At 40.3% G+C, this 288,358-nt stretch overlaps 1 protein-coding gene across 1 annotated transcript; it reads left to right on the forward strand.

Annotated features, from left to right (window-relative positions):
• The first annotated feature begins 46,771 nt into the window (after window positions 1–46,771).
• LOC128745501 (uncharacterized) lies at window positions 46,772–237,709 on the forward strand. Its single transcript, XM_053842575.1, has 16 exons — window positions 46,772–46,793; window positions 49,102–49,224; window positions 117,708–117,878; window positions 145,614–145,758; window positions 147,667–147,794; window positions 203,194–203,607; window positions 225,124–225,179; window positions 225,288–225,472; window positions 225,535–225,914; window positions 225,975–226,126; window positions 226,194–226,539; window positions 226,614–226,678; window positions 226,747–226,975; window positions 227,052–227,179; window positions 227,281–227,391; window positions 237,461–237,709. Exons 1-16 carry the CDS (start codon window positions 46,772–46,774, stop codon window positions 237,707–237,709), a joined length of 2,904 nt encoding a protein of 967 aa, XP_053698550.1.
• The last annotated feature ends 50,649 nt before the right edge of the window (window positions 237,710–288,358 follow it).

A 288,358-nucleotide genomic window follows, 5' to 3' on the forward strand; every position in this document is an offset into this window, starting at 1 on the left:
ATCCAATCCAAATTCAATCCAAATTCAATCCAAATCCAATCCAAATCCAATCCAAATCCAATCCAAATCCAATCCAAATCCAATCCAAATCCAATCCAAATCCAATCCAAATCCAATCCAAATCCAATCCAAATCCAATCCAAATCCAATCCAAATCCAATCCAAATCCAATCCAAATCCAATCCAAATCCAATCCAAATCCAATCCAAATCCAATCAAAATCCAATCCAAATCCAATCCAAATTCAATCCAAATTCAATCCAAATCCAATCCAAATCCAATCCAAATCCAATCCAAATCCAATCCAAATCCAATCCAAATCCAATCCAAATCCAATCCAAATCCAATCCAAATCCAATCCAAATCCAATCAAAATCCAATCCAAATCCAATCCAAATCCAATCCAAATTCAATCCAAATTCAATCCAAATCCAATCCAAATCCAATCCAAATCCAATCCAAATCCAATCCAAATCCAATCCAAATCCAATCCAAATCCAATCCAAATCCAATCCAAATCCAATCCAAATTCAATCCAAATTCAATCCAAATCCAATCCAAATCCAATCCAAATCCAATCCAAATCCAATCCAAATCCAATCCAAATCCAATCCAAATCCAATCCAAATCCAATCCAAATCCAATCCAAATCCAATCCAAATCCAATCCAAATCCAATCCAAATCCAATCCAAATCCAATCCAAATTCAATCCAAATTCAATCCAAATCCAATCCAAATCCAATCCAAATCCAATCCAAATCCAATCCAAATCCAATCCAAATCCAATCCAAATCCAATCCAAATCCAATCCAAATCCAATCCAAATCCAATCCAAATCCAATCCAAATCCAATCCAAATCCAATCCAAATCCAATCCAAATTCAATCCAAATCCAATCCAAATCCAATCCAAATCCAATCCAAATCCAATCCAAATCCAATCCAAATCCGATCCAAATCCAATCCAAATCCAATCCAACTCCAATCCAAATCCAATCCAAATCCAATCCAAATTCAATCCAAATCCAATCCCAATTCGATCCAAATCCAATCCAAATTCAATCTAAATCATATCCGAAGCCAATTTAAATTATATCCAAAACTAATCCAAATCCAATCCAGAAACAAATCCACATTCAATCCAAATCCAATCCAAATCCGATCCAAATCCAATCCAAATCCAATCCAAATCCAATCCAAATCCAATCCAAATTCAATCCAAATTCAATCCAAATCCAATCCAAATCCAATCCAAATCCAATCCAAATCCAATCCAAATCCAATCCAAATCCAATCCAAATCCAATCCAAATCCAATCCAAATCCAATCCAAATCCAATCCAAATCCAATCCAAATCCAATCCAAATCCAATCCAAATCCAATCCAAATCCAATCCAAATCCAATCAAAATCCAATCCAAATCCAATCCAAATCCAATCCAAATTCAATCCAAATTCAATCCAAATCCAATCCAAATCCAATCCAAATCCAATCCAAATCCAATCCAAATCCAATCCAAATCCAATCCAAATCCAATCCAAATCCAATCCAAATCCAATCCAAATCCAATCCAAATCCAATCCAAATCCAATCCAAATCCAATCCAAATCCAATCCAAATCCAATCCAAATCCAATCCAAATCCAATCCAAATCCAATCCAAATCCAATCCAAATCCAATCCAAATCCAATCCAAATCCAATCCAAATCCAATCCAAATCCGATCCAAATCCAATCCAAATTCAATCCAAATTCAATCCAAATCCAATCCAAATCCAATCCAAATCCAATCCAAATCCAATCCAAATCCAATCCAAATCCAATCCAAATCCAATCCAAATCCAATCCAAATCCAATCCAAATCCAATCCAAATCCAATCCAAATCCAATCCAAATCCAATCAAAATCCAATCCAAATCCAATCCAAATCCAATCCAAATTCAATCCAAATTCAATCCAAATCCAATCCAAATCCAATCCAAATCCAATCCAAATCCAATCCAAATCCAATCCAAATCCAATCCAAATCCAATCCAAATCCAATCCAAATCCAATCCAAATTCAATCCAAATTCAATCCAAATCCAATCCAAATCCAATCCAAATCCAATCCAAATCCAATCCAAATCCAATCCAAATCCAATCCAAATCCAATCCAAATCCAATCCAAATCCAATCCAAATCCAATCCAAATCCAATCCAAATCCAATCCAAATCCAATCCAAATCCAATCCAAATCCAATCCAAATCCAATCCAAATTCAATCCAAATTCAATCCAAATCCAATCCAAATCCAATCCAAATCCAATCCAAATCCAATCCAAATCCAATCCAAATCCAATCCAAATCCAATCCAAATCCAATCCAAATCCAATCCAAATCCAATCCAAATCCAATCCAAATCCAATCCAAATCCGATCCAAATCCAATCCAAATCCAATCCAACTCCAATCCAAATCCAATCCAAATCCAATCCAAATTCAATCCAAATCCAATCCCAATTCGATCCAAATCCAATCCAAATTCAATCTAAATCATATCCGAAGCCAATTTAAATTATATCCAAAACTAATCCAAATCCAATCCAGAAACAAATCCACATTCAATCCAAATCCAATCCAAATCCGATCCAAATCCAATCCAAATCCAATCCAAATCCAATCCAAATCCAATCCAAATTCAATCCAAATTCAATCCAAATCCAATCCAAATCCAATCCAAATCCAATCCAAATCCAATCCAAATCCAATCCAAATCCAATCCAAATCCAATCCAAATCCAATCCAAATCCAATCCAAATCCAATCCAAATCCAATCCAAATCCAATCCAAATCCAATCCAAATCCAATCCAAATCCAATCCAAATCCAATCAAAATCCAATCCAAATCCAATCCAAATCCAATCCAAATTCAATCCAAATTCAATCCAAATCCAATCCAAATCCAATCCAAATCCAATCCAAATCCAATCCAAATCCAATCCAAATCCAATCCAAATCCAATCCAAATCCAATCCAAATCCAATCCAAATCCAATCCAAATCCAATCCAAATCCAATCCAAATCCAATCCAAATCCAATCCAAATCCAATCCAAATCCAATCCAAATCCAATCCAAATTCAATCCAAATCCAATCCAAATCCAATCCAAATCCGATCCAAATCCAATCCAAATCCAATCCAAATCCAATCCAAATCCAATTCAAATCCAATCCAAATCCAATCCAAATCCAATCCAAATCCAATCCAAATCCAATCCAAATCCAATCCAAATCCAATCCCAATTCGATCCAAATCCAATCCAAATTCAATCTAAATCATATCCGAAGCCAATTTAAATTATATCCAAAACTAATCCAAATCCAATCCAGAAACAAATCCACATTCAATCCAAATCCAATCCAAATCCGATCCAAATCCAATCCAAATCCAATCCAAATCCGATCCAAATCCAATCCAAATCCAATCCAACTCCAATCCAAATCCAATCCAAATCCAATCCAAATTCAATCCAAATCCAATCCAAATCCAATCCAAATCCAATCCAAATCCAATCCAAATCCAATCCAAATCCAATCCAAATCCGATCCAAATCCAATCCAAATCCAATCCAACTCCAATCCAAATCCAATCCAAACCCAATCCAAATTCAATCCAAATCCAATCCCAATTCGATCCAAATCCAATCCAAATTCAATCTAAATCATATCCGAAGCCAATTTAAATTATATCCAAAACTAATCCAAATCCAATCCAGAAACAAATCCACATTCAATCCAAATCCAATCCAAATCCGATCCAAATCCAATCCAAATCCAATCCAAATCCAATCCAAATCCAATCCAAATCCAATCCAAATCCAATCCAAATCCAATCCAAATCCAATCCAAATCCAATCCAAATCCAATCCAAATCCAATCCAAATCCAATCCAAATCCAATCCAAATCCAACCCAAATTCAATCCAAATTCAATCCAAATCCAATCCAAATCCAATCCAAATCCAATCCAAATCCAATCCAAATCCAATCCAAATCCAATCCAAATCCAATCCAAATCCAATCCAAATCCAATCCAAATCCAATCAAAATCCAATCCAAATCCAATCCAAATCCAATCCAAATTCAATCCAAATCCAATCCAAATCCAATCCAAATCCAATCCAAATCCAATCCAAATCCAATCAAAATCCAATCCAAATCCAATCCAAATTCAATCCAAATCCAATCCAAATCCAATCCAAATCCAATCCAAATCCAATCCAAATCCAATCAAAATCCAATCCAAATCCAATCCAAATCCAATCCAAATTCAATCCAAATTCAATCCAAATCCAATCCAAATCCAATCCAAATCCAATCCAAATCCAATCCAAATCCGATCCAAATCCAATCCAAATCCAATCCAAATCCAATCCAAATCCAATCCAAATCCAATCCAAATCCAATCCAAATTCAATCCAAATTCAAGCCAAATCCAATCCAAATCCAATCCAAATCCTATCAAAGTCCAATCCAAATCCAATCCAACTCCAATCCAAATCCAATCCAAATCCAATCCAAATCCGATCCAAATCCAATCCAATCCAAATCCAATCCAAATCCAATTCAAATCCAATCCAAATCCAATCCAAATCCAATCCAAATCCAATCCAAATCCAATCCAAATCCAATCCAAATTCAATCCAAATCCAATCCCAATTCGATCCAAATCCAATCCAAATTCAATCTAAATCATATCCGAAGCCAATTTAAATTATATCCAAAACTAATCCAAATCCAATCCAGAAACAAATCCACATTCTATCCAAATCCAATCCAAATCCGATCCAATTAAAATCGCAATCCTATCTAATTGGAATCATATCAGAATCCATTCGAAATCCAATCCAAATCGAATCTAAATCCAATCCAGTGAAGTGCGTTAGTGGAAAGTTTCTTTTGTCATGTCTCTTGCTGCTTTTATAAGCTAATCTAATCCTATCTCATACTAACGCAACCAATTGTTAAAAGCATCGTGAAAAATTACGATTACTTGAATCAATTATTTTTCTTGGCAACGATCAGGCCAATTGCGCAGCATGTACCGCAGAGAGAATTCCAAGGAGCCAAGTGGAACCAGAAATAATAGCTAATTCTATTAAACTCCTTGAAACCAAGGGGAAGGAAGAAAGCGTGGACCTCCCGTACCAAACGTTTCCCAATACAGATAAGAATTTATTTAGAGTCGTTGGGAGTATCTTTGCTAATAAAAAGGTTAAGTGATAATCCGGACCCTTAGGGATGAACTAATGGCATTTAGATCAGAATCAAGGCTTACGATTAGCAAGTGGAGCGTTTCGTTTTTCACCGGTTATCAGTATTTTAGTTGACACTGATTTTCTACCCTTGAATGCAAGAAGGGAAAAGCACGTTTTATTTCAAATGTGCAGAATCCTACGTAATCAGTCCCATCCTATGTTAGAATCATTTCAACAGTCATCGATAAACTCTCCCATAAAAAGCCAAACTTTCCTCTCGAAATGTACCCGAATATTGGATAGTCTTAACCTACAACTACCTAAAATAAAAATAGAATATCTTGGAGAAACCCCTTCGTGGCTCCTTCCTGAACTTAATATTAATATTGAACAAAGTGCATACCCGAAAAATAGTACAAATCCTAACGTGTACAAATCTTTGTACCGTCGAATGCTTCACAAAAACAAGGATTATCAATTTATTTTTACTGATGGATCCAAATCTAACTCTATTACTTCCTGTGCAACTTATAACGAAAATACAAAAGAAATATTCAAATTTAGACTTCCAGACAACTCCTCAGTTTATAATGCTGAGCTCACTGCGATTTTAAATGCTACTGACCAAATAATATCCAGTAATTTTGACAAATATGCTATAATAACAGATTCTCTAAGTTCCCTGTTAGCTCTCTCTGACCCTTTTTTCAATCACCCCTTAATACAAAACATTTTCGACAATGTTTTCAAATGCCACCAAAAGTCCAAACTAATAAAATTCTATTTTGTACCGAGTCATATCGGCATTCATGGAAATGAAACTGCAGACAATGCGGCAAAAGAAGCATTGCTCCAACCCATTCCAGAGGGCGATATATTGGCAAAAGATTTTAAGAACTACTCGAAATTTATAGTGTCTCAAGTATGGGAAGATAAATGGATTAACACTACAGACAACAAATATCGACAAATTCGGGATTCAACGTCCCCTTGGCCTTGTGTAAATTCACTTGGAAAAAGAGACGCGGTAGTTTTGACTAGATTACGATTAGGCCACACTAACTATACGCATTCCCATCTAATGTCTAAAGATACAAGAGAAGACCCTCCAATTTGTGATTCCTGTAAACAAATAATATCTGTCAAGCATATATTCAACCACTGTTCCAAATATTCAGCCATTAGAAAAAAACTATCTATTCAAGGTGTTGATACTCTTAAAGATAATCTAGCAAATATTAAAAATGTGATTCGATTTATGAAAGAGACTGATTTGTATGATTTTATATAAACATAACCAACTAATTAATTTACTTTAATTCAAAAACAACTATCAAAAAATGTAAATATGTGAAAAATCTTATTATATTATTATTAGGTTAGGTACTTGAAAATTATGTTAGTAGTATTTAGGTATTTATAATATTGTATCTAGTTTTAATCAACAGACGGCCCATATAGCCCTAGCTGTGCTGGCGGCCGGCCAAATGGAAATAAATAAATAAAATAATTTAGATCAGAAGTCAGGCTAATTGGCCAAGGATATAGCGCCTATTTCGCTATCTGAAAATAGATTAAAGACAGCAACTACCAAAAAAATTAGTTTAAGCCTCTAACGGGTAAGGCTGTTTATAGACGGCCTTCATTATTCGACCTCCAGAGCCACATATGTAATAAGCTTTTCAATTGACAATATAAAAAATTTGTTCAGAACAGATTAAGATCACAACATTTTGACCATGCATTCAAAAGTTATCATCTACTAAAACTATAATTCAGCAAAATTCCGAAAAAAAATATTGTTTGAAAAGGGAATATCTCTACTTTTGAAACAAAGGACATCTAGAACAAAATGATTAACCTCAAAATTTTTGTATGTATAATTTGCATGCTTTATTTCAATTTTGTAATATATCTGAATTCCAAAAATATCTGGATAGAGCGCTAGACATGGGGAAATAAAAAGAGAAATTGGTCTTTTTTGACCTGGCGCTCCTCCAGACAATTATTTTTGCACGAAAATCAACACTTGAGCTTGTTTTGAATGTACTTCCATGGAAAAATAGTCATTAGCTTGATTGCATCGTTTTTACGATGTTGCCCGTTAGAGGGTTAAATAATATAACATTTGAAAATAAAGTCGCGTGGTTCACGGGTTGCCTAAAACTACAGTTGTAACGTTAGGAACTGAATACCACACGACCTCGCACCTCCTAGCTTGGCTATTCAGTTATACAAATTGAAGTATTTCCAGGTATGGCCACGTGGAGGCGCTAGGTAGAGGCTTGGGATGGCTAGAGCTATGTTGGGCACTTTTCCCTAGTTGCCTTCCCCATTTCATACCGAGGAAAACGAGAAAGAAAGTGAGGACAAACTGGACAGAAAAGAAGAAAGGAAAAAACGAAAAAAAGAAAAGCAGAAAATACGAAAGCATGTAAATTGACAAACGAGAACAGAAAAACAGGAAAAAGATGAGAAAACATGAAAACGAGTTAAAACGAAAAATATAACGACACAGGAAGGGAGAAACATCAGGCCATAAAAGGAAGGACGGAACAGAGGCAAACAGAAAAAATTGAATATGAGTGAATGGGACCAAAAACCAAAAAAAAACGAGATTGGAACAGACGAAAAACGGACCTAAAAATGGAAGAAAAACAAAATAGAAAAGAAAAAAAACACCCGAGGAAAACCAGATCGGAAAAGGGCGAACAACGGAACAACAGCGCTAAAAAAGAAAAAGCGAGAGCGAAAATAAGCATATGGAGCAGAAAAAAAACGAATAACAAGAAAAAACAAACTGAATAAAAAACAAGAGAAACCTAAAGGGATAAAATGAATAGCAAGAAATAAACTAGAAAACCGACGCATTAATTGAGAAAAACAGAGAAAAGAGGTCAAACGGGACATAAAAGCAGAAAGATGGGTCAAAAAGGGTAATGGGAAATGGAAATCGGGTGGGACAGAAAAAAAAAGAAAAGAAAAACAGATAATATTATCCAGAGAAAAGGGAAAAACTGTAACAAAAAACGGGAGATAAAAAAAGAAAACCAGGGGACAATGAAAAAAAGGGAACCAAATACAGAAAAAAACATTACAAAACATAATACGAAAAGGAGCTTCTGAAAGAGGAAAAACAGTACAGCCGAAAACAAAAAAAAATAGTAAAGAAACTGATGGAGTAGAAAACACAAAACCATACTGGAAAAGAGGAAAAACGGGTCCGAAAATGGTAGAAACAAGACGAAAAACGGAATAGAAAACCAAAAAGAAAACCTGGCCTGAAAAGGGGTGAACAACGGGACAGAAAAAGAAGAGAAACGGGCAGAAAAGTAGGGAAAACGGGACAAATAGAGGGAAGACGGGACAGAAAGATTAAAAACTCAAGACAAGGAAGGGAAAATGGCATAGAAAACTAAAGGAACCAAAAGGGTAAAATTGCGTTGTTCATGCAAAGTAGAATAGAAAATCGATGGAAAAATCGAGGAACACGGTAAAAAGAGGTCAAACGGGATATAAAGAGAAAAAGATGGGACAAACTGGGAACGGGACGGGAATTTGGGACAGAAAAAAGAGAGTAGAAAAACAGGAAGAACAGACCATAGAAAAAGGTAAAACTATAGAGAAAAAGACGTTAAACGGGAAATAAAATAGGCAAAAAAGGCACAACCAAAAACAGAAAAAACATTATAGAAAAGAAGAAGAAACGGTGCATCTGAAAGAGGCAAAACGATACAAATGAAGACGATTAAAAGAGAAGGAGGCTGAAAACTGGAAAGAAACAAAAAGGAAAAATGCTAGAGAAAATGCAACAGAAAATAACAAAAAATGAGTGAAAAACACGTGGGGAAACAGAACTGAAAAAAGGATAAATAGAGCAGGAAACGAAGAAAAACGAAACAATGAAACAAAAAATATGGCACGGACAAAAAAAGAAAAATGAACGCAAATGAGGAAAAACGGAACAGAAAGTGGAAAAACAATTGGAAAAGAGAAAAATGCAATAGAAAAGAGGTATTTAAATATAAAAGTAATATAAAAGCGAACATGAGTGTGCACGTTTCGTCATAACTCCAGAACACCTTGACCGTTCTGCCTTAAACTGTTTGAAATAAGGCAAACCAGTATTAGGAGGTTGGCAAAAGGAGGGGTGGTCACTAACAAGCGGGGAGGGGGGGTCCAAATAAATAAAAGGGTTTGCCTTTCTCTCGCATTTAGACCGATTGCATTTGCACAAGTGGTTGAAAGACAAGAACGCGGGAGGCTGTTATGGGACGGCAAGGTTAACAACGAGGGATATTTGAGAAAAAAGCTCTGTTTATCTTCCATTTCCATTCCATAGGGATTCTCAGAGAGCAAACAGAGGCATAATTGGCTGCGTTACAAAAAGGGGAGGCGGTCTCTAATGAGGGGGGTGAAAGGTTTGAGTGGGTACAGGGCTGCGTTTTTCTTGCACTTGGACCGACAGCTGTTGTACAATTGGATGAAATGAGGTTTCTGAATGGGGATTAGAGTGCCATTGACTAGGGTGAGGTTGAAAAAAGCAAAACAGGCTTTGTCTCGCTTTATAGAGATTATCGAAAAGAAGATAGAAGTACATGTGACTAGGGGACAACAGTGGGGATCTGACAAAGGGTGTAGAGACATTCAAATGACGAAAAAGAGTTTTGTTTCTTGCATTATGAGAATTTTCGTTATATCGCTAGATTTACAAGTAGCTGAGAGACAGACGAGAGCCCAAGTAAGATCGGGCAATCAGCTAGTTTCAAATAAAGCTCCGTGTCTAATTTCGTGCCCATGTTCAAATTCAAGTCTAATCGCTGACCAAAGCACTGAAGAAGGCTGCAAGTAACAGTTTAATAGTAGATGTTTTAAATAGCTATATTATGGTTAGAGTGTAATTCTATTATAGTGACATTTTGAAATTCTTCGCTAAGGTTTAAGCTCAAGTGCCCCACTTTCTGTTTATGTCTGGGCACGCTAGTGCACATTAAAATCTTCCCAGCTAGCACCAACTCGTATATCAATGTACGAAAACTATCGTAAATATCTCCTAACAAACTCGAAATCGTAATTAAAGCTGGATAAAGTGGGATCAAGTTGATTTTTTGTCGTATATAATGATAATGACTGACATACATACGATTTTCAGCACAAAATCGTAGAGTAGTACGGAGCGACTCGCGCTTAATCGGATATTATCGTATATAAATACTTATATAGTCGTAACGCTCAAAATTATTCGTAATCACGTATATCGCCTCCAAAATAGTACGGATATGCCAATTTTGCGCATGAAATACGATTTATTTAGCATGTATATCTGTACGTAATGCTGATTTTTACCTTTTTTATACATATGAAAATGCTAGCTGGGTCAATCCAGAGGGTTCACGACGACTTACGGGCAATAATCGATAAAAAAGGTGTGGACATTCTACCACTACTTAATTTTTCAAAAACTTTCAATCCATTCCTAATCGGAAATTATTGGCGAACCTGGAAACACACATCAATTTGCCCACATTTCCACAGATACGTTTATACTTACAAGGTAGATAACAAGCAGTTTTTTGTGGTGGTTGCTTCTCGAGTATAGTACAAATAACATCTGGTGTGCCTCAAGGCACTATTCTTGGCACTTTGCTGTTCTGTTGCCATGTAAATGACCTTACAAACGCTCTTCAGTATTGCCCTTATCAGATGTTTTCTGACGATGCTCAATGCTATATTGGATGACTCAGCCCATGCTGACAAAGCCATGGGTATAAACGTGATTAGGAAAATTAACCCTTCTTTATCGACAGACTTCACAACAGGTTTCTTAGATTACAGGACAATTACGAGGATAGCGCAACGATCCTACTTATTCTATAGCAGCACCGCCCAGTCGAGATTCGAACATACGACGACTGGCTTATTAGGCCAACATCGTACCTTGGAGCTGACTGAGCGGGCAAGCCCGTGATGCCCAAGGATTTCATTGCCAAGCGTCTTATTTTTACCTATTAACTGTGAAAAAGAAGTGAAAGTTCCTTTTGAAAGGTTCGAAAACAAGACACTGGTGAAGCCTGCAAATCTTAGACGAAATACGTATCTGTCAGTATAGAATAAGTGATAGAAGTTAAAACTAAAAAAAACATCTGTTTTTTAAGCACAGACTTAATACATATTAACCTAAGCTTCTACACCAAAAGGGCAGTGTAGTTAAAAATAGTAAATAAAAATTTGCGATTTGGGATTTTCGGTCTTGCTGGTACTTTATTTTTTTAAATTTATTTTAAATTTTTTTAAATTTTATTACACAGAACATTCAACGAACTGTAAGCAGCCAGAACTAAATACAACATAAAATTTAGTTTCCCACCGTAAATAGGCCAAACAAACATTTCCCGATTTATGGTCTGATTTGTGATGGCGATAAGGATGACCTATAAAAACTACCGAACCGGCAGTCCAGAGTGTATTGAGAGAAAATTTCGCATTCTTGAATCACCCGTATAGAACGTACGGTGCAATCCATTTCCAGCGGAAGCATGAAGTGAATAATCAAATGTTTTATGTACTAGCTACGAAGGCTACGACGACGGTGGCAATGCCTCCGACCGTCGCTCCTGAAAGGTCATCAAGTCATACCGTGGTATCGCAGCAAAACGTGGCTACCGGCCGGGCAGGTTCGCAATCGTGGCTCGATCAATACATTACTCATTCTAAAGTACTGCCAATCCATTAATGGTGGTAGCGCATTGCATCGCCAAGGACACTGGAACACCTATGCGGCTCGCAGCAGCGCTGAAGAGGCTCAAATAATAAGTGGTTCCGATAAAATCATCGTATGGTTCCATGTTCGGCGTATCAGTGGATTTAGGCAGGACGTGAAATCGTCTAAAATTTAGCCACACATTTTCGTGATTCTCTCGCATGTACTACGTTGCTGGTGAACCAGACCAGGATTGGTCAATCACGGTTTGTTCGTAAAGCGTAGAGAGGGAGAGACAGAGATAATGCGAAAAGCAGGAGCAGCGGCAGACTGCAGCCCTGATAACGGAACCCATCCAACATCCAGCACTTTTGTCGACAGGCCAAGCACATCCCAGCTGCGGTAGTAGCGTAGAACAGGAACAACCCGGCACTGGAACGTGACGACAATGCGGTGCGGAAATCTACAGCTGTGGGAATACTTACGCATCATCGACACAAAAGCCGGCCTGCTCGAGGTTACGGCACAGGCACGTTTCGGGATCCATGCAGGCTCGATGGGTAATGATGGCGAAAAACATTTATCCAAACCGTACCGGAATATGTACGTCCACACAATGCAGAAATTTGCGGTTTAAAACTTTCGGCTAGTTTGTTACAGTCAGTGTGTTGGAATAGTTGCAGCATTTTCAGGCGGTTACTTTAATCCATTTTTGAGCGTTTTTTTTTTTCGAAGGATGTGGTAAGGACATTTCAGCAACGATTTTGTACCACTGTCCCCATTACCGATACAATTGATGCCACTGAAATGTATCAGTATGACCTTTAGCTGTTCGGTGGTTGTCCTCCACTTGAGGAACCTTGCGGTACGCAAAGACGTACGAGATTCGTTCCTGTGTCCTTCATAGTGCTCTGGCAGTGTATTACTGTAGGTAGGTAGGGACTATAACTGCCATCAAATCGGAAGGGATGAGGGTCCATTGGGATGGACAAAATGAATCCATTTCCTGCTCGTTGGTCGTTTCGTCATCATAATCATCATCAAACCAAACCCGATAGGCTGCGATGAGGGTCTTCCACGCTCTCGTTTCGCGCAGGTTGACTATTTAGAGATGAACATCGAAGCTGGATAACTTTGATGGCACGGAGAGAAATCATTGAGCAGATAACAACCTGAATGCAGAAAGCTTTTGAAGAAATAATACGTAGAGGCATCGCACATTTTCAAAGGTATCGAAATCGTCATTAAAAATTAACGTTGCAATTAAACTTAAGGTATTTAGTGAAAAAATGAGAAAGCGTGTGGCGCGTATACAGGAAGTGATAATTGGGAGAATAAAACAAAACTAGTGTAAGACGGTATAATTTCGGATCGCACTGATTAAAAGCAAACGCACGGATTGGCTATACAAATTCAACTGACTCCTTAATCTATTTGTTCCCTCACCTTTTATCCAATAATAAGCACAATAGCAATCAATACAAAGGTTTGTTAAAGTTTATTAATATAATAGTAAATGCAAATTAGGGTTGTTCATTAATCAATTTGAAATTCGTATCACTTCTACATCGGACACCACAGCTTTTATTCCGACCCGGCAATAAGCTAATCTTCACTCGAACCATTAGATTGGGTTTCGTCATCGTCACTGTCTTCGACCAACCTGTTGATTAACCATGGCTTCATCCTTTCTGCAGCGAACACTGTCGACGTTCGACGCTGTGTCAACTGTACCCCAGGAACATCGGCTATCAAATAGCGATCATTGCCTAGCGCTTTCTGAACGACGTACGGCCCCTTGTATCGTGGTTCCAATTTCCGACTCTGCCCGGTGGCCTGCAGATCTTTTTCAACGAGCACGAGATCGCCTTCGTAGTATTTCCTGGCCGGCTTCCTCCGCTCATCGAAGTATTTCTTTTGCTTCTGCTGCTCCATTTTTATTCTCGCTTGCACTAACTGTTTTAGTTCATCCGATCGACCTTCAGGGCACTCACTGGCGAACATCATCGTTAGCTGGTTTTCGACAATGTCTCGAGGATTGTAGCTGAAGAGAAGTGTGTTTGGTGACAGCTTGGTTGTGCTGTTGACCATCGAGTTCAACCCCCACTGAATCATTCGCAAATGTTTGTCCCAATTTTTGGTATCCTCCTTCACCATGCACCTTATAGAATCCAAAACACTTCGATTGGCACGCTCTACTTGACCGTTTGCACGCGGGGTCCCAACCGCCACCTTCACGTGTATAATTCCCAATTGTACACAAAAACTCTCGAACTCCTTGGATGTATACGCAGTACCACGATCTGTGATGATGCGTTTCGGTTTCCCAAAGGTTGCAAACACCTCGTTTAGCATTACGATCACTGGGCCAGTTTTTGTATTACGGACTGCCTTCAATATCACATACTTCGTAAAACCATCCACTAATACCACAAGATATTCATTTTGAAGCGATGAGCGAATAAACGGACCTAAATGGTCCAGATGAATAGTATCAAACGGAACTGGATTCTTTTCGATTGGTTGCAGCAGGCCTTCCTTTGCACCTACTTTGCCCTTCACATACGCACAATGAATACACGATCCGATGTACTGTTTCAGGTAGCTTCGCATTCGGCGAAACCAGAAATTTTTCTTTACCGCTTCAATCACTTTATCCACTCCCTTATGACCAAGGTCATCATGGTAACATCGTGCCACTCGCCAACGTGCACGATTTGGTACCACCCACTTCAGTCCGTCACTGCATCTTCGCATCACGCCCTCCTCCTTCAGAGCGTATTCTTTGTAAATTTGTCTGCCCCTGTTATCCACTGGTGGAGCTGATAAAATTTTCATAATCTCGTGCAGCTTTTCGTCCTCACGCTGCAATAGCTTCAGCCACTGATCTTCACGAATGCTCACTTCCATGACATGTGCCACTACTGGTTCCGGTTCTTCGCATTCCGGCTCTTCAACGGCATTACGGCTTAAGCAGTCTACATGTTTCATCTTTTCACCCTTCCGGTGCACTAGTTCATAGTCATATTCCTGTAGTTTTAATAACCATCTTGCCACTACCGGTAACATTTGCTTCTTCTCCACAGTCTTTTTAACGGCTTCACAGTCTGTTACGATCAGAAACTGTCTTCCAAGCAAATATTTTCTATACCTTTCCACTGATTCCACAATCGCTAAAGCCTCAAGCTCATAGCTATATTTTCGATTCTCGGTTTCAGACGTTTTGCGACTGAAATAGCTGATGGCATGAAGACCGTCATCCATCTTTTGCAGCAGAACGCCCGACAGTCCATGCGAGCACGCATCTGTGTGTAGTTCGATGTCTTTCTCGGGATCGTACATAACTACAACCGGTCGACTAATAAGCACTTCCTTAAGGTTCTGAAAAGCTTGCTGCTGTTGTTCGTTCCAGACGAATTCTGCCTCCTTCTTGGTCAGTCTAGTTAATGGCTCCGCTGTAATACTGAACTCCTTCACAAACCGTCTGAAGTAGTTAGCGAGACCGAGAAACTCTCTAACATTTCTCACGTTCGTTGGACTAGGAAATTCCCGGATTGCAACGACTTTCTCAATTCCCGGTCGAATCTCACCTTCACTTATCTCATGACCCAAAAAGTTGATCGATGTTTTGAGAAAATGCGTCTTCTCCAAATTTGCCGTTAACCCGTGTTCGCTCAGCTTCCCCAGAAATATTTCAAGCTTCTTCATAACGTCTTCGATATCGCCGCCTCCGAATGTCACATCGTCTAAATACGCAACAAATCCCAACGACCGCAATGGCGCAATAACTGAATCTATCATCCGTTGAAACACTGCACTTCCGTTCGATAAACCAAACGGCATCTTTAAATATTCAAAATGCCCATGCGGAGTTGAAAATGCGGTAAATTTACGACTGCCTTCCGCGATAGGGATTTGATGATACCCGCGGAATAAATCCATGGCAATAAACAAATGTCCTCCAACCAGTCTGTTTAGACAATCTTCGATTATTGGCATCGGCCACTTGTCTTTCACCGTTCTCGCATTTACGGCCCTGTAGTCGACGACCATTCTCCAATCACCATTCTTTTTTCGTACAAGTACTGTCGGACTATTATATGGTGACTTCGACGGCTGAATTATGTTCGCTTCCATTAACTCCTTCACTGTTGATTCAACTACTTTCTCCCGAGAATATTCCAGGGGATATTGTTTGGTATAAACGGGCTTTTCCGAACCAGACATTTCGATCACCATCTCGCAGTCCTTTGCCGTACCCATTTCATGGTAATTTTTCGCAAAACAATGTCGGTATCGTTGCACTACTTCCAAAATTCTTCCCCGTTCTTCTTCGCCATCTACGTTGATTTCCGTCGCCTCAATGGGTTCAAATGCTCGAACATTAAACACATCTCGCCGGCCACCACTAACAGCTGCATCTTCATCTTTATAGTCACTGGAAACAATTTGTTCTATTCTGGCACTACCCTTTTCTTTGATGAAACGTATGTCTTCACGGTCAAGAATATCTCGACCGATAATTACTGCATTAGCTTGTACGTGATTCGGGACTACGTACACAGCCGATTCCAGATTTAATCCATCGACGATTAGCACTTCAGTGCTTTTTTCCGTAACGTTCACTTTATTCCCGCCGAACCCGATTAACACTAGATCACATCGTTCAATATTATTCAATGCACGGCGGCAATTTTGCTTTATGGTAGTAACTGCCGATCCACAATCGTACAGCGCGTCTAGGTTACAGTCACCAATTTGCACATTTTTAACAAAATTGCTCTGTTGGCTGATCTCTTGCATGATTCTGGCTTTTTCCTTAGAACCAAACTTGCCACAGTTTTTCGCTATGTGGCCCTTTTGGTTACAGCGAAAACATTCAACACTTTGTATTTTTGCACTGGTTTTCTCACTACAGGTTGCAGCAACGTGTCCTACAGTGCCACAACGATAGCATTTCATGTTCATTGTTCCCGTCGGCTTAACAAATCGCGATGGCGTAGCACGAGAATTGTTTTCGGCTGGCTTTAGATCTTTTAGCTCAACCAACCACTTCAGCTGCTTCAACAAATCCGGTAGACTTCCGACCTGCGCGATGGTCCCGTAGCGACCTTCTAGACCCGATACGATATATTTTATAATAGCTTCGTCCGGTAGTTTTCCTTTCTTTCCCATCGCAACATGGCTATAAAAGTACGTTTCTATACTTTCACTAGCCAACTTTTTTCGGCTCATCATCGTCTGATGTATGCTAACCACATCTACCGAACTGGGAAAATCGCGTATCAATTTCGTTTTGAACTCTTGCCATGTCGTTACTTCGACACCACTAAACCACAATTTTGATGCACCTTGCAAGTTGACGATGCCACACTGCAGCTTCCACTCATCGTTTGCCTTATACAGAGCAGCAGCTTTATCAATTGTTTCAACCCATTGTTCCGCCGTTGGGGTGGTGGGGACATCAGGGTCAAAAGCTACAACGATATCTTTAACGTCGCGCACGTCGAATCGTCGTTCAGTATTTCGCACACCCAGAACTTGCAACGCGTCGATTAATTGTTTTAGAGTTTGTTCCGCCATTGAGTCGTCAGCCTTTGTCTTTTGCAATTTAACTTTATATCGTGGGTCCTTTTTTGACAATTGTTCAAAAAAACTGTCTCGCCGTGCTTCTGTGGGTGAACCAAATGTTTCTCCTTCCGAATCGGATGCACTCTCGGGGGCAATCTGGATCTCTTCCGTTAACCCACTAGATACACCACCCGCGCAATCGCTATCTTTGCCGATAACCTTTTCAGCAACTATCCTGGAAATCTCTTCCAATTCACTTTCATGAACACTCATCACAAGTGACCGACATCCGATTATATTTGCCCACAAACAAGCCGCGAAGAAATTTATCGCCCACGATATCAAAATTTTAGAACGTATTCCGTGACACAGTGCCGATCCTGTCTACAGTATTGTAAGACGGTATAATTTCGGATCGCACTGATTAAAAGCAAACGCACGGATTGGCTATACAAATTCAACTGACTCCTTAATCTATTTGTTCCCTCACCTTTTATCCAATAATAAGCACAATAGCAATCAATACAAAGGTTTGTTAAAGTTTATTAATATAATAGTAAATGCAAATTAGGGTTGTTCATTAATCAATTTGAAATTCGTATCACTTCTACACTAGGTATTAGACAACCCTATATAGCGGGCGCCGGTAGTTTAGTTAGTACAACAGTCGGGTACCAACCGAAAGATCGTGGGTGCGAACCCCACCTGCCGTCACCCCAATATATTTTTAGTCTACGTCTAAATTTTTCAGTCCATCCAGTTAATCATTCTTCGCATCAAACACTTCCTCACTTTCGAAAATAGTTCACGTCATGACCGCGTATAGCCATATACAAATAAATAAGAAAGAAAACACACACATGGCGCTAATATTTTTCGAAAAGGATCAAACACACTAAATTTGAATAAAATTAGAGCGCTTTTAAAATTTGCCTTTTTTCTATCAATACTTAAAAAACTCTGGTAAAAGTATCGGTAAAAGTATTCGCATTTTGACTGTGGTACAAAATTGCTGAGTAAAATGGGGCAAATCAAACTCCCAGATGATATTATATTGAAATAAAGTTTATCATATTCCTTTTTCCTAACATTCTTTTACTTTCCTTACATAGAACATCAAATTCATAGAAAGTTTGTACATAATTTTTTCAAAACAATTAGGGAATAGAGGTTATTGGTGCAAAATGAGCTACTTCTCAGCATTTACGCCAGTTGAGACCATAATCATGCGATTTCTTTGAATTTCGTGACTTTGAAATAAGAAGTCACCTTTTACCTCTTAAAAAAAGTGATCAGTCCCGGCGTAGTGGTTAGCATTCACTCCTCTCACGCCGATGACCCGGGTTCAAATCCCAACCCCGCAGAAGTCAAGAATGACCAAAAACTGGTTAAAGTGACTATAATCTAAAAAAACAAACAAACCTCTTAAAAATAGCGGCAACTAAAAGATCCGTTATTTTGCTGGTTATTTATCTGACCGTGCGTCGCTTCACAGACATTTTACTCACCTTGTTGTACCAGCGTATTTTGTTTTCACCACATTGCAACCTTTTGTGCTGCTCTTTACTCTTGTAACAAACAACACCAAGAAAAAAACATGAAGCTTATCATTAGGATCATTTAATTCATTCTACGCTTTTCACTCAGCCGGCTGATGCAAATGTCAAATCCTATTGTGCACATCCATGCTGTCAGAAAACGTTAAAATATTGTTAGACACTGCCACCGAAACGCATTTTCTTAAATTCGACATTCGTGATATGGTGAAAAGAAATTCGACATTCTTGCAATTTTGCGTTGTTTTTAAAATTGTAGTAAATTCTAGAGTTAATGAAAAAAAAAGTTTGCCTCATAGCAAAATTCGTCTGATTCTTTTCATCGAATACTAGAAGAGGAAAAATATGACCAAGCCATCTCATTCATCTGTGAGCTTAGCGAATCATTTCTTTTTATTCGCTATGGTCGCACCGAACCATATACTTCATTCAGCAATGGTCGTACCAAATAATTTTTACAACTTAGTTCATCTATGGTCGTACCGAACCATATACTATATTCAACAATCCCAATACCGTACCCAATCATTTTATAATACAACTCTAGTACTGAAGCTATACTATTACTGATTAACACAACATATGGTGGGTAGTTAACTCACATTTCTTCTTAGGACATTGCAACAATGTAATATGTTACTATCAAATTAAGATGTTTAAAGTTAATGTTCGGTGTAATTTGTTTCATACTAATATTGTAGTTGTTTGTAGGCATGAATAATGTATTCTTAGCAAATTGTAAGCTGTAAATTGTAAAATTGTTATTTGTAAACAGTGTCGAAAGATGATGGGGTTTTTACGCGCACTTGAGGGTCAACCTCGAGTGGGCTTTTCCCCACCCACAAATTTTAAATTTTATTGAGACCTATAAAGATGAAAAATTTAAACAAATAAATAAACAAATGACGTTCGCGCTCGGATGATTGTACTAATGACTGGCCATCACATGGTGGACCAAGAGGACTTTACACTTATTTGCTATTCTGCCAACTTAGGCCTAACCCAGCTAGCACCAACTCGTATATCAATATCCGAAAACTATCGTAAATATCTCCTAACAAACTCAAAATCGTAACTAAAACTGGATAAAGTGGGATCAAGTTGATTTTCTGTCGTATATAATGATAATGACTGCCATACATACGATTTTCAGCACAAAATCGTAGAGTAGTACGGAACGACTCGCGCTTAATCGGATATTATCGTATATAAATACTTATATAGTCGTAACGCTCAAAATTATTCTTAACCACGTATATCGCCTCCAAAATATTACGGATATGCCAATTTTGCGCATGAAATACGATTTATTTAGCATGTATATCTGTACGTAATACTGATTTTTGCCTTTTTATACATATGAAAATGCTAGCTGGGAAGCTTCTAACTGACGGCCAATGTGCCGGAAGGCTAAGGAGTCACTAGATGGGACTGTCATCAAAAGTGACAGCCCTCGAGTCGAAAGACCTTGGGGGTCTCAGTGAATATCCTAGCAAGCCTAAAGTTGGTATAAGAATGCTTGATTTATTTCAAAAAGTCAGCCTATTTAAACTCGACTTCTGTAATTTATTCAACAACAATCGTACCGAATCATTCTACTTATAGTTCATACCGAACTATTCAATGCATCTATGGTCGTACCAAACCATACACTTCATTCAACAATGGTCGTACTAGGTCTGCCTAACCGATTGTACCAGTAGTAACGAAACCAATAATAGCGACCAATTGTTGGATACCGAAATACTACCTTTGGAAAGGCAAAAAAAACGGTATTTGCGGTAGTTTTTTACATTCCTTTAAAATTTTGCTTCGAAAATATGTCTCCGATGTCGAAAAAGAACTAAGTTTAACCGAAGATTGTAAAACTCGTAGGAAATTAAATTGGTGGTAATGCTGAAGAAGATTCTTCGACTACCGGCAATGAAGAGGGTGAAACTGTGTGTCAAATGATTGAAGCTGTTGAACCCGTTTGAGGCACAGTAGGGTAGAGCATCTTTGCTGTAAAAATGTCTAATTGTATGAGCCAGACGTCACGTTTCAATTTATTTTTGAACAACTTGATAATCAAAATCACCAGATTTGTTCGAAATCGTTAAACAACGAATTTAGGAAACAAAATCAGAGTACGGGGATATTTGCGCTTTTTGAGCATTCTTGCCATTAATGGATCTGTCAGGAAAGATTTTGGATTTTTTTTTGCAAGTCTTTCGAGCAGATGAAATCTCCAAGTCGCTATCTGAGAATATCTTCTTTTCCAAGCAACAATGTGAGTTTTATTGTACTCTTACGGCGGTTTTCATGACCAATTTTGATTTTAAATGCCATCATAAGAGTGTAATAAAACTCAAATTGTTACTTGGGCTGTTATCAATCATTAGTTGATGAAAGATCATGATCGCAAGTATCTGCGAACGAAAATAAAGAGGGTGATGCTATACTACACCCTTGCGTTCCGTTTTGGGAATGGAGAAAAAATTCGTAAGGGGGCATCCATAAAGTATGTCACGCTTATAGGGTAGAGGGGGGGCTAACCTAATCGTGACGGCAGGGGGGGTAGCAGTTATGTGACGTCACATGAAAAAGAAATCAAGTGGAAAATTTATTCGGGGAATTATAATTTAGCCTTCAGTTTAAGATACAACTATTGAAGGCTTCTATAAAATAACGTACTAATGGGTTTTAAAACAAATAGTTAAATTTTTTGAATGAAAACTTTTTTTTTAACATATATGTGTGAACAGGACTCATTTATTCTTCTATGTAGTATGAACTCTCCATTAAGGTTTTACAGAATATGCTGTATACCACTGAAGACCTCCTTGAGTACCGTCCTGCCTAAAAGATTTTTGCAACCGCAAATAGCAGTCGTACAAACTCCTGAGGGGCTACCAGAAACCAATGGCAATGTTTTCCCTTGATATTCTCTTGACTCATACCGAAGTTCCATGGCTGTTTTTAAGGGTTTTCGGTATAATTTATACTGCCCTTCACTCAAAAGCTCCCTGAAGGATAGAGTTTATGCCACTTGCGGATTAAATTTCGCATCTAAGGTAGTGTTGAATGATTGCACGATTGAATGAATATACAAAATGACAAAATCCGCAAGAAAAGTTCTTCCAAGGCGTGTTGCTTGCAAGAGACGTCAGCAGGAAATCCTGATTTTTTCAACTAGATCAGACGAATTTGAGTGGATGGATGTAAAGGACGTGGATATACGCGAAACATTAATCGACGACAGATTAGCGAGTTCTGAGGCGTATCCGATCGCAGCAATTGGAGATCACCTTTAAAATCCGTGAATCGTTCACTTATAAGCTCAAAAATTTTCCTTTTTTTATTTGGTGAAATTCATTTGATAGCTTTAAAAGAAAAGGTTGTATATTGGATTAATATGAATTAATGAATTAATAAATGAATTAATATTTTTGTTGTGAAGGGGGGAGGGTCGCCGTGACGTGACGTACTTTCTCAGGGGGGGGGGATCACGAATGTGTGACCAAATGTGACAAAGGGGGGAGGAGGGGTTGATTTTGGCCAAAATTTGCGTGACATACTAAATGGATGTCGCCTAAAGAAACTGTAGGAGATCGGGCATTCGGGTTCGGGTTTTTTCAATGGTTAGAAGCGTTGGCAACAAAATGCATTCTAGCAAGGGAGATAAATCGCTTATTATATCTGCTTCAATTCTACTTTGCTAAGCAATAATACTGAAGCTAAAGTATGAAAAATAAGGACATTTACTGAAACACATCAACATTTCTATTAGACTAATCTCAAGTTTTTAGTCTTGACCTTGAAATGCGGTCCTACATATATATTAATATTTTTTGAAACGATGGTTCTACAATTGATGAAGGGACGGTAGGGGAAAGAAATGAAAATTTTTTGGTGAAGGAGGGGAAGAGCGGAAAGGAAGGGGGGGGGGGGGGTATTGGTAGCTATGCTTGACAAGTAGTCATTTTGACTCCTACCTTTTGTCCAATGCTGGAAGGTGCATGAGTCGAACCAAGCTGTAATCTGAGATTATAACCGGATTCGAACCCACAATGACTACTTGTCAAGCATAGCTACCAATACCCCCCCCCCCCTTCCTTTCCGCTCTTCCCCTCTCTCACCAAAAAATTTTCATTTCTTTCTCCTACCGTCCCTTCATCAATTGTAGAACCATCGTTTCAAAAAATATTAACATTTCTATTGTTTTCTAGACCAATACCGAAATGCTAGTTTTCACCAAAAACGCCCAAAGTTGACCGCCCTAGGTCGTACCGAATCATTTTATTTATAAATCATCTTACTTAACCATTCAATTCATCTATGGTCATACCGAACCATTCAATTTATATTCGAAGTATCGAGGCCTTCCTCCATCAATTATGGTGGTCATGTGGACCAATTGTTTCATCGGAAAGAAAAGGAATGAAAGGAAGCAAGGTAGCAAACAAGCATCGTAAAAAAACATACTCTACAAGTTCAGTTGTTTAAGTTAAAGTTCCTATCCATTCTGTGATAATTAAATATGGATAAAACAACCTTCCTATAATGAATCTATGCATTCAAAACAAATAACGCTTGAAGCAACTAGCAATAATATTCCATATGTGACCACCCTAGCAGCATGATTTTGGAACTTATGGTTGTTGCAACTTATTTATGACTGAAACTAGTTACATATCGATCGCCTCAACTGGTTTGCAACAACTGTGCTAGTAGGGCAATACACTCTAGTCGCTTTTTACGCGAAGGATGCGTCCCGCGTAAGAAAACCGCGTAAATTTCGAAAATTTCGTAAAAAACCGCGTAAATTCCGAAATTCTCGTAAAAAAACCGCGTAAAAAGAACCGCGTAAATTCCGAAATTTGCGTAAAAAAAACCGCGTAAATTCCGAAATTTGCGTAAAAAAACCTCGTAAGTTCCAAAATTCGCGTAAAAAAACCAAAATTTCGTGTAAAAAAAAACTTTGTAGATTTCAACACTGTGCGAAAAAATAGACGTTTTGAGCACATCCGCGTAAATTCCGAAAATGCTGAAAAAGTTCGAATTTCGATGGAAAGATGAGACGTTGAAATGCTGAGAGATGAAGTATTATTCTTTGAGTGCCCTTAAAGTAGCATATTGATACGGTAACAAGGCTGTCTCCACGCTTGTTCACCATTTTCAGCTGCATTAAAAATTCCATAGTGGAAGACGAGGGACCATTTTACATGATTTGATTATTAATGACCGGTCAAAATGTTACTAATGTTAACTGTTGTTTCAAATGTCGTCAATTTAAGCAACGATCAAAAAATAAACTTCTGAAATAACTCTTCTTTTGATCAACGAAAAAAATAATTATAAAACCAAAGTTTCAATCTGGTCAAGACACAGAGTAATCCTATTACATCTCCAGCTGATATTATCCCATTAGCCTTTCCTGCTCCCGCCGCGTAGGTCAGCCGGATCCGTTTTGAACCGGCCCGCTGGAGCTTCCTGTCTGCAACCACACAACAAAATTGATGTCAAATTCAATCAACTCTAGCACCCGACCGACGAGGACCGGTCGAAGTTTGGATTTGATTGAAATGGAACCTGCCGCCGCCGTGGTCGTCATCGTCGTCGTCCTCATCGTTGTCATCGTCATCGTCATCGTCATCGTCATCGGTCAGCAAAAGATAGTAGGGTATCCAAACCGCAGATGTGCTGTATACCCTCTGAGCGATAAGAGCCCGCTGTGCTGTGCTGTCGATCAGCCTTTCATAAATATTGTTTCATACACTCTCGCTGCTACAGCCAGCCTCCGCCAAATCAGGACCCCTCTGCGAGAGGAGGTGATGGAAGAGCGAAAAAAGGGGCCTCCACGCTGAAATCGACCACCTCCAGCCAGTCAGTGGAATCCATTGAGTCCCATTGAGACATCGATTTCGAACCAATGTGACCAGAATATCAAAACACGCCACGAATACCAGTGCCGTGCTACCGCAGGGATTGCGTGTGCTCGTGTGGATGCGCTTCAGCTCGTCGATAATAACCGGAATGTGTTACCCGTGATACCGTGTCGAATCGGTTTGTATACCTTGGTAGCCTATAGGTAGAGAGGATACGCGGAACGGAACGGTGGAGCAGCACCATGTTTGGTTGGTTGTTAGTTTTACCATATTGGCCAACTCATTTGTTTTTTCAACTCAACATAATTCCACTAAACTGTGCGATGGGCTTTGTAGTGCCCAAAAAAATGTGTTGTGGTTTGGAATTGTTTGTTAGATTGCGTGAAATATTGTTGTTCCATCGATATATGAAAAGTAATGCTGTGATGTAATCTGGAAATTTTATTGTATCTACTTGCAATTTTTTTCTATCTCCTGTTGAATAGTATAAATTTTTGCTAACTTGTGCTCATGATAGTTGAGCCCACAGAAAATTACTATTTTTCAGCTAAACAGTTTCTGGCCTTAAAACTACAAAAAAATTTATTGGTTTGTCGTAATCCCTTCCGTCAATTGCTTCCGAAACGATATAGAAATTTGCCGTCCCAGCTATTTTTTAAACGAACTTTCATCGTAGAACAGCATTTTCTGTTCATAAATTATAAAATTAGTATGACCGGGCGGTAAATTGATAATAAAACATAACTCGGCACATCTTCAGTCGAGCTGCATCCGCTCGGCTACTGCAACGAATGTGCAAAACAAGCCTTAAGACGATGTTTACGATAAAATCTTGTTAGGTGCAGTACGGTTTCCTGTAAATCGTAATGTTTTATAACTTTCTCTGATGTTTAGCACAGCTCTGCTGTCGTCAGCGGAAGAGTAATAATTTTAAAAAATGCACTCCGCGGGGGTTGGTTCGCCTTTTACGATCCGCTGCACTATTATCTGCATCGGGGATTTGACAGCGGATTTCGTGCAGTGTTTACTGTTCCGTGCTCTTGTTCAATGTGATTGGCCTATCAAGCAACGTAAACTGGGTTGAAGTGTAGTTAGAACGAAGGTATTTGGTCATTTAACTGAAAAGCTGTGTTCTTTCGTCACGTTATTGTTCAGTTTTACTAAATATTTACCGTTTTGATGATGCACAATTTGTACGAAGTTTCCATAAAACGGAGAGATTGAAGTCTGTTCCAGTTAGTATTTGACTTCTTTCTAGTTTGCGTACCAAAATATTAATGACAGTGCCAGCGTCTCAAATATCCAAAATCTACCGTAAATATCGTGCTCAAACGTTACCGGGAACCATTGACGTTGGAGCGCAAAACAAACCAATCGGTGGAATGCAGTCCGCAATAATCCTGCATCTCCGGACGTGATTTGGCGAAAAGGTTTACTACGGTTTAGAGTACGGTTTGGTAAACCTGTATGTAAGAAGGCTTTCGGTCGTACAATGCCAGCAAAAAGAATCGACGGTTTTCATCACTGGAGCTACCATGGATGGAAAACTTTATGAAGAGAATTGTCTTCAAAAGGTACATGAAGGGTCCGAGAAATTTTGGACCAACTTAGTCAGTCAGCTGTCATTACAACCGAGCTGTCGTAATGTCGTCTCCATTCAACTCGATCTTGGGCCACTTGTCGCTAATTTCCCAGTCGTCCCAGTCACTTTCGACCTGGTCCAGTTTTTTTTTTTTTCCCGTGTTGGGGACTTACCACTGCGACCATTATTTTGATCTATTGTGGTGAACCTGGTCCAGTTAGTCTGCACGTTACGCACCCCCCCCCCCCCCCCCCCACCGTGCCAGTGATGCCGGCTGCATGATTAAAGAGAAGTGTTTTCGTCGCACTATCGTCCGGCATTCTTACGACATGCCCAACCCACCTTTCGCCAGAAGTAGGATAGAAATCTCTCCAAAGCAGGCTTGATTTCCCGCTTGAATGCGCTACTGGATTTCCTCATTAGTATTGTTATCCGCGGTCACCAGCGATCCTAAATGTACGAACTCATCTACCACTTCTAGTTCGTCGCCGTCAACCCAATTCGTTTAGCCGTTTTAGCCCAATCCTCGTAGACACGGCTATCAACCTAGCGTAGATTGCCTCCGCCTTCACACAGTTTCTGGCTATGAAATCAAAGTCATCTGCAATACCTAGGAGTTTGCTACCCTTGATGAAAATCGTGCCTCTCGTGTCGATCTCCTCTCGTCGAATCACCCCCTGAAGAGCAATGGTTTAAGGGAGGACCCTACTCTGGAAAGTCGGAAAAATCAAATTTTATTTTTTTGCATTTTCGAGACGCTTATCCCTTCAGAAATGTCATGCCAACAGGATTTTTTAATATCTGATCTCGTTGAAAACTTACGGCAAATATTGTGGAGTCACCTTAAGCGCGAAGTCCATTGCTCTACGAAACTTTGAACGCGTTTTCCCCGAAACCATGCTTCTTTAGCTGGCGGTACGTGTATCTCAGAATCTAGTGAACCGATTTGGCTGAAATTTTTTTTCAGCATGTAAAAATAATTTATCTAAATTGTTACGTAGCCGTTTTTGATATCTCAATTTTTCAATTTTTTATGAGCTTTTAATTGGCGATTTTTGATGATAAACACCGTTCTTTTTGAAAAATTGCCATCATTTTGGTAATTTTTCGAATCTTCAAAAACCGCTACGTAACAATTTAGGTATTAACCTAAAGCTTCAAAATCATTCTTGAAATCCGTTCTACGATACGCAGTTGGTTCCCGGCACGTACCGCCAGCAAGGAACTATTTTCTAAAGGGCATTCACGCGCCCACCTGCCACCAGCATAATTATCACTATTCTGATAACCAAAAAATACAAAATATATCTTCAAATATACCTTAACCAATAACCAAAATACCCCAACACTTAACGATAATTCTAGCATCTGAAAAAAAATTTACGAAAATCTATTATTTTTCGGTCGCCCAGGGTAGGGTCCCCCCTTAACAGCATGCAGGATAAGCCGCCACCTTTTTTCAATCCGCGCCGCCTTTCGAAGGGACTCGAGAGTTTCCTCGAGATGCGCACGAAACACATCAATCGATCCAATGTAGCTCTGATCACTGGAAAACCGTGTTCATACATTATCTGCCATAGCTGGTCTCGATCGACTGTATCATATGCTGCTTTGAAAACAATAAAGGTGTGACGCGTGGGCAGTGGCCCACTGGGCACGTTGTACTCCTGACATTTCTGCAAGATCTGTCGTATGCTAAATATTTGGTCCGTAGCTGCGCGAGCCCCCGTGGAGCCCGCCTTGTAATTTTAGGTTTCATTTCCGGTTTTTCGCGTAAGATTACGTCTTTCAGGAAGGTAGCTGTTATAGGGGGTCATTCCAAAAAATCCAACCCACTGCTATATTTGACAGCTCCCATAGTGCGGGGCGTAACTCGATTTCCTTTTTATTTTTACTCTTCCCGGCATGTCCATAAGTTGGGTGACCTATAAGTTCTATAGAGGGGGGCTCCGTAGCCGCAAGGTTACCGAGTCTGCCATGACAAGCGAGTGGTCGTGGGTTCGAATCTTAGTAGAATCAAGCCATTCGATGTCAAGTGACTTTAGCATGGGTTTATTCTCAGGCCCCTCCATTTAGCCTTCCTTCGTGCTGAATTCTATATTTACCCTCTGAAGCCTCTTGACAGTGCAAATGTCCCTCCTTAAGTTAAATGTACTGGTCAGAGGTACGAATGAGTGAGTCCTCGCCAGAGACGGCTATAATATGAGATAGTGCTGGCAGCGAGGAATAAGTGGGTAAAGTAGATCAAGCTTTGAAGGAAGGGTAAAACCCCAATACACGCAAGCACGCATAAGAAAAATTCAATAAGCATATCGCTCATTCAATAGCGATTATAGCAAAAAGAAATGCAGTGCAGGTCATACAGCAAAGATCAACTATACTGGTCGCAGTAATGAGTCCACACATGGAAAAAAAAGTTCTATAGAGAAATTTCGATTTGTGAAAACGCGGGAATTGTAATATAGTTCATCAGCAAAAGATTGAAATGCAGTTTTTTTTGCTAATTTACTACTGTATTTTCTATATGTAGAATGATAGTGCTTGATTGACGTCATCTCTGTTGTTTGCACACATACAAACACACAAACTACACAAACAAATAGTACGTTCTTCCACACCTCTACTACTTCACATCGATTCGGCATGCCAGCGTTGTTGATATTGTTCAGGTTTTTGTGTGAGAAAAAACGACATCGAAGTACTTTTGCTTTTTACCTTTGTTTCGTCACGCACAAGTAGATGGTTCGACATGAGATTTTCCGTAAGAGCTCACGAAATCTCTTTTACCTGCCGTCAACGCCTATTCGCGACTACGAAACTAAAAGAGATGTGTGTGTGTGTGTTTACCTTTATCTGGTGTTCGCACTTCTTGAAATCTCGTGCCGATTTGAGTTTGGGCATTTTTACCTAAAGTTTAAACGTGAAAACCAAATCTATTCGTGCTTTTAATAAATACGTTGTTATTTTTCATGCAAAAATCTACGAACAAAAAGACAAAAACGACAGAAAATTTTTTTGGCTGAGTTTTGGAAATTCCACTGTTTGAACTTCCATTTATATTTCGTGCTAGAAGCGTTAACTTAACTCGTACACTAATTTTTGAGTTTTTCAGGCTGTAGAGCCCACAGACGATTGATTTTATAAAAAAAATTTAACTCATATCCTGCAAATAATTTTTTTGCCCCCCAATTTTTCAAGCCAATTTCCAAGGGGGGGGGGTATGTATGTATGTATGTATGGGGGTAGCCACCATCACCTCAAGGGTTTCCCATTGTATGCAAGTAGAATTACTGCAGAATAGAATTTATCTACCTAGCAACTTTCATGTCAATGCTGTTCGTGAAGGACCAAAGGGGTTGGGTGGATCTATAAGCAATGTCGCTTATAGGATTCCACGGGATATAAGACACTCCTTCCAGCATAGACTTCCGGTTTATAGATACATAACTTCGCCGTGCAAACTTATCTTGCGTGATGATTTGTGTGCTAGAAGGGCGCGTCAAAATCCTCTCCGACCTTATATGACTTGGGCTGGTTACCGCATCCCTCATCCAGTCTTCGATTCATTCGATACCCTGATGCTCCTTCCCCTTTACGATGGTGGTGGTATACGGCAATGTAATAAAATATGTGTTATATGAATATACATTATATGAAGATATATAGACAAAAACAGAACAATCTCACCAGCAGTCCTTCGAATGGAATAGAGTTGCATCATTTGAGTTTACATGAGTGCTTCCATTATTAATTTAATTTTTCTTCTGGTATCCATGAGCATTATTTAAACTTTCTTCGGCCCGAGTTTTCACCCATCATCGCACCTCCTAACTTGGCTACTCAATAGAGCATTACCGGGTAAGGCCACGTGGAGGCGCTAGGTAGGGGCTTGGGATGGCTGGAGCTATGTTGGACGCTTCCTCATTTGCCTTCCCCATTTACTACCCGCCAATTTCCAAGGGGGGGGGGGGCTGGGTGTATTGACAAAGACTTTGAAAATGATTTGCAATGGCCTAAGTTCATTTTATATACATCTTTATGCACAAATTACGATAATCAGTATTTGTGTATATCTTATTATCATATGATGTTACGCCGTCTTCGATTGTTGGTCTTGCAACCAGCAACCAACGAAAAATCTAACAGCTCTAGACAATAGATGACACCCGGGTGAAAAAATCTTTCTCGTTTTGAACGTTAATAGCTCCTAATTTCCCAATCGTTTTTCAATATTTTAACACTAATTCATCGGAAAATCTTCTACGCGTCACCCAAATAAAGAACGCTATTAATTCTTGAGGAAAATTGAAAATAATAAAGCACTGTCGAACTAGAAATCCTCGCATCGTGATTGGTTGGAAAAGACGTCATGAAAGTTTTATAGTGTTTTTAGGAAAAAAGTGACAGAACCCTTCGTCCCAACAAGATTTTCACCCATCACGGTCACGGGTAACCTAGACCAATTTGATGTCTCTGTATTAGAGAAGTGTGCCAGAAAAGTGGAAAGACCTCCTCGACTCAACAAGATTTGTTGGTACCGTGATCAACATAGACCAATTTGAGTGGCATTCGACATTTGGTGGATGGACAATGGACATTCTAATATTTTTTGAAAAGATAGACCTTTGCAACCTATATTGATATTTCTAGGTTTATTTGTAAGTTACTAATATAGTAAGTGCAATCGGTTGGGTGTTTAGTGTTACCAGTTCAAAATAATTCATAGAAAGGTTCACCAATGGTTGGTTTACCATATACCCGAATATTAATACTAATATACTTTTTGAATACGGATTGTGATAATTTGTTTGGGAGGTCGTTCGGCTACCAATTTCGACTGTACATCTGAAAACAATGTGTTTGGGTATTTAAAATATGTATAACTTCATTTCCGTAAGTCCTACAGTCGAGGTGTCTCGTGTAACTTTACGTAACTTTACAAAATAAACAACTTTTCCGAAGACACAAAACTTGTAAAGTGGTTATTTAAAAAGTTAGACTTCAACGCCATCTATAGGAATAAAAATAAAACTACTTAAAATTTACGAAAAAATCCGAATTTTTTTTAGCAAACAATATTGTTGAAGACAACAAAGCTCTATGAAGCATATCAGAGAAGTTATGAGGTTTTGTCCGTGCGCCGCCAGAGGAATGGCCATCTATAGGGCCTACTTTCCACGGCTGAGTATTCGGAAATACGCCTGGAGGCATCCGACTGGAGAGTCCACTCTGCCAATACCGGTAATATTTCGAGAACTGGTTTTTCGGTATTGATAAATGCAATACCGGTAAAAGCGGTAAAAAAACCCGGAAAAGTTAATACTTAAAAACGTCATTTACAAATTATATGATTTGAAGAAAATCTCTCTATAATCAATGGTACTCAATTTCTTTTGACATAACTAATTGATTAGTTCTTTAAAAATATATTTAAGAACGCGAAGAGAATTTATTGTCATCTTAAATTTCAAAGAAAAAACTTCCGGAGATAGAGAAGTCGGTGTCCACAGAAAAATGAAGTGCAATTCCCAGCGGTAAATTTGATATATGATGCAGAAAAAGCCTTGCTCAAGAACATTCAATAAGCGGCTTTGATACTGACCGTTATTAATTATTACTGAAAGTTCAGTCATCGCTTAAGTAAAACGTATGCTTGTTTCTTAAATCGGACAGAGACTTTCGAAGCGATGATTAGAGCCTGTATAATTGACGTAGCCCTGCCAACGGGCTATTCTAACTAAGCAAATTTTTATTCCAGTTTGCAATAGCAACCGAATAAATTCTTCTTCTGTGGTGTGTTCTGGCATTTCTCTAGAGTAATCCGTTATTTTCACTGAAGATTTTCTTAACAGCTTCACTGTATATCACACATTGCTTGTATTGCGCAATATTCTTAATTAATTGGCGCATTCAAGCATGAAATCGGACCTACGAAATCGGCTACGATCAAGAAGCATACGCCGCCGTTAGAAGCTGACAATGTACAAAACCCTTATTTAACCGATAGTTATATTTACGGAGTTAAAGCTGTGATGTCGCTCAGCGTGGAAATATGCGCCCTACGAGCTGCATACACTTCTTGGGGAGTTTTCTATCGTAAGCTGGCTAAAGTGAGTAGGCTACGGTGGGTCGGACATATCGTAAGGATGCCGAATAACAGTGCGACAAAAGCGGTTCTCAACAAGCCCTCCGGCACCCGGTGGGATCGAAGTGCAAGATGGCTCGACCAGATCAAAAGCGACTTGTGAATTCTTAGACGTCAGGGAAATTGGCGACAAGTGGCCCATGGAGTGGACCGAGTTGAATGGAGACGATTGCTTAAAAAGCGCAAGGCTCTATGCTGACAGAGTTGGGGTATTTCGGGGCTTTCCCTTTGGAAGAATCGCATAATTGAGTTATTATTCGTAGAACCTTCAATCACGAAATTTAGTTCGCTCTATAATTTAAAAGTTTTACCAGCGATTCAAGATTCATGAGTTGTTATTTGATCACACGAAAATACCTAAAATACCGGTTTTCGATCGTGGAAATACTAGTAATTTGGTACTGGAAAATAGCCGGTAATACCGGTAAAACCGGTAAAGCATCCCTACTGGAGAGTCAGATCGAGCATGTCTTGATAGATGGTCGACACTTTGCGGTCTTTTATAGGACCAAATTTCACTCCAAGTGTTCAACTTGGTGTTGCTGCTGCTCGAATTTAGTCATATTTTTGGTCAGTCAATCTAAGGTTCAAAGCATAGGGCAGGATCCCTAATAGACCAACATCGTGCTTTAGTTTTGACCTTGAAGTGCGGTCATATTAATATTTTTTGAAACGGTGATTCTACTATTGATGTAGGGACGGAAGGGGAAAGTATTGAAATTTTTTTCGGAATTGTGGGGAAAGAGCGGAAAGGTGAGGGGGGAAGGGGGTTATTGGTAGTTACGCTTGACGAGTAGTCGTTGTGACTCCTACTTTTTGTTCAATTCTGGAAGGTACATGGGTCGAACCAAGCTATATTCTGAGACTATAACCGGATTCGAACCCACAACACCCGCCAGGGCATGAGGCTCGCTGGTACTCGTGTACCTTTGAACCACAGAGGCGCTGGACAAAAGGAGACTGCACAACCCTCTTATTAAGGTAGCGACGTATCTGGTTGGGTTATCCTCCGTCTACTGTAGAAACCACGAAAAACACGAGACTCACTTTATACTGAATTCTGTATTTTACCACCAGCATTGCAGCTTCTTGCCTGGGCTAGAATGGTACTGGCTCGAGGTGCGCAATGAAGCCTCTGATTTACGGCAAATTATAACTAGTTTTCGATCACGGAGTTTACGCAATTGATACGTCGCAACATATGGAGAATCCTACTGCTGAGATAATGATGGCTGGTTGACCGTTGAGTAAATGACTTTTTAGTCACGTCCTTAACGGGAAACTAGCAGTCATTAACTTTTCATCGGAAAGCCCAATTTCGGAAGCAGTTTTTCGGCCCAAAAGCGGGATTCTGTTTATAAAAATGTAAATACTGCTTTCTTCTTGCCAATCTGAACACAGCGAATATATTTTCATAATCAGAAGTTTTGTTTCAAACAAAAAAATTGCTTTTGAAATTGGCAGAATCGATGACGACTAATTTCATCTTAACAGGTGTCCTAGCTCTATATAGACGTCGTATCACATATTGTTACTGTTTTGCCCCATTCATTGACTGAGCAGTCTACCCACACCAGCTTGTCTAATCTGTAAGAGCGTTAAACTGGTTGTCGTCTACTCAATCGATCGAGGTTTTTGCTCTACTACACTCCTCAATCTTTCCCCATCCGTGATACACACACCGTGATACGCTTTGCTCTGAGAACACTGCTAACCTTGACTGTGGGCTAGTTTCGATGAAGACGTACTTGATAGCCATCCATTCCTCGCTTACATAGCCACCTTCCGAAATACCATCTGTACGGATTTTAAGAACTCCAGCAAACGGCGTCCTTACATCTAGGTATCCTAGCCGCGCAGTTAGCTTCGAGGTACGATGCTGGTCTAACAAACCAGTCATCGTATGTTCAAATCTCGGCTGGGTGGTGCTGCTAGATAGAGTTAGAAGGATTTTCGCACTAGTCCCGTAACTGTCCTGTACTCTAACAGCTGGCTGGGAAGTCTGTCGATAAAGAAGGGTCAAGTCTTTAAGGACGTTTATACCCATGGCTTTGCTTTGTATCCTAATCGGCCTCAAATGCCCTATTTACAAAAAGAGCCATCGACTTGAATGCAGCAATTATTGGGTTACTACTCTCCTTAATTCTTCATACAAAGTTCTCTTCCACATTTTGTTTCATAGACTGGTTCCGAATTCCGAGAATTCAACTTGCAGATTCGCCATTGGTATATTGACTTCAAGGCAGCGTACGATTTAGTTAAACGAAATAAACCGTGGCAGATTATGCTTAAACGTGATTTTCCAACAAAACTGATTAGGCCGAGAAGTTTTAATTTAACTTGTTTTTACTGGCAGGACGACGACACTATGAAGGCCCTTGCGACTCATAAGGTACTGCGCGTGACGCTGTTTGTCTGTCAGCGTGTTAGTCGCGATTCTCAGCGCGGGTTTTCGAGGAAAGGCTCCGTTCCCATGAAATAGACCAACCTCGTGTTTTTAGTCTTGACCTTGAAATGTGGTCAGCCATATATAATGATATTTTTAAAACGATGGTTCTACGGTGAGTTCGAATACGGTTATAATCTCAGATTATAGCTTGGTTCGACCCATGCACCTTCCAGCATCGGACAAAAGGTAGGAGCCACAACGACTACTTGTTAAGCCTTGGTAATGCAATGGAGGCAATGGCAATGGAGGTGTACTTCTTTTAGATGAAAATAAACGGATGCTTTTGGCAAGAAAAAACTAGAAATATTGCTTTCTTTACCAGAAATATCCATCTCAAAGAAGCGAAGCATATGCAATCCCTTTGCATTGTATGATGAAAGTTGGCATTACGCGCTTCAAATAGAATCGCCCCAACTAAGCGCATTTTTTTTCGGGTAAACATAGTAGATTTTCCAGCTTGCGCGTAACCGTATTGTCAACAAACACGTACACGTACTGCTACGTGCACGAAACGTGCCCGCATTTTGCACCGAATCTCGACGTTCTTTCTATGACCCCAGCCGGGGATGTGTGGAACACATGCTCACACTCCACGATGCCAATTGCCGGTGCGTGACACAAAGCCCGCCAGCCAGAGAGTAGAGAATACACATTGCCACGGGGCACTTTCAACCCGTTCTCGGAATCTTGTCACATTACCACCCAGTTTCACCTTTACACATATACAAAACCACTACAAGCCGCTCGTTTGAATGCCACCGTTCGCACCTCCGTTGCTGCTCATAAAAGATACATTTCCATTTATGTTAAAATTTACAAGCACCCTGTGCAGGGCGGAGCCTGAGAGTGTAGGTACGGTTTTTTTGTAGGTGACAGATGTAAACCTTCCAGCAGAGTACACCCAAAATTGTTATTTCACTAAGGGTTTCGCCAGTAGTTAGTGCCCTCGTTCCGCTGAAGAGTTATATCTGCTCAAAGTCATCTTATCTGGATTCGCTAGGTCCGTGTTTAACTTTCTGTAAAGAATTGTGTTACAATGTTTCGTATATGGAGCTTTTTGCACCAACAGCTTTTATATTTCTTTCATTATAGAGTTTAGTTGAGTTTTAATTACTAGAAACAGAAATTTGCATCATTTTCGTTTACCAATTGTTCTATTTCGTAATACAGCAACATAGTTGTTGCCGCAATTTTAATTCGTTTTTAATGCAAAAACAACCCACAGCACATCCATTCACTGCAAAAGCATCCGATATAAATTGTGTGCGGTTTTTCAATCGACACCCGTTCGATTTAATTTCAGGACCCAGCTTCGTTTCGTCTTTAATTAATGTCACCCGCAAAACTTACCCCCACCATCTAGTTCGGACGTTTGCTGAACGCTCGTTTGAGGGCACTCAGCCAGAAAATGTTTCATCTTCCGTAAAACACAAATCGAGCAAAGCTCTAAGGACGAGCGCGTACGAAGAGCGGAAAGCCTTTCTGCCTTGCGTTGCCGGGAAGTGCTCCGTTTCTTGCTTGACAAGAAGCAGCACAAATCTCAGGCCTTGCGTTTCGGACGCCCGACACCTGACATGCAAATGCTTTCCGTCTAATTTCACCCGAGAGGCCAAGGAGTTTGCCGAAATGGATTCTTCTCGTTAAGAAAAAGCCGGCTCGTTCACATACAACTGCCGGCTGCCATTTACCTGGTAGCATCAAAGGCATTAGTAATTAGTAGACAAAAAGTCAGGCTGACGGAACGGGTAAGACATACTTCGAACATTAGGCCATTAGAATACTATGTCGAGCACGAAGCGTATCCAATGGGAGTTCTAACGATTTAACCGCAAAACTTTTCCCCTTTATCGTTGGGTGGTAATTACGAACGTCCTCCGGCGTTGCTTCGTGTTAAAACGACCTTCGGTATCGATTTTTACCTTCCTCGAAGGACAGTTATTACCAGACCCCGAGTGCTGTGCTGAATTGATATCAATTTTCGCCGATTGGCAGAATCATCTGCGTCGGTTGCAAAACTATCCGGCAAACAACGTCCCTTACGTCGAAATGGAGAAAATCGACGACAGCAAAGTTTGTCTAGGTCTATTTGGAAATCGTACTGTAAGTGAATGACAAGCAAGCAAGCAAGCAGGCATATTCTGGGAAATTACCGCCGAAGGTTACACCGAATACGAGCTCCCGGCGGTGGTGGAAGATTAAATGTGTAATTTTATTTCCCAAAAGTGCCAGTTCGAGTAACTTTTTGAATTCGACATCTGCCTGAGTGTGTATGTTTGCCAGAACAAATCAAACGTGCCTCGGCTTGGTGGTGAAAGGTCACAACAAACACGATAATTTGTTTAGAACTCTACTTTGTTATTTGGCAAACGAATGAACTTAGATTGGAGTTTCTGCGCCACGGAAACGGCTAGTATCGAAGAAGATAATTTCATTTTATTATAGTGTGTAGAATTAGCCGTACGAAAATAAAGGAACAAATACAAGAAAAAATCTATGGTAAAAATCTGTTCCTATTTTTCACCAGCAAATTTTTTTTTTGGTATAGCCTTAATCCATTGAGCGTCCCTTAAAAGTCATCAAACCTAATTATAAATTCCAATTATAGCCCTCCTCATCGGTCACTGTCAACGGTCAGCGCTGGACGGGATTTAACGGAAAATCACCCGTGCAGTGACCTTATCGGACGTCCCACATCTGTGTGGGACATTAATGCCTTGCTTAACGTGGCTCGAGTACATTATCGCACAACGTGTTCCACTGGCGGCGAAATGGAAATCGCGTTAACCGCTCGCCTACAGCACCCCGCCACCCCCCCTCCCCCCCCCCCCCCAGTCCCTGTTGGTAGCGGTTAAAACTTCAACTCATGCAAAACGATCTTTGTTGGTTCACCTTTGTACCCACTTGTCGCCACCCCGGAGGTGGATTTCGGACTCTGGCAATTACAAAGCGCAAAAGAAATAAAAAAGCCCTTGTCGCGGTTCATAATCTTGTAATAATTTTCACAGGCAATCACGCAATGAGCCACTTGCTCAACTAATGGAAATGGGAGTTTTTTTTACGAACCTGTCGGTGGGGTGATTTTGCCTTGATGGGATTTCTTTCTTTTGTGAGTGAGCTATATACTCTAAAGGAATTTTTTTTAAGCTCTTGGAAAAGAACTATCAGCCTACAGGATTTTAGCTATAACTTTTCTCTGCTCAAGTCTGTCACTAAAAAATTAAAAAAAAAATATAATAAAAAAATAAATATGCTTATCTGTGCAAACTAATGCGAAGGTGGCGATCACTATAGCGTTAAAAAACTATGGCTCTATGTTACTGCCTTGCGGAACTCCTAAGGTATTGTTAAACTGCAAAAACTACTAGACATACAGCTCTAAGGGTTGTACTCGTTACATACAATACGAATAATACTGGTTACATCGATAATATGTTTTTCTCGATGAAGTATTACTTTATGTCAGATCATTAGATCAAAGACTAATGCAAACTGCATTTCTGTCATGGATATATTTATCAATTGCCTCCCGCCTGGCTCACTACAACAGTGGCCAAGTGCACTACAGATACCGCGCCCCGCGCGTGAAGTTCAAACCTTCGTTTGATTCTTGTTGATAAGTGAACTAGCCAAAATGCCGTCCCAGAAGGCACATAATTATCATGGCAGATAAGCACCAAGTAATGTTTTAGGCCAAATCTGAATATCATCCTTCAATAGGCCCTTTTAAAGGCCATCATGTAATTACTGCAGATATTTTCTTGAATTGAATGATTTCGTATTTTGACATTTTTTGCATGACTTGTAGCACTAGTCAACTGTAAGTAACTGGCTTGAAACTGCTATACAGTTAACGAAGTTAGCTTACTTAAGGAGCTTGCTTGCAACTACGATTAATCTGAAAGCATAAATAACCATTCTGGGTTATCATTTACAACACTGATTCACATTTGTCAATTTCCATGAAGTTGTTGATAGCACCATTCAGAAGTATTCATTACATTCAGATTGATTTGAAGTATAATTGTCTTACAACTAACATGTGGACAGCCAGTTAAAATATCAATTAACTAACGTCCTCTGCATCTTACTAGTTCCTTTCGACACTCTACTTTACAGCTATTTGCATACTTGTAAATTGAATACAATTCAAACTATGTAAAGAATTGCAGGCAACTAACTGACCCAAAGCAGTAAATGAAACGCTCAAAAACTATTCTCGGATAAGACAGTCGCTGATTTTCCTCGCTTTGAGAATTGCTGCGTCACGTCACATGCACAAATATCCCTTCACCTTTATTTCCTTGCATATCAACAATTGCGAACTAATTCTTGCAGTACCTATATGGACTCAATCTGGCAAAAGAAAAGGATGGCCGCTCACTTGTTTCATGATGTTCTACTTTCAGGACATCAAATTGGACTAGATACAATGTTTAAAAATAAAACCAGTTGAAGAAAAGGGGTGGTTTTAAACTTTAACAAAATCGATTACTTTCAGAACATCAAATTGGACTATGTTAAACGTTCAAACAATAAAATCGGTTGAAGAAAAAGAGTGATTTTGCACTCTGGCGCAAGGTGAGTTAAAATAGGTGATCTAGTTTTCACAGTTTGTAGAACAGAAGTGCGCGGAACGATTGGTTAGCAACCATCGACGTTGTTTATACATTCAACAGTTTCCGCTTTGAAAATTTCGGTGATCGTCAAGGGTTACCCAGCGGGGGTGAAAAACAAATTTGAACATCAGAAAACCTCTCTTGACTAACCTTGCTCTGGCGTACTTCCCAAGCACAGATAACAAATTAATATAGGTTTAAACGTTGTAAAGAATCTTCGACCTGTTTTATTACTTTTTTGTAAAAGGAAACCATACTAAACAAATGGTGTGTTCAATTGTCGTCCCTGCTAGTGAAGCAAGGTAATCATGTAGAAAACGTATAGGGAAATTTGACCATGAAACTTTACATACATTTCCGCTATTAGCGTAAAAAAGATTGTTATAATTAGGCCATTAGAAATATTTTATACAGTTTTTGTCCTTCCGGTGTTAGGCAACTGAAGGAGGGGGCGAAAACTACAAGGTACACAGCCTTAGCAGTTGTATGAAAGGGTGACGTAGGACTATATCAGATCATTAGATCAAAGATTAATGTAAGCTGCTCTTCTGGCAAACGTATGTTTCAAGAATCTGTGAGCGTCATTGTTAAAGTGAATGCTTAAAAGAGAAGAGCGAAATATTCAGATTCAATTCTTCATCGAATGCAATGGTGGTTTTGAAAATACATGGACGGGGGCTCATAAGTACAACGCGTGCAACCATTGAGACATAGTGATTTCTTTTGAAAATGACTTGTGTGCAACATAAAGGTTGAAATAGTAATGAATGTCCGGCCTACAGATTATTCTACTAAATATGATTATGTGTAGCTTGACATGTTTCAATATTCTTACTTTAACTCGCTTGTAAAAGAGACATTGGTTACAAACAATATTGAAGCCAAAACACGTTCATTGCAAATATGACGTGCCATTCGAATGACTCTTTTTGACATGAATGGCAATAGGCACGTAAGTTTGCGGCGTCGATTCATTGTCTCCTGCTCCGAGAAGGTTTCTGGTTTTATTTTCTTTGTAAGAGAGTCCTTATCCTCCTACCATAGGGGGAGGGGTCTCAAACCATTATAAAATAAATTCTTGCTATCAAAAACACCCACATGCCAAATTTGGTTTGCTTAATTATTTCTTAAGCTATGCGGAAACCCTCTTAAAGAGGGGAGGGGTCTCAATTCACTATAGAAAATAATCTTTCCTTCTGAAACCCCCACATGCTAATTTTGGTTCCATTTGCTTGTTTATTGCTCGAGTTATGAGGAAATTTGTATTTCATTTGCATGGGAACCCCCCCCCCCCCTCTTAGAAGGAGAAGGGGTCACATCACGCCATAGAAAAAAATCCTGCCTTCTAAAGCCCCTGCCTGCCAAATTTGGTTCCATTTGCTTAATTAGTTCTCGAGTTGTGAGGAAATTTGATTTCATACATACAAATTAAATACAAGTTTCTTCATAACTGAAGAAATAATCAAGCAAACGGAACAAATTTGGCACGTGAGGCTGTTTGGAGGTAAGGTTTTTTTTCTGTGGTTAATTAAGAACCTTCCCTTTTTTAAGAGGGTGGGCTCATGTATAAATGAAACACAAATGTCATCATAACTCGAGAATTAATCACGTAAATGGAACCATATCCGGCATGTGGGGGTTTCTGAGATCAGATTTTTTTTCTATGGTGGTTTGTGACCCCTATTCCCTCTGAGAGGGGGTGCTCCCATACAAATGGAAAACAAATTCGTGGAAATTGACTCAATCAAGCAAATGGAACCAAATTTGAAATGTGGTGGTTTTTGGGGGCAGGATTTTTTTCTATGGTGAATTGAGACTTCTCTCTCCTCTGAAAGGGGGGGGGGACTCCCATACAAATAAAACAGAAATTTTTGCATAACTCAAAACTGATCGCACTCAAGAAATTTTAGACTCTTCCATAAAACATTAGTCAATAAGGCTATTATAAATATTAAAAAAAGTTTTTGTCCCTCCGGTGAAGGGGGGCGAAAAAAAACAAAGAGAATTTTTTAATCGAGCAAAAAAAATATGGGTTTTAGGCATTTTTACTTAAAGTTTAAACGTGAAAACCAAATCTATCCTTGCTCTTAATAAATACGTCGTTATTTTTCATGCAAAAATTCACGAACTAAAAGACAAAAACGAAAAAACTTTTTTTGCCGAGTTTCGGAAATTCCACTGTTTGAACTTCCATTTCTATTTCGTGTTAGAAGCGTTAACTCAACTCGTGCACTCATTTTTCGAGGTTTTCAGGCTGTAGAGCCCACAGACAATTGATTTTATGAGAAAAAAATAGCTGATATCCTACAAATTATTTTTTTGCCCCCCGATTTTTCGAGTCAATTGCCAAGGGGGGGGGAGAAAAACCTTGAAAATGATTTGCAATGACCTAACAAGACCACAAAAAACACTAAGAACACTAGTTTCCGCGTCATGGTATTCGACGAAATGTTATATAATCCCGGCGATTATTTAAATACTATCAGCTTTATTATATCTGGAGAAGTAATGGTGAGTGTTGAAAATTTCTCTATCAAACTAGCCATAGTTCATAGTTACCTAACTGCTAAAATGAATCGTCTATGGTTGAACTCCTCAGAAACTTGCAAAACTCGAGATCGTGACAAAGGTCATCCGAGATTTACAATTTATATACAGCACAGTTTAAATTGTGACAATATAAAGCTTGCCGGGTCGGCTGATATTACTGTAAAATTGTTGGATATTTTATCTATCCAACGACATATTAATAGTTATGTTTCGTTCAGTTGTGTAGTAGCTAATAGTATTCAAAATCTTTCATTCAAATGTTACACTTCTATTTTCGTTTTCGCAAAGTGCTACCTGGTATAGTATACAAAGACGTAGTCCTACGTCAACATACGGGTCATTCCACGTCAAGTGTCCGAGTGCCATGTAATCGACCTTCTCGGATTTGAACCAAATTTTGTCAGATTGTTCGTTTCAGGTCAGATAGAAAAAATCCTAAGTTTGGTGCCGATTGGACGTCCCCTCGGTAAATGGGAGTACCTCCATTTTTAAAGAGAAGACACGTTTTCGTCAAATCTTCTTATTTTCTTTTGCTTGTAACTCTGGAAATAGGGGGGCCCTGTAGCCGCAAGGTTACCGAGTCTGTCTTGACAAGCGAGTGGTCGTGTGTTCGAATCTTAGTAGAATCAGGCCATTCGATGTTAAGTGACTTTTGCATGGGTTTATTCTCAGGCCCCTCCGCATCCTTCCTACTGCATTCTGCATTTACTAACAATGAAAGCCTCTTGCCAGAGCAAGTTATAAGAGTGGTACTTGCTTGAGGTGCGAATGAAGCCTCTTGTTCAAGGGCAAATTGTAACTAGTCTCCGTACTTTCTGGCTCTAGAGCTAGATTGGTTGAAAAATCAGAGGGGTTGTGTACAAGACACGACCGCATATATAGGTGACGCAGGACTACGTAAGTCTCTTTGTAGTGATAGTAGCATGTATTCATGCTTGTAATCATTCGATTCTTCATGTATACATGCTATATGCAACATATATAAATGCTATATGCAACATATATACATGCTACATGCGTTGTATGTAACATTTATCAAAGTAGTAACATTGCATACGTTCAATTCTCAAAAGATTGTGCATTTGAAAACAATTTAACAAAATCAAGAACACAAACTATTGCTTTCCTGCTACCTTACTGAAATTAAAGATTGTTTTTATTACCCATGGTTCCCCACGTTGAAGGGATTTTACCAATTCAATCCTATTTTATCAACAGCACATCTTTTCAATACACTTCTAATGAAACGGTAAGCATGCGTATCCACGGGAAACTAGCAGTCATTGACTTTTCGTCGGAAAGCCCAATTTCGGAAGCAGCTTTTCGGCCCAAAAGCGGGATTGTGTTTATAAAAATGTATATACTGCATTCTTTTTGCCAATCTGAACACAGCGAATATATTTTCATAAACCGAATTTTTGTTTCAAACAAAAAAACTGCTTTTGAAATTGGCAGCATCGAGTATGACTAATTTCACCTTCATACAGAGTCGTATTATAACCGAACACTACAGCTGTAGCACATTTTTCCAACACAGATATCAAATTCGCCGAGGTTTATTCGTCTCGCAGTAAACAATTTGCGATCTGTTGGGACAACGAATTTGTGTCATTTTTTCTGGCACACTTCCCTAACACAGACATCAAATTGGACTAGGCTTAATCGCGTTCGTAAGAAATCTGTTGGTACGAGGGGGCTTTGTCACTCTTTCTGGCATACTTCCCAAGCAAGGACATCAAAATGGTCTAGGTTTAACTGCGGTGTTAAGAAATCTTGTTGAAATGAGGAAGCTTGGTCACTTGTTTTGGCTTACTTCCCAAGCACAGATATCAAATTGGTATAGGTTTAGATCATCGCAAAGAATCTTTCAACCAATCACGAAGCGAGAATTCTGGTAAAAGATAGGTTCATTATTTTCAATTTTTCAATAGTTCAACATCAAGAACCCATACTTTTCTTCATTTGGGTCAATTCTTAGAAGATTTTCCGATCGATTGGTGTAAGAATATTGAAAATCGATCGGAAAACCGCGGAGCTATTAGCGCTCAAAACCTTTCATTTTTCGTGACGCTCGCATTTTTCGATTTTTTGGAATGACACCCTATCTCAAAACTTGCCGTAAGACGTAGTCCTACGTCAAAAGTAGTAAGAAGCGTAGAGGGAAAAAGGGGTGAAAACACACCGACACTTTAAGCACGGATAATAAGCAGTTCGCTCACTCTAAAGCGATACTGCATTAACAACGAAGTGCGGAACAACACCTGGATAAGCTCACAATAGATCAAAATAGTGGTCGTAGTGATAATATCCACACACACACACACACACACACGCACACACAAACACACACACACACACACACAAACACACACACACACACACACACACACACACACACACACACACACACACACACACACACACACACACACATACACACACACACACACACACACACACATACACACATACACACATACACACACACACGCACACACACACACAAAACTCTGGAAATAATAGGTTTAGAAAGAAAATTATGACATGATTCCTAAAGAAATTGCCCAAGGAATCCGAAAAAAATATTAATTTTCAGGGGCAGTGCTGCCAAGTATTTTTAAATTCGATTTAAAAATTATTTCGCATTTTCCTCTCAATGAGTACAATTTGATTTAAAAAATTTGACCTCCATCGTATTCCTCAGATTTTTTTACATAAAAATCACTCAAAACCACGAGGTGTTCTTTGCCGAATCAGAGATATAGCGATTTGAAGAAAGAAACCAGTGATTTTTCATAAATAAACAATAGTAAAATTACATTCCAGTTAAGCAGTAAATGCATTGTAAAACATTTTATATTATCGTAAAAGCTTGTATATCGCATATAATAAAGCTTTTTTAACAGTGTTGCCAACTTTTTAGTTTTTAGAGGATTTGGCGAAAACGTGTCTTTTCTTTAAAAATGGAGGTACACCCATTTACCGAGGGGACGTCCAATCGGCACCAAACTTAGGATTTTTTCTTGCTGACCTGAAACGACACAATTTAGTTCAAATCGGGGAAGGTCAATTACAAGTTTGTACTTTTTCTCGGTCACTTGGACGTGGAATGACCCATACGTTATTTATATATAGAGTAAGGAGGGGTAAAAGTGCGATGCGGGTAAAAGTATGATTCAATGATTTATCGGTGCATATTACGAGTAAATTTTCTACATTGGCATGGATGAGGACTACTTTGACAGCTTGAATCTAACGTAAACTTTGGTTGCTTACGAAGCATAGTTGCTGAGTTATGTGCAAATGTGTTTTTAGGGTGGTTTTGATGTAATTTTTCGTTACACGGCAAATATGATATCAACAGGAAGATATTATTTGTTGAAAATTTGTAGCAGCGTTTTACATCACTCACATATCTGTTTTGAAAATACGGTGAAAAGAATTTACAAAATATGTTCCGTTTTTCCGTAATTTAATCTAACGCTGTCAAGCGCCTAGCGGGGCAAAAGTGCGATTCATGCACGAGGCAAAAATGTATAGCAAATTATACACAGCTTTAGGCACTATATTACAGATACTAGAACTGGAAGATCTGAAGAAAACTGTGTGCTCCACAGATGTTGGTCGAAGAAAAACAATGTTTTTCCGCTGATGAAACAAAAAACAAACGTTTGGAAAAGTTTCGATCTAACGAAGGCTGCAATACACCAGCACAAAATAGAAAAGGTGCAAGTTGAGAATATTCCTTACCGAAACATAACGCAGATTGGAGATAATATGGTTTTGCTAGATACTGTTGTGCTAATTTCATGGATTCGAGCTTCGAACTTTTGCCCCGCTAGTGGGGTAAAAGTGCGAATCTGCACTTGATCAGAAGAAAGAAGAATTTATTTTGCAAAACACTTTTACCGCAGATGATTTATAGTTGAATGTGAAGACATTGAGTTACTGCATCACTATAAAATATATTATGTTGTTGTCCTTCTTTATATCTCACGAAAATTGATGATAACTTCAAACATCGCACTTATGCCCCGCCCTACTCTATATAAAAGTGAGCGTGAGTATATTTGTATTTATGTTTCACCATAACTCCAGAACGCCTTGACCTTTCTCCGTCAAACTTGGCACACATGTTCCTTGAGATAAGAGAATCAGTACTGAGGGATTGACAAAAAGGTAGCGAGAGTTACTAACAGGGGGGGGAGGCCCTAACTCCGAAACGCCTGGACAGTTCTTCATCAAACTTGGTACTATTCCTTGACATAAGGCAATCAGAGCTGAAGGGGTTGACAAAATAGGCAGGGGGGGTTATAACAAGGGGGAGGCCCTAACTCCGAAACGCTTGGACGGTTCTTCATCAAACTTGGCACGCATATTCCTTGACATAAGGGATTCAGAATTGAAGAGGTTGACAACAGGGGGGAGGGGTTATAACAAGGGGGAGGTCCTAACTCCGAAACGCTTGGATGGTTCTTCATCAAACTTGGCACACTTGACATGAGTGAAGCAGCACTGGGAGGTTGGCAAAAGGGGGGAGCCCCTAACAAGGGGCTAAGTAAAAGGGGATGCGTTCCTCTTGCATTTGAACCGATTGCAGTTGTGCAAATGACTTTGATAAATGATGGGGTTCCATTATAGCGGTTTTTATAGAGCAAACCAATGTGGGAGCTGACTGGAAAAGAATCGACAAGTAGGGGAACGAGGAACGTAAGTATGTTTCGCTATAGCTCCGGAACTTCTGGACTGTGTTTCATTAAACGTCGTTTGTCAAACACATGTATTTTGGCATAAAAGAATCAGCGCAAGTGGGTTGACAAAAGAGGGTTAAGTGGGTAAAGAGGTGCGTTCATCTTGCAATTGGAACGATAGCAGTTGTATAAGTTGCTGGATTTCTGAAAGGTGGGATAGCGAGGGAAGGTTTAACATATTGAATCATATTACAACCGAACACTTTAGCTGTAGCGCACTTTTCCAATACAGATATCAAGTTCGCCTAGGTTTATTCGTCGTAAGTAAACATCTTCGATCTGTTGGGGCCAGGGGGCTCTGTCAGTTTATTTGGCGTACTTTTCAAGCAGAGACATCAAATTGCTCTAAGTTTAATTATCGTAAAGAATCTTCGACCTGTTGGGACGAAGGGATTCTGTTACTTTTTTCTTCTAAAAGCACGTTAAAATCTTGATGCCGTCTTTCCCAACAAGTATGAGTCACGAAGTGAGAATTTTCAGGACCCCCTGTATCAGTACCTTCCTGAAACACCTATCCCTACGCCAAAAAAATTATCAAAGAAGCGTTAATGGGAAGACAAACAAGGAGAGCGCACAACATGATCACACACCACAGCTGATTGCAATTTATCAATCTGAAATGGAAACAAATTTTCTAAATTTACTATCAAACATACGTTCGCACATCACCAGTTGGATTATGTTTAATCCAACGATAAAACCTACTTGAAGTATAACTATTTCCTTCGCCGTAGGCGAAAAATTACCTAACGTTGGGAGTTTCAACCGAGTAGCACAATTTACCTCAACCGTTAGCCTCAACATCACGTTTACATTGTTACTCGTGCTTCAAAGCTCTCGCGCACCGCTTTTGTTACTATATAAACATGATTGCTTGGAAAAGGGAATTAACTATTCCTAACGGTGGGGAGACACGTGCTGTTCGGGCAAATGTTAAGCCTGCTGCTCTCACGAGATATGTTAATGCGATAAAAGAGAAGCGTACAATTTCGCTGGACGGGTATCACGGGGAGGTCAATCGAACCAGGGCCAGGGCCCCCGGGGTCCGTAGTACCGCAGGAAATCGCGTGTCGAAAGCAAAGCGCATTTGATTTTAAATCCGATATACATGGGAAACACGGTGGGTAGGTACCCTAGCCTAGCGTGGGACCTTTATTCATGGGGATTGGGGAAAATTCGTTTATCGCGCCGTCGAATTACTCAGACTCACTAATTGGCGTTTTTGCGCAAATAATATGAGGGATTCGGGCGCGGTTTGGCGCTCTGTTTTAGTTCTTTAATTTGAACTATTTACTATTACATGTTAGAGGAAATCCCCATCCGTGAATAATTACGCGTTACGTGCTTTGCAGAAACAGGAATATATTCAAACCTTGAACTACTTAACATTGAAATGTTCCATGACGATTGAACAAAGTAGGTACCAAGGCTCAAACGGATCAAGTGTACATGTTCAATTTATCAATATGGACAGAAAAAGTGTGAACTGACTACTATGACGCAAAACCGAGGCCACAAGCTTACTTGATTGTTGCAAAATGATGCAGTTGGAAGTCGAAACTTTCTCCTGCGGCGATCGGGGCAACAGTATACGGACGACGGACTGAGAGGGTTGATAAAATGTAATTAAAATTTCATAAAGTCGTTCTGGTTGTCAATGGGGTTTTCCGCTCTCAACCGACCGACGTACGAGTGAAATGTTTTAACTGTCGAAAAATAACAGAACGGCAAACCATACATCCTTTTTGCGCGACGGTCGTTCGCCAGCCAAAGCGGGAACTTTCCCTTCTCGGGTCATGTTTTGATTTATTTGCAACAGTTGTCGACTCTCATGGAACAGTGGCGGCCGCGCGCGTTTCACGTTTTCACGTTTCGAACGATTCCGGCGCAAATGAGTTTCCATTCCGGTAGCCCGGCAGCGAAATCCCCTTCCGCTTTGAATTTCTTAAAAGCAAATAAACAGAAAACTTTTCGGATGGCAGTTTCATTAGCCCCGAAATGAGCGCTCGCAGTTTTTGCAAACGAAACTAACGGTTATCTTTTCTTTCTTTCTTTCTCTCTCCCTCTGTATCGTTACAGGATCGAATATTAAGACTGCAATAGCTATTTTAAATTGTATATTAGCTCGACAACTTTGTTTCGAGGATCCATCATGCTCAGCCATCCTAGAGATCATTCCCCGCGTGTGCGGCCCCGTACCGGGTAAGTATTATTAGTGCCAGGAAAGTAGATTTCAGTTTTATTGCTTCTTCGAGTGTTATTACAAAGTGTTGTTGCTTCCACGTTGAACCTTGTTTGTCGCTGAGCGGCAGGAAAGTTTACCGTCAATTATATGTTAATCGAGCCGTGCCAAAGAAATTAAATATGATTTACAGATGTAATAGCAAGAAAAGGTATTGAGTCACACTCACGAAAAAAAAGCGTAATAAAAATGTTTATTTTGCTCTACACATTACTATTATGTAACCACCAGACGTTGAAAAATTCACAAAATAAATGTATACACCGAGCATCGGTAAACGATTTTATCATGAGAAAACAGGGAAGAGAATGGCTCAATTCGCCTATAACTAATGAGCCACATACATACGCTTCATAGCATCGCTGAATATACGAATATCGTGTGCAACGCAAAAGTACGAAATAACTCCTTCTGTTGCTTCTAAATCAGCCAACGCTACTTTAAACTAGTCTCTTTTCATGGATTGAATATTTTTCAGCATCCCCGGGCCTTTTATACCCACTAAATCAGTCACACTCAATATACAATGTTCACTTTTTGAACGAATTCCGGTATTCACATTGAGGTTATGTTCGCAATAAAGCTCAAAGCCGATGGATGCATTATCGGCGAGGCAGACGAACATTGTATGTTCATGAGACTGATTGTTTGACTTCCCATGTGGTATCGTCGGTTTGGTAACGGGGACTGAACTACGAAAAAGTATGTGCTCTAAACTAAATGGGATGAACCAAAATCGATTCTATGGACTTCTACACACAAAATTTATTAAGTTTTGAAGTTTTGTTTTTTCGAAGCCTTGCTTGGTACAGTCCAATAAGTGCAAAAAAATGTTAAAAATAGGGAAAAATGAGAAAAATTGGGCACTTCCCGATGACAAACCGAAAAGGCGTTGGCACCATGCGATTCTCCGGAAAATTTCACGTCAGATTACCCATATCACGAAGCGAGACTTCTGGTAAAACATAGGTTCATTATTTCCAAGTTTTCAATAGTTCAACATCAAGAATCCATACTTTTCTTTATTTGGGTCGATTCTTAGAAGATTTTCCAATCGATTGGTTTAAGAATATTGAAAATCGATCGGAAAACCGCTAAGCTATTAGAGCTCAAAACCTAGCATTTTTCGTGACGCACGCATTTTTCGATTTTTTGGAATGACACCCTATCTCAAAACTTGCCGTAAGACGTAGTCCTACGTCAAAATCTGTGAAACACGATAAAGTTGGAATTTTTGAGATCAAATTGTTCTCATTGAGAGAAAAATGTAAATTTAGTTTTCAAATCGAGTGAAAATATATTTGGCAGCACTGGTGCTTAAAGATAATATCTTTTTCGAATTGCTTGGGTTATTTCTTTTGAAAATGTGACAACAGCGTCTTTCTAAACCTAATATTTCCGGAGATACAAGCAAAAGAAAATAAGAGGGTTTGACAAAAACGGGTATTTTCCGTCAAAATAGAGGTGCTCCCAGTAATGTACAACCGGCAACCAAATTTTGGATTTTTACTTTCTGACCGAAAACGAACAATCTGGCAAAGTTCATTTCAAATCCGTGAGGGTCGTTTACATAGGACTCGAACACTTGATGTGGAATGACCCATCTGGTTCGGTACGAACATAGATGAGCTAAATCGCTCGGTACGACCATTGATAAGTAAAAAGCTTCGGTACGATCATTGTTAAATGAACTGTATTGTTCGGTACGACCATACATGAATTAAACGATTCGGTGCGATCATTTTTGTATGAAGTATATGGCTCGATACGACCAAAGATTAAATGAAGTACACTGAAGTGCTTTTAACGCGGTTTGTTTTTTGTTATTGTTATTGTTATTGTTTATTGATTACTGCAACATAAGATTAATATCTTTTAACGTTACATTTGAATTTAATGTTGTATATATGAAGTGCGACTGCATTTAATATCCAAAAATATGTAAAATTTCAAAGTTTCAATCCAAACCTTATAATTATATGCTAACTCAAAATAGTTCTAAACATCTTCTCCGAAACTTAACCGTACTATTCTCATGAATGACGTCTTGTGGAAGTTCGTTCCAGGTTTGTTTTTTACGCAAATTTGAAAATTTACGCGAATTTCGGAATTTGCGTGATTTTGGAATATGCAGAGATGTGCTCAAAACGTTTATTTTTACACGTAGATTTGGAATTTACAAGGTTTTTTTACGTGAATTTTAGGATTTACGCGCTTATTTAGGCAATTTTCAGAATTTACCTGGTTTTCAGCGAATTTCGGAATTTATGCGATATTTTACGCGAATTTCGGAACTTACGCGTTTCTTTATACGAATTTCGGAATTTACGGCTATTTTTACACGTAGGTTTGGAATTTACAAGGTATTTTATACGTGAATTTTGGAATTTACGCGGTTTTTTTTATGCGCATTTCGGAATTTATACGGTTTTTTATGCAAATTTAGGAATTTACGCGGTTTTTTACGAGAATTTCGCGACTTGAGTGGATCGATATTGATAAATGAACTACAGGCCGGACTCAATTATCCGGGGTTTTAGACTCGATTACCCGGGTGAAAAAAAAATTTGGTTTTTCGATGATTTATTTTAAACCTTAATGTTATAGTTTTCATGATACATGATGATTCTTACTTGACAAGTATTGGTTCACCTCCCTAAAGCTACAAAATTCCTTTCTTGTATCCCTTTTATCGGCGAACAAAACAAAAATAAATCCTGCGACAATGAAATCAATTTTTTTACCTAAAAATCATCATCACCATCATGATCATCATCATCATCATCGTAATCATTAATTAAAAAATTACAAAAAAGGTATCTTATGACTTAAGGGGAGATTGATCAATAATAAAAAATCATTTATAATACCTAAATATTTAAAATCATAACACCCAAAAAATAATTTTGTACCAAAAAAAGTCATCAGTGGAAAAAATCGCAAGAAAGGAATTTTCTGACTTTTGGAAAGATAGATCAATAATAAATAAAACATTTATGATACCTAAAAGTCAAAAAACTTGACATACCAAAAAAATTTTGTTCCAAAAATAATGATTCGATTATCCGGGTGATTCGATTATCCGGGCTGAAAATAAAAATGAATACCCGGATAATCGAGTCCGGGCTGTATATGGTTCAGTACGACCATAGATGAACTAAATGGTTCGGTACGATCAGGTACGATGAAGTATACCGTTCGGTACGACCATAGATAATTAAAATCGTTTCGTACGACCCTTTGTAGGCGCATTTCTTCGGTGCGATCCTTATTGAATGAAGAGTATTATTTCATGCGACCATAGCTAAATGAAAATTTATGGATCGGTAAGACCATAGACGAATGAAATACGTTATTTAAAAAAATGTACGATTATCGTCGAAAAGATGGCTTTATTTAGTGTGAATCAAGCACCAGATTATGTACATAAGTAGTTATACAGCTTTATCCTATTGATTTATTTGGCTTTTTGACAGATGGCTGCTCCATTTTTTAATCACAGATTTTTAAACCTACATTGAATTCTGAAAAACTGCAAGGTATACAAGTGCCATTTATAATGAATGGCATGGAACTATCTTTATTTTTTTTGGTATCATCACATTCAGTATGCCAGGATGCAAGACAGAAAATTGGCAAAACAGACTATTTGCAAGACAAAAAATTGGTTATACAGAAAAATGGCAAAACAGAAAACTGACAAAACAGAAAATTGGCAAAATAGAAAGTGGGCAAGACGGAAAATTGGAAAACAGAACGTCAGCGAAAAAAAAAATTTGCAAGACAGAAAATTGTCTAGACAGAAAATTAGTGAAACAGAAAATTTGCAAGACGGAAAATTGACTTCACAAAAATTGGCAAGACAGAAATTTTGCAAGACAGAAAATTGGCGAAACAGAAAATTGGCAAAACAGAAAGTTTGCAAAACAGAAAATTTGCAAGACAGAAAGTTTGCAAGACAAAAAGTTTACAAGACAGAAAACTGGAAAAACGGAAAATTTTGCAAGAAAGAAAATTAGGCAAATAGAAAGTTTGCAAGACGGAAAATTGGCAAAACAGAATATTGGTAAGACAGAAAATTTGCTAAACTACAAATTTGCAAAACAGCAAACTGGCAATACAGAAAGATAACAAGACAGAAAATTTGCAAGACGAAAAGATGGCAAAACAGAAAATTGGCAAAGCACAAAATTTGCTAGACAGAAAATTAGTGAAACAAAAAATTTGTAAGAAAGAAAATTGGAAAAATAGAAAGTTAATGTTGGACTAATATTCCTTTCCCATCTCCAGCAGCTGCAAGGACGTGGCCAGGACAGTGACCTTGCTTTGGAGGTATTTGGCTTGTGTTTAAGAGCATGAAATTAAACTCCAAATTTCATGTTGCTGGTAACAAACACAACTTACTTGTTCTTTTGAACAAAGCATTGTTGCTGGCACCAACTACGAGTTTGTGGTTTAAGCTATGCTATGCTAAGAAAATTGGGAAAATAGGAAGTTTGCAAGACAAAAAATAGGCAAGACAGAAAATTGGCTAAACAGAAAGTTGGCAAAACAAACAAATTTGCAAGACAAAAAATTTGCGGAATTCCGCAATTTTTTACGTCAATTTCGGGAATTACGTGGTTTGTGGAATTTAAGCGGATATGCTCAAAGCATCTATTTTTACGGATAAGTTTTGAATTTACAAGGGTTTTTATACGCGAATTTTGGAATTTACGTGATTTTGAGGGCACAAGTAACATTTTGGGTTTTATTACACTCTGTTAATGGTATTTATGACCTATTTTAGTCATAAAACCCATCATAAGAGTGAAATAAAACCTTCATTATTACTTGGGGGGTTCGGTATAACTACTTATAAGTAAAATGATTCGCTACAATCATTGTTAAATGAACTCTATGGTTCGGCATGACCATAGATGAACTAAATGATTCGGTACGACCATCGTTAAATGAAGTATACTGTTCGAAACGACCATAGATAATTAAATCGGTTTCGTACGACCTTTTGTAGGGGCATTTATTCGGTGCGATCCTTATTGAATGAAGAGTACTATTCCATACGAGCATAGCTAAATGAAAAGTTATGGATCGGTAAGACCATAGACGAATGAAACAACTTGATTCAACCATTGATAAATAAAATAATGTGCGGTTATCGTCGAAATGATGGCTCAATTCAGTGCGAATCAAGCACCAGATTTATTTATTTACTATTTGATGGGGCTTTCAACCGTTGGTTGGTTCGCCCCAAGCAGCACCAGATTGTGTACATAAGCATTCATACAGGTTTAAGCTATTGATTTATTCGGATTTTTGACAGATAAAATCGTTGCTCCATTTTGAACTGATTTTTAAAGCTACATTAAATTCTGAAGAACTGCAATAAGTGACATTTAAAATGAATAGCATGGAACCATTTTTTCCTCTTCTGGTACCACCCCATTCAGTATGTCAGGATGCAAGACAGAAAGTTGGCAAGACAGAAAATTGACAAAACAGATAATTGGCAAGACAAAAATTTTGCACGACAGAAAGGTTGCTAAACAGAAAGATGGTAAGACAGAAAATTGGCAAATCAAAAAATTTGCTAGAGAGAAAATTGGCCAAACAGAAAGTTGGCAAGACAGAGAATTGGCCCAACAGAAAATTTGCTGGACAGAAAGATGGTAGGACAGAAAATTTGCAAGTCAGAAATATTGCAAGACAGAAAATTTCCAAGACAGAAAATTGGCAATACAGGAAATTGGCAAGAAGATAGAAAATTTGCACTACAGAAAGGAAGCGAAACAAAAAGATGGCAAGACAGAAAGTTGGTAAGACAAAAAATTTGCAAAAAAGAAAATTGAATAGAAAGGAATATTGGCAAAACAGAAAATTTGCAAGATAAAAAATTTGCAGGTCAAAAAGTTGGTAAAACAGAAAGTTTGCAAAACAGATAATTTGCAAGACAGAAAATTTGCAAGATAAAAAATATGCAAGACAGATAATTGACAAAACAGATATTTGCATAACACAATTTACAAGATAGAAAATTGGGTAAACAGAAAGTTTGCAAACCAGAAAATTTTCAAGACAGCAATAAGTTTTGCAATACAGAAAGAGGGTAAATCAAAAAATTGGTACGACAGAAAAATGGCAAAATAGATAATTTGTAAGACAGAAAATTTGCGCGACGAAAGGTGGCAAGAGAGAAAATTTGCAAAACAGAAAATTGCCAAGACAAAAAGATGGCAAATCAGAAAATTTGCACGACAGAAAATTGACAAAAGTGAAAATTTGCAAGACAGAAAATTGGCAAAACAGACAGAGGGCAAAACAGAAAATCTGTAAGACAAAAAAATAGCAAGACAGAAAATTTGCAATACAGTAAGTTTGCAAGACAGAGAACTGGCAAGATAGAAAATTGGTAAAACAGATAATTTGTAAGACAGAAAATTTGCAAGACAGAAAGGTGGTAGGACAAAAAATTTGCAAAGGAGAAAATTGGCTGAACAGAAAGTTGGCAAAACAGAAAGTTTGCAAAATTTGTAAGACAGTAAATTTGCAAGACAGAAAATTGACTAGACAGAAAATTTTGCAACACAGAAAATTGGCTTTACAGAAAATTTGCAAGACAAAAAACTTGCTGGAAAAAAGTTGGCAAAACAGAAAGTTTTTAAAACTGATAATTTGCAAGACAGAAAATTTGCAAGATAAGAATTTTGCAAGACAGAAAATTGGCAAAACAGAAAGTTTGCGAGACAGAAAATTGGCGATACAGTAAATATGCAAGACAAAAAAAAGTTGGCGCAACAGAAAATGCAAAACAGATAATTTGCAAGACAGAAAATTTGCAAGGTAAAAATTTTTCAAGACAGATAATTGGCCAAACAGAAAGTTTGCGTGACAGATAATTTACAAGATAAAAAAATTGCAAGATAGAAAATTGGCAAAACAGAAAATTTGCAACACAGAAAGATGGTAAATCAGAAAATTGGCAAGACAGAAAAATTGGCAAGACAAAAAAATTGCTAATCAGAAAATTTGCAAAACAGAAAATTTGCAAGACAGAAAATTGACAAGACAATCTTTCTGATGGCAAGACATGTCGGAAATGAAATTAATAGTGGAATTCAATCAGGAGAAAGTTTTGTTTTATTTCAATTCATAAGAATTGATACCCTCGTTTTCTAATAATTGAGATTGAATTAAATTAAAGTTTCAAATCGACACCGCATGCAAATCACTGTATTAGTAATACTAATTTAGTATGCTCTACTCTATCAAGAACTTGTCTTCGGTTTGAAAAAAAAAATCAAATTGAAAGACCATTACTTTCGGAACACAATCGTAAGTCCTCGTCTTCTGCAGAGCAGAGGATTACCCCTGCAAGAACGGCACTGTTCCAATTACCGTTTCGAGCATACACCCCGCCAGCCCTGATTGATTCCACAGCAGGATCCCCCCCGGCTCAGCACTTGACACTCGACTTGAGCGCCCGATGACATTAGCGTATCGCTTTCAATCGAGAAACTGGAACTGGAACTGGAAGAAGTCATAAAAAGCTGGCCCAAATCTTTATGGCGATTTAACGTTATCGCTTGGTTCGGAAGGGAAAACCCTCCTCCCCCCCCCTCCCGGCAAGCCAGTAGCGAACGAGAGAAGAAAGTCCTTCAGCCGTTAACGACTTGCGGTGATTGCGGCTGGTCGTCTTATCGAATCATCATCTTAGCCGGGACGAAGGAAGGGCAAACGTTTTAGATGATGGTAAGTTATAGATCCAAAAATAAGGAATCTTCTTGGTTAGTTTTTGTCCAGTTCGTCGGATATGCGGAAGATTTTGATCAACTAGAGTGGGTGACCTTCTCTTGGAGCCATTCAATTGATATTATATGGGGAATATATTTCCTTTGAATGCGCAGCCCTACGGGATCGATGTACCTCTACCTACTTCACTGTGGTTGTGCCAGCCAGATAGGACGAGAAAGTCGTTTCGACGTGAAACGGATGCTGCTTCGGCGCTGACTGCGGAAGACCGATGCCAACATAATCGACGTTTCGGCAGCACGGAAGTCACGTTACTAATGAGCGAAGGCATTCCGATAAAATGTGTGAGCTCCTGCAGGCGGGGGAAAAGCGTGCTAGGAGGCGATGAAAAGACGGATGATTTGTCGTAATCGTACTTCAAACATACCGAGAAGGTTGAGACTAGGAGGAAGGAAATTTGAAAAGCGATTTGACTTTAACGACGAGAACGACGACGACGAAGACGTCTTCTAGATGCACAAGGAAGGCATGATTATGTTCGGTTTATCTTATAAACACTGTTTACGATATTTTTTTCAACTCAGAGTGAATTAGCGGAGCGATTGGAGATATTCCCCTGGCAAGACTCTATCGGTTGCGAAGGAGAAGATTAGCCCCGTTCGTTAGAATTTTAAATGGGTTGTGCTAAAAATATATTTCGTCGCTCTGCAGTTCGCAAAATGTGTCCCAGCAAAATGCGCCCTCCGGGACGTGACAGCAGAAATGCACCCAACGCCATCAGTTCTCATTAGACCGCACACCGAAGTTATTTATCAGCACCTGCATTTCCTTCCATCGCATCGGTCGGAGCAGCTCCGGCAGGCATTCCACAGAAACCACCGATATGCTGTGGATGCCGACAACCTGCCATCATGCCCGTACAGTATACCGGCAGCGAGCAGCACACGTGCAAAAATGCTTGCATTCCAGCGGAAGGTTACTTACTGGGAAACGAGCACACATACGAAGAAGAAAAAAAAACCTTTCATCGAAAATCACCTCATCAGTGTCGGTAATAAAAGGCTTTCCGACCCGGTTTCCCACGGTAGAACCACCGTCGAAAGCTGATAGTGAAGCTTGCTTTAACTCGGAGTCCGACGTGCACCGTGCTTCTGCATTGACATGTTGCCCCAGTGTCAACCGAATTAATGCCAAACTGTCACTATCGTTGCGAGCGACTCTTACGATTACTTCGCATAAACGCTTTCAGTAAACATTTCGCTTTCTACCCGACAGCCGTGACAGCACAGTAGCACTTGAGACTCTCTTGCATCTAATGAGGCCAAAAGTGCACAGGACGTCATGTGCTTCGAGTTAACTTTCCAGGCACTTGCACTGCACGGCGCTAACGATCTTTACGTTTTGGTTCATGCGGAGAAGAACTGTGCCGCACTCAGGAACGAAAATTTGCGGAACACCTCCAGTGAAACAGTTAAGAATATCCTTGTTACGCTACCGATTGGCGTTAAGCTAACCAACCTCAAGACCGTATTTGCCTTCCTCGTTCGAATCTAGTTTCGCGCATTTTTTCCGCTTTCTCACCGAAACCGTGATCTCATGCACGCTTCTCCGCAACCATATCCGTGTAGTTTTAATGTACGACCAACAGTTTAATTAAACTAGACGCCATAAAGTCTACTTTCTTATGTACCACGGACTGCACACTCGACCAGCAGCGGTTGTGTTCAAGTATCCGTGTACACTCCGAGGGAGCTCCGCCCGCTGAGCCCACTTCTGTACTGTTTTCCGCTCTCAACTCAACTTTAAAACAGTTGCCACGGCATTCAGTTTATCCTTGGAAGCCCAACAAACAACCCACCAGCCGGTGGAGCACGGTGAAAGCTTTCATTATTGATGCTCCCGTCGTCGTCTGCTGCTGCTGCTGCCACCACGTTTAAAACCCAAATTGATACAGTGGGCGCCCGTCAGCGATCCTTGTTGCGGCACGTCACTGAATAATGCTGCATCAGTGAACAACTGCACCTCATTGCATTGGGCTAAATGAATCCGTTTCTCGCCGGAATGCTGCACACCTTAGTAGAAAGCATTCCCCCCTCCATGATTGTTGGCTTTCTGGAGAAAAACGCATGATTGTGTTTGTTGGGAAATGACACAACGTTTTAGGTTTTTGTTTAATAGGCTGTCTTTTAGCTTCAGGGTTTTGTTGCTAACTCCGATTTAGATTTATTAATTCACCAGCTGACCCGACAAACTTCGCACTGGTGCAAATTAAAATGTGTTTTACAAAAATCATGAATCTTGGATGACCTTTGTCACAATCTCGAGTTTTCCAAGCGAGGAGCTCAACCATAGATGATTCATTTTGGCAGTTACGGAACTATGAAAGCATGGTTAGTTTAATGTTCAAATTTGGAATTTTTCCTCACAGTAAAGTAGAAAACAACCCCCCGTTGCTTAGCCAGACAAAATAAAGTGGTTAGCGCTTAAGTTCTTGCCTCCAAAATCCCCCACCTGCCAAATTTTATTCCATTTGCTTGAGTAGTTCTCGAGTTATATATAAAAAAAGGAAATAAGGAAATTTGTATTTAGTTTATATGGGAGCCCCCTCTCTTAAAGGGGAAGGGGTCCTAATTTACCATAGAAAAAATTCCTGCCTCCTAAAACCTCCACATGCCAAATTAGTTCCATTTGCTTGATTTGTTCTCGAGTTATGAGGAAATTTGTATTCCATTTATATGGGAACACCCCTTCTTAAAAAAGGCAGGGGTCCTAATTTACCATAGAAAAAATTCCAGCCTCCTAAAATCCCCACTTGCCAAATTTGCTTCCATTTGCGTGATTAGGTCTTGAGATATGAGGAAATTTATATTTTAATTATAAGGGAGCCCCCCTCTTAAAAGGGTGAGGGGTCATATTTCGCCGTAGAAAAAATTTCTGCTTCCTAAAATTTCCACGTGCCAAATTTACTTGTTTACTTGTTTACTTGTTTATTGTCCAGTAGCGTAAGATTAATATCTTTTTTAAAATTGCTACTTCCGGTTCTAATAAAAGGTACATCATTATAATAATTTAATTAACTAATTAACACTAATTCACGATAATTACATTGTCTTATCATATTTTAGTTCATACGGTTCCAAAAATTTATGCAGCCTCTCTTGAACATTGCCTCCGACGATGAACGTTTTACTTCGGGTGGTAGCGAGTTCCAGCTTACCACACCTCGAACGAACAGTGAAGCAGCGTAACATGCAGTGTTGTTGGCAGGTACCACAAGGTTTTGCAATCGGCGTCCACGAGTTTGGATCAGTTTCTGATGGAGAATACTAGGGGCCTGAGTTTTTAGCAGATTCCACAGAAAGACGCATGATCTATGAGCGTAGAAGTTTTTTATCGGACATCCAATGAGGTTCTGTTGCAGGTGGCTCACGTGATCGTAGCGGCTCAGTCCATACACGTATCTCACACAGCAGTTTAGTGCCACACGTAATCGATCGAAGGAGCTTGCGCTGGGCCGGATGAGGAGGACATCGCCAAATAGAAAATGCGGCAGGATCAAAGATTTAAAAAGCGTCAGCTTAACGGCAGTCGATGCAGAGGAAGTACAACAGTAAAGCGTTCGGTGGCTAGCATAGATTTTACCACATTGTTGTGTTATCAAGCCATCCCACTGCAGATCGCATTGAAAAATAAATCCCAGGTTACTGGCGCTTTCTGACCACGGGATACTCTGACCATCGAGAAGAAGTCCAGGCACTGGTGAAACGATACTTCCAGCTCTGCGACGTCTGCTTGTGATGAATAGTGCTTTGCTCTTAGCAGGATTGACAAAGAGTTTATTCCGTCGTGACCAATCCGCAACACGTTCGAGATCATCATTCATCATTCTGACTAACTCATGTGCACAGGGACCACGTCCGCCGACGTAGAGTTGTACATCATCGGCGTAAATCTGAATAGAGCAGTGCTTCAACACAGTCGGTAGATCATTGATATGACAGCAGAATAGTAGAGGGCCGAGTACTGAGCCTTGAGGTACTCCAGATGGTACTTCCACACTACGGGAGCAGCAACCACCACAAAACACAGTCTGTCTTCTTTCACACAGGTACGATTCTATCAGACTCACGGCAACAGAAGAGAAGTTGAATTGCGTATATAGCTTGGCTAGTAGTTTGCTGTGCGGAATGGTGTCGAAGGCCTTCGAAAAATCGAGCATCAACAGTATACTAGCACCTTTCTTGTCAACAATGGCTCCTAGATCATCGTACACTCTTAGAACTGCGGTTTTGATGCTCTGTCCTTTGCGGAAACCAGCCTGGTAGTCCGTCAGTAAGCCACTGTCTTCCATGTAAGATGTCATTTGCTGCTTGAGAAGCTTCTCAAACACTTTTGACAACGCGCAGAGGATGCTTATTGGTCTTAGATTAGTGATATCGTTCAGGTGCGCTTTTTTCTTCAGCGGTATAACTTTCGCGTGTTTCCAGGAGTCAGGAAAGGTGGACCGTTCGATAAACATATTAAATAAATATGTAATGTGTTGTACAACTAACGGTAAGATGATCTTCACAAAATTAATTGGTAAATCGTCCATCCCAACGGCGTTAGACTTAATGTCCCAGATAGCGTTCACGACTTCCCAGTAATGTACTTGCTGAAAGGAGAAACTGTGCAACGATGCTGGTGCTGAACTCTCTGGTGCTGGTCTGCGATGAGTACTGTTCGTGAAGTTAGCTAAGAAGGTTACTACTTACTTACTTACTTAATCAGCTCCAGGCCGTGGTTTCCTCTGCTGTACGAAGAAGTCGTCTCCATTCTACTCGGTCCATGGCCGCAATTCGCCAGCCACGTAGTCTACGTAGGGTCCGCAGGTCGCCTTCCACTTGATCGATCCATCTTGCTCGCTGCGCGCCCCGCCGTCTCGTTCCAGTCGGATCGTTATTGAGAACTTTTTTAACCGGGCAGTCGTCCGACATCCTCACGACATGCCCAGCCCATCGCAGGCGACCGATTTTTGCGGTGGCAGCGATGGGTGGCTCCCTAAGCAGCTGATGCAATTCATGGTTCATTCGCCTCCTCCACGTTCCGTCTTCCATCTGCACTCCGCCGTAGATGGTGCGCAACACCTTCCGTTCGAAAACACTAAGGGCGCGTTGGTCCTCCATGAGCATAGTCCATGTCTCATGGCCGTAAAGGACTACCGGTCTAATCAGCGTCTTGTAGATTGTTAACTTCGTGCGGTGGCGAATTTTGTTCGATCGCAGCGTCCTACGGAGTCCAAAGTAGGCACGATTTCCTGCCATAATGCGTCTTTGTATTTCTCTGCTGGTGTCGTTGTCTGCGGTAACCAGTGAGCCCAGATACACGAACTCTTCTACCACCTCGATTTCATCACCGTCTAAATGAATCCGGGGAGGGAGGTCAGCATTCACTTCTTTAGAACCTCTTCCTTTCATGTATTTTGTTTTCGATACATTAATGACAAGTCCTATCCGTTTGGCTTCAGCTTTCAGTCCGATGTACGTTTCCGCCATCCTCTCAAAGGTACGTGTAATGATGTCAACGTCGTCAGCGAAACCAAGAAGCTGGACGGACTTCGTGAATATCGTGCCACTCGTGTCTATACCCGCTCTTCTTATCACACCCTCCAAAGCGATGTTAAACAGCAAACATGAAAGCCCATCACCTTGCCGTAACCCTCTTCGAGATCCAAAGGGACTCGAGACTGCCCCTGATACTCGAACAACACACATTACTCGATCCATCGTCGCCTTGACCAATCGCGTTAGTTTATCCGGAAATCCGTAGTAGTGCATAATCTGCCATAGCTGATCTCGATCGATCGTGTCGTACGCCGATTTGAAGTCGATGAATAAATGATGCGTGGGCACGTTGTATTCGCGACATTTCTGCAACACTTGCCGAAGCGCGAAAATCTGGTCCGTGGTGGCACGGGCACCCATGAATCCCGCTTGATATTGCCCCACGAACTCCTTTGCAAATGGTGATAGTCGACGACATAAAAGTTGGGAGAGTACCTTGTAGGCGGCGTTCAACAGTGTGATTGCGCGGTAATTGCAACAATCCAACTTGTCGCCCTTTTTGTAGATCGGACACACGATGCCTTCCGTCCACTCCTCCGGTAGTAGCTCATCCTCCCAAATCTTGACAATGACCCAGTGCAGCGCTCTAGCCAGTGCGTCACCACCGTATTTCAGCAGCTCGCCGGGTAGCTGATCAGCCCCAGCCGCTTTATTGTTCTTCAGCCGACCGATCTCTTCTGCTACCTCCTGGAGGTCAGGGGCTGGTATTCTGTCGTCTTCTGCACGTGCTCCAAGATCTATTGCCATATCGTCACCTCCATGTTCAGCTACATCGCTGTTAAGGTGCTCGTCATAATACTGCTTCCACCTCTCGATCACCTCACGTTCGTTCGTGAGAAGATTACCGTCTGAGTCTCGACACATATCGGCCTGCGGCACATGGCCTTTGCGCGAGCGGTTTAACTTCTCGTAGAACCTCCGTTTATCGTTAGCACGGTACAGTTCTTCCATCGCCTCGCGATCCCGATCTTCCTGTTGGCGCTTTTTCCTCCGGAAGACCGAGTTTTGCCTGTTCCGTGCTTGTTTATATCGATCCACATTCGCCCTCGTACGGTATTGCAGCATCCTCGCACGTGCTGCATTCTTCTCCTGCACTAATTGCTCGCATTCGCCGTCGAACCAATCGTTTCTTCGGTTCGGATTCATTGTACCTAGTGCCGCTAGTGCAGTGCTACCGATGGCGGTCTTAATGCCTTTCCAACCATCTTCAAGAGTTGCTGCGCCAAGTTGCTCTTCCGTTGGTAGCGCTGCTTCCAGCTGCCGCGCGTATTCCTGGGCAACTCCGGTGACTCGTAGCTGCTCGATGTTGGGTCGCGGCGTACGACTTCGACGCGTGTTATGCACCGTCGAGAGTTTTGAGCGCATGCAAACTGCAACTAGGAAATGATCCGAATCTATATTCGCACTGCGGTAGGTGCGAACGTTTATAACATCAGAGAAGAATTTACCGTCGATTAGAATATGGTCAATTTGGTTTTCTATTCGTTGGTCTGGTGATCTCCAGGTGGCCTTGTGGATATCTTTGCGGGGGAAGAAGGTACTTCGGACTACCATTCCGCGGGAAGCTGCAAAATTTACGCATCGTTGGCCGTTGTCGTTCGTTGCGGCATGCAGGCTGTTTGGCCCGATTACCGGTCTATATATAGCTTCCCGTCCTACCTGCGCGTTCATGTCACCGATGACGATTTTCACGTCCCGTCGCGGACAGCCATCATACACCTGCTCCAGCTGCGCGTAGAACGCCTCCTTCTCGTCATCGGGTCTCCCTTCGTGTGGGCAATGCACATTGATGATACTGTAATTGAAGAAACGGCCCTTAATCCTCAACTTGCACATCCTTGCGTTGATCGGTTGCCAACCAATCACACGCTGGCGCATCTTTCCCAGTACTATAAAGCCGGTTCCCAGCTCGTTGGTGGTGCCACAGCTCTGGTAGAAAGTAGCCGCTCGATGCCCGCTTTTCCATACCTTCTGTCCTGTCCAGCAAAGTTCCTGCAGTGCTACGACTTCGAAGTTTCGGGGATGTAATTCATCATATATTATCCTATCGCAACCCGGGAAGCCGAGCGATTTGCAATTCCATGTCCCGAGTTTCCAATCGTAGTCCTTATTTCGTCGCGTGGGTCGACGCCGATTGTTCCGATCCCTATTTTCTTCTTCGTTGTTGGTAACTTTTAGTTTTCCAGGGCGGCTTGTTGGGCCTGCCCCTAACCCCCTGTCTCGCCGGAGGACCATCGTGCACAGCACTGTTTAGAGTCCCTGCTGGCATAAGGACGAGTATAATAATCAGCCGCCCCTAACATGGAGAACAGACGCTGTTTGAGCCGCACCTCCTTGGTGAACAGCCGCTCGTGTTTGACGAAGCATTTCCTCTACCGCCATGCTATGGTTACCGCGCCAGTATTCGCGTCGCACCTCCTCACTTCGCTATTGTCAGATTGACAACATTGCCCAGGCTACGCCGCATTTGGTATCATATGACTCGTGGAGGCGTGAGGCGGGAGCTTGTGAGGACCAGAGCTGTGTTTGACGCTCCTTCCAGGTTGTCAACTCACCATTTGAAGCCCAATTTGAAGCTAAGAAGGTACGATTCACTTCATCTGGATCGAACTCGCAGGGACTATGCTGTTTATCCTTGCCAACTCCAAGACTCTTCACTCGCTGCCATAGGGTTTTCGATGAAGCTCTGCTGTCTAGAAAACGATGCAGATACTGCTGTTTGGCTTGCGCGATTTTCGTGTTAGCACGATTCCTCAGCGCTTTGTATTGCTGCCGCTTCACGTCCTTCAAATGTGTTGGAGCTTGCAACCAGTCCTTGTACGCCAAGTCACGCTCGAGCAAGCTCTGACGAACGCTATCAGAAAACCAAGGGTTGTTCCTACGGCGACTGGTACTGGCACGAAGAGAGATGCATGTTTCATGTACTCTTTTGATTGATATGCGCGTTGAAAAAATCCAGGCAATCGCTCGGGTTTTCCATCGCATAGAACCGGTTCCAGGGGATAGCCAAAATTTCGTTTTCCAGGACATAAGAATCGAAGTGGACGTAGTCTCGGTAAAAACACAGGCTGGAGGGTGGTGAGATGTCAAAGTCCAATGACGCAAAAATTAAATCGTGCTGCGACAGTGCAGGAAAGCTGACTTGTCCGAATCGCAAGACCTTCTCGTTTCTAGTGGTTAGGAAAAGATCGAGCTGCGAGCATCCTCCATCATAGAAAAATGTTGGTTCTTCACTAACGGATGTCAAAGAAAAGGTACTGAGCACCGATTTGAAAAGCGCACGTTTGCTACTAGGCTGAAGCATGTTAGTGTTGAAATCCCCCACCAGAAAGATATTGTCGTAGCGTACAGCAAGATTAGACAACTTTTCCTCCAGGAAAGACGAGCAGTCGTTTTCCGGAGGATTGTAGATGACTATCAGTAGAATTTTCCGACCCGCCACTCGAAACTGCAATGCCAGACATTCAGTTTTATCCGTTGCATCTTCTGCAAGCGTTGTGCCAAAAACTTTAGAACAGGTTAAATACTCCCTGTAGTAAACAGCGATACCTCCACCACGCTTATATGTTCTGTCATTCCTCACAACGCGATAGCCTGTAACACCGATGCTGCGATCGCTTATCTTCGAATTAAGCCAAGATTCAGTGAAACACGCAATTTCAACCTTAGAGTCCCATAAGATGTCTCGAACCTCATCAAGCTTACTACAGTTACGTGCACAAAGGCTTTGCGAATTTCCGTGACAGATGTTCAGCTTCCCAGGTGATAGAACAGCGTTCAGCACTGCTCTAGGAATGTTCGTTGAGGTGTGGTTAAAAGAGGGAGGCATCAAGTATAGTATGGGAAGCAATTTCTAGAGGGCTGCATAATTATGGAGGAACGGGAATTAAAAATGTTAAACATACAATCTTCTAGTCAACTCACAAGAATACAAAAAAATACTACTTAAACATTACTACAAAAATGAACAAATGTACATAGTTACGAATATTTATCCAGCTCATTCTCGGACTGAATGGCTATGGGTGGTCCACCAGCTGCAATCTTGACGAAGACGACACCTTGTTTAGTGTAAACTGATACCAGCTTTCCCGCCTTCTTTCGATGAAGTGCAGCCGATTTGAGTTTACGCGTTTCGATGGAGAGGTTCTCGTTGATGTACACACGACGATCTGAGTCCAGTCCAATGTGTCGTAGCTTAAGGTCTCGTTTCCGCAAGTATGCACTGTAGAACTCGTCCCTTGAGGTCTTCAGCGGAAATTCCACAACGATTAGCCCATCGCTGTCCGATTTGTTGCCGGATTTCATACGCCTGATTTGCGCCAACGTGGTGGCCGTGTCGTTCACTGCTAGATGTCGTCCTATTGCCTGTAACGTCGAATGTAAATTTTCACCGTTTTTAAAAGGAATTCCGCTTACAATGAGCTCGTTTCGATTTTGTAAAGCTCCAAACTGTTGCGTCATATTATCCACCCTTGCGTTAAGCTGATCAAGTGCATTGTCATGTTGCTGAAATTTCACTGCACATTCGTTTTTTACCAATTTAATTTCATCCAATAAAATTTGCTTCTATTTGCTTGATTAGTTCTCGAGTTATGAGGAAATTTGTATTTCATTTATATGGGAACCCCTCTTCCTAAAGTGGGGAGGGTTCATAATTCACCATAGAAAAAATTCCTGCATCCTAAAACCCCCTAATACCAAATTTGGTTCCAGTTGCTTGATTACTTCTCGAGTTATGCAGGAATTTGTGTTTCATTTGTATGGTAGCCCCCCTCTTAGTGGGGGCGGGGTCTCTAACCATCATAAGAACCTTCCCCGGCCCCAAAAACCCCTACATGCAAATTTTCACGCCGATCGGTTCAGTAGTTTTCGATTTTATAAGGAACTAGCTGACCCGACAAACTTCGTATTGCCACAAATTAAACTGTGTTGTACATAAATCATGAATCTAGGATGACCTTTGTCACAATCTCGAGTTTTGCAAGTTTCTGAGGAGTTCATGGGTGTTTTAATATACAAATTTTCCTCACAGTAAAGTAGAAAACAACTCCCCCCATCGCTCAGCCTGATAAAATAAAGCGGATAGCATTTAAATATTCGCCATCATTACAAACCATTTCGCCGAATACCATTTTGTGGAACACCAATTCTCGGTTGACCATATCGCGGAATAGAGAATTTCGCGTAATACCATTACGCGGGATGTACCATGTCACAGAAAATCTTTTCGTAGACAGTACCATTTCGCAGGGGTGACCCAACTGAAAGAAAGTAATAGAGGTCAGTAGATCTAGGAAAATAAATAAACCTAGATAGACGTGATCTCTACGGAGGGCTGCCCCGCCCCGCAGTGGCCGGCGCTTCCGATGGAAGGTCACCGGCTACACTCGCGTCCTGTGGCCGTTTCGCGCTGCATTATCTAATGTTACTGTTCATAGTTTTTGGTGGTCTTGTTATTGACTAATGTTTTATGAAAGAGTCTAAAATTTATCGAGTTTGAAATTTCTGTTTTATTTGTATGAGAGTCCTTATCCCCTACCACAGGGGTAAGGGATCTCAAACCACCATAAAAAAATTCCTGCCTCCAAAACCCCCACATGCCAAATATGGTTCCATTTGCTTGATTAGTTCTCTAGTTATGAGGATATTTGTATTTCATTTGTATAGGAGCCCCCCACTATTGAAGGGGGAAGGAATATAATTCCCCTCCTAAAGTGGGGAGGGGTCCTAATTCACCATAGAAAATATTCTTGCCTACAAAAACACCCACATGCTAAATTTGGTTCCATTTGCTTGATTAGTTCTAGAGTTATGAGGAAATTTGTATTTCCTTTGCATGGGAGCCCCCCCTTCTAAAAAGGTAAGGGGTCCTAATTCATCATAGGAAAAATGGTAGTAGTAAGGTAAGGGGGGAAATCCACCATCATTTCAAGGACTTGCCAGTGTATGTGGGTAGACTTACAGTAGATCCAAATTTGATTATCAAATGAATATCACACTAATGTTGTTATAGAAGGACCAAAAGGGGTTTGGCGGACCCACAAGCAGAGACACTTGTGCGCATTCCGGGGTTTTAAGATTTTCCTTCCAACATTAGGATCCTTTCATGTAATAATCAATTTCGCTGCACCAGCTTTAACCCACGTGATGGCTTGTTTGTGAGAAGAAGAACTTACATAACTGTTCCAGACCTTAAGGACTCCGGTTGGCAATCCACTCCAGCATCCAGCCTTCCACAATTATGCTGTTCATAGCAATGATAATTATAATATGATATATAGTAACGTTATAATAATAATATTCTGGTAAAAGTTCCAGATCATACCTTCATGTTTGAGTTTTACCTACATCCCGTTAAGTAATTTCCCGTTTAGTAGTCCTCTAGGACCAATTCCTCTCATCCTTCCTGTCCTAGCCATAGTTTTCTCCTCTTCACTTCAGCTAGCACTAATCTACAAGAAAAAAAGCCCTTGGGGGTAGGTTTAATTATTTTTGTTTATTCTTTTGTACCTACTTTTCTGTCTTTTTATAATTGTAATTTTCAATTTTTTTTTAATTTTGTAATTTTTAATTTTGAAATATAAAAACGTATACTTGTGATGGAAGGTGAAATAATCTGCTTATACCGACATTTGGTATTTAGTATGTATTTGGTAATTTTGGTAATTTGGTAATTTTCAATAATATAAAAAAATATACATGTGATGGAAGGTGGATTAAATATGGATATTTTGCTCACCAGTACCGCTGATCCAATATGATTATTAAATATTATTATTAGAATAAATACCTGTATGAAACGTGTCAACGATACTGGCAACACTCACCCGCCTTGCTATGCCAGTTACCAATACTTAAATATACTCCCTCACCACTCTGCTATTTAGGGCCGTCTTAGCTGTTAGTGCAGCGTTCTTTCGTTTCGACGCCTACTGTGCGAACGTAATCAACGAAATCGGGGTCCGATACATACGTGCTTTATTTGCAGTTTTGCTGTGCATATGTAAACCAGCCTCTGCACCGGTTATGCAAACCGCACTTCGATGTGTGCGCACAGCCAGTATTCTCTTCACTCTCCCTCTCTCACTATCGCTCAACCAGCGACAAAATTTTCATCCGCGCCGCACTAACACTAGCACCTATATTGACGCAATTACGCCGATGCAATAGCTTGTATCGCTTATATATTGCGCACTGATATATACCCCCACGCTCTTTCACTTCGGCTTTAACGGCTATTTTTCGTAACCGCCAGAAGCCTCCGTATTTAAAGCACCAATTTTTTATACATTCACTTCACTTTTGCACTCTCTTCTTTAATATAGATTTGTACCCCCCGCTCGCTGCTCCTCCTTATATACTTGCTTCCTTCAAGATAGGAGGCAAATATTTCGGTTTCGCGTCCGAAAACGCTCAGAAATGCACTCCTGTGACTTTTCCGCACAACTTTTTCAATTACTTCGGTCTTCCGGGTACCTCCGTCGCCTTTTAGCACTGTATCACTGTAACACTCGCCACTTTCAAGCCTTTGGCTTGACACTTTCGCGCACTTCCTCGGCTAATTTGGATTAACTACCCCTTAGCACACAGCGTCTACTTCTGCGACTGAACCGTTCGGCTGCTCGATTGCGTATGTAATTCATCATAGGAAAAATGGTTGCTCCAAAAACATCCACATGCCAAATTTGGTTCTATTTGCTTGATTAGTTCTCGAGTTATGAGGAAATTTGTAGTTCATTTGTGTAGGAGCTCCCCCCCCCCTAAAGTGGGGAGGGGTCCCAATTCATCATAGAAAAAATTCTTGCCTCCAAAAACACCCACGTGCCAAATTTGGTTCCATTTGCTTGATTAGTTCTCGAGTTATGGAGAAATTTGAATTTTGTTTGTATAGGAGCCCCCCTCTTAAAGTGTGGAGTGGTCCTAATTCACCATAGAAAATATTCTTGCCTTTGAAAACTTTAACATGCCAAATTTTGTTTCATTTGCTTGATTAGTTTTCGAGTTATGAGGAAATTTGTATTTCATTTGTATGGAAGCCCCCCCCCTCTTAAAGGGGAGAGGAGTCACAATTCCCCTTCTAAAGTCGGGAGGGGTCTCAATTTACCATAGAATAAATTCTTGTCACCAAAAACACCCACATGCTAAATTTTGTTCTATTTGCTTGATTAGTTCTCGAGTTATGCAGAAATTTGTGTTTCATTTGTATGGGAGCCCCCCTTCTTAGTGGTGGGAGGGGTCTCTAACCATCACTAAAACCTTTCCTGGCCCCAAAAACCTATACATGCAAATTTTCACGCTGATTGGTTCAGTAGTTTTTGATTCTATAAGGGACATACGGACAGACAGACAGAAATCCTTCTTTATAGGTATAGATTAAGAGCAAAATAATATTTTCTTGAATCTGTGATTCTCTACGCAATGTAAAAATACCTTGACATATCAGGAAAGAAATTATACAGTATATAACAAAATTTTTCTTAACAGTGTTGCTAGCTTTACAGCTTTTCGTTTGATGTATAGCGCTAGATGAGGCAATAATACTTCAAAAAGGCGTAAAATATATGTTAGTTGTTTGTTCATAGCCTTGTAAAATGTTTTTCAGCTCACTAATAGACATGAGTTATTGCCTTCCTTGTTTATTGTTGCTAGGAGACTAATATTCCCTTAATTAATGTAGCTGATTCTGCGGAAAACTGAAATGTTGGCAACACAGTTAAGAAAAACTTTGTTATACATATACTGTATAAATGCTTTTCCGATATGTCAAGGTATTTTTACATTGCGTAGACAATCACTGGTTCAAGAAAAAGTTATTTTGCTCTTAATTTTACATTAAAAATGGGGGATTGCTTGCTTTAAAACACTGTATCTCGGGATCGGTAAAGGGGCGATGAGTAATTCTTATGTAAAAAAATCTGCGAAACACGATGAAATAGGAATTTTTCAGATGAAATTGTTTTCATTGAAAGAAAAATGTATATTTAGTTTTCAAGTTGAATTTAAAAATATTTGGCAGCACTGGTGTTCAAAAATAATATCTTTTTTAAATTCTATGGAAAATTTTCTTTGAAAATGTGAAAATAGTGTCTTTCTATACCTAACTTTTCCGGAGATATAAGCAAAAGAAAATAAGAGGTTTTGACAAAAACGGTTATTTTCCTTAAAACTTGAGGTGCTCCCATTAATCGAGGGAATGTCCGATCGGCACCAAATTTTGGATTTTTACTCTCTGAACGAAAACGAACAATCTGGCAAAATTTGGTTCAAATCCGTGAAGGTCGATTACACGTTTGAACTTTTTCACGGTCACTTGACGTGGAATGACGCATATAGATTAAGTATTGTAAATAACTTACCAATCTGTCTTATATATATATATATATATATATATATATATATATATATATATATATATATATATATATAAGATAGATTGGTAAGTTATTTACAATACTTAATCGATTCTCAAAAGTTAGAAATTTTCAGCTCAAAATTTGTTTTCCTCATTTCATTGAACTCCAAATGGGACGCTAATTTAGTCGCTATCCTAATTAACATAAAAAATTCATAGCTCTTCCCCAGCAGTCACTGTTCCTCCCTCCTTGTCTCCCACTCTTTCACTGGCATATCAGCATCATTATGATCGCTTTCATCTCAGTCACCGCCACCGCCGGCGGGGTCTTCATCTCGCGTCCAAGCTTGTTATCACTTTCCCGAAATGTTTATCATTTTCCCATCGTCGACCGCCACCGGGGACGGACGAGCAGCTGTAAATAACAATTTGTCATCTTGCCGACTGGCGGTGCGTGGCTTTTCAGCACCACCACCAATCTACCGCCAGTCTTACGTCGCCAGAATTCGTCGCCAAGTCACCGTGATTGTTCCCGATATGGTCGATGTTTGCGGTCAAATTGTTATGGACTGACTGCTCGCTTCGTTGGATATGAACAATGAATGGTAATACCATCGTTGCAAATGAATATTTACTTTTTTCAAAAGAAAAAAATATCAACAGCAAACCGGGCGTAACCATTAAAGCCCATTCAAAGGAGGAGCCGCCTGGTTGTTTATCAATATTTCCAGCCGGAAGTCTTCCGAAGCGCAGTGATTCAGCGATGTTTTTCTCCCGTAATTGCACTGTCATGCCCTTTCGATCTGCTGTTAAGCTCTGCTGTAGCGGGAAAGCTACATTCTTCGCCGAAAATATCAAACAGGAAGAGAGGAAAATTTTCTCCGTGCTGCTCGTCATGTTACATACACACCATCAACCTTGGGGAAGAAGAAGCATCCTGCAGGTTTCGTTTTTCATTCCCAATGCTCGTGCCGAGCCAGCCATCCATCGCCATTCCGGAACACTCCTTCCCACAAGAATTATCTTTGACTTTCCCAGCACTCGCCGTGGAAGGTACAAGTAAGAACCGTGTTTTAAAATGATGAAAGGTGTAATAACAACACTGGCAAACGGAGATGATGCGTTCTTCTCGGTGGAAAATTGGAACGGAACACGAAGGAGAGATTTTCGCATGCACGTTCCCAAAGGGAACGCAGCCGACGAAGCCGAAGGACGGGAAACTCACATGCAAGCGAGTCAGAAATATTCTCCTTTTGTAAAACACTGAATTGAGGCATGTTCCTGCGGTTGGTTTGTGCCGCACCGCGGAGCTGGAGGAGCTACTTTCCACGTAACAAGGTAAGTAGCTTTTGTGTGCGAGTAACGAGGCAAATAAAAGTTTTTCGCCTCCCCACCCCAGTCTCTCAACGTACAATCCGGCGCGGGCAGCGGGGAACTGAATGTTAGGACTGCGGAAGAGATTGAATTTGAGGGTAACGCTTCGCTTCGGCACCTCTCCGGTTCGTTATTTTTGCAGATGTAGGCAGGCACCCAAGGCGAATCCCCGTATTTGTCTACTTGATGGAAGACGGGAAGTTTTTCCCGCATTGAATTTGTAAAGCAACTTGTTCGTTTTTTACCTGTTTGCCGGCGAAGCTTCGGCGAGGCTAAAAAGTTCTTGCACAGTTCAAGTTAAATTCTACGGGCTGAATAATGTTTACTGAAACGCACAGTCAAAACCTAATGATTGAATACTGGGAAAATAGGTTTCTCCATTTAAAACGTTTAAAAATTAAAACAAAAAGTTTTTTTTTCTATTCAACCCACAGCACCTAAAAATATTTTTTTAGGTTACACCTTCACGACTAAGCCCGAAAAGTGAAAAAACCTTTTTTTGCAGTGTCTGACTGTCGACGAAGACAAAAGTCAACCTCAGGAGTTTATTTTGTTTCACGACATTAAGACGTGCGCGACCGCCGACGCCGGTGACGTTGATTCTGAGAATTCGTCAAATCAAAATGTTGATTTTCGTGGGTAGAAGTTTTCTACTGCCGAACTGGCGGCGCGGCAGCGGCGGTTGGATGCTCCGACGAAATTGTAACAATATTATCCAAAGCCAATCGTGTTGTTGTCAACCGTAAGTCGATCTCGAGTCTCGTTAGCCGGAGTTAGATCGTCGAAACATGATTTCACAAAAGGGCAACAAACTTTATATGATTCTTCTATGGAGCGTTTGGTTCAGCCTCTTTAGTCTTTTTTAACTTTTTTCAAAATATGTTAAAAACAATTTGAAGTTGCTAAACAACTTATGCCTGTAACCTCTATCATTTTACACAAAATTTTTCTGACTATGTATTACAACTTTTAATAAAAGCAAGATATATCTAAAGTTATTACTAAATAAAAGTTAAGCATGTAAAAAACAATCTTTTACTTAGATTATGTTCCGAAATTCAAAATCGGAATCTCAAAAGCCTAAATTCCAAACCCTAAATGCAACATTCAAAACCCAAATTCATAATCCATAATTCGTTACTACGAAACCATAATCCATACACCCTAAAGCTACTACCAGAGTCCATCGTCACTTCCTTTTTCACGAAACGGAATGGGATTCCTGCTATTATTTATATCCGCTGCGCAAGCGTTTCGGTAGAGCCTCCATGTTGCATATTCAACCGATCATTTGAGCAAAGAAAATTTCCAGCAATCTGGAAACAGTTCTACAGTAGGGTAATTGATCTTGAATGGACCTATTTAGCGCTTTTTAACACCACCACTCGCACTCCTGCTCAATTTACTCGTCATTTATAAATAATATGTGGTGATGTTACTATTTGTTGGAAAGTGCCACCTTTTTTCTACATTATCAGTACTTTAAAAATGTATAATTGATGAAACCTTTATTAAATATATCGTTTTTTGCCAAAGCCTTTTTTGATCTTGAATGGACCCAACATGATCTTGAATTGGACCTATTTTTGATTTTGAAATGGACCTAAATTAGGATTGTCATAGTTTCTTCCATGTAAATGAACAAAATAATAACAAAGAATTTTTTTCTTAATAGTACAACTATACTATTGTTATTTATTAATAGGACACAAGATTGAACAGCTTTTACCTTTCTTATACTCTGTTAGAAAGGTATGAAAGTCGGTTGAAAAATTTGAAGTCAGTCACAGTCACCGAGGGTCTTGTTTTTATGTCAGCCCAACAATTGAACAATGTTTCAGTGACTTGATATGCGTTGTGTATGTATCTGTGTGTGACATTTGCATATTGGGAATTTATTATTACCTGTTGTTCAGATATGGTTGAAACGATTTCCACGTCATAAAAAAATTATGTCGCCTATTAGTTTCAAAAATTTAAACCATTCATTAAAAATATGTAATATAACTTGTATTAAACGTAGTTTATCAAGTACAGTAGGGTTCGAGTTTTTATTTAGTGACTACATATTTCGAAAGGTCAGACTTTTACTGACGTAGGACTACGTCTTACTGCAAAGCATCTAAAGGTTTGCGACAGCCCCTGTCGAACATTTTGAATATAAAATCGTTGCAATCGTGAAAAATTAGTTAATTAGTGGTAATTATTCAATTTTTGACACATTTATATGCAATTTTTTCAGTTGAAAAATGGTCTAGATTTTGCCACGGTTTCAATTTTGGCAACATAGGCGACACGCATTTGTTGTCAAATTCGAAATCATACTGTAAATGGTGCTTGAAAAAATCAAACTTGGTAATTCTACTAGGTTTAAAGGTATACTAGGTTTTAATTTTAAATGATAGTCGATGAAGAACTGTACCAGATAGAAAATAGGAAGTTTCAAAAATGAATATTTTAGATCTCAGGGTCACTAAATTTCGGTGGACAAGGAGGTATTAATTTTGTCACAAGTCAGAGGGGAGAGGTGCTTAAAGAAAACTTTACATCCCCCAAGAAAAAAATCAGAGGGGTTGTGTATAAGATACGACCACGGATGACGTAGTACAACGTTAGTCGGGTTGCATGATTTTGAATATTTTACCAAACTGATTTTTAATCTATCTGTCAATCGACTGAAAGGTGATGTGAAGTCACCCTGCTTACTTATCGGTGGAATATAAGGCCTTTGCAAAATATTTTTTAAGTTTTTGTCACCCCCCCCCCCCTTTGGAAATTGACTTGAAAAATCGAGGGGCTAAAAAAATTTGGAGGATATGAGTATAAAATCAATTGTCCGTGTGCTCTACAGCCTGAAAAACTCGAAAAATGAGTGTACTTAACACTTCTAGCACGAAACAGAAATGGAAATTCGAATTCGGAGTTTCCGAAAATCGTCCAAAAAAAATTCTCTCGTTTTTGTTTTCTTTTCGTACATTTTTGCATGGAAAATAATAACGTATATATTAGAAGCAAGAACAGATTTGGTTTTCACGCTTAAACTTTAAATAAAAATGTTTCAAACCCATGTTTTTTGCTCGATTAAAAATTCACTTTGTCCCCCCCCCTTTTAGAGGCGCAATACAGGAAGGACAAAAACTTTATAAAATATTTGTAATGGCCTAATTTTACTTTATTCTGAGCCTCATAATTATTTTAACTAAACTAGAAAATTATCAAATACAATATTATTTTTTTTAGGCATATCCAGTTCGAAAATGGTCCAGATATTGATCCAAATTTTATATTTTTTGCACCATATCATTATCCAGGCCTTTACCTAATTTCTAAATCCTCCATTGACGCACAGATGATTTTATTGCAAAACCGGGTAATTTTGTAGGGCGGTTGGGCATCACAAAGTTTCACGAGGGTGAGGAAGTTGGCGTTCTTAACCATCAGAAGTGGCTGCTTCTTTTTACTCAGACGAGTCTGATTTTGTGACTACAGGATCCGGTTGAATTTTATTGGCCTTAGGGTTTTCGTCAGCGCGCTAAAGGTGTTTTGAAGCTTTGGTATATGCTTGATTAACGTGTTTAAACTATTTCTCATCTGAGTTTTGTCAAAACTTAAACTTACAGCAAAACTTTTTGCTGGATAACCACTTTAAATAGAGTTTGGAATATTAGCTTCGTAACTCAATTCGAAGTTCCAATATTAGAGTTTCCTATACAATAAAGCTATATATAAATCTTCAGAATTGTATTCTCAAATAACTTTTTTCATTCTTCTGTGCATTACTTTTAATGATACAAGAATTGTCCCGTTTAGCATAATTTGGGAATTTTTTTACATAGGGCGAACAAATTGGGAAAACTTTGCTCTACTTATATAGATTACTTATATAGATTACACTTTTGCTTCGTGCTAAAACAAATACGTAAAATCCAATTGAGAAATTTGAGTGTAACTGGTTTTGTACTAAATGCAAATGAAGCAAAAATAGCTCTTTTTTAAGGGGTATAGTACCTTTTACACCATATTTTTTACCTAATTTCAAATAATTTTTTCTCGATAACGCGAAAGGCAAATTGAATCGGGTTTTTTGCATTCGAAACATTGCATTTTATACTAATATTTGCAATTTTGTTTTCATAAGGGAACCTCTTCCCCTTGCCCCTACGGCTCCTTGAAGATAGTCGTTCAAAAAAACCATGAATTGCGGTACTATGGATTGGCGCTGGGGGGCTTATCCGAATTGAAAAATTCCAAAACGACATGAAAGAACATTAAATTATCTCGTGTTTGATCCATCCTTTTTTAGAATTCGAACACATAACAAAATGGCGGACATTGAAACATAAAAGTATGGTTTTTAAGCGAAAAAATTGACTTTAAACATTTCTAAAAAATTCAAAAACTACAATATCAAGAAAAGGATGGGTCAAACACTAGATAATTTTGTTGGCTTTCAAACAAAAAAAGAATCATAAGAATTGCTTGAGCCGTTCTTGAGATATTTATGGTACCGACTTTCAAAACCTGGTTTCGAGAAAAACGACGTTGAAGTTTTTACTCGTTGTTTAATCGCTCCAGACATGCGCGGTACAAATAGCTGTAACTTTGTCAATATTTGGAATTCATGCAAACGACTTCAAACACATATGGTCAAAATGTTAATCTTTCGTAATAATCAATAAAAAAATTTAGGTTTTAAAAAATTGAAAAGGTACTATGCCCCCTTAACAGAAAAGGCAGTTAGTATCCCTCTTATCTTTCGATCCATCTTATCTTTTAATCAATGATGGTTAAAATTTTTGTACAATACTGAGAATAAATTAAGTTTATATTGTTTTAAGCATAAAATGACATATGTTAGCTAATTAGGAAGACTTTTTAGTTTCAAAACTAGAGGCTACAATGTACAAACACTATGAAGCAACTACGAAAAAGGATGAGTGATAGTTAGTTTTATCAATATAATTAAGTTTTCATTTAGGCTATAAATCAAGCCTACTTTCAATATCCCGTGCTTATAGATTAATTATAAACGGAGATACCATAGTGACAACAAGCAGTTTTATGGAATATACAACGGCGTGTTCGTTAGTGGTACGCAATGATAGCTACCGCCAGTGATGTCTCGGAGCGCAAAACTAGGTCCATTCTAAAATCAATACTAGGTCCATTCAAGATCAAAAAAGGGGGTTAACATTTTTAAGGAATTTGAAGATTTTACTGGTTTTACTGAACTTTTAAATACCTAAATTGAAATTATACATATTTTAGCATCATTTTAAGAGTATTGTTTTATTTTAAACCAGAAGGGTTCCGGGTAGTAACAGTTTGAAAATACTCTATGGTGACTGCCAAAACGCTGAAAAACAGCTACTTTTAAATAAGCGGCAATAAAGTGGTTTTGGCTATAATTTTAATTTAATTTTAGTATATTTACGTTCAGAAATGATTAAAGATAAACATAAAAGCTAAATACAGTACAAAGACTTGATAATTATATCCTAAAATTCTTATTTAAAAATAGGTCCATTCAAGATCAGAATTCGACTAGGTCCATTTCAAAATCATTTACCCTATATGTTTCCGGTTGTGAAAAGCGGTAATCGACAAAATATGAGGAATTATAACGGCATAACTAGCCTTTCAGCGTCGTGCAAACTGTTCGAAATAATAGTACACTCTGTTATTATTTCGCATACAAAAGTTTGTTATCTGTTGCATATCTGTTGATCAATACGGATTTATGCCAAGACGATCCGTTTACCTAATCTTCTGGATTACGGACCTCGACTTGCGTCTTGCATATTGAGCAGAAGACTCAAAAACGAAAACTTTCGAAAAATGTCCAGGCCTGACTCTTTAAAACATTTTATTGAGTGGTTGGGCTCCTATTTATCGGATGTACCACAAGGCAGCAATGTGGGTTCTTTGCTCTTCTTGTTGTATTTCAATGACGTGGATGAAGGTGTAAAAATTACTTGTGGGTGAAGGTGTAAAAATTGCGACATTATATACTAGTATCAAGCTTGAATGATTTTTAAATCTAGAATAAGTATATAGTAGGAACTGTCTGTGCGATACTATCGAAGACTAGTAATAAGAAATAAATAAATAAAATATAATAAAAAATCAGAGGGGTTGCGTACAACACACGACCGTATATAGGTGACGCAGGACTACGTAAGTCTCTTTCTAGTGATAGTAGCAATGAAAGATAGGTGCTAAAAGTATTCAAACAGAACGGGACAAGGCTTGAAGCGGAAAAATCGGAAAATTAGTTTAAGGCCGGGGGGGGGATCATGAAAGCAACACTGACGAGGTTGTGTACCTTTACTGTTTATCAATGCTGGGCGATCTTCAGATCGAAACAAGGTTTAATCGGAGTCAATTATAACCGGGATTGAACCCACTTCTCCTCTCAGGCCCTATATATAGATAAAGGAAAAGGCAAAATTTATGCCAAATTAACCCACCAGTGTTGGTGGAGTTTCAAGTACCTCGCACGCTTATTATGAGGGTTATAGAGTCTCCTTGTTCTCCAGTTTGCTGTGTTTCAAAGGTTCAATGATGGATCTCGGTAAAAGCTTGTTCGATGAACCTGAAAATACTGAGAACCGGAGCAGAGGGTCCAAAGTCCCCAAAAAGGAGCATGATTTTAATAGCTGTTATCCATGGCTAAAAGTAAAAACGTGAGTGGATAAACCTCTAATCCAAGGTGCCGTGCGATCCGTGCCGTGGGATGAATAGTGGGGGGGGGGAGGTTCTATAACCTCAAACGGAGCCTGTGGAGTACCAGAGCGCCCTCCACAGTAATTAGCCCTTACCGCAACCTGAGGGGCTCTGATGCGGCGGACTCTTTCCCCTCAACTCGTGGGATTCTATATGAATATACAAAATAATTCAAAAACAAATTTAACTTCAGTGAGCGTGAAAGGATTAGATAATCTGTTCGCAAGAGGCGGTATCCAGAGATCTTCGCCGATGAATATGAGCAGAAGCGCATGCGTAAGCGGAAAGGGAAGCGACACAGTTATCGCTCTAACTACATCTAAGCCGGACGCAGCGATGAACGGCCCGTCGCTAATAAAAGCAGTAGAAGGAAAGAGAGACATGCTACCAAGAGTGGTAGCGGTGTCTCATCAGCTCGATGCCATTATCGAGTTCGTTGCAGGACGCAGCACCCTGGCGAAGGACCTGAAAGAAAGTCTGCTCATGCTTCGGGGCACCATGCGTGCTGCGACGAAAGAGCACAGCGAACTCGAAGCGCGAGTAAGAGTGACAGAGAAACAGACCGAGAAGGCGTTTGAATCGAGGTCGGCACAAACAGATGCCTGCCCGTCAATGACTGACCACGCCGTGGCCCTCGCGACTACGCTACAGAGCAGTCTAACGACAACAAGGTATCCGCCAAACGTGCAAGGCAGTCCCCAGGGGAAGAGACCCTCTCGGACCCGAAAAAGCGCTTGATCGCAAGGAGTCGCAAGACAACCGAAGAATTCACTGAGTGAGGGTAACGAGACGCAGTTGGCGTCCGACAATCAGTGGGACTTAGTGAAAAAGAAGAAGGTCAGGAAGAAAGAGGAGGATCGAGCTCCACCGAAAGTGGTTAGAAAAAAGAGGAGCAAAGGCGATGCCCTTATCCCCAAAACTGAGGGGCCGAAATATTCGGAAGTTTTGAAGGCCATGAGAGGGGACAATCAGTTGAAGGGTCGAAGCGCGGATGTGCGGAGTATCCGTCGCTCTCGCACGGGCAACATGATCCTTGAGCTCACAAAGAATGCCACTGAGAAGGGCCAGAGATACTGGAGCGGATCATCGAGGGCCTCTTTCCGCTCCACGAGCCAAGGCCGTGGCCTCAGGCCGCTGAGTCGGCCCACGACGGACGTTCCAGTATTTCCGACCATAGCGTACTGTACATCCAAAGTAACGTGGGTGACGGAGGCTTGGAGGTTGGGGAGGAAGTGACGGTTACGAACGAGGAACTCATTGAGATCGCTAAATTCATAAAAATGAGCAAATCACCAGGGCCAGACGGAATCCCGAATATGATCATTAAAGCGGCAATTCTATAGGCTCCCGAATTATTCGGGGCAGCAATGAGTAGATGCCAGGAAGCTGGCCACTTCCCGCCTGGCCATTGCCGAAGCCGGGAAAACCTCCGGGTGCTTCCTCGACATACAGGCCGATCTGTCAGCTCGATACTGCCGGCAAGGTGCTGGAGAGGGTTATTCTTAACAGACTCGTACAGTACACTGAGGGTTCAAACGGTCTGTCAAGGAACCAATTCGGCTTCCGAAAAGGCAAATCTACGATCGATGCCATCTTGTCTGTCACTGTGACAGCCAAAGTGGCGATCCAGCACAAGAGGACAGGCATCCACTATTGCGCAGTTGTCACGCTCGACGTGAGAAATGCGTTTAATAGCGCTGTCTGGGGCTCCATAGCCAACTCAATTTGGAACGTTCAAGTGCCGGTGTCGCTGTACAGGATCCTGGAAAACTATTTCCAGAATCTTGTGCTATGCTACAACACGGATAAGGGTCAGAAGTGCATTCCAATCATCGCAGGGGTTCCGCAAGGTTCGATACTGGGCCCGGTGTTGTGGAACGCCATGTATGCTAAAGTTTCCGGTACGGGTGGTGATTGTCGGCTTTACGAACGACATCATCTTAGAAGTCTACGGCGAATCTATCAGAGAGGTTGAGTTAACGGCTGCTCACTCTATAGGCATTGTTGAAGATTGGATGCGCTCCAGGAAACTGGACCTAGCGCATCATAAAACGGAGGTTATCGTGGTGAACAACCGCAAGTCGGTGCAGCAAGCAAATATCAGCGTCGGGGACTGCACTATTTCGTCAACGCGGTCCTTAAAACTCCTGGCAGTCATGGCCGACGACAAGCTCAAGTTCGGGAGCCACGTCGACTATGCCTGCAAGAAGGCTTCCACAGCTATTTCGGCATTGTCTTGTATGATGTCTAATAGCTTTGCGGTATATGGCATACATCCATATTCAGGTATGGCGGGTCGGTATGGTCATCGGCGTTAGGTACCAAAAGCTATCTAGCCAAGCTGGAATGAGAGTGGCGAGTGCGTATCGCACAGTTTCACATGACGCCATCTGCGCCTTAGCGGGTATGATGCCTATTGGTATCATCATCAGCGAGGACGTAAAGTGCTTCAACCAACGTGGAACTAGACGCATACGGAGTACCACAAGATCGGCCACGATGACCGCATGGCAGCGGGCATGGTCTGATTTCACAAAAGGCCGGTGGACACATCGACTTATCCCGGAATTATCCGGGTGGGTCAACAGGCGCCAGGGCGAAGTCAACTTTCACCTGACACAGATTTTGTCAGGGCAAGGTTGCTTTAGACAGTATCTGCACAAGCTTGGGCATGCCCAGTCCCCCGCGTGTCCCAAATGCGTGGATGTTGAGGAAACTGCAGAACATGCTTTCTTCATATGCCCTCGTTTCGCGGGCGCGAGAAGCAACATGATGGCAGTGAGCGGACAGGACACTACTCCGGATAACTAAGTCCAAAAGATGTGTTCTAGCTCGGACGTCTGGGGAGCGGTCAATGCGGCTGCTACCCAGATTGTACATGAGCTACAAAACCGCTGGAGAGCCTAACTACCATAGTCCAATAGTTATCTAAGAGGGTGCGTTAAGCACAATAGCCCCTCCCTGAAGTAATACCGATAAGATGGTGCCAGGAGGAATTGAGACTGGAGACTCGAGTAGGGTTTTAGTGGGTCTGGATCCTCACGCCCCATTAGGGGGGTTGGCATACCTATACCCCACTCCCTGAGTTGTCTTCTCAGTTGTCTGATAGTACCGTATCTTCTAAGGTGCTCAGCAGATTTCCCTACTCGAAAAAAAAAACAGTGCCTGGGAGGAGATGTGAGCTCGAATCCGGTTATAATTGGCTCCAATTATAGCTGTTTCCATGTTTCTATCCACGGATCCCCCAACATGGGTAGAGAGGGACGGTACACAATCGTTGCTTCATTGACCCTCCTTTTCCTAATTTCCTTTTCTTTCCCTTTCCCCTCCGTCGATTGTGAAAAATTACCGTTATAAAAAATTAATCATATGATGGTCAAGCAGAAATAAAAAATCAAAATTCAAAATTCTCAAGAAGTAAATCAAAAATATGTGCAAAATACAAAATTTAAAAATGATACAACAAAAATGAAATTCGCCCAAAAACAGCAAGAGCTTCCAACGTCCACGCTTCGTTGCCGTCGACTACCACCGGGAGATTTGACATCTAATAGAATGCGAGATTCGTACGGGTTTACAAGCTACGGGCAACTGGCTACGTAATCCGTTAAATGCCCTGTTGGCAGCTTCTATCCGCCATGGTACTTCACGGCTCACATCGTTGTTACACGTCACAAACGTACCAAGTTAAACAGATTCGTCGACCACTGCAAAAGTATCACCGTCTATCATCACCGCGGGTCCAACACCCGAAGGCCTATCACACTCTCCATATACTTCGTTTTGGCAGAGTTTATCCTCGCAGACCTATTCTCGCAGTTTTCTCCTAATAAATCCGTGTACGCCTCTTTCACAGCTCTACTGTTAACACCACTGGTAACGATGTCATCCACGAACCCTAAGAGTATGCGAGATTTCGCGAGGACCGTGGTACCACATCTCTGCTCGCCTATCCTTCAAATGACTTCTTCCAATGCAATGTTATAGCACATTCGATAGCCTGTCCTGGATCCTGCTTCAAACCATCTAACGTTACAAACGAGTCTGAAGTCTTGCCCGTTATTCTGATTCTACCATCAAGGGTATTTAGCATCAGCCTAGTTAATTTTGCTGGTAAGCTATATTAAAGTGTAGTCCGCCACCGTTCGTTCAACTGAATCATACGCCGCCTTGAAGTCTATAAACAAATACAACCTTTATAAGAGTGGAATGAAACTCAAAATGTTACTTGGGATGTCATAAACGGTTTAACATAGGCCACATTACCAAAAAATCAAACTCCTCATCAAAAATCGTTACCTTCTACGCTTAATCCAACCGTTGCGTGGCTGATTTCCTTTAAACTCGCAGTTGACGAAAACATACAGCGATTTTATGAACTTACCCCTTCTTCCATCAGCACCGTGACTTGTGCGCAACCACATCAATTAGCCATGCATTTTAGCTGGAAACTGCCGGCAATGACGACGACAGTAACAATAACAAGGACGACTACAATCTCGTCTAGATGGGCTCGCAAGAGGACGGCCCGGCACTGTCAATGCTGTTCAACATTCATTGCTTGCCAAGCTTACGGAGAGAAACACACGATGACATAGTTTATCTTGTACGGTTCTAAAATTGTGGAAATTTGCATGCTTCGATCCAGCTGCACAGATAGTTAGTGCTTTTAGTATCACTTCCGGCAGTAGCTTCCGTATGTGTTGTGTTCGAAGCTGGGAGCTAAAAATCCGGTTATCTGGTTAGATAGCATACCGCCTTACAGATAGATGTCACTGCAGGATCCGTTGCGCGTGTTACAAAACGTGCACAATGTTTGCAGAAATAGTCTGACTGAAGGTGACAGATTGAGAAATAAAAAAAAAATTGATTCAAGTGATTCAGTATTTCATACAGCCAACGGACTCTGGCCTTGAACGATATGAGGTTTATTCGACGGAGGTAAATAAGAAGAGTGGCGTAATGAAATTTAGTTTTTCGGGATATTTTCGGGAGAGGAATCCGTTTCGGATGAGAAATCCACATGACGCCTTCGAACTTTGTCTCATTCCAGCTAGTAAATTTATTCAAATTTATGCAGCCAGTGTCCTTCTGCCTGCCAGACGAATGGCTCTTTGTAGGCAACCAGCCGAGGTGTGCCGTTTTCTGTGGAATGTTATCATCTGCACCAGCGGTGAGACCAACCAGACGCAAATGATGATGTAGCGGGAGGTGCTACAGGCGGTGGTAGTTGGCATAATGAATCATGAATGAATATTATTGTTCTATTACATAGTGCATGTGTATACGTACATATATATAGAGAGAGAGCAGAATGGCGGCATAATGTTGCCCCTTGCGGTATCAGCGCCGAGCACCCAAAGATGGTTAACGGATGGGACAAAAAAGAATAGAGTCGAATATAGTGAACATTTATCTTCCGAAGAATGAATTAAATTCTCGCTCCTCTGGTGTGGGGAGGGGGGGCATGGTGACGGTAAAAGGTGGCGGAAGGCATCCGAGAGACACGATAGGATGGAGATATTTCATGTTGTTCATGAAATTTTAATGAGGTTTTCCTCCTTTCCGAGTACCCACCACGCTAGTCGTTTTACATTTCCGAAGCACTCAATCTCGCATCTGTAAAAACGACCCTTCGCCGTTGCATCCGTCGCGTTTTTCCCCGTGAATGCAAATTAGTGCCGCACTGTAGTTAGGGGAACTGTGTAGATGGGAAGTATTTCGCAATCTGCATCCGCCTGCCGACTGAATGATACAAGGTGATTTCGTATCGTCACTGACTTGCAGATTCCGTTGGATTATATTTTCATTCCATTATCATATTCAGCACTCGACTAGCCTTGGCCAAATGCTTGCACCCCCCCGCTGAAGAGATCAAAGCGTCAAAGCTACTACATATTGTGCAGATTTGTAACTGAAGCGTAGATTCTTTAGCGTGAAATTTAGATTTTAAAACAATTGCATTAGTATCGATTCGATTTTAAAACAACAGCTGTTGTTGAACACAGAGCACAGAGTAAGGAGTGCTATTTTTCTTCAAAAATTGAATTATTCGGCACTCATATGCTTCCCATCATCGGCATCTAATTCATAAACTATCACAAATCTAGCTAAACATAAATCCAGAAAATTATGTTATTTTAAATCCATCGGGACACGCTCGGCTCGGAGTATCGATTGCAGCAATATAAACGACATGTTTAATAGGTTAATCGAAAACCTGCGAACCGATTGACCTACAAACGGCGGATCCGCAGCAGGAAGTGCAAACTGTCCCGAATATGGCTCCCTATCATCATAATGGGATCGATTTTGTATGCGGCTTCGTTCGGCGTGGATCGCTTGTGGTTGTCGCTTGCCGCCAGTGCCCTTCCGAAACTATTTATCGTGTTTCGCCACGAATGAATAAATTGAGGAAATGCGGCATCGCAAAGCACCCGGCTGCCGGGTCGGTCGAACCGAATGTGGTCGTGCGTGGGTGGGGGCTTCGGTAGGCCCACACCGCGGTTTGATGGCAGACAACTTCTTGCGCCTGGTTTGGAACATCGCTGAGCCTCTGCTGAGGGTGTGGGAGAAAAGTTGCAATTTCTTTAACACTTACGTAAGCAGTCCCGTCATCCATTTTCTCTCCATCTTCCTTGCTGTAGACTGACACACGCCGTTTCATGGCCCCGACCGACCGTAAGTCTTTCGCCACACGTTCTAGACACGGGAGGACTTACGAGAAAGTGGCTCCATAAAACAACCTACCTCGGGAATGTTACGTACGCCAAGTACAAACCCTCCCCGACCATGTCTCCCTGCCTCGCTAAACGGAGGTTGTTTGCTTTCGGCGCTATCTGCTGCTCTGCTTATTCTTACCCACAACAGTAACAAACCATTTGATGCAATGCTTGCAAGTTTGCTCTTTTCTTTATCTACAATCACCGTTATCCCCATGTCTCCGGGAGCCATCCTTGAATATACTAGCATTCCATGCATTCAACTACGTGCAGGCCACTAGTGATAGGATCGTTTTGCTCAATCGGCCAATTCTGCCGGCTGGCTAGCTCACCGACTGCATATACCGGACCCGGACGGACCCGGGCATGTGTTGAGCAAGTTTTGCTAGCGGAATTTGCATATCTGAAAAATTCGTATCCACTCGGGGGCGCCATTCCAAGGCTCGGGGTCATCGCAAGTAAGTTGACTTTTGTTTTGCACTTTTCCATGCTGAGATTTACCGATGATCCGATAGGAAGCCTCGGCCCGTGGAACGGCTCGGCCCTAGCTGACCTCTTGCATTTTCAGTTTTCCACTGTTAAGTCTTCTTGAATTTACGGTATTTCAAGAATTTTTCAAGTTTTCAATTTTTTTCTAATTCAACTTTTTGACTTATCTAATTTTTGCAAATTTTTAACTATGTTACTTTTGACTTATTTAACGTTTTGACCCTAAAACTTATCAACTATTTTAATCTTTAAAATTTAATCTCTTCGACTTTTCAACTTTTAAACTTTTCGACATTTTAATATTTCAACTTTCCAAGTTTTCAACGTGCCAACATTTCGATTTTTCGGTTTTTCAGCTATTTAAATTGTCATCTTTTCAATGTTTCAATGCATCGACTTGTCGACCTTTCGATTTTTCTACTTGTCATCTTTTCAACATGACTACTTTCCAACTTGTTGATTTTTCGACTATTTAAAATGTAGATTTCTCGATTTTTCAACTTGTCGATTTTTTGACTTTTCAACTCGTCGATTTTTCAACTTGATGACTTTTCGACTTGATGACTTTTCGACTTGGTGATTTTTTAACTCTGTGACGTTTTGACTTGGCGATTTTTCGACCCTGCGACTTTTCGACTTGACGACTATTCGACTTGGCAACTTTTCGACTTGGCGACTTTTCGACTTGGCAACTTTTTAACTTGTCGATTTTTCAACTTGTCGATTTTCAACTTGTCGATTTTTCTACTAGTCAACTTTTCAACATGGCTACTTTCCAAATTGTTGATTTTTGAACTTGTTGACTTTTTGACTTGGCAACTTTTCGACTTGGCGACTTTCCAACTTGGCGACTATTCTGCATGGCGACTTTTCGACTTGCGACTTTTCGACTTGGCGACTATTCGACTTGGCACTTTTCAACTTGGCGACTTTTCGAATCGGCGAATGTTCGACTTGGCGACTTTTCGACTTGGCGACTTTTCAACTCTGCGATTTTTTGACTTGGCGATTTTTCGACTCTGTGACTTTTCGACTCTGTGACTTTTCGACTCTGTGACTTTTCGACTCTATGACTTTTCGACTTGGCAACTTTTCTTCTAGTCAACTTTTCAACATGGCTCAAATCCAAATTATTGATTTTTCGACTCTATGACTTTTTGACTTGGCAACTTTTCAGCTTGGCGACTTTTCGACTTTTTGACTTGGCGACTTTTCGACTTGGCGACTATTCGACTTGGCGACTTTTCGACTTGGCGACTTTTCGACTTGCTACTTTTCGACTTGGCGACTATTCGACTTGGGGACTTTTCGACTTTGCAACTTTTCGACTTGGCGACTTTTCAACTCTGTGACTTTTTGACTTGGCGACTTTTCGACTTAGCAACTTTTCGACTTGTCGATTTTTCTACTAGTCAACTTTTCAACATGGCTACTTTCCAACTTGTTGATTTTTCGACTTGTTGACTTTTTGACTTGGCAACTTTTCGGCTTGGCGACTTTTCGACTTTTTCACTTGGCGGCTTGGCGACTATTCGACTTGACGACTTTTAAATTTGTCGGCTTGTCAACTTATCAACTTTCCAGCTTCACGATTTTTCGACTTGTCGATTTTTCGGCTTGGCGACTTTTCGACTTGGCGACTTTTCGGCTTGGTGACTCTTCGACTTGGCGACTTTTCGACTTTTTGACTTGGCGACTTTTCGACTGGGCGACTTTTCGGCTTGGTGACTTTTCGACTTTTTGACTTGGCGACTTTTCGATCTGGCGACTTTTTGACTTGGCGACTTTTGGATTTGGCGACTTCTCGACTTGGGGAATTCTCGACTTGACAACTTCTTGATTTGGCTACTTCTCGACTTGGCGATTTTTGGACGTGTCTTTCCATCAATATTTCGATTTTTCATTCAATTCTTCGATTTATTAATTATACTTAATTTCTACTTACTTTTTATTTTCCGTCACCGTAACAATTTTAATAATATGTTTCATTGATATTTTTCGGTGAAATAAAAAATTTTAATAAATTTTAAAATAAATTTTATTTCACCGAAAAATATCAATGAAACATATTATTAATTTCTACTTCTCGATTTGGATACTTTTCGACTTGACGACTTTTTGACTTCGCGACTTGACAGCTTTTCGACTTGGCGACTTTTCAACTTGGCGACTTTTCGACTTAGCTACTATTCGACTTGGCGACTTTTCGATTTGGCACTTCTTGACTTGGCAATTTTGGGACATGTTGTCTTTTCATCAATATTTACATTTTTCATCTTTCAATTTTCCAATTCTTCGATTTTTTAATTATACTCAACTTCTACTTCTCGATTTGGCGACTTCTCGACTTGACAACTTTTCGACTTGGCGACTTTTCAACTTGGCGACTATTCTGCTTGGCGACTTTTCGACTTGGCGACTATTCTGCTTGGCGAATTTTCGACTTGGCGAGTTTTCGATTTGGCGAGTTTTCGACTTGGCGACTTTTCGACTTGCGACTTTTCGACCTGGCGACTTTTCGACTTGGCGAATTTTCGACCTGGCGACTTTTTGACTTTTCGACTTGCCAACTTCTCGACTTGGGTAATTCTCGATTTGGCTACTTCTCGACTCGGCGATTCTTGGACATGTTGTCTTTCCATCAATATTTCGATTTTTCATCTTTAAATTTTCCAATTCTTCGATTTTTTAATTACTCAACTTTTCGACTTTTCAACGTATTAATGTTTCATCTTTTCGACTAGTCAAGTTTTCGAGTTGACGACTTTTGGTCTTTTTGAAATTTCAACTTTCCATCCCTTTAACATTTCTGTTTGTTGACTTTTTGACTTGATTCTGGCGATTCATCTTTTCAAATTTCCAACTCTTCGGCTTTTCAACTCTCGAACCACAGACAACCAGACATAATTCTTGGAAGAAAAATCAACAAAAATGATCGTTCCACACATTTTGCCTGAGTACTAGCGCCATCTATGATCGATATTCCCAAATATCAAATTTCAACAGGAGTATTCCTCGAACGAGCAAGAATTTTATATGGAGCATTCACCTTCACTCAACAATAAATTTGAAATGAATATTACAACGTGCAAATAATGGGCCAGTGAGTGTTATGTCCGTTTGTCTTTTCAACATATCGATTTGTCAACTTTTCGACGTTTCAACTTTGAAACTTTTTGACAGTCGACTTCGATTTTTCGACCTGGTAACTTTTCAACGTGGTGACTTTTTGACTTAACGACTTTTCGACTTGGCGATTTGTCAACTTGTTGACTTTTCATCAATATTTTGATTTGTAAACTTTTTATCTTTTCAATTTTGCAACTCTTCGATTTTTCAATTACTCAACTTTTCGACTTTTCTACATTTCAATGTTTCAACTTTTGGAAAATCCGAGTTTTCTACCTGTCGACTTTTTGACTTGTCGACATATCAACTTCCCAACTTTTCAATTCTCCATCTTTTCTACGTTTCAACATTTTTATATGTCGACTTTTCGATCCCTTCGATCCCTTTCCATCAATATTTCGATTTTTCATCTTTCAATTTTCCAATTCTTCGATTTTTTAATTATACTTAACTTCTACTTCTCGATTTGGCTACTTCTCGACTTGGCGACTTGACTACTTTTCGACTTAGCGACTTTTCAACTTAGCGACTTTTCGACTTGGCTACTATTCGACTTGGCGACTCTTCGACTTGCCAACTTCTTGACTCGGCGACTTCACGACTTGGCACCTTCTCGACTTTTCAACTTGGCGACTTTTCAACTTGCCGACTTGGCGACTTTTCGAATTGCGACTTTTCGACCTGGCGTCTTTTCGACCCGACGACTTTTCGACCTGGCGACTTTTCGACTTGGCGATATCTCGACTTGGCGACTTCTCGACTTGGCGACTTCTCGGCTTGGTTACTTTTCGACTTGGCGACTTGTCGATTTTGCGTTTTGTTTCGACTTTTCGTCTTTTAATTTTTTCAATTTCCCAACTCGTCGATTTTTCAATTACTCAACTTTCTTTTTTTGTTTCAACTTTTCGTATATCCGAGTTTATGACTTTTTGACTTGCCAACGTATCAAGTTTTCAACTTTTTGACTTGCCAACTTTTCAATTTTCCATCTTTCAACGTTTCGCGTTTTGGCCATCACTGGACTAGTCGACTTGGCGACTTGTTGTCTTTCCATCTTTCCGACGTTTCAGCCTATCAACGTTTCAAAATTTCAACTTTTCGAATATCCGAGCTTTTAACATGTCGACTTTTCAACTTGTCAACTTGTCGACATTTCGACCTGGCGTCTTTTTGACTTGCGGCTTGTTGACAATTTGACTTATCGACTTTTTTGGCAACTTTTTGACATGGCGAATTTTCTGATTTTTAACTTTTCAATTTTCCATCTCTTCAGCGTTTCAAAGTTCCTACTTTTCGAATACCCGAGTTTTCGATTTTTTGAATTGTCGACCTGTCGAACTGTCAACTTTTCCACTTTTCAACTTGCCGAAATTTAAATTTTGCAACCTTTCGACTTTTGGACTAATCAATTCAAAGAGATTCAATCTTGAGATCGTTTCGCTAACTATTTGTTTGAATTTTCGTAGTGGTTTTATTTGGGTAGGTGATCTTACCTGGGGTTACATTAGCGAGTCTCGTGATGGGAATGATATCTTGGCTATAGCGTTCAAAATAACACGCTTTCTAATTCAGACATTCACTCCAGATCAGACGCTGTAGTGAGCCGCTCCTAACATGGAATGCAGACGCTGACTAGAGTTGTTATTTATTGAAATTTAGTTTTTAGCATTTTTATATTAAAAATCTTATAGGTTTAACATTTCAAAAACAATAAGAAAGTAATAAGATTAACACATTAGCTAGACAATTGCAGTTTTCACTGTATAAGTTTCTAAACTTAATAGAGTCAACCGAAAGCTCAACGAACCGGGCACAGCACACTGATCCAGAACCTTTTGCACACCAACATTAGCTTTGAGCGGAAAAACTTGGTTTTAGGTTTATGGAATTTTTGGAAGAGTTTCTTAAAATTAAAAGTTCTATCGTCGAGCTGAATTTGAATTTTGATTGATCCCCCTAAAAATGCAATAAAAAATTTATTTTTCTTCAGTTTCAATATAACGGATTGATGCGTTCTGCAAAGTTTTACAGCATGTTATTACAAGAAATTTTGCTGAAGACAGTAACCTTCTATCTCTTCTGCGAAAATATAAAAATCCTATTAAACATCGTTAAAATCAGTTTATCTATTTCATCTGTTTTTCCTGTTATACAAAGTTGTATAAATAGTAAAAATACACAACATTGCTGTATATAGTTTACCTCTATCTTTGCTTGTTTAGGAACTATAGAACTTTTACTCAATGTTGCAAATTATCGCATCAATGAGCGCTCACGATCCAGTTACCTGCGATAATATCAATGCATTAATTTTCCCGCCAGTCTCTCTGAACAACAAAAAACACAAAGCCACCTAGATATTTTGGTTCGATTCAGTTCATGAGTGGAGTGATCCTGAGAATATTCTTCTTTGACTCGGCATACACTCACTCGGCGAACGAGTTGAGTTGTCGTTTCTAAGCACGGTTATCACTCGGCAACCGATTCAAACTGTGTTGATCGTTATTTTTTTTCATTTTCGGCTTTCTGCGTGTGTGCTACCGTAGCACAGAATACTATGATGTTTCTTCAAATGCGGACCCAAATGCATTGAACGAAGCACGTGGTTAAATTTAAATTTTCCTATGTATACCAAATGCATGTAGAGCTAAAAAGCGCGCGGTTGTTCAGATTACTTAACTATTACGGTTTAATTAATTATAGTTTATCGAATGTGTTTACCATGAATATGGAGAATCTATAGTCGTTTCTGATCGAATAATCTGAGCCTCAGCAAAGCGAACCTTTAGACTTAAACCGTCTAAAGACTTGAACTTTTATTATCGACAGACTTCGTAGCGAACAGTTGGAGTACAAAACACTTACGGCGCTAGTGCAACGATTCGACTGACTTTATCTACCAGCACCGTACCAGACCGAGATACGAACATACGACGACTGCCTTGTTAGACCATCACTGTACCTCAATGCCAACTGGGAGGCTGCTCATACAAAGTGCACATTATACAAAACGCTAATTTGATCGGTTATCATCTAAGGGCAAGAAATTGTACGTTATTCGAAGAGGACTTGCAATCCAAGTTCAGCGAATGCTGAGAACTATCTTTGGCGGTGTGCATGGGAACGTGGAAAGGTGAAAATCAGGTAGAGTAATATTTGGTAACTGGTGTTCTTATAGTCTCTGCACAATAAAAAACGCAAAGCAATCCAGATATTATGACCCGACTTAATTCAGTTTCTAGGCGAGGTTGTTACTCGGCAACCGATCCAAACTGTCTTGAATTGATTTTTTCATTATTAACTCACTGTCAGTGTGATACGTTAGTGCAAGATGTCGAAAAAGCAAACGTCGCTGAAAGATATCGTGTTAACCGTAATACAGAATTCTGTAACAGAGAACGGTACCTTTTACCGCTGCAATGCCGATGTAGACTCATCGAAATGCGGATACGTGCAGAAAAAGTTTGTTGCTGGCAACTTTAAGCGACATCTTTTGGTTCGTCATCCGCTGGTGGCTAAAGGCTTAGGACTGGAAGAGTTTAAGCACGCCAACGAAGAGCCTGCAGAGAAAAAAGCGCGAATTGGGAAGATGATGGTCGAGATGGATAAAAAGACTCTGATTTATGGGACTTTGCAGCTTGTCACAAGCCACAGTCTGCCTCAGCGATTTCCTGAATGGGATGGAATGAAGACAATTCTGCATCCCCTCTATAAGGCTGCTGGAATGCATTTCACACGATCCCACGTTTCAAGCCTTGTAAATGAAGCAGCTATCATTATGCGTAAGGTTATAAGCGATCGTTTAAAAGACAAGATAGTATGCCTGAAAATAGACTCGGCGTCACGCAGAGGGCGTTCCGTTTTTGCGATAAATCTACAGTATATGAATAACGAAGAAGAGATTGAAATTATTCATCTCGGTGAGTAAGCTTATTCTAACCTCTATCTGTAAACTTCAGGGTGGCCAGTTCCGTACAATGGATCTGAGCCCTATCCAGCAGGTGGGAGTTCGCTTCCTTCTACATCTGTCTAAATTTTATTCTATAGCTGAAAAACGATAATAAAATTTCGGCACAAAGTCGCATCCTATCGGGAAAAGTCGGGATTTTTTCCAGGCAATTGTGTGGCCACCCTGAAACTTCTATTTAATAAGACTTCTAATTAAATTTGCATGGCTTTATTAATAGCTACGCATGAAATGAATGAGAGGCAAACAGCGATAAATCTGAAAAACGTAATTGAGGAAGAATTGGCGGGATTCAATATCGATTTGAAGCAGGTATTATCCGTAACTAGTGATAACGGAAACAATATGTTAGCAGCCGCTCGTTATCTCAAAAACATGTTGATGGCAACGAAAGACGAAACAGCAGTATCGCTAGGTTCGCTTATACCAGAGGAACTTGCTGCAATATCCTTAGTTGGAACCCAAGAAACTCACGATGGCGAAAATGACGATGAGGAATTTGGCGAAGCTTCTAATGATGTTGAGTTTGAGGAAGAAAATGACATTGAACCTGAAACTGAAACTGAAATAGAACCTGACTTTTCGTATGATGCCTCCGATTTTGAAAATCCTAACGATGACGATGAGACTGAGCAGATTTTAGAGAGCGTAAGGTGTGGAGCCCACACTGCACAGTTGGCAGTGTGGGATGTTATTAAAAAATACAAAACAACCCTTTCCGATTTAAATAAAAAATGCATTAAAATGCGACATATTGCAACACGTAAGTTATTCATACTGAATAAAACTCCATTGCCACCAAAAGTGAATGAGACGAGGTGGAACATGTGGTTCATTTTGTTAAGGTACCTGCAGGCAATAAAAGATACACAACTTATGGTAATGCTTAAAAATCAGGATAAAGATTTAGGTAAATGCTCTTAATTTTAAATTATAAAAACCAATATTTAATTATATTTTGTTATTTCAGATTTTTCGCAACATTCGGTTTTTATAGAAAATTTTTGCAAAGCGTTTGAACCCGCTTTTAATCTGACATTAAAATTACAAAAGACACACGTTGCTTTATCCCAGTTTTATACGGATTGGCTGGTTTGCCAAGCGCATTTAAATGCCATTGCTGCAGCAGGAAACGACCTGGCTAAGCAGCTATTGAAATCAATGGAAAATAGGTTAAATAAATTATCCAAAAGCTCCGTCTTTAAAGCTTGCTTGTACATTGACCCCCGTTTCAATTTTTTGGGCTCTGTACGGTTAAGTGCGGAAGATAAAAGTGAAGCACAGGTAAATATTTTAAAATAAAGTATGTTGACATCCAAATTGACTGTAACATTTTGTTTATAGTTGTTTCTATTATCACTCGATAAAAAGTTAAAGAAAGCTGATAATTTAGAAGAACCGCAAGAAGCAGAAGGAGTTGACGTTAATGCAAACGATGAGTCGAACGTAGTTGAAAATTATCTCTCCGTATTTTTTAAGGAAGATAAGGTTTCAACGACAGACGATTCCGCGCATTCTGCAACACGGGACATGCTCATGATAGAGTTGGCAAAGCTTGAAACGCGCCCAAAAGAGCGTATTTGCCCAATGTCGAGTGCGGAACCTTTTGACATTCTTACGTACTGGAAGCAAAGGCGTTTCTCGAACCCTTCGGTGTATAAATTGGCAAGAGAGCTACTAGCCATTCCATCCACACAAGTGACTGTTGAGCGGCTGTTTAGCCGTTTTAAATACATTCTGCAAGACAATAGAATGAGGCTAAATCAACAATCATTAAACAATTTAATGATTTTAAAAATTAATCAGTTTCTGTTACAAACAGTAGCTGCTATAATAGACAAACAGAATGAAAACTAAATATATAAGAGTAAATAAATAGCAAACTTAACTTTGTCCCAACTTTTTAACTAATACCCTTTGTTTGATGCAGTGATTCCAATCAAATTTTTGACAATGATCGTTTAGCGAATCTTGTTCGAATTCGAATTCTTGTAGAATACCGGTATTGGTAGATTATTCGGAATCAATAGAAATGTGTTTTTCACTGAATGTCTTTATTTTCAAGCTTTAGCTTCAGTATTGTTGCTTAGCAAAATAAAATTTAAGCATATATGATTATGATACGCTTAGCGATTTATTTTGCTTGCTAGAACGAATTTTTGTTGCCAAAGTTTCCAACAATTGTTTTCATTTTGAGAAGAAGCCATATTGTCAAAAGATATTATTTTGCCAACTCTTTCGGTCAATTAGGGTATTTTGCCTATCATTGAACGATCCTAATGATTGGACAGCGCGCAATAAGACACTAATTCTAGAATACATATGCGCTCAAATCCTATCAAAGTGCACGAATTACTCACTTTGATCAGTTGTGGATAATTTCTTGAAACAATTGCGTTACATAAGGCAAGATATAATAACAAAAATTCAAGTTAAAGATTGTCATATACAATATTGGCTATAACCCTTAATTTTGTTAGCATTTCAGATAAGAAACATGTCTCATTAATTAACGTTTAGGATAATTATATCACTATATCATGCTGTACATAGTTATTGATATTCATCTATGCACTATTTGTCAACATTTTCAAGCAAAATAAAAAATTATTTATAGTTTTTAAAGTACAAGAACTGACATAGCATGAAAAACCGCATTACTTCTCATTATGCATGTGTATTTGATGCCATAAACATGGCACTATTTACAAATGGTTTTCATTTGTACGCAAAAATTGTCCGATCAAAATTTATGTAATGGTATAACTTTTTTGTTTTATGTACATGCTTTTAATTTTTTTTTGTTTTGATACAATTCCACAAAAAATAGTCCTATTGCAAATTAAAACTACTTCAGCAGGGCATCTTTCTGATACAGCACCATGCTGCTTTGTACCGCCCGTTTAGTTTCAGGATTATATTTTAGTTATCCCACTAAGATTATTTTGCTGCGTGAACCTTGTGTTCACTAACTAATGAACATGTTTGCTATTTACACCGGACCTGAATCGAACCGAAGCGCCCCAGTTTTATTAAATGGTGCGAGCAATTGTCATAAATACTATGATGTTTCTTTAAACACTAATCAATGTGCTTTGTATTTATGATTTTGACCAAGCGCATGATTTACGTAGAAAATCCCTGCGAATCTCGTTTCTAGAACAAAACGCGCGCGCGATTTCAATATATAAATTCAATGTATGCTACGATGCTTGTGCTGTAATAAGCCCGCGTTGTTTGAGAAAACTGGCGGTGTTGCAACCAAACCAGGCTCGTTATCTGATCAAAACTAATGCATACTCGCGAGCCACTCACTCACGAGCCGAGAATCATAGTCACCCGAACCACATAGTTTTTTTCGTTGAGTGAATTCGCAGCGCACGAGTAGCAAATTATCCTTTTCAAATCGATGGTAGAGTTGATCGCTCTATAGCATACAACAAATTTTTCTTATGTCTCTTACTCGCTTGCTGATTATTATCGGTGCTGTATCGCGCTATTTTCGAATACTCAGCAACATTGCTTTTACTATAAAAATACCCTAATTTTGACCCCGAATTACTCCCAAGAAGGTATCTTTTCATTCAAAAACTCTTCCTAGAGAATCAGAATACCCAGCAAACATTTTCGTACGTATATCCAAGTAACAAATATGATATATATACCGATATGTATCTAGAAAAATCGCATTCGATGCACGAAAGCAGCATATGCGTATTGTTTTGGAGGCGATACACGTACTTCAAATTATATGAAAACATTTCACATTCCTAAGTATTTGTATACGATGAAATCCGACTCAACATGGTTAATTCCATAATGCTATACAATTCTGTGACGACAATCGTATGTGAATCAGTTACTATCATTTTGTACGAATAAATCTAAACTAGGGTGCACTTTATTAAGCTTTATGTACGATTTAGAGTTTGTTTAGCGATGTTTAAGATGATTTTCACACATTATTATACGATCTGTGGTTTGCTGGGTAGTCTCAAGCAGGCTGAAAAGTTTTATAGCGTAGGGGAGGGTATTTTCAGCAGGTTTCTAAATTCAGCCTATTTGTATTTTGATTAAAGGAGAGGAGCGTTTGGTGCGAAAAATGTAAGACTGAATACTGGGAAAATTTCGATCTGCGGCTAAAAATATTGGGTTAATTTGTGGCAGTGGGACTCCAACCCACAATTTCTCGATTAGTACTCGAGTGCTTTACGCATTTAAACTATACCACACCCATGTATTAATTAGTCTCAGGTCTAGTTTTGTCCCTGCCAGTCCAAGCATTCCTTCTTTCGCACACATACGCTCCCCCGGTGACGGTTATTATTTGTAATATGACTTTCCTTTGCTTCTACCACCGAGTGTGCGAATTACCCTTCTATCACAGTTGTTGCAAAGTAATTTTTGTGTAAAATAGAAATTTAAAATTATGTAATCAGTCTCTTACTTTAAAATACAAGAGCGATTTCAATTTAGATCGGATTTAATTTTGAAATCAGTTCAGAAGCAATACAAAGCAACCAAAGCCTACAATCGATTCTTATAACGATCGTTGGTAATAAACCTTCAACGCAGATGTACTCCACCGGGCTCTGATATGTCAACTACACCACTGACTATCGGGGACAACGCTACCCGATTTCCAGCCCATAAAATATCCATAACTAGTTTAAACAAGTCATTGATTCACTTTATAGCTTTTCAACATCGAGTGGTTGTGCTAATTTTGTCCGGCGCCACTCGGAAAGCGCTCGCTGCTGGAAGGTTCAGCGCTGTTCAACCCGCTTGTTTTCCAATAAAACATTTATGACTTAACTACTCGCCGCACGAAAGAGAGAAAAATCGTTCGTTACACAATCGTGTATGTAAATTTCGCGGAATTCGTTGCCCGCTGGTACTGTTTCTGCCGAGTCATACCTGGTTGGACCTCCTGCCCATTTCCCCCTGTGTCATAAATAGAGTTTTATTTTCCCACGACAGCAAGGAAAGCTCGTCCGTACAGCTTTACTACTAGTGCAAAACACTGAGAGCCGTACTTACCTACTCGCTTCCCTTGCGTTGGTTCGGTCGGTTTAGCGGAGCTTATAAATTATTCAAGGTATTTTATTGATCCATAAAATTTCTTGCACACGGAGAATGATTTTTTTTTTGCCTTATGCCCCCCGCCCCTCCCACCATTCGGTCGCTACATCATCGTCAGCATCGCCCCCATTGGAACGGAAATGAGTGGCAAAATCCGCCACCGCTGCTGCTGCCACCATCATCGCTGTCAGCTCCCGGATGCTGACGAAACTGCCAAACAGATAGCTATCCCATTGCTCCGGGTGAATTACGAACGAAAGAGGAGCACGCTGCTGGGGTAAACGTGCCGGTTAAAGACCGATAGATGACAAAATTTCCAGTATTGTTCATACATTTTTTTTATATTTTGCTTTTCTACATGCATTATATTTCATCAATTTAATTTAAACACATCCACATGAGTGTCTAGATTAGCTCAAAATACATCCAAATGTACTTTCAAGAACTTATCTAGTCATATTCTTTGAGAAAATTGATAATGACCAGTTGTGGGTCCCGGTGGTACGTTAGCGGATGCTTTAGAGTGTCCAACCCCATGCTGCGTTCTACAGGATAGAGTAAGGATCATTCTTATTGAGCGAAAATAATCCAGATAACTTTCACGCAGCCGGTTGAGCAGCTTACCGCTTCTGTTTTGGTGAAGTCACCAGTCAATGGAGAATAATGGCGGCAAACACCAATTCAGCACCACATGACGGAGACCTACAGGAAACCATCCTGCACAGATGACCCAATTTCTTCAGCGATTGGCTGCAACCGATAGCAGACGATCAAAGACGATTCTCATCTCATCTCATGAGTCATTCTCTACTAACACCAGCGAATTTAGATTTGATCCCTAAAACAAAATTACGTTCGAAAAGCGGTTTACTCGTTATTTTGGACCCTTTCAACAATTGTTCTCGAAGTCCCGACGACGCGGGTTCTCCTGCGGAAACTGGATAACTCTACGCGGAGTTATTGCGTGCACTACATCCTTCCCAAGCTTTCGAAGAACATCCCACAAAAAACGAATCAGTGGACATCATCAGCTACAAAGACTAAGTAACTTTACGGATGCTTGTGAGAAGTACGAATTCCAGAAGGTAAAAATCGACCAATTCAAACGCATGCTTTTTGTCTGCGGACTCAAGATCGAACACTACGCAGATATCCGAGCCAGTCTGCTAGATCTGAAGTGCTGCTGGAAGTTGAAAAAGGCTGAACAAGTCCAGAAGACAGATGTTAAGTGATTCTGAATATACATCGAAGTTGATGATTCCAAACTTTATGTTTTCGGCAGGACAGTCAAACGGAAAAGCAAAACGACATTTATTTATTCTATGCCCGACGTTTCGATGTATTTAACATCTTTCTCAAGGAGTTAGAACCACGTATCGTATTTTAGCTGGTGGCTTCTGTAGAAGGTTTCAACTAGTCACATTGATTAGTAATACTAGCATTAATCGAGTGTATTCGAACGAAATTCTTGCGGATTGTTTTAACATACACCCTGGTTGAATCGGAACACTATTTGGCTATGACGCAAGTGTCAGACACCATTTGTCATACCGTTGCACATTACGATCGGCTAACGACCTTCTAAAAGTATATGTATTCGAATCTTGGCTTGCACCGTTGAAAACATCCTCGTCAACAGCGCACATCCAGCGAATTCCTCGAGCTCTCTGCTCGATAGAAGCCTTTGCTGATTGTTCATCCGGCACCCTTGTCACGTGATCAGCCCACTACAATCTGCTGTATTTTAATAACTTCACAAAATCCGCATTTTTACACAACTCATATAAATTGTGATTCATGCGCCAGCGCTGCACTCCTTCTAATTTGCCACCAAAAACTAACCGCTGGATCTTGCGCTCTAAAACAATTAGAACTCGTTGGTTGCTCTACTTCAACATCCATGCTTCTTGGAGTACCACCGAGAGAAATACCATCTTGTGGAGTGTCTTAAACAGCAATTGCTCTAGTCCGTTACCTTTAACTTTCAAACTTTCTAACAACGTAAAGGAGTCCGACATCTCACTCGCTATTCTGACACTTGACTTTGACTTCAAGTGGCACTAATCACCCTTATAACCCTGCTAATCCACCACAACTTACTTGTCTTAATTGAATCGTATGCCGCCTTGAAGCAAGTTGAGTTCTCAAAATTTGTCGACGATATGACGATTGTGGTATGTTCTGAAATGAGATGCGGGAAAGAATTATGAATGCAGAGAAGAGTCATGACACGATAACTACTGCATTCTAGTTGATAATCCTTTTTGTTTTTAGGTCATATAAGACGTTCCAACCAGGTCCTAAATAGTTCCTTCTCAATTCATATCTTTGGTATAACCTGATGGAATGCACAACATAGTCCTTCGCTCCCGACTTTCAAATGTTCAGTGCGATGCTCTCCTTTCTTTGCCTTTTTCAGTTCTTTAGCTACTACTTTCAACTCGCAGAAAAGCTGTCGGATCCACCAGTTGTCCATTACAGGTATACCTCGATAGGACGTACACCCGCGCATCGTTTAGCGTACGTACTATCGAAACGTACGTAATATCGAATCACAATTTTTAATGTAAAGTATTATTTTTATTATGCTAAATATTGTCTAAAATTTCCAAATTTTAAGATATATTGCCATCCGGGGAGAGATTGTGCCACGGGAGTGAGATTGTGCCAATAACCAAAAATGTTTATTTGTGAAAATTTTTTATATCTATAGAAACTGGTGACCTAAATTCAAAATGATGATAAACATAACATATTTATTCATAACTTAGAATGGAACACAGATAATATTAGCAAACTATTTAGCCTAAACAGGGTTTTAAAGTTCGCGATTAAAAATACTCGGAAATAACGGTTGTAAAAAATGTCCCGCATAAACCAACCCAAACAAGAAATCGTATAAACTTGCTATTTTGAAGGTATATAAACTAATCATTTACAATGTATTGAAAGGCTATTATGTGTTGGATAAGTTTTGATTACGAAAATAATATTTTTCGAAACTTTGGACTTTTCGAGCTTCACGGGGGTGAGATTGTGCCAAGCCATAATGATCGATCCAGTTTGTGGATTCCACATATCCAACAAAAATACGTCAGTGTACACCAGTGCACTCACATTATTTAATATATTATTTTGACAGATTAGATTGCATCATCTATTTTGGAGCAAACAGCATAGGTCTGCTAAATAATTTAAACTAATTTTTACTTTTTCTCTGGAAATTTCAGATACTTTGAATAAACACTCTAATATAAGATGAATATATTATACCGTGTATAAGCTGCCAGTTTTAAGGAGGGGGGAGGGGGTGGGATACGCCACATGTTCTGCGGCCGCGGGTTCTCGAACGAAGTAATGGTTACTTTTGTTAAATGATCAAATAGGTATGCCCCCTTAGGATACACCCCTTCATATATCTCTCTCTTGTTAACCCTAGAAACGTTACTGACTATATAAAGGCTGTCCATTGACTACGAACTCATTTCAGACCTCTCCGGGTTATTTTCATTCATACTTTTTGTATGATGCGTTGTTTTTGGGCGACGCCCTGCCCCTAATAGTGCACTTAGTTCATGGACGGCCCCATATGAACTACTTTATACTGATATTTATGTGTATTGTTTATAAACATGCTAATGTTCACTGTTTAGGTGTTTAGCCTAACCTTATGTTTTTAGCACAATGTCTCCCCGTTGAAGGGGTGAGATTGTGACAAAGTTCAAGCACTTCTAGTAAAATTAGGTTTCATTGTAACTAAACCATCTCTACGGTAGTTGTTAATTGAACAATTTAGTATATATTGACAGGTTTGAAATCAACTTAGTACTTAAATTGTGTGTATACTGAGCTAAAAAACACAAATATATATGCTTTTTTGGCACAATCCCGCCCCAGATGACGGTAAATAAAATAAATAATCATCTTGCAAGCGTGTAGGGCGCCATAGCTCTACCTATTTGCGTTGGTAAGAGGACATGCTTATCAACTTAGGGGCCAATTGCTTCAAGAAATGGCTTATTGGTTTCACTGTTCCTGGTTTTTGTTGTCAGATATTGTGACCAGTTAGCAATGTGTGATTATCTACGTCTTTATTAAAATTGCCAAGAATTTGAAATGGTTTCACAATGGTCAATGTTCCGAACTTAATTCTAATGATTATTAAAGCAAATTTTTTTCTCAGTTTTCGTTAATATGGTGGTCAAATTCGGGATATTTTATTGCAAGGGATCAGCACCTTCCCTTACTAACATAAATCCTATCCCGTGATACTTGTGGAGATGCAGTGGTACCAGCGGTCTCTAGCAACAACAAGTATCGGACTAATATTCTTTCCTATTCCCATGTAGTACAGCCTATTGGTCGTGGCCAGCATCGTTATTGGTCAATTATCAAAGTATTGAATCAGTAAAAATTGCAAGAGTATGTCATTCTACTCCCAAGCACGATTCAATTGGTTCTTTGTGCAATCTTATTGGTTCGACCAATCACGGAGTGCAACTACGGGCATTCTACTTAAGCTAAGCTAATTATAAAATAAACAATTATCTTGGTAAAATTATTTTAGAAAAAACACTACAAATGTTAAAAAATAGTTGAAAAGTAAAGCAAAGGAATCCAAGAGCATTTAGTTTTTTGCAAAATTCCAATTACCGAGGGATTGCTTCGCTTTGTGCAGGTGGGAAGCTTTTCGAGCTTATAGTTCTCGAGTTCCTATCGTTTAATTTTTCCGGCTACATCGATAATACTCAACACGGTTTTATGCCCAAGCGATCAACCTGTACCAATTTGGTGTCTTACACATCCTTTATAGCCCACTCGTTGCAAAAACATCTTCAAGTTGACGCAGTCTACACCGATTTTTCAGCAGCTTTTGATAAAATAAATTATCAGATTGCAGTCGCCAAACTTCAGCAACTGGGAGTAAGCGGTAATATGCTTTGTTGGTTTAAGTCTTACCTCACTGAACGTTTCATGTCTGTCAAAGTAGGTAGCATCATCTCTTCGCCATTCCCCGTCACGTCTGGTGTGCCCCAAGGCAGTCATCTAGGCCCGTATATATTCCTCCTCTACTTGAACGATATCAATTTTGCTTTGAAATGCATGAAATCATCGTATGCCGATGATTTTAAACTCTTTGCCGTTATCAGAAATAACACAGACACTGATTTTCTGCAAGCGCAGCTGGATAATTTCGCCGACTGGTGCACAACGAATAGAATGGTACTGAATGCCTCTAAGTGTTAGTGCATTTCTTTTACACGCAAGAAATCAATTGTGTGCTATGATTACAAAGTCTCTGGAACATCCTTGAAAAGGGAAACATGTGTAAAAGACTTGGGAATTCTGCTCGATTCAAAATTATCTTTTAAAGAACATGTGGCCTATATTTCTACCAAAGCCTCGAAGAATCTAGGCTTTTTATTTAGATTTACTAAGAGCTTTAACAATATTCAATGTTTAAAAACACTATATTGTTCTTTAGTGCGGTCAATAGTAGAATACACTGCAGTTGTATGGGCACCGTACTACCATAACAGCATCCAACGGATTGAGTCTATCCAGCGAAAATTTGTTCGATACGCCTTACGCCTTCTCCCTTGGAACGACCCTTCAAATCTTCCTAGTTATGAACACCGCTGTAATCTGATCGGGCTTGACTCTTTAGCTATACGACGAGATATTGCTAGGGCTCTGTTCATCTCTGATATTCTAAACTCTCAAATTGACAGCCCAGATATACTCCAACAACTAAACATCAATACCCGTCGGCGATCCCTCCGATCTCACCCCTTTCTCAATCTTCCTGCTTCACGCACCAATTATGGCCAAAACGAGCCTCTCTCGAGTATGTCTCGCGTCTTCAACCGTTGTTTTAATGTGTTTGATTTCCATTTGTCCCGTTCTGTCCTTAAAAATAATTTTCTGCATGCTTTGAAGTAAATCACGTGCAAAATGTATAGTGTTAGTCATCAACTTATTGATAATAAGGAACTTTGTGTTATAATTTAAGTCCTCATTATGTAACTGCTTATAATTGTATCATTTGGTGTAAACTGTTGGTGCAAAAATGAAGGTTTTGTGCCTACGGAAGAAGGAGCGTCGTACAAAGTTCCACTTCCACGGGCTTTTCCCTTCTTGAAAAGAATGAAATAAATAAATAAATTCGCTCTCAAATTGAAAATTTACATATTTTAATCGTACAAATCTAGGTAAAGGTTTGGTACATAGTTGTCAATATAAGCTGAAATGTTCGAGTCTCGGTTGGGCGGTGCTGCTAGATAGAGTCAATTGGATTGTTACACTAACCCCGTAACAGCCGGCTGCGAAGTCTGCCGATAAAGAAGAATCAAGTCTTAGAAAGATGTTTAAGCCCAAGGCTATGCTTTATGGGACCGAAATTGGTCATGAAAATCGCCATAAGAGTACAATAAAACTCACATTGTTGCTTGGGCAGTATCTGCAAACAAACGAATATAATATTGCCTGCTGTTCCCCCATCGCAGTTGGATAGATTGTGAATCGCAGAAAAGGTTAATTTTCTGAGCAAAAATCTGCAAAATCAGAATGCTAAAACAACTGTTATTTAGAACGTATATTTGATTAATTTACTATTTAGGAACTGTTTTTAATTTTAAAATAATGGTTTTTACATAACAGAAATAACTGATTTTCAAAAATTTAAAACTATTGAATACGTTTTTGCTTGTATTGACTCATCAATATTAATAAAAAAGTTTCTGCTTTATATAGAAAATAAAAAAAATCATTGCTGGAAAATGTACGTACTATCGAGGCAAAATGTACGTATTATGGAGGGTACGTACTAACGAGGGTGCGTACTATGGAGGTATACCTGTATCTTCAATTATTATCTTGTTTCTGTCGACTGACAATTCTCTACGACACTTTGTGCTATCGGTGACAGCCGCCGTAACAGGCTCTAGGAGAGTACCTTGTAGGTGGCGTTCACAAGCTTTATACTGCAAAAGTTGACTGCTGCCGATCACCGTTTTTGTAGATGAAACAAACTGCTTCTTCCATCTATTCCTCCGGTAGCTTCTCATCCTACCAGATCTTGGAAATACCCAGTGAAGAGCCGTTGTCATAATTTCTCAGTCATGTTTGTAAAGCTCTGTTGGTAAGCAATGAAACTTACCGGCGGCTTTGTTGGTCTTCAACGAGCCAATTTCTCGTTTGACTTCTTGAAGGTCAAGGGTAGAGGCATTATTATTTTCCATGGACATTCCTAGGTTAACTTCCCTTCCGGTTTCTGCTGCAACTTTACCACTGAGGTATTTATCGTAAAACTGCTTCCACCTGTCGACCACCAGATTCAGATACAAGTGCTACTGTGAGTTATGAATGAGCTATATAGATTCCACCACTAAGAATGACACATTTCGCTTTAATAACAAAATATGTTACCTGCAAATTACTTTTATAACAAAATATGTTACTTGCAAAACTTATTTTAATTACCATCATCATTTTAAAAGTATATTAAATACGTCACTTCACAGTTACTAATACTTGCTAATATATCTTTATTAGCTGTGTTTTTTTTGGGATATCTTAAAATGTTGACAATTAACCATTAACACAATGTGTTACAATGAAGATAAAATCATTACATGGTTTGTTATGAATCAGGTATCAATTAGAGGCAGTTTAGTTATAATTTTTGATATTTTAACCACTTACGGGGGCTAATTTATACCAACGGTTGTTATAATATGATCAAATATATCCAATTAATAACAACTTTTGTTAGAAAATTTGATAACAAAATAACAAGATCTGTTATAATTTTATAAGGTCCTCCGGATCGGGTAGCCCTTACACGATTGGTTCACCTTCTTGAACTTGCTCGTAGTTCTCGGTAGATTACGGGTCATTTGGTAGTTGTCTTATGTTCAGCCGAGGAGGACGGCTTTGACATGCCTGCTTTACGGTTGACAGTTTTAAGCGCACATATTCTGCTACTAGGTGCCGATCAGAGTTGATATCCGAAGACCGTAGGGAACGTATAATCGTAATGTCTGAGAAGAGCCGACCATCTATGAGAACGTGGTCATTCTGGTCACTAACTCCACATTTGGAAAGATGCTTCACCGGGCCTCGGGAAGCCGCGAAGCTGCGTTGGTGTGCCGAATGTCGGTCTATGTATATATTTCTTCCCCAACAGACCTGGGCCGTTCATATACCGGATGACTATCTTGATAACCTGCGACGGACAGCTGTCATACGTTAGAACTGCCGCACATAGAACGCTTCCTTTTCATCGTCGAGTTTACCTTCGTGTGGGCTGTGCACGTTTATGATGCTATTATTGAAGAAACGATCCTTTATGCTCAATAAACAGGTCTTCTCGTTGATAACTGTGCAGAGTCTAAATTACAGCCACAAAGAATCGCCCAAGTCTTTATTGTTTAGTCAACTGAATACGACTGACTGTGCTTACCAGCCAGGTCTTTGAACGCGGTCGGAATCTAGATGACTCCGATGATTGCCGACACGACGATGCACCGAACTGCTCGTCGCATCGGCGGCACATTCTAGCGCTGCCGAGATGGTATACAGCGCGATGCATGTTGTGATGCTGGGAGACGAGATATTCTGTACCAAGGGCATTCAACCCCCACATCTCACCTCTTCTCACAAGACGAAATTTGAAAAAAAAAACCTAATATAAAAGTATAGAAGAAAAAGTCTAATTTACACGCTACAAAAAAATATTAGTGAATTTGCCATTTATTATATTTATATGGAGATAAAAGACAACTTTCCATGCATTCAACTGGTCCCAAGCAAACGAAATTCTGAAAATAACTCTTTTCAATGAAATTGTAAGTGAGTTTGTGGCAGAGGGTAGTTTCTGTATTTGATCATTCAAAAGGTGCAACAGTTCGGCATCACTACCACCACTTGTACTATTCAAATACTTAGCAATTCAACAATCAATCAAATCTTTAAATCTGATAAGAGAATTCAACAATCAACACCATTAAGAACACTATTTACTGGGACCTGGTTAAGTTACCTGGTGAGAACAGATGGATATCCTAGCACATCCCCCTCCATATCATTGACTTTTCTCTGAGAGGAAACACAAGTTTTCGATTCTTTCAGCATTGAAGATAATTCGACTCGTAGGGTAAGTCTAAGAGCAACTTTGCCTTCACGTAATTGCTGTTTTTGCCTTTTCAGAAATGTGGAAAACTGCCCTTCCTATTCTAATCTGTCAAGTAAATTTTTCATCACCCGCTTTGTTGTGTCCTTCTGGACCCGTAGGATTCTCAGCCTGGTGATTATTTCGAGACGATACTATCGAGTTTTCCAGCCGAAGTACCTTTACTTCTTGTTTATTTCACTTAACTTTCATAACATATCATGACACTATTTTTCTGAGTCGCTCTTTTTAACAAACAGTTTCCATTGACCTCATGGGATCAACCATTTTAACTGCCAAAAATCCAAATAAATCAATAGCTCAAACCTGTATAACAACTTATGCATATAATCTGGTACTTGATTCATACTAAGTAAAGCCATCTTTTCGACAATGATCATATTAAACTATTTTATTTGTCTCTGGTCGTATCAAGCAGTTTGATCCGTCTATGGTCTTACCGGTCCATCTTTTTCTTTTACTTCTTCTTATATCTTTTTCAACAATGATCGTATCAAAACCTTTAGTTCATTTATGGTCGTACCGAACCATATACATCATTCAACAATGATCGTATCGAATCATTTAGTTCATCTATGGTCGTACCAAACCATATACAACATTCAACAATGATCGTACCAAATAATTTAGTTCATTTATGGTCGTACCGAACCATATACATCATTCAACAATGATCATATCGAATCATTTAACTCATCTATGGTCGTACCGAACCATATACATCATTCAACAATGATCGTATCAAAACCTTTAGTTCATTTATGGTCGTACCGAACCATATACATCATTCAACAATGATCGTATCGAATCATTTAGTTCATCTATGGTCGTACCAAACCATATACAACATTCAACAATGATCGTACCAAATAATTTAGTTCATTTATGGTCGTACCGAACCATATACATCATTCAACAATGATCATATCGAATCATTTAACTCATCTATGGTCGTACCGAACCATATACATCATTCAACAATGATCATACCAAATCATTTAGTTCATTTATGGTCGTACCGAACCATATACATCATTCAACAATGATCATATCGAATCATTTAACTCTTCTATGGTCGCACCGAACCATATAAATCATTCAACAATGATCGTACCAAATCATTTAACTCATCTATGGTCGTACCGAACTATATACATCATTCAACAATGATCATATCGAATCATTTAACTCATCTATGGTCGTACCGAACCATATACATCATTCAACAATGATCGTATCAAAACCTTTAGTTCATTTATGGTCGTACCGAACCATATACATCATTCAACAATGATCGTATCGAATCATTTAGTTCATCTATGGTCGTACCAAACCATATACAACATTCAACAATGATCGTACCAAATAATTTAGTTCATTTATGGTCGTTCCGAACCATATACATCATTCAACAATGATCATATCGAATCATTTAACTCATCTATGGTCGTACCGAACCATATACATCATTCAACAATGATCGTATCAAAACCTTTAGTTCATTTATGGTCGTACCGAACCATATACATCATTCAACAATGATCATATCGAATCATTTAACTCATCTATGGTCGGACCGAACCATGTACATACCATATCATTCAACAATGATCGTACCAAATCATTTAGTTCCTTTATGGTCGTACCGAACCATATACATCATTCAACAATAATCGTATCGAATTATTTCACTTATTGATGATTGTACCGAACCATGTACTTCACACAACAATGATCGTACTGAATCATTTTCCAAAACTTGTTCTGAACTCTAATTTTTTTTGTATTAGCCGCCGAATCACTTCACAAAATGGCTGTACTAAGCCGTTTAGAATCAATATTGTCTCCAGGTCATTTGTTCAACGGTCCTACCGAGCTGTTCCATACAAATGGTCATAACGAGCCATTTTCCAACAATTCATCATCGAATTCATCAACGATCCTGTTCACCAAATCATTTTATTTAATAGTAGTACCGAGCAGTTTTGATAAAATGGGTATACCAGACAATTGGATTTTATACTCATTTTCTCCTAATGCTATTAACGCTATTATTAACAAAAACAGAAACAGATAACACTCTGTTCATACACCCTGGTTTCATCGAACACGTTTTTTAATGCATGAAGTAACTTCATTGTATCTAACTGCTCTATGATAAAATAAAGGAAAAATACTCTATAACTAAAAATGGGACAAATCATTCGGTAAATCTCACAGCGTTGAGAAAGAAATAGGCTAAACTACACTTTATATTTCTGTGACGGTGATATTGTGTAAATCTCTACAACTCTTGCCAAACGACACTGCTTCTTCAAATCAAAAATATAGTACTAAATGGCGTAACCATATCGCGAAACGCAAAATAGCATTATTCAACCACATTCATGTGTATTCAAACCATTTTACTTTGTCCAGGAAAAAAAATCTAAAAAGCTTACCTTACAAGTCCAGCCGTACCACCCAAGTAACATTCCTGTTGTTCAGCAGCCCATCAAACACCCGTTCCACGGCCATCAATTGTACAATACTTGAACAAGCTATTCTTAAACAAAAATGTTTATTGGGTATGCAGCAATGTGATGACCAATGTAACGCAACCCCTCTCCATTACAGGGAACAGCGCGACACAATCGCACAAACACAAGAAAGAAAAAAAATGCTCTGACCGGCTTCTGTTCACTGTCTGAATTGTACGCGCATCTAACTTAAGCTTTAAAAAGCAAAAGAAAAACCACCGACAGAAGTAAAATGAAGTTTCCATCATATCTTTTCTGCTTTTGGCGTTTCACAATCACTAAGCGATTTATCCAAGAAAAGAATTCATAAACTGTATTTCACACGCGTACCGAAATTACTTTATTCGGTTATCTTGGGCGATTCTGCTCTGCAACACGTGCCGAAAAAAAAACTAGCATGGCACAATTGTTCGATTAAAACAACCTGCACGGTCGCCATTGTGCAGAGTCTAAATTACAGCCACAAAGAATCGCCCAAGTCTTTATTGTTTAGTCAACTGAATACGACTGACTGTGCTTACCAGCCAGGTCTTTGAACGCGGTCGGAATCTAGATGACTCCGATGATTGCCGACACGACGATGCACCGAACTGCTCGTCGCATCGGCGGCACATTCTAGCGCTGCCGAGATGGTATACAGCGCGATGCATGTTGTGATGCTGGGAGACGAGAGATTCTGTACCAAGGGCATTCAACCCCCACAATAACATCACTTTCCAATTTATTAGACGATCCTGCATTTTGCCCAATACTACAAAGTCCATACTCGGGTTGTTACTGCCCCCTCTCTGGTAATACTGGGTTTTCTGCCACGGATCTTCCAAAACTTCTATCATTCACAACAGATTTCCTGCAGAAATCCGAATTTGCAGGGCTGTTCGGGTAGCACTCATTCCCCATTTAAGAAATTCAGCTATCTGCAGTTCCAAGTTTCCATTCGTCGTGCCTATTTCGTCGCCTAGGTCGATAGCATAGCATAGCATAGAATAGACAACCGTACACATCATGGGTGGCTGATATGATGTACCCGTAAGTATACCATACACCTGGTCATGTCCTTACGATTGTAGAAATGGGTACGTTAGTTGACCATCTATTTTAGGAGGATGCGCAAAAACTCACGCAATCTTCATAGGTGTTCTTGTACCCAGTAATACACGATATGAATAAAATATTAAAAATAAAATGAAATGGAGCATATATAGGAAAAATAGAACAATCTCACCATCAATCCTTCGAATGAAAAATAATTGCATCAGTTTCCATCATTCTAATATCCAATAATTAATTTAATTTTTCCTTACGATATCCATGTGCATTATTTAAGTTTGTTACGGTTAGAGTCTTAATAGTACAATAGGAGGTGCTTGATGAGCTAAAACGAAACAAATAATTAAAATAACATATTATACTTACCTGCTACCAAGGCCGTGTGGCTCAGCCGTCTGCATCTGGGAACCACGCGGCATCGCACCTCCTAGCTTAGCTACTCAATCGAGTATTACTGGGTATGGCCACGTGTAGGCGCTAGGTAGGAGCTTGAGCTGACAAAAGCTATGTTGGTCGCTTTCTCGTTTGCCTTCCCCATTTCATACCACATATTTCGTCGCCTGCTTCGGATGAGATGCTAACGTGAGCCGCTCCTAATCTGCGGGACCGGCAGACAATAGATGGGGGGAATGTAGAGCCGTCAAGAGCCACCGCCCCGGCCATAGGGACAGACACTCATGGCTGGCAAGGCTATTCCTCGAGTTTACTCTGCTAACTTTTTTTTCATGTATACTGTACAACACCAACGAGTGACGCTGACGAGTTGAAAGCAGTCCCTTCTTCTAACAACTTGCAAAACAAAATAAAGCTTTTAACAAGAAGCAAATAAATAGTAGAATTTAACCGGAAAAAGCTTCGGTTTTATTAAATTTTCGGATCCTATTTACCAAGACGCTCTACAAAGAAGCTTTAAGAAGTATGGTGCAGTTTCCTGAAACTGCAAACTTGGCAACTACTGGGAGGCAATTCCTCTCCACTGTACTGGGTCCTGGGCTAATCATCCCAAATTTGTTGATCCTCTCTACACACGCAAGCCGGCTTCAACCTGGTCGAACCATCTAGCACGTTGGGCCCCCTTCATTTCTGGTGCCGGAGGGGTTCTTGAAGAGAACGGATTTAAATGCACATTCGGCTGGCATACTTGCGACGGCACCGTAGTCTCCCAGTTTTCGCCAGGTATACGAAGGGAATCTTGTGCGTCTGCTTTGTGTGGCTTCCTACGCTCCTTGATCAAAGCGTCTTGCGGAGTGAAGAGTAGGCAAGACTTCCACCATAAATGCGTCATTTAATCTCCTTGAACTCATCAAACGCTTCCCGTTCATCGCCGTCAATAGTTACTGTCCGTGGGAGGAGCTACGTTGTTTTCGCTGGAGCCACTTCCTACCATATATTTGATCTCGACGCATTGATTTGTAACCCAATCCTCCTAGCCTTCGTAATTAGTCTCCCGTAAACTGCCTCCGCTGTGCTGTCGGAAGATTTCTAGTAGGGTAAGAAGGTGCAGAATGCACTGCTTAAGCAAAACATCATTTTGCAGAGCAACGGCGTGTTTGTTCCACGTTCTTCAACTTCTAGAAGACTTTGGGATCTTTTTTACACTTACTCCTGGTGAAATTTCCTAACAAAAACCAGTATTTTTTGTTATTTTTGACGATTTTTGGCAAGAGTCAAAATCATTATGTGAGGCAGAACGCCAAAGCCCGTGGACAAAACGCACCTAGTTTGCCCAGGTAGGCGTTAAACGCAACCAAAAAATTTACCATTGAATCACGTGTTGGATAAACTCCTGAAACTAGGCTGCCGAAATGGCGAAAGCGTTCGTTATAGCGTTTGTTGCAAACGCTTGTTTGCTGGGACATAATGGGTTCATATCTCAACATAATTGGCAATAAAATTTAATCATCTACTTTTCTCCAACTGATGTGTTATGAAATATTGTAAGTTAAACAATGTACAATTAGGTTTAAGGCAAATTCTAAGTCCTATACAATACATAATATTGCTACATTTTCAATAAATAATCCGAAACAAAAGATGTACTGCAAATTAAAAATATTTTATAACTGTTCGATCCCGCTGTGATGCATTCTGTCCCTGTTTTGTATTTTGAAGTTTTTTGCAATATATGTGAAAAATATGCATAGTTAATGCCGTTTTTGTGATGAATCATCGAGTATGACAGTATATCAATTAGATAGACTGTATTTATTATGAAATTTGCATACCGACTAGTGGTAAAAGCTTAAGAGAAAACCGTGATTTCTTACATGTAAAATGAGATCGCGGATAATCGCTTGATTTTTTTGAATGTGGCTATGTTTGATGCTTTTACATGCTGCATAATTATGAATTAGCGTGTTTTACACCAAAATAAAATGCGCATTTATAATTTTACCAAATAGTTTGCGCGTTTTTAAGCAATTAATAGCATGGGCCATTCTACCCCCACGGTGCGTTCTGGACAGTCCTCCCCTAATGACGTCGACGTCGTCTGTGAAGGCTAGGAGTTGGCTACAGGCTGAAGATTGTTTGTCTCGTTTCGATGCCCGCCGAATCACACCTTCAATAGCGATGTTGAATAACATACAGTACAGTCCATCCGCTTGCCGCAACGTTCTGCATGATTCACAGGAACTCGAAAATGCCCCGGAAATACGCAAGCTTTGATCATCCGCGTTATTTTTTCCGGGAAACCATTATCCCTCCGTTACTCGCGCTGTTGTACTTTGTACAACGTCTGTGAACCGTTAACTTTATCTCGGTATATCTCGGGATTCCAACAACCAAGAAAATTACTGTTTTCAGTATAATTGATACGCAGACCAAGATCTTTCAAACGGTGGAAAAAGTTTCATAAGTTTTTCACCAAATGGCACTAGTATTGTGAATTCTGTTAGGTTTTAGCCCGCCTATAAGGCTTGTTCGCGACAAAATCTGGACACCTCAATTTTGCAATAAAACAAATTTGCTAGAAGTTTAATCCATGAAACAATTTTATATCATTTATGTGTGTATCGTTAATAATTATCAAACAAATTAACATTACTTATTTGGTCTGCATGAAAAATTGGCGAACTTTGGAGTTTACCCTTGCCATGAGGGTCAGTGCAGACTTGTTGGCAACCAATTTAGCTGTGTTTGTGCAAGATTTTCGAAATTTATCTATAGTTGTTGCTTGTTGTTTGTGCTGGGACAGCTCTCTGTTCACCAAAGCCCAATAGCGCTCGATGGGGCGTAACTTTGGACAGTTGGGTGGATTCGCCTCCTTCGGTACAATGTGGACTCCATTAGCATCATACCATTCCAATACCTCTTTGGCGTAGTTACAGGATGCCAAATCAGGCCAAAACATCGAGGGTGCATCATGGCTGTGTAGGAACGGTAACAATCACGGTATATTTCCTTGTTAACCGTTCCCGTAGTGTTGCTTGCTCGGCTACAGCTGCATATGGCCTGCCATACTAAATATTTTTTGGGGAACTTGGCTTTCTTCTTTGTCCTAAAATGCTCTGCAACGCCATTCCGTTTCATGGCAGTGGAAAAAGACATACCTGGAACCTGTATAAAGTCTTCTAGGACAAGGTTTCATCGTCCATTATATGGCATGGAAACTTCGCTAAATATTCGCGATAAAGCGCATGTTTTGGCCGTCGTATTGTGCTTATCATTACGGTTTGGCACAGTCCTCACCTTGAAAGACTTCATGCCTTGTCGTTACTTAGAAGTGTGCAGGAATGTTGGCGACATTTCTATTTTACGAGCAATGGTACGTACAGAAAGATCTGGTCTCCTCCGTAATATTTGTTTTACCTTCGCATCCTTGTGGTGGTTCCTCGGATCCGTTTTTGTTCCACTTCCCTTCTTCCTAGCTGTTGTCAAGCAAGTATCGAACGATTTTAAAAGTTTGTCTTCCTCCCAAGTCCTTGGGAAATTATCCAGACAAGTGCCGCTGCTAGTGGTTCTTTACCATTTGTGTAACTTGAGTGGTCAAGTATCTGACTAAGACCCGCTGTCAAATTTTGAGCCCATGTCATGCTGTCGCTGTCATTCACTGCAGCTCGATACAGAGATGTTAATGGGGTAGTCTAATGAGAGAACTTTGCAGATCCACCCGAATCCAAAGACACCGAAGACGAACCAAAGATACCGAAGACGCAGTTCCATGATCTCTTTTACTCTCGTGAACTTCCCATATGTATATACATATATACCATATGGTGTATGAGTGCAAATCTTTGCATTTTTATTTCTGTTTTTTGCACACCTTAACAAATTCCTGCCCTTACACTTCACTCAAACTGTAAACTTTCAAATATGGCGGCACAATAACTCCGTCAACGTGAATCAAATTTTGACATGCAAAGATCGCGGCGCAACACGCGACCAGCCAGCGAGATGTGAGCAGTGCTTATTGACTCAAAATGGAGAGATGTGAAGCGTGCAACTACAAAACAAATCGTTTACTGTCGTATTTCCTAGTCAATCAAAGTAAAGCAGAATTTATCTAGTTAGTTCCAATAATCGAACCGTCTACATTGGCTCCGGATCAACTATGCCAGAATTTAACATTGATTGTTTTAACTAGAAGCTTTGATCCATTGTGGCCATTATTTTTAGCTATTGTGGAGAAGTAACAAAACAAGTTTCATAATTTCTAACTGTATTTAGTTAGGCTTTCCCCTATATAGTCATCCCAAATTAGGAAACCCGCTTAAATAAAGTATTCAAATTAAAAGGAACAAAATGGCACCGTTGCCTTTGCAGTTATTATGACAGATTGCTTTCGAAACGAAAGCGTTGTCTCGTGATGCCGAGGTAAATTAAATATTACCTTCGTTCCGCGTTTACGCATTTGAATAGCCAGATTTTTGTATTGTTAATTTATATATAAACAGCAGAATGCTAGTTTAATGGGAACCATCACTGTTCGTTTCTCAAGTCCGTTCGAATCTATCGAAATCATTCGAACCACTTTTATATTGCCACGAGTTTTCCTATTCTCTTACGTTGCATATTTACTCATCGATTAAAAACTCTCAAAGTACCAGGCCAAGCACCAACCGAAACAAAAAAGATTTTCTTCCACTTGACTAACCTCTAAACGAGACCAGTGATGCGTATAATTACAAAAAAAAATCCATTGCATCACAAATCGTAGATTTATTTAAACACTCCATGTTTAATTGAAAATTAATTCTCAAATCACGGCACTCATTCTGTGCGGCCACCTGCAAGCTCAGACATTTCGTTCCGACGACGGCTCAGCAAATTTTATTCAAGCAATAAATATCCTACCGGGTGAAGCTATAATGGAAGCGTGAAAAAATATTAGGGTGACTGGGTAAAACCTGTGACACCGCAGCGCGCGGTAACGTCTTCATAGGCTCAGCAACATGAAGAATAACTTACCATCTACTCTGAACACTGTTGTTAATCAACGTTTTTAATGGTTTTCCCAATCCTCTCTTTCTCTTTCTCATTCCAGTGGCCTGCAGTACGGTGACGGTGACCAAGTGCCAGGCGGCACTGCGGACGCTTCAGGCGTTCCCGTTTTTCCGGCCGACCTGCCTGTGCAAGGAGCCGGGCATCGATCCGGACTGCAACTACTTTCGGGACTTCCTGTTCGATCATCCGTGCGGTTTCGTGTCTAAAAAGGGTAAGTTACCGTTACCGTCAAAAGCCCAAAGGGGACCTTTGAACCGAGAAGGGGTTTCTTTCCCAAGCCCACGTGACAGGAATTTCAAGCATGCATAAACTCGGAAGGGTTCATTCGATCGGCTGCTGCGCGCGAGGCTACGCCGGCAAAGCCGGATTGTCTATTACTTGCAATCAAGTAGATGGTCGTCGTCACCCATCAGGAGCGCCACTTTTGCGGTCCGAATTAATTGGTCATTCCGGGAAAGGTTTTCTAATGGGAAAAGCTTTAACCGTGAGTGGAACCAACAAAACAGACGAATGAAAATAATGCCTTTTTGTGGAATATATTTTTCAGGACACGATTAAAAAGAGAGTTTATCGGAAATGTATTGACATTTGACTTTTCAGAGGAGCATTTTTTCCTAACTTTACTAGTTGAGTTGTGAAAACGAAAAGGAAAAAAATCTAATTGGATATATCGAATTTATGGAAGGATGTAACTTCTAGATGTAACTCGTGATGAGACGGAACGGTAAAATTTTTCCCTTTGTTTAAAGATTAAGAAACAAATCTGAAAAGCGCTTTCTTAGCAAAATAGCTCTAGCTCAAAACAAATTTGAATAGCCTTTTATTTTAGATTTTTAGGCATTTGTTTCTAAATACACACAGTAGGTTACATCGCAAGACGTTTACAAGGGGTTCCCAAGGGTAGTTGTTTAATCTTTTCACGCAATATCTCTGTAAACTTTTCTTGCGCATAATTTCATTCAACCAATCTATGCACTTTATTGCCAACTGATGATGCTAAATGGATACGATTTTCTGATTGCTTTTATCAGATCAGACGTGTCCACATCCCAGAAAACAGTTTTAGCGACAATTGGCTGTGCTACATTAAATGCATCAGACACTAAAACAACATAGCTATCGAAAGGATATCGAACATAGAATAAACACTTTCTATTAACAAAACAATCACTCATTCGATGCTGAGTTCCAGATCTCTCCGAGCCATGCGTTATCCTTTTTCTGTTACCTATTACTTATGCTAAAAATAGCAAATTTCCGACAGTAAAAGGTTGCTTCCCAGTATTAGGCGAATAATAGCTTTGTGTCCCCGTAAATTTATTGACTTGAAGTGCCAATGATTTACACAATAAATAAATGTCACAGATTTCAAAACTCAAATCATACCAAATTGTGAATGTCAAAACTTAGTAGCAGACAGTGTCTGCCATTTTGGTGTTAACAAAAATAAAACAATATTCTTATTCGATTACTTTTTCTAAAAATAAACCACTTCCAGTGTGTGTACGCTGTTTCCATCATTCACAGGATATTATTTCTGCTACCGAAGCAAAGAAAACCCGAAGCGATTTTCCGCCACCTTTCACCGCCGCACTCGGTGAGCGGGCTCACCTTTCGCCATCAGCGCAAAGTGTCACGTTCATTCAAGTTCCGTTCAATCCTAGCCGAAAAATACGTCCTCAATGATGTTGACAGCCCAAACTGAGCAATGGTTCTTCTCTACCTACCCCGCCCGCTGTGGAAGACGGAGAAAAAACAAAAGTTAGTCTCGGCATTCATTCGTCAGGCGGGAGAAAAACTATTGTGTTTCCACTTCATCCAGCCATCCATTGTCGACTTGTAACCGGACCCCCCACAGTTGAAAGTAGTACAAAGGCAAAATAAAAAGGAAATCCTTATGATGTGATACTACCACATGGCTAGCACAAATAGAGAAGGAAAAAGTCATAAATAAATTTTCCGCCTTGCGTTTACGTTTGCGCCCGGCAAAACGGATGCCGGCGGCGGCGGTGGCGGCAACGGTACGTCAACGAGAAGGCATGGACCCACTCTGATGGGAACAAATGTTAGGTTGTCAGCTATTTCCGGTTGCTGGAAATAACGTTCGCAAAAGAGTGGGTTCCTTATATTCTGTTGCTGATAAAGATACATCGTTTCGAGAGTTTCGTTTCCGGAAACTTGACAATATCAAATCTGACTTGATCCGCCCGTAAAAGGTGCACAGTGTCGAGCCGATTCAATTCAACAATTCAATTAAGCTGCGTTTTTTAAATCATAATTGTGAGCGATTAAACCTGGGGAATTTAACACAACGCGAAAGATTATATTTGCAACAAGAAATTTTTACTTCTACTTAGCAGTATAAAACCGGACTTACTCCTGCAGTATCAATTTCTCTCTACAGTACTCGGTTCTGAGCTACTTGTAGTCAATTCGTTGAGCTTCTCGATACACGCAAGTCGGCTTAAACCTTGTTGAGCCATTTAGCACGTTGAACCCGTCTATTCCTGGTGCCTGCGGGATTCTTGAAGAAAACTAATTTCATTGTACAGTCGTCCGGCATCCTTGCGACGTGGCCAGCTCACCATATTCTCCCAACTTTCACCAGGTGTACGATTGGAACCTCTCCAAGTAGTGTCTAGAGTTCGTGGCCTCTGCCACTCTCCGCTTTCTGTCAAAAATAATCAAAAATACTCCGCAGCATCTTTCCAGTTTAAAGGCGTCGTTGAATCTCCTTACTCTCCTTAGTCACTCCTTAGTCCCTGTCCGTGGAATGCGAGCATTGTGTTCTCGGGAGCCTGTTCCTATCATATATTTAATTTTCGCTGCATTGAATTTTAGATTAACCAGTCTTGCCTCCGATTTTAGTCAGGCGTAGGTTGCTTTCGTCACCGTCACAAAGTTTCTGGTAATGATGTCAAACTTGTCCGTGAAGGCTAGCAGTTACTTCTTCTAAAGTTCGTTGTTCTCGTTTTTATGTCCACTCGCTGGAGCATACCTTCAATTGTATACAGGATAGTCTATGCCTTTGCCTCAACCGTTTACCCGATTCGGAAGGACTTGAGAGTGGCCCTACGTGAGAGAGAATGAGACGTAACACATCTCTTACTCTAGGGTAGCATTAATCAACCACGGCAGTCTGTCATACCTCCTTGTGCATGAAATCCACGAAAACATGACGCGTGTGTGTGTTGTACTCCCGACATTCCCGAATATCTTGCTATTCGGCATAGACAACGAACCAAGATCTGGGAGACTACCTTGTAGGCGGCGTTGTTCAGCATTTTGCCGCGATAATTGCAGCAATCGAGCCTGTTGCCCTTTGTTGTAAATGGGACAAACCGAACCTTTCATCCACTCCTCCGATCGTTTCTACGCCTCCTAAATCCTCCACATCGGGAGTACAACGTGCCCACGCATCCTATTTTCGTAGATTTCAGGGCAGCATATGATACAGTCAAGCGCAAACAGCTATGGCAGATTCCGAACAAACTACCCTGAAGCGCAGAGGGTTGCATGAAGTCTTCATGATATAAAATATAATGCAATTCGACAGAAAATACATACAAATTACAAATGTATCATCTACGAGAGAGTCGTCGTTGAAAGTTATTAGCCGTCAAGTGTTTTATGTCCGCACTGAGAACTGGGGACGGCTTGCGGTGGACTGTAAATACCGTAGGTATGGCAACGGAATTGGCAAATGGGACAAAAACTTCACTCTTCAAAACACTTCTTAAAACAACTGGTGGTATTTGCCCTTATTCCGGTCCAAGGAAGTATGATGGAAATGAAAACGCCAGTGGTTTCCTTTACACCTTTTCTCTACTGCTGCTATTTACTTTTATTTGATGTTCACACTACAATGTTTGAAATTAGACTGACTTTTCTCTCGGCTAAAACGCCCGTATTTATACTACTTGCGTGGCCTAGAGCAACTTCGAAAAGGTTCAGCTATATTTACTGGTGGATGTTGCTAGGATGGCATACGTTGCTAGCATATGAAAGCAGCGTGGAGATGTTTCTCGAACGTTCTGGAAGGCTTACTGCTGGAAGCGCTCGTCGTGTACAGATCGAAAACAGTACAGGTCACGAAACTCCTTCGCGATTTGAAAAATAAATCCAAGTTGCTTATTGGCTCTGACGATAACGTCGTTACAGTGTATACAGAAAAGCTAGTGCGCTGTCCAGGATGACACCAAGATCACGAATATAATGAACACTTTGTAACACATGCCCCGCCATGTCGTAAAAAAAAGCTATAGGCTTATTTTTACGGTGAAAAAAGATGTCGAAGCACTTTGAGATGCTGACGGTAAGCATGTTACTCAAGCACCAATTGTCAAATTTGTGCACTTGGCGGTGCAGTTCAATGCAGTCGGAATCCATGCTGCTTTAAAGATTTTTTCTGGTGTCAACATCAGAATAAAATAAAGGATCATCAGTCAAGCTGCAATCGCCGTAGCTAGGCCATCAAAATCAGTTAGGTGGAAGTCTAAACCGTTGCCGTCGATAACATTCTCAAATCCGACGGGAGATGGTAAACTGAATGTAACAACAAGAACGGGGTGATCGGCATCGGTAACCGAGCAAAGTTGTATGGCAGAATCATTGACAAGCAACAGATCTAACAAGCGATTATTCCTGTTCAACGGTGGATTAATTTGTGTCAGATCGTGGAAACATAAACCGTCTAAAATCGCGGTACAAGCTGTGGAAGCGTGAGAGCGTTGGTAGTCGATGCTAGGGAAGCCGTTTACAGATACATTCGAAACTAAGCCAGGCTGGTTGTAATCACCGAACAGCAGCGTTAGGTCGTTCGGTGCTAACTAATTTTCATTTAAACGATTATAGCGATGTTGGACTCTTTTATAGCAATAAAAAAGTCAACGATTTTGGTCCGAAGTCCACACACGTTCAGTAGAGCAGTAGAGCTGAAAACGGGGACTGCGTCATCGGAAGTATTATTACAGCAGTTGTTGCATTTACCTGGTCTAGAATTCTGGGAGCCACGTTCTGTACACCCACACGTAGGACCAGGGCGACTGTTGTTCGCTGGCAGGAAAAGCTTGACTGTGGCAGGAGAAGCAGTAGCCTTCATGATGCTAAAAACGTTGCGTCCCCGCATCCAATCGACCGAGAGTGGAGTGGCGGTGGTGCTCGTGGAGTCAGAAACAGCTACTTTCCCGAAGATCCTGGAGCTATAACTCGATCCGAAGTCGTCGCAGGAGTTAGTGTGATCCGTGGAGTGATAAGCGATGAGACGCGTTCGATGATGCCCAAAAGTTTTTAGAGACGACACTCTTAAACTCTCTAAAGAGAAGACCCTGTGGTCCCCGTATTCAACGCAGAGCCCCGCAGTTTTATATCCATCCGGATTTTAAACGATATAAAATTCATAGCAGACAAGTCTGGATCCTTTTTGGTCAAGGGAATGACCTTTAACGGTACATCGTACTGCAAACATTCCTTTACCAGATCAGGGTGAATTCTTGACAGGTACAGCCAGAATAATTCCTTCGGATGAGGAACAATTATTACGGTTTCAGAAGTCGATGGCTTCGTACCTCGTACCTAGCGGCTCATCACGACGACGTTTCATCGGGGGTTTACCAACGGCAACTCTAGGGGCTAGTGGTGAAGAAACAGTCTCTTGCACTTTCTTAGAAAGTTGTACCATCTGCTTGCCGCTAACCAAAATAGCCTGCTAATGACTTCACCATGGTTGGCAGACATTGGAGACACGGCCTGGCCGTCGGACAATAAAGCCTGTTTGAAGCGAGTCATTTTCATCAATTCGACGTGTTCAGTCGTGTTGACCGGTTTGGCCAACCCATCGACATCTCTATATCGAACTGCAGTAAACGTCAGCGACAGCATGTCCGGGGCTCAAAATTTGACAGCGGGCCCAAATCAGACTGCTGGCAGTTGAGTGAAACGCAGTGCTGATATGCTATCTCATTTTCGCACACGCAAGATGTTGGCGGCGAAAACATGGTTGTCTGCCGATGGGGTGGGTTTGGCGCAATAATCGCAAGCACTCTCCACGGTGATGAACCTTAGGTCAATATACTTTAAACACAGCAGTGACAGTAACGGTAGGCCACCTTAACACGATCTACGTTGGTCGATGTGGTGGAATCGGTAAATTTAAATAATGAGCACAATTATGCGATACTCAACCGACGAAAACAATTAACTATAAGCGAGACGACGAGATATTTCACAAACACAGCTCAAAACTGAATACAACGAAAAGTATAATCAACTCTAAACCGTGCTTAGTGTACCATATCATTGCAAAAAAACGGTGTTGAGTTATAGCGCCGTTAACAACCTCAACATAAACAAACTAATCAGTGATGCCATCTTGAATAGAAAGTGTGATCCGGCGAGCGAGCAACCTTCTAACCCTTCTAACCTTCAAAGAAAGCCTTGACATCATTACACTCAAGGCTTTTTTTACACGGTTTGTCTTTTTCAATTACTCAATAACGGTGCAACTTAGGGACCATCTACAAATTACGCAACGAATGTCGGGTCTCTCCCAAATGTATTGAGAAATAAATGAATGGTACCTAAGTAGCCCCGTTCTTAATGTTCGAAAAAATAAACCATGTAAAAAAAGTACTTGAGTGTACTAGAAATCTTTGGACTGAGGTGGCAATCTATGCCAAACAGAAAACGTAGGTTTGGAGGATTTGGTTACAACGCGTCGAAATATATATATAACTAGCTGACCCGACAAACTTCGTTTTGCCAAAAATGAAACTGTGCTATACATAAATCCTGGCTACCCCACACAGTGACCGGCGCTTCCGACGAATCAACTAGTATTACTATAGGTAGTTTCTGGTGGTCTTGTTGTTGACTAATGTTTTATGGAAAAGTCTAAATTTTCTCGAATTCGAGAACCACCCACATGCCAAATTTAGTTTCATTTGCTTGATTAGCTCTAGACTTATGAGGAAATTTGTATTTCATTTGTATGGGAGCCCCCCCCCCCCCGTAAAAGGGAAGGGGTCCTAATTCATCATAGAAAAGATTTTGCTTTCAAAACCCCCCACATGCCAAATTTGGTTTCATTTGATTGATTAGTTCTCGAGTTATGAGGGAATTTGGGTTTCATTTGTACGGAAGCCCCCCCTTTTATAAGGGGGAGGGGTCATTTTTCCCTTCCTAAAGCGGTTAACGATCTCAATTCACTATGTAAAAAAATCCTGCCTTCAAAAACACCCACATGTCAAATTTGATTCCATTTGCTCGATTAGTTCTCCAATTATGCAGAAATTTGAGTTTCATTTGTATGGCACCCCCGCCACCCCCTCCCCTCCCCCTCTTAGTGGTGCAGGAGTCCCTTACCATCATAAGAACCTTCCCCAGCCCCGAAAACCCCAACATGCAAACTTTCACGCCGATCGGTTCAGTAGTTTTCGATTCTATAAGGAACATACGGACAGACAGACAGAAATGCATTTTTATAGGTGTAGATGAAGAGGCTCCAGAGTAAACCTTCCACAGACAGTGACTATTGGCGGCGATGAACTGGAAGTGGATCGTATATTTGGGATCCCTAGTTACCGTCGACAATAGTACGAGTAAGGAGATTCAACGACGCATTCGCTGGATGTCGAGCAAGTCTTTTCGATTATACGCCATTGAAGGAAGCTGACGATATACAAAACGCTAATCAAACCGGTAGTCCTCGGCGGGCTTGCGGCAGTAACGTTGCTTATGGAAAACATACCTGCACTTGTCGTGTATCAACGAGAGGTGTAACAACACTGGTAAGGAAATTCAGCGACGCATTCAAGCGGGAAGTTGGGCCTATTTTGCCATTCGCAAAGCGCTACGATCAAGAATCACACGCCGTCGCACGAAACTGACAATGTTCAAAACTCTTATTAGACCAGTAGTTCTTTTGGACTTGAAGTCGTGACGATGCTCACGAATGACATACGAGTCCTAGCCGTGTTCGGCCGTAAGGTGCTACGGACGATATTTGCCGGAGTACAATCAGAGAATTTCGGAGCCTTATGAATTACAAGCTACAGTCTGGAGAGATTCCTATCGTATATCTGGAAAAAGTCGGTTAACTACGGTGGGTTGGACACTTCGTAGGGATGCCGGACACCAGTGGAGCGACAGTGAGACGAAAACAGATTTCTTCAACAACCCCACCATGCCCAGGATGACTCAACGAACAAAACATAGCACGACAAGATCAAAATTGATTTACGACTTCTGAGACGACTGGGAAATTGACGTCGAATGGCTCGAGTTCGAGGTTAATTGAGACAACTACTTGAAACAACACGAGTCACCCCGGTTCTAGATTGCTGACGATAACGATCGTCATCCGGGTATACTTGAAACACTTTTGAACTTTAAGTTGGTATAACTTTCGAAGTATGTTAATGACTATGACTTAATGACTTAATGAGTTAATGACTATGAGAAAAATAACAGCTAAACGAATCTGTAGGAGAACCCTGTCAGTGGTACAGGAGATAACTAGAAACTTTTTTTTGCTTCTCCTCCACATTGGAAGTAACCAAATGAATTCGTCGTTTTTCCATCAAGTTCAAAACATAAGCAGAGCTCAAAGTTAGTATTTGTTAGCTTTTATGATGCACTTATTGTGTACAGGAGCTAAATGAAAACAAAATGATTTCTTCTAAATGAACTGCACACAACTTTGCACACTAACATAGTTGTTATAAAATAGTTGTGGCAACCGATATATGACTAATCGGCCATTTTTTTCTATTCTGTAAGTGAAACTATTTACCGTTCGTAAAAAAAACAAGCAAAACAATGCTGTCCCTTCCAGGTTTGCCATTTTCACTCATTGTGCAAAAAGTGCAACTTTTTTCATTCAGCACAATGAGCAAAACGGCTGCCACAAATGAGAAATACATCCACGCAATGAAAAACAGCTAAAACAAGTGACAAAATTCCCTCATTTCAACAAGATTTCTTAACACCGCGGTTAAACCTAGACCATTTTGATGTCCTTGCTTGGGAAGTACGCCAGAAAAAGTGACAAAGCTCCCTCGTGCCAACAAATTTCTTATGAACGCGACGCGATTCAACCTAGTCCAATTTGATGTCTGTGTTAGGAAAGTGTGCCAGAAAAAATGACACAAGTTCGTTGTCCTAACAGATCGCAAATTCTTTACTGCAAGACGATTAAACCTCGGCGAATTTGATATCTGTGTTGGAAAAATGTGCTACAGCTGTAGTGATCGGTTATAATACGACTCTGTATGAATACGCATGCTTGCCGTTTCATTAGAAGTGTAGTGAAAAGATGTGCTGTTGATAAAATAGGGTTGAATTGGTAAAATCCCTTCAACGTGGGGAACCATGGGTAATAAACACAATCTTTAATTTCAGTAAGGTAGCAGCAAAGCAATAGTTTGTGTTCTTTATTTTGTTAAATTGTTGTCAAATGCACAATATTTGGAGAATTGAACGTATGCAATGTTACTACTTTGATAAATGTTACATACAATACATGTAGCATGTATATATGTTGCATATAGCATGTATACATGAAGAATCGAATGATTACAAGCATGAATAAATGCTACTATCACTACAAACAGACTTAGGTAGTCCTGCGTCACCTATATATGCGGTCGTGTCTTGTACACAACCCCTCTGATTTTTTGTGCCATATCATGGGCAGCCAAAAAGTGTATAGGGTAAACTGGTGCAGAATGCACCGCTTAAGCAAAACATCATTTTGCAGAGCAACGGCGTGTTTGTTCCACGTTTTTAAACTTCTAGAAGACTTTGGGATCTTTTTTACACTTACTCCTGGTGAAATTTCCTAACAAAAACCAGTATTTTTTGTTATTTTTGACGATTTTTGGCAAGAGTCAAAATCATTATGTGAGGCAGAACGCCAAAGCCCGTGGACAAAACGCACTAAGTTTGCCCAGCTAGGCGTTAAACGCAAGCAAAAAATTTACATCCAATTACGTGTTGTATAAACTCCTAAAACTAGGCTGCCAAAATGGCGGAAGCGTTCGTTATAGCGTTCGTTATAGCGTTTGTTACATACGCTTGTTTGCTGGGATACAATGGGTTCATATTTCAACATAATTGGCAATAAAATTTAATCATCTACTTTTCTCGAACTGATGTGTGATGAAATATTGTAAGTTAAACAATGTACAAGTAGGTTTAAGGCAAATTCTAAGTCCTATACAATACATAATATTGCTGCATTTTTAATAAATAATCCGAAACAAAAGATGTGCTGCAAATTAAAAATATTTTATGACTGTTCGATCCCGCTGTGATGCATTCTACCGCTGTTTTGTAATTTGAAGTTTTTTGCGATATATGTGAAAAACATGCCTAGTTAATGCCGTTTTTGTAATGAATCATCGAGTATGACAGTATATCAATTAGATAGACTGTATTTATTGTGAAATTTGCATGCCGACTAGTGGTAAAAGCTTAAGAGAAAACCATGATTTCTTACATGTGGAATGAGATCGCGGATAATCGCTTGATTTTATTGGATGTGGCTATGTTTGATGCTTTTACATTCTACACAATTATGAATTAGCGTGTTTTACACCAAAATAAAATGCACATTCATAATTTTACCAAATAGTTTCCGCATTTTTAAGCAATTAATAGCATGGCCCATTCTACCCCCCCTGTGCGTTCTGGACAGTCTTACCCTACTTTGTTGCTCAGTTTATTCCTCAATGAGAAGAACAATGAGCAGGTTGCTGAGCAATCGCGACATCAGTAAAAAAGAGAAAACGGAGCAACATAAATCGCGACTGAGTAAAGTGTGAATTTTTCTCTTCTCTTTTTTTATTCTGAGGAGGAATTATCCCTGGTCCCTTCTTTAAAATGGCATTGGCGACAAATGGTTATGTAAACAAGCAAATACTTTAGAGCTGTCAAAAACGCGTTGTGTAAAAGTGTTGCAAGTATCCCCGGATGATGCTATTTCATGTTGTTCGCTGGTTTATTCACAAATGACTATTCCCTATTGACTTTAAAAAAATTGTATATTTCAGGGAATTCCATTGTAAAACCAGTTTATTTCAATTTGAGATTTTTTATGCATAAATTAATAGGGAAAAATCTTTCCCAACCAGCAATTCAGCTTCAAAAAAAAAACGTTCCTTGGCAAAGCCTGTCTGCTGGACCTAGCGGAATTGAAATCATCTTCCGCCTGGTTTGAAAAGCTATTGTTTTTGGCACAAGCCAAACCAAACCAAACCAAACACAATCACTTTGTTCACCATGCCGACATCCTCCGGGAGCATCCTGTACCTTGCTGCACAGCATCCCGTCCCGAAGCGACGGGGAAAACCAATAATGATGCTTGTATAGAAGAAATAAAAGCACGCCCGAAGAGCAGTGGGGAAAAAAAAGAACCTGAAACGAGTCAGCATGTCAGCAGGGCAAATCCACCGGAGGTCGTCAATAGTTCCGAAGAAACGGTCCACAGCGAAACGTGTCTCGTCTTTTATGTCCCCTTTCTTTTGTTTGTGCAGTTGATTCTCGCTCACCAGGCGACCTCTATCTATCAATACCCCATGCTGGAAAGGGAAGGGGACACTTTCCACTCGAACGATTTGCACTTTATTCAATTCAATGAAAACTATTCTCCATTTCATGGCTTGGGCACGCGGACGATGGAGCCAACTAAGGAGCAAACACAATAGCGTTTCCGCTTCCTCCGTTTGCTTACTTCGCGTACGCCCTTGGACGATTTTCAGTTCCGCCCCCATACAGCCAAAACTACCAAACAAACGATCTCACCCCTCTCAACAGTCGCACAGTTTCCAAGAAAGTAGTAGCAACTTGAAACGCTGTTATTTGCAATAAATTTCTGCATGAAGTAATTTACTATGCAATCTGTTTTTCCTTCTGCCTGAGTGGAAAGAGTGCCGGATTGCTTCCAGCCGGTGAAAAGCAAAGGCGACTGCAGGAAGTGTCGATGAAGGGGTGTCCCTTTCTTGTCCAGCTCTGAGGAGAAGGAAAAAAACAATAGCACCCATAGGGGATGGGATGGCTGGCCAGGACCCGAAGCATTCTGCGAATGTTTTTCAACTTTCCGCTGTCAACCGACACAATCGGATGGATGAAATGTGCGCTCAGGGAAAAGAATAGGACTCAAGTGAGTGGAAATGGTATAAAAATAATCGTATAATGAATAGAATTTGTTCAAGCACGATTAAACTTGCAAGAGAGTAGCGGAAACGGGCTTCTGCTGGCAGCATGTGTTGTTTTTTTTTCTTTGCATCTTTGCTGCCCGGAGTGACGGTCGAGAAATGAAATGCACCGCCAGGCGATCATGGAAATAATGGCCATTGTTGGTTTTAGATCTGAACGGGTTACTGTTTCCGCTTGCACGAGGTTGGCTGCACTGCGCCCTGCTCTCCATGCCTTCCACGGCTTTCACCGGATGCTAAGTGGGTGCACTTTTCCGCCAGAAGAGATAATTACGCTGTTTCCGGCTTCCGTCCCCGTCAGTTGCTTGTCTGTTTGAAATGCTTCGATGGCCGAGAGCATCGTTAAATCGCGTGCTTTCTGCTTCTGGCTCGATGTTTGTGTTTTTAATCGGAGTCATGGTACGATTTGTTGTAAAAATTTTCGACTATCTTATTGTGATTTAAAAATGGTTTTTCTTACAAACACATTTAGTAAACATTATTGAAACAATTCGCAATCTCAACCTTTTTACTCTTCATTTAATAAACAATTCCGATCAATTTGTCAATGCACACATAAGCTCACTGGATAAAACATAAACTCCGGTCGATTCTCATACGATATTCTCCTCCTCGGGCTCGACCCGAAACTCCTGGCTGCAGCCGCCGAATTCCCACAAAATATAACTCATCAACATCGGATTTCAGGCAATTTTCTCTTCATGGTAAATATTTCCATATTCCTTAGCCTGCCTCATCTGACGCTCTCAGGTCGGCTCTTTTCACTCGAAGTAAAGCGTTCAAGCTAAACGGTCAGAAGGCATATACATTTGCATTAAATTTTCATATTGCAAATATAACGAAACAACACAAGCTAGCTAAACGTCTCCGCCACGTGGCCCCAAACACACGAGTCAGTGCCACAACCGTCAGAACTTCTTCCTGCCCGAAATCGTTACGCGATTGCGAGCAGCATCACAGCATCAGCACCGTCTTGCAGCAGCTCAAAAAGCCCGAACCATACAATATGAGATGGCTTATGCTCTCAAACTATTTACTGGTGACGGAAGCCCTCGGCAAGCCTTTCACATTTTGCCGACCGTTGCAGCCAAGTTTGAGGAAATTTGCCAATAAAATTTCATATGACTTTTTATACATGCATTATGTTTGCAAATTTCTCCAGAAGCACGCCACCACATGCTCGAGCGATTCGATCTGCTTATCTGGCTGCTGGCCGCTAGCGAAAAGAGAAGGGGAAAAACAAATCTTTTCATCCTTAAGACGAAAGCCAAACGGAGCACCAGCAGCAGCTGAAGCAAACTTTGCTAAAATATAGTTCGATATTTGAACAATATGGAAATTCGAGTGCTCTCCCAAGCTCCTCCGCCGGTGGCTTCCGCTGCTGGCACTGGAAAGCTGGGCTGGAAAGCGTTTCGAGCGACCGGGGCCAAGAATCTGCTGCGGTACCCACCACGTAGACAAGACCCAGCAACGAACTGCCGGCTCCCGGTCGGATGCTATAAAGTGCTAAACATCTTTAATATCAATAGGATTCCGGTGATCGGATTGCCTTTCATGCTACGTTTTGCTCCCCTACTGGCTGGTACCGGTGAAAACCGGAAGCTGGCAGCCAGCACTAGGAAAACAGTTTGTGGAGAGCAAGAAAAAAAATCTGGCAGGGTTGTACTAGGAAGAGAAGGAACCCTAATTGAGACAATCTGGAATCTGAGACAATTGTATTTTGGGGGCTATTTAGGTAGTAGTTTATTATTAGCTTCAGATTGAATACACTGATTGTTTTCTGAAGTGGAATTTTACTGGAATCAAGTAATTTTTAGATGAAATTTCTAGGTTCCATCATAGTAGAACTATTTCTCCAGGAGAAGGAGCGAAGAGCAAAATAATAACAAAATGTGTTATGGTAATCGAATACCTATCAAAATATCAAAATTTGGTCTTGTTTTGGCTGACATAGTTGGTAAAATAACAAAAAATAATATCAAAATTTTGCTCCTTCAAGGCTAAAAGAATGACTACTTGTGTTATTTGAATAACAAAGCGATAACATGACTGTATTCAGAGTTTAGAATAACATATTTTAGTATTATTAAGGTATTGAATAACAAATGCAGTAGCATATGAGATATTAATATCATTTTAATGACTGTTTAATGACTTTTTAGAAACATGAAAAAAAGAGCAAAATAAAAGTTGGTTTTCACTTGGAAGGAAAGTGCACTATATGAGTAATTCCAACTCAACTAGTAAAACGGTTTGTCTCGAATAATTTTTATTGGAATGAAATTTTGCTGATATGTTGGATGCCATGCAAGGATTCGTTTTGCATGAAACAATTATTTTCGTCGAAGGTACCTTTTCAAAAAGGTGTACTTATTAAATCAGATTTTTTTTTTAAAATATCTTATGTCGAAAACTACTTATTTGTTAAAAATCACATCAGTGGAAAAGTTGTAGGAAATTAGGTGTATTTTTGGAAAAAAAAACTTTGCAAAATCAAGACAAAAATCATAAAACGTGAATTATCGCAACACATGTCAAATATTTTATCATAAAACGTGAATTATTGCAACACATGACAAATATTTTATGAAGTTTTCCTCCTTCCGGTGTGGGGTCACTGAAGAGGGGGGGGGGGGGGGGGGGGGCTGGAGGAAAATAAACAAAGAGGTTTCTTTAATCAAGCAAGACACCGTTTTAGAGGTTACATACAGTTTAAATTCTAGATAAATCGACGTCTAACAACGGTTTCGTTTTAGAAAAAAGCAATTTCTTAGATTACTGAGATCGTGAGCTATAACCCAGGCAACATTGTGAGTTTTATCATTCTCTTATGGCGGTTTTAATGATCAATTTTGGTCTTAAATGCCATCATAAGATTGTAATAAAACCCAAATTGTTACTTGGGAAGGCAACTACAAGAAGGAGATATTTAAAAATTATGAACTATTTTCTAAATCATGTTAAAAATTCAAGATACAGCCCACACAAATATTCTACATGCTGGCGTCACGTAGTGAGGTAATTCTATACTATTTTCCATACTATCTACAAAGCTGCTAGTCTGGTTACTTGTATCATAATATATAACATATACGCATATACGCTAGCGCCGACCGATGAGAAAATTCTTAACTATTTTCCAGTCACACTACTTTCTAAGCAATCAGTAGCGTAAGCAGCAGCCTATACAGTAATATTGCCTATACGGTAACGTCACGTAGTGAGACAATTCTGCTCTATTTTCTATACCATCTGCAAGGGTGCTATTACTCAAACAACTTTCCCTAAGAAAATAATATCTTATATTGCACGGATTATGAGCTATAGCAAATAAAACAAGGTAGTATATACACTAGCGCCGCACGTTGAGAATATTCTTAACTATTTTCAGTGCCATCTTCGAGATGACAGTCATTTGAACAAGCTTTCCGAAGACTGCAACTTTCTAAATAGTCAGTAGCGTAAGGTACAGCCTGTACAAACATATTACATATGCACTAGCGCCACGTAGCGAGAAAATCCTGACCTATTACCGCCTGCCCGCTAACTTACCTTTCAATGAAGATGATGGTAATATGATTCCAAGATAAGCACTTGCACCCGTTTTACTCCAAGTAGTAATTCCTTATAATCGCTTGGAATGAAAGGGGTACAAGTGCATAACTTAGAAGGGAAGAGGTGTAAGTGCAAATAACATTTTCAAAAATGTCTTCACAATGCTTTTCCAAGATTTCAATAGAACTGAAAAAAGTGAAGTTAACAGAACCATACACGCTATGTCCGAAGGCAATTATTATTTAACTTTCATGCACCTCAAATTTTTCTTCACAGGATGTTAGTATTGGTCAAAACAATTAATTTAGAGAAGGTCTCAAAATATTCTATCTTGGGTTTTTTATGAAAATTCAATTTTCAAGGTTATATAGGGGTCATTCCCTCTCAAGTGATCATATCCGTTGTAATCGACCACCTTCGATTTCAACCAAATTTGGTATAATTAGTCATTCCGACCTTGCATTCAATTTCCCAAAGATTTGCAGGGATTGATCAATCCCCCTTGCAGCGACATGCAATGAAAAATGAGTTTTTTCGAACATCTAAGAAAAATAGAGAAGCGTCGTCCAAAAGGGCGAGAAGTAGAACTTTTTTCCTAGTGTCTTTTGCTTTCATTTTATCATTTATGGTCTTCAGCGCTTTTCTTCATATAAATATCCCCCTTAATCTAAAATTGTCAAAAGTTAGTCATCGCTTACTATAGTGAAAATAAAAAAATTACTTTTTACCTTTGGTATAGTATATAACAAAGGTTTAGAAATTGGTCGAAAAACACGAAACTGATCCGAGGCCCGGAGGGCCGAATCACATATACCAATCGATAGAGCTCGACGAACTGAGCAATGTCTGTGTGTGTGTATGTGTGTGTGTGTGTGTGTGTATGTGTGTGTGTGCAGCTCATTTTCTATCGCCTGTTTCTCGGATATGGCTTAACCGATTTATGCGTTATTAGTCTCATTTGAAAGGTACTATTGCCTAGTATGTCACTATTGAATTGCTTCGTGGTCCGATGTTTCGTTTAAAAGTTATAAGCAAAATTGTGAAAACTATGTGACACGGTTTTCTCCGGAACCACACAACCGATTTCAATGATCTTAGTACCAAATGAAAGCTCTTGCTAAATTATAAAAATTTTCGGGAAATTTTATTGAAAACAAATAAGTAGTTTAAAAGTTATGCTTAAAAACGTGTTTTGACAAGGTAATAATTATCGCCTGTTTCTCAGAGATGGCCAAGCCGATTTATGCGCTATTAGTCTCATTTGAAAGGTAATATAGCCGGATAGATCACTATTGAATGGTTTTTTGATTGGACTTTTAGTTTGAAAGTTATGAGCAATTGAAATTACACGTTAAAATTTACAATACTTTATAGCGATTTTAACCAAGATAATTTATCTAGTTTCAATTGTTTTAGTATTAAACGAGAGTTCTTAACACTGTAAATGTATTTACCAAATTTCATAAGGATTGGTTCTACTGGTCAAAAGATATTTAAAAATGATTGATGAAATTTATTCAAGAAAACCTTAATGACCAAACCTTTAATTGGACTAAACCTTTAAAACAGAATAATATAGTAAAAATGTGTAATTTTTCAACGGATGTTTGCAGTTAATTAATAAAATATAGCACATTTTCTTACACTTTTAGGGTGACTGTGAATCCACATAATAGGGTGACACAAATTTTTGTTTTTTACATGCGTCCAAAAAAATAGCGTCTTCACAAAAATTCTAGAACACTAAAATAAGCAACTTTGCTGCATATAGTAACTATCTATCTCTTACTGGTTGCGAAATTTAAGGATTTGTTTGAAGAAACCACTTTAAAATCAAGCAAAGCAAAGCCATGGGTGTAAACGTCCTTCAGAACTTGACCCTTCTTTATCGACAGACTTCGCAGCCGGTTATTAGAGTACAGGAAAATTACGGGGCTAGGGCAAAGATCCTATTAACTCTGTAGCGACACCGATCAGTCGAGATTCGAACATACAATGACTGGCTTGTTAGGCTAGCATTGTACCCCGAAGCTAACAGCCACTTTAAAATCAGTTCTGCTCAAAAATTCTGTACACGATGTTTTCATTGCTTTCCTATATTCTATTAAGTAATTTAGTAGGTTAAAATACACTCTGAAAATTGTTTATCGCTAGGATGCATATGGATGATAACTAGCACAGCGTTAACAAACAGTTGAATTAAATTCCGAAGACATGTCGATTTCTTTATGATCATTTCCAGCTCAAAACGCTAAAAACAGCCAGTTTTTACTCGACTATTTTCGATTGGAATTGGAATTTGAATGTGAAAATAGTTTCTTTCTAAACCTAATATTTGACGAGCAGCATTCCAAAAGGTCCAATGTGCAAATGAAAGATTCTCTTTGCGACTCGTCTCTTACGGTTATTACGGCGGCATAAATGCACTTGAATGCATCTATTTTGCATGAAACGGTTACTAGTGTTATTGGAAAGCTTATCCTTTAGAATAATTGGGTTGAAATGTATTTATGCCGCCGTAATAAGCATAAGAGAAGAAACGCAAAGAGAATCTCTCATTTGCACATTAGACCTTTTGACATGTTGGTCGAGATTTCCAGGTTTATCTGTAAGTAAAAAATAAAAAGGTTTGACAAAACGGGTCTTTTTTTAAAAAGAAGGTACTACCACTAATCGTACCACTAATGGAGGTATCAATCGGCACCAAATTTAAGATTTTTGCTTTCTGATCTAAAATGAACAATCTGACAAAATTTGGTTCAAATCCGTGAAAGTCGATTACACGGTTATCGGATACTTTGCATGTGTTGACTCCAATAGATAATTTTGAGATTTCACATCTTAATAACTTGAGAACGGCTGGGCCTAAGAAACAGTTTATATAACAGTTTATATCGCTTCTCGGCCTAAAGGCTAAGATCAAAGTGGAAAAAAAACTTGAGAACGGCTGGGCCTAAGAAACAGTTTATATAAGAATTTAGTTCAAAGTGATGCGAATATAATTTGACTCTGTCAGTTTTATGAAAATTACAAATTCAAATACAAATAAAAAATAATATTTCAACTGAAAATGCCTATGTCAAATGACATAAGATAGTATAACAAAGGTTCCTTTCACCACTAGGTGGATTAAATCGGGTTTTTACCTTTGTTATACTATAACAAAGGTTTAGGAATTGGTCGAAAAACACGAAATTGATCCGAGGCCCGGAGGGCCGAGCCACATATACCAATCGACAGGGTTCGACGAACTGAGCAATGTCTGTGTGTGTGTGTGTGTGTGTGTATGTGTGTATGTATGTGCGGGGCGCAACTTTTCTATCGCCTGTTTCTCGGAGATGGCTGAACCGATTTGTTCGCTATTACTTTTGTTTGAAAGGTATTATTGCCTAGTATATCACTATTGAATTGTTTCAAGGTCCTACATTTCGTTTAAAAGTTATAAGTAAAAAAGTAAAAATTACGTGACATGATTTTCTCCGGACCCAAATGACCGATTTCAACGATCTTGGTATCGAATGAAAGCTCTTATTAACACTAAATTTTTCGGATAAATTTTATTGAAAACAAACAATCAGTTTAAAAGTTATGCTTAAAAACCCTGTTTTGACAAGGTAATAATTATCGCCTGTTTCTTAGAAATGACTAAACCGATTTAGACGCTATTAGTCTCATTTGACAGCTAACATAACCTAATAGATCACTATTGATTTGTTTTTTTGATTGGACGTTTAATTTGAAAGTTATGATCAATTGAATACAACACATTAAAATTTACAATAAGTTATAACGATTTCATCAAACATGATTTATCTAGTTTGAATTATTTTGGCATCAAATTAGAGATTTTAATGCTACAAATATATCTGCAAAATTTCAGAAGAATCGGTTTTGCCGATCAAAAGATATTAACCCTCCAACACTCGCGCCAACTTTTGTAATACGGGTTATTCGCGCGCACAATGGCCCAAAGCCAAAGAGACATGCGCACTAGAGTTTTGACTGGGAAAACTTGGTTTTAGGTTTATGGAACCTTTGGAAGAATTTCTTAAAATTGAAAGTTCTATCGTCTGGTGCAATTTAAATTTTGATTAATCCCCCTAAAAGTGGAAAAAAAAAATTATTTTTCTTCAGTTTCAATATAACACATTGATGTATTTTGCAAAGTTTCAGAGTATATTATTACAAGAAATTTTGCTGAAGACAGTAACCCCCTATCTCTTCAGCGAAGATAGAAAAATATTATTTATTGTACATGAATTAGTGAAATCAGTTTTTTATTTTAGCTCTTTTCGTAATTGTTGTATGACTTTTTCATGTATTACAAAGTTGCACAAATAGGAAAAATACACAACTTTGCTGAATATAGTATACCTCTATGTTTGCTTGTTTAGGAACTGTAGAACTTTGATTATAAAAAGTACCCTAATTTTGACTCCGGATTACTCGACTACCAACAGACGGATACATTTTAAATATTTTACATTATTGCTGATTGTTTTGATGCATACAGACACCATTTTTCCATATGAAGAAACGAGAGAAAATTCCAGGCCAATTCCGGTACACCTCATATGCTGATTGCTTCATTTCTGTGATGTCAGTTTATGCTGATCAATTTTCCCAACAATTTAAAATATTAATGCATTGAATAATTATGACATTTTGCTCATAACAAGTTTATTGAAGAATATACGTTAGTTACACAACAATTTGTAACTTTATAACAATATGGCGTTCAAAAACCTACACGTGTTATATAAAATACAACAGCGTGAGTAACCGAAGGTTAATAAAAATTGATGAAATTTATTCTAGAAAACTTTATTGGTGTGAATCAAATAGGCATTACAGGAAATTATGCATAGTTCAAAAATCTATAAACTAGACCTTTACTACGCAATGTATATGTTAAAGAATAATATTTGCTCTTACAACCTACTTTTACTTGCACTTACTCAAATTATTAACAACTTACTTATCCTTATTCAGCAATTTCATGAAAAAAGGATCTATCAAAATTTATAAGTGGTCATATTTTGTTCAAATTTTGTAAACGTATTCAATTTTCAAAAATTTTATGTAAGCCAACGCACTACGCAACGTTAACCAATAGATGGATTATACTCCGAAGACGTGTCGGTTTCTATCTCAAATAGCAAGTAAGACCGTATAACAAAGGTTCCTTTCACCACTAGGTGGATTAAATCGGGTTTTTGTATTAGGAAATATAGACATAGTTTCTTCGGCAAAGTATGAAAACAAGCAACTTTGCTGAAGAAATAGTGTTGAGCTAAAGCGCATATTCTTTAAAACTTCTTCAAAAAATGGGTTTTCATACTTAGCTGTTGTTAGTTGCATTTTACAAGAATATAATGTTCTAGGCTATTATTGAAGCTCTCAAAATTCACGTTTTTGCAGAAGACCGCAAATCTCTTGGACCTTTACTTGCTGAGTTATCGCATATTCAAGTTTTAAATTTCCATAGCTTCACGAGCCCATGGGGTAAAATGGGGCAAGCGGATTTATGAAATCAGCACTTTATCTTAAAGCCTAAATCGAGTACTATAAATTTGTATGGGTTCCGCTTGTCACCAACTACCCAAATGAGAGTACGGAAAGCATACGTGTTATGTGTTTCGCGTTCGCTGAAGGCTCGATAGATGTCCATTCTTTTGTGTTAGTAGATAGACACATGGTTTCTTCGGCAAAGTTATAGAAAATATAAAGGCAAACAACTTTGCTAAAGAAATGACATTTCTAACACCATCGAGCGCAGAGCTATAGAGCATTTTCTAAATTTGAAAACTAGTTTTTCATACTTAGCGTATGTTGGTTGCATTTTATAAGAGTACCAAGCTGACCCGACAAACTTCATATTGCCACAAATTAACCTGTGTTGTACATAAATCATGAGTCTCGGATGATCTTTGTCACAATCTCGAGTTTTGCAAGTTTCTGAGGAGTTCAACCTTAGATGATTCATTTTGGCAGTTACGTAACTATGAAAGCATCCCAGGTATCCAAAAAGCATCACCAATGCTATTTAAATATAGGCCAATAAGCATTTAAGTCGCCTTAAATGCTACCTAAATGCTATTTTGGCAAAATATACAGCTACTTTACTGATAACCTTCTTATAGTGCTGACAATGCTAATTTACAGCTAATTACCGACACGAAGAATTTGAATACAATTTTGGATGCCAATTTACAACACCTATGCAGTCAAAAAGCTAACATACAATAACGTGCAGTTATTGTATGTACGCTGATTTGCTGTTTACGTTAAGGCTTTTTAGTTATCTGGAATGGGTAGTTTAATATACAAATTTGCAATTTTTCCTCACAGTAAAGTAGAAAACAACTCCCCTGTCCCCTCATTGCATAGCCAGAAAGCGTATAGTAATATTCGCCATGATTGTACAACATTTCGCCGAATATCATTTTGCGAAAAACCTCAAGCGGAATGTACCATTTCACGGAAAACTTTTTTGTGGAAAGTACCATTTCGCGATCCTCCCCTTACTCGCTGTCGCTCGTTCCAGGAAACCCAGATAGACCTAGGAAAATAAATAAACCTAGACAGTAGTGATTTCTGCGGGGAGTTGCCTCCCCACAGTGGGCGGCGCTTCTGACGGCGGGTCGCCGGCAACACTCGCGGCCGTCTCGTCCTGAATGATCTAGTGTTACTACATATAGATAGTTTTTGTGGTCTGGTTATTGATTAATGTTTTATGTAAGAGTCTCGAATTTCTCGAATTCGAGTAGTTTTTGAGTTTCGCAAAAATTTCTGTTTTATTTGTATGAGAGTCCATATCCCCCTACCACAGGGGTGAGAGGTTTCTATCATAAAATAAGTTCAAGACTCAAAAATCTCCTACATGCTAAATTTGGTTCCATTGGCTTGATTAGTACTCAAATTATAAGGAAATTTGTATTTCATTTGTATGGGAGCCCCCCTCTTGAAAGGAGAAGGGGTCGTAATACACCACAGAAAAAAATTCTGCCATCTAAAACTCCCACATGTCAAATTTGGTTCCATCGGCTTGATTAGTACTCAAATTAGGCCATTACAAATATTTAGGAAAGCTTTTGTCCCTCCGGTGTTGGGCCACGGAAGGCGGGGGGCGAAAGAAACAAAGAGAATTTTTTAATCGAGCAACAAAATATGGATTTTAGACATGTTTACTTAAAGTTTAAACGTGAAAACCAAATCTATTCTTGCTTTTAATAAATACGTTGTTATTTTTCATGCAAAAATCTACGAACAAAAAGACAAAAGCAAAAGAAAATTTTTTTGGTCGAGTTTCGGAAATTCCACTGTTTGAACTTCCATTTCTATTTCGTGTTAGAAGCGTTAACTCAACTCGTACACTCATTTTTCGAGTTTTTCAGTCTGTAGAGCCCACAGACAATTGGCTTTATAAAAAAAATTTACTCAAATCCTACAAATTATTTTTTTGCCCCCCGATTTTTCAAGCCAATTTTCAAGGGGGGGGGGGGGGGGTGACAAAAACTTTTAATATGATTTGCAATGGCCTTATAAGGAAATTTGCATTTCATTTGTATGGGAGCCCCCCCTCTTAAAAGGACAAGGGGTCGTAATTCACCATAGAAAAAATTTCTGCCATCTAAACCTCCCACATGCCAAATTTGCTTCCAATTGCTTGCTTAGTTCTCGAGATAAGAGGAAATTTGCATTTCATTTGTATGGAAGCCCGAGCAAGGATTGACAACAAAAGCTTATCAAAATTATTACATATTCTGCTGTTGATATCAACTAGAAAACATGTTTTGTTACCAACTCAAAATGGCACTTATGTATCAGACTTTGCTATCATTTTGCTTTCATTTTTATTGAAAGAAAATGTGTTGGCAGATTCTATATATGATGTAAATAAACCTTCAATATTTAAATTAATCTATTTTCACTTAATTTTTTTTCTAGTAAAATGGTTGGTTCAAATTATATGATGATAGCAAAATGATGATGATATGATAGTAAAATGATAACTAATTCTGCTTCCCTATTAACATTGTGTGACAGCAAGATTAGTATTCCGTTTGATATTTTTGATAGCAAAAGTAGTATTCAATTTAATTTCACGGCGTGGAATTTTTGCAATCAATTTTGATATTTTAACCGCTAAGTCGACCAAATGAAATCACACCGAGTATTCAAAATCCGTTACATCAAGATATCAAATTTTGTTTTCAATTTGCTCTAAAACCCTGCTCGGGAGGCCCACCCTCTTAACCTTCCTAGTGCATTGGGGTCGTTTTCGACCCATCGGCATACTTACAAAGCTTTATGCTCAGTAACGGTACGAGCTAGAGACTTGAAATTTTCTGACTTTTCCTAACTTTGGAAAATTAGCATTGTGGGGGAGTTTCAGCTTTCAGCGACATCTAGAAGAGCCACAGCAAAAAAAGTTACATATTATGCATTAAGGGTCGAAAACGACCCAAGTTTTGAAATTGCTCTCATTCATCCATTTTCAATCCGAATTTCGTTTTCTTTACCTCGTTTGAAAGATATGGCCAAAAACTAGCACCCAAGGCATGTTGGGGAATATTTGTTGACTGATGGCCACTTCTGCGTCGGTTCCGGAACACCCACTACCAGGTCCCGGGGAACATGTTTATATTTTGAGATAATTCACCATGCGGCACCTCAAATCACATCGCGTTGATAAAATAACAACAATGGAAGTATAATGGGGCGTCAGTCGCATATAATCCGGTACCCGGTATTTATAATGAACCGTAAAACGGGGTAACTCGGGGCAGATGAATTACCCTGTAATCCAAAAATGTCCCCAAAACCCGGATACCGGATAGCCCGGAACCGATGGTGAAATGGTAATTTTGACTCCAAAATTTTTCAATTGTACTTCCATTGGTGTTATTTCATCAAGCCAATGTGATTTGATGTGGCGCATGATGAATTATCCTATCCAAAAATGTTCTCATAAACCGTGCACCCGATGTTCCGGAACCGATGATGAAATGGCCATTTGTCTTCAAATGGTCCCCATAGCTCTTGTAACTGTTTTATTTGATCAAGGCGTTGTGATTTGATGTGCCGCAAGATGAATTATTTCATAATCCAAAAATATCCCGCGGAACCGGATGTTCCGGAACCGATGGTAAAATGGCCATTTGGCTTCTAAATGACCTTATTTTATTTTCATCAGTCTTATTTAATCAAGCCGATGTGATTTGATGTGTCGCAAGATGGGTTATCCTAAAATACAAAAATGGCCCCAAAACTCGGGTACCGGATGTTCCGGGACCAATGCTGATGTAGCCATTTGCCTTCAAAATGTCTTTATTATACTTTCAATAGTCTTACGTTATCAAGCTGATGTAATTTGACGTGTCGCAAGATAAATCATCCTAAAATTTAAAATTGTCCTCAAAAACCGGGTACCGGATGTTCCAGAACCAATGAGGAAATGGCCGCTTGGGTCCAAAATGTTCCCATTGCACTTCCATTGATCTTATTTTGTCAAGCCAATGTGATTTGATGTGCCGCAAAATGAATTATCTCAAAATATAAAAATGTCCCCCGGGACCTGGTAGTGAGTGTTCTGGAACCGACGCAGAAGTGGCCATCAGTCTACAAATATTCCCCAACATACCTTGGGTGCTAGTTTTTGGCCATAGCTTTCAAACGAGGTAAAGAAAACGAAATTCGGATTGAAAATGGATGAATGAGAGCAATTTCAAACTTGGGTCGTTTTCGACCCTTAATGCATAATATGTAACTTTTTTCTAATGCATTAGGAAGGTTAAAGGGAAGATGGGTCATAACTCGCTTTCTAAAGAGGAGAGGGGTCAATTCACCATAGAAAAAAACTTGCCTCCAAAACCACTTACATGTCAAATTTGGTTCCATTTGCTTGTTTAGTTCACGAGTTATGAGGAAATTTGTTTTTCATTTGTATAGGAGCCCCTCTTCCTAAAGTGGGGAGGGGTCCTAATTCACCTTAGAAAATTTTCTTGCCCTCGAAAACCTTCACATGCCAAATTTGGTTCCATTTGCTTGATTAGTTCTCGAGTTATGAAGAAATTTGTATGGAAGCCCCCCCCTCTTAAAGGGGAGAGGAGTTATAATTCCCCTTATAAAGAGGGGTCTCCATTTACCATAGAATAAATTCTTGTCACTGAAAACACCCACATGCCAAATTTTGTTCTATTTGCTTGATTAGTTATCGAGTTATGCAGAAATTTGTGATTCATTTGTATGGGAGCCCCTCCTCTTAGTGGGGGGAGGGGTCTGTAACCATCACTAAAACCTTTCCTGACCCCAAAACCCTCTACATGCAAATTTTCACGCAAATTTTCAAAATCAATTGTCTGTGGGCTCTATAACCTGAAAAAGTCGAAAAATGAGTGTACGAGTTGAGTTAACGCTTCTAACGAAATAGAAATGGGAATTCGAAGAGTGAAGTTTCCGAAAATCGGCCAAAAAAGTTTTCTTTCGTTTTTTGTCTTTTTTCATAGATTTTTGCATAGAAAATAATAACGTACAAGAATAGAATTTTAAATTGCACACAAGAATAGATTTGGTTTTCACGTTTTTAAACCCCCCCCCCCTTCCCCCCAGGGGGCCCAACACTGGAGAGACAACAATTTTTTTTAAATATTTGTAATGGCCTAACTACCAGCATTAATTGGAACCATACTATAACTATAAATATTATCATCTATCTTCCAATCTAAAACCATTAGTGAAATGGTTGGGCACCGTATCTAAACTGTTGGGTCGTTAAGAATGTTCACCTTACGAAATTCAGCGATTTTCCATACATATTTTTGAAGTGTAGGATATAATGAACGTAATGATAATGGTTGAACCATAATATAAATGGTAACGCCGTTGAAAAACTTTGGGTTTGGAATGTATTGTAACCTTTGATCTTATGGTGAGTATAGAGGTTATAATTGCGTTATGATTATGACCATTTACGCAATTGTTTTCATTTATGCGGGTAGTTCCCACGTAGCACAGTATTAGCACTTCTTGTTACAGTAACTTATTTATAACTGAAACTAGTCAGATATCAGTTGCCATAACTGGTTTCTAACAACTGTGCTAGTAGGATTTGTATATTCATGTGTCGTCTGTATTTAGTAAGTTGAGAAATCCTGGATAAAATGTATGGAGATTTACAAGGTAGAGAAGTAAAACTAGCGCAAAGGACTTAACGTCGTTGATGCGACACTATACACTATACACAAGACGAGTATGTCTCATGGGGCCGAGCACCTACCCTCACGTTTGTACGTATGCCTCAAGGCAGAATCGTATTCTCGTTTGTTTTTAGCTGGGGCTAAATACACAAAATGTTGCACGATGTCAAATTGTCTTCTAGTGTGCGAATGTTCTGAATCTTACTAACAATCCTTTCCTTCTCTAACGACTACAAGGACATGGCTGATGCCGTTATTGATTTTTCGAATAGGTAGCTTCTCTGTGCAACTTCATGTGCTCAGATCAATCACGGAGGTACATCTACGACTGTGTGGTCTTTCATGATCATGGTCATGCTCTATCTTAACACTCTATCTTATTTCATTCAATATCAACTTTAACGGTCCTTGATTGTTTGAGTACGGCTTAAATATCATTTCGAGTTAATTTGATTAACCAAACTACAGCACTGACTGGTGCCGACCATATGGCTTGAGCACTCCCAACGCCAACGACGACGATTTGGCCTCTGCAGCGATCGGTCACGGTAAAAAAGTTATACAAATCTCAGTTCGGTTTTTTATGCAGATATTGCGCATACATTCGAACAAGGAGATTTTCCTACGTAGAACAGCGCCGTTCGATTGGTTCTGCATTGTTCTTTCCGTTGCATCGAGCAGCGGCATAAGTTGAACCGTAGAAAAACTTGCATAGACTGGAGAGCAGTTTTTCCCGTGCAACTGCAACTAAAGTGTACTCAAAGTTGTCATAGAGCGATCGGAACTAGTGCTATTCAGCCAGCTTAAATAGATATATGCAGATAAGATGTACGGAATCTGCTGCTGACCCGAACCGGCTGCTCTTGAGCGCTAGGTTCGATATTCTTTACCGAGCAATAAACATGAAACTTCAAACAGCAAACGGCATGGACAGCTTCTAACGTGTGTACTTTTTTTCTATTTTCTTCCTTTCAGAGAAAGACCCATACCCGGTGGATGCTCTGCCCACGTGCAATCACGCGCTGTCCGTCTGCCAGCAGGAGCGAAAGTGCATCAAACTATTCGAGGACTTTAAGACGCACTGTAAGGTGCGGGAAAACAAGTGCCGCATGGAGGATAGGTACGGAAACACAAATGAACCCAGCTGAGCTGAGTATCACGTGACGTGTAGTGTCTGTTTCCCCGGGCAGGATGATTCTGGTGAATTATGGTTGGCTCACGGTGGGGGCTCGTCGATCTCCGGTAGGCGCTGGGCAGGAAATGCTGCATCGATTGTTGTTTTTGTTTGGAACAAAAAACCGCTGCAAACACGGAATTCTTGGGATTTTCAGCAACCAGAATTTCTAATCTTTGGACGGAGTCTACGGTTTCTTCGAATTTGTTCTCCGTCTAGCTTTGAAAAATCGATTAAATTTTAATTATAAAATATCTAACAGCTTGCTCCGCAAGCAGAGGCATCTTGACGGTTATAATTACTGGTATTGCGGAAAAGACTAAAGCCGTTATCGGGTTTGGAGCTAGCACCTGGCGCTTCACACTCACCTGGTTCAATTTGCTTGTTCGTGCTGCGTTCTTTCCCCGGCCGGAGACCCTTAAACAGCGCGTGCCGCGTAAAACCGTGGATGGATCAATAACGGTTTTCTGCGTAAATTATTTTCCTTTTCGTGGGTGCTACCGTTGCCAGTGCTAAGTATATACATTCGAAGCCGACACAAGCTGATAGCTCGCTCCGGTAGGCAAAAGCACGCATCACTGAACCACGCTGCTTATCGTTTATCACCTTGAGCCAGCAATGTGACGCCAATCAGACCGTGAACAGCTCCGGCGGAATTTCGACACGTGGCACAGGCGAAGATGAAAGCCGAACTGTGCAGTTTGGCTGAAATAATCCCTAATTATTATCGATTTTGAATTTAATCCTTTAATGAGAGCTCGATCGTCGCGGGAAGCGGTAATAAATTACTGGTCTGGTGTGCGGTTTGCCTACGATGTTGCGGTAGAACGATAAAGCTATAGTAGAGTAAGTAAATGAAGTAAACGAGGCGCTATCTTAAAGCAGCTTTGATGAAAAATATTTCGCTGTCTCTAAGAAGACGAATGCGAAACTTGCTTTATGATACAGGTGTTTTGTAATGATTCATTATATTAAGCCAACCAACCAGCAAAAAATGTTTATTCAGCTGAAAATAATTAACATTCTAGTCCGTCTTGCCTTCGTTCTGTACAATTTGATGTTGTGCATTATAATACCCTTTCCAAGTAATACAAAACGCAATTGCTTCGGATTCAGTATTTTCACTGGCTAACGATTGAAATTGATAAATCGAACAATCCCAAAATTCAGGAGGTTCTTGACAATCGAGCCCTCTTCGGTGACTATGCTGAACTGTGGGGAAACCCCTTTTTTTCTTGAAATATTCTAACGAGCTGTTACAAAACAGTTGTAGCAGCCGATATATGACTAATTCCAGTTATCAATTAGTTGCTGCAACTAGAAGTGCCAAAATTGTGCTGCTAATAGTACGCTAACGCCGAGCAGCATTAATTTAATCCTCTATTTAGTATCACATAAGTTTCAAATTACAATGATTTTAAAAGGTTTATCTCCAGACCGTTCGGAAAACGGATCGATACAGTCTGATACCTCCTGCAGCCACCACCGCCCGACGAGCCCCACACCGCGTTGACCACCGGAGCCAATCGGGAGCGAACAGAAAGCGCTAACAAAACATCGTAAAACCAATCGAAGCAAAGCAAAAAAAAACCCGAATGTGAACTCTTGAGCGGACAGACGATCGGAAGCAAAAATGTCCCCTTAGGATTATGCTACTAGCACCAGCACCCGCAATACCATCCACCCACCGCACCGGCGGCGGCAGCGAAAAAGCACTCACAGAATTTCGTCTTATTGTTTCTTCCTTTCATGGCACACCCCGCGCTGCTCGACCGAAACGCATCCTGCGAACGACGGTGACGACGACGGCGACGGCGACGATGACGACGATGGAATTCTGGACCACCTCAACAGGGAATTGTGCTACGAAGCATGGACTAATCTCCGATTATCGCCGATGTTTGGCTGTATCTGTCCGAACAACCACATGAAGCGCAGATGTGATAAAATATTTAGCGTTGTAAACCATAATCCCTGCGTTGGTAAGTGTTCTCGCTTGTACGAATAACCGTAGCGTAATGCCATTTCCACTTCAGTCGAGTACATATTTGTAGAGTGCAGGTTTTCCCTTACGGAAATAAATATGAGCTTCCTGCTGCTTGAAATTTCAGTGCACCGGGTATTGGCTTTTTCTTTTCCATGGTCAAGAGAAAGCGCTTAGGTACACGTTGTGCTACCATTCCGATAAGTAGCTACGGGTCTCGTGTGCGGTTTTTTGTTTCGTTGTTTAGCCCTCGGTTTCCTCAAATCCATCCGGTTGATGGGAACCGAAGGTAGTACAGGATTTCGAGCAACTGTAAAAGTGAGCCGGGAAAAGTTTCCGGCTGCAACCTTCACCGGTGGCGGCTGTATTTCATTTCATTGCCATCCCACCCAGCTTCATTAATCCATCGACCGGACGTATTTTCGTTTTCGTTCCTTCCATCCACCGTTTTCCCGCATTCCCATAGTCATAATTTCACTCTGCCGTTTGAGTTTTTTTAAGTTCCCCTAAATATGAGCTGGCAAAAAGCCTACGCCTCCGAAGTGAACCGGAGACCACAGTTTACGAAGTTGGAAAAACGTGAGGCAGCGGGAGCACGTGAAAACTCCGCCGTAGGCCGTCCACGTGTCAGCGAAAGAATAAACTCGGCGAATAAAGATTTTAAGTTTATTAACAAGGCACGGTACCGACCGATTTTGGCTACCCGGTTGGACGGTTGGGTTAACCGAGGGAAGCGGGCAAATCGCTTGGGCCTGCTGACCGTGGAGCGGCTGCGTTTCGTTAGCGTGGTTCACTGGCGTAGGAAGTTGGGTAGAAGTTTCGGTTGTGTATGAACTTTTTTTTTTTGCTTGTTATTTTATTGGTCGCTTGCTCAGAAGTGTTCTTTTGCACTTCGATAACGAAATTCAAATTCTAACTGATGGATCTTCATCAAGTTTGTTTCATGTGCTGTTAAAAAAGATTATAAAATAACGGTTTATTTGCGAAAAATGCCGGTGCAATTCAAATGATATGTTGTATTTTTACTACACGTTGTATATCTTATATGATTTCTGATAAGGTTGCCTCTCAAGAGTCAAAATTTTAACCTCTGAAATACGGATTCAATAAAAACTAAGTCTACCAGAGACAAATTGGACACAGTAGAAGTTTGTTAAATTATGAGAAGTCACTGTGATGAAGTTCCTAGGAATACGCGCGCAAGTTTGACGTAGGACTATGAATATAAGTACAATTATTAGTGTTAGAACTAGGAATCTATGGATTTCTTGGAGCAATACTTAGTTTGAGCATCAGTTAGACGAATTGTGTGCTAAAGAAAAAAAAATTTCAACAAATCTAGTTAACAGTAATTTTAATAGCAGTTCATGCTCTAGTCAAAATCACCTCGATATTATCTACTACTACTAGCGCCTTTTTTGTATGCCAGAAGGGTACTGAGTTCAAAAATGCCACTGCGACAGTCATGGGCGAATTATTTCATCTGTAACCAAAACCAAACACCTAACAGGTCGCCATTATTGTGGTAAAAATCGCATTTAGCGAAGACTCAAAACAATTATGCCGGAATTCAGTCAAGACCAGAATCAGTAACATAGTTTTAGGCGTTTTGTTCATATATTCCGATTATCTCCATTACAGTGGAGCTAGATTACTTACTTACTTTTGGGTCCATGTCCACCGGTCCGGCAGAACAAAAGGGATGAAATCAGAGATCTCCACTGCTGACGGTTAGCCGCCATGGCCGCCAGGACAGGTTCTCGTCTACAGCCCGGATGTCGTTGGCTAAGCTGCGTCGCCATGAGCCTCTGGGCTTCTGCGAGCTAGATTAGCACAGCAAAAAAGTATTTTCGCCTAAATTGTAGAAAATTCCAACTCTTAATTTTAAACTGACTTATTCTGATTTTTTTTTCTCGTCTTCTGATTCTCGAATTTCGACTTGGGACCTTTCGAATTTTCGACCTATCGATCATTCTACTTTCATTTATTTTTCAGCTTTGAGATTCGATTTTGAATTTCCACTTTCAATTATCGATGTTCAGTTTTCTTCTTTTCACTCTACGTTTGACATTGCACTACTGACTCTTAGCTTTCGGGCTTTCGAGCATTCGTCTTACAATTTTATACTTCCGATTTTATGACTTCTCGATCTTTTCTTTCACCGGTTTCAAATTTGTCGGCACTTTGCTTTCTGGTTCCCAATTGTTGATTTTTGACTACCGATCTTACGATGTGTGACTTCCGTCCTTTCACTTTGGATTTTTCATTTTAGATTTTAGATGTTAAACTATAAGCATTCTGGTTTCAATTTTTTTTTGATTACAGTCGCTTTAATAACTTTGATCATTCGTGACTTCTGTGGGGATAGGATTTTAACTCGGGCCTTCTCGTTGTGAAAGGCGTGAATGCTAACCACTAACTGGGATCACTTTCGAATTTCAATTTTTGACCTTTCGAGTTACGACCTTCAGATGTCCATTTTCCATTTTCTACTTGCAAACATCGACTTTGGACTTTAGAAATTCGTGTTTCATCTTTTATCATTTGACGTTAAGTTTTTATCTCTCGTCTTTCGACTTTCGACTTGGGAACTCGGATTTCCAACTGTCAACTTTCGACCTATAAATTTTGGTTTTAGGCTTGCAACTTTTGAATCACTTTCAAGTTTCAAATTTCGAATTTCGACAATGGACTTTACAATACGCACTTTACACTATACACTGTAAACTAAACACTTTACACTTTTCACTACACTTCACACTTCACAATTTTGACTGTTGACTATTGACTGTTGATTTTTGACTGCTGACTGTTGACTGTTGACTATTGACTGTTAACTGTTGCGTTTTGCTTCTGAATTTTTAATTTGACTGTTAAGTGTTGATTGTTGACTTTTGACTGCTGGGTTATGACTGTCGACTCTTAACTGTTGACTGCTGACTGTTGTTGACCGTTGACTGCTGACTGTTGACCGTTGACTGCTGACTGCTGACTGTTGACTGTTGACTTTTGATTGTTGACTTTTGACTGTTGACCGTTGATTTTTGACTGTTAACTGATGACTGTCAACTGTCGACTGTTAACTGTTGACTGTTTTAATTCTTGACTGTGGACCGTTGACTGTCGACTGTTGACAGTAAACTGTCGGCTGTCAACTGTTGACTGTCAACTGTTAACTGTTGACTGTTAACTGTCGACTGTTTATTGTTGACTGTTTACTATTGATTGTTGACCGCTGACTGCTGATTGTTGACTGTTGACTGTCGACTGTTGATTGTTGACTGTTTTGTCTATTGACTGTTTTAATTCTTGACTGTTACTGTTGACTGTTAACTGTTTACTGTTGGCTGCTGACTGTTGACTGTTGACTGTTGACTGTTGGCTGTCGACTGTTGACAATAAACTTAAAATTGAATAAAAAAATTAAAAAAATTAAAAAGATAATATACACTCAACCCCCGCTAATATGAAAAACACCCCGTTCAGATCAGGTGAATTCATTTTTAATCTGAATATTTGGTAACTCTATTCATTTTCAAATACGCGCCAGGCGCGCACCCTATGACTTTGTTGTTTTGATTTGACGAAAACAAACGTTTTGAAAACATGTCGAATATGCGCGAATTCTGAGCATCCAGATTGTAGAAGAGGAAATTTGCTTGACAGTATCAACTAAAACGGTCTATTTTGAGAGTTGGAGAGAGAAAAGTTGCATATGAGCTATATTGCCAAAACTGCTGAGCAAGACGAAACGTATTAAGGTTCTTTGCTGTTTTTCAATTTGCCCGGTCAACTTAACCGTTAATTGTGTATGACGCTTGATCAGTTTTTAATGTGAACGCATTCATACAATATATTATATATTATATATAATATATAATTATATACATAGTAGAATTAAATTGGATAAGTTTTCCTTAGACAATAAACTGTCGGCTGTCAACTATTGACTGTTGTCTGTTGACTGTTGACTGTTGACTGATGACTGTTAGCTATCGACTGTTGACAGTAAACTGTTGGTTGTCAACTATTGATTGCCCAGTTAACACAAGATCGTAATAGAAAGTTCACATTAAATCGTTCTCATGTCAATTTAACATTGGAGTTGCATAATGATTAGAGTATGTCAAAACAAAGTGAACAATAAGTTGTTTTGCAGTCGTGCGTGTCCTCATATACAACTCATGACTGTGAATTATAAAGCAGTATAGATGATTGTAATATTTAGTTATATGTCAATCATATATTCAGGAGTATTAAGTTGCGTGTTATAAAAACCGCTGTATAAAATGCAAAATAGAATTAATAATCATCGTCAGAATTTGCGCACGTATATTGCCTCCACTTTGGTACATATATGCTCTTATCTGACCTGAAATATAACTTTTTCGTTCACATATGATGTCGTATTTCTCAGTTACAATCGAAATATGCAAGCCAAATGGTTTGCTGGGTGTTGACTGTTGACAGTTGACTGTTGACTGTCGGCTGTTGACTGTTGACTGTTTTAATACTTGACTGTGGACTGTTAATTGTTTACTGTTGACTGCTGAATGTTGACTGTTGACTGTACTGCTGAAGTTAACTGCTGACTGTTGACTATTGACCGTTGACTGTTGACAGTTGACTACTGAGTGTTGACTGTTGACTGTCGACTATTGACTATTGACTGCAGATCGTTGACTACTGACTGTAGACTGCTGACTTTTGACTGTCGACTGTCTTTGACTTTTGATTTGCTAGAGATTTTTAGATCTAAACTTAGACTTCTTAATATATAACACTTGACTTTTGCCTTTGACCTTCTACTTCTCGACTTTCGATTTTTGAGTCTATTTCTTGGTTTCAACTTCTATTTTCAACTATCGACTTTGGATTTTTTAAAAGTCGACTTTTGACCTTCGCCTTGTGAATCTCATTTTTGAGTCCAAATTTTCATCTTTCGATTTCCGATCTTTGTCTTTAGTGTATTGCAATGGCGTCTTTGGATTTTTGTCTTTCACATGCAGCTTTCAGTTTTGAACCTTCGATTTTCGAATTTGGACTTTCATGTGTCGATATTCGATCTTTAGATTTTCGACTTTTGACTTCTGGCTTGTTGGTTTTAATCTTTGACTTTTGACTCTCGCTTTTCAACTTTTGACCTATGGCCTTTGTCTTTTAGTGTTTAGCTTTTGAAATCGATTTTTGATTTTTCAGTTTATTTTAGATCTTTGTTTTGTTTTTTGATTTCGGATATTGGATTTCTGATTTTTTATTGACTTTTGAGTTTTGATTTTTAGCGTCAGATTTTTGATTTTTTATACTTGAGTTTTGCTTTCCAAATTTTAATTTTCAAACTTTGAATTTTGGTTTTAAGAATTTTGATTTTTGGTTTTCGATTTTTGGTTTTAGATTGTTGATTTTTGATTTTTAATTTTGCTTTCTTAATTTTGATTTTGAGTTTTGATTTTTAGCGTCAGATTCTTGATTTTTTATACTTGAGTTTTGCTTTCCAAATTTTAATTTTCAAACTTTGAATTTTGGTTTTAAGAATTTTGATTTTTGGTTTTCGATTTTTGGTTTTAGATTGTTGATTTTTGATTTTTAATTTTGCTTTCTTAATTTTGGATCTCTGCCTTTTTTGTTATTCTACATTTGAGAGATTTTCAGGCTGCGGCTGGTTCGCCTGTTTCTTTTTGATATTCGATTTTTAATTTTGGACTTAAAAGTGTGGATTTTTGACTTTTCATTTTATATACTTTGCCTTTCACTTTTTACTTCTCGAGTTTCTATTTATTTCATAGCAAATAGCAAATTTCGTCTTCAGACTTCTGTCTTTCACATGCGGCTCTCAGTTTTTGGCTTTCGATTTTCGGTTTTCAACTATCACGTTTCGACTTTTGAATTTTTCAGATTGGTTTGTCTACACATTTTCCAGCTACGTCATTCGATATTTAATTATCGACTTCCAGTTTTCGTCTTTTGACTCTTAACTATCGTCTTCTGATTGTCAGTTTTCGGTTACTGAACCTTTCGAACTTTCCATTTTAGCTTTCTCTTTCTCAACCTTTGGTTCGTCGACTTTTCCACTGTCGACTCTCTATTGTCTAATTTTGACTTTCGACTAGCCTATTTCCACCTTCGATTCTTGACGATATCTGATTGTTAAATTTTGACTTTCGATTTTGTTACCTTTTGACTCAGCCTCAAGATCTTACGACGACCCTTTGACATTGCGAATGTCGACTCTTCGATTTTCAGTTTTGAATTTCTGTTTTATGTACTTTCGATTTCTGATTTTTGAATCTCCATATCCTTGCTTTGGCTTTAGATTTTAGATTTCTGATTTTCAGTTTTTGACCTTCCGACATTTCGGCCTTTCTATTTTTGATTCTGTATTTTCGAAATTTCGGCTGTTGATTTTTGACTTCTGACTGACTCCTTAACTACTGGAGTTTTTTTTTGTTTACGGGGCTTTAACCGCTGAACGGTCATTTGCCCAACTAAACTACTGAAGTGTTTGACCACTTAACTTTAATTTTTAAAGTTTGACTGCTTGATTTTTGACTGCACGAATTTTGGCTTTTTGATTGTTTAATTTCAGCTTTCCGATGCTCGGTTGTTTGACGTTATACTTTTTACTTTTTACTTTTTACTTTTTACTTTTTACTTTTTACTTTTTACTTTTTACTTTTTACTTTTTACTTTTTACTTTTTACTTTTTACTTTTTACTTTTTACTTTTTACTTTTTACTTTTTACTTTTTACTTTTTACTTTTTACTTTTTACTTTTTACTTTTTACTTTTTACTTTTTACTTTTTACTTTTTACTTTTTACTTTTTACTCATTGCATTTAACATTTGACATCGTCACTTCCTTACTTTTTACTTTTTTATTTGACTCTTGACTATTCGGTTGTAACTGTTTGACTGTTTGACCCTTGGACTAGTGATGCTGAATTTCTCGAAAGACTTTAAAAGAGATATAATCAGGAAAAATAAGAAAATTGCGTGAAACAAGTCACGAAAAAGATTTTTTACCTTTGTTATACTATAACAAAGGTTTAAAAATTGGTCGAAAAATACGAAATTGATCCGAGGCCCGGAGGGCTAAGTCACATATACCAATCGATAGGGTTCGTCGATTTGAGCAATGTCTGTGTGTGTGTGTGTGTGTGTGTGTGTGTGTGTGTGTGTGTGTGTGTGTGTGTGTGTGTGTGTGTGTGTGTGTGTGTGTGTGTGTGTGTGTGTGTGTGTGTGTGTGTGTGTGTGTGTGTGTGTGTGTGTGTGTGTGTGTGTGTGTGTGTGTGTGTGTGTGTGTGTGTGTGTGTGTGTGTGTGTGTGTGTGTGTGTGTGTGTGTGTGTGTGTGTGTGTGTGTGTGTGTGTGTATGTAATGATTTTTTCTATCGCCTGTTTCTCAGAAATGGCTGAACCGAATCGTTCGCTATTACTTTTGTTTGAAAGGTGTTATTGTCTAGTAGATCACTATTGAGTTGCTTCGTGACACGACGTTTCGTTTAAAAGTTATAAGCAAAAATGTGAAAAATACGTGACACGGGTTACTCTAGAACTACATGACCGATTTCAGCAATCTTAGTATCAAATGAAAGCTCTTATTAAAGCTAAGTTATTCAGGAATTTTTAATTGAAAACAAACAAGTAGTTTAAAAGTTATGCTTAAAAAACCTGTTTTGACAAGGTAATAATTATCGCCTGTTTCTTAGAGATGGCCGAACCGATTTATGCGCTTTTAGTCTCATTTGAAAGATAATATATCCTAATAGATCACTATTGAATGATTTTTTGATTGGACGTTTAATTTGAAAGTTATGAGCAACCGTATACACCACACCAAAATTAACAAAAATTTATAATGATTTTAACCAAGATAATTTACCTAATTTCAATTATTTTAATATCAAACGAGAGGTTTTGACACTATGAATATATATGCAAAATTTTATAAGAATTGGTTGTAGCGGTCAAAAGATATTAACCCTCGAACACTCGCACCAACTTTTGCAACACAGTTACTCGCGCGCACAATAGCCTCAAACCAAAGAAAATGTGCGTACTAGAGTTTTGACTGGGAAAACTTGGTTTTAGGTTTATCGAACCTTTAGAATAGTTTCTTGAAATTAAAAGCTCTATCGTCTGGTGGAATCTAAATTTTAATTAATCCTCCTAAAAGTGAAACAAAAAAAAAATATTTTTCTTCAGTGTCAATATAACACATTGATGTGTTCTGCAAAATTATAGAGCATATTATTACAAGAAATTTTGCTAAAGACGGTAACCTTCCATCTCTAAAGCTGAGATAGAAATATCTTATTTATTGTATATGAATTTGTAAAATCAGGTTTTATATTTTTGCTCTTTTTGTAATTGTAGTATGACTTTTTCATGTATTACAAAGTTGTACAAATGATAAAAATACACAACTTTGCTGAATATAGTATACCTCTATATTTGCTTGTTTAGGAACTGTAGACCTTTGGTTATAAAAAATACCCTAATTTTGACTACGAATTACTCGATTCCCAGCAGACGGATGCATTTTAAACATTTTACATTGGGTAGTTTTGCTGCATACAGACACCCTTTTTCCATATGGAGAAACGAGAGAAAATTCCACTTGGTGTCAATTGCGGTACACCTCGCTTGCTGATTGCTTCGTTTCTGTGATGGCGGTTTATGCTGATCTATTTTCCCAACAATTTAAATTATTAATGCATTGAATAATTATGACATTTTGCTCAGAATAAGTTTATTGAAGAATATACGTTAGTTAAACAACGATTTGTAACTTTATAACAATATGGCGTTCAAAAACCTACACGTGTTGTGCAAAATACAACAGCGTGAGTAACCGAAGGTTAATAAAAATTGATGAAAATTATTCTAGAAAACTCTATTGATGTGAATCAAATAGAATGACATTACAGGAAATTATGCATAGTTCAAAAACCTATAAACTAGAGCTTTACTAGGCAATGTATATGTTAAAGAATAAGATTACCTCTTACAACTTACTTTTATTTGCACTTACTCAAATTAATAACAACTTACTTATCCTTACTCAGCAATTTCATGAAAAAAGGATGTATCAAAATTTAAAAGTGTTCCTATTTTGTTCAAAATTTGTAAACTTATTCAATTTTCAAAAATTTTATGTAAACCAACGCATTACGCAACGTTGACCAATAGATTAATTATGTTGCGACGATTTCTATCTCAAATAGCAAGTAAGACCTATAACAAAGGTTCCTTTCACCACTAGGTGGATTAAATCGGGTTTTTATCTTAAACGATGCGTGTTAATCACTATAAAGGAGAAACCTTTTTTAATTTGTACCATTCAAAATTAAAACGAAAATCGTTCACTTCTACTAAGAAACTCTCCAAAATTAACATAAGTCAATGCACCTTAAACCATCATGCTCATGGGCAGCGTCCAATGAAACGAGCGAAAAACTTTTCTGCAATCCACTAGTTTAGATTGCATTACTATCTAAATAATATTGACGCCACCTTTCGTGAGCTTGCTAAACCTAATTGAGCTTCCTTTGGTCGCAAAATCGAGTAAAACTCACCGCCCGGCTAAGAATAACTTCCGATTTAGGAAAACTTTTCTGCCTGTTTGCGCAGTGTAACTCAGCGGAACTCTCGTTTTCCCAGCTCAACCAAACCTACGTCTCTCGGTTCTCCGGCACGGACTGCTAGACGATTGGCAAGCTTTACCCGTTTCCGGTGTGGATTCTCCGCTAAGCAAGGGGGAAACGTTGACTTTTCTTTTTGCTTTGTTTCCCGAAAGCACGATAGAGAGAGAAAAAAACTCCCACAAACCAAACCTGGCGGTTGCTGACAGTTTAAAAAAATGACTTTCAATGCCACGTGTATAGTCTCGAATGCGGACCACTTGCAACGGGAAACAGCTACCATGCTTTTCTTTTCGTTTCATTTTTCATCTTTAGCTTCGTTCCGTCAGCAGTAGTTTGCTAGCGCAAAGTTGCACTGATCCTTTACCGACACCGTTTCCGGCTTCGCAACGGCAATGCCAGCGGAACCACGATTCGCGTACTTTAAAACTGCTTCGGATGAAGAGTGATTGCCATGTAATACCGAAAAAGCCACATTTCAACATATTTATGTCATACATTCTGTACGGTGTACGGTTCACCCAGCTGGCAGTCAGCGTCCATTATGTTCTCGGATGCATTTGGATTCTTTTTTTTTTTTCGAATACTAACTGTACACCTACCCTAGCGAGCGGTATCAGACAAAATAGCGGTAGTTGTTGGTACAAAAGTTGAATAATAAATCTCATTCGTTCAGTTTAGTGTCCTGTATGTTATTCCGCACAACCATGAGCACGCGCGTTTGTATTGTGTGAGTGTATTCGGTGTATGTGCGATATTACAGCATTACGTGATTGTAAATCCAACTTGAAGGATATCATTTCAGAGGTATTTCTGTGTTGCTTTTTGCGACTCCTGCTAGGAGCGCTGTTGAACGGAAGAATGGATGAACGGAGTGAAATAAGAATCTGTTTTGGTACATTAAATATAAACATGAGTGTATGGCATTACGTTTGTAAGGTACCAGCTGGAATGAGGCTTCGGTTCGCTCTCGCACACTAACGACGCTGTAACATGACGACGATGACATTTACCAGCGAATCGGATACGATTTCTGACATCTGCTTTCTAGAGTTTTAGCACAGCAGTGATGCATAGCAGTTTATAAATTAGCAAAATTTATTTAAACGATTACAAGTTTTGTATAACCAAGCGACTCCACCGTAGATTCTAGCCGGTGGAGACGCTCTGTATTCCGTACAGTATTAATTGAATTTAGCCTGAAACAAATTGGCTACAGGAATGAAACAACAACCCCAAGCATTAGTTCCGATCGATGCAGACTATGTATGTCAGTAAATTGTTTCAATGTCGCAAACTGTAAACTCACCGAGAAAAACTTACAAAAATAAACAAACAAACAAAAAAAAAACACTTCCTCTATCGTACCATTCTCCGGATGCTGCTTGCATTATCTGAATCATTTAATACCAGCCAATTTTCATTGTTTGTGTGGCCTACCAGCAGGCGTTTGGCCTTTTGGTTCCCACCTTGTTCGCCAGCCGACAGTAGTGCAGCTCAAGTGCCAGTGTCTCCGGATACAAAAGAAATGAATCTGCCCTCGAAGACTTTACGCCTTGTCCCGGGACAGTATTGTCATTTCTTTGACTCTACTTTTCCGTCCTTTTGCTTGGGGGCGAGGAGCGAGCAAAAGCAAAAAAAAAAGAGAAAAATAACAACGAAACGCGACTGGTAGCGAAACGATGCCAGCCAAGATTGACATCTATGGGAGTGAGTTTTTCACGCCCTCGAGGTACGGCACTGCAGCTTGCTGCCTTCATCCGGTGCCGGACTAGAACCATGCGGAAGGAAAGGGACACAATGAAATCGCTTCCAGCTTTTTAATCGTCCCACTCCCGCCCTGGCATCGCCTCGATTCTTTTCAGGGATATTTAATAACACAATATTTTCATCTTTTTATTGCACTTTGGACTTTCGTCGTCTTGTTGCCCTTTCGGACTATCAACACGAACCACTTTCGACTGAGTGGGAAGTGTCGTTTGCGAAATTGCTACATCCGAAAGCAACGGAACAGCAGTAGCTATTCATTTGTCTCCGCTTTCAATTGTACAGTATGTACTTGTACGGCCAGCCGTTTGTTGTGTCTCGTGACCTCCCTCCCTCCATCGCTTCCTGGCGGGAAAGACAATCCAAGATACCCAGCGAACAATACAATGATGGCCAAGTGGGTCATACGGAATTTCGCAGAATTGTAGAAGACGGCTGCTAGCGCGTTGCTGTCGCAGCGGAGTGATGATCCTGCACGTAGGTCGCAGTAGTGCTGTCCCCTAGGTTCGTGACGAAGACAAGATGAAATTGGAACCAGCAGCAGCCAGCCAGTCACCGAGAAGACTGCAAATGGCGTTGGGATAGCCGGCCGGACGTGAGCTGTCGCGGTGCCACCCCCTCCGTTAGAGCGATGTCTCAGAAGTAACCAACACCGACCACCACCACCGATTCTGTTCTCGATTCGTTCGATGATTCAAAACGTAATTCTTCAGGTTGGCATGACTCATGCGACAATGATCTAGTTGGTAGCTTCTCATTGGTACCATTTTTCTCAGCAAAGTTGGTTGTCTTTACATTTTATACAACTTTGCCGAAGAAACCATGTCTCTATTTACTAACATAAAAAAGTGGACGTGTATTGAGCCTTTGGTGAACGCAAAACGCATAAAACGTATGCTTGTTATACTTTCATATGGGTCGGTGGCACAAGTGGCACCTATGCAAGTTTGTAGTACTTGACCTAAGCTTCAAGGTGCAGTACTGATTTGGTTTGTCCACTTGCCCATTTTATCCTATAGATTTGTGAAGCTAAGAAAAAATATAGTTTGAATATGCGAAAACTTGGCAGTGTCCTAGAGATTTGCCATCTTCTGTAAAAACGTGTGTTTTGTGTACTTCGATAATTGACTAGAACAATGTGTTCTTGTAAAATGCAACCAACAAAAGTTAAGTATGAAACACTGTTTTTAAGAAAATGCTCTATAGTTCTGCTTTGGATAGAAATAGAAATGTTATTTCTTCAGCTTTTTTCTTGTTTTTACATTTTCTACAACTTTGCTGAAGAAACCATGTTTCTAATTACTAACACAAAAAAGATATTTTTGACGTAGGACTACGTCTTACGGGAAGGTTTGATATAGGGTGTCATTCCCAAAAATCAAAAAATGCTAGCGTCACGAAAATATGAAAGATTTTGAACGCTAATAGCTCTGCCAATTATGAATAGATTTTCATGGTTTAGATACCGATCGATTCATAAAAGGTGTAGCAATTATGTGATTTCTATTATAATTTCCTTTTTCAACCACTAAAGTGAAAATTGACGAAAAGTTTCAAGGTCAAATATCTCCATACATTTTCTTCGTGATCGTTTTGCTCCACAGGCAGGGACGACAGTAAAATACACCTACTGTTTACTGTGATTTCGATAACTTTAGTTGTAGAAAAAAAAGCAACAAAACCGCCTCGTCCCAAAAGGTCGTAGATTCTTTTCGACGTTCAGACTTATAATAATTTTATATCTGTGCTTGGGAAGTACGCCAGAAAGAATAATAAAGTTCTCTCGTCTTAACAAGATTTCTTAAGACCGCGATAAACCAAGTCCAATTTGATGTCCTGAAAGTGAACAGTTATAAAAAAGTGAGCGACCTACCCTATCTTTCGGCCGATTGTACCCACTTACTGTAAGAATTTATTATATTTCCAACCAACCTGTCTTTGTATGCTAAACATTTGCAAAACGTCAAGCTTTGTCGGATTGAACATACATTCGTAGTCCTACGTGAGACCCTCGTTCGTGCAGCTAGGGACAGACCTTCATACTTTTTTATTTCTATCAAAGTAAGCCATAATTAACTTTTGGTTAGCATTCACGCCTCTCACTCCGAGGACCCGGGTTCAAATCCCAAAATCCCGCAGAAGTCACAAATGACCAATGTTAAAGTAACTATAAGGCCCTTGCAAATCATTGTCAAAGTTTTTGTCACCCCCCCCCCCCTTGGAAATTGGCTTGAAAAATCGGGGGGCAAAAAAATAAATTGTAAGATATGAGTTAAATGTTTTTATAAAATCAATTGTCTGTAGGCTCTATAGCCTGAAAAACTCGAAAAATGAGTGTACGAGTTGAGTCAACGCTTCTAGCACGAAATGGAAATGGAAGTTCAAACAGTGAAATTTCCGAAACTCGGTCAAAAAAATTTTCTTTCGTTTTTGTCTTTTTGTTCGTAGATTTTTGCATGGAAAATAACAACGTATTTATTAAAAGCAAGAATAGATTCGGTTTTCACGCTTAAACTTTAAGTAAAAATGCCTAAAATTCATATTTTTTTGCTCGATTAAAAAATTCTCTTCGTTTTTTTTTCGCCCCCCCCCCTTCAGTGGCCCAACACCGGAGGGACAAAAACTTTTTTAAATATTTGTAATAGCCTAATCAAAACAAAAAAAAAAAAATTTTGGCACTCTCAAATTATAGGCGGTATTAATACGAATAAAAGTGCTGACTATAGTGACTGATTACACATTTTTGAATCTATACCTATAAAAATGGATTTCTGTCTGTCTGTCTGTCCGTATGTTCCTTATAGAATCGAAAAGTACTGAACCGATCGGCGTGAAAATTTGCATATAGAGGTTTTTGGGGCCAGGAAAGGTTCTTATGATGGTTAGAGACACCTTTCCCTACTAAGAGGGGAGGGGGGGGGCGGGGGTCCCATACAAATGAAACACAAATTTCTGCATAACTCGAGAACTAATCAAGCAAATGCAATAAAATTTGACATGTGGGTGTTTTTGGAGACAAGAATTTTTTCTATGGTGAATTGAAACCTCTCCTTACTTTAGGAGGGAGGGCTCCTATACAAATGAAATACAAATTTCCTCATAACTCGAGAATTAATTAAATGGAACCATATTTGGCATGTGGATGTTTTTGGAGGCAATTTTTTTCTATAATGGCTCTGGCTCTGGCTCTGGCTCTGGCTCTGGCTCTGGCTCTGGCTCTGGCTCTGGCTCTGGCTCTGGCTCTGGCTCTGGCTCTGGCTCTGGCTCTGGCTCTGGTTCTGGCTCTGGCTCTGGCTCTGGCTCTGGCTCTGGCTCTGGCTCTGGCTCTGGCTCTGGCTCTGGCTCTGGCTCTGGCTCTGGCTCTGGCTCTGGCTCTGGCTCTGGCTCTGGCTCTGGCTCTGGCTCTGGCTCTGGCTCTGGCTCTGGCTCTGGCTCTGGCTCTGGCTCTGGCTCTGGCTCTGGCTCTGGCTCTGGCTCTGGCTCTGGCTCTGGCTCTGGCTCTGGCTCTGGCTCTGGCTCTGGCTCTGGCTCTGGCTCTGGCTCTGGCTCTGGCTCTGGCTCTGGCTCTGGCTCTGGCTCTGGCTCTGGCTCTGGCTCTGGCTCTGGCTCTGGCTCTGGCTCTGGCTCTGGCTCTGGCTCTGGCTCTGGCTCTGGCTCTGGCTCTGGCTCTGGCTCTGGCTCTGGCTCTGGCTCTGGCTCTGGCTCTGGCTCTGGCTCTGGCTCTGGCTCTGGCTCTGGCTCTGGCTCTGGCTCTGGCTCTGGCTCTGGCTCTGGCTCTGGCTCTGGCTCTGGCTCTGGCTCTGGCTCTGGCTCTGGCTCTGGCTCTGGCTCTGGCTCTGGCTCTGGCTCTGGCTCTGGCTCTGGCTCTGGCTCTGGCTCTGGCTCTGGCTCTGGCTCTGGCTCTGGCTCTGGCTCTGGCTCTGGCTCTGGCTCTGGCTCTGGCTCTGGCTCTGGCTCTGGCTCTGGCTCTGGCTCTGGCTCTGGCTCTGGCTCTGGCTCTGGCTCTGGCTCTGGCTCTGGCTCTGGCTCTGGCTCTGGCTCTGGCTCTGGCTCTGGCTCTGGCTCTGGCTCTGGCTCTGGCTCTGGCTCTGGCTCTGGCTCTGGCTCTGGCTCTGGCTCTGGCTCTGGCTCTGGCTCTGGCTCTGGCTCTGGCTCTGGCTCTGGCTCTGGCTCTGGCTCTGGCTCTGGCTCTGGCTCTGGCTCTGGCTCTGGCTCTGGCTCTGGCTCTGGCTCTGGCTCTGGCTCTGGCTCTGGCTCTGGCTCTGGCTCTGGCTCTGGCTCTGGCTCTGGCTCTGGCTCTGGCTCTGGCTCTGGCTCTGGCTCTGGCTCTGGCTCTGGCTCTGGCTCTGGCTCTGGCTCTGGCTCTGGCTCTGGCTCTGGCTCTGGCTCTGGCTCTGGCTCTGGCTCTGGCTCTGGCTCTGGCTCTGGCTCTGGCTCTGGCTCTGGCTCTGGCTCTGGCTCTGGCTCTGGCTCTGGCTCTGGCTCTGGCTCTGGCTCTGGCTCTGGCTCTGGCTCTGGCTCTGGCTCTGGCTCTGGCTCTGGCTCTGGCTCTGGCTCTGGCTCTGGCTCTGGCTCTGGCTCTGGCTCTGGCTCTGGCTCTGGCTCTGGCTCTGGCTCTGGCTCTGGCTCTGGCTCTGGCTCTGGCTCTGGCTCTGGCTCTGGCTCTGGCTCTGGCTCTGGCTCTGGCTCTGGCTCTGGCTCTGGCTCTGGCTCTGGCTCTGGCTCTGGCTCTGGCTCTGGCTCTGGCTCTGGCTCTGGCTCTGGCTCTGGCTCTGGCTCTGGCTCTGGCTCTGGCTCTGGCTCTGGCTCTGGCTCTGGCTCTGGCTCTGGCTCTGGCTCTGGCTCTGGCTCTGGCTCTGGCTCTGGCTCTGGCTCTGGCTCTGGCTCTGGCTCTGGCTCTGGCTCTAGTCGGCAACTGTACTGACAATGTTAAAACTGATGTCTGTGGTTGTAAAACACCTGGTTATCTTAGCTACTGTACAAAAAATGGCAAAAATAAGACATGGCAAACTGGCAATTTGGACATTTTGGTCATTTTGGACATGGCTAAATTGCCAGTCAAAATTCAAATAAAACCAAGCGGTCTTGGAATTGTTACTTGGGGTGTACGCGTTATGACAGATTTCAGAGTCTTCATGCTAAGGTAAGAAGTTTTGCACGGTTGTGTCCAAATTGAATATTCCAAAGGACCGGACTGCTAGAAGATGGTCACAAATCAGAACTTCATGTTTTCTATCAACCACCGTTGAGTCCAATTTGCCGTATGACGTGGCGCTCTATTCTGTTGTGAGGCACCTGTGAGGGAACCTGTAGACTTTTTGTTGAAATAAACTATGGCCAAATGGCATCCGGACACCGAGGCAATCAAAAGCGTAATCATTTCTTTGGTATACATTTTCACAAATTAGCAATAAGATAAATCCAATTTTCTTACGCAGCAGTTGAAAGGAAACGTAAACAAATGCATAGTTAACAGCAATAAGCCATTAGTTATACAAATTAACTAAGTTTCAAAATTTTTGCAGTTGTTCCTGTCAATACATAGGTCTTACTCGTAAAAAAAATACTCCTATTCAAGGTTTTACAGCAAAAACCTGCTTAACGTAGTCCTATGTTAACTATGCGGTCCTGTCTATAACACAACTCTTTTAATTTTTTCTTGATATTTGAGATTCTACAAAAACTTTCAGAAATAATTTCGACAATTGGCATTAGAACAATACGCCAATAAAAATATTGTAAAATTAAAAAAAAACATAAAAATCAATTTTTTTCAAAAGACGTTAACAATATTACCCCTCGAAAAAGACACCAACAAAGTAACGAATCGTCGGAAAAACATCACACCTTTGTTTTGATAACTCTTCCTGAAAACTGCCAAATATTAATATTAATAAAAATAAAAATATTATACTTAATACTTAACAACATTGCGACATCACATATCAAACGGAAAAGAGTAATTCCTTTTCAAACCGCAGCGAGTATTCCTATTAGTGTGCGGATACGTTCCGATCGATACATAGTGATGCAACCCGCATAAGTATGTGTGACAAAACGCGTAAAAAAGAGCTTGAAAACCCCCTTTTAATTAATATTTTTATTACCAACACTTCACTTGCCAATTAGTTCGTTTCATACTATGGGCATTAAGCTATATAGATGTCCGTACACCCTTTTAATGGAAATTTACTACCATCGCGGACACGCATCGACTATTAAAAAGGCCAAGTTGTCGCCAGTTTTTATCAAATACGCTGATGGTGGTCATTATTCGCACTCATGTTGCAGCTATATGTAATTTTATCAAACTATAACAAGGAACTGAACGACTCTCGTCATTGGCTGATAGCAGAATTCACAAGGACAAATTTCTTGAAGAGAGAGAACACTACCCAAGCGGTCTTAGCTCATGAGAAGTTGTAAGTAGGTTGCCGATGAAAAATATTGATTGTTGAAAGGTTGAAATCTTTATACTATAAATTTTGAAGAAGACAGCGTCTGGCTTAGCACGCTCATTTTGCTTTTGCATTTTGCTGATTTGACTGCTCAGGTATAATAAGCATGTAAAAATACCAAAGCCGTACAATAAGCATTACCAATGCTGGAATAGCAAGCCCATAAGAATTTAAGTCTACTTAAATGCTACTTAAAAACTACTTTGACAAAATATACAGCTACTTAACTGCTAATCCTCTTATAGTGCTGACAATGCTTATTTGCAGCTGATTTGACAAGAAGAATTTGAACAGAATTTTGGATGTCAAATTAATGCGAAAACCCAGGTAACAATTTGGGTTTTAATCCACTTTTATAATGGCATTTAAGGCAAAAATTGGTCATGAAAACCACCATAAGAGTACAATAAAACTCACATTGTTGCTTGGGTAGGCTGTCAAAAAGCTAATAAACTACAATGAGCAGTATAAAATGCCAGATATGCCAATAAGCAGCTGATTTACTGCTTAAGTTAATGCTTATTATTGGTTACCGCTTCAGCCGTTCAAACCATTCTAACCACTGTGTTGTGGCTTGAAAACCAAAATTTTCATTTCTCGACCGCGACTGCCCATCAGAAAATTTACGAAAACGAGTGTATGGGCAATATCTGCTTCCTTTCATGAAGTTAGAAGATTGCTCCTTGCTATTTTGGCCGGATTTAGCATTCTACCGGCAACAACGTGCAGGTGGAGCCCAAAGACAAGTAAACATTGTAACCTGAAAAAAGTCCAAAAAACTTCTGGAAGTGAGAAGCATTTTAAAGCAAACTGACGTTCTGTAGTAAACAAAGTGGACGAGGTGGCTGTACAGAATCTGATGACAGCATGACATTTTTCTTGTGTTTTATTACAGACAAGCAGACATAGTTAACACTGGTTTTCCATTTTTCGCATCGATTAAACATTTCAAAGTTTGGCTTAGTTGGGAATGTCTCCGTTTTGGTCAATGTGGCAGTTTTTAACAAAAGAAAGGGATTGCTTCATAAAGAATACTTGCTAGTTCGAGGGATACTCATGTTGCTATTTGATATTTGGGAATGTCGATCATAGATGGTACTAGTGTTTGTCTGTGGTCTGTGGAACATTGAAAAGCAAAATAATTTAATTTTTAACAGAGTCGTTTTAGTCGTTTTACAAGCCTGTGACCAAATTTTGATCGCAACACCCTTTATGTTGCAGTCAAATACCAACGGTTATTATAACAATTAAATCTTGATAACGTGGAATGTTTCTAGTAAAAATAATGCTTTATAATGGCATGCGAAGCTGGAACGAACGATGAGCAATTTCAGTACCCATTTGAGAAATAATTTGAAATGCAATCACAGCATAAGGTACTTCTATAGAAGCCTTGCTAGGGTGACTGGTAATAAAGCCATAAAACTGTAGTAATGACATACTAAATGCTTGGTTTTTATGCCGATATAAAAATTAATTTCTGCAGCTAAATTATTATGATTTAAATACTACATCATTACATCAATGACTAAGCAAATAAGTTTTTGTTCAGAAATAGTTGGAATGTTTCTGTTATTCGTAAACTACTACTTTTGCTCTACTAGTAGATGTGAGTTGATCACAAGTAGTTCCGGTTCAAATAGGTTCAAATGATGTTCTCTAAGTACTTCAAAAGAAAAATTACTTACGGCAGCTGCTACCCTAGCGTAGTGGCGAACAGCAAACTGACACAAGACAGATCCTAATTAGATCCCGTGTCCAAGTGGACAACAGCACGGAACCACATACTCGCACTGCAGCCGTACGGCTAACAGGAAGCGAAATGACTCCGACAAAGGTTCGCCCTCTTGTAGCCTATCTATGATGGTGGTGGTGATGGTATGCCCGAACCCGTCGTCCGGACCCGGCGCCAAAGAGGCTCACATTATCAAGATCCAAGGAACATCTTAGGAACAGAGAACCGGCGGTATTGTGTTGTTGCAGCTTTCTAGCCATGTTGCCGTTCCCATGTAGCCGAGCGAAACAATGCGCAAGGATGACGAGTGTGAAGTGTTTGTATACGGTTTGTTAAAAGGCTGATGACACGTATGCGTGAGTGTGGGTTTGCATGGGGGCAAACGTGTATCCGTCACTGGGTTGAAAGTACACACATTGTAAAGATAGATGAACGTAAGGGCTAGGGCAGACAGACCGTGCGGAAAGCTGGGATCAGAGGTGCGGTTTTATAATTACGGTGCTCTATGAATGGCTCGTCTTGTATTAATTATGAGTCTGGAATAATTGTTTCTTCCTAAACGGGCTGAGGACAATTGAGAAATTGCTTTATCATGAAGTGTTGAAATTAATTGGGTTCAACGGTCGGCTGCCCCACAACACAACGGACGGACATGTTGGGAACTATGCTGAATTATGCAAGAATGGAAGCGAATTTGTAGGTCTAACTTCTAAGCGAAGATTCCGTTTCGAAGCTTGCCATTGTTTTTGTCTTCACTAAAAAGAGTTACGTTCCAAAACTATTGTCATCAGAGTATTTAGCCAAATTTTAGTAGATTTAATTTACCATATTTTTTGTTAATGTTGCAAAATTCGAGAGTAATAACTCAATGCAAAATAATCTTGCCCGTAGCCATTTGCGCTGTAAAAGTTTTCATATAATTGTCAAAAGTTTCGCAAACAACTTACCTCAAACAACATTCGCAGAGTCTGCATAAACACACGCAATAACTCTTAGCATCACACTCAACATTCTGGTTTGTTAATTTTGTCACTTCCGGTGGCAAACCAGAATTTACAGTGCAATTCATAACAGTTTTCCTTCGTGAGTAGACCACTAGCATGTGCAACAAAAGAGCGCGCGCGGTTGCATTTATTTAATTTGAAATTAAAAGCATCTTCAAAGAGGGTTTTCAAAACACACACTTAGACGACGACATAAAAAAGCCGACTGAATTGAGAACAAAAGCATAGTTGATAGTTTGAAACAAAGCCCCGACAACACTCGTTACTCCTCTAGTGATGTATTTTTTTCAGCGTTGAAAAGAGCTCACCACAAATAGCGGCTGTACATTGAAAGGTGAAAATCTGTAAAGTAACTTAGCTTCAAAGTAAAACACTCATCTATTTAACAGCTCCTGGGACGCAGGAGCATGCAAGCACGCTGTCATAAAACTTAATTTATTTAGCTTTGGATGATAGAAAATGCTTCGCTAGAAAATACTGGTAGGTTACGGGAGGGTATTTTCAACCTACTTCTAAATTCAACATATTTCTTTTGCTTTTCTTTCACTAAATAAATATTTTGCCGATATACTACTTTAATATGTTAACACAATTATCTCAAGAATGCAACCAATCTGCTCTTTTTATTAAAATAACGTCAATAAGCTGAAAATAGACTCCCGTACCCTATCGCAAGTAACCAGTTTGATTTTATTTTAACTGTAGAGTAGGTTTCAGAACTAAATTTTAAAACCCACTATGACGTCCTCACTGTTATAACAACCATCTGAGGACCGACATACGACCACGTTATGATAATTTGGCCCAGTTTGAATGCAATCATTAAAACTCGATATGCTAACCATCTTTGCAGTACAGACACTGACGAACTGACATGACACTTAGAAGAAAATCCTTTAAAAACCATCGTCCAACACATTTTGCTTGTACACTAGCACCCTCTCTTATGCATGTTGCGGAGTAGCTTGCATTTGCAGGGTTTTGTACTGTAAATTTTTTACATTTGTATGGTTTTATACTGAAAGCTCGAAGCAAAACTCGAGCGCCGCGGTGTGACCATGTTGCGAAACATGCTTTTTTGAAAAATAAGTGATTTTTGAATGGAAGATAGAATTAACGCGAGTATCTCTTTTGTTTGTCCGTGGTACAGATGTTATTCGAGATTCATGCTAGACCTATATATGACAGAGAACTATAAACTACCAGCTGACCCGACAAACTTCGTATTGCCACAAATTAACCTGTGTTGTACATAAATCATGAATCTCGGATGATCTTTGTCACAATCTCGAGTTTTGCAAGCCCCCCAGTGGGCGGCGCTTCCGACGGCGGGTCACCGGCAACACTCGCGGCCGTCTCGTCCTGAATGATCTAGTGTTACTATAGATAGTTTTTATGGTCTTGTATTGACTAATGTTTTATGGAAGAGTCTCGAATTTCTCGAGTTCGATTAGTTTTTGAGTTTCGCAAAAATTTCTGTTTTATTTGTATGAGAGTCCATATCCCCCTACCACAGGGGTGAGAGGTCTCTAACTATCGTAAAATAAATTCAAGACTCCAAAATCTCCCACATGCCAAATTTGGTTCCATTTGATTAATTAGTTCTCGAGATAAGAGGAAATTTGCATTTCATTTGTATGGAAGCCCACCCTCTTAAAGTGGAGATAGGCCATAACTCGCTTTCTAAAGAAGAGAGGAGGGGTCTCCATAGAAAAAAATCTTGCGTCCAAAACCACTTACATGTCAAATTTGGTTCCATTTGCTTGATTAGTTCTCGAGTTATGAGGAAATTTGTTTTTCATTTGTATAGGAGCCCCCCCCCCTCTTAAAGTGGGGAAATCCATAGAAAATATTCTTGCCTACAAAAACACCCACATGATAAATTTGGTTCCATTTGCTTGATTAGTTCTGGAGTTATGAGGAAATTTGTATTTCGTTTGTATGAGAGCCCCCCCCCCCCTCTTAAAAAGGTAAGGGGTCCTAATTCATCATAGAAAAAATGGTTGTCTCCAAAAACACCCACATGCCAAATATGGTTCCATTTGCTTGATTAGTTCTCGAATTATGAGGAAATTTGTATTTCATTTGTGTAGAAGCACCCCCTCTTAAAGTTGGGAGGGGTCGTAATTCACCATAGAAAATATTTTTGCCTCCAGAAACCTCCACATGCCAAATTTGGTTCTATTTGCTTGATTAGTTCTCGAGTTATGAGGAAATTTGAATTTCATTTGTATAGGAGCCCCCCCTCCTAAAGTGGGTAGGGGTTCCAATTCATCATATAAAAAATTTTTGTCTTCAAAAACACCCACGTGCCAAATTTGGTTCCATTTGCTTCATTAGTTCTCGAGTTATGAGGAAATTTGTATTTCGTTTGTATGGGAGCCCCTCCTCTTAAAGTTGGGAGGGGTCCTAATTCACAATAGAAAATATTCTTGCCCTCGAAAACTTTCACATGCCAAATTTGGTTTCATTTGCTTGATTAGCTCTCGAGTTATGAGGAAATTTGTATTTTATTTGTATAGGAGCCCCCCCTCCTAAAGTGAGGAGGGTCCCAGTTCATCATAGAAAACATTTTTGTCTCCAAAAACACCCACATGTCAAATTTGGTTCCATTTGCTTGATTAGTTCTCGAGTTATGAGGAAATTTGTATTTCGTTTGTATAGGAGCCCCCCCTCTTAAAGTAGGGAGGGGTTCTAATTCACCATAGAAAATATTCTTGCCCTAGAAAACTTTCACATGCCAAATTTGGTTCCATTTGCTTGATTAATTCTCGAGTTATGAGGAAATTTGCATTTCATTTGTATAGGAGCCCCCCTTCCTAAAGTGGGGAGGGGTCCCAATTCATCATAGAAAAAAATTTTGTCTCCAAAAACACCCACGTGCCAAATTTTGTGCCATTTGCTTGATTAGTTCTCGAGTTATGAGGAAATTTGAATTTCGTTTGTGCAGGAGCCCCCCTCTTAAAGTGGGGAGGGGTCCTTATTCATCATAGAAAATATTCTTGCCCTCGAAAACTTTCACATGCCAAATTTTGTTCCATTTGCTTGATTAGTTCTTCAGTTATGAGGAAATTTGTATTTCATGTGTATAGGATCCCCCCTCCTAAAACGGGGAGGGGTCCCAATTCATCATAGAAAAAATTGTTGTCTCCAAAAACACCCACATGCCAAATTTGGTTCCATTTGCTTAATTACTTCTCGAGTTATGAGGAAAATTGTGTTTCTTTGGTACAGGAGCCCCCCCTCTTAAAGTGGGGAAGGGTCCTAATTTTCTATAGAAAATATTCTTGCCCTCGAAAACCTTCACATGCCAAATTTGGTTCCATTTGCTTGATTAGTTCTCGAGTTATGAGGAAATTTGTATGGAAGCCCCCCCTTTTAAGGGGGAGAGGAGTTATAATTCCCCTTATAAAGAGGGAAGGGGTCTCAATTTACCATAGAATAAATTCTTGTCACCGAAAACACCCACATGCCAAATTTTGTTCTATTTGCTTGATTAGTTGTCGAGTTATGCAGAAATTTGTGTTTCATTTGTATGGGAGCCCCCCCCCCTCTTAGTGGGGGGAGGGGTTTCTAACCATCACTAAAACCTTTCCTGGCCCCAAAAAACCTCTACATGCATACTTTCATGCCGATTGGCTCAGTAGTTTTCGATTCTATAAGGAACATACGGACAGACAGACAGACAGACAGAAATCCTTCTTTATAGGTATAGATTTGTTCCGTTCGACAAAGCTTCACATGAAACTTGCTGCGCTAAAAAGCTAGAACGCTTCGACGGACGGTGCGTTGTCCAAGACGTCCCTGAATTGAAATTATAGTGTACCAAAACGAACACTTCTGAATTTGTGGATTTGAACCGACGATCAGAAAATCAACAACTATACTCCTGCCGGGCTGTTGTTGCTACACAATTAGCGAAGATGAATGTTCGCGAGTACTTCCGGAGAATACATTTTTAAATTGCAGCCGTCCCAGAAAGACCCGAAAAGTCTGATTCGTTATTGTTTTCCATATACATCAGACCGTGTCCATCGCACGCGGTGATCTAGCGTGCTATGCGTGGTGTATGAGTATGTGAAGTTTCGAGGTACTAATTCAGCACCCAATACCATACGTTTAAAATGAAATTCAATGAAACTAAACGAGTTAAGCGTTTCTCGTCAAAGAACGAATTGTAGAACAGTACCAGAGCTTCAAATAGGTAAATAAAAGTAATCAGTTTTATCACACCTTTTCCAGGAAAAATATGATAAAAATGGCTTCAGAAACACTTCTTTCAAAGCTTTTTACTTTTAAAAAGTTCTAAGTTTCATGAGGCAGGAGGTTTAGGAACAATTTTCAATACAAAAATTGCCTAATATCAAGCATTTTTCAGTTCATCCAATTTTTCTCATCAAGCGTTTACTCTGCGCCAAAAAAGACAAGTTAAACCTCAGCAAAAATAATTGAAAAATAAAGTTTGGAAAGTTCAAATCAAAAACAAAAAGTACAAGGGTCCATGCCTAATGGCACGGGCGCAGGCTTGATGTAGGTCTAGGAATGTAGAGCAGTTCGTCTCCCAATGCTAAAGCCGGTGATTTTTGTATGAATTTCATATATAGATGCCCAAGTTGTGCATTAAAGGATTGTGCTCTTACATGTGAGAAATTCATAATTTGAATTCTTCAGCTAATTTAAATAGTGGACCTGAAAAGGTCCGTGTGTTAATCTCACATTCTCAAACTTCTGACTCGTGGTGTCCATTGTCTACTTTTGCCCATCAGATAGGTTATTGGTGTGAGGATTAATGGTGGGAATACTCACCTCGATTCTACATTCCGATCGGGCTCGTTCCGATCAGATACGTCCCGATCGACGTGTGTTATGGTATACGTTGTATTTCGATCGAAGTGCAATTTCTGATCAGATCCGGCTCCGATCGGTATGTAGAATAGAGGCGACTATTTACCGGACAAACGCTACTGGTAGGATCTGTAATCAAGATAGACTTTTATATTTATGATGTTATGTTATGATGATGTTATGTGTCGCAACCTAGCTGCTTGCCGATGTGTCGCCAACCAAAACCGCTGACCGAATGACGATGCGCACCGAAAGGCACGCAATATGTTTCCAATAAAACGTTTAAAATGATACCACGGATGTGACTCGAAAGCTGCCTGCCGATGTGTCACCTACCAACCCAAGCAACACAGCTTGTTATAGAACAGTATAATATTACATATATCAGAACTTCTCTATTACCTGAAAAGCGCAAAAAATTGAAGTCTAATGAAACAAGTATTGAAAGAAGTATGTATCAGGTTATTTCATACCAATTTAAAACGTTATTATAGCATAAGCTACAACTTGTTCCTCCAGTAGTTTAAATTTAGTAATGGAGACATAATAAAAACTTCGTGTTGACATGTTGACAAAACAAACATCATTCATTTGATATGAGCTGTCAAAAAAATTCATGTTATCACAAAACATCTCAAAACCTTAATAATAACGGCATATGTTTTCAAAGTACGTTTATAGTACTCTTAAGCCACTACTTTCCACGAATATTATTTTCTAACTTGTTTTGTGTGTTACTTGGGAAAGCCGCTGACCGAATGACGATGCGCAGCGAAAGGCAGGCGATAGTTTCAAATAAATTGCAGCCAAAACCATATCGTTCGCTAGCGGATGAGTCAATGGATCGGTTTGTTGGCGTCTCGTTTGGTGAATTTGGATGACTTCGTTGGCAGCAGCAGCTGAAGCTCAACAATTTTCGATCAGATTCTATAGGGCGTCAATTAAATTCAATCATAAGGGAGCTTAACCCATAGTTCATCTCGTATGTATTTCTGTCATCCGTGCTAGGGAAGCATTGACGCGGGAAGGCAAAAAAATTAAAATAATGAAATAATGAATAATCGTCTAATATTTTCTCAATGATTAAACGTCTGTTAGGGAAACATGTAATCTACTGTATTGTAATGGATTTTTTGAAAAATTTCCAATCGATTATTACCAATATCTCTAGACTCTATTGACGAATGACTCAGTTAAAAACGTGCAAACTATAACCACTTTTCGTTACATGTTCCCTTTTCGTTTTCCTAAAGTGCACACCCATATAGATAGAATAGAAATACAAAGACGTAGTCCTACGTCAAAACAAACCGAAAATCATCTGGAAGTCGAAACATAGAAAGTTGATCATTTCGAATGTCCAAGTGTTAGAAATGGGAAAGCCATAGAGTCGTAAAGTCAAAATCGTAAAATAAACATTTTAAAGAGTATAAAAATAGATATGACAAAAGTATAGGAATGGGCAAGTCGTTAAAAAATTGTGAAAAAAGAATATGGAACATCGAAAGAAACAAGAGTCGAAAATTACAAGCGTCAAAAAATCGTAGAATCAAAGAGTATACAACTGGAAAGTTAAAGAGTCTTAAATTCAAAAAATGAAAAAAAAAATTGTAACGTTCAAAAATTAGAAGTTGGAAGTCGAAAGGGTGCTAATTGGAAAGTTAAAAAAGCTTAAAAGTCAGAATTAAAATAATTCAAAACAAGCTACAAAGCTATAATTCAAACAAGCTCAAAATTCTAGATAAAAATATTTTGAAAATTTGACCAAATAAAACAGCGAAAAGTAAAACAATCGTAAAATCAAGTCTGACAGCAGTCTGAAAACGGGAAAAGAGATCATATTAGGAGACAAAGAAAATCAAGTCACTTAACTAAACTTAAGTCGGAATAAACATAGTTCAATAATAATAAACATAGAATAATAAAGTCCAAACCAGAAACCAACAATCGCAAAATTGTAAACAAACTCTTAAGAAACCAGAAAGTAACAAGTCGAAAAATTCAAGAATAGCGACGATAGAAAAATAAGAAATTTGCGAGCCAGAAAATAGCATTCAAGAAATAGCAAAATTTCGAAAACTTCGCAAAATAAAAAGAGTTTAGCAAAAAATCGGCAAAAAATGCAACTAGTCATAAAGTATGAAAATTGAACAGAAGAAAATCCTAAAGCGGATAAATCGAAAACGAGAAATCCAAGAGAAGTAGAAAACTCAGAGAGTACAAAATTTGCAAGAGAAAAATAGAAAGATAAAAATCAAACAATCAAAAGGCAAAGCAAAGTCTTGGGTATAAACGTCCTGTTGAGAACTTGACCCTTCTTTATCGACAGATCTTTATCAGACAGATTCTTTATCTTCAGCGCCGCCGGTTGTTAGAGTACAGGATAATTACGGGGCTAGTGCAACGATCCTATTGACTCTATAGCAGTAGCTCCCAGCCGAGATTCGAACAAACGACGACTGGTTTGTTAGACCAGCATCGTACCTTGAAGCTAACTGGGCAGTCGAAAGGCAATTTGCATATTAAACCGTGGAAAAGTGGAAAACTGAAAAGTTGAGCAGTGAAAATTTTACAAACAACGAAAAGCTAGCAAACTGAAAAGTCTACGGACCGAGGAGTCGGCAATTTTGAACTTCAAAATACGAAGAGCCGAAAAGGCTGACAGTTACATATTCAAGAAATATAAAATTTTAAATGCCAAATGTTTCCCAAGCACAGATATCAAATTAGTATAAGTCTGAACGTAGTAAAGAATCTTCATCCCTGTCTGTGAAGCAAGGCGATCACGAAGAAAATGTATAGGGATATTTGACCTACAAACGTTTCGTTAATTTCGATTCACTTGTGATGGAAAAGGAAAGTTCTGAAAGAAATCACATAAATTGCTACATCTTTTATGAGTCGATCGGTATCCAAGTCATGAAAAGCCATTAATAATTTACAAAGCTATTAGCGTTCAAAATCTGTCATATTTTCGTGACGCTCGCATTTTTTTATTTTTTGGAATGAAACCCTACCACAAACCTTGCCGTAAGACGTAGTCCTGCGTCAAAATTGAAAAATTGAAGAGTCAAAAGTAAAGAATCAAAAAGTGAAAGTAGAAAAAATTAAAGGAAAAAACGTAGAATCGAAAAATATGAAAAAAGAAAAAGTGGAACAAAGAATTTGATTATCTGAATGTCGAAAAGCTGCAAACTCGAAAATCGGGTAGTCAAACGAAGCGTGAAGTGGAAGCGGAAAGTTGAAGAGTCAAAAAGCCAGACAGTTTGAAATTCAAGATGCGGAAAAAATTTTAAACCAAAATTCAGAAGCCCAAAAAGATGAAAACTCGAGAAAATATAAGCATAAAAAGTAACAGTATCGTGAAATCAAACAGTCAAAATCTTCGAAGGCAGACAAAAGAGATGCTGGCTTGCAGTAGACCAGCTAAAACAGCACTTCGATTATAACTCGTTCGTTTTCAGTTGACACATTACAGAGACTTCGTCGTAGAACTGCCAGTTCGTGGAAAGATGTTTCCGTTAGAATGTGAAAACGACAACTTCGTATTCGTGAGTCGTGACCTCCTAGTAGCAACCGTAATTGAGCGATTTTAAAACGCCAACCTCTCACGTTCGGGTAATAAACCAAAAACTAATGATCTAATGCTTTATTCATCGCCAATTGACGACTGCAAAAAGCAGCTGTGCAGTAGAGGTATTAAACTTTCGATGCGATGCGAGTGCTTTTCTGCAAAAACGGGTTGAAATACCAAGATGAATACAAGGTGCTGTACTCACGGGAACAACTCGAATACTCCTAGTGGACCAGAGGTATCCAAAATGATTGCAGGCTTAACAATTTATTGGCCCTGAGCCGTTTCTGGGCACCTACACACTCGCCGTTATAGGCGAATTACTGACAAGGAAAATCTAGAAAGAGTATCCCTCTGTTGTTGATAAAAAACTACCGTTATATGAAAAATACTCTGTTAGACGTTCTTTGAATTTAATTGATACACGCAAACACACATTTTGTTATTTCATTTATAGTACATACACTTCTAGCCGCATGCAAACGATTATAACTGAATTCTTTATTGTCTCATAAATAAAAACAGAAATTTTTCGCATAAAAAAGTTATTAGATCGTAATTTTTTTTTAACCATTAGAAAATATTTCGATTGCACGATTACGACAAAACAGCACAGAACTTATTCACTACTTTAACCTAAAAGAAAATGTTGCTTTAAGCAAAGTACACAACCGATTCTCCCAACTACACTTTAACGATTAGCTGTGGAACGGCGAACCATGCGACTCTCAGAATAATTATAAATTAGGTAATTTTACTCAGCAATCAAACAACGCCAGAAACTGGTTAATCACGTTCTTTTCCATAATGTTTTCTTGTCCTTTTGTGTGTAAATACAGTAGCCCATGTTCTGGTTGCCGGCTCCGGTAGTGAGGCTGCTTACAGGAGTTACAAATTACTCCAATAGATCACGCTTCTTACGAATTGTACCCTCTCGAGAATTGTCTACATTCTTTTCTGCTGATACTAGAGGTCTTCGTAATAGTTAAATGTTTTCTTCCTTCCGTTGGTTTAAGATTTTTAGTTTGGGTCTGTTTAGTCAGCAAAAAGAAACAAAATTTCGATAAACGAATGTTGCACGGAACAAAAAACAAACTCCTAAAGAGAGCTAAACCTGTCGTAACCTCTATGTACAACCCAATAAACGAGCAGAAAACTGTTTCAGTTCTTTGCCCCCCGCCATATTACGAAACTTCAAGCTGTAAACCCACAGTGCGCTCAACCCTGTGTAGCCATTTTATGGGGCACGATCTAACCATTTTTTAGAGCCACGGCCGTTTCCCATCCGTGCAGCTCAATGTCAACGTTCCCTGTGAAAACTATATCACTGATTGCAGCCCCCGACGCCTGACTTCTTGCTAAGGTACGGCACGTTGTGCAGTTTACTGTTGCGCTTGTCCACTTGCAACCGGCTCCGGATCGGTCGGGGCGGGGTTCGTCTTCTAGGACTTCTACGGTAGCAAGCAACCCCCGCGTGCTTTAATAAATAACCCAAAATACATATATCCAGACACAAGTAGAACCCGCTTGCCCGTGTTCGACTAACAGGCAGGGCTGCAAATGCATCGAAATGACTTCAAAATATGTGCATAGAACACGCGCTCAGAATACCTACCGCCTCCTGTGCGCTTGTCGACCTCCTTCGTTTGGTTCCCAGAATCGGTTGGGGTTGACATTGTATTTACAAAGCAGCTCCGTTCACAGCAGTGCAGTGAGGAGGGAGTCGACCAAGACCGATAAACGGTACCGTGTCGGTGTGTTGTGCCTTCCTTAGTGATGTACCAGTTTTTGAAACTGCACAATTAATGCCTGTACAGCAGTTAGCCGCAGAAAAGTGCGCAAAGCTCCGAAACAACTTCTGGCCAGATTTGGATCCGCATTTATTCGCCATTTGTAACCAAGTTTTCACCTCCGATTTAATACGGAAGAGTGGTTGTTTCATTTTGTTACGGTACATTTTGTGACAACCCTCTTTTTTGGTGGCAGACTCGACGACAAGCTCTGCTAGCTTTGGTTGGTTCAAGGATTTTCCGAGCTCCAATTTGCATTACACAGCATTTCGTGCAGCCACCCTTTCGGGAAGTTTCCCTTCGTGGTCGACACATTTCTTCAAATTATTGTTACGGGTATGGAGTGATTTTTAGTGTGAGTAAGACTGTAACTCACTCCAGTAATCGATTACAAAAAAAAACTACTGGTCACATCAGTCGAAAATTTAGTTTCAACTTTCAGTTCTAGTTCATCATCATAATGGGGCTAACCTCCTGAGCACTTATCGTCTTATCGGAATGATTTTCCAGCCTTCTGCACGATATTTTGCAATTAGAAGCACGAGACTTGCCAGCTGCTGGGTATTTAATGAAGGGACCCTTCATTATAAACAATTATTAATTGAGTGGCAAATCAATTAAATCAAGAGCTTGACTCTCCGCTCCATTTGCGTCACTTAATTTGTTATGCATCATCAGTGCAGAGACCGTATCGACAGCAGAAATCGATTTCGAAGCGAAAAGTTAGTAAGCTCTAATTGTTAGTTACGACGTTGTTCGCGTGCGTGCCTGGATGTGTGAACGAGAGCGTGACAAATTTACGTCTTGCATGATGAACCTTACATTTACTGATAGTCTCTGCACCTTTTTCAGCAGCAACCTTCACTCGAACTAAATGCACCTCGTACTAAACGGATCACCTTTCATTGCAGATGTTCTACCTTCCGCACTAGACACTTCTTCTGGCACCGCCACCAACTCCATCTATCCTAACTTCTACCCCTCGGATGTAATCGAAGATCCCCCTCCCACTAGCACGTATCCGTACTTTCTGTTTCCCTCCAAAAAGTATCCACCGTCGGCCTTTCAGCCGGAAATCTACAGCCGAGCCGACTACATAGACGTCTCGGTCGGCAGCACTAACCACTCCCACCATCGGTCCTCCTTCCACCCATCCTCATCCGACCCCCATCGTGGGGATGGCACTGCACCGCATCAAGCACCATCACCACCAGCACAACAGCACCACTTTAGTTCCGCTAAGCACAATGAGCACAATTTTGACAGCACCGCTAGCAGTAGCAATTCGCAACAGCACGGTAAGCACCAGCACCCGGCAGCACCGAACGTAAATGTAACGACGGGCGACGAGCACCACCGGCACCGCCAGCACCAGCAGCAGCCGCCCGGCAGCAATGACTCCTCGAGTCAAACATCCTCGGCGGCGGCTGCACCCGGCGGTGGTGCTGGCACGTCCTGGAACGGAGTCCAGCTGGCACCCGATCTCAGGCAGCGGCTGGAAATCGGTGAGATTGTAGCCCTAAGGTAGAGTAGAATCTTGCACAATATTTCAGGATGTGTGTCACTTTTGGCGAAGAAATGAGAAACCGACCGACGGACCGAAACGATAGCATTTGGGCACGAATGCCTTTTGTGTGTGTTTTCCCTTCTAGTAGAATGGAAAAGTGGTAAAGGTCCTGGAAGAAAAGAATGATGACAGATCACTATAATAAAAAAACTCTAATTATGGTTAGAGACGATTTGCGTAATGAATTTATTGTTCGAGCAAAATAGGAGGAAGTCCTCTATGGTCACACACTTTAGGGTTTCAGATAAAACTTAACAAATACTGGCTTTATTACATCTATTTTTTCTTTAAAAATTGATAGCATGAAAAATTTTATTCACACTGCAAACATCATTAGAATTGCATTTTATACAGTTACACCTTTTCTTATTCAAAATGGGTCATAGTTAAATAAAAAAACTCTTGATTATAAATTCCCTATAAGCTGTTATTTCTAACATGTGTTTATCAATAATAAAGTTTCAATATTGCTCTGGAAATTTTATTGCCACAAAAACACCATTGAAGACAATATAATAGAAAACTGACTGATTTTCTTGAAACTTACTCTAGTTTTAGTTATTTATTTTGAAATTTATTAAACACGAAATGGTCCTGGTGAACACCATTACTAATATAAGTAGGCACCCTTATTTCGTCTGTAAAAAAAAACCAGACCCCTGACAGAACGTTATGGTTTCGTGACAAGAATAGCAGCTCCCTAAACTCTTTACTCAAAGTTGATACTAATGCATGTGCCCCTAAACTACAGCAGCTCACGAACACTGTCTTAACCGGGCCAGGGTTTACTGTGGTCTCGAAATAGAAGTGGTTGAAAATTAGTGTTACAAACATAACAATATTCGTGATACTACGATGTAGAAAAAAGCGCCAGAAGCAGGACGAGATCGTGTGGAGTTGAAACAACTATTCCGGGCTGTATGACACGCGCAAGTTTTATGAGAAGGTGAAGCAAACACACCTAACCCTGACATGTGTAGGGACGAGGGAGGGGATCTAATCGCAAAAGAGCGCGAGGCGATCGACAGGTTCCTTCGATGAGCATCTCAACTGCGATATAATAGAAGGAAACGCAACGGAAGTCAATCTAGGAGGGCCTGCAAACCACAATAAACACATTCCAGCGTTACGGGACACAATTAGCACCCATTGCTACCGTATGAATCGCCTCCTGTTTCACCAATTTTTTGGCAAATACCTTGTAACATATTTGTTAAAAGAGTACTTTATTTTCCACTAAAATGTCTGGGATTTGTTGAAATAGGAACCAATCTGCATAGTAAGGATAGTGTCCCGTAACGCTGGAATGTGTCAATAGAGTGCCGACTGCCGATCTCGAAGAGTTCCGGCGAGAGAACGGTTAGCTGAAGAATAATAGAGCCGCCGAAAACGACTAACTCCCGGTAGAACTCTACAAAAATGACCAAGAACCGCTAGCAACGGCACTTCACTGGATATTTTCAAGGGTTTGAGAGGAGGAGACAGTACCGGAGGCGTGGATGGAAGGTGTGGTCTGTCCCATCCACAAAAAAGGCGATCGATTAGATTTCTGTAATTACCGCGGCATTGCGCTGGTCAACGCCGCCTACAAGGTGCTCTCCCAGATTTTGTTACGTCGTCTATCCCCAATAGCAAGAGGCTTTAGGGGGCCCCGTGCTACTACGGATCAAATTTTTACACACCGACAAATCCTTTAGAAACATCGAGAGTATAAAATACCCACGCATCGTATGCTCGTGGATTTCAGGGCAGCATACGATACAGTTGAACGCGAACAACTATGGTAGATAGTGCACGAGTACGGGTTACCGGATAAAATGACGCAGCTGATCAAAGCTACCATGAAGAGAGTGATATATACCATGGAGCGAGGACACTCTCGAGTTCTTTTGAATTGCGCAGAGGGTTACGACGAGGGGATGGACTGTCCTGTATGTTATTTAACATCCTTTCCTGAGACCGTTAATGGAGTCCCTCGTCCGCAAGTACCAGGCAGATTCTCGCGAGGATTGCTGCACAATGGATCAGATGTCTACCCTGCGCGGGTTGCTAGACAAGTTCTGGTAGTATAACTAGCAGATTCGTCAATTGTTTGTTGGCTTTACGACGGCGTATGATTCAGTCAAACGAAATGAGCTGTGGCAGAACATGGTTTTCCGACGAAACTAGTTGAGCTGATTCGTACAACGCTGGTGAAAGTTCGACCAATTTCGTGACGTTACTTGAACCGAATGTAGGGGGTGTACTCTCTAACCAGTTATTCAAGTAAGCTGTAAGCTGTAATAGGAAGAGCAAATGTGAAAAGTAACGGAAACAAATGAAGTGTGGCACAGGCGCACAAACCACCAACTCTGTGAAGTAAACAAATATACTGGTTAAAGGATTGCTACCTTCGATGTGGCAGGCTGCGACACCACGCCACACTACCTAAAGAAAGACTCTGGGGCAAAACCTGCACTGTCGTTCACCTGTTGTTTGAAGAGAACGGCAAAGTTGCAGCCCAGGCCTGACAGAACGGAAATTATCCACAAGACCACCTGGAGGTCACGTGACACCAGCGAACACTGAACAAAATTGATCATATTCTGATCGATGGCCAGTTTTTCTTGATCATCACCAACAAACGTTCCCTACGGGATGCGGATATCGCCTCGAATCATTATCTACTTCTCACCACAAAGCCGTCCTCCTTGGTCAAACAATTGCCGCTTAGACAACCTACAGATTGTCGAAAGCTACGTGCGCCCGCTGGATGAAGCTCGAACTTCCCCTGTGAAGCTAGGTGCCCCGACTCTCGAAGACGCATGGGGTAGAATACGCTCGGCCACCAATGAGATGCTAGATGGACAAATCCTGAATGCCGCGGAATGACTGGTTGAACGGAGAATGCCAGCAAGTGATGGAGAGGAAAAAAAGAACTGGAAAAAATTTTCAAAGTATTGCCACGAAGCAGAGTTCAACCAGGTATCGGAATTGAGTTAACTCTGATCTTGAGGTGGAAAACCGCCATAAGGAGGATACAGATCGTGAAGAACAAGCACAACTAACGGCACTCCCAAGTTCTATGAGAAGGTGATCTAATCGTGTGAAGGATACCCAGCTTGATATGTGCAGAGACGCGGAGGGAAACCTGATCGCAAGGTGATCGACAATTGGAAGCAGTTCATCGACACCCCAATGGCGATACAACAGAAGAATATGGAACGGTAGTTAACCTTGGAATACTCACAAACGATAATTGCGTCCCGGCTTCCGATCTTAAAGGCATTCAGCGAGAAATCGGACAGCTGAAGACTAGTAGAGCCGTCGGAAAGAACTGACTCCCGACAGTACTCTACAAAAATGGTAAGGAACCACTAGCAACAGTATTTTATAGTGTTGGTGAATGACCATTGGTTAAAACCACTTTAAATAGTAATAAAAAAACCATTTCATAGGATAGTTTTCTAGAAAACCTACCGGATAAGTGGAAGGAAGATGTGGTTGGTCCCATCTGTAAAAAAAAGAAAAAAATGATCAACGCCGCCTACGGGGTGCTCTTCCTAAGCTTTTTATGCCGTCCATCCCAACAGCAAGAGATTTCGCAGGGCAATAGGGGAACTGTGGGTAAAAACGACACCCTACCAATTTTCACACAAATTCCATATTTATACGTCAAGCAAACCTCCCAGAATCTTAGTTTAACTCTAAATCCTTCATTCCACGAGGATTGATGCATATTTTGAATGTTTTTGATATATAATAAAAAAGAAAATTCTGTATCTTTAGGCGTAACAAGTAGCAGTGCGGGTAAACTCGACACCCTGTTAGAGTAAAATCGACTCGTCATAAATTTCAATGAAATCTTTTTTTTTAAATATGATTCTCAGGGAAGGTGCCTATAGTACGCCTAGCGACAGCGAAGAAGAATAAACCCCCTCCCCTCTTCCCCCTCCCCCTCCCCGATTTTTCAGTTATCCTGGAATTCGTCTTTTTTAATTCAACGATCAATGGCACAATTGATATTTTTCACTTGTTTTTCGGCCCACACTCTCAGTTTATACCAAAACAAAAATAAATGCATTAAACTTAAAAGACATATTATCTAGAAGTACAAACTCTACGTCGTTTTTACCCTGAGTAAAAGTGTCGATTTTATCCCGAATTGACTCAAAATTTCAGAACAATGGTTTAGATCAGCAATAAAAGTAAATGTGAATTTTACAAATTGTTCCTACTAAAACGCTTAAATTCCACTTGCGAAATTTTACAAGGACTGTTTCTTCACTGCTTACCGGCCTTGTTTTGCTGTTTGTTTTGACAGTTACGGAACTTCGGCGGTGTTAAAATGACTCGAAACGTAAGAAATAACAAGTGTAAAAACTACAAGGTATACAGCCCTAAAGGTTGTACGAATGGGTGACGTAGGACTATATCAGATCATTAGATCGAAGATTAATGTAAACTGCATTTCTGGAATATGAATGTTTATAAGAATCTGTGAGTGCCATTGTTTAGTGAATATTTAAAAGAGAGCGAAATATTCATATTCAATTCTTCATTAAATGCAATGGTGGCTTTGAAAATACGTGGACGGGGGTTCATAAGTACAACTCCTGCAACCATTGAGACATAATCACTTGTATGGGATCCCCGCTTCTTAAAGAAGGCTTCTTCTTCTTAAAATGTCATGGAAAAACCAACAGCAACAGCAACAAATCGCGTGTACGTATACGCGGCATAGGGTGCGTACGAAAGCTGTCAGCAATCTCAATATAGAATGCCAGTGTTGCTCACGGATCTGTTTTGCTACTATTTTACTTGACTCATAGCAAATATACGCTGTGTTCGCGGGAGCTCAAAATTGGAGAAAAGTTTAAATGAGCGACGTTCCCTTGATTAATTCGTACCCCTGAAAATAACTAACGTAAACTCAAGCGTAAACTTTATTTTCCAAGTGACAGTAGTATCACAGACAAACAGACGAAACACTCGCGTTAATTCCATCGTCCAATTAAAAACCACTCATTTTTCAAAAAATCATGTTTTGCAACATGACCACACTGCGGCGCGCGAGTCGAGTTTTCAGTATAAAACCATACAAATGTAAAAACCCTACAGCATAAAACCCTGCAAATGCAAGCTACTCCGCAACATGCATGACAGAGGGTGCTAGTGTGCAAGCAAAATGTTTAGGACGATAGTTTTTAAAGAATTTTCTTCTATGTGTCATGTCAGTTCGTCAGTGGTAGAAAGCATTGCATCTTTCTTTGTTAAACTAGAGTGTTATTTGTGCATTTTTTTTACAGGTTTAAGGCAATAATAAAAACTTAACTTACAAAAAACCGCTTGATATTCGTATTAACTGGATAATAGGCATATACGCTATAAACGAATAAAACGGTATAGTATTGCGGAGTTTCCACCTATTTCGAGTCCCATATATGGTAGAAATTATCATCATGATTTTTTCTGTCTACTTAGCAGAAACCCGTCATTATTTGTTTGGTTTGGTCGCCAAATGAAGTTAGAATTCCAAAAGGCGAATGGCGCAAGCGTAAACAAATCGAGTGAGGGTAGATTTTCCTATGCTGGTCCAGCAAAAAATAACTCTCACCCGTTTCGTTTTCATTTGCGACATTCGCCCTTTTGTTAATTCTATCTAGAAATGCAAAATCCGGCAAAAAATCCCGGATAGGAAACCGGTTTTTTAAATTTTTTAAAAACAGTTTGGCAGCTCTGAAATCGGGTCAGGTTGAAAAATCTCTTGGCAAATTTCTCTTCTGGCACAGAACAGAAGTGGAAGTTCTAACAATCGTTCGAGCAAAACCTGGCATCTACGCTCTGGTCTAAAACTCTACCAATAAGTAAGAACTTTGACTACTTTTTGTTTTGAGTGCACTTGTCATTCAAAATCTCGTCTAATTCCTAATTCACTGTAGAAAAAATTCCTGCCTCTAAAACTCCCACACACCAAGTATGATTTCTTTTGATTGATTAGTTATCGAGTTATGAAGATATTTGTAGATTATTTGTATGCCCCCCCCCCTTCTAAAGAGGGGAAGGGTTTCAATTCACCATCGAAAAAATTCTTGCCTTCTGAAACCCCCACATGCCAAATTTGGTTCCATTTGCGTGATTAGTTCTCGAGTTTTGAGGAAATTTGTGTTTCATTTGTATGGGAGCCCCCCCCCCCTGTTACACCCTCCTTAAAATTGCTCTCTTATCCCATCCATAAAATTGCTGATTATTTTATCTTTCCAACGACATATAAATTGTTCAGTTTCGTTCAGTAGTTTAGTAGTTATTAGCATTTGAAATCTTTCATTCCAACGTTATACTACTTTTTTCGTTTTCACAAAGTGATACCCAGTCCCAGATAGCAAACAAAAACGTAGTCCTACGTAAAAATAATGCATTAGACGATTTACAAGAAAACAGCCCGTAACTTAAAAATTCGAGGGGTGTCGGTTTTACCCACAGTGTCGGTTATACCCGGATTACCCCTACCAAGTGGGCTTTATGAGGGTCTGGGCTAAAAATTTTAAACTCCAACAAATCCTCCAGAAATGTCGGAAGTACAACGTGCCCACGCATCATATGCTTGTGGATTTCAGGACAACATACGATACAGTTGAATGCGAACAGGTCTGGCAGGAAATCACGAGTTCGGTTTTCCGAACAAACTCACGCTACCTACGCTACGAAAGCTACCCTGGAGCGAGTGATATCATGCTACGTGTGCCTTTCGGGGGTATTGTCGACTCCTTCCGAATTGCGTGGAGGGTTGCGGCAAGGGGATGGACTGTTATCCGGGATGTTATTCAATATCGTTATTAAAGATGTGATCCGGCGAGCCGGTATCGAAACGAGAAGATTTTCAGTAAGAGTAGTCAACTCCTGAACTTCGACGATGACCTCGACATCACTATTAGAAACTCAGTCTGGAGGTCAGTTGCCAGATGCCAGACTGCAATCAAAGGCTAGAAGGATTGTGTTACAAATCGATGCGTGGTAAGAAGAGGCTCCAGGGAAAGCAACATTTGCCTCCTATGGACAGTGATTATTAACGGCGATGTACTGGAAGTTGTTAATGAGTTCGTATATTAGGGATCTCTGGTCACCACCGACAATAATACGAGTAAGGAGTTTCAACAACGCATTCAAGCTGGAAGCTGAGCCTACTTTGCCCTCCACAAGACGCTTTAATCAAGAAGCATACACCGCCAAACAAATCTGACGACGTACAAAACGTTAATCAGACCGGTAGTCCTCTACGGACTTGAGACAGTAATTTTGCTTACGGAAGACATACGTGCACTTGCAGTATTTGAGCGAAAGATGTTACGGACTATTTTAGGCGGAGTTCAAACGAAAAACGGAGAGTGTCGCAGACGTATGAGCCACGAGCTGCAGGAACTACTTGAAGAGATTCTCATCGTACATCTGGCGAAAGACGAGAGGCTACGATGTGTTGGCCACGTCGCAAGGATGCCGGATGTACGAGGATGTGCAGTAACATCTGTTCTCTTTAAGGACCCAGCTGGCAACAGAAGTAGAAGGGCTCAATATACTACATGGCTCGACCAGGCTTGTATGTGTCGCTCACCGCTCAATGAATTGATGATGAGTAGCCCATGCCCAAGTACAGTCGAGAGCAGTTCTTGATACTGCACAAGCCAACCTGGCTCTAAGCTGAAGAGAAGATAGAAAAAGAACTATTGAACATCATTCAAATATTGAGCGTACTAGAGCGCGATAAAGCGGACAGAGGCTCTATGGTCTATTGGCTCTCCTTAAATTTCAAACAAAAGGTTAGCGCACAGTCTAGATTTGCTCTTGGCTCATGATCAGCCCGTTGCAGTGCATGACCAAATTGAGTAATTAAATAACAGGATTGATTTTGCCGTGAAACATGGCTTGGTGGAGCATGTTGCATTTGAGAACAGTCATTCCCAAGCAGCAATTTAAGTTTTATTACGACACTAGCCCCGTATTGGGTTAGTTTTTGTGGCAATGGGACTCCAACCACAAATAATAACCGTCACCGGGGGAGCGTATGTGTGCGTAAGATGGAATGCTTGGACTGGTAGGAACAAAACTAGATCTGAGACTAATTAATACATGGGTGTGGTATAGTTTAAATGCGTAAAGCACTCGAGTACTAATCGAGAAATTGTGGGTTGGAGTCCCACTGCCACAAAAACTAACCCAATATATTTTTAGCCGCAGATCGAAACTTGCCCAATATTCAGTCTAACATTTTTCACACCAAACGCTCCTCTGCTTTAATCAAAATAGAGTTTTATTATGGTTTTATTGCTAGTTATAAGTAGTGTTTAACTAGTATCTTCTTGGTATTGCGCAGAGGGGTTGGTAAAAGTCGGTCTCTTACAAGGGGAGAGGAAGGTTCAAATGGGTAAAGGGGTGCGTTTCTTTTGCGTTTAGAACGATAGCAGTTGTACAAGTTGCTGGGTTTCTGAAAGGGGGAATCGGATGGCCATTAACGAGGGGGAGGTTCAAAAACGTTAAAAAAGCTTTGTGTCCATTTTTACGGATTACCGAAAAGAAGACAGATTTACAAGTGGCTGGGAGACAACATAGTAGACAGATTCAAATGAAAAAAGGGTTTTGTTTCTTGCATTATGAGAATTTTCGTTACAATAACAGATGTACTAGGGCAAAGGAGTCCGAGTAAGATCGGGCAATCAGCTAGTACCGCAATAAAACCTTAATAAAATTCAAATGAAACCAGGTGGCTTTACAATTGTATTCTTCAAATACATTTGATCAATTGCTATATTGTCGACAGTCAAGTCTGAATTTTATAAGCATAAGTCAGTATAAAATAAAACATCTTTCATGTGCGCGATAAATATTATTAAAAGTAAGGAGTCTAGGTTACTTCCATGAGGGACCCCCAATAGATTATAAAACAAATCCGCAAAACCGGCGCGATTTTAGCACTCAAACTGCAACCGATAAGGTAAGGCCTCATTTATCTTGTGAAGGAAAGGGAAATTCCATGTTACTTCATCGGATTCAATAATATATTGTGGCCGACAAGTCGAAGGCGACCTTCAATTTTTTTTGTATCGCATTTACTTGCGCACCTATTTCCAATTTAAATGGAATAAAAAAAAAGTCTAAAACTCGCGGCAACAGATCTTCTAAGGAAACATACATACTGATCAGTGCACCTAAAACTAAACGCTTTAAAAAGTTTGGTCACGAGACTTTTCTTTTTAATTCCATTGTCTATTTATTATTTATTTGTATATGTATTTCACCTTAATCAGTGTCTTTTTCAAACTTTCGAATTTATAAATAATGGAATTTCCTAACAGGAATGGTTTTATATTTCTCAATTTGTAAATTGTAATAAGATCAAAGGAACATTAGTCATCGGAACAAGAAACAACAAGCCCATTTGAAGGAACACTAATCAACTTATAAATTGACTAATCCATTCATTATATGCTACGGTCGTTTCTCATTTCTTCGCAAATTTTGTAACGCAACTAAGTGTCACTGCACATTTCCTCTATCAGCACCACCTTCAGCACAAGTAACGGCACAATGGCACACTAAAAGCAAATGTAATATCACAGCTAACTAACCTGCAAGTATTTGTTTCCACGCAAGAAAACAACCGAAAGAAACAACGGCACAACAACTTTGAGCAAACTCTTTCGCTAGAGCACATCTCATGTCTCATCAATTTAAGTGAAATTATTTCATTTCATTTGTCACCGGGGTTTTCTCGTTTTCATTTCCCGCTGCACCACATTCATTATGGCGACAAGCAGAAAAAGGCGATCCGCGCAGATCCGCAGCATCCACAGCACGGGCGACGAAATTACATTCCGATTGTTTTGGCCGTAGATAAAACCATCTCGCCCCCTCGGTTTTACCGTAAATCGAATGCTTCCGGCTTTCTTCCCCTTCGAGCAGTAACTTGATTATAAATTGTCTGGCTGTAAACTATTAAAAACTAAAAATACATCCCATTTCTCCCGACTCCGTTTCGGCCGTTTGTTTTCCTTTTCGAATTCGTAAACTCGAGTAACAACTTACTGTCACCAGCCGGCAGCGGCCGGGCCCGTCGGAAGCCGGGAACGGCGCCAACCCGAAAGCTCATTTCGAATTCCCGCACGCGCTCTCGTTTACTCAATCTCCTCTAGTGCTCGCTGAATATCTTTCTTTTAGGGAAATTGTCGACAAAGAAAACCCCCTTCACTTTTACCCCCAGCTGCCATCGAAGCCGAAGCAAAAAAAAAGGAACACAGTGTACCATTTATTTTATTTATCTTTTAATTAAACGAATAGAAATTAGAGAACATTGCTCGAGTGGAAATGCTGCTTTTCGCCGGTCGGTCGGGTTTGTAAGATAAACCGCCATCATCAACTGCTTCCAAGGCAGCCGTCACGGGCTTTTCGCGTTTGCATCCAGCGACAGCGTTCGGTCGGTCATTTTGAGTTAAAAGACAGTCAATATCTTCGGAGTCATTTTGCTAATGAAACTCTCTGTTGACTGTCTGTTATTTACTGATTACTGATTACTGAAAACACGTTCCTGTTTGAGGTTTCCTACAAAAGTTTATCTGTTCTGTTACAACTTGAACTATTCAGTTGACGGTCAAGACTATAACATAGTTACAATCACCAAGAAATTCAGCCAAAAAGGGGTTAAACTCTTCCGTTGTTGCTACAGGAGCCTTTCAGCCATTTTAGTCATTGATCAAGTGCCCCAAGCAGCTCTATACTCTAGACAAACTCCAAGCGAGTCACACCAAAGGGCTCTGTGTTTCTTCACCTAGATTCGAAAACAGCCAGACCACACCGAACACAAGTTCTGCCTGCACCGGGTAGAGACTCCGTTCGTTGCTAGCATACCCTAATTTTCGAAACTCGCCACAAATGTCAGTCATGTTGTGGGATAACAAATTTCCCATCTAAATAATAAACCTCTTTGCGTCCGGAAGGACTCTGCTGATGGAGGCGCTGATTCAGTCTTTGGCGGGCGAGTGTTTGCACGAGAATTAACTCACATTAAATTTAACGGCAACAAATAACAATGGCAATAATGATAATCACAGGCACACGCTTACTTACACACAGGCACGCACACACACAGACAATTGTAAATACATCCTCCACCCTTTCGACCATACACATAAACGACGTAGGCATATTTGGCAGAGGTCTGGTCCGGGGGCGTAGAGTCAACATGGATTAAACAGACGGAGTGGGACTGTTCGCTTGATAATGTAGGCACCGATGAAGACGACGACGGTGATAATAATGGTGATGATTATGATGATGATTATGACTATTATTATGGCGATGATGGCAATGTTTTATAATTATGACACTTCTATGGAGCGCGCTTCCTGCTTCCCACGCAGTATGGTCGCTATTGGAATTTAATTCGACCTCGAAACATCCGGCCCGTGTTTCTGATGATGAACGGTGTAAAGGGTTCTGATTGGGGTTTCTCTAGCATTCTCTAGAGATAAGAAAAGTGCTTAGTTTGGTATTGGCATTGAGGATTTGCCCGATTAACTAATAGCTGCTGTAAACTTGCTTTTTGAATTACGCACGGATCCTTCGAAACTTTGGAATCTCTCGGTTTAACGTGTGACTTTTAGGGTTAAACGAATTTTACTCATTATTTTCTATTATGCCACACCATCATTTCATTGATATGTTAATTAAATCATATGCAAAAGTAATGTCTGAGGTGATTTAAACTTTATTGATGTACCATTAATATGACATTTTAAATCGATTGGGAATCACAGACGCTCTCAGAATCAGCATTGAAACGAAAATGTAATTCAATTTCAGCAGCCAGTAAACAATATCGAAAATTAAATAACAGTTCTGAATATTTTCCACATTGATACAACAACTAATTGTCGACAATGGAAATGATGTGATAACTTTTAATTCCGCATAGTATAATCGGGAGGTTCGAAGTTTTCAACCCAACCGCTCGGTTATTCAGCAATAAGGATATTTATGGGCTTAAAATAGATCAATCATCACACGATTAACAAGTTTTGTTACCCGATTTAACATTGCTTTAGGGTGAACAGGCCATTTTTCGGGTGCCAGTGCCAGTGATGTCGGTTACGCACCAAATATATGGGAGATGACAACCTTGCCATCCCGTTGAGGTCTACCGACCCTAATTAATTTTCATCCGTATATGCCTATTAACATCCGTATGCCTATTGTGCATTAGACCCCTCCCCTCTGTATTGAAAAGCACGAAAAAATTGAAAATATCCAAGATTTAGAATATTTTTTTTCGGACTTTTCATCAAAGTTTTTGGCAGGCTAATTCGGTGCGCGGAAAATATTCTCAATTCTCAGCAAAGTGCGGAAGAGGAATGGAGGAATGGAGAAATGGAATCGCGTTCTCTCTCTCTCTCTCTCTCTCTCTCTCTCTCTCTCTCTCTCTTCTCTCTCTCTCTCTCTCTCTCTCTCTCTCTCTCTCTCTCTCTTGATACCAGTAAGTAAGTTTTCGTGAGTATTCATTTGTCATAACCTTTATAAACAAAATTTCACTTAGAGGAATAATGCAGGCAAATTTTCTCTAGTTTTAGTAGTGCCCTCACAGAAAACATTTAAATTTTGAAGGTTTATGGTTTTTTTTTTCATAGGAATGCATAACTGTTTGCCTTCGTTCCTTGCTCGTTGCAAAAATCTTTAAAAACAAGCTTCCTTTTCTCTTTGACGGTTGCCTTAAACCATTGTCTTCGCGCTTAATGAATCCTTCCCCCTTCAAGCGACATGCGCTTACAAGTCCGGACTTACATTAAAGTGTTCCTTCGTAACACTACATTTATGGGTTCATTTTTGACATATATCTTTAGCTTTGGTGCTCATTTGAGGTCTAGCAAAACTACTAATGTTTCTTTGAGCGTCTTAGTAGAATACCTGAAACAATAAAAGGAAGAAAAACAAAAAGTTATTTATATCCTTTAATTCTACTACTGTGCCTACTGAGTTGTCGGTAAAAATGTTTGATATCTCGTTGATAACAACGACTACGATTGAGAAAAGTGACCAGCACAAAAACGTCGGATTTTCGTCAAACTTTCAGGGAATTAATTACCACATTCAGCATTGATTGCCTTCGTGCCTTGCTCGTTGCAAACATCTTTGAAACCAATCTGCTTTTTCTCTTTGACAGTAGTTTTCAGTGCTATCAGCATACCTTAAACTTCCGCTAATATGACCTTTAAATGCGTTTTCATAAAAAAATGTCTGGACCACCGAAAAAAATCAACAAAATCCAAACACACAATTGAATGGTGATTCAAATATTCGAATAGTCAGTCATAGATCCAGACTAATACATCGCTCTTTTACCGCCGGGTAAAAGTAATAGGAATATTCTCAATTGGGAGACGTTAGGCACGCGGACTTTAGGCATGCGGATATTAGGCATAATGGACGTTAGGTATAATGGATGATAGGCATTGTGGACGGTAGGCATGTTGAACGATAAGCATATTTTACAAAACTTTGATTTTCTAAGAATACGCACTTGAGCCAATTATTTCTTCTTCACAATACAGTGGGAACCGAGGCCACTCATTTCACATAAATTCACATAATCCCGTTTAACATAACGTTGTTTATCATAAAAACATTGGCCTTTTCATAAGGGACCATTTGGAAGAAAAACATTTAGCATAACGACTTTTTGGTATAATTCGGTAAAAAAAACAATAAGGTATACAGCCCTAAGGGTTGTACAAAATGGTGACGTAGGACTACATCAATATTCCAATTCAATTCTTTATTGAATGTAATGGTCGCTTTGAAAATACATGGATAAGGGTTCATAAGTACAAGGCCTGCAACCAATGAGACATAGAGATTTCTTTTAAAAATCACTTGTGTGCATCATAAAGGTTGAAATGGTAATGAATGATCAGCCCACATATTATTGTATTGAATATGATTATGCGTAGTTTGACAAGCTTCAATGATCTTATTTTAACTCGCTTGTGGCCTTTAAAGGGGCATTGGTTACAAATAATATTAAAGCCAAACGTTCATCGCAAATATGTTCGAATGTCCTTCTCTTTTGACATGAATGGCAACAGGCACGTAAGTTGGCGACGTCGACAATAACCCCCCCATGCCAAATTTGGTTCCATTTGCTCGATTAGTTCTAGAGTTATGTGTAAATTTGTATTTCATTTGTTTGGGAGCCCCCCCCCCTCTTAGAAAAGGGATGGGTCTCAGTACACTATAAAAAATTCTGCCTTCTGAAACCTCCACATGCCAAATTTGGTTCAATTTGCTGGATTAGTTCACGAGTTTTGTGGAAATTTGTCTTTCATTTGTATTGGAGCCCCCCCTCCTACGCCCTCCTTAAAATTGGTCATTAAAATTGGCCCCCATAAAATTGCTGGTCATTTTATCTATCCAACGACATATTAATTGTTCAGTTTCGTACAGTAGCTTAGTAGTTATTAGCATTTGAAATCTTTCATTCAAACGGTACACTTCTAATTTCATTTTCACAAAGTGCTACCCAGTCCCAGTATAGTAAACGAAGACATAGTCCTACGTCAAAATTTTATTGATTTCAAAGTACGCACCTTTGAAAAAATGAAAATAATGAAGCATTGTCCAACTGGAATTCCTCGCTTCAGGATTGGTTGGAAAAGACGCCATTATAGTTTTAACGTGTTTTTAGAAAAAAAAAACCCGATTTAATCCACCTATTGGTGAAAGGAACCTTTGTTATACCATCTCATTTGTCATTTGAGTTAGAATTCGACACGCCTTCGCAACTCAACTTTTTGATAACACTATGATAGTTATCATCAATACATATGCATGTCTATGTAATATATTGATAAATTTGTATAATATTCCAAAGCAATCAAAAAATGTCTTCCTTTTATTTGTATAATTCGTTATTTTGACTCAATAGCGGGGTGACATTCTGGGGTTTGGTTTAAGTGAGCAACTGTCCGTTTTCCTGGATGTATTCGGAACGTTCCTAGAATGTGTCCAGCTGTGGCCAATGTAACCCTGGACACTTTATATATCAACTAATGAGCTACTTTTGCAATTTTGAGTACTTAAAGATGTCATATGTTGTACTTTAGCTGAATTCAGAAACTGAAGGGGGACCCTCACTGGAAAATCGAAAAACTTGTTTGTTTTGCATTTTCAGAAGGCTTTTATCTTTAGAAATGTCGAGCCCATAGTATTTTTCGGTACGTGGTCTCGTTGAGTATTTACAGTGAAACTGTTGGATCACTTGAAGGGAAGTGCAGTGCTGTACAATAGTTTAAACGCGCTCTCCTTGAAATCATATGTTTTCAGCGACTGTGCGTGTATCGCACTATCTTAGAGGATCGATTTGAGTGAATTTTTTTTGACGTGTAAAAATTACATATCTAAATAAATTGTGACGTAACCGCTTTTCGATATCTCAACTTTTTAATTTTCGCTGCATTTTTAAAAAAATCGTTACACTTCGCAACCAGTAAGAGATAGATAGTTACTATGTACAGCAAACTTGCTTATTTTACTGTGTTCTATAACTTTTGTGGAGACACTGTACTTTTTTGGACGCATTTAAAAAAACAAAAATTTGTATTACCCTAATAGGTAGATTTACGGTCACCCAAATAGTGTAAAAAGTTGCGCCAGATTTTTTAAATAAACTTTTCCAAAGACACACCACTTGGAAAGTTAAGCATTTTTACGCTAGAGCACATGATCGCGTTTTTTTCTGTTTGGTTCATATCAGTGAAGTTTGCTTAAATAATTTCATCAATGTTTTTCCAATAACTTTTGACTGGTAAGGCCAATTCTAATAATATTTAGCAGATATCTTCACAGCGTTAAGGTCTCTCGTTTGATACCTAAATAATTGAAATCTGATTAATTATCTGGTTAAAATCGTTAAAAATAATTCTAAATTTTATTATGCCGTACACGACTGCTCATAACTTTCAAATTAAACATCCAATCAAAAAACAAATCAATAGTGATCTATGAGGCTATATTACCTACCAAATGAGACTAATAGCACATAAATCGGTTTGGCCATCTCTGAGAAACGTTCGACTAATTGACACCTTGAAAAAGCACATTTTTAAGCATAACTTTTGAACCGCTTGATTGTTTTCGATAAAACTTTCCACAAAAAAATTGCAGTAGCAAGAGCCTTCATTTGATACTAAAATTGTTGAAATCGGTTGAGCGGTTTCGGAGAAAATCATGTCACGTAATTTTTACATTTTTGCTTATAACTTTTAAACAAAATGTCCGACCGCAAAACGATTCAATGGTGATCTACAAGGTGATAATACCTTTCAAATAAGCGTAATAGCAAACGAATCGGTTTAGCCATCTCCGAGAAACAGACGACTAAAGTCAAGCGTCACACACACATACACACACTCACACACAGACATTGCTCAATTCGTCGAACCTTATCAATTGGTATATGTGACTCGGCCCTCCGGGCCTCGGATCAACTTCGTGTTTTTCGACCAATTTTTAAACCTTTGTTATATTTGTTCGATTTAATCGACGTTTTTCGGCGAAATAAGTATGAAGATTTTTAATTACCAGTTAGTCCGGACGTTTCGAGCTACTACTGGTCTTCGCTCATCATCTGCGGACACTAAAACACTATATTAGGCACATTTACAACATAAAACATATTACAAATTCTTAACTTACACTTTTTCGTCCATTAGGTTCTACTTTAGTAAAAACAATGCTACATAAAAATCACTATCCCAGCTATTTCGTAGAAAAGGTAATAAAACAAAGACTACATAGGATGTACAATACGTTAGAAGTACCAAGCAAAGAAACAACTCAACAATTCGTGACAATTCCCTATGTTGCCGGTTTAGATGAAAAGTTAGGCAGATATTTAAGATAATTTAAGATTAATGTTGCTTACAGACCGACCGACAAAGTAAAAAACGTATTATTTACAAAAATCAAAGACAAAATTATAAAAGATAAAAACACAAACGTCGTTTATGAAGTAAATTGTGGTCAGTGTCAAAAGTCGTACGTAGGAGAAACAAGCCAATTTTTACATAAACGAATGGAACAACATAAATATAGCATCAAAGCAAAAACAGTTGGCGGTACAGGTTTAACCCAACACACCATTGAAACAGGTCATGTTTTCAAATTTGACGAAGCCAAAATCATAGAGAGAATAACTAAACATAACACTAGACTAATAGGGGAAACATTTTACATTAAAATTAAAGGTGAGAACAATATTGTGAATAGACAAGTAGATTCCGCAACGTTCAAAGCTGCATATGACCCTGTAATCAAAAAACTTGCGATAAAGAGAAATAGAAAGTAAGACATAGTAAAGAGAAAGATAAACCAAGTAGAACCTAATGGACGAAAAAGTGTAAGTTAAGAATTTGTAATATGTTTTATGTTGTAAATGTGCCTAATATAGTGTTTTAGTGTCCGCAGATGATGAGCGAAGACCAGTAGTAGCTCGAAACGTCCGGACTAGCTGGTAATTAAAAATCTTCATACTTATTTCGCCGAAAAACGTCGATTAAATCGAACAAACATTGCGGTGGCGGCGATTATCTGAAATCAACCTTTGTTATAGTATAACAAAGGTAAAAAGTGACAGAATCTTCCCGTCCTAATAGGTCGAAGATTCTTTGCGACGGCAAAGGCATACAGCATTTTCATATTATGGTTAACTTTTCTCACGTGTAGGCATAGCGTAGAGTAGCAGTTTCTACCTAAGAGTAACATTTACGTAAAATCAATCATTAGCCTTCGGGAAGCGTACGGTTATATAAACGAATTTCCCATAGTATCGTCTACATAGGGTTTATTTCTAATTCCCGTCGTAGTAAGTAAAGCCATTCTAATTTTCATCATTTGTTGGATGGATTTATTGAATACTCCAAAATTTCTTGTGCTGATTTGACTAGAACACACTTACCTTCCGATCCGTGCAATTTGAAATCACTGAACAGCTATTATTAAAGCATACTATTGAAATTACGCAACTGACTTTATTTCTTAAATTCGTCGTACCGTTTTAAAATCCGTCCATCAAAATTTTTCATCGTCCAAACTAAAAATCACAACAATATTTACGAAGCTGACGCGCATGTATTTGTGTGGGACGGCATGACAAATGTTATTCTGCAAAATTTCTGCAGGTCTGGCAAGTTTTCCTGGCTCTAGAATAACGACAATACTTTGCGTGAGTTATTTTCATTTATGAATGACGGAAATCAAAATGATTAGTCGACATTTTCTTCTTCGTCGCACGAAAAAACGTAGGAAATTCGGCTGGTAGGACTTCTTTAATGATAAAAGCATTTAAATAGATCTCAGCTCACTTTGATTGAACGCGTATGATAGACTACAAACTAAAATATTAAGGAATAACTAGTTTTCCATTGTGTGTCATAAAAATGCTGATATTTTTGATAATTTGTGTTGGATAGGACGGGAATAGGCAATTATGACGAAGCAGCAACATACCCTACTTATGATGGTGTATATGGTTGACTTCTCTGAAAGAATGTGTGGCAAATATCTCTACTTCTAGAAAAAAGCTTTTGAAAGTTTTCCTTTTATTTAGTAATTTTTCCAAATACAAGTAATTTTGCAGTCGTAAATATGATAATATTTACTAATAAATAAGACCATTGCAAATATTTTTTAAAGTTTTTGTCCCCCCCCCCCTGTGAAATTGGCTTGAAAAATCGAGGGGCAACAAAATAATTTGTGGGATATAAATTAATTTTTTTTATAAAATCCATTGTCTGTTGGCTTTACAGCCAAAAGAACTCGGAAAATGAGTATATGAGCGAAGTTAACGCTTCTAGCACGAAACTGAAATGGAAATTCGAACAATGGAATTTCCGAAAACCGACAAAAAATTTGCATTCGTTTTTAACGTTCTTTTCATAGATTTTTGCATGGAAAATAATAACGTAAATATGAAAAGCAAGAATAGATTTGGTTTTCACGTTTAAATTTAGTTTCAACTTTACATAAAAATCTCTGTATTTTTTCCACCCCCCCTTCCTGTAGTAGTCCAACACCGGAAGGACAAAACCTTAATAAAATATTTGTAATGGCCTAATTAATAGAATAATTAATAAACCCGTGTAATCGGCCGGAACACCATTTCCTGCATGAAATTTAACTTTATTGTTCGCAGCAGCCAGCAAATATGTAGGGGAGTGTCGTCGTGGTTGGGCCACGTTTTGGAATTCGCCCATAACTTTCGTTTCAAATTTCGTTTCGAATTTTGGAAATCTAAATACATCGTTGCAGAGGTCTAAGAATAGGTATATTTCCGGAAAGTTTCGAACTGATTGCTTGAAAAATAAAAAAGTTTTAGGCATTTACGTGAAGGCAGAAAATGTAAGGCATACGTATTGAAATTCTATATAGAGACATGAAAAGAATGAATTCCGTGAACAACGGCTCATATAGGAACAAATACCCTATTTTTAATTGCATTTTTGCGAAATTTTGACGATCTTGTAAAATCAAAATTACTACAATCACCTTTTCCGAAGTGTATAACTACAATGAAAAAAAAACAACGAAATTGTAGGTTTTTGTCGTATTAATGTTGCTTTATTTTATTACATTTTACGTGACTGACATTCTCTAGCGATTATTGCGCTTCTGCGCTTAAAATTATGGTGGCCTAACCATGACTACTCAAGTGGCCCGACCTTTACAAATAGCGCTTTTCTAGTATTTAACCTTAGCCTTCCCAAACACCTTACTGGAGGGGCTTTTTCTATAGTCTACGTGTGCAGCACAACACACTTTAAACATTTTCAAAATTTATCTCGATAATTGCATTTTATGGATGAAAAGTTCATTGCGCCTGGAAATCTTTTTTTGTAAGATTTAATCACTAAATTCAGTACGAGTGTTTTGAATACACGATTGAAACTCACAATATTGTGCAAAGTTAGCTATCACAGTAAGAAGTTTTACAATGGTTGTATCATAGATATCATGAGTTATTAAAACTGTAAAATCGAGATGGGACGACTATAACAGTGGCCTGACGATAACAACAATACCCTACATATTTATGGTGACCGTCATGTTCTTCTTGACGGCTTGAAAAAGGCAATGCTACATGCCACTTCGTAAATAACAATTTGAATTGTGTTACATTTTCAAGTTTTAATAACCAACATGAGTTATAACAACAGCATAAGTGTGCAATAAAACTAACCTTGTTGCATGGGCCGGCTAGGATAGCGAAGTTTAAGGTAGGGCACAGTTGGTAAGCAGGAAGCTTGCTTGATTGCGAACGGTCAAAAAACATCGTATTTTAAAAGGTTGAAATATTGTTGGTAATAACTTCGTTATTGCTTATTTAGCTTTTTGCGATGTCTGTTAGGATTTATTCTGCATTACAATGTTCTACCAAGACACTCCGTCCATGGCTGCTTGTTTCCAATTCCTTGAAAATCCCACACTTCTTAGATCTTGGTTCACTTGTTCTAACCATCTAGTTCGCTACGCAACTCTACGGCTAGTAGCAACCACAATCGAAGCCATTTTGTGCCACCATTTTTGTTGGATTGTTGTCCGGCATTCTCACAACACGTCCCTTCCTGTTTTAGCGACTTTCTGGATATGGGGTTCGCCGAAGATTTACACCAGCTCGTTGTGATATATTCTTCTCCTCCACACACACCCTCCAACCAAAATGGTCCTGAACGCATGACGTTCGAAAACGGCCAGTGCTTGCCAATCCTCGTCAAACATTGTCCACATCTCCTGCCCGTAGAGAGCTAACGGTCATATTAGCGTTCGGTACATGATACTCTTAGTGCGGCGGTGAAGCTTTTCAGATCTTAAATTCTTGTGAAGTCCTTAGTAAGCACTAGTTCCGGGAATAGTGCGTGTGTCGATTTCTCTGCTGCAGGTGTTATCCCACATCAGCAGCGACCCGAGCTTTTCAAATTCGTCTACCACCTCGAACTCTTCCCCTATCGCAGTCGGTTACTTTTGCTAACAGATATTAGGTTGTCGACGTATTCGCCACCAATCCATTCATCTCTGCTTTATGTGTCAGCTTAGCATACTGCTTAGCAACCGCCTGGAACGATCTTCCGACAATGTTGACGTCCATAGTGAAGCAGATAAATCAACTGGATTTATTGAAGATCATGCCCCGTGTGTTAAATTCGGCGCGTTTTAGTGGCATATTGCACAGGAAGCAAGAAATACCATCGCCATCACCTTGTCGAAATCCCTCGCATGTTTTAAACGGGCTTGATAACGCACTGAACCGGTCTTGTTAGCTTTCTGAGAAAACCGTTGTCGTCCATTACTCTCCCCCAGCTCTTTACGGTCTATGTAATCATATGTTGCCTTCAAATCGATGGAAAGTTGAAGCGTAGTGACTTGATTTGTGTGACATTTCTGGATGACTTGCTGCAACACAAGCTTTTGTCCTTTAACTAATAACAGTTTTGGATATGAACATTTATTTATTAACAGTGTCATTTTGAATTTTTCATATAACTTTTTTATTTTATTATTTTAAAGCAGGTTGACTGCGTAAAGCTGTCAATCAATACAATTAATGTTCTCGGGAGAAAAATTGGAAAGACCTGATATTATTCGTGGCTATACGAAGTTTGAATTCATTTTCAAATCTTTAGAGGAAGGAGAAATTACTGCCCTGGAAGAAGAATTTCAGCTGTCATGAAAATGCGCGTTTCACCGTCGAATCAATTCTAATCTGCGGGTTGTCCTTATTATTATTTTCTTGCTTTTCATTTTGCTATTTCGAAACTCAGCCAATGGCACTTTTAAAACGTTAAATCGATTAAAGAGATTTTCATATTACATATGTTACAATAATTTCTGATTTTAATAATCAGTTTAAATCAATAAAAATAAGAAGAATAAATAAAGTTCCGGTCAGTTCTAACTCGTATGGCATATTTTGATACAATTATGCATCATTGCCAATCCCTTCAACAATGTTTTATCGTATTTTATATTTTTAAATTCAGATTGTCCGAGACAGAAATTATTAATAAACCGCTGTTGGTTTATACTGCAAAAATAACTCATAATTATCATTTCGTATGATTGAAACATGATCAGTAAATCCAACTTGCACCATGACAATCTGAAACTCGAAACCACGCTCTACTGAATACGACCATAATTCCCAACCGCTGAAGATCATCCTGTACACTCACTAACTCGCTATTACATCGTTCTTCGCATATATACAATCATGCATAGTAATCACTGTTATTACTATTTTGTCGCATTTTCGTCAATTATAATTAATTTTATTATCTGACAAAAAAAAACCTATTAGCGAATAATTAAATTCTTCCTAGCAGGGTTCATTAATCAACGCAAAATTTATGTACTTCAAAGACCCCGAAAAACTCCCCACCTCCCGATCCACACTGCTCCTCCGGAGTGCCTTCTGGTGACACTGCGGTTTCGTCTACATCGACACGAATCCTATTATCCCCCCGCGGCACATGCGACTCCGATAGCGAATAATTTCGGTTCGAAGACACAAATCCTGACAAGCCCGGAAAAAAGACATTTTGTACAATATGGCCAAAAGCTGCGCTTTTTTGCCCATTATTTGACGCGTAAGGGTGAAAATCTCCCCCACCTTATGCACAACGTCAAGCATCGAAGCCAGTAATTTACAATTTATGGCGCAGCTTAATTATTTTATTGCTCGTACACACGCCCATCCGAAGAATGAAACAATTAGTGTGCATTTTATTTTCACCGAAGCTGTATTTCAGCCGGCGCAATTCCGATGCCATCCGGCATTTGAACAAGGCTTTATAGAATTTGGTTTAGTGTTGAAAAATTTGACACCCCCCTCAAAAAAAAAACCTACAATAAACAATCGCACAATACCCAACAAAACAAAACTGCAGCCGTCTCTTTCCCTCTCTTTCTCTCTTCTCTCTATCCATACTTTTGCGTCGTTGCAGTGCGAGCGATGGGCATGGACGATAATTATCATCGCTTGCTGGACCAAAACATGGCGTTGATCGACACCCCACTGGTAGCGCCCGCCCACGCGTACTTCCCGCAGCACTACAAGACGGCCCTGTATCCGTACAACATCTCCGGTTACCACCACCAGCACCAGCACGGGCTGCACGGTGGCCACTTCGGTACGGTTCACAACGGTAATGGCAACAACAACAACAACAACAACAACAACCACTACAACTATAACAATCATAATGGTGGTTACCACGGAAACGGAAACGGCGACTATCTGGCCGCTTCGGTATCGTCGCCCGTCGACAACATTCTGATCAGCATGAATGGCGACGGAAACGGGGCGGACGCGGCGATCGAGTACGGAGGCTTCTACGACAATGCGGTCGAACGTCAAAGTAGGTACCACCCCAACCCACAACACTACACACCACAATGTGCCCGCTAGAACCCGTTCAATCCCCCGCGCTGAAACAGGGAACGGGGAAAGGCTGTGCCAATTTGTTAGTAGAGAACCGCCCACTGGTTACCGCGATCGCTCGGTTTACTATTCCTTCCCTCCTCAAAATGTGCACCCTCGCCTAGTCTAGTCTGATTACCGCAGTTCCACGCCACCAGTAGTTTGCTAGGGCTCCGAAAGTTGCTCCCACCAAAAAAAAAATTGTATTACGTGTAGATCCAAATTTTGCTTTCGGTTCAGTATGCTGACTTTAGTGATTGGTTTTTCCTTTGGGTTTTTCCGTTTCTGTTTTTGTGTTCCGTAGTTTGTGGGCAGCTCGCTGCCGATTTTATTGTTTCTCTTCTACCGTATTTGTTTTTGTGTGCCGCCTTGGTTATCACTGCCACCATGCAAATCGCCTATCATGTGTACACTTGCATTACCGCGAAATTTTTTCCCAGACAGCATCATACACTTTTATATCACAGTTCACAGCATTTTCACTCGGCATTGCATCCACATCACAAGACACCAGCATCAGCAGCAGCAAACAGCGCCACTGCATCATAATGCTAATGTTGAACAGCTCTGGCGCGAAGCAAATCCGAAATGGTTTGATCTTTCGCAGAGTCACGGCGGCGCCATTCTGGGTTGGGTTGTGTTGAAGGCAGCGTATGTGTGCTGCAAGCAGATAACGAACGCCACAACCGTGGATTGTTTTTCTATCAATGCGTTCGGTAAACGTTGGGATTGTTTTAACGTGGGTGTGGAAAAATCAAACAATATAGATTTTGAAAGCGTTTTCAGGAAATGGAAAAACAGTTAAAGCTTTGGTAAGCCTTAATTTGCTGGAACTGTAGCTTTCAGTGGTTCTTGCAATAAGGGGGGAGGGATTAACAAATTCTTGGTATACAATTGGAAAACTATTTTTTTGCTGCCTGTTGAGCCATATTAATGGCATAAATTGAAACAATTTCCTGTTAAAGTAAAATGCGCCAAATCGGCTGTTTGGCAGAAAGAAACTTTGAAATGTTAATATAATGGTAAATATTTTAAAATATTTGCAATTATCATCAGTTCATAATTTTACTTATAGATTACCCTCTATGAAAATAAGTTCCAAAACGTGTCCATACTTCTTTTACTCAGTTTCAGTTTGGATTTTTTGCTCAGTAGATGCTCATTTGACTACTGCGCCTCAACGACACAGAATTCGAAAATGTAGTGTAGAAGACAATTGTAGAGTTGATTATTATTTACAATATTGTTGAAGAAACTATAATTTTATCTTTTTACGGCGCTATGGGGCTGCTACTCCGTTGGTAGTAAAAAGAGCGCTCATTTGGCTACCAACGGGGTAGTAACCCTATAACGCCGTAAATACAAAAGTTAAAAGTTATTCAACTATATTGTAGATAAAAAATGACCTTTACAATTATCCTTTACACTACTTGTTCGAATTGTGTTTCACTGACGTGCTGTAGTCAAATGAGCATCTACTGTGCAAAAAACCGAAAATGAAGCCTGGTATAATACCAGCCAACTCAGTAATAATTGTCCGTCAAACGTCAGGCCACGAGTCGAATACTTTAGTCAAGCCGCCGTCTGACAGACAATTTGTATTGATTGATTTTTTATAAGACACCCTTCGCACTAGACGAAGGAAATGGTAGAAGAAAGTAAATGGAATTAAAACTATAAATAGCATCCGTAGGGTAGGACAAGACGTGAAGAGGAAAGAGCGCAAAATTAGATGATAGCAGGGTCATTTGAGCCGCTCCGAATTGTAGTGGTCTATTGACCATTTAGTTAATTTTATAAGACACGCAATTGTCTAAAAAACTCTATAATAAATTCTATACAATTATTTTCTCCAAACCAAGTGTTCTAATGTGTAGTGTATAAAGTGATTCAACATGAGAATACATAAAAATCCTAACTTTTGTCAAAATATACGATTTATTCACACCAATGTACATAGACCACTATGATTTCATATATATTTTCACCGTAATCCCCAAAACGTTCCGCATCATAGTGGTCTATATCCATGGGATTTGTAAATGGCTGTATCTTGCGCTGCTGACCGTCTAACAAGTTGCGGTCTTCGGGAAGGTTATTCAAATGACTTCCCAGGGTTGTATGGAAAATAGCGCAGAATTGTCTCACTACGTGGCGTTAGTGTATACGTAATATTCTTATACAGGATGTATCTTGCGCTGCTGAATATCTACAAAGTTGCGGTCTTCGGGAAGGTTATTCCAATGACTACCAGCTTTAAGATAATAATATCAAAGTAGTACAGAATTGTCTTGCTACTACAAGACTGTGAGAAATAGTTAACTTCAACACACTTTTTTGCCTTTCTACTATATAAATATATAGTATAAAGGTATAGAAATCACTCGGAAAACCGGAAATAGAAAGAAGGTCCTGCGGGCCGAATGTCATATACCATTCGACTCAGTTTCGAAAACTGAGCATTTTCTGTGTGTGTGTATGTATGTGTGTGTGTGTCTATGTGTGTGTGTGTGTGTATGTGACGCTTTTAATCTCACTCACTTTTCTCGGAGATGGCTGGACCGATTTTAATGTTCTTAGTGTCAAATGAAAGGTCTAGGTGTCCCATTGGTCGCTATTGAATTTCATACTGATCGGACTTTTAGTTCAAAAGTTATGTATAAAAATACGAAAAATATGGGACTTCATTATCTCATAGGTCCCTTAACTGATTTGAACAAAATTGATTGCATATGAGAGGGGAGCCTTGCAAACCCTTAACTTCCAAATTTCATGACGATTGGACTTGTAGTTTGAAAGTTACATAAAGAAATGTGAAAAAATAGTATTTAAAACATATTTTTGTAACATATAACCATCAATTCAATGAAAAACATCACACATTTTATTATTATTTGAAAATTACTGCTGAGATCTATCAAACGAAACCAAGTTATTTAAAATCGGACGGTTCATTCAAAAGTTATTCAAACTTTAACACTTAAGCACCGTATATTAAACCGTTAAAACGTGTGAAATTAAAACATATCAATCAAATGTTGATTGTATCCAATGTGTATAATGTATGTATGTATGTATGTATGTATGTATATATGTATGTATGTATGTATGTATGTATGTAGGTATGTATATACGTGTGTATGTGATGACAATTTGCAATTTTTAAATTTGCATTGAAATTCAAGCAAAGTGAGAATTATGTCAATTGTCTGAAGTTATTGAAGCCTCTTAGTGGAATACGAACTCTGAAATTAGAGGAAAGAAAAAACTTTTACCGACTAAATTCCACTATTTCAAATTTATTCGCGACAGATACGTATACGCTTTGAAATAAGACACTGATGAAGCCTGCACGTCGTAGGTGAACTACGTATCTGTCGCAAATAAATATTAAATAGTGAGATTCAATCGAAAAGTTTTTTCTTTTCTTTGATTTCAGAATTCAATTGTCATTTTCTTCACTTGCTGTTGCTCACAATTGTACAAGAAAAGCAAAACGCGAAGAATAGCAGTTAATTTAACCTTCCTAGTGCATTGGGGTCGTTTTCGACCCATCGGCATACTTACAAAGCTTGATACTCAGTAACGGTACGAGTTAGAGACTTGAAATTTTCTGACTTTTCCTAACTTTGGAAAATTAGCATTGTGGCGAAGTTTCAGCTTTCAGCGACATCTAGAAGAGCCACAGCAAAAAAAGTTACATATTATGCATTAGGGTCGAAAACGACCCAGGTTTTGAGATTGCTCTCATTCATCCATTTTCAATCCGAATTTCGTTTTCTTTACCTCGTTTGAAAGATATGGCCAAAAACTAGCACCCAAGGTATATTGGGGAATATTTGTTGACTGATGGCCACTTCTGCGTCGGTTCCGGAACACCCACTACCAGGTCCCGGGGAACATTTTTATATTTTGAGATAATTCATTTTGCGGCACATCAAATCACATTGGCTTGATAAAATAAGACTAGTGGAAGTACAATGGGGACATTTTGGACCCGAATGGCCACTTCCCAATCGGTTACGGAACATCCCGTACCTGGTTTTTGAGGCCATTTTTGAATTTTAGGATGATTTCTATTGCGGCACGTCAAATTTCATCACATTGATAAAATAAGACTATTGAAAGTATGATAAACACATGTTGAAGGCAAATGGCTACATCAGCATCGGTCCTGGAACATCCGGTACCCGGTTTTTGGGGACATTTTTGTATTTTAGGATAACTCATAATGCGACATATCAAATCACATCGGCTTGATAAAATAAGACTGATGGAAGTAAAACAATGTCATTTAGAAGCCAAATGGCCACTTTACCATCGGTACTGGGTCATCCGGTACCAGTTTCGGGGGACATTTTTGGTTTTTGATATAATTCACCACGCGGCACCTCAAATCACATCGGGTTGATAAAATAACAACAATGGAAGTATAATGGGGCGTCAGTCGCATATAATCCGGTACCCGGTATTTATACCGGGGCAGATGAATTACCTTGTAATCCAAAAATGTCCCCAAAACCCGGATAACGGATAGTCCGGAACCGATGGTGAAATGGTAATTTTGGCTCCAAAATTTTTACATTGTACTTCCATTAGTGTTATTTGATCAAGCCAATGTGATTTAATGTGGCGCATGATGAATTATCCTATCCAAAAATGTTCTCATATACCGTGCACCCGATGTTCCGGAACCGATGATGAAATGGCCATTTGTCTTTATTTATTTGCTCAAGGCGTTGTGATTTGATGTGCCGCAAGATGAATTATTTCATAATCCAAAAATATCCCGCGGAACCAGGTACCGGATGTTCCGGAACCGATGGTAAAATGGCCATTTGGCTTCTAAATGACCTTATTTTATTTTCATCAGTCTTATTTAATCAAGCCGATGTGATTTGATGTGTCGCAAGATGGGTTATCCTAAAATACAAAAATGGCCCCAAAACCCGGGTACCGGATGTTCCGAGACCAATGCTGATGTAGCCATTTGCCTTCAAAATGTCTTTATTATACTTTCAATAGTCTTACGTTATCAAGCTGATGTAATTTGACGTGTCGCAAGATAAATCATCCTAAAATTCAAAATTGTCCTCAAAAACCGGGTACCGGATGTTCCAGAACCAATAAGGAAATGGCCGCTTGGGTCCAAAATGCTCCCATTGCACTTCCATTAATCTTATTTTATCAAGCCAATGTGATTTGATGTGCCGCAAAATGAATTATCTCAAAATATAAAAATGTCCCCCGGGACCTGGTAGTGGGTGTTCCGGAACCGACGCAGAAGTGGCCATCAGTCAACAAATATTCCCCAATATACCTTGGGTGCTTGTTTTTGCCCATATCTTTCAAACGATGTAAAGAAAACGAAATTCGGATTGAAAATGGATGAATGAGAGCAATTTCAAAACTTGGGTCGTTTTCGACCCTTAATGCATAATATGTAACTTTTTTCTAATGCATTAGTGGTGATAGGATTAAAAATACTAGTAAATTGATTTTTACAAATAAATTTATACAAATTTCAAACAAATTTTCCGCATCAATAGATGCTCTTTTCAATCAATAGATACTAGAACTTAGAAATGTTATATGAAAAATAGGAAGTAAACGTTGCACGGTAGTAATTTTGTAAGATTTATTTTCGTTAGTGACATTTTAAAGGACAGATGTGTTATGTCATGAATCATGTTTTAATAAATAAATAAAAAATGACAAGCACTGGAAATCATATCGATCATATTTCCCATTCTCAAGCATGTTTATGGCGCAGCTTTTGCACTATTTTTCGACCTCATCTTGTTTTCCTAGCCCTATAACATTGGATACATTGGAAAAACGATGCGATCAAGCTAATGACTATCTTTTCATGAATTACATTCAAAAGAACCTTAAGTTTTGATTTTCATGCAAAAATAATTATCTGAAGGAGCGCCAGCTAAGAAAAAGTTCAATTTTTCTTTTTCATATCTAATGCTTTAATCAGTTATTTTTTCTAATTCAGATATATTGCAAAATTCAAGCCAAGCAAACTAATAGCAAAATTTTGAGATTATTCATTTTGTTGTAGAATTCGTTTTTCTTCAAAAGCGAAGCATCATAATAATTTTTCTGAACTTTTGTTTTTCAAAGATGCTAATTTTTGAACGCATGGTATTAATATCAAAATATCAAAATATCAAAAAATCTGCTATAAACACATATTTCATATTGTCAATTCAAAACAAGTTTCGTATGTGGCTCTAAAGCCCGAAAGTTAAGGCCGTCTGTAGACCCGTTAGAGGGTTAATTTCTAATTTTCTATATATATTCATTGAAGTCTGCAAAAATTATCTTTTGTGTCTACATTATTTTTCTATAAATCACGTAAATATTATAAAACTAAATAAGGTGTTCATCAAGTAACATAAATGACGCTTACAAGTATTTACGCACCCAAGGAAAGAAAATATAATTGCTCTACGCAATACGTTGTGAATTTTACTGGCAAATGAGTATTTTGAGGAATACGGAAAGGATATTTAAGAATATAGTCAAGTTAATTATAGATGTACCTGGGAAATTAAATAATGATTATTGCGGCAGTAGAAAGGCTAGGTCACGCCGCTAGGTGGATTAATTCGGGTTTTTTCTCTAGCTACGGTAACTGCCTGTAAAAAAATCCATCTACCATCTATTAATGGTACTTCTAAGAAGGCCAGAAAAATCCCACCAACTCACTTAATCTATTGGTCTCAGTCACGTGAACACATTCCCAGTTACTTTCTAAACATTTTGCACGATTCATGAAAAATTGTATAGAGTAAGGAGGGGTAAAAGTACGATGCGGGTAAAAGTGCGATTCAATGATTTATCAGTGCGGATTCCGAGTAAATTGACTACATTGGCATGGATGGGTGAGTACTTTGACAGCTTAAATCCATCATAAACATTTGTTGTTTACGAATCATAGTTGCTGAGTTATGGGTAAAAGTTATTTTAGAACGGTTTTGATGTAATATTTCGTTGTACGGCAAATACGATATCAACAGGAGGATATTACTTATTCACAAATTGTAGCAGCGTTTTACATCACTCAGATATCTCTCTTGAAATTGCGGTGAGAAGAATTTACACAATATATGTTGCTTTTACATAATTTAATCAAACCCCGTCAAGCGCCTAGCGGGGCAAAAGTTCGATTTATTGACGGGGTAAAAGTTCGATTTATGGATCGAGAATCTAACTCATTTTACTGACGGGACGACGACACTATGCAAGTCCTTGCGACTTGTAAGGTACTGCGGGCGACGCTGTTCGTCCGTCAGCGTTATAGCCGCGATTCTCAACGGGATTGTTCGGGGAAAGGAATTCTAGTTCTATCACGGAGCGAAAAAATTCGTTTGTTTCAAACGAAATTTTTATAACAACCTAAAAATATTTTTGTTTCGAAACGAAATTCTATTTGAATCAAGAAAATAACAGTTTCACTTTTCCATCATTTAATCAAACCCCGTCAAGCGCCTAGCGAAGTAAAGGTGCGATTCACGGACGGGGCAAAAATGTATAGCTTATATACAGCTTTTGGCACTATATTACAGATACTAGAAATGGAAGATCTGCAGAAAACTGTGTTCTACAGATGTTGGTCGAAGGAAAACAATGTTTTTCCGCTGATGAAACATAAAACAAACGTTTGGGAAAGTTTCGATCTGTCGGAGGCTGCAATACACCAGCGAAAAATAGGAAAGGTGTAAATTGAGAATATTCCTTACCGAAACATACCGCAGATTGACGATAATATGGTTTTGTTAGCTACTGCTGTGCTAATTTCATGGATTCGAGCTTCGCACTTTTGCCCCGCGGTAATCGAACTTTTACCCCGCTAGTGGGGTAAAAGTGCGAATCGGCACTTGTTCAGAAGAATGAAGAATTTATTTTCAATAACACTATTATTCTAGATGATTTATAGTTGAATGTAAAGACATTGAGTTGCTGCATCACTGTAAAATATATTTTGTTGTCGTTCTTCTTTATATCTCGCGAAAATTGATGACAACTTCAAACATCGCACTTATGCCCCGCCCTACTCTACATATTAATGCTTCGTCAATTTGCGAGGAAGGAGCTGAAGCCGTACAAAACACGCTTGATAATTGTCTAGCAAACATGTCGCAAGTGGTTTGAATATTGTCAGACACCGTATCACCGAAAAACATACTAGATGGAAGACCATTTTGCTTACGGTTATCGTTGACAAACGACCAAAATCGCTTTGGATTTTTCCTCAAATCATCCTGGGTACGCTTAACAAAGCATGAATACAGATGGCGGTTGTAAGCCCTGTACTCACTACTAACTTGGTTAAAAGCACGCTTCGTTTCGGGATTACGCCTGTTGGTATACCTTCTCAATGCAGCTGATCTTCGCCGTTTCAAAATATCGAAGCCTGCAATTGGACCACGGTGGCTTCATACATGGCCGAGGTGCAGGAACATGCAGGTAAAACAAACTTTTTAACGTTTCGTTAAAGTAGTCAACGGTCCACGTTATCAATATCGTAAAATTCTGCCCAATTCGCATTCTTTAACGAACATTTTGCAGATTGGCCCTTTTGAAAAGTTCGTACCGAATTTTCTTTGATTAGAGTAGGGCGGGGCATAAGTGCGATGTTTGAAGTTGTCATCAATTTTCGCGAGATATAAAGAAGAACGACAACAAAATATATTTTACAGTGATGCAGCAACTCAATGTCTTTACATTCAACTATAAATCATCTGGAATAATAGTGTTATTGAAAATAAATTCTTCATTCTTCTGAACAAGTGCCGATTCGCACTTTTACCCCACTAGCGGGGTAAAAGTTCGATTACCGCGGGGCAAAAGTGCGAAGCTCGAATCCATGAAATTAGCACAGCAGTAGCTAACAAAACCATATTATCGTCAATCTGCGGTATGTTTCGGTAAGGAATATTCTCAATTTACACCTTTCCTATTTTTCGCTGGTGTATTGCAGCCTCCGACAGATCGAAACTTTCCCAAACGTTTGTTTTATGTTTCATCAGCGGAAAAACATTGTTTTCCTTCGACCAACATCTGTAGAACACAGTTTTCTGCAGATCTTCCATTTCTAGTATCTGTAATATAGTGCCAAAAGCTGTATATAAGCTATACATTTTTGCCCCGTCCGTGAATCGCACCTTTACTTCGCTAGGCGCTTGACGGGGTTTGATTAAATGATGGAAAAGTGAAACTGTTATTTTCTTGATTCAAATAGAATTTCGTTTCGAAACAAAAATATTTTTAGGTTGTTATAAAAATTTCGTTTGAAACAAACGAATTTTTTCGCTCCGTGATAGAACTTGAATTCTTTTCCCCGAACAATCCCGTTGAGAATCGCGGCTATAACGCTGACGGACGAACAGCGTCGCCCGCAGTACCTTACAAGTCGCAAGGACTTGCATAGTGTCGTCGTCCCGTCAGTAAAATGAGTTAGATTCTCGATCCATGAATCGAACTTTTACCCCGTCAATAAATCGAACTTTTGCCCCGCTAGGCGCTTGACGGGGTTTGATTAAATTATGTAAAAGCAACATATATTTTGTAAATTCTTCTCACCGCAATTTCAAGAGAGATATCTGAGTGATGTAAAACGCTGCTACAATTTGTGAATAAGTAATATCCTCCTGTTGATATCGTATTTGCCGTACAACGAAATATTACATCAAAACCGTTCTAAAATAACTTTTACCCATAACTCAGCAACTATGATTCGTAAACAACAAATGTTTATGATGGATTTAAGCTGTCAAAGTACTCACCCATCCATGCCAATGTAGTCAATTTACTCGGAATCCGCACTGATAAATCATTGAATCGCACTTTTACCCGCATCGTACTTTTACCCCTCCTTACTCTAATGTTCCTGAAAATATTTTTGACTTTGGCCCTCTCCAGTTTTCTATAGCTGATATTAAAACTGGCCTCTCGAAATTAAAAACATGCTTTAGTGTAGGTCCTGACGGAATTCCATCAGCTGTACTCAAAAAATGTGCTGAAGCATTATGCAAGCCATTGGAGAAGATCTGCAATATGTCACTTGAACAAAACAAGTTTCCGGCATCCTGGAAAAGGTTCTATGTTTTTCCAATTTACAAAAAAGGGGATAAGCACGACATAACAAACTACCGAGGTATCACTTCTTTATGTGCAGGATCGTAACTGTTGGAGATTCTCGTTGGAGAGGTGTTGTTCAGTAAAGTTAAGTCTTACATCTCGACAGAGCAACATGGCTTTTTCCCAAAAGGTCAATTAATACAAACCTACTGCAATTTTGTTCATTTTGCCTTCGCCTGTTAGAAGACGCAGCTCAAGTAGACACAATTTATACAGATCTTAAGGCTGCTTTTGATTACCAAATATTGCTTCGAAAACTGAACCGTTTAGGGGCTTCTAATGGCTTCGTCAGCTGGCTTCAGACTTACCTGACAAATAGACAACTCTCAGTTAAACTAGGTCCCACTGAGTCGTACTGCTTTTCAAATCAGTCTGGAGTCCCACAAGGAAGCAACCTAGGGTCATTATTGTTCATTATATTCTTTAATGACGTTTATTCTGTGATCCCACCGGGCTGCAAGCTACTATATGCTGATGATCTAAAGATATTTCTCTCTGTACGATCTGTTGTGGACTGTAGGCTCTTGCAAGGCTTTATTGACCAATTTACAAAATGGTGTCGCTTGAACAACCTGACCATCAGTACTTCCAAATGCTCAGTCATCACTTTTACTCGAAGCAAATCACCCATTGTGTATAATTATAAAATCGAAGAGTCTTGTCTTGAACGGGTCAGAGTTGCTAAGGACCTAGGAATCGAGCTGGATACAAGAATGACCTTCAACAATCATTACTCAAACATAATTTCAAAAGCGAATCGTAATCTGGGTTTTATTATACACATGGCTAAAGATTTCCGTGACCCATATTGTTTGCGTGCTCTTTACTATTCGCTAGTACGCTCCGTTCTGGAGACGGCTTCTATTGTATGGAGTCCTTTCACTAATATTTGGTCCACAAGAATCGAAGCAGTGCAACGGAGATTTATCAGATATGCATTAAGACATCTCCCGTGGTTGGACCATCAAAATCTCCCACCCTATGAAGACCGTTGTAAACTACTGAATGTCGAAACTTGAAGCAAAAGGAGAAACGTTTTCAGAGCCGTCTTCGTAGCCCAACTTTTGAAATGGGAGATCGATGCTCCTGGACTTCTTGGTGTGATAGATGTAAATGTTATGCCACGGCCACTTAGATCCCGAGGATTTCTTCGACCTTCGGCCTTTCATCGCACACATTATGGACAACACGAACCAATCCAGGCGATGTGCCGCTTATTTAATGATGTATATCAACAATTTGACTTCTCCATATCGACGTATACATTTAAGAATAGAATTAGGAAAAATGATTATTCATGATTATAACTATTTATGTAACCTTTGTTATACTGTGAATGAAAAGATGATGGGTTTTTGTGCCAGTTTGAGAATGACGTCAATGTTGTCATCTCAAATCGGCTTTTCCCATACCTACACTTCAAGAAGACTCTGTCAGTTGAAGTTAAATAGAAAAAAAAAATAAATATTAAATAAATTGGAGGTCGCAAGCTTCAAAACGTTGTCTCTGGAACGGCAAGGAATGCTTCGTGACGATAAGTGATTATAATATAAAAAAAAATGTGGAATACGATGGAGTCGCAACTTTTGAGATTAAAATGTATTCATTGAGAGAAAAATAGAACTTTAGTTTTCAAATCGAATTAAAAAATATTTGGCAGCCCTGGTGTTACAAAATACCACTTTTTTCGAATTTCTTGGGCAATTTTCTTTGAAAATGTGAAAAAAATATCATCTTTCTAGACTTAATATTTCTGGAGATATAAGCAAAAGAAAATTCGCGGATTTGACGAAAACAAGGCTTTTGCTGATAAGGAGGAGGGCTCTCATAGAGAGAGGGGGAGTACAATCGGCACAAATAAAAACAATAGTCGACTTACGCTTATCAACTACTTTCACCTAATGCCCTAATTATGGGAGTTTTATTTCAATCTCTGTCACAAGTAAGTCCCATGCACATAGACCACTATAATGCGGAACAGAATGGTCATTCTGTTCCGGACCAAAAATTGACCAACATGAAAAAAAGCAGGTTGGAAACCTACTATTTTGTAATTTTTAGTGTTTATATAGTACATCTATCCAAAAAGATGCGATTTATGCAAAAATCTCATTTTTGACAAAAATGGTCAATAGACCACTATAATTCGGAACGGCTCATTTGTAACACGCTTGTTAACTTTGTAGTTCGTTTGATTTTAAACAAGCTAGGAAATCCCCAAGTTAGAACCGGGTTATAATTCGAGTTAATTATTATCGTGTTAAAACCACAATACCTCTAAATGCTGGTCGCAGTGGTCTAGTCTCCTATAAACAAAAAAAAATCGAGTTAAAACCTTTCTTTGTCTATTGTAATAAAATTAATAATAAAATTAAACATATATGTAACATTTCGATTTCGGAGTTCTTACAAAAACTATATTTATCCTTTTAAGCTGGGATATCGAAAATTTGTAAAATCCCAAGACCCTAACGTCACATCTCTTGAATGAAATACAGCAGTTTACTGTTACCATGTTATTAACCGTTAAAAAAAAATTAGTAGGTAATTCAAAAGTCTGATTTCATTAAACAATCAACAGCGGTTAAATTAAATTGCTGTCACTTGTGGAACAAACTCTACGCAACAAGACCTCTACATCATGTTTTAAACTTTATGTAGGTACTTGGTATCACGGAAGTCCCTACAGTACAGACGACGACCAACACAATATCCACATGTAGGGCACGGGAGGGCATTTTCAGCCCATTAAGCGATTGCATCTATTTTTTCGGCCTATGGTCTAATTCTAGTGAAAAACAGGTTCTTTGAATAAAAAATAGTAGATTACTTACAGTTTTGAGAAAATAGTTACTTACTTACTCACTCAATCAGCTCCAGGCCGTAGTTTTCTCCGCAGTACGAAGAAGTTGTCTCCATTCCACTCGGTCCATGGCCGCAATTCGCCAGTCACATAATCTACGTAGGGTCCGCAGGTCGCCTTCCACTTGATCGATCCATCTTGCTCGCTGCGCGTCCCGCCGTCTCGTTCCAGTCGGATCGTTATTGATAATTTTTTTAACCGGGCTGTCGTCCGACATCCTCACGACGTGCCCAGCCCATCGCAGGCGACCGATTTTTGCGGTGTGAGCGATGAGTGGTTCCCTAAGCAGCTGATGCAATTCATGGTTCGTTCGCCTCCTCCATGTTTCGTCTTCCATCTGCACTCTGCCGTAGATAGTGCGTAACACCTTCCGTTCGAAAACACTAAGGGCGCGTTGGTCCTCCACAAGCATAGTCTATGCCTCATGGCCGTAAAGGACTACCGGTCTAACCAGCGTCTTGTAGATTGTAACTTCGTGCGGTAGCGAATTTTGTTCGATCGCAGCGTCCTACGGAGTCCAAAGTAGACACGATTTCCTGCCATAATGCGTCTTTGTATTTCTGTGCTGGTGTCGTTGTCTGCGGTAACCAGTGAGCCCAGATACACGAACTCTTCTACCACCTCGATTTCATCACCGTCCAAATGAATCCGGGGAGGGAGGTCAGCATTCACTTCTCTAGAACCTCTTCCTGCCATGTATTTTGTTTTCGATACATTAATGACAAGTCCAATCCGTTTGGCTTCAGCTTTCAGTCCGATGTACGTTTCCGCCATCCTCTCAAAGGTACGTGTAATGATGTCAACGTCGTCAGCGAAACCAAGAAGCTGGACAGACTTCGTGAATATCTTGCCACTCGTGTCTATCCCCGCTCTTCTTATCACACCCTTCAAAGCGATGTTGAACAGCAAACATGAAAGCCATCACCTTGCCGTAACCCTCTTCGAGATTCAAAGGGACTCGAGACTGCCCCTGATACTCGAACAACACACATTACTCGATCCATCGTCGCCTTGACCAATCGCGTTAGTTTATCCGGAAATCCGTAGTAGTATATAATCTGCCATAGCTGATCTCGATCGAACGTGTGATACGCTGATTTAAAGTCGATGAAGTCGTGGGCACGTTGTATACGCGACATTTCTGCAACACTTGCCGAAGCGCGAAAATCTGGTCCGTGGTGGCACGGGCACCCATGAATCCCGCTTGATATTGCCCCACGAACTCCTTTGCAGATGGTGATAGTCGACGACATAAAAATTGGGAGAGTACCTGGTAGGCGGCGTTCAACAGTGTGATTGCGCGGTAATTACAACAATCCAACTTGTCGCCCTTTTTGTTGATCGGACACCCGATGCTTTCCGTCCACTCCTCCAGTAGTAGCTCCTCCTCCCAAATTTTGACAATGACCCAGCGCAGCGCTCTAGCCAGTCCGTCACCATCGTATTTCAGCAGCTCGCCGGGTAACTGATCAGCCCCAGCCGCTTTATTGTTTTTCAGCCGATCGATCTCTTCTGCTACCTCCGGGAGGTCGGTGGCTGGTATTCTGTCGTCGTCTATTGCCATATCGTCACCTCCATGTTCAGCTACATCGCTGTTAAGGTGCTCGTCATAATACTGCTTCCACCTCTCGATCACCTCACGTTCGTTCGTGAGAAGATTACCGTCTGAGTCTCGACACATATCGGCCTGCGGCACATGGCCTTTGCGCGAACGGTTTAACTTTTCGTAGAACTTCCGTTTATCGTTAGCACGGTACAGTTCTTCCATCGCCTCGCGATCTCGTTCTTCCTGTTGGCGCTTTTTCCTCCGGAAGACCGAATTTTGCTTGTTCCGTGTTTGTTTATATCGCTTTACATTCGCCCTCGTACGGTGTTGCAGCATTCTCGCATGTGCTGCATTCTTCTCCTGCACTAGTTGCACGCATTCTTCGTCCAACCAATCGTTTTTTGGTTCGGATTCATTGTACCTAGTGCCGCTAGAGCAGTACTACCGATGACGGTCTTAATACCTTCCCAACCATCTTCAAGAGTTGCTGCGCCAAGTTGCTCTTCCGTTGGTAGCGTTGCTTCCAGCTGCCGCGCGTATTCCTGGGCAACTCCGGTGTCTCGTAGCTGCTCGATGTTGGGTCGGCTGCGAGGCCGACCATCCTACGCATAGGTCTGAGATACTGGAACGTCGGCCGCGGGACGTCTCAGCGACCTGGGGCCAGGGCCTCGGCTCCAGCATCTCTGGCGATTGCTCTAAGGGCGCCATCACTCCCTTGGTCTTTGCCATTACGACCCTGTAGGCATCATCCCACGGGTTTGCATTGGCACTAGCACAGAACCTTTCAAAGCAGGCTCGTTTACTAGCATTTATCCAACTCTTAAGCGCTGAGCGTGCAGCAGCAAGTGCTACTCGACATTCAGCCCTGCCTTCGTCTGAACGAGCTCTTTGCATAATTCTCCTCGCACGAAAGCACGCTCCGCGGAGTTCCGCAATTTCATCTGTCCACCAGTAAGCCGGTGACCTGCCATACCTAGGTCGGCATTTCCTAGGCATGGCAGCGTCAGACGCTCGCGACAGTACCTCAACCAAATGATCAGCGTTCGGATCGGGCATACCACGATCACCGCACTCTCTTCGGATTGCTTCCACAAATACTTCGGGATCGAAGTATGATGTCTTCCATCCACGGGTGGTTGGAGTGTCGACTCTATTCGCCGCCTGCCACCTCGTTATCTGACCGACACCATAGCGGACCGCCTGATGGTCACTGTGAGTGTAGCCATTGTCTACCCTCCAGTCTCCTATCAGACCAGGACTGCCGAATGTCACGTCGATTATAGACTCCGCAGCGTTCCTACTGAAGGTACTTGTGGTGCCAACGTTGACCAGATCTACGTTGAGTTTTGCCAGAACTTCAAGCAGAATCCGGCCCCTATGGTTCTTGCGACGACTTCCCCACTCTATCGCCCAAGCGTTAAAGTCGCCCGCCACAACCAATGGCCTTAAACTGCTCGATAGACCAAGTCGGCGGAGCATAACAGCAGCAGTAGAACACTCCACCCACTTTGGCAACCGCAAATCCCTCGTCTGCAGTTGACACAACATCTTGAACCGGGAACCTGCTTATCGTCCATATAGCCACCGTCCCGGACCTATCCGTCACCCAGTTATCGTTTCTGGCAGGGATGCGGTATGGGTGCGAGATGATTGCAATGTCCGTCAACGACTCAGTAACTGCTTTATACAACAGCTGCTGGACCGCGTAGCAGTGGTTCAAGTTCAGTTGCGTTACCTGCACTACGCCCGTGTTTTAGTCGCCGGCGCGCCTGCGGGGCACTGTGGGCCTCCTGTTGTGTGCTTAGCGTCCCATTGGCCGGTACATATCAGGCACATGGGTGACGCAGTACAGTCCCTCGCTATATGGCCCGTATCACCACATCTCCTACACAAGTGACTTCGGTTCGGTTCCCCTTACTGCTCCAGGACCAGTGCCCTCTCTCAAAGCACCGGAAGCAAGCCTCCGGCTGCTGGAGCACGTTCAGTGGGCATACGGACCATCCCAGCCACTTTCAGAGCTGCATTTCCGTCTACCAGTGGAAGTCTTGGAGCTCGTGCTAGTTCGCCCGCTTGGGTGATCTCGTTCAGGTTTTTAAGCTGGAGAGTCATCTCGGGCGTAAGTACGCGGATCTGCACGCTATCGCCAAGGACCTTTTCTGCCAGCACTTTGTAAGCAGAACCCTTTTCAGTGGCATTCTTTTTGAGTTCAAGGATCATGTCGCCTGTGCGAGAGCAGCGGATACTCCGCACATCCACGCCAAGACCCTTCAACTGATTATGGCCTTTAGAACTTCCGAATACTTCGGTCACTCAGTTTTGAGGATAAGGGTATCGCCTTTGCTCCTCTTTTTCCTGGCCACTTTCGGTGGAGCTCGATCCTCCTCTTTCTTCCTGGCCTTCTTCTTTTTGACCAACTCCCACTGGTTGTCGGACGCTAACAGCCTCAGTGGGTTCTTCGGTTGGCTTACGACCCTCTGCTATCAGGCGCTTCTTCGGGCCCGTGGGGGTTTCTTCCCCTGGGGACTGCCTTGCGCGTTTGGCGGATGCCTTGTTGTCGTTAGACTGCTCCGTAGTAGCGAGGGCCACGGAATGGTCAGCCATTGACGGGCAGGCATCCGTTTGTGCAGACCTCGATACAGGAGTCTTCTCGGTCTTTCTCTGCCACTTTTACTCGCGTTTCGAGTTCGCTGTGCTCCTTCGTCGCAGCACGCATGGTGCTCCGAAGCATGAGCAGACTTTGTTTCAGGTCCTTCGCTAAGGTGCTGCGACCTGCCACGAACTCGATAATGGCATTGAGCTGATGAGACGCCGCTACCACTCTTGTTAGCATGTCTCTTGCCTCCCACTGCTTCTATTAATAACGGGCCGTTCATTGCTGCGTCCGGCGGAGATGCAGTTGGAGCGACAGGTGTGCCGTTTCCCTTTCCGCTTACGCTGGCGCTTCTACTGGTATCCATCGGCGGAGACCTCTGGATACCACCTCTTGCGAACGGATTATCTAATCCGTCCGTGCTCACTGAAGTTAATGTTTTATTTTGATTGTTCATACAGAATCCCACGCGTTGAAGGGAAAGAAGAGTCCGCTGCATCAGAGCCCCTCATGATGCGGTAAGAGCTGATTACTGTTGAGGGCGCTCTGGTACTCCACATTGCTCTACTGTGCCTTAAACGGGTTCAAGAGCTATAATTATTTGACTCCCAGTTTCACTCTCTTCATTGCTAGTAGTCGAAGAATCTCGTCAGCATTAACATCAAGTTGTTTTTCTATAAGTTTAACAATCTTTTATCACACTTAGTCCTTCTTCGAAACTAGGATATAAGAAAATATCGTAAATACCGGTTTCTTTCCTTTCCAAAACCGGTATTTCGGTGTCCAAAAATTGATCGGTATTACCGGTACTACCGGTTAGACGGCCCTAGTCGGCAGTCTCTGGAAATCTCTGATTTCATCCCTTTATTCTGTCGGACCGGCGAACATAAGATCCATCAACTTTCGTGATATCTTGGTATGACGGACCGAGGTCAAGTCCGGCCAAAAGTTCAGATTCTATTTCGCTTGATACTTCTTGGTGAAGGTGGCAGCTTCTGTACTATATATTTCCCCGTTCATTCAATGATTGTTAGCCACAGAAGAACCTTTTTCGGAAACTTGGTGTGGCAGATATATTCATTGCTATCGTTTACCTCCTTCGTGGAGAACGTAGAGTACCCGGTCCCCTGCCAGTTATTACCGTCCACCGTCAAGTAGGTTTCGTTTTCCATTATTACCACGACGTCGCGTTTCGCCGGAAGGATGTTTTCACACCAGTTGCTGTTTGACACGGCTGGTTTTGATTGACGCTTCTGCCTTAAAATGTCTTTCTCTTTAGCTTAAGTTGCACTCTACGCCGGCCAAAACCAGGTTTCCGTGCGACGCTCGCGCCTTTCTCTAGAAGGGAGAGGATGTTGTAAATGCCGGATAGCCTATACCTGGCGAACGCGAAGTGCTTCACGATATTCAGCTGCACCGCTCCGGGATGGAGCTGGTAGTACGAACAAAGCATCGAGCGTAGTTGCTTGACTGTTTTCGGTATGGATATTGCAAATCAGCTGATATCTGTACACATCAGGGTTGCTACGATTGCCGATGCATAGGTGAATTCACCACCAGGTGCCAGTGTAATCGTATGAAAAATCTCAAGAATCATTTCATTTTTTTTATTGCAAACCTACTTTATGACGAAAAAAACAATTTGCAATCTGCGACTACCAAGTTACTGGTTCTACGCGCGCCTTTAGCAAAGATTCTGCATTTTATTCCTAGAAACGATTGTTTCAATTCTGACATAGTAACAGCTCTTTTTTCTAACAGATAGCAAATTTTTTTAACATTTCGGGAACCATTGGTGTTACAGATATCCGCTAATCGTTCGATTGATTCAACTACATTCAACAACAAAAGAAATATTCGAATAATTTTTAAACGAATACTGCCAGCACGAGTAGTTGAAATAATCGATTAGTACGGACAATTTTCACCCATTAATAGATAATCTACTACTTGAAAATTTTGGACATCACTAGTTGTTTGTGAAAAGCGGAGTTTCTCGAAGTTGAAGTCTGACCATGAAACTTTATCAAATCAAATGTGCCAAGCATGTATCAAAGATTCAATCAGTGATTTGGCAAATATTAAAATTCCCTGTTGCTTTGACAATTTTTTCCTAGTTTGCCATAAAAATTATGAAAACTGTACTGTTAAAATAATCACACTCATTCTTTGACTTTATTTTATGTTATTACTGAAAAAAAACTTATTGTCAACTTATTACAACTCGTGACTGAATTGCCCAAGCAACAATTTTGTTGTATAATAGCTTATTAAGCACTTGTTTCACGGAAGTTAGCTGTACAATAGTTGAATAAGCTATTCCTAAACAAAAATGTTTGTTAAGTGTTAAGGAGCTGTCGCACGAATTTGCATGAACTAAAAAGCGCTTCCGGCCCTTAATTAATTCACCATAATTAACAAATGCATTGATAATGGTGGGTATGAGAGCGATTTTCCTTATTTAGAATTTTCAGCATCAATTGTGTTGTTCCCGGCTTTTTAGCGCTATTAACGCCAACGGTACAAAGCATTTCGAAGTAGCAAAAAAAAATGAGCCGTCAAAGGTCAAACGAATAAAATCAGAAAATGCAGCCACACGAGCACGAATGCTAACTAATTGGCGCACCAGACCCGGTTTCAATTTGCAGCATCGCGCACCGGGACCCCGCCGAGTTGATTACGTATTAATCGACCTACTTTTTGCGGTTGGTTTGCTGCACAGCACCAGCCGACCAAAAATGGGTCCATAATATCGGACGGTACGTTTTTCATACGTGGCAAGAGAGCAAGTTGAAAAAAAATGTAATCCAGAACATAACTGATTGAAAATTATAATTTTTTACCCAATCATTGTTTTCGTCAGTTAATGTACATACTCGATTGCGTTTTTTTTTCTTCTCGTTTTTGAATTGCCACCGCTTGTCACCACCCGAAAACGGACGGAAGGGTAGGAAAATGGCAACGATTTACGAAACAAAAACACATCCAATGCGGTTCCCATTCGTTTGATCGTTTCGAATTTCGATTAATCTGAAACCGATGTCCTTTGAATGCCTCTCCGTTCTGCCCCGGACTCCGGGCGGTCAAGCTGCTGCTGTAGCGGCATTTAAATTCTCCAGTTATGAAAAAGCATTGTACGAGCGGGATTGAAAAAGGATTTGTTTTGAGTTTAAAAGAAAAGTTGAAAACAATTTTACAAAATCTAGCCTGACTGTAATGAATGACTAAACTTGATAACTGATTCCGTATTAGCTGCTATCGTGCTATGAGTATTTAGTTCTCAAGATAGCTTCATGGTTCATCTATCAACTTAAACTTTTAATTTATTAAATTACGAAATCAAAATATTCGCGAATTTTACACAATTTTCACTGATTGAGTAAAGCTGAAAGTGGGATGTACGTACAGACTGAACTAAACACGCCTAATCCTCGGTAGCAACACACAGCCCAGCAGCCGCGGAAGGCAATCAGTAAACACACTGACCGAGCACGCCCCATCCGTGCCGCGATTCGGGTTGTTGGGCTTCCGAGATGATTATTTATGGCTTCCCGGGCTCGTAAATCCAACGCACCGAAATCCGCCTGCCTCTCGAAATAAAAACCGACGAACCGTGCTGCTCGACGTTCATGCCGCCGCCGCCGCTGCTGCCAGCGCGAGCCGAAAGTCAAGGAATTAGCATTAAATCACCTAGATGAAAATTGAAAATCCTCACCTCTAGGTCGGCACCGGCGGAATGACTTAATCACGGCCAGAGCAGGGGCAAACTAAAGCCAACCGAAAAAACCGATTTAAGAAAAACGAAAAGGATTTTCCTTCTTAATGTTCCCCGCCCAGCACATTCTGCTCCCAGTAGGGGTTAAGACAAATTACTCTCACTTGGGTGCAGTTTATTTCGACACGAAACAAAGTTAACCCCAGGACAGCGGAATCAAATCCCATTTTTGCGCTGCTTTTCTTCTCCGCGTCGTTCCGACAGTGCCTGCACGTGGGAAAGTGAAATACTGTGTGCTGAACGGACAGTGATACTATAAATTCTCCCTCGTCTCGTTACCAACTTCTGCTAAAAAACCTGAAATCGTTGGTCGTATTTTACTAACGGATTGGAATTTTCTTTCCCATCTCTCCCTCGGTTTTTCTGCGACTGGCCTTTCACCTGCCGCCGGGTGATGCTGATGCTGGATGGATCGTCAATCAACCGAAAATGTGCGGACCTTTTGCAACACCCACACAATCCGATTTGCTCGCTAAAACACGTGCTTCCACGTGCGAACGATTGCCGTGTTCAATCAACCACCAGTCGGTTCTGATGATATCGAAGAAAAGGAAGCCGAGATGAGCTTCATCCATTTTCAGGTAAGAATCGTGCCATCGGTACAAATGGACAGGTTATGTTGAAAACAATGAGACTGGATTTAGGTGCAATTTTTGGGGTGATTAATTTGTTGCAATTTTGATTCACAGAGTACCTGCCACTTAGCCCTCGATGCATGCCGGGACGATCAGGTTTGTTCCAGTGCGTTGAAAACAGTGTTGATGCACTGCGAACTTCATCGCTGTAACCGGAATGCTTGCATGGAGTCACTGCAAAGCTTCTACAAGGGTATTCACGACGATCTGAGCTTAGATATTGCCTTCTGTTTGTGCAGGTCTGCTGAAGTTAACAGTTGTAACGATACAAATATTAAAGTTTTCTTTTATACACCAATAGAAAAACACCCAATCGTCATGACAGCTGCATGATAGCTCAGGAGAAACTGCATCCAGCCTGTGCTCAGCGGCCGCCGGAAAATATTGGACCGCAGAGTACGAACGGTTTGGTCTATGGTCCCCCACCATCCTGTCATACGGTTGCCGAATTGTGTCGCGAAGACGAGGACTGCCGTGCTCGGCTGGAAGTATTCGAGCAGTCCTGCGCGGTGGATAGCGTTACAAAAAAGTGTGCTGGAAAAACTAGCGCTTGCAGGCAAGCTATGCTAGGCATTCTCGGTACTCCACTGCGAACGAACTGCGCTTGTCAAGGTTCAGATCTACAGCAGCTGTACGATTGTCTCGGATGGCAGCGTTTGCTCTGGCTTAATCCTTGCGTCGGTAAGTTTCCTTTGCTTCAAATCGAGGAAATATTGTCAAAGTAACATTTTTTTATTACAGTCGAATCGCAGAAAGACTTTCACCTGAAAAGGTTGGCAGAGCTGGGTCTACTAACGACAACTACCACTACGACGATGGCGACGACAACTACAGTGCGAACTACACGTGCAACGCACCCTCCAACATTGCCGCCAACCAAACCCAAACCTATCGTAAGTATTTAAAAACTACAAAAGTGCCAAACCCAGTAAAGTTTCATCTCTTTCAATCTGAACGCAGCACCGTCCCAAGCCAACCGAAATGCAGCCATTCGTGACGAACTACATCGACACACCGGACACCCAGCCGAAGACGTTGATACACAAAGGAAACGAACTGATCGTGCGGACCGATCTGGATCCGCACCCGGACGAGTACGATACCAACGGAAAGCACCACCTGCTACCGGAGGAGGACGATCATGACGAGCTGCCGCTGCCGAACGGTGGAAACAACCGAATCAACCAACGACCGGACGAGCAGGTCCTGCTAATGCTGACGACAGAACTGGTGGAACCGGAGACGTTTCCACCGACAACTACCACCACGACAACCACGGAACCGACCACAACACCGGTGCCGATTCGTGAGTAACCTGTTCCTTCATCTCCCAAGTAACAGTCCAATTCATCTGTGCCCTTTGTATTAACCTTCTCGTAGGATACTGCGTGGTTCAGCGCTCGCATCAATCGGACCAGCTGATCGCCGAAGGCAAGAGTCGTCGGGTAAGAATATCAAATTCACTCTTTCACTGACTTCCTCCTACTGATGTACTTTAATTTTGCTTCATCAGCTCTACATGCTAGACGATGCAGAATGCAGTGAGCTGTGCACCTGTGGTGGCGGTGATTCGCTCGCTCTGACCTGCCATGCGTTGTGCGTTCCGCTGGCACCTTGCCGAACGTCACTGGCATACTACAGTCACGCGGCGCCAGCTTACCAAGCTTTCCGGGGTCGCTGCCTGTGCTATTCGGGTCGTTTTATCTGCATGCGTCCACCGCCGGGAGAATACTCATTGCCAGGTTCGTCCCAAATCACCTTTGGCACTTACAAAACGTTTAAAACAATGCGCTTTTGCTTCTTCTTCTTCTTTTTCAGGTGGAATATTTCTGTTGCTAGGTTATAGTTCTACGGACGAAGCACTGTTAAGACCTCACACTAATCTAGGCATTCAGGATGCGGTCCGAGCATTGCAGCAGTACGTGCTGCAGCACATCAACAATGAGGTCAGTAGCACTGGTGCCATTAGAATGTTTTTATTTTTACTTTTTGTGCTAGGACTAGTGAGTTTGATCGTAAGCTACAGCTTTCGACGCTTTCTTTACAGACTTCTTGTACATTAACACTGTTCAATATCACTGAAGAAAACATCATCCTATCGATAAGGCTACCCCATGATCCTAAACTTAGCAGTATGGAGTTGCTGAGGCTGGAGAAGGTAAGTTACGAACTTAAAACTATACTTCTACATATTTGCGTAGATTATGGATTATGTAGATGGATTATGTGGATTATGTAGACTGTGGAATATAATTTTTAAGGTTTGTTATAACGAACCAAACTTTTGAGTTTGACGGATATGTCAATGGTATTTACCAAGACTTTTGAATAAATCTCTGATAAATTAAGCTGCGAGATTATCGGTGTCATCAATATACTGACTTTATAAGATTTTCACACGGTGGCCGAAGAAAACAGATTTCCTTGCACTATTGTCCAGCATCCTCGTGACGTGGCCGGCCAACCGTAACCTCCCGATTTTCACTAGGAGCATGATGTCCCCAGGAAGTGTCTGAAGCTCGTAGACCAAGCGCCTACGTCAAGCTACGCTTTTCGTTTGTATGTACTCTGCCAAAAACCATTCGAAGCTACTTTCGTTCGGGAGTGACAGGCTCACGTATGTCTTTCGCAAGCAAAGTTACAGTCCCAAGTTCATAAAGGACTAGCGACTATAAGAGATGGTGACATAATATCCCAAATAAACGAACTCAAAAGATTCTCGCCGTCCGAGAGAAGCGAAAGTTGTCTTCCCGAACGTGAAAACGTTCGCGAAGCCTAGAATTTAACTACTCTTGCTGAAAATCGTACCTCTTGTTTCGATACTCGCTTGCCGGAACATCCCTTCAATAGTTGGATTTAACCACATACGTAATAGCACTTTGCCGCAACCTTCGGCACGATTCATAGGGACTCGAGAGTGCTACCGAAACACGCATTCGTTCCAGGATTTGATCAGCCGCGTCAGTTAATACGGAAATCTGTACTCCCGACATTTCTGAAAGATTTGTCGGAAAGTGAAAATCTGATCTATAGCAGCGCATGTCTCCTTAAATATCGTCTGGTACGGTCATACGAATTCTCTTGGTATTGACGATAGGCAACGTAACAAGATCTGAAAGAGCATCTTGTCTGTGGCGTTAATCAGCGTAACGGCGCAGTAATTACAGCAATCAAGTTGATTGGCCCTTTTGCAGAATCAGTCCTCCGGTAGTCCCCCCTCCTCCTAAATTCTACAAGTTATCCAATGAAGTGCCATTACTACAGCTTTTTACAAAGTTTGAAGAGTTCTACCGCTCTATTGATTATAGGTTGTCCGACGTTTGTGGTTGCATTCTGGTTAACTTCCCTTGCATCATTCGCTGTATCGTATCGATATAATTATTTATATACGATAATATCAGATTAAGCGCGGTTCGCTTTGTACTGTTATACAATTACTTACGATTCTGAATCAGTGTTGCGAAACCTACACTCGCGTGGTCTAATTTTCTCACACACGCGTACTCATTTCTAACGAACACGCCGGCATAAGCATCCCCTTAAAACTCCTGCTCTTATTTCTTCATGCACTGCAACGAGTTTTTGCGAGTATGTGTTTAGCTAACAGCTACAATCGTCGTTGCAGCCCGCTACCGATCACTCGCGACGGCTCGCACTCCCGCCCGTGAGTAGAATCGAGGGCAAAGATGAAAAAGAAAACAAAAAGTAATGCAAAATTTATGTCCCAGTTCCCCACCAGCCTCACGGGTAGCTGATTCCCCACGAGTTTTTTGAAACTCGCTCAAATTGCCCAAGGTGGTCAGTTTGGTTGCTGTTTGGTCAGAACAGGTGACCAAGGTGACCTTTTGGAAAGATAGTGCTTCTGATCACTCAGACCCGGTATCTACGCAGAAGAAGCAAACTTAATATTTTCTTCTGTTTGCTTAGGATTTTCAAGCGTGTTATAAAACTTGTGTACTCTAGCTTTTAGTATTTTTCGAATGAACCACTCGGGATAATGATTAATTTTTAAATCTTCTACGAGATTCGAATTGGTCCGACAATGCTCCCTAAGTTCTCACACAGCACTGGATCCCATCCATCGTAGCCATGATTAGTATTGTAAGCTCACTCGGAAAGCCGTTTTCGTCCAGAATTTTACATAGGTCTTGTCGGCTTACACTATCATATGCGGCTTTGAAATCAATGAACGGGTGATGCGTGGGGACTCGGAATTCGCAGCACTTCTGGAAAATTTGCCGCAGGGTAAAGATTTGGTCCGTTGTAGACCGACCCTCCATGAAACCGGCCAAATAAGGGGGGTGTCCCGCATCAAATTGTATCACGAAAGAAACGAAATTCAACTTCAATGCCATAACCATATGCTCGCACCTTACGCTTAACTCCACTCAAAAAGCTTTGTGCGACATTTCGCTGCAGCTTCCTCTGAGAGAGAGTTGAGAATTTTCCAGGTGCTTGCGCAAAATAAATTCGCGACGTTGCTTTTCGGGTGACGTCATTTTTTCCAATTTTCGAAAAACTGACCGCGATAAAAATATAGTGGAAACAATACACTCTAAACTACTTCTACCCTAATTTTCAAGAGAAAATACCCAATGACTAATTTTCTACAGCGTTTCTTCCGTGATGCAATATGATGTAGGACACCTTTTAACTTCCCACGAATCCATTGGCTATTGGCGACAGTCGATGTTAGATAACGTGGGAAAGTACTTTGTAGGCGGCATTCAGGATAGTGATCGTTCGGAAATTTTCACAGACTGTGAATCACAGTCCAATTATTGGAAAACACTGGACCGGAACTTATGAAAATGGACTCGGACAAGTTGGGCAGCCGCATCAACTGATTGTCAAGATTTGGGACACGGAACAACCACCGGAGCAGTGGACTGACGAGCCATTCCGCGTCGCACGAATCGGCGTAATTAGTTTCGGAAAACCATGCTCTAGCCAAGGGGTCGGACACTCAGCACATAGTGCCCCGGCACTGCAGAGATATCAAACGGCACACCTCTAAAGCCTTATAAAAATAACATTTATAGGGCTTTACACACCTCCGGTTCAATTTTACATATGAAATGGGAGCACTGCCAGTTGTCAAAATCATCTCTCACGGTTGCCAGATCTATCAGATTTTATCGAATTTAACAAATCTTGCAGTTCGGCACTTTCGGTACAGCATCGGCACAGTTCGGCTCGTTTCAAGTCGCCTAACATAAAAACGGCTGTGCCGAGTGACCGACCCCTTGGCTCTAGCATTATTTACCACAGCTCATATCGTTTGACTGAATCGTACGCCGCCTTAAAGTCTACAAACAGATAATAAGTCTGCAAGTTGTACTCCTGGAACTTGTCTACTAACTGACGCAGAGGAAACATCTGATCCGTCGTGGAGAGACCCTCGCGAAAACCAACTTGGCGCTAGGCCGACGAGGCACTCCGTTAACGGTCTCAGTTTATCAGATCAGGGTACTTGAAAGCACTTTATAGGTGAAATTGAGCAATGTAATCCCTCGATAGATTGTAAACTCAAGTGGATGTCCTTTTTCGAAAATAGGGCAAATGAGCTCATCCAACCACTCCTCTGGTATTTGTTCTTCCTCTCAGATCCTGACAATGATCCGGTGGATAGTTTGGTACAGTCGCTCGTTTCCCGCTTTTAGAAGTTCAATCGGGATACCGTTCTTCCCAAGTAACAATTTGGGTTTTATTACACTCTTATGATGGCGTTTAAGACCAAAATTGGTCTTGAAGTCCATCATAAGAGTACAATAAAACTTACATTGTTGCTTGGGTTCCCAGCCACCTTACCGTTTTTCAGCACACTGAATGTCTTCTTAACGTCTTTCCGTGTTGGTGGCCTCACAGCTTGGCCATCACTTACAACTCTTATCCTGTTTCTGCTGATCTCCGTGTTTATCTCTCCATTCAATAACATCTGGAAGTGCTCCTTCCACCTGGATGCTACCACCGTTTTGTCAGTAAGTAGGTTACCAACGCTGTCATTGCACATCATAGGCATGGAACAGAAACTCCGTTTGTCATTACTGGCGAATCTCTCCTGTGCGCCCGGCGAGCATATGTTCCACGTACACGCGTTTTTTTAGACGGTGGTTTCTTTTTTCCGCAGGTCTAGTCTCTCTCTGTACCATTTTTTTTCCTGTATGGATTCATCACTGCGACCGGTATCGTTGATCTATTATGATGTCGCCGGTGTTTGCTGTATAACCCGCACTACATTTATTTTTGCTATAATCGCTATTGATTGAGCGATATGCTTGTTGAATTTTATGCGTACTTGTGTGTAATCGGTACCCTTCCTTCAAAACTTTTTTCTACTTTACCCACCTCGTTCCACATGACAGCGCGCAGTCCCTAATTATAGCCATCCCTGGCGTGGATAAACCAGTGCATTTTACTGTAAGAGTCATTTTTACACTGTCAATAGGCCATATCGGGATCATATGAAATTTAGCATGAAGGAAGGTGATGAGGGGCCTGAGAATAAACCCATGCTAAAGTCACTTTGACATCGAATGGCCTAATTCTACTGCGATTCGAATCCATGACCATTCGTTTGTCAAAGCACACTCGGTAACCTTGCGGCTACAGAGCCCCCCGCTCTCTATACCTTTCTGCGCATGCGACTCCTGGCCTGATTCTTCTCATCTGTCATTCGGAGTTAAACCAGCTGTTATACTGTCTTCCACGCATCGTGCCTACCACCTGTCTCCCGGTTGTTTCAATGCCACCATGGAAGTTCCATTTATATCTTCCATTTTTGCCTGCTGTTCTGCAATTCGTTGATCAAACTTTTCCGGCATATTTCGTTGCCACGCCATCTGCTGTCGACCGCTGGATGTTGAAACGTAGTATCCTGACAGTGCAAGCATTCGCCGCCTTCGACAAACTTGTGCGAAACTAATACACGACGAGATAGTGGTCAGACCCCGGAAAGACCGTACAAGTTCCCATTTGTATGCCTCCAGATGTGTTTCCGAATATTCAGACTGGAAAGAAGGTGCTATAGATGGTCATTCCTCTGGCCACGGCGAAATTTATGAGCTTCAGAGCATCTTTCAATGGCAGGACGGAAGAATTGCTCCTTTCCGATCTGCGCATTTGCATCTTCGATAAAGATTTTCACGTCATGTTTTGGAGAATCTCCATTGGTCTTCGTGAATCTGTCATAGAACTCGTCCTTAGCGTAATCGGATTTATCATTTATCGGTACGCATACGTTGATTAGGATGTAGTTGAAGCATTTGCGCTTAATAATCAACACGCATTTCCGGTCATCTACGGGCCTCCATCGGATAACTCGTTGCTTTGCTTTCCCAACATTATGAAACCGATTCCATATTCTACCATTCTACCGTCACTGTAGCAATAAACAAATAGTGTAGAGTGTTGCATTAGTATCAGAAAACTGCACGAATCCATACATCACGCATAGCGCACTAAATTACCGCGTGCGACGAATACAGTCTGATACGAATGAAAAACATCAACAGCAACAACAATGTATTTCATAAATTTAGGGCTTGCCTCCACTTTTGCTTGCAAAATCCTGCCAAACTCAAACTGCTTTGGCTTATCCGTCGGTAGCAGCTCTTGAACCTGTAGTGTGGAAAGAATGCATTTTTAGCCGGTTCAGTACGCTCCACCGGCTGGTAAACGGCTTGGTAATGCGTACCATCGGTGCCTTGTGCACTGGGCATAAAATAGACCCCACAGTGGTTCACAGCCTCTTACCTAGCAACTCCTACCCCAACCGCCTCGTGGTACCAGCCGGGATACGAGCAACCTCGGGTGGAGATCGGGTAACCAACCCCGGTGGAAACCAAGGTTGTATGCTGACAGGGGAGGAGGGCTCCTTCAAGCTACGTTGGCCCTCCGGCGATACTGTGGGGTTGGTTGCGGGCTTTGCAAGCCTGAACCAATAAAAAAAAAACCAAAGCAATGGACTCCGTAAGTAATAATAATAACTCTAATCGGAACAATCGGCAAAGACCCAGGCGACGAAAACGGACTAACGATTGGAAATTAGGAACATGGAACTGTCGGTCTCTAAATTTCCTCGGAAGTACCCACGTGCTTTCTAAAGAAGTGAAGAGCCGCAAGTTCGACATCGTAGCGCTGCAGGAGATATGCTGGAAAGGAACGATGTTACGTACGTATAGAGATGGTCATACCATCTACCAGAGCTGCGGCAATACACACGAGCTGGGCACAGCTTTTATAGTGATGGGCGAGATGCAGAAGCGGGTGATCGGGTGGTGGCCGATCAACCCCCCAATGTGCAGATTAAGAATCAAGGGCCGATTCTTCAATATAAGCATAATTAACGTGCACAGCCCTCACCTCGGAAGTACCGATGATGACAAAGACGAATTCTACGCGCAGCTGGAGCGTGAATACGACCGCTGCCCAAGACATGATGTCAAAATTATCATCGGGGACTGTAATGCTCAGGTTGGTCAGGAGGAGGAATTCAAACCGGTGATTGGACGGTTCAGCGCTCACCCGCAAACGAACGAAAACGGCCTAAGACTTGTCGACTTCGCTGCCTCCAAGAACATGGCCATACGTAGTACCTTCTTCCAGCATAACCTCTACCATCGGTACACCTGGAGACCCAACCCAACCAGACAGAATCACAAATCGACCACGTTCTGATAGATGGTCGGCACTTTTCAGACATTATCGACGTCAGAACCTATCCGGGCGCTAACATTGATTCGGATCACTACCTAGTGATGGTAAGGATACGTCAAAAACTATCTGTTGTGAACAACATACGATACCGCCGCCCGCCACGGTATAATCTAGCGCGATTGAAGCAACCGGAGGTCGCCGAAAACTACGCGTTATCTCTCGAAACCGCGCTGCCGGAAGAGGGTGAGTTGGATGAAGCCCCTCTTGAAGACTGTTGGAATGCCGTGAAAACAGCCATTAACAGCGTAGCGGAGAACGTCCTAGGCAGTGTGGCACCGAATCGACGTAACGAATGGTTTGACGAGGAATGCCAGCAGATATTGGATGAGAAGAACGCAGCGCGGGTACAAATGCTGCGTAGAGCCACCCGTCAGAATGTGGAGCGATACAAACAGAAGCGGAGGCAGCAAACCCGACTCTTCAAGGAAAAGAAGCGCCACCAAGAGGAGAAGGAGTGCGAAGAACTCGAACAGCTGTACCGCTTTCACGACACACGGAAGTTCTATCAGAAACTCAACGGATCTCGCAAAGGCTTCGTGCCGCGGGCCGAAATGTGCAGAGATAAAGATGGAGGTATCTTGACTGATGACCGTGCGGTGATCGAAAGGTGGAAGCAGCACTACGATGAACACCTGAATGGCGTGCAGGCGGAAGACCATGATAGCGGAGGAAGTGACCACATTGGTGCAGCAAGCGACGAAGATGTGCCACCCCCATCGATAAGGTAAGTTAAAGAAGCCATCCAGCGGCTGAAGAACAACAAAGCAGCGGGAAAGGATGGCATTGGAGCGGAACTTATTAAAATGGGCCCGGACAAGTTGGCCGGCTGTCTGCATCAACTGATTGTCAAGATTTGGAATACGGAACGACTACCGGAGGAGTGGAAAGACGGGGTTATCTGCCCTATCTACAAGAAAGGTGATAAGCTGGATTGTGAGAACTACCGAGCCATCACTATCCTGAATGCCGCCTACAAAGTGCTGTCCCAAGTCCTCTTTCATCGACTATCGCCAATAGCCAATAGATTTGTGGAAAGTTACCAGGCCGGTTTCCTGGAGGGTCGGTCTACAACAGACCAAATCTTCACCCTGCGGCAGATCCTCCAGAAGTGCCGCGAATTCCGAGTCCCCACGCACCACCTGTTCATCGATTTCAAAGCCACATATGATAGCGTAAACCGACAAGAGCTATGGAAAATTTTGGACAAAAACGGCTTTCCGGGTAAGCTTACTAGACTTATCATGGCTACGATGGATGGGATCCAGTGCTGTGTGAGAATCTCGGGTGGATTGTCGGACCCATTCTAATCTCGCAGGGGACTTCGACAAGGAGATGGTCTTTCCTGCCTGCTATTCAACATTGCGCTTGAAGGTGTTATAAGGCGAGCGGCGATCGAAATGCGGGGCACGAATTTCAATAAATCCAGTCAATTTATTTGCTTTGCTGACGACGTGGATGCTGTCGGCAGAACATTTGAGGCGGTGAAAGATTAGTACACCAGACTGAAACGCGAAGCAAAGAAGATTGGATTGCAGATAAATACGTCTAAAACGAAGTATATGCTGGCGGGCGGGACCGAGCGCGACAGGGCTCGCTTGGGCAGTACCGTGGTAATCGACGGTAATGAGTTCGAGGTAGTCGACGAGTTCGTATACCTTGGCTCGCTGGCAACAGAGGACAACAATACCAGCCGTGAGATTAAAAGACGTATTATCAGCGGAAGTCGGACCTACTACGGACTCCACAAACACTCCCGTATAAAGTGCACAGTGTACAAAACGCTAATTAGACCGGTTGTCCTCTACGGGCACGAAACGTGGACACTGCTAGAAGAGGACCTACGAGCACTCGGAGTTTTCGAACGGCGGGTGCTAAGAACCATCTTTGGCGGAGTGCAAGAGAACGGTGTATGGAGGCGAAGAATGAACCACGAGCTCGCGCGTCTCTACGGCGAACCAAGTATTCAGAAAGTGGTTAAAGCTGGACGGATACGTTGGGCAGGACATGTTGCTAGAATGCCGGACAACTATCCTGCAAAAATGGTTTTCGCATCAAATCCGGTAGGAACAAGACGAAGAGGGGCACAGCGAGCGAGGTGGCAAGACTAGGTGGAGCGAGATCTGGCGAGCACTGGGTGCCCGCGGAACTGGAGATCAGTTGCCATGGACCGAAACAGATGGAGAAATTATACTGCGCAGGCCTTGTCATAAGACGTTAGGCCAATTAAATAAGTAAGTAAGTACGCTCCACACCTCCAGGGTGGCATGGGGTTGTGCCGCAATTTGCCTTGTGCTTGTCTTGAGATTTTCCACGTTTTCCACGGCCCGCAAACTTTTATGGTCAATCACGGACGCTGATGATGCACTCCTCGAAACCTCGTTTAAAACAACGTTCCTTCTCGGAAGCGACGGTTCGTTGTCGTAAACGTCCCTGAATAGAAATCATTGTGTAATAAAACAAACACTTCTAGATTTGTGTTCAGTTACTTCCATTTAGCAGCCGACAATCAGAAGATCTACAGTTGGCGATGTCAGAGCAATGGTGAATGTCCGCAAGTTCTTCCGAAGAATACATTTTAATACTAATCGTTTTCGGAAATGTCCTAGAGAAACCCGAGAAGCCTGATACGTTGTTGTTTTCCTTACGCGTCAGACCATGTCCGTCGCACGCGGTGATATAGTATGCTCTGCGTGATGCATGAATTCGTGCAGTTTTCGAATACTTATTCAACACTCAACACGATAGCATTAAAATTAAATTGCAACGAAACTAAATGAGATAAGCATTTTACACCAAAGATCGAACTGTAGAACAGTACCAGAACTTTAAATTGGTAGATAAAGCCAATCAACTTTATCACGCTTTTTAGGAGAAATTTGATGAAAACAGCTCGACAAATACTTATATCAAAGCTTTTTTCTTCTGAATAGATATTAAATTTCATGAAGTAGAAAGTTTAAGGGCAATTTTTAGTACAAAATTTTCTAAACTTTCGAATGGAAGCAATAGATTTGAGCTAGCTAACTATGCTATTTAGTACTAGAGCTGCTTTAAGGCAAACAGAGCCGAAAACTAAGATTGTTAAAAAACTCTGTAATATAATTATTTTCCTCAAATGTGATCCTCTATCATCCCCTGGAATATTTGTAATAAGCTAGCTGATATTCTGTTCTGAGTATATCGCGTTCGCAGAATTAGACTAACTGATAGTAAACAAACCATGGATGGATGTCAAATGGGTGAATCGTGTTGATTCGTGACGTCAGTGTGCAAAACCTTGTTGGAATCATTGTACATCCAATAGTTCTTGGTAAACACACGAGTTGCGTACTTCATCTACAGTGCTTATCAAACTTATCTATCTTATTGATTCACTCTTCCTGAGTCGAAATTAACTGCATTCACACAAGCAAATAATTTATTCTGTTAGCGCTCTAGTGAAGGAAGCTCTGTTAAGTAACATACGATAATCCCTTTTTTCTGTGCTTTTCTAAACACCTCTTCCGCAGGACCACTGTACAAAAATCCTCGAAACCATCAGTCACCAGATCAACACCCAGCACGTCGAGATGTCCGCCCACCGTCTGCTGAGCATTTTCAAGATGGCCGAAGTGCAGGTGGTCTGGCCGGAGGTGAGCCGCGCCGGACTCCGGTGCCACGGTCACCACCGGTACAATCTGCTCGCTCTGATACTACCGCTGGCTGCCGTTCCGTTCGTGCGGTGGCGACAGCAGCTGTCACGGGGCCCGATTACGTGACGTTAAGCCCGGCAACACCAACCACACAGCTTCATCCGCATCGTAATCATCATCAGCATCAGCATCATCATCCTGTCCACCGGGAATGCATACGATATCGTCCAATATCTCCAAATACGCTTCGTTTTCGGCTTCACCATTACCTGCATATGGCAGCAGTGTAGTTCAGCAAACAGCCCTCATTCTTCCCTGCTGCAGGGTACTCATTGTAAATGAAAGGTTTGTAAAAATTAACTCCTACTCGATGACGATGTTAAGCCACTGTTACACTATATCCATTATGTATATCTATTGTACTGTGAATGATGGACACAGAGTAAATTGGGAAAAAAAGTTACGTTTTTCACTGACATAAGACAAAAGCGTTAAAGTTTGTATAAAAGCAGACAGTTTTTAGGTTATTTTTCGATTATCGACTTATTTTTACTAATGTAAGTAGGAAAAATATGGTCGGAACCAATAGCAAACGGGTGGATGTGACCGCGTGAGTTTTATCGTGCTGAAGGCTTCTACATCAGTGAGCATAAAGGCTTCAAGGCAAGCAAGCAAACAAATAATACCTACATAGCCGTGTATATTGTAGTTGCAAATGAATACATTTGATTTGTGTTCGACGTTAGTTGTGAGTAGTTAGAATATTTCCCTCCATACTTCGATGAGCGCCCACACAGAAACGCCAATGTACGCGACGTTACTCGAAACAGACTGACAGACAACGTGGCAACGTCAACTTGGTCTGACCACGGAAAAAGGCTCCTCTGTTGTCCTCATGATGAGGAAAGATGTGCGTTTTAATGTGTGCTTGCTAGGGAGTGTTAGGAGAATACCGGCTGATATATTTGTTGCTATTATTACTATTGACGAATATATCGAAATAAAACCGCTTAATTCCTGTAGGAATGTGTCGAATGAAAGTGACAGAACCTAAGTAGCGTGAGCGAATTGGATTGTAGAATGCTGTAAACAGATATGAATGAGCTAACATTATAAAAGCGTAGAGTCGAAGTGTGCAACTATCGGAAAACTGAACTCACAAACACCGTTTAGGTAGTATTTAGATGTGTTGATTACGTTTGGAGGGACGGCTGATGTGAGATTTTACCTATAATGAAGCTCTAATGAATTATAATTTTGCGTAGTTTATTGCATATGATCCGAAAAAAAATCAGAACCTTTAAAAGTGCTTACTAAACTACCTTGAATTTTAATTTGAATTAAATAGTTGGTCAGAAAACGAATCTCTAGTAAAAATTGGAGTTTTATTGCACTCCTATTTCGTTTTTTATGACTAATTTTGGTCAAAACTGTATCTTGAAGCGTTTAAAATATGTTCTTATAACACAAGGATAACACATCACTGTCCCGTCGAACGTGAAAAATCAACATTCGCTGACTATGGCTTTTGTGTGATTCTATCCAAGCATATTAGATGCAGTGCATTGTGGTGTGACCAACAAAAAAAAAGCAAGATAAGATCACAATCGTAAAAATATGTCTTCCTGAAAATATAAATAAAAAAGTGTTTAAAATAGTAAAAATATAAACTTAAGAAATAGTTTGTATGTTGAAGGTATTCGACAGAAGGAATGAAAACCGGCGACGTCGTTACAGGACGGCGGCATGCAAACGATAAAGTAGAGAGAAAAAATAAAACCATTTAGATAATGATGTTAAATATGAGAAGTAAACTGTTAGAGAGCAACAAAATGAAACTAAAACTATTCTATGAAACCGAAATGATGTTAGCAATAAACACAGAAAAAACAACATCCAACAATATAGTGACAAAATTCTAGGATTTAAATACCCTACCAAATAGGAATATTGTAAATATTGATTGATCGTAGCGATAAAAAGAAAACTAGGTGAAACCAAGCGAAATCTTTGAGGAGAATGAAGCACCGCACATTATATGCGTGTAACCCATTTGGGGGACACAATTATGATTAAAATAAGTGTGGCTGATTAGTTCCAACAACTAACGTATTTATTGCGCATTTTATCATCCAAACACATTGTATATTATTGCATCATGGATAAATTGTAAGAATTTTACGAGACCATAGCGCATTTAATTTTCAACATATCGAATAATGTGAATATTTTTAAAATAGCCACAACAGAACAAGTCAACAACAAATGAAACGAAACACAAACACACACATTTGCAACACTGATACATATCAATTTACAATGATATAGTTGTATTGACACTCTTCGACACGTTTACTCTAATAGGGCAAAGACATTCACACAAAAATTCACACACATTACACACCAACAAACCCAAGACACGATTTTCGCGCTAGTTTCTTATTTTACCAGCAAAAAAAACCTATTTACTCTTTGTTTTACTAGTTTGGCTGATTGCTATCAAGTCGCTGAAGAAGAAAAGCAAATCACAAAAACGAAAACATCCCTAGCGATGAACGAACAAAACCAATGAACACAATAAGCATGGAAAGCAACTCTATACAAAATAATCCATAGAAAATCAACCATTTTATATCGAAACTCGAAAGAGAACAGAATTAAACATTGTGCTTAAAAAAGAAAAAAGTCTTAGGAGAAAAAAAAAACAAAACCAGAGCGATAATTGCGACCCATTGAACAATAACCAAACATACTATACTACATACTATATACTACGGGCTCTTTCCGGTACTTTCCGGTCGAAAGTTGCAGTAATAACCTTACCTGGCCATAGGTTCGAGAGCCTGCGAAAATTAGCAGAGAAAATAGCATCAGAAATGTTTCTAAAACAAATCTTTCCACCATCTCTAGTTTCCGTTTTCCGTCAACTTTCGCTCGTTTATTCCGTTTTACTCGAAACCAAATGAACCGAGCGAGTGCGCCAGTTTGAAGCCAGGCAAACAGACTGGCTGCGGGCCAGGCTCGATGAAATTCAGACATTCAGGCGCGGGGAGCGAATCTTTTTTGTGCGCAACCCGATGCGAGAGGATAATAAAGCACCAGAAACACGATCGAGCGAAGAAAAAAAAAGTATGCATAAAAATAAAACGGATGAAAACTTTAAGCAGAACTGGTTTTTCTTACGAGTGAAAGAAAATCCACCCGCGCCCGCATCCGCGAGAAGGGAGGATCAAAGGAAGAGAAAGCTATTTGCCACTGCTGTTTGCCACTGATGAGTGGGTGGGGAAGATGAAGGTTGTGTTATTGTTTATGCAAAAAGTGACGCACCTTAATAATCCATGACATCACAGCTTTCATGATAGCGTCGCACTTGATGGCATCTCATAAGGATTACTTCTATATCCATCAAGCATATTGCTATTTCCGCTTGTGATTGTTATAGAAATGTATTCAGATATGCTCGCAGCGCACTTGAAACAAGTCGTACGCTGCCAATGCTTTATGAAATTGTGTTACGGACGCTACTGAAGACAAGCACTGGAAACAACATCGTAACGATTTCACGAAATTATGCTCTGGATTAGCTGGATGAAATTTTACAGCTGAATTCCGTCTTCCTTCAGTGTCAAAGAATACTGCTTAATATAGCTTCGCCCATAACTGAAATACATCAAGACATGACGAACTATCATTGCCTATGTTAATTGTATTGATTTACTTCACGAGAGAAGGTTTTAATTGGTAGCAAACGGTAAAAAAGGGCAAAACCGTCTCTGAGTTAAAAGCCGACACAGAAAGACGACACAAACAGATTAAACTAGGGACTAGAACAGCGTCTAGAATTGTGGATATAGATAGTGACTAGAATTGTAAGTGTTTTACATGCGAGTTACGTATAGTTAACTAATAGCCTAAAACGAAATGTATGCTCTAGATTAGTGTCGGAAGAAAGTTTTCTGTAATTGGTTGCTTGAACTCGTGCAAGAGGTGAAGACAAACTATCAATTTGTGAGTAAAACTTATTGGTGTAATGATATTAACTTAATATTATTAAGTAATTAAATTAATTAAACTCTGCAGTTTAAGCCTCAATAATGCTGCTACAAAAGCAGCGGTGCATTTTTTCCACAGCTCCTGAACCTTTTAAAAAATTTGAGCCGAGATAAAGGAATAAGCTCAAAACGATGCCGGAAGATAAAGACCTTACGCAAACAGCTAGCGGAGCCTGTGGATGGGTGTCCGAGGAACATGAAGCTGTGTTATGTTGCGACAAATGTAACGGATGCTACCTTTACTTATGTGTAGGAGTTACGGAAGATGTCGAAAATAAAGCAAAGTGGTACTGTCCAGAGGAAGACTGACAAAGTCAGAAGAAACTGGATAAAGAAGACTACGAGGCAGGAACAAAAAAGGAGAAGAAGACCATCGACGATAACGCGGACAAAAAAAGCAAAGCCTTGGGCTTAAACGTCTTTCAAAGACTTGACTCTTCCGTTATCGACAGACTTCACAGCCGGCTATTAGAGTACAGGACAGTTACGGGGTTAGTGCAACAATTCTACTGACTCTATCAAGCGGCCTAGCCGAGATAACGCGGACAATTCAAGCTTGAAATCCTATGCAAGGCCAGTGATATCGATGGAGCGGGTTATCTTAAAAAGGAACGCAAAAAATGGAATAGGAATTGCTGAACGAATGCTATCTGAGGGAAAAGCAGGTGGAGATAGATCGAACACTTCGAGAGCAGCGAATCCAGATGGAGCTTGAGCTTCGAGCCAAGGAATTAGAGCAGAAGGGACAGTTGCTGCAGAAAGGGTTGCAGGAAAAGGAAGACCATTTGAACCGTATGAAGAAGATGCGTGATCCTACTATTACAAAATAGATCAGGTTGAGCAGGAGCTAAAGAAATTGAAGGCTAGTAAAATAGAAGCATCGGTGGAAAAGGGAACTTCAAAGATAGCAAAGCAGTCGCTTTTAGGAACACCAATAAAGAATCCAGACATTTCTATCCAGAAGTGACTGAAGAGAAGCAAGAAAGCAGTTTCAGAAGATAAGAAAGAAGAAAATGAGGATTCGGAGAAAGAAACGGAAAAATCTGAACTTACTTAATCAACTCCAGGCCGTGGTTTCCTCTGCTGTACGAAGAAGTCGTCTCCATTCCACTCGGTCCATGGCCGCAATCCGCCAGCCAGGTAGTCTGCGTAGGGTCCGCCGGTCGCCTTCCACTTGATCGATCCATCTTGCACGCTGCGCGCCCCGCCATCCCGTTCGAGTCGGATCATTATTGAGAACTTTTTTAACCGGGCTGTCGTCCGACAACCTCACGACATGCCAGCCCATCGCAGGCGACCGATTTTTACGGTGTGAGCGATGGGTGGTTCCATAAGCAGCTGATGCAATTCATGGTTCGTTCGCCTTATCCATGTTCCGTCTTCCATCTGCACTCCGCCGTAGATGGTGCGCAACACCTTCCGTTCGAAAACACTAAGGGCGCGTTGGTCCTCCACGAGCATATTCCATGTCTCATGGCCGTAAAGGATAACCGTTCTAATCAGCGTCAAATAGATTGTTAACTTCGTGTGATGGCGACTTTCTTTCGTTCGCAGCATCCTACGGAGTCCAAAGTAGGCACGATTTTCTACCGTAATGCGTCTTTGTATTTCTCTACTGGTGTCGTTGTCTGTGGTAACTGCGGAAAAATCTGAATGTGAGTCTAATTCGGAGGAGTCTATCGGTGAATAAAAAGCACCGAAAGGAAAGTCGAGGACGAAGTTATACAGGCTGTGGCAGGCTATTGAAACATCTAAAGTGCAATTAGCTGCTCGGGGTGGAATCCAATAATATATTGTCTATATTCAGTTGTATGAAAGTCCGGAACAGCTTTTGCAGTGTCATGTTGATAAGGTGCGCCAACTTGAATTTCCCAAATCGGATAAACTAGCCACGAATATACTTTCGGAAATGTTGTGGAGCAGCACTAGGAACACTTGGAAGCAGCGAATCTAAAACAACACGAGGTAATTCTATTGTAATCCAAGATCTAGTCAACAAGCTTCCGGCTTACAACAAGCGTGAATCGATGGTAAGCAAGCGAAATCGGAAAAGCATGCTTAACCGTCGTACTTACACCGATTTTGTGTCGAAGCTTGTGAAGCCAACGTAAAGATGGATTTCAGCCCAGAATCGAAACCTGTGATTCATGAGTATACTATCCAAGTAACAATTCTAAAACCAGTTGGTGGCGTCAGTCATGGCGTAGTGGTTAGCATTCACTCCTCTCAGGCCGAGGATCAGGGTTCAAATCCCATCTCCACAGAAGTCACGAATGACCGAAATCTGGTTAAAGTGACTATAATCTAAACAGAAAAGCCAGTTGGTTTTGCTTGAATTTTATAAAGGTTTTATTGCGGTATTAATCATTACCTCTGGTTTTATTGTGGTATTACGCAATACCAACAGGATACGAATCCAAACACACTTATAGCTAGCTAGACGACCATAATAAAACTGTTAGTAAAGCAAATTTGTTGTAGTTGCTTATATTACCACGTTAAAACTTGTTGGCTGCAGCACGTTTCTTATAAACTTACCGTAAGTATAGCGCAGCGATACAAAATGGCGCACCAATCAAAATTGATCTTATCGCGGTTGCCAAAACTAAACCGCAAGAAATCTGTTAGTTTTAAAGAGTGATTAAAGTGGTTACACCCAGTTTTTTGCTGCTATTATGAAGAATACTAAAGTTTGACACCAAAATAGTTTTTTTTATGCAAGGCCATATTGCCATATTCTAGTATTTTGTTGTAGCTCGCAAACAAAAATTCATCATAGCAAAGTGTTTTGCAGAAAGAAAGTTATTATCAATCGGTTTTCCTGTCACAACTAGAAATTGAAATTGACTAACTGAATATAACTATTTTGTTAAAACAACCAGTTTTTCGAAAAGTGCAAAATTTCAGTGGCACGTTGATTTTATCCACCTGTCATATCAATATGCACAATAAAATTTAATGCGCATGTGCTGCAAATAAACTTAAACTGTTCAAAATTCATTATTCATTCTATGGGATATTTTTTTATGGTCGCTATACTGCCCATGGATGCATAGTCGACGTAACGACCAGCTCCATGATTGTTGAGAAAACGCATTTTTCTCGTGAAAACGTTTAAAGCCATATAATCTTTGCTATAAACTTTTTCAATCGAATAATCAGTCAATTTAGTAGAGTTTATTAATCAAAACAGGACTGATGGGGTTTTATAATTAATTCCTCAATTATTGTGTTTAAAAAATGCGATCGTCAGTTTATGTGAATAAACAGACTTTTTTTTGAACGATTATTCCCATAACTTGGCGTAGAGCTACAAAAACAAATAGGTTACTATGCTGATTGATTATACGGGGAATTACGTCAACCATTAGCATTACGTGAAACCAATAGCAGAATAACTCAATTTTCCTAAATTTCTCGAATATTTTCGAACAAACATATGTTGTTTGAGTATTGGGCATGTGAACAACATAGTTAAGAGCGCGTAGGACCGAAAAAGTACATTTTGGTCATTTTGATTTTTACGTCAGCTATGCATCTATGGGCAGTATAAACCAAATCGTTCAGAATGATCTGACAGTAAAACTTCAACTTTTCTGCTCCCAGATGTATTTCCAAGTTAACAAAGCAGGTGAGCTGATTTAGCTTTTAGCAGAGCGAAAAGCGAAAAGCTTCATTAAATTATGGCTGTGGCTGTCAAGCAGCGAAAGTTTACCCGTTTTTTTGCTGCTTTCAGCAGAGCGTAATACGACTACTTGAGCTTATAACCTGATTCTTATAGCGGCTATGAAATTATTCTGAGGAGTGGGCCACTTGGTCAGAAATCAGTTTTATGGTTTTATGAAATTGGTCATGAAAACCGCTATACGAACGTAATAAAACATGGAATTGTTACTTGGGTTGAGACGCCTGAAATACAAATTTCCTCATAACTCGAGAACTAACTAAACAAAAGGAACTAAATTTGACATGTTAGAGTTTTCAGAGGTGAAGATTTTTTCTATGGTGTACTGAGACCCTTCTTCTTCTAAGAGGGGGGGGGGCTCCCATACAAATGAAATATAAATTGCCTCATAACTCTAGAACTAATCAAACAAATGGGCTAATCTCAAGTTTTTAGTCTTGACCTTGAAATGCGGTCATACATATATTAATATTTTTTTGAAACGATGGTTCTACAATTGATGAAGGGACGGTAGGGAAAGAAATGAAATTTTTTTGGTGAAGGTGGGGAAGAGCGGAAAGGAAGGGGGGGGGGTATTGGTAGCTATGCTTGACAAGTAGTCATTTTGACTCCTACCTTTTGTCCAATACTGGAAGGTGCATGAGACGAACCAAGCTGTAATCTAAGCTGGGTTCGAATCCGGTTGTAATCTTAGATTACAGTTTTGGCTTTAATGTTATTTATAACCAATGGCCCTTTTAAAGGCCACAAGCGAGTTAAAGTAAGATTATTGAAACATGTCAAGTTACGCATAATCGTATTTAACACAATCTGTGGACTGGTCATTCATTACTATTTCAACCTTTATGATGCACACAAGTGATTTTTAAAAGAAATCTCTATGTATCAATGGTTGGAGGCGTTGTAGGGGAATTGTGCCTCCCCTAAGAATAAATGGATATATCTCTGTTACGCTTTCCCAAATTAACGTTACAACTACGAGTAGGTATATGTTGATATTTAAGCTGAAAACCGATTGCAGTTGTTTATTTCATTTAGTATTGTGGAATAATTATGCTCGGAATTATTTAATAAAAGCACCTAAATGTTGTGTTTCTCGTCTGCGCTGGGTAAAATGCCCCACCTGCGGTATAATATGCCCAATACGGTAATTTGAGTATATCTACCAGTGACAGACCAACTCTATTTTGTAGAAAGTAAAACTAGTTCCGGTGTTTTCAAAATATCGGTTTTTGTGTATAAAATAAACCTAGTTTCTGCCTTTTTCTTTTCTGCATGGGGCACATTATACTACAACTGTGGCATTTTGCACCGCGTAGTTGAGTTGCCTGGAATTTGGACGTTGGTAATAAATTATTCCCACCACGGTTACCCTACAATACTAATTGAATTAAATAATGGCAATTGACTTCAACTTAGATCTGTTCTATGTTTATAGCCACATTTATAAGGGGGGCAAATTGCACCACCGCAAGTGGGGCATATTGGCTTGCTTTTACTTATTTGAAAAAATATTAAATTCTAAAGCAAATCAAGCGTTTCACACCGTCATTTTTGGCAGGGATGTCCTTTTGAAGTTCACTTCACGCAATCGAATCGCAAGAACCGGTTATTTACAGATTTTGACAAGAAATAGCTTATGGAAACGATGCCAAATATTACATCGGAAGCTGCTCAAAAACAAATTTATTTTTGTTTTGTTTTTACAGCATGTGACAATTGTCATACTTGCATAGTAGGCTAGTTCCATCAAATACTATGGTTTCTGGGTGGTTTTGCACTTTAATTTCGCTTGTTTAGGGAAAAACGAAAGGGGGGCACATTGGCCAGGGGGCACGTTATACACAATTCCCCTATTTATGAACCCCCGTCCACGTATTTTAAAACCCACCATTGCATTCAATGAAGAATTGAATCTGACTATTTCGCTCTTCCCTTTTAAACATTCACTTAAACAATGTCACTCACAGATTCTTATAAACACACATATGCTAGAAATGCAGTTTACATTAGTCTTTGATTTAATGAGCTGATATAGTCCTACGTCACCCTTTCGTACAACCCTTAGGGCTGTATACCTTGTAGGTTAAATATTACTTCACGTTCCCGACATCAAAAATGGTGGTACTTGCAGTTACACTTTTGACTCTATCTCCACTTATTTGCATTCGATTTTTATGCAATTAGTCTTAAAAGAACCACATTAGATTGGCCTTTGACGAAAAAATAAGTTGAAAAGTTAGGGTTCCATTTTCCAGATATTCCAGATCGAAGCGGGATTTTTTTGACGTCCACGTCATAAGTAGCATATGAAATAAAACTAGAAATATGCTTAACAGAGTGTGCAAAAGTTATCCATTTCATTTCTGGTCAATAAGAATGAATCTTACACTATCATGTAGAGCGCAAGTTCATGTCCCACACTCCGGAACATCCGGTATCGGTTCTACCGGAACTGAAAATTGGCCGTTTTGAATTCTCTTTAGTAATATGGCAAATGGGGTATCAATTCAAAGGATTTTTCAACGCGAGTTCTTGGGTGGACTTTTGGATGTATTTTGACCCGATCTGGATATTCCTGGATTCTGGATATTCTACCGGAACTCAAAATTGGTCATTTTGAGTTTTCATCAGAAATATGGCAAATGGGGTATCAAATCATAGAAACCACCCGATAATTCGTGTTGAAAATTCTGCGATTTAATATTCCAAAGACAATTTAAACTGGCCAATTTTGAGTTCCGGTAGAACCGACAATCAAATGTGGTTCTTTTATGACTAATTGCATAAAAATCGAATGAAAATAAGTGGAGATAGAGCCAAAAGTGGAACTGCAAGTACCATCATTTTTGATGACGAGGACGTAAAGGTTGACTCTGCTGATGCACTACTGAAATGGGGACATGGTCCTCCATTGGATTCAGAAGGAGCATGATTTAAAGGATCACAATTTCTGTATCAACCGGAACTAAATATAAACGAATTATTTTTGACATACTGCAAAGTACATTTACAATAATTGCATGACTTTACAAATTTGCCTCCCTGCGGTAGGAATAGATATACATGAACTGTCGGTAGATTTTGTATTAAAGTGCCCCTTTCTGAGTTAGATGGTCCAAAAAATCATCTTTTTTATGTTTAATTCAGAGAAAGAAAGCCGCAATGGAGCTGTAAAGCTAGCGTTTTACACTTACCTGCTCTGGATAATGGATATGATTGGAAAACAGTTTCAACATTTTTAACTTTATTTAGCATGGAAAATAGCAAAAGAACTAATTTTCTTATGAATTTACTTACGAGCACACTCAATCTGTTTCGGTTTTTGTTTATCTTTTCCTCCACTGACGTTTAAGCTCGATTCCGACGCACACCAGTGTTACGTCATGCACCCCATGTGAACAAAAGTGATACACGAAAGTTGCATACTATCGCTGTAGCTGGATGTGTTGATACGATGTGCGATTTTGACCAACAAAGTTCTAAATAGTTGCATAAATTTACAGTACGCTTCTCTAATCAAATGTCAGATTGGATCATATCCCCAAATAAATCAGAACAATCAATATTCATACTGAAATTATTTGTACTACAGGCAACATCATTACTTATTTAATACCGAACCACCATCTGCGCGTGCCAATTTCGGTCCTTTTCCGACAGGATAAGCTTTATGCAAATGTGAAGGATAGACACTGCCACAAATTTTACTGCGTTATTAGTATCGATGGCTTTGCGCAATAACAGCGGGCATTCGCGCTGCCAACTGGCAGCAAACGGAATCTAATTGTTTAACCTCAGCATGCCCATCAGTCACAAACAGCTCGTATCACTCATGTTCGGATGTCGCGTTCCGTGGCATCCTATACATATGTAGGTAGGTACCGTGCGTCCATATATCGTAACATTTGACTGACATGATATTATAACAACGAACATCAGCGAACGACAGCGGTTTTATGCTAATGAATTTTATCTTCACTAAATCAGCATTCGGCAGAACGAAACGTGGCTTTGTTGGAAAATAGTCCACCGATTCCCAAAGAGCCAGTCTGAAGTGGGAGGATGGGGCGTGGAAATAGATTTATTTCATTTTATCTCATTTTGATTTAGTACACCGGATGACATACGGGCCCGTACTAGAAACCAATAAAACTATAATGAGCTGCTATTCATGTGTCAAGAAGTGGCTTCTCGATGGCATATATATTTAATTTAGCATTGGGTTTTGCGGTTTCTGCCACGCCGCTGGAACTATTACCCGCAGCGTTTCATTCCAGGAAATATTTAAAGCGATGCGCTGTCATTCAAACAGCCGCAAAAATGCGTTTATGGAGCTTTCAAACGGTTTTCAAACTACACGGTGTTGTCGGGGCCGTTTTTTCCCACCAAACGAGATATTTTACGACTTCATTAATCCTGCTCTCGCATATTTTGGCCCACTCTCCCCATTCTTGCTCACCGATCCAATAAACATAAACACGTAGGTAGGAAGAGCCAACTTTCGGCACTAAATCATAATTCATTTTCGCGGGAGGTGAAACGGCTCCCGTTAACTGCCCATCAGCGCAGCTGCCTGCGTCCGTCAGGATAGGAAAAAAATTCGATGGAACAAAGCTGCGATTGCCATTCAGGTATGTTTCCGGTTTTTTGCTTCTTTAGCGGTAAAATTATTGGTTTTAAGTAGCTTTTGTTTTGTTAACATTTATCGCGGCAGTTACACGCGGCTTCCATCAGCATCATCAACATCATCACCATAAAACATGGAACAATTTGTATAGTAAAAAACTGCGTGTTGCCTATGTGATTATTTTATCAAATGGAAATGTGAAAACTTTTTCTCTTTTTCGTTTTAATATATTTTCAATACAGTAAATAACAATGAAGGTAAAACTTTTACTTGTAATTCTGCTTCTATACTACATTCTGTTAGCTGCGAATTGCTCTTCTGGTTTGCAGGCTTCTTTGTAACTTCTAACTGCAGGTAGATCAAAGCCAATCACAAACGCAATCTGGAAAGCCTTGATGAAACTTAATCTGGACACATAAAACCACCTATAATTGGAGATTGGAGTGTCGCGAAGAAACCCATAAATGACTGAATTGCAGTATTTTTATTTAGCTTCACAGTATTACATCATTGCATTTCTCTGTTTCTGATAAAATCTCGAACTTTCTTCTCAATAGTACTCATCACAGTCTGCACAGTTGAAGATGCGACTGAATCAGCATGTGCCTTCCACTTTGAACATATTTGTTTAGCACTGTTGACTATCCCCCCGTTTCATCGGACTCGTTGTTTGACAATTGTTCAACATTTTTAAATGCAAAATCCGTTTCTTCAAGCATTCTTCCAAGTATTCCAAGTGTTTATGTCATTGTTGAGAAAGTGATGAAAGACTCAGTCTTCAGTCCATAGCTATATATTGCTTGACGGACTATGACCTTCTTTGAGAATTTATTAGCAAAAACGACTGGTACATTGCCACGCCCAGTGGCAATGTAAAATTTCTGACCGGGAAGTTGCTTCAAATCCATTTTCATGTACATTTTGTTGTCCATTAAAATGCATTCATTGAATTTCGTCACACCTTGCCTTTGTACGAACAAATGCCCAGCATGCTTTTTGGCTGCCGAATTCTGCTTCGGATGTGTTGACGCATCCACTGTGCAGTTTATGTAGATAAGTGCCGGTTTCCCCCTTTTGCGCATTCGATCACGACTGTCAATCTGACAGTGCTGGCTCGTCTCAGACGTAAACAACAAGGAAGGAAAGAAAGTTTAGCAGAAAGAAAAAGTGTAACTTTTGAGTCGAAATAAATAAGCTAATAATTGAAGTTAAGTTAATAGTGGTTAAAGTTAAAGTTAAATAGAGGTTAAAAGCCAGAAGAAGTAGTAAAATTACAAAGTTTATCAAGCGGGAAGTGATTGAACGTTTACTTACTTACTTAATTGGCCTAACATCTTATGACAAGGCCTGCGCAGTATAATTTCTCCATCTGTTTCGGTCCATGGCAACTGATCTCCAGTTCCGCGGGCACCCAGTGCTCACCAGATCTCGCTCCATATGGTCTTGCCACCTCGCTCGCTGTGCCCCTCTTCGTCTTGTTCCTACCGGATTTGATGCGAAAACCATTTTTTACAGGATAGTTGTCCGGCATTCTAGCAACATGTCCTGCCCAGCGTATCCGTCCAGCTTTAACCACTTTCTGAATACTTGGTTCGCCGTAGAGACGTGCGAGCTCGTGGTTCATTCTTCGCCTCCATACACCGTTCTCTTGCACTCCGCCAAAGATGGTTCTTAGCACCCGCCGTTCGAAAACTCCGAGTGCTCGTAGGTCCTCTTCTAGCAATGCCCACGTTTCGTGCCCGTAGAGGACAACCGGTCTAATTAGCGTTTTGTACAGTGTGCACTTTGTACGGGGGCTCAAATTGTTCGACCGCAAGTGTTTGTGGAGTCCGTAGTAGACCCGACTTCCGCTGATAATACGTCTTTTAATCTCACGGCTGGTATTGTTATCCTCTGTTTCCAGCGAGCCAAGGTATACGAACTCGTCGACTACCTCGAACTCATCCCCGTCCATTACCACGGGCCCTGTCGCGCTCGGTCCCGCCCGCCAGCATATACTTCGTTTTAGACGTATTTATCTGCAATCCATTCTTCTCTGCTTCGCGTTTCAGTCTGGTGTACTGATCTTCCACCGCCTCAAATGTTCTGCCGACAGCATCTACGTCGTCAGCAAAGCAGATAAATTGACTGGATTTATTGAAAATCGTGCCCCGCATTTCGATCGCCGCTCGCCTTATAACACCTTCCAGTGCAATGTTGAATAGCAGGCAGGAAATACCATCTCCTTGTCGAAGTCCCTTGCGAGATTCGAATGGGTCCGACAATCCACCCGAGATTCTCACACAGCACTGGATCCCATCCATCGTAGCCATGATAAGTCTAATAAGCTTACCCGGAAAGCCGTTTTCGTCCAAAATTTTCCATAGCTCTTGTCGGTTTAAGCTATCATATGTGGCTTTGAAATCGATGAACAGGTGATGCGTGGGAACTCGGAATTCGCGGCATTTCTGGAGGATCTGCCGCAGGGTGAAGATTTGGTCCGTTGTAGACCGACCCTCCATGAAGCCGGCCTGGTAACTTCCCAAAAATCTATCGGCTATTGGCGATAGTCAATGTCACTTTGTAGTCGGCATTCAGGATTATGATCGCTCGGTAGCCTTTCTTGTAGATATGGCAGATAACCCCGCCTTTCCACTCCTCCGGTAGTCGTTCCGTATCCCAAATCTTGACAATCAGTTGATGCAGACAGCCGACCAACTTGTCCGGGCCCATTTTGATAAATTCCGCTCCAATGCCATCCTTTCCCGCTGCTACTTTAACTTCCCTTATCGATGGGGGTGGCACATCTTCGTGGCTTGCTGCACCAATGTGGTCACTTCCTCCGCTATCATGGTCTTCCGCCTGCACGCCATTCAGGTGTTCATCGTAGTGCTGCTTCCACCTTTCGATCACCGCACGGTCGTCAGTCAAGATACCTCTATCTTTATCTCTGCACATTTCGGCCCGCGGCACGAAGCCTTTGCGAGATCCGTTGAGTCTCTGATAAAACTTCCGTGTGTCGTGAAAGCGGTACAGCTGTTCGAGTTCTTCGCACTCCTTCTCCTCTTGGTGGCGCTTCTTTTCCTTGAAGAGTCGGGTTTGTTGCCTCCGCTTCAGTTTGTATCGCTCCACATTCTAACGGGTGGCTCTACGCAGCATTTGTACCCGCGCTGCGTTCTTCTCATCCAATATCTGCTGGCATTCCTCGTTAAACCATTCGTTACGTCGATTCGGTGCCACACTGCCTAGGACGTTCTCCGCTACGCTGTTAATCGCTGTTTTCACGGCATTCCAACAGTCTTCAAGAGGGGCTTCATCCAGCTCACCCTCTTCCGGCAGCGCGGTTTCGAGAGATAACGCGTAGTTTTCAGCGACCTCCTGTTGCTTCAATCGCGCTAGATTATACCGTGGCGGGCGGCGGTATCGTATGTTGTTCACAACAGATAGTTTTTGACGTATCCTTACCATCACTAGGTAGTGATCCGAATCAATGTTAGCGCCCGGATAGGTTCTGACGTCGATAATGTCTGAAAAGTGCCGACCATCTATCAGAACGTGGTCGATTTGTGATTCTGTCTGGTTGGGTGATATCCAGGTGTACCGATGGTAGAGGTTATGCTAGAAGAAGGTACTACGTATGGCCATGTTCTTGGAGGCGGCGAAGTCGACAAGTCTTAGGCCGTTTTCGTTCGTTTGCGGGTGGGCGCTGAACCGTCCAACCACCGGTTTGAATTCCTCCTCCTGACCAACCTGAGCATTACAGTCCCCGATGATAATTTTGACATCATGTCTTGGGCAGCGGTCGTATTCACGCTCCAACTGCGCGTAGAATTCGTCTTTGTCATCATCGGTACTTCCGAGGTGAGGGCTGTGCACGTTAATTATGCTTTTATTTATTACATTATATTTATATTATTATATTATTACTTACGGAGTCCATTGCTTTGGTTTTTTTAGTGGTTCAGGCTTGCAAAGCCCGCAACCAACCCCAAAGTATCGCCAGAGGGCCAACGTAGCTCGAAGGAGCCCTCCTCCCCTGTCAGCATACGACCTTGGTTTCCACCGGGGTTGGTTACCCGATCTACACCGAGGTTGCTCGTATCCCGGCTGGTACCACGAGGAGGTAGGGGTAGGAGTTGCTAGGTAAGAGGCTGTGAACCACTGTGGGGTCTATTTTATGCCCAGTGCACAAGGCACCGAAGGTACGCATTACCAAGCCGTTTACCAGCCGAACGTTTAGTGATAGCAAAGATAGGAAGACTAATAAAATTATATAAATAATTGAAATAAACAATTTAAAATTCTGGGACTATAGGACAGAGAAGAGATCTGAAGAGATGTCTAAAACATGACCTTATGAAGGAGAGAGGTCTCTTCCTGGCCATTTACAGTAAATTGAACATTAAAATTTTGGAATGCCATCACCTCCATCAAAAACTGGCGCAAGAATACCCCTACAGTTTCCCACTGTTCTAACAAAAGTACTAATCGCCGTGAAATGTGAATCCGAGAGAAAGAGGAAGATAGGTTAGAGGAAATTTCAACAACTACTCCAACGTAACAACAACACACGACAAGAAAAGCACAAGGCTCACCTAATAGACAACTTGGTAGTCAACAAGTCATCACAACAATTTAACGACGAACAGATCAACACCCTAAACATGGGACTAAACTACGCAGTAACAACGACTCCAAGCATCGAGAATACTATCATCGACATGAAAAATACAGTTAGCATCTGTGATCTTCAACCCTCCCAAAAACACCCACGCCAGTACATCGGCCGCCGAGGTCATCAAGGAGAATCATCATCAAAAGAAGAGGACCGCTGAAGTCCGCATCGTCAAGAAACTGAAAGAAAAACCAGTATACTACGTGAAGGCAGACAAAGGAAACAAGGTGGTTATAATGGACAAGGAGGACTACGATAATCAGATGCTAGATAAAATCAACATCGGCCCATATAGACCCACTACTCGAAATAGTTAACCAAGTTAATCGTACAATTAAAGAATGCCAACCAGCGCTAGGAGCTGCATCGGAAAACTACGGACATCAAACCCTACATTACCTAGAATTAAAAGACAACCCAAAATACACAAACCAGGAACGGGAATGCGGGAAATAATCTCGGCAAATCAAACTGATTAAATCTACGATGGATGGTACACAGTGCTGTGTTCGGATTTCTGGTGGATTGGCAAGTTCATTCGAATCACACAGAGGGCTTCGTCAAGGTGATAGTCTTTCATGCCTGCTGTTCAACATAGCGCTACCAGCGGAACCGAGGCCGAACGACACCGCTTGGGCAGTAGTATATTGATCGACGGCGATGAGTTTGAGGTAGTCGATGAATTTGTCTACCTTGGCTCACTGGTAACGGCGGACAATGATACCAGCCGTGAGATTCGGAGGCGTATTATCAGCGGAAGTCGTGCTTACTATGGGCTCTACAAGCAATTGCGGTCGAGCAGACTAAGTCCCCGTACAAAGTGCACCCTGTATAAGATGCTTATTAGGCCGGTTGTTCTCTACGGGCATGAAACATGGACAATGCTCGAGGAGGACCTGCGAGTGTTCGGAGTTTTCGAACGACGAGTGCTAAGAACGATCTTCGGCGACGTACAGGAGAACGGAGTATGGAGGCGGAGGATGAACCATGAAGTCGCACAGCTCTATGGCGAATCCAGTATTCAGAAGGTGGCTAAAGCTGGACGGATATGATGAGCAGGGCATGTTGCAAGAATGCCGCACAACTACCATGCAAAGATGGTGTTTGCCTCAAATCCGGTAGGAACAAGACGACCAGGAGCGCAGCGAGCAAGATGGTTAGACCAGGTGGAGCGAGATCTGGCGGAGAGTACTCGGTGTCCGAGGAATTGGAGAGCGGTAGCCCTCAACCGAGTTACATGGAGAAACTTTGTTCAACAGGCTTTGTAAGTAAGTAAGTAAGTAAGTAATCACGGCAAACGGATCACCCATGGAAAAGATTGCCAAGTGGTTGGTAACCGAATTCCAATGAATGCCAACAAAATTTCCGAGCCGTTCTGTCAGTAGCACACGAGAATTCGTCGAGCACCTAAAAATATCTGGATAACTAGCAAAAGACGACATCATGGTCTCGTTCGATGTTACGGCCTTATTTCCAAGCGTCCCCGTGAAAAAATCGATAAACCTCTTGGAAGACTGGCTATAGAAACAACATGAGAACAACGATTGGAGAAAAAAGATGGGAGGCTATTTAACACTGACAAGTTTGTGTATGGAGGAGAACTACTTCACATTCAGAAACAATTATTACAAACAGTTGAAAGGTGCACCGATGGGCAATCCATTATCACCATTCCTGTGTGAGCTGTTTATGGCCAACAATGAAACCTCTTTCTTCTGAACTCTCGGTCCCTAGTTCCGGTTTTTTAAAGTTTTTTGACGCTTTTTCACACCTAGGTTCTCCTTATAACAGTTTAGAATATTACAAACTATTGATTTTGGCATTTTTAGCACTTTAACCAACTTTGACCCAGGTGAGTTCCATTCTGTACTACTGTTCAGTACTGTACTGTTCTATGCATCGTGATGAAACATGTAAACAAAGCTATGTCAAATTGTTCCAGTTCCTACCACAAGAAGCAGGCCGGGCGTCGCACGAGAGGCGTCCAGATTTACTTTTAGTCAGACTTTATCCGAAGATGGTAAATAAATAAAAATAATGCCCATCACCTCAAGCAAGTTGTAAAGTTTCTTGCTTGACACTAAACATTTTGCGCTATACTAGACCGTTCGAAAATAGTGGGTATCCTCCGGAAGGAGCAGCCAAACCTGTCACACACAACTGAACAGCTTCAGATAGTCAGCTAGCTAGCTGATATGAAAATTAATTACTTTGCTACTTTTCGGTTTGCAAACAGCATCACCAGCACGATAATCATCATCATCATCATCATCATCTTCGGGTTGTGCGAACGTAATGACTTTGAAGATGGGATGGATGGTGGAAAATATTCTATCCAGGGAAATTGTTTCCTCATTACACGTTGCACGGTGTTGTCGACACACCGCCCGGCGGCGGCATCATGGTTGCCACCCACTACGACCAGCGGATAGCGCAGTGGGCGCACCTTTAGTGAAGCATTTAAGTTTGTATTCACAGCCTACGGCATTACTTATTAACGCTTACGCTGTTGGTGGTGAGATGCAAGAGCTCCATCGTTGGCTAATATCGTGCTGGATCCTTAATTATAAACAATGGAAGCCAGTATCGCGTACTTATTTCAGAATTACTAGAGCAATCTGTTCTACCCTAATCGATGGATTCCCTTCGAAGGTCCATTCCTGTCTAACTTATCAGAGAATTTTGCTTCCAACGGCGATAGTGAACGAACAGTTGAAAGTCCCCAATATCCTACATCATCGAGAATCGGCCAACACGTGCGGCAATATAAAGCCAGATTATCCATCAAATTTTACGATCCAATCGATCGACTTGCTAACTTCCCAAGACGAAGCATCCGGCTGCTGCTGCTATCTGAATTGTGACGAACCGTTTTTCGAAAACGAATTCGATTTGAGCCAGCTTATCGTTATCATTAGCATCGTTACGATCAACATCGTTAAACTCAACTCAGCTCCCTCTAGCGGTAAACTCTTACGTGCACTTGACTTCAACTTTCCACGCTAAGACTTGGCTTTCACATCCGCCAGACGCCGCCAGCCTGTCAGCGCGTAGAGTCATCAACAATTTCTCTCATCGAAATCTCTACCGTACGGCTATAATTACTGTTCTAATCGAATCAATTCTGCCTGCCATCCCATTGTTATCGCATCATCATCATCAGTTGATACTGTCATCATCGTCGCCGGGTTAGTTTTGATTAACGTCTGACTTCCACACCGTAATTAAAACACGCCAAGGTGAACGAGCTGGAATGGGTAATTTACGGGGAATCATTTTACGACGAGTTTCTATGGTAACATCGAGCTCAGAGTTCGGATGTTCCGTTTCTTAATGTAGAAAAGTTTTTGCCGAAAAATGTTTGATGTTCGTTGTCTACATCCCTGATTTCTGCCTGTCAGCTGCATCTCCGGTGATACATCCCCCAACTTTCAGAATAAAAGTTTATGAGAAATTTATAGTTTTGTTCAAATGAAATAAAACTATCTGAAAAATAAAAATTGAACTATGGTGGGCCTTTTCAGAGTGCAATAAGTAGTTAATGCTTTATCGGCCGTAAGGCCGTCTGTAGACGCTTTTAGAGCCTCAGAGCCACATGTAAAATTCGTTTTGAATGGAAACATAAAACAAATGTCTTCAGAACAGATTTCTTGACTGAAGTTATTGAAACACTACTAAGAGAATACGAAACCTGGATATTAAATAAAAAGAAAACTTATCCAATTTAATTCTACTATGTATATTTTATTCTTGACAGATACGTATTTCGTCTACGACTTGCAGGCTTCCTCAGTGTCCGTTTTCGAGCTTCGCAAGTTCGAAAACAGACACTGAGGAAGTCTGCAAGTCGTAGGCCAAATATGTATCTGCCAAGAATGAAATAGACATATGTAGTAGATATGAATTGGATAAGTTTTCTTTTTATTTAATTTTCAGATTTCTTAACATTTTGCATCAATATTACAACATTCAGACCATGCATTCAAATGTTATCAGGTTTCAAAAACAAGAATTCAGGTTATTTGCGAAAATAATTATTTCGCTAATCTTAGCCATTCTTACAAATGAAGAAAAATGACATCTAGAATAAAATGATTGACCGCAAAAATTTTCGGCGACTCATAATTCATTTGCTTTATTTGAATTTTGCAAAAAAAAAATATAATTCAACAGTACAGTTAGCTTCGCAGTACGATGCTGGTCTAGCAAGCCAATCCTCGTATGTTCGAATCTTGATAGGGCAGTGCTGTTAGAGCCAGTAGGATCGTTGCCGCTACCACCGTAATTGTCCTTTACTCTACTAACCGCCTGCAAAGTCTGTCGATAAAGAAGAGTCAAGCCTTGAAGACGTTGATAGCCAAGTCTTTACTTTTTTATGATTCGGAAAGATAACTGGGCAGGGTAGATGATCCAATAGTTGTGGTAGCACCAATAGTTGCGCTACTATTCATTTTTAAAGCATATTTTCGTCACCGTAGCATTTTAAATAAAACAATTACATTCATTATATAAAACAAGTTCTTAGGAGTATTGGTAGTTAGACTACACCATTTAAAATTACCGCTAAATTACCGATTTTCTAAAATCTAGCACAACTGGAAAACGCTCATTCCTAGGTATAGCTGCGCTTCAATGTTTTTTCACCTAGCAATCTAGCAACATATATGGAATACCACAGTTAAAGGAACATTAGCGCAACTATTGGTATGGTACATGCTCCAGTGTTCCAGTTCCACCACCAGTAGTGGTGGAAACTCGAATAATTCCGTTATTTTTGCATATTTTGGTACAAGTTTCATAAGTATCGAACTACCAGTACCAGTAGCATTTTGTAAGCAACAACTATGCAAAAATAATGGAATAATTCGAGTTTCCACCACTACAGGTACTACTACAACTACTGGAGCATCTACCCTACTATATAATTGAAACGAAAATTAATTTTTCTTTATAGAGCTTCTCGTACAACGAATGCAATTGTTTTGCCTTGTGACAAATACCTTGTGTTTGATTAATTAATATCCCACAAGCATTAACTGAAGCATATAGCTCAATGAACAAGAAAAAGCAATTACATTGTGCTTTGCTGCGCGACTTATGGAGCGTCTACCCTAAGCGTTGGACATAAAAAACGATTTTTTTACAGTATTTCTTACCTGACGCTCGTCCAAATGATAATTTTTGCAAATAATCATCAGTTTGATTGCATCGTTTTTACGCTGTATCCATGCATTTGAGTTTAGTTCGTTTACACTCCATGTCAGGAGCGGCTCACGACAACGTCTGACCCTAGCTAGGCAACCTACCTACGAACTACCAAAAAAAATTCTGCTCAGAACATTCCATATTAACTCTGATCATCACTTAGTAGTTATAGGGTACGAAAACTATTTTATGCAGTCTAAGCGGACCTTTATAATAAGTCAGGCATTTAAGTTATTTTTTATAACGATAATTTTTACAATCCACGATGGGAATGGGTAATGGAGGGCCTTTGAAACGACGCTTATTAAATACTAGCTGATTGCCCGATCTCACTCGGGGACTCTTCGTCACTCAGTCACTTTTACATCTGTTTTTGTGACGAAAACTCCAATAATGCAAGAAACAAAACCCTGAATATGTCTACTCCCTTTGTCAGTTCCTCTCACGTTATCCCCCAACCACTTGTGAATTTGTCGTCTTCTCGATAGTCCCTATTAATGAACACAAAGCCTTTTTTACGTTTTTGAACCTCCCACTTCTTAAGACATAAAACAACTTGCACAACTGCTATCGTTCAAAATGCAAGAGAAACGCACCCCTTTACTCATATGAACTTTTCTCTCTCCTTGTAAGAGACCGTCTCCTTCTTTTGTCAACACCCGGTGTTCTTTTATGTCAAAAACATGTGTTCGACAAACGACGTTTGATGAAGAACAGTTCACAAGCTCCGGAGCTATGGCGGAACATACATTCATACTTGCGTTTCTCGTCCCCCTACATGTCAGTTCCCCTTCTGTTACATAGCTAATTATGCATCGGTTTACTCAATGGAAATCGCTATAATGGAAATGAAACAAAGGTTAATTTACCCATATATTCCTCCTCGGTGGAAACCTCCACTTTTCTCAAAGTCAGTTACATAACTGCAATCGGCTTAAATGCAAGAGAAACGTAACCCCTTTTACTTAATTAGATCTTCCCCCCTCCCTTATTAGGGATTACCCCTTGTTGTCAACTTCCCACTGCTGATTACCTAATGTCAAGGAACATTTGTGCTAAGATTGATGAAGAATTGTCCAGGCATTTCGGAGTCATGGCCTCCCCCTGTTATGAACCCAACTCCCCTGTTATGATACCCCCCCCCCCCCCCCCCTTCCTGTTATGACTCCCGCCCCCTCTTTTGTCAACTCCCTGAGTTCTGATTCCTTTATTTCATGGAGCATGTGTGCCAAGTTTGAAGAAGAACCGTTCAGGTGTTTCGCAGTTATGACCTCCTCTACTGTTATTACCCATCCCCCATCCTCTTCTTGGCAACCCTTCAGTGCTGATTCCCTTATGTTAAGTAATAAGTATGCCAAGTTTGGTGAAGAACCACCTAGCTAGCATTTTTATATGTATATAGAAGATAAAAATCAGCATTACGTACCCAGTAAACCATTTGGTTTTTATATCTCGATTGCAACTGAGGTATACGAAATCATATCTGAACGAAAAAGTTATATTTCACGCCATATAAGAGCATATATGTACCAAAGTGAAGGCGATATACGTGCGAAAATTTTAACAACTATTTGTAATACTATTTTGCGCAGTTTTTATAACACGCAACTAAATATTCCTAAATATATGATATAGATATAATCAAGTATTGCAATTGTCTATCCTGCTTTATAATTCACAGTCATGAATTGTATATGAAGACACGCACGATTGCAAAACAACTTATTGTTCACTTCGATTTGACATACTGTAATCATTATACAATTCCAATGTGAAATTGACATGAAAACGATTTAATGTGAACTTTCTATTACGATTTTATGTTATCTGGGTACATGTATACATGCTTATAAATCGTATTAGATACGAAAAACTGACATATCCGTGGTATTTCGGTGGCGATATACGTGATGAGGAATAAACATAAACGCGTTTCATCAATATAAGTAATTATATACGATAATATCCGATTTTGACTGACCTGCTTCCTCCTGCTATACGTTTCTGTGCTGAATATCGTATGTATGTCAGCTGTCATCATTATATACGACTGAAAATCAACTTAGGCGGACTTTAGTAGGTTTTAGTTACGATTCCGAATTTGTTAAGAGTTATTGGCGATAATTTTCGGTTATTGAAGTACGATTTGGTGCTAGCTGAGCGTCCAGGTATTTCGGAGTTATGGCCCTCCCCCCCTGTTACGACCCCCCTCTTATCAACCCCGCAATGCTGATTCCCTTATATTATATTATATTGCAAAACAATGTATTGTACACTCCGCTTTGACATGCTCTAATCATGATGCAATTCCAATGTAAAATTGACATGCACTCTGTGGACTTTCTTTTACGATCTTTTGTTATCTGGGGAGTCAGCTGCTGAATATTTCTTAACTATCGAAGATATTAAGTGGTCCGAAAAAGTTTTTTTTTTCTATCTATGGTATTACCCCCTTAAGACCTAATTTTCCAATCGTAATAGAAAGGTATTATAAAGCAAAGCAATTTCTCAGAAGACACGCCAAGACACTACGGTGCAGAAGGCGATTTTAGACGGACAAAAATGATTGCGGTCAATCAAAATGTACCAGCTTAATGAAGTCTTCGGAAATTTTTTGTACGAAAAAATGATGCATCTTTTGAAGGGATCGTCCAGCATTCAGATACCGTAACAACAACTTAAATAATATTTTTTTGAGTAAGTTTATTTTCGATTTTGATTTTTCAAAACATTAAAGATACCGTCATCCGGGGCGAAATTGTGCCAAAAAGCATATGTTTTTGTTTTTTAGCTCAGTATACACACGATTTAAGAACTAAGTTGATTTCAAACCTGTCAATATATACTAAATTGTTCAATTAACAACTACCGTTTAACAAAAGTAACCATTACTTCGTTCGAGAGCCCGCGGCCGCAGAACATGTGGCTTATTCTACCCGCTCCCCCTCCCACAAAACTGTCAGTTTATACACGGTATAATATATTCGTCTTATATTAGAGTGTTTATTTAAAGCATCTGAAATTTCCAGAGAAAAAGTAAAAATTAGTTTAAAATCTTTAGCAGACCTATGATGCTGTTTGCTTCAAAATGGATCTAATCTGTTAAAATATTATGCTCAATAGTAAAGAATGTGAGTGTACTGGTGTATACTGACGTTTTTTGTTGTGTATGTGAAATCCACAAATAGGATCGATCATTATGGCTTGGCACAATCTCACCCCCGTGAAGCTCGAAAAGTACAAAGTTTCGAAAAATATTATTTTCGAAATCAAAACTCATCCAACGCATAATAACGTTTCAATACATTGTAAATGATTAATTTATATGCCTTCAAAATAGCAAGTTGATGCGATTTCTTGTTTGGCTTGGTTTATGGGGAACATTTTTTACAAGTGTTATTTCCAAGTATTTTTGATCGCGAACTTTGAAACCCTGTTTAGGATCATCATTTTGAATTTAGGTCACCAGTTTCTATAGATTGCTAATTCTTACATATTTTCAGCAGCGGACCTTTGTTTATGGACGACCCTTAAAATCATATTTCCTCTTATAACTCATTTATCTCAACAGGTAGCTCAATATAATGTTTTATAAATTATTTTGGACGTACGAGAGGAGTATTTTTTTTTGTTTTACTTTATCTCTATGAGTTAATGAGTTGCTATAAAATAACTCAGAAAGCTGCTAACAAATCTTAATGAAACTTCGGCATATATACATATGCATAAAGGTTTCAGCAAAAATAGTGGAGGTGTTATTTTTTGAAGGAAGATAAAATTCTTTAAATTTTTTGATTTACTGTAGGTAAAGTTGTCATTTTTTCTCCAAACTCATGGCCAGGGATGGCACAATCACTTTGACTCAATTCACATTCATTTGACAGTTCCGTCTCAATCATGCAGAATTTGAAAAAGTTATATGTGGAACGATTAAAGAACTAGTTATTATCTACAACTTTTCTGAATAAAGTATTGCTGTATCTTTTGTATTTAGGGTGCTACAATGCTAGTACCTCTTTAGTGACTAAGTGAACGTTCATTTAGTCACTAATGAGTTACTAGCATTGTAGCGCCGTAACTACAAAAAATACAGCAAAACTTTATTCAGCAAGAATAAGAAGCCCTAATGAACATCCAAATCCGGGTCGAAACGTTGGCGTAAAAAAGACAAAGATAACGTCTACTAAAATTTAATGACTGAACGGCCAAAATCCCAATCATTTGATGATAATAACCAATTCTACAAATGTTCCATATAAAACTGTGTCAAATTTTGCTTGGCTGAGACGGTACTGTCAAATGAATGTGAATTGAGTCAAAGTGATCGTGCCATCCCTGCTCATGGCCTTAACTGCCCAGGCATATATAACATGGTTTTTGGCTCATTTTCACAGCGTTATAACACAATTTCGCTTTACTATTTTTTTAGGAAATATATTTCGGTTAGAACCATTTGCTTCCCATCGTCAAAAAAAACTTCAAGAATGCACCATACTGCTTCTAACAAAATTCTGCACCGTCTCACCAGGCGAAAGCTACACAGACTTGGTGTGAGGATAATTTTCCGAGTTTTATTTCTTCGAAAGACTGGCCTGCCGCTTCGCCTGATTTGAATCCTCTTGACTTCTATGCATGCGGCTACATGCTAGGTAAACTAGGGAGCACCAAAGGATTGACGGTGAATACTTTCAAGCAACGTTTGGAGAATGTTTGGGATGTAATGCTTCAGGATATCGTGCGTGCCAGCTGTAACGCTTCTCAATTTCAACAACGATTGCGACTGGTAATTAAAAGAAAGGTAATTAAACCATGCAGCTACAGAATTGTGCTTCGTGCGTAAATAATAATAAGATTGCTAATGAAACGGCTAATAAGTAGACAGCTTAATGGTGTAATTGGTTAAACAACACGCTCAACTGGAAATTGAGAGCTGTGAGTTCGACTCTCGCTAAGTTCATAGTTTTGGCCTAATATCAAGAACTTTTCAGTTTGCCTGAATCTACATTTTTCGCATTAAACGTTTATTCTTCCCCAACAGAAAAAAGTAAGCCGACTGCTATACGTCGTTAAATGGAGAAAAGAAAATTCCTAATAAAAGTTTCTATAACCGGGACGATTTTAATTACAATGCAAATAAATCGAATTAAGAAGTAAAGTGGTAAAACAGCAATTCCTTTTTACTTACTTATATATGTCTCTATACACGGTCATATGCAAGTAAGTAAAAAATAAAAACACCCGGTGATGGTTATTCACACGAGGACTTGCCGGTGCGACTGTCGGCAACGCATTGCTTGTTTCTATCGCACTGATCGAGTAGATAATAGTCTATATTCACGGTGGTGCGAACAACGAGCAGTCATACAAAAATTATATCATCGCAAGAAGAATGTGGTGGGAATGTACAATGATAAAATTAGAGATTGGATTTGGGTGTCATTCACTACATCTTGGCTTGGTTAACTCTTTTAGTCGTAATGTGGCGTATATGCGTAGCTACAAATCGGAGTTATAATTTATATTCTGTTTTGTTCAAGTAGGCTTATTAAAGGTATGTCGCATATATAAGTGTATTCTTTTACGTTCTAATCTTAGTCGTTATGTAGTATACATCTGGTGTTACTCTGTTTATTGTAGTCAGAACTTACTGTAGATAACTGTCAGACAGTTTCAACTGAGTTGAAACGGATTGAGAAATCATAAAAGCATCAGCATCATCAGAAAGGCATCAAATATCTTAGTCTAATAAAATATAACAGTAGATTGTGTACTTTAAATAATGTCTGGAATTTTTTATGATTATTGAAAACCAACCCCGAACTGGAACATGCCCTCTGAAAATCTCCTACAACTCATCTGAACCAAGAAGTGGTTGCAACGTTTTCCTAATATAGATTCTAAAACCACAAACTCGATTTTAAGGATAGCCCCGACCCGATTAGAGTGGACCTTTTGAAATAAGATTACTCAGATTTGACCGAGTTTCAGATTCAGTTATCATCTCGGGGCAACGGAAAACGAAAACCGCTGGTTCCTTTCTTCTTGTTTGGTAGATCATGAACAAGAAAACCTTTATCAGACAATTCCGATGCAGTAAAACAAATCATTTAACATTCATTAATCTCGTTTCAAACCGGTGGGGGTTTGCGGTCATGCCTCTTTGATGCCTCAGTCAAGCAAAGCAACAGGGAGGAAAAATAATTGGGTAAATATATTTTTCAACCAAATGAAGTGATAGAAAATTATTGGGGTAACCTTTCCTCAAGTCTTTGTTTTTCAAATCGGTTTCGAGGCTTATTATCAGAATTTCAGCAAACTAATTTCATTCGTCTAAGAATCTCACTTTTATGTGAATCCACTCTCGTGGCAAACTAAGAGCTAAAAGCCAAAATCAGCAACCACCAGCAGCTCATCGGCATGCAGTAGCCGTTATACTTTTTTCCGTTGCAGGATAGAACACGTGCTTGATAAACGAGGTGTCATTTATCTTGCTCGATTCTAGCCGGAATTCCGTCATGGTGGCATCAAACTCAAGCATCGTTCATCTCAGGGCTTCCAGCAGCAGTGGTCTCGTTAGGTTTCCCAGATTCGCTGGGTGTCACTTGAAGTGCATCAATCAAGCCGAATCTCGTTTTAGCAAGCAGCGATTATCACCGGTGTTATACTCGGCTTTATTCCAGCCAGCAGCCGTAATGAGCTTCGCCGGCGTCGTGGTTCTCGATTACCGTCGTCGGTCACCCGGCAGGAGCGCACAAATGCTCGTAATGTAAAGTCAAAAACTTTCCAAACATTCATACCGGACAGGAAAGTGAAGGCCATTTGGTCAACAGATGGTGTCGCCCTCGCCGTCCGGTTCCTCCCACTGACTGTCGGAGCTCAACAAGTTTTTGTTTTTTTTCCGGAGTTTTTTTTTCACCGGTAGCTGGCTAAATTGAAATGAAATTTTCCACCGAATCGAAAACGCTTTTCCGGCAGCTACCGGTACCTACTGTTATTGGGATCTTTTTTATTTTCTTTTAATTATTTGCCGTTTTTCGGGCCGGCTTCCGCAATTTGCCTTGGTTTTGCCGGACTGCAGGAAGGCCAATTTTTTGTTCTAATTGTTTCTTAATTGTGTGTCCGGCTTCCGGGTGGCAATTTTTGTGTCTATTTCAGTCTAAAGAGACCTTGGATATTAATTCCATCAAGATTTATAAATTGAATTTACGATATTCAAGCTATCGTTTGTTATATTAACAAGGGTACGCGATGCATAGTGTAAAACTATGTACAACTGTATAACAGAATCATTCTCCCCTTTATGAAAAAGGGGATTTCTATTACTCAAACCACAATTTATAATGTTATTATAAAAACTTTTACTTTTACATTAATTCCTGCTAAATTAAATTGATCCAAAAGAGTAAATTTTTCACAGAAAGGAGTAAATTTTGCAGAACACACACTAGATTTTGCAGAGCAAACAGTAAATTTTACAAAACAAAGAATAAATTTCGCAGAGCAAAGAGTAAATTTTTCAGAACTAGTAAATTTGGCAGACGAAAAATTAAATTTTACAGGGCAAAAAGTAAACTTTGCAGATCAAAACGTAAGTTTTATAACGCAAAGCGTAAATTTTGCAGAAATAAAGACTGTTTCAATTAGAATTTGGTCGCATAAAGTCGGACGCACAAAACGTAACATGTTGAATCATTTTTACTCGTAGATCCCGCCCATCATAAGAGCGTAATAAAACCCAAATTGTTATTTGGGCGGTCATATGTTCCACCTCTATGCCTGATTGGTTTCGCCCGATCCAACGTAAGGGTCTTCCGGTAACGTTTGTGTACAGTATATTTACAGTCGTTTTTGGAAGTTTCAGCAATTTTGCAATCTTTCCTCCTAACCACGTTGGGTTCTCAACGTGAATGTGCAGAATTTGTTCCCGCCTTTCGCGTTCCATCGAAAATCCATAACGTTTAAATTTGCCCTTCAATCTTGATGAAATTTTCACTACTGAATAAACAAACCATTCGAAATCAAAACGCTGTCAAAAGTTTCTCAATGTGATAACTAGGGGCGCTGCAGTGAATCAAAACAAGAGACCAAATTCTGACTGAAACATACTTTAAGTGTGAATACTATAGAACGAAGAGTAAATTTCGCTAATAAAAAGCAAATTTAGTATAGAAAAGAGTAATATTTATAAAGTAAAAGCAAATTTTGCAAGGTAAAAAGTAAATTTTACAGAAAAAGAAATAAATTTTGTAGAGTAAAGAGTTGATTTTACAAGATAATGTGTAAATTCGGCAGGAAAAAAAATAAATCTTGTTGAGCAAAGATTTAAATTTTGTAGACAAGAAGCAAATTTAGAAGAGAGTGAACTTTGGAGAGCAAACAGTAAAATTTGCAGAGCAAAAAGTAAATTTAGAAGAAAACAAGCAAATTTTGCTTAGCAAAAGTAAACTTTTTTGTAGTGAAAAGAGTCAATATTGCAGCAAAGAGTAAATTTAGTAGAACAAATAGTAAATTTAACGGGTGGCAACTAAAATTTTGGATTTTTTTTCTCAAGCTGTCAAAAAAAGACAAAGATACATGAAGAAGATCTGATTTACCGAAATTAAAGATACATTATCCATTGTTGAAAAAAAATTAGTGTACATTTGAAAACGGTCCGTAATCGGCTGTTCGGCGAAGCTTTCGTTTGACGTCGAAACAGGAGCGTAGTACGGCCGTCATGTCAACTTTGCCAATGCATCTCTTGATACTACCAATCAACTGTTTGCAATTCGAGGTTCCCCAATTATTTTTGTACACCAAGGAACCCAAAATCCCGAAGAAATTTTCGATTGGGCGCACTGAGACAGATATTTCGGGTCGTGGTTTTCGGGTAAAAATGGGATCAAATGGGTATTCAAAAACGATTGTGTTTTTTCGGTATAATGCGATGATGCTCTATCCGGCCAAAACACGTATTGTCCATCTGCATGATATTTTTGTAGAAACGGGATCAAAATTTCCTTCAAACATTCGTCTGGTGCATCTTAATTAATAGCCAAACCAGAGGGCTTGTTGTTGAAGAAACGATAAAGAGAACGATGTCCTCCTGCCTCCATAATTTTGGCTGGTCTTCCACTACCGTGCTTGCGAATAGTTGTTGGGCATCTTAGGATATGGTAAACAGTCGAAGTCGCAACATATTTGCTTTTTAAATGTTGTATCGTATACATTTTGCCGAGATTTCTGTTGCAGTTCGTAGAAGTGTACAACGCGCTCCCGAAATGCTTTTTGTTTCGACACCATTTTTAGCAAAACTGGGCAAGCATAAACAAAACAAAAAATATTAACGAAAAGAGAAGAGAGAGAGAGAGCTAACACATACATACTCTCATATCTGTCTGAGCTCGTTTGTTGTTGAGCATAACGACCGCGAAAAAATTCCAAAATTTTAGTTGCCACCCGTTAGTAGAGAAAAGAGTAAACTTTAGACGGCAAGTAGTAAATTTTCCAGAGTAAAATGTAGATTTTGTAATGATGAATAAATTATGTAGAGCAAACAGAACAATAAATTGCGAGAAAAATGTGTGTGTGTGTGTGTGTGTGTGTGTGTGTGTGTGTGTGTGTGTGTGTGTGTGTGTGTGTGTGTGTGTGTGTGTGTGTGTGTGTGTGTGTGTGTGTGTGTGTGTGTGTGTGTGTGTGTGTGTGTGTGTGTGTGTGTGTGTGTGTGTGTGTGTGTGTGTGTGTGTGTGTGTGTGTGTGTGTGTGTGTGTGTGTGTGTGTGTGTGTGTGTGTGTGTGTGTGTGTGTGTGTGTGTGTGTGTGTGTGTGTGTGTGTGTGTGTGTGTGTGTGTGTGTGTGTGTGTGTGTGTGTGTGTGTGTGTGTGTGTGTGTGTGTGTGTGTGTGTGTGTGTGTGTGTGTGTGTGTGTGTGTGTGTGTGTGTGACACTACTGATGTATGTGGCACAGTGTGGGACTCTAACCTAAACTAAAAACTACTAAAAACCTCACGGCGTCTGTCCTCAACCCCCCCGTGCTGCTTGAGCCAAAAATGCTGATACCTGATAACCCTCCCTGGAACTACCGTTAAGTGTTACTTCGGGGGGAGGTTGTGTCTGTACACACCGATGTGGAGATGGCGACGGTCATAACGTCTACTCCTTCAAAGGCACCCTTGCAGGGTTCTGCCAGCCTTGATGCTACTACATGCTGCTTCACCGTCCACTTTCCTTGCACCTGTCGAAACGTGTACCGATCCAGAGATGGCGACCGTCATGACTCCCATCTCCTGACGGCCACCCTCGCAGGATTTCTTGTTGGCCTCAACTCTGCTTCGACGAGTTCGCCGCTGCACTTCCACTTCATCTATTGAGACGTGAACCGATCCAAGGATAGCGACCAACATTACATCCATCGTAGTGTTTCTGTTCAAGCTTGTTTTGCTCCGTCGCGCAGGTCACTCTACCGATGCGTCTGTCGAGACAATGCTAATCGGGATTGGTTGTTCGCTGGTCGTTTCTCCACTGTCGTTGCAGTTGCAACATAATCTGTGCTACAACGCCGGTGACGGCATTCCACACGCTCTCCTTCCGACACATTTCGCCCACTATGTTCTCCACCGTCAGGGGCGGCATCTCCGTTCGCATCGCGGCAAATCGAGGACATTCAAAAACCACATGCTGTGGTGTTTCTACCGTCTCTCTGCATTCCGGACAGACTGGTGTTGCAGCGTGCCCTAACCGGAGCCGGTATTGCCTGAAGCAACCATGATCCGAGAGAAAGTTGCGTCAAGTGGAACCCGACTTCTCCATGTTTCCTGTTCAACCAGGTTGACAGAACCGAACCGGTATGAGTCGGTAGATTCACGCGATTCCGTTTCAATCGTAGTGCTACGATCCAGGCTGGACCTACTTGCTCCGCTTGCTATTGCTCGGCCCGTGATTATTCGGCATGATTCTGGCTATCGCATAGATATCCTTTGCCGCCTTCTCGCAAGCGTAGTCGACGTGGCAGTTGAAGTTTAACCGGTCGTCTATCATTACTCCCAGATGCTTGACCACGTGCGTTGAAGTAATAATGTGCTCTCCGACGGTGACGACTACATGTTGTACGGCTTCACAGTTGCTAACCAGCAGAACCTCCGTTTTATGGTGGGCGATTTGTAGCTTTGCACCATGCTTCCAATTCTCGATATTTCTTATCGCCTCTGTCACCAGCATTACTACCTCCTCCAGTGACTCGCCTGTCACCGATAGCACGATGTCATCTGCAAAGCCGACGACCATCGCGCCTCTAGGCAGCTTCAAAGACAGTACATCGTTGTACATCCCGTCCCAGAGCGTTGGGCCAAGGATGGAGCCTTGTGGAACTCCAGACGTAATGTTCATCGTCTTGCGCCCCTCAGCGGACTCGTAAACAAGCGTCCGATTCCTGAAATAACTCCTCAGTATTCTGCATAGACATCCCGGGACAAGCATTCTAGGCAGCGAGTCGGCGATGGCCTCCCAACTGGCACTGTTAAAGGCGTTGCTTACGTTAATTGTTATTACGGCGCAAAAACGATCTCCTCTTCGCCTTTGTTTGGACGACTTCTGGGCTCGCTCGATCACTGCCCGAATAGGCGTGGACTTCCCTTTCCCAAAACGCAAACTGCATGTTTGACAGACCGTGTTCACCTTCTGTTTGCCTCGTAAGCCTATTCAGGATTATCCTCTCCAGGAGTTTTCCGCATGTATCCAGCAGTCATATCGTCCTGTATGACGCTGGATCCCTCGCAGGCTTTCCTGGCTTCGGCAACAGCACTAGCTTCTGGATCTTCCATCTGTCCAGCAAGCTATCATCTTCCAAGCATTTCTGCAGCACGGTCCTGAATAAATCTGGGAACGCTTGTATTGCTGCTTTAAGAGCCACGTTAGGAATCCCATTTGGACCTGGGGCCTTCTTCATCTTTAGCTGTCTTGCCACTGCCACTATTTCATCGATGGAGACTTGCAGACCGTCAGCGCTGGTCCTCTCTTCTGAACCGTACGGTGTTGGTGGCCATATCGTAGGTTCGTGCGTCGGAAAAAGTTCCTCCTCGTTACCTTTCAGCTTATTCGGACCCAATGCCATAATTGTCACACTACGTTTTAATTTCGCCATAACGATTCGGTAGGCGTCACCCGAGGGGTTGGCGTCAGCTTTTCGGCACAGCTCCTTGAAGCAGTTGCGTTTGCTTTGTTTTATCTCCCGTTTCAATGTAGCCCTGGCTACTCTAAACGCCGCGCTACGCTCTGCCCGATCTGCTACAGTTCTGGCTCTTTGGACGCGTCTTCTGGCTGAGGCAACTAGCACGAAGGTTGGTAATTGTTGCATTCCACCAATCAGCCCGTTCGCCACTCTTTCCTCGGTTCCTGTTTTCTGGGCATGGTAACATCACATGCCTTGACCAATATTTCCGTTAACTCATTCGTATTCAAGATCAATCTTCCACCATCCACCCGGAGTGCCTCAACGAAAAGATCCCTCCCAAGAGTCCCAAGTAACAATTTGGGTTTTACTACACTCTTATGATGGCATTTAAGACTACATTTGGTCATAAAAACCGTCATAAAAGTATAATAAAACTCACATTTTTTTCTAGGACTGTCAAAGGCCGTCGTGTGAGTGTGTGTGTGTGTGTGTGTGTGTGTGTGTGTGTGTGTGTGTGTGTGTGTGTGTGTGTGTGTGTGTGTGTGTGTGTGTGTGTGTGTGTGTGTGTGTGTGTGTGTGTGTGTGTGTGTGTGTGTGTGTGTGTGTGTGTGTGTGTGTGTGTGTGTGTGTGTGTGTGTGTGTGTGTGTGTGTGTGTGTGTGTGTGTGTGTGTGTGTGTGTGTGTGTGTGTGTGTGTGTGTGTGTGTGTGTGTGTGTGACAATCGCCCGCTGACCGTCGCTTTTATGTAAAAAAATGTCTGCATCTATTAGCTAGAAAATTTGTTTCTGTAAATCTATTACCACAAACTATACAGACACCACGCGTGGAACAAAAAGTATAAAATTTTGGGGACCAGATTCATTTCAAGTGAGTGAACCTCGTCCCTTGCATATCTCATGATTTCATGCGGCGCTCAGTACTCAATACTCGCGCATCAATCTCAGTAGCCCAATCACCTAGTTATGTTTTCCTGTCAGTTCACATGCGCAGTTTTTTTTATTTGTGTTGCACTGAGACGGCTAATGTGCAAAGTTTATTCAGCTAAACCAATATGAAATGTAGAAGTAAGTAAATGATATTAAATTGGGAGTACCTATTTTTCATATAATTTTCTTTAGTCGCTGCCCTGGCTTGGATTTCTATACACCCTGCTGAGTATTGACAGTAGACCAATGACATGGTTGAAGAACAACTTGCTAGTCGGTTTGCATAAGGTTTACGTCCGTGATATTGTGGAGGTTCATGATGGGAATTCCTAATTCAACCTACAAATGGGAGTTCCTAATTTAACCCCGCAAAGGAATTACGACTAGGGATGATCAGTTGCAGGCTCTATTTCTCCTGTACAGAATTCTTGAGGAGTTCGGAGTAATCGCCACAATGGACCTGAAATCTCTGACAGTGCCAAAGTGATGTGTGAGGACAATGTAATTGTGGATCAGGTCCCCGAAAACAACATTCACAAACAACATGAAACAAGATGATAGTTTCCTAAATTTCCAGCTGTGATTCCGTGAGCGTGCGGCATTTATTTCAGTTGCGCAAATGTCCAATTTGTTCAGTTTTCAATGTCCTCAGATATGTTAAAAAATGTTATACTTTTGATAAAATAAAGATAAAATGATAAAATAAATTAACTCACTGTTATTATTATCAGGAGCAACGTCGGCAGGAGTGAATTGTATTTGTATACTTTTCATACCATCGATAATGAGAGTTTCTCTCTTTAACCAAAATGGCCAACGTATCAATCACAAGTAAAAAACCTAAATTCGAGAAGTATGTTCCTGCATTTTTAGTTAATGCTTCTTCTATTTTAAACTGTAGCAATTATCCGTCGAATAGATAACGACCATGAGCTATCGTTTTCGCTACTTATCACCAGCGGCTACTACAAGGGACTATTGATGCTTCAATCGATGTGAGGGAAAATGACGAATTTTGGAAAATGCAGTTAAGAATGTTTGGAAGTTTACGTTCACAAGAGCATAATGGATGAAAGAGCATCGCTCAAAATTATTAGTCAGCTGGTGTAGTTTGACCGCCGGCTACTGATAACGGAAAATCTATTCGAGGATTTCAGTTACAACTGCTAGAATTCACTAGACGGTAACCACAAATCAATCCTATTAACACAAGTTTGTCAGCTGCTTAGATATTACGATCAGGCAACATCGATGATATGTTTTGAGAAGCTGAGTAAAGAATACTGTTCGCGCCGATTAGTAATTAAATTATAAATCTGTTCTAATTAGCCCACTGCGTAATCATCAACGCAGTTATTTCGGATGCAAGAGCTTTAAGCTCCATTTGCTCTCTATACGATACTCATTATCAGTCGACATACGATGATATTACCAACGATCGCTTCACGATCGCACTATATAGCCGAAGATGATTTAGATATTAGGTGTATCAGCAGTATCAAATTCAATTTAGATCAGTTCGTAATAAACCGTCCACTAGACCAGTCGAGTTTATATTTATAAACCGCTTGTACTACTTTGATTCAAATACAGTCCACAATATAACTTCTCAAGTTTAAGTGTCCGCGTAGTTCCTGACGAGAAAGTCCCAGCACCGTGGAACAGAACTTTTTCTTTCGTGTGATATCGAACAAATACTGTTTCTCTTTATACGAATGTTTAAGCGGACGTAAATGACAAATGATTCTTTATGGTTGTAAAATTGTGTATGAACTCTACTAGATTTTTTAGTCGACTTTTATATAATTTCTATAGATTAAAGGAAACAATTTGATTAAATCAATAATTTAAATTTGTAGCTATCTTTTTCGCACACTAACCCTTCCGTCCGTGCAAGCGTATTGAATATATCTCTAAACTCACATTGGCATTAGTGATAGTGATCATCTGCAAATCCTTATATCAACTACTAATGGTTATGCACCCATGAATTCAATAAATTTTGCATATGACCACACACGCAATATCGATTGGCCGCTATGCGACCGTAATCCCACAAAACATCACATCGCGCGAAAAGCTTCCTCCGGAGGAAGAATGCTACTTTATCACTGGCTTGATCCTCGACGCTGCGTACTCAAGCTTAGATGAAACCGATACCCGGGAAAACGTTCAATCGGCTGTCTTCTACCATCTGGTGGGACAAAGAGTGCTCGGAACTGTAAGCGTTCTTGGCGTAAGAGGACTTTCGGAATCATGGTTTAATAGATCTGCTCTGTAAATATGAGGTACTTGAGAAACAGTTGAAGAGCTTGATGAAACCGAAAAACGTGGATATTGGCGCCGGCTTATGAACGAAACTACGATGAGTACACTTTGAAACACCGCTAGTCGCATGCGAAATCGTAACAATACGAACGAAGGTGCAAAGTATTCTAGCCGATGGATTGTCGATTTCGTTAAAAATCCGGTTCTGCCAATTCAATGGCTTCTGTTTTATGTAAGCTGCTCCGGACCTGCCATTGGACATGTCTTTACTAAAGCCGGCCTTGGCATCATTCGCTGTGACTTGGAATCCGCCGCCTATAATTTTTTAAAGATCTCCAACGAAGATTAGCACCAAATCCATTATGTCGCCATGTTTTGTAACAAAAATAATATTACCTTCCGTTGCTATTGCCCATAGCTCTGGGTTGGCAAGGCAATGTTGTTATTTTGCATGGTAACTGTTTGTTTTGTGTTGCTATAAAAGTTGTTGATGAACTAACGAGTGAGAAAAATGAGTGCTTGTGAAGGGACTGTGAGTGACTTTCTCACGTCCCTTCTGGTACCTGGAAAAATCGTTCGCGTGTTGTCTGTATAGTTTGTGCTATTACCACAGATAGTTTGATTTGCGCAAAAATGAGTCGCAACAGCAATACACGAATGAAAACAGAATACTTATCCTTATCTGTCGTAACACTTTTATAGAATGATTAGGCTTATTCCAAAAAACTTTATAATTTATGGATAGACCTGAATATACTATTCGCATTATTCGCAACACCGTCGCTGATATTCAAACAACAAATTGCAAGAAAAGTGTATTCAAATGCAAATGAAAACTCGCTTACTATAATTTTTGAATCAACAAAAAAGTTATGTAATTTCTCCCGAACGTTTCTTACCACAATATTGTTGTAATGTACTAATTATTCCTTCTATTATACAACAAGACAGAAATTCTCTACGATTTAGAAGTAATAAATTTAATCTTCCATCGGGGAAAATTTATCCTCGCAAAAACATTCATTCGGTTGACAGTTTTTGGACTCGCTCGAGTTTTACCACAGAGCAGAGAGAGCTGCTATTCAGCGAGGCAAAAACCAAAGCAGCATGGCGAAACCCCCGACCGAATAGTCATCTTCAAGTGGAACTTTTTTTTTTCAATTTTCATCTCGAAACCACACCAACAAGAAATTGTCATCAAGCGAGGATTTGAATTTGAATTTTAAGGTTGATTTACGGCACCTCATATCTCCCTCTCTGTCTCGCACACGCTCCAACCAGCTGAGGCAAAACCGTCCTTCGAATAAGAGCCGCAACCGATGGTGCCGAACGCATCGGCAGCCCTGCAAACAAGAAGCGCACGGAAGAGAAAAGCGCATTAGCATTGATCCCTTCGATTCGCCACAGACCCTCGAATTTTCCACCCGCTGAAGCAGAGAGTTTCATTCATATACATTCTACTTTCACCGCATTCCTCTGTCGCAGTTTCGGGAGCAGATTTGCAATATTGATGCAGTACCAGAAAATTGCATCCAGAAATGCATTATTACTGCTTGTATTATTGGCATTTCACAAATGGCGAATTTTCCAAACGGGCGATCGCCAAGCTATGCCAGCCAAAGATCCAGGACAGGCCAGGCCAGGAGTTTTCCATTTTCCGGGCTTGAAAAGTGATTTAGACTGATTTACAGTCGAATTTTCTTCGCCTGGCGTCTCCGTGGTGGTAAGGAACGAATTGCAGCATAACGCCGGTAACCGTCGTCGGGTGCAAAACCTACCGGACACCCGGTGGTGTGAGAACCGCTGCTGCACTCCGAACGAAGGCGGGAAGTGGCCGGACTGCAGCGGGGGGAAACTCGTTAAGAATCCCACCAATTTGCGGAGGAGACGTGCCCGGCTGGGCGAGAGTGTGAATTCCCATTTTATCGAAGACGGAAGATTTATGCCCGACGTGCATTCCGGCCATTAAAAATCCAGCCTTTTCCTATTGACGAGGTGTTCAATCAACCGATCGTGATGCGAGTTTCTAAGCGAGTTCTGCTTCCGGTTGCAGCCATGGTAGTGCATCAACGTCCAGTAGAACGCCACCGCCAGCGGTGGTGGTGGCTGTGCACCGGTTGGTCAATTCGGGTATAGCCAGTTGGATTGAATTTGGCGTACGATGAGCAGGTTTTCCGCCCTAAAGGAAAGATAATCTTTATTTAATGTAAATATGACATATTTTTGGAGAGCTGCTAGCGTTCCCTAAAAAAACTGCCAAACATGTTTTATTCTATATTCCAATGAAATATTGGATAAAATCAAAATTTATTTATTTATAGCTTACTAGCTGACCCGACAAACTTCGTATTGCCACAAATTAACCTGTGTTGTACATAAATCATGAATCTCGGATGATCTTTGTCACAATCTCGAGTTTTGCAAGCCCCCCAGTGGGCGGCGCTTCCGACGGCGGGTCACCAGCACCACTCGCGACCGTCTCGTCCTGAATGATCTAGTGTTACTATAGATAGTTTTTGTGGTCTTGTATTGACTAATGTTTTATGGAAGAGTCTCGAATTTCTCGAGTTCGATTAGTTTTTGAGTTTCGCAAAAATTTCTGTTTTATTTGTATGAAAGTCCATATCCCCCTACCACAGGGGCGAGAGGTCTCTAACTATCGTAAAATAAATTCAAGACTCCAAAATCTCCCACATGCCAAATTTGGTTCCATTTGCTTGATAAGTTCTCAAGTTATAAGGAAATTTGAATTTCATTTGTATGGGAGCTCCCCTCTTAAAAGGGGAAGGGGTCGTAATTCACCATAGAAAAAATTTCTGCCATCTAAAACTCCCACATGCCAAATTTGGTTCCATTTGATTGATTGGTTCTCGAGATAAGAGGAAATTTGCATTTCATTTGTATGGCAGCCCACCCTCTTAAAGGGGAGATGGGCCATAACTCGCTTTCTAAAGAAGAGAGGGGTCTCAATTCACCATAGAAAAAAATCTTGCGTCCAAAACCACTTACATGTCAAATTTGGTACCATTTGCTTGATTAGTTGTCGAGTTATGCAGAAATTTGTGTTTCATTTGTATGGGAGCCCCCCCTCTTAGTTGGGGGGAAGGGTTTCTAACCATCACTAAAACCTTTCCTGGCCCCAAAAAACCTCTACATGCATATTTTCATGCCGATTGGTTCAGTAGTTTTCGATTCTATAAGGAACATACGGACACAGACAGACAGACAGACAGACAGACAGACAGACAGACAGACAGACAGACAGACAGACAGACAGACAGACAGACAGACAGACAGACAGACAGACAGACAGACAGACAGACAGACAGACAGACAGACAGACAGACAGACAGACAGACAGACAGACAGACAGACAGACAGACAGACAGACAGACAGACAGACAGACAGACAGACAGACAGACAGACAGACAGACAGACAGACAGACAGACAGACAGACAGACAGACAGACAGACAGACAGACAGACAGACAGACAGACAGACAGACAGACAGACAGACAGACAGACAGACAGACAGACAGACAGACAGACAGACAGACAGACAGACAGACAGACAGACAGACAGACAGACAGACAGACAGACAGACAGACAGACAGACAGACAGACAGACAGACAGACAGACAGACAGACAGACAGACAGACAGACAGACAGACAGACAGACAGACAGACAGACAGACAGACAGACAGACAGACAGACAGACAGACAGACAGACAGACAGACAGACAGACAGACAGACAGACAGACAGACAGACAGACAGACAGACAGACAGACAGACAGACAGACAGACAGACAGACAGACAGACAGACAGACAGACAGACAGACAGACAGACAGACAGACAGACAGACAGACAGACAGACAGACAGACAGACAGACAGACAGACAGACAGACAGACAGACAGACAGACAGACAGACAGACAGACAGACAGACAGACAGACAGACAGACAGACAGACAGACAGACAGACAGACAGACAGACAGACAGACAGACAGACAGACAGACAGACAGACAGACAGACAGACAGACAGACAGACAGACAGACAGACAGACAGACAGACAGACAGACAGACAGACAGACAGACAGACAGACAGACAGACAGACAGACAGACAGACAGACAGACAGACAGACAGACAGACAGACAGACAGACAGACAGACAGACAGACAGACAGACAGACAGACAGACAGACAGACAGACAGACAGACAGACAGACAGACAGACAGACAGACAGACAGACAGACAGACAGACAGACAGACAGACAGACAGACAGACAGACAGACAGACAGACAGACAGACAGACAGACAGACAGACAGACAGACAGACAGACAGACAGACAGACAGACAGACAGACAGACAGACAGACAGACAGACAGACAGACAGACAGACAGACAGACAGACAGACAGACAGACAGACAGACAGACAGACAGACAGACAGACAGACAGACAGACAGACAGACAGACAGACAGACAGACAGACAGACAGACAGACAGACAGACAGACAGACAGACAGACAGACAGACAGACAGACAGACAGACAGACAGACAGACAGACAGACAGACAGACAGACAGACAGACAGACAGACAGACAGACAGACAGACAGACAGACAGACAGACAGACAGACAGACAGACAGACAGACAGACAGACAGACAGACAGACAGACAGACAGACAGACAGACAGACAGACAGACAGACAGACAGACAGACAGACAGACAGACAGACAGACAGACAGACAGACAGACAGACAGACAGACAGACAGACAGACAGACAGACAGACAGACAGACAGACAGACAGACAGACAGACAGACAGACAGACAGACAGACAGACAGACAGACAGACAGACAGACAGACAGACAGACAGACAGACAGACAGACAGACAGACAGACAGACAGACAGACAGACAGACAGACAGACAGACAGACAGACAGACAGACAGACAGACAGACAGACAGACAGACAGACAGACAGACAGACAGACAGACAGACAGACAGACAGACAGACAGACAGACAGACAGACAGACAGACAGACAGACAGACAGACAGACAGACAGACAGACAGACAGACAGACAGACAGACAGACAGACAGACAGACAGACAGACAGACAGACAGACAGACAGACAGACAGACAGACAGACAGACAGACAGACAGACAGACAGACAGACAGACAGACAGACAGACAGACAGACAGACAGACAGACAGACAGACAGACAGACAGACAGACAGACAGACAGACAGACAGACAGACAGACAGACAGACAGACAGACAGACAGACAGACAGACAGACAGACAGACAGACAGACAGACAGACAGACAGACAGACAGACAGACAGACAGACAGACAGACAGACAGACAGACAGACAGACAGACAGACAGACAGACAGACAGACAGACAGACAGACAGACAGACAGACAGACAGACAGACAGACAGACAGACAGACAGACAGACAGACAGACAGACAGACAGACAGACAGACAGACAGACAGACAGACAGACAGACAGACAGACAGACAGACAGACAGACAGACAGACAGACAGACAGACAGACAGACAGACAGACAGACAGACAGACAGACAGACAGACAGACAGACAGACAGACAGACAGACAGACAGACAGACAGACAGACAGACAGACAGACAGACAGACAGACAGACAGACAGACAGACAGACAGACAAGTATGCAAAGATGTTTATTTACATGAACTCTTTACGCACACAAAGTTTCATTGAATTCTGAATGGGTCATGCCAACCTGTGGTCGAGTTGGCGTGAAATCCGTCAGTGTAAACAATGCATCTACAACAGCTTTTATTGCAGACATTGAAACTTATGGTAAATTTTAAGTGTCTCAAATTCAATTTTTTTCATATTATTGTTTTTAATTTTATGCATTAGAATTGGCTATATTTCATCTTAAAATTACTGCTTTTCTTAATAATGTTTTATTTTTTAGCTTAAAAAAATTACCATAAAAGGACTATAACTTTCACTGTAAATGAAAATTTTTGTTCGCGAAAAAATAGATTTTTTTGTTGCTAAGATACTTAACAACCCGTCATTTTTATGATAGAATCTCTATCATAAAAATGGTGGACTACAATAAGTTTGATGGTTTGGTTATCGTTTCTGACGATAAGTTTTATTGTTTTTACTGTATTTTGTATCCAACTGTCACCATAATTTTTATCTTCGTGCTATGGTTATTTTTTGCCGGGTTGCTAGCAGATCGAAACGCACTCTTTGATTCTGCGAACGGAAACGCCGAAGTCGACGCTGAAGGGCATTTAGCACTCGTTTTAATCTTCCCTATTCAACGGTGCTCCAAGCGGGTGAACGGGACTTTTCCTACGTTCGATGATAACCATTCGCAAAGGTGTAAAAAAAACTTTCTGTCATATCGTCTACAACACTAAAATCCAGTATTGCGCACCAATTCAAACTTGACAAGTAATCGATCAGTGCATTAAAATCAATTTTCCGGAAGTTGAGACTGCGTTCAGTGCTGGTGTCAATATTTCTGGTAGTTGCATCAGCAGAAAAAGATATTGAAACCATTAGCGGAGGGTGATGGGTGTCAACTCGAAGCAGTGGAACGGCACAAGACTAGGTCAAGAATTCTGTTAAGCTGATTGTGCATTGGATTGTATTGGCGAAGGTTTAAAAAATTCCTTCCATCGATAAGTGTACTGTTAGCCGGTGTAAACAAACTAGTATTGCTGCAAGTGACCATTGCAAGTGTGGGTGATTGTAGTCGCCACATACTAACGCGGTTTCAGTTGGTGCTGTTTTATCGCATATCTCACGGATCGATGAAATGTGTTGTTCGAAAGCTGCAACATCACGACTTTTGTCCGGTGGCAAATATACAGCGCATAACGAAAGTTTCTTTCCACGAATTATTGTTGTAACACATACCTGCTCAATTGTTGAGCCGTTGCGCGTCTCTATGAGTGAGCTAACATACTTTGCAGGAACTGCAATTAGGGCTCCACCAAAGCTAGTCTTATGGCTATTACGAGGAGAGCGGTCATAGCGGTAGATATTGAAAGCGGAGCCAAATAGTTGCACAGAGTTGATAGAGTCATTCAGGCCGGATTCTGTTAAAATAATGACGTCATAGCCGCAGTCGATTGATGCTAGGAACAAATCGTCGATTTTTGTCCCCTCGCATTCTGATAATAGATCCGTACCTCGTCAGTGCGAAATTCATGCTGCAATGTACAACAACTAGATGCCGGATTGTTTATAATAACAGAAGAATACTCGCCTTTGGCAGAAACCCGAGGGTTTCAACCGTCCACATCCAATCTCATTATAAAATCAGAGGGGTTGTGTACAAGACACGACCGCATATATAGGTGACGCAGGACTACGTAAGTCTCTTTGTAGTGATAGTAGCATGTATTCTTGCTTGTAATCATTCGATTCTTCATGTATACATGCTATATGCAACATATATACATGCTACAAGCGTTGTATGTAACATTTATCAAAGTAGTAACATTGAATACGTTCAATTCTCAAAAGATTGTGCATTTGAAAACAATTTAATAAAATCAAGAACACAAACTATTGATTTGCTGCTACCTTACTGAAATTAAAGATTGTTTTTATTATCCATGGTTTCCCACGTTGAAGGGATTTTACCAATTCAATCCTATTTTATCAACAGCACATCTTTTCACTACACTCCTAATGAAACGGCAAGCATGTGTATTCATACAGAGACGTATTATAACCGAACACTACAGCTGTAGCACATTTTTCCAGCACAGATATCAAATTCGCCGAGGTTTAATCGTCACGCAGTAAAGAATTTGCGATCTGTTGGGACAACGAACTTGTGTCATTTTATCTGGCACACTTCCCTAACACAGACATCATATTGGACTAGGTTTAATCGCGTTCGTAAGAAATCTGTTGGCACGAGGGGGCTTTGTCGCTCTCTCTGGCGTACTTCCCAAGCAAGGACATCAAAATGGTCTAGGTTGAACCGCGGTGTTAAGAAATCTTGTTGAAATGAGGAAACTTTGTCACTTGTTTTGGCTTACTTCCCAAGCACAGATATCAAATTGGTATAGGTTTAGATCATCGTAAAGAATCTTCCAACCAATCACGAAGCGAGAATTCTGGTAAAACATAGGTTCATTATTTTTAATTTTTCAATAGTTCAGTATCAAGAATCCATACTATTTTTCATTTGGGTCAATTCTTAGAAGATTTACCGATCGATTGGTGTAAGAATACTGAAAATCGATCGGAAAACCGCTGAGCTATTAGCGCTCAAAACCTTTCATTTTTCGTGACGCTCGCATTTTTTCATTTTTTGGAATGACACCCTATCTCAAAACTTGCCGTAAGACGTAGTCCTACGTCAAAAGTCCTAAACAAATTAATATTTAGTGGTGTATAGTTTGACAAACAGTACATTACGCTGATTTCTTCAGAGTTAACTATGCACTCGAAAGCAAAAAGCAGCCAAAATAAAAGATACGCTCCAAAAATGTCAAATAAAAAAAACATAAATACAAATAGGTTATTTGAATCAGTATTAAAAGTGCCCCCAGACATGGTTATAAAATCAATTTTCCTACACAGTTTTTGAAACTATTAGGCCACCACACATGACTTTTTATCACCAATCATCCACCCTTCGGTCCTCCAAATATGGGATGGGTCATCCGCGGGTACGCTAACACATAAGCCAAATGTAAAACGTCTCCTTCCGAACGATGACCGATCCCGAGCGTACCTCAGTGTAATTCCAACAGGAACGAAACGTGTGCCGCTGAAATGTAACGAACCTGGCCATGCGTATCGGTTCGCCATACGCTGGGAAACAAGTGTCGCCGGTGATTGTTATTTGTACTTCACTGATTCGGCAGCTGTACTTCGCTGACAACGTCAATGTTTTGATTTCAATTTATTGCCCTCCCGCATCCTCGCGCAAATAATGACCGTGATGTCATGTTCACCGTGAGTACCTGCTGTCGTAACAGTCAGACACAGTTTCACCTGGCTTATCATCGTCATCATCAGCATCATCGGGCCGCGTATCGTCGTCACAATTGTTGGCGCGGAACGAACGCTGGCATAATTTGAATTTCCAATTTTCCGCCCTTCCTTTGTGTTCGAGAACAAACGTTTTACCTCTTTTTTCGGCTTCGTTAGGAGTAGCGACAACCACAATGTCCTAACCCCTAATACACCCTCCCTTCCCCCCAATCAGGCCACCACAAGTTCATGCGAATTTCATTGTGGACATTTTATACCAGATTTGCACGCGTAACGGCTATTGGACATGTGGTAAATTTTACGCTCTTCCATCACCGAGGATTTATACAGGAGCTAAACTGACTACAGTCAATACACACAGCCAGGTTGCGGCTGGATAAAATCGGTCCAACGTTGAACGACTTGATATCGACAATTATGTGGATTGAAAGACATTCAGGGGTAAGGTTAAAACGGACGACCACAAATCGATGGATGCCGTCTGTTGGCTTGCTTGCCATTCCGAGAATGTTAAACATTTGCTCATTTCAAAAGCACAACAGGATGCCATTTCTGAACAATGAAGACAATGCAAATGAATTAAATACCACCGGTTAAACAAGACTACTGGCACCAGAGCCAAGTTGGAAGAAATTAAAAAAGATATGAAGTTAAAAAATTGTCATGCTTCATGTTCCATAGTCAAATAACTTTTTGAACAAAACCATAAATTTATAGCTCAGTACCTTGCAAGTTTTTTTTGAATAATTAACATCAATCCAGAATGTTTTGGAATGTTTTTAGTTCTCAGAAAGTTGTCACTTCTGTATGTTTCGGAAAACTTTTGAAAGAAATAATCCTCGAATTTTCTCGAAAACAACTATATAGTTTGCAATTTAAATCATAGGTACGTACAATAATGCTCAGCTCGCAAAGATGCTCCCAAGATGTTCCTCCGCCCAGCGGATGCATCATTTCCGCTGCTGTCCAATTGCATTGACAGCTCTAACAAAGCTTCCACACTGACACTGTGACAAATGATCGGATCCCCATCGGAGTACGAATTTCCACAAAAAGCTCGTTTATATCTCCGCCAAATGACATTTGTGAAAAATTGCACGGCTCTGATTTTTCACAGCACAGTAATCCCCGACCAACCAGCCAGCGGGGCTCCCGCTTCCCGCGCTTCCTCAATTCTAATTTTGAGCTTCGTCGATTATTTGGCTTTTTGCGCTCCGGCAATCAGATCAAAGCGGCAAGCCAAACCATTATTCACCCGCTGGTTTTTTTTACTTGCCCACATTTCAAGCGGGACCGGTGGTTCCGGTACCGTGGTCCTGGTGGCGACCGTTCGCAAACAGTTCAATCTCGATCCGTTCACTCATCGATACCGACCACACCGGCACCGTCGACCAAAGTCGACCAGCAAGAACTGGCAGGAGGATATCTTTGCGAAAGTAAAGAAAAATGACGTCACGTTCCGGACACTCCCCTCGCTTCACGGCGGATCGGTATAGTGGCTCACCGCAAATTCATTCTCTTTTGTGACGAGCCACATTCGCCGTTATGCAAATGATTTGATTTATGGACTCTTCATTAATCAAATAAGGAAAGTATCTATCCGACCGTTAGTTTCGGCAGCATTGTCGACTGCAATTTTGACTCGTTCGAGTGGCTGTGGCTTCGCCGCTCCACCACGATCAGTGCATATGCATTTGCATCAAATTTATTGAATTCAACGGCTGTGAAGGTTTAAGTTGAGACACTCCGAAAGTATAAGGAAGAGATAAAAAATAAGGATTGAAAAGAAAAAATTCAACACGTTTTAAATAAATACAAAAAAGCAGAGCAAAGCGTTAGCCTATAACCGTCCTTAAGACTTGATCCTCTTTATTGACAGACTTCGTAGCCGGTATTAAAGTGCAGGACATTTACTGAGCTAGTGCAACGCTCCTACTGACTCTAGCAGCACCTACCAACCAAAATTCGAACATACGACATTTTTGTATAAACGACTGTAAACGAAAAAATGCAACACTTTTTTTTATATAAACTTTTATTGTATGGGTAAAAGTTGATGAAATTTTGGGTAAAACTAGTTTAGACTGTAATGTTTATATGTGCAAAATTTCTTTACAATCTGTCAAGTGATTACCGAGATGATTTCTAAGCAGTCCCACAGATGGATCGAGAAACAATTGGGAATCGACCATTCGACCGTGTTCCGTATGGTAAAATCGTTCAAAGAGACCCAGCTGTGTGCTGGCAACCAAAGAAAAGCAAAGTCGATTGACCTCGTGAAAGCGAAGAAGGTGAGGTGTTATTTCAAGCACAATCTGAACCTTTCGATTCGAAACATGGCCAAGAAGGTCAATTTTCCGTCTGATTCGTCCAGCAGACATTGAAGCGGGCGGGACTTCATGTTTTCAAGGTAAGGAAGGCGTTCCGCCTGTTCCGCAAGTGATTTGTGCAGCCGAAATGTATCGTAATGGACAACGAGACGTACATTAAAGCGGACACCAAGCAGATCCCCGGTCTGAGTCGGCAAGTTCCGACTGGCTGTTCCAGAGAAGTTCCGGAAAAAGAAGATTTCCAAATTTACTAAGAAGTACTTGATACGGCAGGCGATCTGTGGGTGCGATAAATTCAGCAAGCTGTACATAGCGACCGGCGCCATCGACGGCCAAAAATATAAAGAAGAATGCCACCAAAAGCGCCTGCTGCCCTTCCTCCGGTCCCATGAAGGTGACACTCTGCTTTGGTCGGTTCTGACATCGTGCCATTACGCGAAACCGGTCATGGAGTGGTACAGAACCAACGATGTTGTTTTGTGCAAATCCACCAAACTCGCCAGAACCTCGCCCAATAGACAAATTCAGGGCGATTATGCTGTGTGAGCTGAAAATAAGTCAGGTAGAGGTGAACCAGCCACAGGCTGAAAACCTCTCAAATATAGAATAAAAAAATAAGTCAGGTCTTCAAAAGCGACCAGGATTTGAAAAAAGAGTAGATGAAAGTGTGTAAGAAAGATGGCACAAGTGTTGCACTAGATTTGATACACTGAGAAAACTTTTCGTATAGTTTCTATGTGTCCCACATATAGATTTTTGCAATGTGCCCAGTAAATGATCTTTATGTGCGAAACAGTTATCATTTATGTGCTAGCGAAAAATTAGCACATGCTATTCATATGCGTATAATTTTTATATGTATAATTGCACATACTATTCACTCGCATATAATTTTTATGTGTATTTCTGGAAGGATTGTGTTTAGATGTGGCTCATGATAATCAAATGGAATTTCATATGGAAATTTACTATTAGTTATGTGCAGAATATTTTGAGTGTAGGTAGTCAAAGGTGCGAGCATTTAGCCTAAGAGAGACGGTTGAATAAATAAACCTTGCAAAGCAAATATATTTTAAAAATATCCGATTTAATATGAATTTTTGGTGATCATTTTTGCATGTTTTTCGAGTACAATGGAGTCCAAGTGGGCTTTAGGCTGAGTAGACATATGGCCGATAAGACCCCAGTTCGAACGGAGACCAACTACTCACTTCTCACTAGTCAATACTTACCACTCACTGCTCTATGCTCACTACTCACTGTTTACTATTCACTAGGCACTCACCACTCACTATTCATAACTCATTACTCATTACTCACCACTCATTCACTACCCCCTACTTGATATTCATTACTTGATACTCACTACTTGCTACTTACTACTTGCTCCGCACTAAAGGGTGTCCCACATCAAATTGCACCACGAAAGAAACGCTGTAGAAAATTACTTAATTGACCGATCCTTTTCAAATTTTCAGATAACAAAATATAACCCATTAGTAAGCTTTTGGCACATTTCTTCATCTCTTCCTCAGGCTTGACCTCCTTGGGATGCCTGCTTCATAATAGCCTAGTATTTTTCGATGGGCCTTAGTTTCGGTGCGTTGGAGGCATTCATGTCCTTTGGTACGAAAGTGAAGCGAATGAGGAAGCAGATGCTTCTGGGGACACTCTTTGAGGTAGATTTGCCCGTTTACAGTCCCGGTAGTCACGAACGGCGCACTCCGTTTGCCATATGATGTATTTCTTGGCCAAATCAAGTATTTCTTGGAGAACCATGAAAATTTCTGCATCCTTACTTCCTCCGGAACATCAAACT

This window comes from Sabethes cyaneus, chromosome 1 (assembly GCF_943734655.1).
Source record: "Sabethes cyaneus chromosome 1, idSabCyanKW18_F2, whole genome shotgun sequence".
Lineage (NCBI taxonomy): Eukaryota > Metazoa > Arthropoda > Insecta > Diptera > Culicidae > Sabethes > Sabethes cyaneus.

Excerpts from the sequence above, each read along its gene's own strand:
- LOC128745501 (XM_053842575.1), top strand. The coding sequence starts at position 46,772 with ATGAGTGAAGCAGCACTGGGAG. Across the intron at positions 226,540-226,613 it reads CACAACACCGGTGCCGATTC|GATACTGCGTGGTTCAGCGC; the intron begins GTGAGTAACCTG and ends ACCTTCTCGTAG. Across the intron at positions 226,679-226,746 it reads CCGAAGGCAAGAGTCGTCGG|CTCTACATGCTAGACGATGC; the intron begins GTAAGAATATCA and ends TTGCTTCATCAG.